Source organism: Schistocerca gregaria, chromosome 2 (assembly GCF_023897955.1).
Source record: "Schistocerca gregaria isolate iqSchGreg1 chromosome 2, iqSchGreg1.2, whole genome shotgun sequence".
Taxonomy (NCBI): domain Eukaryota; kingdom Metazoa; phylum Arthropoda; class Insecta; order Orthoptera; family Acrididae; genus Schistocerca; species Schistocerca gregaria.
The window spans coordinates 750,401,124-750,689,481 of record NC_064921.1 but is presented as its reverse complement, the minus strand read 5'-3'; the positions used below and the strand labels follow the sequence as shown (position 1 = coordinate 750,689,481).

The window sequence follows — 288,358 nt, the reverse complement described above, 5'->3', positions numbered from 1 at the left end:
TCTCTATCCATTTCCTCTTGCCTCTCTTCTTGTCTATCTGCTCCTCCCCCAACTCTCTCTGTACAGCTGCTCCTCCCCCTCCCTCTGTCCATCACCCCCTTCCCCCTTCTAAGTCCATCTTCCTCTAAGTTCATCTTCTCGTCCTCTCTACGTCAACCTCCTCCCCCTCTCTCTGTCAATCTCCTCATCTCCTCTCTCTGTGTACATCTTCTCTCCACTCTCTCAATTAATCTCCTCCTCCCCTCTCTCTGTCTACCTCACCTCTTCCCTTATGGTGTCTATTCCCTTTCTAACATTGATGGTGGTGTCTGTTTGTTCTATATCGTGTCTCCCTACCACTTTCGCGCAACGACGCTCTGAGCGTGTTTTTTTAGGGAATTGACTAGTTTGAACCTAGGACCTGTTGCTGGTAAGGAGACGCCAGACCACACATGACATGTAGAATTCAGAAGAGTTCAGTGAGACTAGCGATGATATAACCAAATACTAAATGATCTTAGCGTCAGCTCCACTGCACTCCCTGTAAAAGAATCTTAATACCAACTAAATTTAGTGGAAGAGGTTCAAGGCTTTCCTATTTTTAGTTAGCTGGTAAAATAATTTCGAAAAAGCAGTTAAATTTACCATTGGAAATTTTGTTCTCCTCACAAAACATTGTTTCTAAATGATAAAAGGAAGTGTTTTAATACAGGATGGTAAAAACCAACTGCGTTCAACAAAAATGTGAACGAATATTCCCTGAATGGGTTTCCAAGTTCTACAATGGATCGAAGGATGACCTATGCCATATCACATCTATAATCTAGGTTTAAATTAAGTTTCACAAAAGAGGAAAACTCTCGAAATGATCTACAGTGACCCTCAGTTATCTTTAATAACTTATCTAACTTGTCGTAAATTACAGTGGCTGATGTGGCTTCTCAATTACTATATAACAGAAAAATCATCGCGTTTCAGATTTTTACTTCAAGTGGCAAATGTGAACACCATGAGCTTTAATTGACGTTCGACAGTAGTATTACGCAAAAAGGGGGTGTAACGGATGAGACTTCTGCAGTTCTGAGTGAAGCCTTATGCGCTCAAAAATGCGGCATCGCGTGCGTTCATTACCTTGTCGGTGTTCGTCAGGGGGGCGGCGGCCGGCGCAGCAGCCATCCAGCTCGCCGTCTCGGAACTAACTCTCTCCTAACTTCTCCTTACTACAATTTACCGAAGTTGGTTTAAAAAAAACTATCTGGCTGTGTTTTTATCTGACCAATCAGGGTCTCAATGTTAACCTTAAGCTACGCCTACAATAATTCTGTCTATCCAATGAGAAACGTTATACTTTTCGTGGTGGGGCAATGTTTTTAAAGTTTGCAACGTAACAGAGACGCAAAAAAGTCTCACGCTAAAACCTGCAGCTGGTGTGGTCCTTTTAGCGTTATCGTAAGATCTATACTGTTCTTCTGGAGGGCTCTAGCTTTTAACATGGGCTGGGGGGTGGTCCTTGACGTAACAGAGACGTGAAAAAGTCTCACGCTAAAACTGACGGGTGGTGTGGCCCTTTTTGTGTTATCGTAAGATCTATACTGTTTTTCTGGAGGGCTCTAGCTTTTAACATGGCCTGGGGGGTGGTCATTGACGTAACAGAGACAGCTTAACACGGTTCTGCTCTCGGCTTCTGTTCTTGTTTCTCCCCTCGGAGCTGCGTCGGTCTCACGGTGGGAAGGTACGACATGCATTTAGGCATTCTTGTGTTAGTGTGTGGTATTCCATTTGCTCACTCGTTACTCGTATTACTTTGGTTAATTTAATGTCACGACTTATTCGGAGCTATGTGACATACTACTGGATTTGCTTATCATGTCAGGGTTTTCACAGAAGGTGTTGGATTTGCCTGACACCTTACACCTCCTCCTCTCTCTCTCTCTCTCTCTCTCTCTCTCTCTCTCTCTCTCTCTCTCTCTCTGTCCACCTCCCACGGTCACCTGTTTATGTCCATCTCCCCCTACTTCCTCCCTGTCCATCTCCTCCTCCACACCCTCTCTCTCCATCACCAAGTTATCACCGCCACATATTTCTTTCCAGCTGTTAAGTAATATTTGTACCAGTTTGGCCGCTATCGATGCAGGGATTTAATAGGCCCGTTGCCATAGCACGCGCATGTCTCATGTATTTCACGTATATTTAATATACTTCATACATATCTGTACAGATCTTTCACCTGTTTCTGTAGCGAATTCCTCACCGCAGTTTCATTTCATACAGACACACGCTGTGCTTGCCACCTGGCCAACTTCTTGTGCCTCCCTGCAACTCGCCTGCCTCTGAAGCAGCTGTAACTTCAATGAAAAAAGTTTGGTCATTCATTCAATTTCAATACAACACGCTACGTTTTTTTTTTTTTTTCAAGAATGAGAAAGCGCAGCCATTCATAATTTAATGAAAGACTTTAACTCTGGTTATTTTGCCACATTTTAATGCAAATTAATTTGCGGTTACTGCACCAAAAGTTAACTTTGAATTTCTGACTGAAAAAATCTTCGGTACTCAAAAAACTTTACAAATCTTGTTCCCCCCCCCCCCCCCCCCCCCCAAAAAAAAAGCTTAATCTCAACAAATTATTCGACAAATGCTCAACTATACATCTGTCCAATTGGTGATCACAGCGGAATGTATGTTATACATCAAGTTCCAAGAGGGTGGTATAAATGCAAATCAACAATATCTTTTTGCTGCTCACACTGATGAACATACATAAAATAACATAAAGGAGTACACAATACCTAACAAAAAACATGGTCGAGATCGCTCAGCAAAAACTGGTACCCAACAAATCATAAAATTCAATTCAGCAAGTACCGCAAGGCATTCTTTGCAGCTGTCGGTAAACCAAAAAACTCACAATAACATCTGTAGTGCGTCCTACGACCATGAATAAAACAAAATCCATCTCATGCTAGGCACGTTCACCTCTTGCAAAACACTGTGGTTCGCTAAACTTTCAAAACTTTACTACGAATGGCTGAAACTAATGGCTTTCCCCAAAGAAAGTTCAATACTTCACTAAAAATTTGTGGCACACAGCACGTGTACTCGACATCCAGAAACAAAACAAAGAGGTGAGGCACCATAAGAAGAACAATTTTAGGGAATGACACCACGCTTTGCTACTTTATGTTCTTCGTATTTCTGAAACAAAACTACAATAACGTTGCCAGGATCCACCAATAATTCCTCTGTGATTGTGACTGCAGTTCAATCTGAAACGTTTATGAAACGAGCATTACGCTTGTGCAATCAACAATTATCGTGCTATGTGATTTTGTGACCAGCAGACGTAGGCTTGCACTCAAATTTAAAAACAAGAATGATCTTGCGAAGGGCGTCTAATTCAGATAAGCCTATCTCTCTACTCTTTCCACACTTCTAAATGTCACATGTATATGTATAAAATATAGTAACCACAAGTCAAATCATGATACAAATTAGTCAAAAACCGTACTGCTAATCACAAACATGAACTTATGGTTAAGGAGAACTTCTCTAAATAACTTACACAACAAACACAAATTAGATAACATAAATTAAAAGTAAGGCACTTTCCGTTCTTCACTTGTTGATTACGTTCAGGACCTGATTTCAATAATTTCCAGTCCTCAGTTTCCCTGAACCCATGGTGGCTCTTGTATGACGTTTCTCGAGTGTGTTCTCCCGTCGTAATGCGTTTTTGATTGCGCCAGTTGTTTCTCTCATTTTGAGGCCAGCTGCTGTTGCTAGTTTTCCTGGCTTCACCAGTCGTCACTAATTATCTTGTGAGTTTCTGTATGGATTTGGCTCCAATATTTAGCTCGTTCTCTTGTCTTGTCGACATCCGTTAAAACCAGCTTAAGTGACTCCATGTCATGCGCATCAGTACAGAGATGGCATCTTTTATGTTCTGTTGACGCTGTATTAATGAAGAGTTGAATCGCCATTACTGTCTGAATGGTCGAGATACTAACAAAGTTATAAAATCTCGTGATGATACTGCAGATACTATTGGAAGCATAACGCTGCCAGTGGAAAGACTTCTACGATACTTAATCGTATCCTGTTCTGTTTTCACCTGACCAGTACAATTTCATGGCGTTAGGCTTAAGTTATGTAATAATCGTACCGTGTCTGGTGACTGGCAAAACTTCCGCGATTATTTCTTCGCTCATAAGACTACTCATACATAAATTCTAACCTGGAGTTCAGCACAATGTTCTTAAACTGCCCATTCAGGTCCTAATATGTAGGTCGGCACCTGCAGTGTAGGTGAGAATTGTCATTAGTGAAAATAAGTGTTTACCATCAAAGTCTCGTCCGTTGATGGATATGGACCTCATTGACAAACATATTTCCTTTACAGTGACTATTCTGCGTCACTGACGATGTACCATTAGACACATATTTATCAGAAGCATGCCGCTCCTTATCGACTCTTATCCTACCATTTCCCAGGGGCAGTAATGGCCCCGCAACTCGTAACAGCTCAGTTCCCTTTCTCAGGTTCTCAAACCCTTATTTAAATGAGGCAGACTCTTCTGTCTCAGATAACCTCACGGATCCTTGGTTTCAGAGTCTTTGCGCTCCTACAGAGCCTGCACTTTTTGAGAAAGCGAATTGTTCGTTTCTTCCAGAGTGCGTATAATTTGCGAAAGCCTTCTCTTTCCTAAACTGTTTCCTGCCCATCACGTCTTCAATATCTCTTTTCTCTGCTTGTTTCCTATCTTCCTCGGCTTGCTTACTATCTTCCTCTGCTAGTTTCTACCTGATTCTGATTCGTCTAGCCTCTGCTTTTCCCAAAATGAAATATCTCCCATTTTTCCAGAATTTGAACTGCCCTGTGCTACTATCAGTTCAGTATCGCAAATCTCGCTAGTCCTGCTCTGTTGATTTGCAACTATGGCTGTCCAGGTTTCAGAAAACGCAACAGCTGCCGACGCCTCTCGCGCAGAAAATCCCGATACGACTTCCTCTGTTCCCATCAAATCCTCCTAGCTAACAACTTTCCTTTCTTCTCTAGACCGCTCTCGTCTAGCCCTATGCATGTATATAGGAGTTAACACTGAAAATTACCCCACGAAATTTAACATGACCAAATATACCTACACTCAAGAATCTCTTCACACAAAACTACAAAACGCTCACATGCAATACACAAATCTCAATAAAATCCCGCAAAATACAAGTTCATATGAAATATCGGTACGTAACAAAAAGTTTGCATACGCTACGCTATAATATGCTGCAGCTGCTGGTCCAAACATACCTGTATGGAAAATGATCGCTACAAGTTTTGTACCTCAAGATGTTTTTCACTATACCAGCCTAACGGTGGGAAACTCAAAGGAACCAAAAGTGTTATCCTGATCAGGGATAACGTGAAATTATCTCCTGCTTCTTAAAAAAACCATCCTATAGTGGCACAAGATGGGCGACTGCAAAGCTTCTTGTGTCACAAGATAACAACTAAAACTACGTTGTACTGACGCAAGACGAGCAAGTGAAATGCTCCTTGATTTTACAAAATATTCTTGTAGTGGGGCACTGCGCACAAGAACAACGCCGACACTGTGAGGTGAACCGAACAGGCCTACAACATGCTACATTTAATTTTTATGAGTTGACTAACCAGGACTACTTGTAAGATAAGTTAAAGTATCTTGAAATCTAAGTAAAAACCGTGATTAGCACTTATTTATTTGCTCTAATGATTGGTATAAATCACAATGAAATTAACAGAGAGAGAAGTTCAATACAACTCACACCGAATTATTAAATGGTGCTAAAACAATGGGGATGTACCAAAAAGTGTGGAAGACTTTCTGGGGTAAGCGCAACGAGATATTATTTGGGTAGCATGTGAAATCAAAGATAACGTTACAGCAAGAAGAGCAGAACATTTCCCAACTGCCTGTATCCTCAGAGAACTTTTGACCTGATGAAGTGCACAGATTGCCTTCTACCGAAAAAAGGAGTCATAGAGACGTCTCCAGCAGACACCACCGCAGTGTGGCCAGTGCAAGGCTGTCCTTCCAAGTGTACCACTTTAGTATACTCACTAAAATAACTGCGAGTTAGCTACAGAAAATGAATTAATATCACATAGCGATATGTGACAGGAATGTCACATCGTGAGAATAGTGTCAAACGTCCTGCCAAGAGGCAGTTTGTAGGTGCTACAGTCTGGAACCGCGCGACCGCTACGGTCGCAAGTTCGAATCCTGCCTCAGGCATGGATGTGTATGTTGTCCTTAGGTTATGTCCTTAGGTTAGTTAGGTTTAAATAGTTCTAAGTTCTAGGGGACTGATGACCTCAGAAGTTAAGTCCCTCAGTACTCAGAGCCATTTTGAACTAAGAGGCAGGAATCAACCAAATGTAATGGTCAACAGTATGTGCTGTCAAGAACAAGTCTAAGTATGGTTGGCAACAGCTGAACCTTCTGTGTATCGTCGCAGGTAAGCTCTTCACACACTGGTTGGCCTCAGAAGTGCGACTATCGAATGGGACAGGTTTGAGAATCAATGCCTCGTCCGACTTGTGGACAGCATGTCAAAGAGGGCGCAAGTATGGTACAGTGTATGAGATGGAGCTACATGGGACTGAATGTAACGCAGCAGCAGATATCGGTTTCACACATCAGAAAAGTGTGCCCTTTCGAACAGGCTGTCTTTTTTTAAAACGATTTTGTGATAACTTCAGTTGACATTTTATTTATTTGATTTATGACTGTACAATATCGGCCTTTGGCTATTTTCAAAGCACCTAAATCGGAAGAATTACACATTGCGTGCATTAGTATCACCAGTCATATCTCAAGATATACAAGGAGGATTTTAACTTACTTTATAGAAGATTTGTTAATGGTACAGCATATGTCTTTGCTCCTATGTTTTAAATATGACTGCGTGCAACTGTCGTAAAATAAATTGGAACTATTTTGTTTCCATTTCACAGTAAAATTGTCTTTTAGTTTATAGTTTAGGATTGGAGAAAACGTCCACTCTATTGAAATGCATTGAGAATGGAGATTTCCCCTATTCTTACCTCCAGTGCGCAGGCGGCTGTACGTAGTAAATTTCTGTGCTCACAAAACGATGAGAAACAGTTTACCAGTCAAAAAAAGAAAATCATATATGCAACTCATGAGCGCAATGTAAAATTTTTGTTCTTATAACTTAGCACTTATGAAGCATTATCCAGTACAATATCAACTGTATGTATGATGATATAGTTAAAACGAAACTAAACTCTGTCTGAACAAGCCTTGAAGCCCCAACTGCACCGACCGACCGCCGTGCCATCCTCGGCCCATAGGTGCCACTGGACGCGGATGTGGAGGGGCATGTGCCCAGCATACCTCTCACCCGGCTGTTGTCAGTTTTCGTGACCAGACCCGCTACTTCCCAATAGAAAAAGTAGCTCCTCAGTTGGCCTCACAAGGGCTCAGTGCTCCCCGATGGTGTAGTTAAAGCCGGTTCAAATGATGAGAGACAATTACCAGCCATCAATACTCCAAGTACGCAACTGAACAGAGTAACGCAAAACTAACGTTCTTATAACTTAGCATTTATCAACCATTACAAAGAACACTGTCAACTATCTGTATGCTGGTACAGATAAAGCGGGTCTAGTGAAGCAGAGGATACAACCCATCGGCTTTGACCAATGACGTTGAAACATCCCCTTAGAAAAATTGTACACGACTGTGCTTAAACTGACACACAATAGTTTTTAGCGCAACGCAATCTGACTTTCAATAATCCCTACAAAAGAATGGCCCTGACTAACATTAACCTATACCTTTCACAAATCACTTACCTCACAAAAAATCTTCGTTACTCGAACTACTGCAATACAGCGAGCACCACTACTGCCAGCTAAATAAAAGACTCAAACTACTGAAGGCACTAACTACTGATAGGCATAGTTAGCGAATGAAAGATTTTAATAGAGTACAAACAATGTATTTACCTTAATAGTCAAAATATATATGATAGTTCATGACATCCAGTCTTACAAATTACAAAACTCCGCCATCTCTCTCCCCACGTCCACCACTGCTGGCGGCTCACCTCCAACTGCGCAACGCTACGCGCTGTTAGCATCCAGCTGCCTCTGCTCAACACTACAATGGCAGACAACAATGCAAACCAGCCACAGACTGCAGACGGCACAGCCAATGGTTTTCATACAGAGCGCTACGTGGCGGCGGCGTTACCAATAAAAAAACCTAAACGTCCTACTTACATAGCCCCAATGCTCCCAACATAAAAATTTTACAAATTGTTTTGGGCGCTGGCCAATAATGATTTGATAAAATTTTTCATAATTACAATAACATAGATATCAAATACACACACTTCTTGATACAATGTTGGTCAGAAGCTAAAATTTTCTCAGAGTCCATAAAGACAGTCCTGATCGTTCATCACAGTAAAATTGAGTGTTTTTCTCAAAGACTGAGCAATAAAAAAAATTGCACTTGGAAGTAGTGGATTTCCATGCAGTCTTGAAGAAGTAGTGTTGTCCTTTCAACAGAAAGACAGTACTGACTCTTGACATGCAGACAGGTAATGGGCCACAACAGAGCAAACCCACAGCAGAGTCAGTCGAAGTTTTAAAGAATATTGGTAGGCAGGTCGTCACAGAGTAGACCCATTGTAGTCCTGGTAGAGATTACGGTATTGGTGGGCCACCAGAGGTGCAAACCCACTGCAGTCCTTGTAGAAATAATGGTATTGGTGGGTCATCAAAGGTGTAGACCCACTGTAGTCCTTGTAGAGATGGCCAGCAGCCATCTGTTTGACTGTGCAGGCGCACAATCACCATTGAAGAGTCTTGCGGATAATATAGCAAGTCCATAACCACCACTTGTGTACTCACAAAAATTGTTTTTGAAATGTCCTTAGAACCAGCAATGCTGTTATCCAGTCCCTTACTGAATTATTAACACACGTGCAAACACCATCAGTCCCTACTTCACACATATTGTCCATCTACTATGACCAACAGAAACGTGTGCAGTGAAATGTAATTTACAAGTTACTTAATTTGATGAACTGGTGTCAATTACAATTTTATAACATAAGAATACAATGACAAAGGTACAAAATACATCATTAAAGAACATAACAACACAGATAACATTAGCAGTAGTACAGGATTTACAAAAGAATCGAAATAGCAAATACATCAGTGTTACAAATTTACGACATAAGTACATACATAAAAGATCAGAATAACTTTTGAAATATCAACTTCACACATGAGCATTAAAACAGAACAGAATAAATAATTTCTAAACATATTTACAAAGAAAACGACATATTATTAATGCAAATTATATTTGAGGATAACAGTATTCCTCATCATAGTGATTGTAGCTGAATATTAGAAAATTCTACAACATAAGTCTTATCAGATGAGCATATAAAGACAGGAAGAACACAAATGCCCAATGGTACACACACACATAATGGGATATAACACAAGGAAAGGGCAGGGTTTGTTTTACTGCAGTATTTTGCAAACAAAACTTTCTTTACTTCTCGGAGATCTCCCTTCGTTCCTCATTATTTCCAAAAAGTCCTCTCTATACCTGCTTTTGTACTTTTCTCATATAACCTCTCAGCGCATTTTTTTCAAATTCATCGCAACTCATTCTCTTATATAGGTTACCCCCTCTTAAGCTAACTTAAACCTACTGAGCTCATATGCTAAACTAAGGGACGAGGCAATGCAGCAGCACAAAACAATAAATACAAACAGCAATGACAAAAAAATGCAAGTAGGCAAAGCAAGCAGCAATAAATGTAATAACTTATACCTAAACGTGACAAAGCTGAAGCAGAAAAAATGTTACAGTAAAAATGTGTAATACCTATGTCACACCATAACACTAGAGTGATGCATCACTAGAACATACGCTAGCAGATAAGTTACCAAATCGTAAAAAAAAATTATTTTTGTAAGTCCTGTGAAGGGAAATGTCTATTTGTGCTCTCTTTTCTAAGGAAGTACATCATAAAATGATTCTTTACTGGGTCTGTAGACAGAAAGTAGTTATATTAGTACATGTATTAAATTTTAATTTAAACAATGCTGCGTTGCAACAAGAAACTAGATATTAAACAAAAAAGGCAAAGCAAATCGTGAAACGTCATTCGCTAGCCATAAGGCATTTCATAATGCAGTAAACAATCTTCCAGGTAGCAAGACAATAGACATGAAACATTTCTCATCATTTCAGTTCAGTAAATATCACAAATTAAGAAATCTACAGTGTAATCATGTTTTCAAGTTTGAGGGTGTCGTATTTACAATGCTTTCTACAAAGGAATGTCAATAGCGAGGATAATGGCCTCTTTTTTTTTTCTCCACCTGTGCCTCTGACAGGCATACACTAATGGCTTTTTTTCCAGGCGCCTGTCGCGCAGCTGGGTGCCCACGACGCATTACGTGCAGGTGGTCACTTACCTTTCTTACTGAAAAATTTACGACATCAGTTTCCGCTACAGTGACAGTCACATATAAAAATATTTTCACAGGTTGAGAATTTGCGTTACAAATCTGTAGAAACAAAATCCTTTAAATATAATAGTGTCCAAAAAATTTTCATCGGCATTGTAATACATTCACGCATTTACATACATTTCATAACTCTTAAAGTACGATTCTTGGTTTCCAACAACCTTTTGCATAAACCAGAGTCCCTAACCACTACTCTTTATTCCTTGCTTTATTACACATATAAATATTTGTCGACACTTCTTCAATATTTAATCATAAGAAATACATAGCATAATCAAATTCCTCACATAGCATCAGCCTATTGATCATAAACATACCACAACAGCGTAATACACATCATCAGCATAACATCATAAAACCTCAGCTAAATCTCAAAATCGTCGTGGCTTCCTATTTCAAAACCTAAAAAAAAAATCTGTGCTCATGTCAAAAGTGTCATCTACCTCAAACGTACTTTAAAAATCATGATCCCATACCAAATATGTCATTCAAAGCTCTAATAGTATCACAATGGTTTCGAAAAAATATGAACAGTTCACAAAGTACAGACAAAATACAATTTCGTAAGTGTGAAGTTGTCCAACTGTGTAATTGCGTAAACATCTGTCACTGACGTACCAAAAAAAAATGTTTGTTTCCCTGTTAAATAACCAGGTAGCTGTGTAATTCTGTGTTGGAGAAATATGGTACCGATGTGTAAAGTTGTATAAGCAAATACCATACTAGCTAGGGCTCCTTGTGCTTGCCACACACATGGTACACAAAGTAAGCGTGTAACCCCCTGAGGATTAATGTAATTAAATCCACAGGTGTTACAGATTACAGCAATGGAATGAAATGTATCACGAAAACTTTCTTTGTAATTCAAATATGTTGAAAAATAAATAGTTAAATGTGTGTCCTGTAGCGCTAACTGTGCGTCTTGCTGTAAGACAATCTCTGTGGAAGTGTCGTAGTTATCGTCCTCCGAAAGCTAAGTTCTACAGAAGTCAATGTACTTACCTCATGATAAACAAAAGTGAAATGCTTTGCGTATAGATATATTAGTTATTACGCTTATTGCCGTGATGAAGTAAGTACTGTACCGTACGTATTGTTGTGCTACAGAAAAGGCTGTCTCATTGTAACTATACCACAAAAGTTAATACCAAAACATGTTTTCTTTTCCAGAACAATTCAGAAAAACTATGCAGATATAAAACAGATAAACCGCAAAAGCAACATTGTAAATTGTCACTCATTAGTAGCGTCGTGATAAAATCGTGTAGCTGTCACATAAACTAACCACTGTGTCATCTGGTATCTCACAGAAAGTACTTTAAATCCAGAATGTATTTTCAAGTAAACCAAAATGTTGCATTAAAATCTCATTAGCAATACTGGTAAATGTTCTAAGTATGTGAGCCTTATAGTCGTTACGTAATCGTGCAACTAACAAGCAAGAATGTACAAATAACAACACTGTGTCGTCTGTTCACTATAACAATGCATTCGTAATTTCTGTTTAAAAATGTTCCCTACGTTCTAGACTGGATAGTTAACTTCAAAACATTGTTGCATTCTAACAGTTTCTCAGTGTGACAAAGCATACTAGAAATGTGAAGTGAAATGTTTTATGGCAAAGACAAAGTTAAAAAGCTGATTATCTTTCAATAAACGGTTTTACATGTGAAATGTGGTGTAAACCTTTACTCTTCCTAGTACGCAGACTGTCAACTGAAAAAGCAATTATCATGTGATTACGTCGGTAAGGAACACTGGAATTTTGCTCAAGGTTAGCTTATGTTATTTTTCTCTGAGCCAGCCGGCGCACGCGGCTGCCTGCGGTGCGAGTCATTGTCTGTCTCTTTGTTGGCGCGCGCCGTTATTGGGATTTGGAGACCTAACTTCTACAAATTCACCTTGTCGAGAGGGCCCTGCTCCGTTTGAATCCCGCCAGTTCAGCTGAAATTCCGGTCGGTCGTTATGATTATATCGTCTGTCGTCATGTCGGTAGTTCCTGTAGTTTCTTTCTTGTCGGTTAAGTGGTGGAGAATTTCTCCCTGAATAGTAGCTGCGCGCTGGACCGTTGCGTCTTAAGTTATTCTGTCTCCCTTGATAATAATTATATTGGTTTCCATATTGTCTGTTTCTCTGATTGTCTCTGTGATAGTCACTACCGCGGAGAGGTGACCTTTCCCTGTAATTATTACTACTCTGCCAACGGTTGTCATACGGGTGGTGTCTGTTTTGGTCACGATTTGTATTGTGAGAATAGCCTTGTCGTGTCCAGTTATTATTTCTTTCATCGCGGAATTGCGACGGATGTGACCTGTAATTGTTGTGTTCCTGTTTTCGCGTTCCGCGATTGTCAATGTCAATTTCTAATTCTTGTAAGAGTCCCTGAAAAGCTTCAATGTCGTCTTTGCAACGGCCTGCCAAAATAATATGCCGTAAATGTTCAGGCAATTTGATTAAGCAAATGCAGATGAGTTCTAAGGGGGTTTATTGGTTTGACAGGTACTGATTCTTGTGCAACATGTCTTCAACATATTTCACAAGACTGGAAAATTCAGATTGTTCGAATTGTTTCGTCATCATGATGCCATGTTTTACTCGGTCTTGTGTGGCTTGGGACCAATATGCTGAGAGGAAGGCATGGTAAAATTCTCCTTCACTGTGGCAATCGTGAATGACCGATCGCATTCTTACAGCTGGTTCATTCTCTAAGTAGCCACACATAAATTCTAATCTGTGCTCTAGTGACCAGTTGGGAGGAAAACAATGAGAGAATTGATGGAGCCACGCTTGTGGATGAATGTCGTTGCCAGAATTCTTAAATGTTTTGAATTTACGTGTAGTAATGAACAGCTTATAGTCAAAATCATCGTGTCGGCGGGTCGCATATCGGTCATTGTTACGTCGTTTCGGCGGTTCCATCTCAAAATTCGGTGTACTTTGCCAATTTCTTTCATAATCTCCAAAGTGCCCTGTGTTGTTATTTTGTGGCAGTTCCGTATTTTTATGTCCCTCTTCCCGCATTGGAGTGCGAGTGTCCTCTGAAATACGTAATTCTTGTATTACCTGTGTCAGCTGATCTTGTACTTCCCGGATTTCTCTTTGGTGTTGCGTATTAATTTGATTCTGATTTTGTTTGAATTTCCTAATTTGTTCGAACTCTTCTGTGTCATTAAAGACTACCGGTTTTGTGTCATTCAGATTATCATCTACCTTCGTAGATAAATTATTTAGCTGATCCGAAAGTTAAACTACTTTCTCTGATAATGAACTAATGTCCTCCATGTGTCTTTCTGAACCAATTTTCAGAGTATCTACTGTGTCCTTTAAGTTTTCTTGAGTTTTTGCAAGTTGCGTAACCGAATCGGTAGATGCAACTGAGTCAGTTTTAGCTTGCAAGGTGTCATGATTTTCATGAACAATTGTTTGCAGTTCTTTTATGGCCGCTTCGTGATTCTGTAATGCATTTTCATGCCGTGAAAAAATAGGTTGGAAATGCTCACAAATTTGTGTTTTTACGTCATTACAGACTTTTTGACATTTCGATTCGATTTTATGTAATTCAGTAGTTAAATCTTCACGTGTTTGTTCAAGCGTATGTTCCACTCAGTCTAACTTTTGAAGCTCTTGCTCCATTGCGTCTAACTTTTGCAGTGTTTGTCTCTGATTTTGTTCCATTGTGTCTAACTTTTGAAGCTTTTGCTGTGTTTGTCTCTGATTTTGTTCCATTGTGTTTAACTTTTGAAGCTTTTGTCCCATTTGTTGCATTAATTGTAATAACAATGCACTGGTGACTGAAACATGTTCCTTAGTGCCATTCGGCAATGCATTTGAACCGGCAATATTCGCAGGTTGAAAAACAGAATATGTGTCTTGACTTATTTGAGAAAGCGGTGAGGACGCAAAACCTGAATCTACAGTATTTGCAAGAATGTGTCCTGTCATTTCGGAATCCTGAGGCGAGCTGTTGCCGACTGATCGATCGATAATTGTTCTCTGTTCACTACTTATTTCACTGCCTACACCATTGTTTGCAGCCCGCTCCATTTCCCTATGTACAATTACCAAATTACTACTTTGAACATTAGTTAATTCATTACTCGGTGGCGCTAACACACTGCTTTCGTCTTCACTGTCATTTCTCAGTTTACTTTGGAGCCTAGTATTACGTTTTTCACACGCCATTATTATCACAATATTTCACACGACAACACAAAAAAAAAAAAACAATTTGAAGAGCAAAAATAAGAAAATACATTAACATAGAAAATAATATCTAGTTAATTGCAAGCGCAGCTGCGAAATACTTGGTGCAATTCTACATGCATGCTACAACTGTTGTACTGTACAACAATGAAAGACTACAACTACAAAGGAGATTCTCTCTACAATTACATGCTAGCAATAAACAAAATCTATATTAATTACACAAACTACAAGAAAAAATCAGAAGATTCCAGTGAGGTATGCTGGCAGGGTCGCCATATGAAACGTCCCCTTAGAAAAATTATACACGACTGTGCTTAAACTGACACACAATAGTTTTTAGCGCAACGCAATCTGACTTTCAATAATCCCTGCAAATGAATGGCCCTGACTAACATTAACCTATACCTTTCACAAATCACTTACCTCACAAAAAATCTTCGTTACTCGAACTACTGCAATACAGCGAGCACCACTACTGCCAGCTAAATAAAAGACTCAAACTACTGAAGGCACTAACTACTGATAGGCATAGTTAGCGAATGAAAGATTTTAATAGAGTACAAACAATGTATTTACCTTAATAGTCAAAATATATATGATAGTTCATGACATCCAGTCTTACAAATTACAAAACTCCGCCATCTCTCTCCCCACGTCCACCACTGCTAGCGGCTCACCTCCAACTGCGCAACGCTACGCGCTGTTAGCATCCAGCTGCCTCTGCTCAACACTACAATGGCAGACAACAATGCAAACTAAACACACACTGCGCACAGCACAGCCAGTGATTTTTCATACCGAGCGCTAAGCGGCGTTACCAATAAGAAAACCTAAACAGCCTACTTACAACGTCATACATCACTCATAGATAATAATGTCTTCACTTTCAACCATAAATAATAAAACAGTTCTGTGTTCCGGATAAGCGCTATCATTATATATTAAAATAATTGAATGTGATTTTAAAACAGATCGCTATATATTGCTCAGAATATTCTTCGTGTGCGTTTATTTAAATAATTGGTTGTTTGCAATTCATTCAGTACTTAATTTCATTCTTAGTGATATTGAGGTAATTTAGACTGTTACTTTCTTATTTTAGGGCAATTTTTAGTATTTCATTTTCGTTTGTAGGTATGGATTTACCTGTTCCGATGAACCTGGATTATTTGAGAGAGGCTATGGGCGTAGACATGTACGCCACGATTTGTTTTTTACAAATGTGTGGTCTCGTTGCCGAGTATGTTCGATGTCGAGAGTCCGGCGAACATATGCGCCTCACAAGTGTATCTCGTCGCCGTACTCACGATTTACTCCACCTCCGGTGGGATTTTGGGTTTGGGAGGGCTGTAGTTACAGATCAAGAGTGTGACGAAGTAGTGTTTAGAGTAGTACCCAATCGAAAGAAGGAAGTTTTGGTTAGCTTATTTGAAGATCACATTGCAGAGGATTCCATTGCAATTTCAGACGGTTTTTCTTCATATAGGGATTTAGGGGAAAGAGGTCATCAGCATCTCGTAGTTAATCACAATATCGAGCTCAGATCATTATCGACAGGGGCTTGCACAAATAGCATAGAGGGTTATTGGTCAACTGTGAAACGTCTTGTAGGGAAGGGGAAACGACGGATTTCCACACTTCAGAGTCCCTTAGATGAATATTCATGGAGACGTAGTATTCCCCAAACATATTGCCCGTTTAAATGTTTTGTTAAACGTGTTGGGCAAATGTACCGTCCGAAATATGTTAGCTAATTTCACATTAGGATTGGGGGGGGGGGGGGGGGTTGGTGTGTGTGTGTGTGTGTGTGTGTGTGTGTGTTTTCGCAATGTTTTGTTTGTTGTGTATGTGGGTATGTGATTTTTGTTGACGTCTTTCGAGGCGAGCCGAGCTTCGGTTCTTTTAAGATGTTCCCTTGTGGTAAGTTCAGTTTTTCATTTTTTTTCTTTTACTGCATTTGACTATTTTGACATATTTCATTGTTGTATTACACCGTGACGTATGTTTTCGTGTACTCCACTACATAATAGGAAGTTCGCAGCTGTCGTTCTCCTTTCGATTCCCAGCACTGGTATCAGTACGATATTTTCGAATCTGTACTAGCAATATTAAAGGCGAAACACGCGACACAACTAAAATTTGTCTCCCGTCCTTCACTAATTGACCTTTACACTGACACTACCTATTCGAAAAGAACGACATGTGTAACACTGATGAGATTTACCCATACATGTCAACTGTAGGGCAGGACAAAAATGTCGTGTATAGCTATATAGCTCAACTAAAGAATGCGGTACCATTGTCACTGCTGTGATCAAAACTATAACTTTCAGTCGATACTATTAGCATCGAAGACGAAAAAAAGAACTGTATCCCATAGTGAAGTACGGGATACAAATTGTATATGTGTCGTCTTATTGCCTCTTCGCGTAGTTCAACTGAGTTACAGGTTGCAAATGTAACGTACGTCCATTTCGACGTATCCGTTAGCAATGTACATGTATATAGGTCAACGAAAGTGTGGGATACAAATATTATGTACGTAGCTCCTTCTGCCATCGGTAGTATTACTATCTACGTAAGAACAGACTATTAGTGGTAGCGGAGGCGAAAGAAACAACACATGTAAAATTTGTATCCCGTGCTTCAGTTGACCTATTTAGTTCAGCTGAACAACAGGATATTAATGCTAACGAAAACGAAGAAATCGACGTACGCTAAACTTGTATCCCGTACTGCAGTTACGCAATACATTTCGAATGAGGTTCGAGATACAGCCCATATATATGTAACGTGAGGTATTTTATGCTACCAATATTTTCTACCCATTTTTCCCCTTCATTTTCCACATAAATAATACGACACAAACATGCGACATCTTTAACGTGAAAATACTACTTGCCTTGATATATGTCAACTATATTTTTCGTCTCTCGTATTCCTTTGTTTTTGAACAGTCTTGTCAGCTCTTTCATCTGTAGAATAAATGCTCTCTGGCCAATTCTGACGTCATTGGTCAAAGCCGAAGGGTTGTATCCCCTGCTTCACTAGACCCGATAAAGCCAGGGCAAATGAAGAATAACACAGAACGCTGTCAACTGTCTATGTGTTGGTAATATCAATATCTTACAAAAAGTGTCATTTTAAGTAAGTCTGTGCGACTTAAAAGCCAGACTTGTGACTGCACGTGACTACAACATTTCGTTCTGTGCGTGACGAATATTTAAAAACTAACTTAGGTGCAACTACAAAAACGTAAATAGATTTATAATTAGACAAGATAAATTCAGTTTGCTAGCACTCGACTTAGTTGTACAAATTTTACCATAAACTTACAGCAGTTCTTATTTTCGGCGCCGACAAGACGTCATTCTTCGGAATAAACTACTGGACACTGTAGTCTTACATCACAGTTGACATTACCGTTGTCGGCCAGCACGCGGCGACTTCAGAAGACGCCGCCTTCCGCGCCCGCTTAAGGCCGGCAGAAACGATTTCCACCATCGGGCTGTTGGTTGCCTGGCAACGGAGCAACAAAGACCAAACCAGAGCGACGAAGCTAACCAAAACACAGAGCGCTTCCCCCTTTTCTATTTAGTCATTACAATGCCACGATTTTCCCTCTCCACCACCTCGTAAGAAGACTCGTACATCCATCCATCCAATCATCGCACTCGTTCGTAAGTATAAGTCACGATATGTTAATAGTCGTCATCAACAAAGGACGCCGCATATTCATCGGATTTCGTCATATGAAGTTTCTAGAACGGGTACTTTCAAACATTGTCGCTTATGTACTATCTTTCCCGGAGTTGGCAATTCACGTCAATTAAGGTGCATTTTCCAAACATAGGCAGCTTGTACCTGTATGCTGATACAGTCCGTGATAGCAAGATGATTTACCTGAAAATGTTAGGAACGTCAAGGACATTTGGTCTTGATATTTCAAATAATGAAATGAACTTTCCAAATTTTTGAGTCTTCAAAGCTAGACTCATCCTGAAAATTATTAGTGGGTGGGCCAGGAGATGCAGCAGTAATACATACGGCCCTGAACGGAAGGTACATTTTTAACAACCCGTCCACATGGGGGTGACTGGACAAGTACCTCTATGCTTACGTCTATACTCCGCAAGCCACATTAAGGTGCGTGGCAGAGAGTACTTCTGGCATGGCTGTAATATACCCCTTTTACTGTTCCGGTCACGAATGGCGCAGCGGATGAAGGACAAACGGTAGAATTCATGTGAGCTCGAGTTTAATTGATTTTTTTCCGTCATTGTCATTTAGCGAGATGTACGTGGAAGAAAGATACGGGCTGCCTCAGTCTTCTCGAAACATCCTCTATCAGAATTTTAACAGTAAACCTCTCCTTGGTGCACAGCGTCCCTCGCAGCGTCTGCTTTTCGAGTTCGATGAGCATCTCTGTGACGCTCCCACACCTGCCGAATGAACCCGCAACGAAACATACAGATCTTCTTTGTATTTCATCTTTCTACTCTGCAAGTTCGTTGGAGTAATGCTTCTACGCTCCACTTTAGACAGCTCCAGACGTATGCTATAGATGTGTTGAGATTTTTGCTCTCAACAGTGACTGATAGCCAATCGTGCAATTGACGAATAATAGATTTCTTCGCCTATTTCTGCACAATGCGCTTCATTTATATACGCTGAATGTTCACTGCCACTCCCTATGTTATGTCTCGATCCTGTAAAGACCTTCTGCATTTGGCTACAATTCTTTTTAGCGTTGTGGGTTCCCTATAAAGAACAGCATCATCCGCAAACAGCATCATGATTTTCCGGCATTTTGCACCAGATCATTTATGTGTATCATCAACTGTAACGGTCCTGCAACACTTCTCTGAGAGGCAACCGAAAGTACTTTTACGTCTGTCTATACCTCTCACTTAAGAACGAGCTGTTGAATTCTTTCTGGTTGGAAGTCTTGAATCGCAACACAAAGCTGCTGCGGTATTCGGTAAGCTCATATTTTGCCCAGTTGGTGACAAATGTTCGTCTGTAAAGTATGTCTTGCAGAAGTTAAAAAAGACGACACCAGTCTGGACGCCGTGTGGGAATAAACATCGGTCAGGGTGTGGCATAACATTCAGACTTAACCAGTTTTTCCCCATATCAACAGAAATAATTTTTAAATGATAGCGTCTAGTGCTTTTAAGTGAAACAATATTTAATAATACGCATTAAAACATCCATGCAATGCAGCAATGCATGAATCTTGTTAACTACCACTGAGGTAAAAACTACGCAAAGATAACACCGTTAGAATATTGCAAAATGGCATATGAAATGGGAAAAGCTCTTTTGTTATTTAGCTCGTTTGCGCTCTTATTCTCTTACGATTATGACTTGTTGGAAATTAGGTCTTTCTTGATCGTTGTCTCTGAGCTGTATTACAAAATGGTAGTTGTGTGCACAGACTGCATATTAAAGCATAAAAAATAAACTGCATATTACAACTATGTTATTTGAAGATCCTCTTTCATTTTGGACGATAGGAAAAAATAGATTTCATTCATAAAAAGCGAGGAAATTAAATACGGAAGCTTTTCGTTTGGTTCAGAGTTTTCTCAAAAGACATTTTGTGTGTAATTACTGTTTGCGTACATTTTGTGTGTAATTATTATTTGCGTATCACATTGGCTGGTTCTGAGCACTATGGGACTTAACATCTGTGGTCATCAGTCCCCTAGAACCTAGAACTACTTAAACCTAACTAACCTAAGGACATCACACACATCCATGCCCGAGGCAGGTTCGAACCTGCGACCGTAGTAGTCACGCGGTTCCGGACTGAGCGCCTGAACCGCTAGACCACCGCGGCCGGCGCGTACCACATTCATTAGAACGTGCAGTCATTTATTTTCCTCTAAGTCTGACAATTTTTTGAGTGAAATTATTACGGAAGTAAACTTTCTTTTCACGGTTAGTGAAACACCAAATGAATTGTTTCCAATTTGCAGTTTTGAATTAAATGGAAGTTAACAGTGTTACTGTCATTCCTGATTTTCGCGAAAGAAGTGAGATTAAATCAAAGATAAAAATGAGTCCCTGTTTTTCTTATAACGTTAGCGCCCAAGACAGAGTTCCAATAAATAACCTTTACTGAAAAAAAGCTTAATTCTCTTGATTGTCATATTCAAAATATAACGAAAATTTCAAGTAATTATATGCGGTAACGTTATAAGGAGCACTGAATTTTCTCGGTTTCTCAATGTGTGTGCTTCTCAGTACCTCGCTCCTTACTTTAAGCATCTACCACTTTAAACGTAACACAGAAACATCCTCAGAATCTGTAAGGAACAATTTCCTTATATGAGCTTAATAAGTAAAAGTGTCGCTTCAAAAAAAAAAAAAAAAAAAAAATCTAGTTTACAGTAATGCCTTGAAAGGGTGTGTTATGAACAGATATTCTTTTATTTAATTCCCCCTGCTAGGGGCGAGATAGCAGTGACTCAATTGTCGTTCTACAGCCATTGCCTTAGTTAACGTCCAATATTAAAGACAGACAGCAATGTGTTGTCTGCGCAAATGAAAAATCTTCCTGGAAACATGTTTCTTCGGGAGTGCCACAAGGATCAGTCTTAGGACCACTTTTGTTTTCTTTATATGTCAACGATATTTCGTCGGTTTTGTCCTCCTGTAAACATCATTTCTATACCGACGACCTCCAGCTCTACCTAAGCGTCAGACTTGAAGACGTAAACACTGCAATCGCTCTGATGAATGATGATCTGTCTTCAGTAGTGACATGGGCGAAAAACCTGGGGCTTAAATTAAATGCGAAAAAGACGCAAGTAATCTTAATAGCCCATCAGAAATTAATAAGTTCAGATTACCGCGAACGGCTACCTCCTATTCTGCTCGAAGGTACTCCAATACCATATCAGAAAACAGTGAAGAACTTGGGTGTAACTTTGGACGAGCATCTCAACTGGGCGGAGAATACAGTCGCAGTGTGCCGAAAGACGTCTGCTTGTCTCTATGCTCTCAAAAAGTTTCGGAACATATTCCCACAGGACTTGAAACGCCAGCTCGTGCAAGCACTCGATCTACCGAACGTAGACTATTGTGATGTGATTCAACAAGGCATGAGTAGTGAAAACAAAAGACGGCTAGAGCTAACCATGAATGCCTGTGTGCATTACACCTGCAACATTCGCCGAATGATCATGTTAGTGCTTCATACTCCGAGCTAGGGTGGCTGCGGCCGGACAAACTGCGTGACTACCACACTCTATGTCTACTTCACCGACTCCTCGTCGCGCAAGCACCCCAGTACCTAGCTTCAGAGATTAAAAACCTGTCATGCCATCATAATCGAAACACGAGGTCACTCTTATCTGGTATCCTAACTGTGCCCACTCACAAAACAAAAACTTTTGCAAACTCCTTCTCAGTTGCCGCTGTCCGCCTCTGGAACAAACTGCCCCTTACCTTGAGGAAAATTCAATCTCCTGTTGCTTATAAGAAGAAGTTGAAGCATTTCCTACTATCATCCGCATAAAATTCTCCACAAAATTAATGTGCAAGGCCAATCCTCTCATCTGCCAAATAACAAAGCTAGCGTCTCCTATCTTGCTCCTGAGATGCCTTCCACTTCATCTATCTCTATTAGCTATGCAGTCTTCTTTTCCTTTATATTTTCCTTAATTATGTTTCTTCATGTCTCTCTATTCTTCTCCTCTCTTCACCATGAGTCTCCCTCATACTCCCTGCTGCCAGCACTCCTATCTAAAATCTTTCTCTTCAATAATGTATTTCTCGAGGTGTACCTTTCTAATTGTGTATCTCACTTTTTGTATTAGATGTAGTTTAACATGCCTACTAAAACATATGACTGTAAAATAAGTAGAATGCCTGGTTAGATGTAAGAGAGGGCCTGATGGCCCTAATCTTGTCAGGTTAAATAAACAAATAAATAAAAAATATTAATAGAAAAAAATTGAAGAGTTAAAATTGGTGGTGAGGTTTTTGATAAGATTATTTTCTGTATTGTAGAACCTCTTTGTTAATAGCACGGTCTCCTGGCAAATGTGAGTAAGAATTGGTATGTAGGAAGTAATGGGAACTGAAACTGCAACACCATGAAGGCGGCGTGTTGTAAACGTCAGCTGACATGAATTGTGCTAAATGCTTGGATATGCGAATGATTAGTCTTTCAGAAGAACCACACAAAATAGGTAGGAGTAAAACCACCTACAATTTGTGTGCAATGGAAGCTTATGTAGCGGGTTTCTCGTACACAAATCTCATTTGGTGTTTAACAGACTGTGTTATGCCTCGCGTGAGAATGGTAAACGCCTGCCAGCACATGTCGGTACGATCGTAGTCTATCAAGAATGCTGTCTCAGTTCTGTGATATTACTGTTCGCTTTGGTCGGGGTCCCAGAAAGTGTCATGCTAATAAGGAATCTAACGGTTCAAGATGGCCATTAGGAACGTCGTATAGGATGTCAAATGTCCCACAACGCTTGACAGGGCCGACATATTCGTGCAGCCGTACGGGACCATAGAGCCTCGCCACGCACCTTGAGTAATACACTCCTGGAAATTGAAATAAGAACACCGTGAATTCATTGTCCCAGGAAGGGGAAACTTTATTGACACATTCCTGGGGTCAGATACATCACATGATCACACTGACAGAACCACAGGCACATACACACAGGCAACAGAGCATGCACAATGTCGGCACTAATACAGTGTATATCCACCTTTCGCAGCAATGCAGGCTGCTATTCTCCCATGGAGACGATCGTAGAGATGCTGGATGTAGTCCTGTGGAACGGCTTGCCATGCCATTTCCACCTGGCGCCTCAGTTGGACCAGCGTTCGTGCTGGACGTGCAGACCGCGTGAGACGACGCTTCATCCAGTCCCAAACATGCTCAATGGGGGACAGATCCGGAGATCTTGCTGGCCAGGGTAGTTGACTTACACCTTCTGGAGCACGTTGGGTGGCTCGGGATACATGCGGACGTGTATTGTCCTGTTGGAACAGCAAGTTCCCTTGCCGGTCTAGGAATGGTAGAACGATGGGTTCGATGACGGTTTGGATATACCGTGCACTATTCAGGAAAGTGTAGGAGATCGCTCCCCACACCATGACGCCGGGTGTTGGCCCTGTGTGCCTCGGTCGTATGCAGTCCTGATTGTGGCGCTCACCTGCACGGCGCCAAACACGCATACGACCATCATTGGCACCAAGGCAGAAGCGACTCTCGTCGCTGAAGACGACACGTCTCCATTCGTCCCTCCATTCACGCCTGTCGCGACACCACTGGAGGCGGGCTGCACGATGTTGGGGCGTGAGCGGAAGACGGCCTAACGGTGTGCGGGACCGTCGCCCAGCTTCATGGAGACGGTTGCGAATGGTCCTCGCCGATACCCCAGGAGCAACAGTGTCCCTGATTTGCTGGGAAGTGGCGGTGCGGTCCCCTACGGCACTGCGTAGGATCCTACGGTCTTGGCGTGCATCCGTGCGTCGCTGCGGTCCGGTCCCAGGTCGACGGGCACGTGCACCTTCCGCCGACCACTGGCGACAACATCGATGTACTGTGGAGACCTCACGCCCCACGTGTTGAGCAATTCGGCGGTACGTCCACCCGGCCTCCCGCATGCCCACTATACGCCCTGGCTCAAAGTCCGTCAACTGCACATACGGTTCACGTCCACGATGTCGCGGCATGCTACCAGTGTTAAAGACTGCGATGGAGCTCCGTATGCCACGGCAAACTGGCTGACACTGACGGCGGCGGTGCACAAATGTTGCGCAGCTAGCGCCATTCGACGGCCAACACCGCGGTTCCTGGTGTGTCCGCTGTGCCGTGCGTGTGATCATTGCTTGTACAGCCCTCTCGCAGTGTCCGGAGCAAGTATGGTGGGTCTGACACACCGGTGTCAATGTGTTCTTTTTTCCATTTTCAGGAGTGTATGTTTTTAAGCGTTCTAGAGAGGAAAAACTCCTTTCAACTGAAACACTTGTTGCAATAATGGTAGAAATTAGACAAAATAGTTTCAAAGCCTCTGGAAGAATTCTCTCAAGATAGGTGCCCACACAGACGATGTGACGACGTCTGAAGTATATCGGACAGTCATGACGGTGACCATTGTTGCCGCTTCTCTTCGTGTGGCAATAGAGGTGCGCCGACAGCGGTCCGCCCAATGGCAACACTGGACACAGGCGAGTCTTCGTTCAGCCTATAGCATCACGATACGCGTATCCGTTTGTGGAGGTTCCACGCATAAAGAACGCTACCAGATCGCATTCATCATTTCATATGCAGCATGTTTGTTTTAACTTGAGGTAATAGCATATCTCGAAAACGATGCATGTACGAAAAAAATGTTTATGGTATAGATCGATACAACACTCACCGGCGTCTCACACTTGACAACGAGTACGCACATTTCCGACAGACACTAATAGAGAGCGTGCGGGGACCCAGCGACGTGCGCCCTCTGACCCAGACCTTCAGCAACCCCGACTTCGAGAGCTCTCTGTCCCGCAATATTCACTGAAGCGCCAAAGACATTGGTATAGAGATGCGTATTCAAATACAGAGATACGAAAGTAGGCAGAATATGGCGCTGCGGTCGGCAACACCTATATAACACAACAAGTGTCTGGCGCTGTTGTTAGATCAGTTACTGCTGCTACAATGGCAGGTTATCAAGAATTAAGTGAGTTTGAACGCGGTGTTATAGTCGGCGCTCGATCGATGGGACACAACATCTCCGGGGTAGCGATGAAGTGGGGATTTCCCCGTACGATCGTTTCGCGAGTGTACTGTGAATATCAGGAATCCGGTAAAACATCATATCTCCGACATAGCGGCGGCCGGGAAGAGATCCTGCAAGAACGGGTCCAACGCCGATTAGAGAGAATCGTTCACCGTGCTAGAAGTGCAGCCCTTCCGCAAATTGCTGCAGAGTTCAGTGCTGGGCCATCAACAAGCGTCACTGTGCGAACCATTCAACGAAACATCATCGATATGGGTTTTCGGAGCGGAAGGCTCACTTATATCCTTGATGATGCATGACACAAAGCTTTACTTCTCGTCTGGCCCCGTCAACACCGGCATTGGACTTTTGGTAACTGGAAACATGCTGCCTGCTCGGACGAGTCTCGTTTCAGATTGTACAAAGAGGATGGACGTGTGCAGATATGGAGACAAAATCGTTAATCCATGGAACCTGCATGCCAGCAGGGGACTGTTCTAGCTGGTAATGGCTCTGTAATGGCGTGGAGCGTTTGCAGTTGGTGTGATATGAGATTCCTGACACATCTAGATACGACTCTGAGAGTTGACACGCACATAAGAATCCTGTCTTATCACCTGCATCCTTCACATCCATTGTGCATTCCGAAAGTCTTGGGCATTTCCAAGAGGACAATGCGACACCTCACATGTCCTGAATCGCCACAGAACGGCTCCAGGAACGCTCTTCTGACTTGAAATACTTTCACTGGCCACCAAACTTTTCAGACATGAACATTATTGAGCATATCTGGGATGTTCAAATGGTTAAAATGGGTGTGAGCACTATGGTACTTAACATCTGTGGTCATCAGTCCCCTAGAACTTAGAACTACTTAAACCTAACTAACCTAAGGACATCACACACATCCATGCCCGAGGCAGGATTCGAACCTGCGACCGTAGCGGCAACGCGGTTCCAGACTGAAGCGCTTAGAACCGCACGGCCACACCGGCCGGCTTATCTGGGATGTCTTGTAACGCGCTTTCAGAAGAGATATCCACCCCATCGAACTCCCACGGATTTATGGACAGGTCCGCAGGATTCATGGTGTCAGTTCTCTCCAGCACTACTTCAGGCATTAGTCGAGTCCATGCCACGTCGTGTTCGTCACTTCTGCGTGCCTGTGGATAATTGGGGGGGGGGGGGGGCTACGTCATATTAGACAGGTGTACCAATTTCTTTGGCTCTTCGGTGTAGGATGGTAGGCGGCAGCCAAACGGCCCAATCTCAAGTGCCGTCTTCAGCAGTCTTCAGACTCAGTCAGCCTTCGGCAATTCGCTCTTGCAGTAGTAGTGGAAGCCTGACAATGCACGATACTCTCTACTTTGCTGCTTGTAATAGCTGAACTTCACTGCTGTTTGTTCTTCTGTAAAGTTTCTTCGCATTGCTTGGAGAAAGATACAAGGTACGCAAAACTTCTGTTTAATGTATATACTGCTCGCTAATCATTTCTGCTGCTGTCCAGCTTCCCTTCGACGATAATTGCTACAGCACTCTGTAGCCCACTTCTGATTACCGTGGTGTATGTAGTAGTACACAACAATGTTCCATGTGAAAAGTTAATGTTAGTGAAGGGGAGATCTGTCCGTGGTTCAAATGGTTCAAATGGCTCTGAGCACTATGGGACTTAACATCTGAGGTCATCAGTCCCCTAGACTTAGAACTACCTAAACCTAACTAACCTAAGGACATCACACACATCCATACCCGAGACAGGATTCGAACCTGCGACGGTAGCGGTGGCGCTGTTCCAGACTGAATCACCTAGAACCGCTCGGCCACAGCGGCCGGCCATCTTTCCATGCTACAACTTGCCACCTTCTATTTACCCCTCCCACGTGGGGAGAGTCAGCTTTGCATTCTGAAATAGAAACCCCTCATGTTTAATGCATGTTCGGATTCTAAGCCAAAAAAATCTTAGGATTTACTCACACTATTCAAATGGCTCTAAACACTATGGGACTTTACAGCTGATGTCATCCATCCCCTAGAACTTAGAACTACTTAAACGTAACTAACCTAAGGATATCACACACATCCATACCCGCGTCAGTATTCGAACTTGCGACCGTAGCAGCAGCCCGGTTCCGGACTGAAGCACCTAGAACCGCTCGGCCACAGCGGCCGGTCCGTCGCCTATCAGCAGCACGTTCGACAAGAAGAGCAACAGCAGTGTCCAGCTTTCTTGCATCCTCGCAATAAATTAAAATTATTATGATCTTCTGTGTAACAGACGCAACATACATTTCGCCATCTGTGCCAGTACAGACTCCAGACAGTAATGTTGCAGAGACGTTTGGTGTTCGGGTTTATAAATCTTCGGCGCTGTAGTGAAGCGTGCCGTGTGGTGGAGCCCTCAGCAACGGGGCGAGCGCGTGAGTGTTTACAGGATACTGTATGTATGTACCCATGGCAGGTGCGGCTGTCAGTATCATTTTATGGACATTTTGTATGTAGGCTGTTTAGGTTTTTTTTATTTTTAACGCCGCCGCCACGTAGCGCTCTGTATAAAAATCACTGGCTGTGCCGTGTGCAGTCTGTGGCTGGTTTGCATTGTTGTCTGCCATTGTAGTGTTGGGCAGCGGCAGCTGGATGTGAACAGCGCGTAGCGTTGCGCAGTGGGAGGTGAGCCGCCAGCAGTGGTGGATGTGGGGAGAGAAATGGCGGAGTTTGAAATTTGTAAGACTGGATGTCATGAAGTGCTATATATATTATGACTTTTGAACACTATTGAGGTAAATACATTGTTTGTTCTTTATCAAAACCTTTCATTTGCTAACTATGCCTATCAATAGTTAGTGCCTTCAGTAGTTTGAATCTTTTATTTACCTGGCAGTAGTGGCGCTCTCTGTATTGCAGTAGTTCGAGTAACGAAGATTTTTGAGAGGTAAGTGATTTGTGAAAGGTATAGGTTAATGTTAGTCAGGGCCATTCTTTTGTAGGGATTTTTGAAAGTCAGACTGCGTTGCGCTAAAAATATTGTGTGTCAGTTCAAGCACAGTCTTGTATAATTTTTCACAGGGGACGTTTCAATTTTACCTCATCACAATTGTTGAGGTTTGTATTCCGCAAGTGACCGCGTGGAAACACACACCGAAATCTGTCACCCTTGTAGCGGATTTCGAGGACGGTCGTCGAAATCAAGCATCCAATAGCTGGGGCTCAGCACAATCCACCCTGTAGGAAACAGAAAACTACGTTACCATATAAGTACCTTATCTGCCAGAAATGTCAATGTCTAGCCATATTATTTGTACTGTACAATCGCATTTGCACCATCCATTAATGATTGAACATCACTGTAAAGCGTTAGAGCAGAAAGGTTTACATTTACATCGTAAATGAAATGTATAATCAAAAGCTTCGGTTCTTAATAGCAAAATCGGGCACACACGATATTTGTCGATTACAGTGCCATCTGCCACGAGAGGAATACAATGGTTTGAGTAAACCGTACGTATTTTTTGGCGGAGAATCCGAATATGCAATAAAAATGGGAGTTCCCATTTCAAAATACAGTGTTGACACCACCTACGCAGGAGAGATGGTTAGGACGTGGTCAGTTGTAGCACTGACAGATATCCCCTTTGCTAATATTAACTTCTCAATGACCACCTTTTTTTTCCCCCTTACGATGCCTGGTTTTCAAGTTATTTAAGTGTCTCAAGTTAAAACAAATACACTGTAGGCCTTGCACCAAGCCATTGGTAACCATGCTTTGCATATGTGATATTTGAACTGAAGCTGTTTAATTTTTTATGACATGTTAAAACCCTGGGCTGTGTCCTGTTTTCAAGGTCTCCATGACGTTATCTTTCAACAAGGTAACATAAGAACGCATGTTGATCATGCTGTCCTAACCTATGTCTATACAGAGGGTGTCCAACTGCCGCCCTGGCTAGAGCTCTAACCCATTGAAAACATCACGTCATGGTTTGCTGAGAAGTTGGTTTATTTCTTCTCTATGAACTTTGATTACCTTTCCAAGTTTCTCTTTGGTTTCCTTTACCGCTTGCTCGATGTACAGATTGAATAACATCGGGGATAGGTCACAGCCCTGCCTTGCCCTCTTCTCGTTCATTCCGTCTCTTTCATGTTTTTCCACCTTTACAACTGCCATCTGTTTTCTGTACAAGTTGTAAATAACCTTTTGCTCCCTGTATTTAATCCGTACTACCTTTATAATTTCAAAGAGAGTATTCCATTTAACATTTCCGACAGCGTTCCCTAAATCTATAAATACTATAAACGTTAGTTTGCCTTTCTTTAAGCTGTCTTCTAAGATAAGTGGTAGAGTCATTATTGCCTCGCGTGTATATTCGGAACTCAAACTGACCTTTTCCGAGGTCGGCTTCTACCACTTTTCCATCCTTCAGCAAATGATTTGTGCTAGTATTTTGCAACTATGACTTATTAGACTGGTAATTCGATAAGATTCACATCTGTCAGAAAATGCATTCTTTTGAATTTGAATTACTAGGTGCTTCTTGAAGTCAGAGAGTATTTCGCCTGTCTTATACATCTTGCGCACCAGGTGGACTAATTTATTCATGGCTGGCACTCAGAAATTCTGGGGGAATGACGTCTTCTCCAGGAGCTTTATTTCCACTTAAGTTTTTCAGTGCTCTGTCAGTTTGTTCTTGTAGTATCATATTTCTCATCTCATCTTCATTTAATTCTCCTTTCCTTTCTATAATATTGCCTTCAAGTGATATCGCTTGTGTAGTTGCCCTTGTCTGTACTCCTTCCATCTTTCAGCTTTCCCTTCTTTGCTTGTCTGAGTTCTAGATATTCATAGACTTGCCTCTCTTTTCTCCAAATGTCTCTTTAATTTTCCTACAGGCATCATCTATCTTTCCCCTAGTCATGCACGTTTCTACAGCCTTACATTTGTCATCTAGCCGTTTCTGCTTAGCCACTTGCGTTGTCTGTCAATCACACTTTTTAGATGTCTCTATTCCCTTTTGTCTGTTTCATTTCCTGCATATTGTATTACCTTCTTTCGTCAGTTAAATCACATCCAAGATTTCTAGTAGGTATTGTCTTTTTACCTATGTATTCCCTGCTACTTTCACTATTTCATTTTTCAAAACCGTCTATCCGTTTTCTGCTGCCGGCCGGTGCGACCGAGCGGTTCTAGGCGCTTCAGTCTGGAGCCGCGCGACCGCTACGGTCGCAGATTCGAATCGTGCCTCGGGCATGAATTTATGTGACGTCCTTAGGGTAGTTCGTTAGTTCTAAATTCTAGGGGACTGATGACCTCAGATGTTAAGTCCCATAGTGCTCAGAGCCATTTGAACCATTTCGTTTTTCTTTTTTTCCTCATTTCATTCAGTCGTGGTTGCTCAGAAGCTCTCATCCCTTCTGTCAATTTCCTAGGTCTGATTTTTTAATTTCGCGTCTTCTTGCAATCTGCAGTTCATAACCAATTAATTGTGGTCGGAGACCACATCTGCGCCTGTAAATATCATTCAGATTAAAATCTGGTTCCTAGCTCTCTGTCTTACCATTATATAAGCTATCTCAGATCTTCCATTTCCTCCTCGCCTCTTACATAAATATTAAACCAGGCATTACAGATGATGAAAATTAAGCTCTACGCAAAGTTTCCCCTTTCTTTTCCTGTTATAGAATTCCAATATCCCATCACAACTAGATTAAGTATGTTGATAATTTCTTTTATCTCATCATACATTCTTTCAATCTCTTCATCATTTGAGAAACTAGTTAGCACACAAACTTGTACTGTGTGGTGGGTGTTAGCTTCGTGTCTCTCTAGGCTGTGATAACGCATTCAATAAACTGTTCGTAGTAGCTTATCCGAATTCGTGTTTTCTTTTTCATTATTAGACCTACTCCTGCATTACCCATATTTGATATTGTATTTATAATCCTGTACTCGGAAGTCATGTTCTTCCTGCCACCGCACTTCACTAATTCGAAGTGTAACTTTAACCTCCCAAACCACTTTTCATGTTCTCCAATATATGTACCCGATGAAGGGACGTAACATTTAACCCGTAGAACACCAGTTCTGATTTTCCTGAAGACGTCGTCACCAAGAGTGGAACTATTTTCCTCGGAATATTTTCCACGAAGGGTGCCGTCGTTATTAAGCCGTACGGTAGAGCTGCATACCCTCGGGAAAAATAACGACTTTAGTTTTCTGCTGCTTTCACTCGTTCGCAATACCAGCACAGAAGGCCATGTTAGCTATAGTTACAGGACGAAATCAGTCATCTAGACTGTTCACCATGTACCTACTGCAAAGGCTGGTGCCCCTTTTCTGGAACCATAGGTTGGTTGGGTTCTCCACAGATACACCTCCATCGTCGTTGCGCCTTCGTTACAGCTATCCATATCTTTGACGCACTCAAGCTAATTCACTTCGGCTAGGTCCGTGGTTCATGAGGGGGTCGGGTAGGGGGGAGAAGTTATAGAGGATTATAAAAGGTTTTGCATGTAATAATTACGTATGTATGAAAATATCAGCACAAGACAAGTCGAAAGACTGGTGACTTAAACAAAACGTTTTGTTCCACTAGGTACGTTACATTGCTTACTGAAGGAACAGAAATCACCTTCTCTTATATTTGCGAAGACGGAAGACTGTCACAGCGTGTTGTCCTTAGTAGCGAAGGGCAGCTACAGTTCGGGGCAGCGTCAGACGCCTTATTAAGAGCCTGACAAGTCCTTGTTCCTAGAAAAATTAGCAGCGCCTTTTAGGCACGTCTTCCTTGCATCGTCCGTAGCGTAGCCTGGTGTTAGAACAAGCTCGGACGAAATTACGCAATCGGAATTTTACACATGGAACAATTCGATTCTGATTTTACACGACTCTCTCTTGTAAATCTATTTTCACACCTGAGAAAGTGAGAAGGGACTTCTGAGAAGTACTGGCTTTGAATTTTTAATGTGAAAACTCTTAAGGCAGACATTATTAATATTCTACATCTTTATTCTTCATTTCTACACATTTGCCTCCCTCTGCTGCTAGAACGCTCCGCGTGTAACCAGACTATATCGATGCGTGAGAAAAAACGTGCTGTAATCGAGTTTCGAATTCGAAAAGTTCGTCCACGCATGGGGAACCCCCTCCTTCAGCATGATTACGCCGTACTACACACAAGCGCTGTGACATCTGCAGCAATCCGACGCCTTAGGTTCACTGTTATCGATTATTCTCCATACACTCCTGGCATGGCCCCATCCGACTTTCGTCTGTTTCCAAACTTAAACAGAACTTTGAAGACTTCATTTTGACAGCAATGAAACGGTGCTAGCAGAGATGAGATTGTGACTCTGTCAACAAAGTCAAACATTCACAACGACGGCATCACCAAATTGATCTCTCGTTGGGAAAAACATGTTCGTCGCCAGGGAGACTACGTTGCGAAATAAATATGTAGACATGAAGAATACAGATGCAGAATGTTAATAACTTTTTTTATTTTAAAGCTTTAAGAATTTTTACATAAAAATACTGAGGCATTACTTTTCAGCACGGTCTATTAAACTGCTGTAACAAGAGATTCTCGATGAAGAGGTAACCAGTCCAAAGGCGAAAGAATAGTGAAGAGAATTACGACGACACGGTGATGTGACGCTTTTCCACCAGACGATACGCCAATGTCTCGAATGTCACATATCTGCTACTACCAGATTCTGCATGTTTTAGGTGCAGAAGTACTGGCTGCACCTAGGCTAGAAGCCGCTGTGACCGTTCCCTGGCGAACGTCTGTCGACTGCAAGGAATCTATCTGGTCCTTACTAATTGTCCAGGCAGCGCTTGCCCTGTGTCGGCACACTATGCTGCTGTTGGCTTCCCTTCTGCAGGCACACTGTACCACTACTCCTGCTCCCTACCCTGGGGTCCACGGTTCGTCACTGCACTAAGGCACGCGTCTGTGTCAGCACCACCGTCGACAACAGCATATCTACATCTACATCTACATCCATACTCCGCAAGCCACCTGACGGTGTGTGGCGGAGGGTATCTGAGGACCTCTATCGGTTCTCCCAGTCTCGTATTGTTAGTGGAAACAAGGATTGTCGGTATGCTTCTGTGTGGGCTCTAATCTCACTGATTTTATCCTCATGGTCTCTTCGCGAGATATACGTCGGAGGGAGCAATATACTGCTTGACTCTTCGGTGAAGGTATGTTCTCGAAACTTTAACAAAAGCCCGTACCGAGCTACTGAGCGTCTCTCCTGCAGAGTCTTCCACTGGAGTTTATCTATCATCTCCGTAACGCTTTCGCGATTACTAAATGATCCTGTAACGAAGCGCGCTGCTCTCCGTTGGATCTTCTCTCTCTTTCCTATCAACCCTATCTGGTACGGATCCCACACTGCTGAGCAGTATTCAAGCAGTGGGCGAACAAGCGTACTGTAACCTACGTCCTTTGTTGTCGGATTGCATTTCCTTAGGATTCCTCCAATGAATCTCAGTCTGGCATCTGCTTTACCGACGATCAACTTTATATGATCATTCCGTTTTAAATCACTCCTAATGCGTACTCCCAGATAATTTATGGAATTAACTGCTTCCAGTTGCTGACCTGCTATTTTGTAGCTAAATGATAAGGGATCTATCTTTCTATGTATTCGCAGCACATTACACTTGTCTACAATGAGATTCAATTGCCATTCCCTGCACCATGTGTCAATCCGTTGCAGATCCTTCTGAATTTCAGTACAATTTTCCATTTTTACAACCTCTCGATACAACACAGCATCATCTGCAAAGAGCCTCAGTGAACTTCCTATGTCATCCACCAAGTCATTTATGTATATTGTGAATAGCAACGGTCCTATGACACTCCCCTGCGGCACACCTGAAATCACTCTTACTTCGGAAGACTTCTCTCCATTGAGAATGACATGCTGCGTTTTGTTATCTAGGAACTCCTCAATCCTATCACACAATTGGTCTGATAGTCCATATGCTCTTACTTTGTTCATTAAACGACTGTGGGGAACTGTATCGAACGCCTTGCGGAAGTCAAGAAACACGGCATCTACCTGTGAACCCGTGTCTATGGCCCTCTGAGTCTCGTGGCCGAAAAGCGCGAGCTGGGTTTCACACGACAGTCTTTTTCGAAAAATTTCAGCATATCAAACTTCATTCATAACTAAACTGGTGCCTTATTTAGGGTTGTGTAAATGTGAGTTGGTAATCTTACGGAACACATCAAATAGGAAACCAAGATTGGGAGACTACATACAACACGGCATTCATAAAATAACACACGAAGAACGTTGAAACATATGCAAGAGGAAATTAACCACAACCAAACGATTCAATTTTCACCCAAAGAAGTTACGTTCGTAGCGCAATACTGTCCGTCATGAAAATTACCACACACCGGTATACTAAATCCATACTAACTCTCTGTGAAATCTTCCCGAAAAGAATAGCTGAGGGCTATTTTGATACTTACACCACATGCTTAAAGTGGTCAGCTTGGTTTACACAAAGAGTGTAACTCCACAATAATTTTGATAATTAAAATAAATTACATCTAAATGCAATTTACAAAAAAAAAACCTCGAACTTGTTACTATCATCTTACTATTAACCTGATGGGTGAAACAATTGTATAAGCACATGGTACTGGTCTCACAAAGTACACCCCACGTGGGTTGAACATAAAGAAAAGTTCCTATATTGAAAAATATTGTCAAGACGAGACGTTATAATCTCACGCACATTCGCATTTAAGATTGATGATCTTTGTCAGAGTTACTGATCAACACGTGGTTCCACTTTACTCACAAAGTAGTGACAAAGCAACTACCGGAAGATATTCTGAACTTCACACTCGAATTACACTGCATTGCAATTTAAGAAAACATTAGATATTTTAGAGCTAAACCTGAAATAAAGTTAATTAAATTTTCAGTTAGGCTGAACTTAAGAAATCCATTGTCCTACGGACTTATCAGAGACGCACTTAGCCAGAGATCTTACCACTTCAGACGCTCGCTGCGGACAGACTGACCTGCGCTCCTACCGAGAGTGCTTAACAGATACAAACGGAAGTGACCAGAGAGGCAGCTTCCTATACCAACATGACAAGGGACGGACAGGACCATACTAAGAATAGAAACCTCTCTGCTTTTAGAAAGCATAGCTACCTGTTCCAACGTTGGTCCTACAGTTCTCTAGCAGAGAGGCTTGTCTGCTACCATCAAGCATGCAACTAGAAATACATTTGCTCATTCATCCTCTCACACAGAAGGGAAGGGGGATGACAGTATCTTATCATATACAGTATATAAAAGAAAGCGGATGTAGGTTCCGTTTGAGACTGTGTGACATGAATTACATATAAACTGTGTTTTAAAGTGTAGTAGTGTGACAGATCGTTCTTGTTTATGTGTAAAAGTAACACGTTTCACTGTTCAGTCTCCGCCCAGATGGTCAGAAACACCACAGTAAATTTAGAAGAGGAATTTATGCCATAAATGACAACAGATTTAAGAAATTAACATGAAAGGAATCCAACAGAGACCTTTCAAGCAGTCTGGCCAACGGTAGGGTAACTTTTCGATTCCGCGTCTGTGGGAATCACGTAGTTTTGAGGTGAAGAACTCGTCGAGGCATGTTTCATCCCATAAGGAAGTTCCTTGAAAGCTGTTCAACAGAGAGTGAAAAAAGTGAAAATCTGAGAGCACAAGATAAAGTGAATAAGGTGGGTGCAGAATGACTTATCAACCGAACTCTTTGTGGATGCACACAGGTCTTTGTGCTGCGAGTTGCTGCCTTGTTTGGCTTCTTTCATTCCTTTCTTTCCCTCATGTTAGCAAAAAAGACACCATTTCTCTTCACCAGTAACGATACAGGATAGGAATGATCTGTGTGGTTCAGGAGCCAATTGATGACGAACAAGCAGAGCTGCATGTACAGTCAACCGCTGATTTTCGTGATTTTGGCTTCGAGCATGAGAAACCCGTACAACCGATTTTTGAACCTTCCCCACCGCACGCAAATAAACACTATGGTGGGACGAACACAGACGCATGAAATCTGCCAGTTTTCGAGTTACTGACATGGATCATTGTGGATTAATACACTTAAACGATCTTCATCGGAGACTAAAGGTCTTCCTGAACATGGAGTGTCACATTTTGTCGAAACAATCCTCCTTAAAACGAGAAACCCATTTTCCTGTCGGGCGGGCTCTGTTCAGGGCGCAAGTCTTTCTGGATACCTCCGCTGGTATCTTTCCCTCTATTCAACTCAAACAGGCAAATATGTCGGAAATGTTTCGATTTCTCCATTTGGCACTCCATTTTCTAGCCTCCACAGCTGCACTCAGTATCTCCAAATGACGAAACAACAATATGTAAATTCAAATAGATATAGTGAACTGCAAATAAAAAAACGACAATCCATAAATAAATCCATAGCAACCGGAATACCAATATGGAAATGAAAAACACTGCCAACTTACACACGAAACTAATATGGGCCACTCAGAGCCACAGTGGTATAACTCACTTTTTTCCTACTTCTGAGAAACGAATGGTTTTCGTTTCGTTTAAAGTAAATTCATGTTTTTCAATAATTCGTGATTCATTTGATGAAATGTAAAAATAAAATATTATAACTACGTTTACTACAGACATATAACTTACTTCCACGTTAAATTCCTTTTCATAGTCCCTAGAAGTTGGAATACCACGTTTCCTCTCAGATAAAGTGGTGTGAATCAAGAGTTGTGCCACTCTTCTTATAAACGTTTTGGTAAAGCTGAATACCTGAGAAGCAATACGATGTCTTTTACTCTACATAATTACAATTTATTTATAAAACATAAACATAATGTGCTACAGCATATTTGAGTGTGCTATTATTGCTCCCATTATGCACTTTTCTCTCACAGATTGAGGAATTGCATTGCTTTGTTGTTGTGGTCTTCAGTCCAGAGACACGTTTCATGCAGGTATTCATCCTACTCTAACTTATGCAAGCCTCTTCATCTCCGAGTAACTACTGCAGCCCACACCCTTCTGAATCTCCTTAGTGTATTCTTCTCACGGTCTACCTCTACTATTTTTATTCTCCACACTTCCCTCCAGTACTAAATCGGTGATCCATTGATGGCTCATAATGTGTCCTACCAAATGATCCCTTCTTCTAGTCAAGTTACGCCACAAATTCCTCTTCTCCCCAATTCTCTTCAGTACCTCCTCATTAGTTACGTGATCTACCCATCTAATCTTCGCATTCCTCTGTAGCACCGCATTTCGAAAGCTTCTATTCTCTTCTTATTTAAACTACTTATTGTCCATCCTTCACTTCCATTGATGACTCATCTACTAATTTAAGTGTCTCATTCCCTAATCTAATTCCTCCAGCACTACCTGATTTAATTCGACAACATTCCATTATCCCCGTTTTGTTTTGTTGATGTTCATCTTATATCCTCCTTTGAAAATACTGTCCACTCCGTTCAACTGTTCTTCCACATCCTTTGCTGTCTCTAACAGAATTATAATGTCATCGGCAAACCTCAAGACTTTTATTACTTCACCATGGATTTTAATTCCTACTCCAAGTTTTTCTTTTGTTTCCTTTACTGCTTGATCAAAATACAGACTGAATAACACCGGGGTTAGGCTACAACCCTGTCTCACTCCCTTCCCGACCACTGTTTCCCTTTCATGTCCCTCGACTCTTATAACTGCCTTCTGGATTCCGTACAAATTGTAAATAGCCTTTCGCTGCCTATATTTGACCCCTGCCACCTTCAGAATTCGAAAGAGAGTATTCCAGTCAACATTGTCAAAAGCTTTCTCTAAGTCTACAAATGCTAGAAATGTGACCAGAATGAGACTTTTTTACTCTGCAGCGGAGTGTGCGCTGATATGAAACTTCCTGGCAGATTAAAACTGGGTGGCAGACCGAGACTCGAACTTGGGACCTTTGTCGAGCGCGGGCAAGTGCTCTACCAACTGGTCTATCCAAGCACGACTCACGCCCCGTCCTCACATCTTTACTTCCACCAGTACCTCGTCTCCTACCTTCCAAACTTCACAGAAGCTCTCCTGCGAAAATTGCACAACTAGCACTCCTCCAGTTTTAATCTGCCAGTTAGTTTCATATCAGCGCACACTCCGATGCAGAGTGAAAAAATCTCATTCGGGCAACATACCCCCAGGCTGTTGCAAAACCATGTCTCCGCAATATCCTCTCTTCCAGGAGTGCTAGTTCTGCAAATTTCGCAGGAGAGATTCTGTTAAGCTTGGAAGGTAAGAGACGAGATACTGGCAGAAGTAAACCTGCGAGAACGGGGCGTGAGTCGTGCTTCGGTAGCTCAGATGGTAGAGCACTTGCCCGCGAAAGGCAGAAAAACCGAGTACGAGTCTCTGTGCTGAAAAGAGTTTTAATTTGCCAAGTAGTTTCATGCTTGAAATGTAGGTTTGCCTTTCGTTAATCAATCTTCTAAGATAAGTTGTAGGGTCAACATTTCTACGGAATCCGAACTGATCTACACCGAAGTCGGCTTCCACCAGTTTTTCCATTCGTCTGTAAATAATTCGCGTTAGTATTTTGCAGCTGTGACTTATTAAACTGATAATTCGGTAGTTTTCACACCTCTCAACACCGGCTTTCTTTGGGATCGGAAGTACTATATTCTTCTTGAAGTCTGAGGGTATTTCGTCTGTCTCACATATCTTGCTCACTAGATGGTAGAGTTTTGTCGTGGCTGGCTCTCCCAAGGCTATCAGTAGTTCTAATAAAATGTTGTCTAATCTCAGGTCCTTGTTTCGACCCAGGTCTTTCAGTGCTCTGTCAAATTCTTAACGCAGTATCATATCTCCCATTTCATCTTCATCTCCCTTCCATTTCCATAACATTGTCCTCAAGTACATCGCCCTTGTCTAGACCATCTATACTCCTACCTTTCTGCTTTCCCTTCTTTGTTTTGAACTGGTTTTGCATCTGAGCTCTTGATATTCATACTGGTGGTTCTCTTTTCTCCAAAAGTCTTTTTAATTTTCCGGTAGACAGTATCTGTCTTACCCTTAATGCTATATGCCTCTACCTCCTTACATTTGTCCTCTAGCCATCCGTGCTTAGCCATTTTGCGCTTCCTGTCGGTCTCATTTTTGAAATATTTGTATTCCTTTTCGGCTGCTTCATTTACAGCGTTTTTATGTTTTCTCCTTTCATCAACTAAATTCAATATCTCTTCTGTTACCAAGGATTTTCAGTAGCCCTTGTCTTTTTACCCACTTTATCCTCTGCTACCCATTCTTCATCTACTGTATTTCTCTCCTCTGGTTTAGTCAGTTTATCCAGGTCCCAGCTCCTTAAATCCCCACATTTTTGCTGTTTCTTCAGTTTTACTCTGCAGTTCATTACCAATAAATTATGGTCAGCGTCCACATCTGCCCCTGGAAATGTTTTACAATTTAAAACCTGTGTTTCTTCAGTTTCTCCCGACTATTTGTTGCTTGAACAGTCCACGGGTATGCTGTCGGCTCATAGTGTCCAACGGGCACAATACTTCGGCGATCAGATATGTCGCCATCGTCAGGTGCGCTGACGGAGTGAGCTCCTGAGGGCGGGCGGCCGATTTAAATCCCCTCCCCCCGCGGGCCTCTCTCTCCACCATCCGCGCCCGCCCGCCGGCGGTAGCCAAGACGTGGACGTCGCTCTCTGTCGTAGCGTCGATGTGCTTGCAACGTCCGCCCTGGTCGCGAAGTATCCATGTAGATTTAGATGTAGAGCTGTGGACTACGTGAACTTTATTGCGAACCCACTCATTCCTTCATGCTTGATGTCTTACACGACAGCCATGACACCTTCAAGCAGGATCACTGTGCGTGTCACAAGACCAGACTCGTACAGCAGTCGTTTGAGGAAAACAATAATCAACTGACGTTGATGTCTTTGCCTCCTGATCTGAACGCTATGGATTACATCTGGGACGCCATCGGGCGTCAGTTACGAGTCTCAAACCACCTTCCCGTAAATCGCGGGAACTGAGTGACCTTTGTGTAAAACTCTGGTGTCATACACGTTGGGTAGGCTACGAAGGACTTGTCGTACCCGTGGCGCGCAAAACCGCTGCCATATTGCGTTCCAAATGTGGGCCAACATGGTACTAAGCAAACGGCAATGACGCTTTGGATCCCCCTCAGTCTTTACGATAGGCGCAAATTGAGGCGCGTATAGCGCATGTGGCGCGGTGCAGCGCACCGCGCATTTGGGTAACTTCACAGGTTCAAACAGGACCGCACAGATTTGGACGCTACGCAAAGCGGACGCGACATGCGCCTGCGCCAGGTCTCGCGGCATTGTGGTTGCGGCACAGTTTCTCACGCCACGCGCCACCCTAGCACTGCGGGAGGAGCGAGGCTTTTCTGCCATATACTCACTTCGGCATGGCGCATATGGGAAGTGGAAGTATTGCCCATCTGAGAAATACGGCCTTACACTACACTGAATTTCATTGTCACTGCGTAGTGTTTCGTTTTTCGCCGTTTAAGAGCTCCATCTCTTTTCGTTAGTACGTAATAATTTTCAGTTACATATATCTGTATACTTTTTTGTTTATTATTTTGTGAAGAACAATGAACATTTCAATGCCTGATGAACCGTTAGCCGCTGGGATTCTGTCCTCTGTCTCCACAATGTTTTCAAATCATAAGAAGGGACTGACGGATTCATCGAGAGGGTAGTGAGTAAGGAAATAAGGAATATTCGCAAGTCATGCTTTCCTGTCAAAGATCTGTTACAAAAAGTCGAAAAGGCGTAATTTCCACAGTTTGATCCATATGCGCTCCTGGTAAAAAATGTCCAAGATGTGAAGTACGTAAGCTTCACTATATCATTACTTAGATATGTATGTCATAAGAGACATTATACTACGTACATGTGGACATCATATATCCACTGCAAGCTAGAAACAATAGAGAAGCCGTCACGAATAACAGTGTTCTAATTGGCTCGTCGTGACAAGAGAAAGCTTTTCAGTGATTGCGTACACACTGTCAGCATTGATTAATTAACAGCAGGCTACACAAATTAAGAAGTGGTCGGTATTATTCTGAAGGTATGAGTATCCTGAAAGAGTATGGCGATTGATATATTTAATTGGTTGACATGTATTGTTGACAAAGGCAGATCTACTTTCATGACATCGTTTTTCGAGAGACGTGAACTCTTCCCTTCACAAAAAACGCTTGGCTAGCTTCCGCATTCCTATCCCGCGAATTATTCTCAGCTGCTGATAATACACTGACCATTGTGTTGTACGACGGATCAGTTGTTTACTTTTCTCAATAACTACTATTTTACTGTGGCCTCCGGTTCTAGCCGCTTCAGTCTGGAACCGCGCTACCGCTACGGTCGCAGGTTCGAATCCTGCCTCGGGCATGGATGTGTGTGACGTCCTTAGGTTACTTAGGTTTAAGTAGTTCTAAGTTCTAGGGGACTGATGACCTCTGATGTTAAGTCCCATATTGCTCAGAGCCATTTGAACCATTTTACTATCTTATTCGCGAATCATTATTGTCAGTTTGGCAAAGCCGTGCGTGAGTAACCAGCATCTGGCATGTGCATATCATTCCGCCTGAAGGGACGCTTGTCATTATTTTAATACTGCTCAGATGAAGAAAAGGACTAAAATTCTGTGCTAAGTTTCCATTCCAGTCATCCAGTGTTAAAAATACAATGGGCTATGAGGATTCAACCAGAATTCCAACAGAACAGGAGATTTATTTTTGTGTGAATTGTTAACCTTTTCTCATTCGAAGGAGCATCACCATTTATGAGTAACGGTCACATTTCTCTTGTTGACAGGTTTAGCTCTACTTCTTTTGCAAGCGGTTCTAGGCGCAAAGTTCGGAACCGCGTGACTGCTACAGTCGTATGTTCGAATCCTGCCTCTAAGCATGGATGTGTGTGATGTCCTTAGGTTAGTTAGGTTTAAGTAGTTCTGAGTTCTAGGGGAGTGATGACCTCAGATGTTAAGTCACATAGTGCTCAGAGCCATTTGAACCATTTGTTTTGCAAAACACAGTGTACTTTGCACAAACTCAAATTTCAACAGCTATTGCGACAGAATTCTGAAACAGAGTGTCTCATTAAAGAAGTAATTGGCGAAGAGAGAGCTCAATAGCTTACGAAAAACCTCATTGTGTCGGTTTGCAATAACAAAAGACAACAAATGCCATGTTTATTTTCATGCAACTAAACTATACTACGTATACTTTTACTAGCTGTCGAAACTCTTAAAAAATTATAGTCAGTGCAGTGCAGGAAAAAAAGTAAGAAGTATGGCTTCTGGTATATCGCCATAGATAAGAAAGTTCTGTGTGTTTACGAATTGGCGAAATACTCCCCTTCTTGAGTGCTGTCATGGGCCGAATCTCGTCTCGATGCCTCGAGCGGTTTAGGATATACGAGAGATGTGAACATTTCATTCTCGCGGCCTAGAGATCAGGAGTGAACGCGCAACATAGGATCCATTTTCCCGAGATCGGAGACAGATAGACATCTGCTCCCTAATCTAATGAAAAATTGATTATGAAAGCTAAATTTCATACATGGTGTAACACGCGCCAAACACAAAATCGTAGCGCCCTCTAATCTTCATTGCAAACTTTTCGAATTTTGCTCAGTTTCTTACTAAAATACACTTCTGGAAATTGGTATAAGAATACCGTGAATTCATTGTCCTAGGAAGGGGAAACTTTATTGACACATTCCTGGGGTCAGATACATCACATGATCACACTGACAGAACCACAGGCACATACACACAGGCAACAGAGCATGCACAATGTCGGCACTAGTACAATGTATATCCACCTTTCGCAGCAATGCAGGCTGCTATTCTCCCATGGAGACGATCGTAGAGATGCTAGATGTAGTCCTGTGGAACGGCTTGCCATGCCATTTCCACCTGGCGCCTCAGTTGGACCAGCGTTCGTGCTGGACGTGCAGACAGCGTGAGACGACGCTTCATCCAGTCCCAAACATGCTCAATGGGGGACAGATCCGGAGATCTTGCAGGCCAGGGTAGTTGACTTACACCTTCTAGAGCACGTTGGGTGGCACGGGACACATGCGGACGTGTATTGTCCTGTTGGAACAGCAAGTTCCCTTGCCGGTCTAGGAATGGTAGAACGATGGGTTCGATGACGGTTTGGATGTACCGTGCACTATTCAGTGTCCCCTCGACGATCACCAGAGGTGTACGGCCAGTGAAGGAGATCGCTCCCCACACCATGATGCCGGGTGTTGGCCCTGTGTGCCTCGGTCGTATGCAGTCCTGATTGTGGCGCTCACCTGCACGGCGCCAACACGCATACGACCATCATTGGCACCAAGGCAGAAGCGACTCTCATCGCTGAAGACGACACGTCTCCATTCGTCCCTCCATTCACGCCTGTCGCGACACCACTGGAGGCGGGCTGCATGATGTTGGGGCGTGAGCGGGAGACGGCCTAACGGTGTGCGGGACCGTAGCCCAGCTTCATGGAGACGGTTGCGAATGGTCCTCGCCGATACCCCAGGAGCAACAGTGTCCCTAATTTGCTGGGAAGTGGCGGTGCGGTCCCCTACGGCACTGCATAGGATCCTACGGTCTTGGCGTGCATCCGTGCGTCGCTGCGGTCCGGTCCCAGGTCGACGGGCACGTGCACCTTCCGCCGACCACTGGCGACAACATCGATGTACTGTGGAGACCTCACGCCCCACGTGTTGAGCAATTCGGCGGTACGTCCACCCGGCCTCCCGCATGCCCACTATACGCCCTCGCTCAGAGTCCGTCAACTGCACATACGGTTCACGTCCACGCTGTCGCGGCATGCTACCAGTGTTAAAGACTGCGATGGAGCTCCGTATGCCACGGCAAACTGGCTGACACTGACGGCGGCGGTGCACAAATGCTGCGCAGCTAGCGCCATTCGACGGCCAACACCGCGGTTCCTGGTGTGTACGCTGTGCCGTGCGTGTGATCATTGCTTGTACAGCCCTCTCGCAGTGTCCGGAGCAAGTATGGTGGGTCTGACACACCGGTGTCAATGTGATCTTTTTTCCATTTCCAGGAGTGTATGTACATCACAATAAGTATGATCATTAGCGGGGGGTGAGCACTTCACGAAGAAGCTGTCATACAACGCTACAAGTAAGGCAAAAATCAAATATTTTTACAGAGTAGTTTCTGTAAAATCGTTTGCGAAAGATTACAGGATGCACGCGCTTAGATTCGGTCAGCTCAGAGCGTCTCCAACCGACATGTGCAAACTATGTGTTGGCATCTCAATACGCGCAGGTCGAGCGCGGCACATGCGGAACGAGCACATCGTGCTGTAGTGTTGTGTATCGTCACATGTGCTATACGCGTCTCAATTTGCACTTAGCCTTAGAATGTGTGACTGTTTTTCTGACAAAGATGAAGAACGTCATGAAAAGGCAAGAGAATCGGCATGATTTGGAGTTCGTGTGTGTGTGTGTGTGTGTGTGTGTGTGTGTGTGTGTGTGTGTGTGCAGTGACCAGTAACGACAAGTGAACCAATAACTTCGACATAATCAGCCAGTTTCTTTGCAAGAATGTGTGTATGAAACGGCGTAGTAATAATTATATGCATATGTGTAGTCTGTTAATTCGAACATGTGTGAAAGAACAGATACCACGCATTTATATAACTGATGCGCCTCAATAGAGAATGTATCCACGTCCTTCAGTGCGGATACACTCCTACGTCTGACTTGCTATGAGAATCTCTGAGTACCGAGCATGGACGACATGGGCAGCGACTGCAGATAGGTGGAGCTAGGTGTGAGTGTAGGTCAGCCAAGAGACGTGCCGAGGTTGTCAGTGCAGTTGCGATAAACACTCGTTCGAGTGGCGGAGTGGTTAAGGCAATATCCTAGTAAGTGGGACATCCTGGATTCGAGACCTGATCTGGCACATATTTTCATTCGTCGCCGCTGTTTCCGTGTCAAGTCCCGATGCAGCTGACATCGACAGTCCCTTCCCTTTCCTTTCCTTTCTCCCCCTACACCTTCACTTTACCTGTAATATAGCAATAATTGTAGAAGTGGACCTATAAGTAATCATAACGCCAGAAAACAAATCCAACACAAAAAAAATAATGTAGGGAAACGAAATTTCAGAAATACGTTTGTCTTGGTGACATATTTAAGTAGTTAACATTGCAAGATCACAGGCTAATATAAGCGATAGGTACGGCATGCAAATGTGAAATGCTGGGACAATAATAACCAGTGTAACTGTCGAATATTGAATCCGGGCATACAGACATGAATGCATTGTGCCGGGTGTGAATTATTTGAGGGATGGAGTTCCATGCCTGTTGCAAAAAAATGATTCAAATGACTCTGAGCAGTATGGGACTTAATATCTGAGGCTAGCAGTTCCCTAGACTTAGAACTAATTAAACCTAAGTAACCTAAGGACAGGACACACATCCATCCCGAGGCAGGATTCGAACCTGTTACCGTAGCAGCAGCGCGGTTCCGGACTGAAGCGCCTAGAACCGCTCGGTCACAAAAGGCCGGATTGCCTGTTGCACTTGGGCTCTCGAAACAAGGGTAGTTTAATTGTGGACCACAATGGAGTTGTCGTCCGATGATGTCCCATACGTTTTCGATTGGAGACGGATCTGGTGATCGAGCACACCAAGGCAACATGTCGACACTTTGTAGAGCGTGTTGGGTTACAACAGCGGTATGTGGGCGAGAGTAATCCTGTTGGAACCACTTAAGTCACAAATGGCGGTGGTTTGGGATCAATGAAATGCACGCTACAGAGTGTCTGGCTTGGAGCTGTTTTTGAAGTAACCGATTTGCAGCAGTCCGTATTGTCACTGTGCTGCCAATTGCTGCTCAAATTGCTGCTGCATGCAGTACGATGCGCCACAGCCATACGCTGAACACGACAGTCTTCCCTCTCGCTAGTGCCACGTGGTAGTACAGAGCCCAGTCTCCTTGCGACCGAACCTCCAGTCACCACCGCCGCCATTAAAGATATGCAGTGGCAACATTCCTGCCAAGTCTTTCTGCAGTGTCGCTTCAGGAACATCCAGCCTATCGTATCGGTATTACAAGATCTTATTCAAATTCAGTGAGCTGTTGGTAATGGTGTCTTCGTCGACTTAAAGGCAGTCTTGACTAACATTGACTCACTAAGCCTAAGCTCAAAGGTGACCGAGCGGTTCTAGGCGCTTCAGTCCGGAACCGCGCTGCTGCTACGGTAACAGGTTCGAATCCTGCCTCGGGATGGATGTGTGTGCTGTCCTTAGGTTACTTAGGTTTCATTAGTTCCAAGTCTAGGGAACTGCTGGCCTCAGATGTTAAGTCCCACACTGCTCAGAGTCATTTGAATCATTTTTTAGCAACAGGCATGGAACTCCATCCCTCAAATAATTCACACCCGACTGTTACAGCGTGTATTTAAGGCAAACGTGATTTTCATTCTCATAGAAATACACCTAGCAACTTTCGTTTACGTCGCACATTTCCTTCTTGGTGATGCGATTCTTTTCCGTATATAACGTAGTTAACCTTTAATTACACTACTGGCCATTAAAATTGCTACACCACGAAGATCACGTGCTACAGACGCCAAATTTAACCGACAGGAAGAAGATGCTATGATATGCAAATGATTAACTTTTCAGAGCATTAACACAAGGTTGGCGCCGGTGGCGGCACCTACAACGTCCTGACATGAAGAAAGTTTCCAACGGATTTCTCATATACAAACAGCAGTTGACTGGCGTTGCCTGGTAAAACGTTGTTGTGATTCCTCGTGTAAGGAGACGAAATGGGTACCATCACGTTTCCGACTTTGATAAAGATCGGGTCGTAGCCTATCTCGATTCCTGTTTATCGTATCGCGACATTGCTGCTCGCGTTGGTCGAGAACCAATGACTGTTAGCAGAATATGGAATCGGTGGGTTGAGGAGGGTAATACGGAACGCCGTGCTGGATCCCAACGGCCTCGTATCACTACCAGTCGGGATGACAGGCATCTTATCCGCATGGTTGTAACGGATCGTACAGCCACGTCTCGATCCCTGAGTCAACAGACGGGGACGTTTGCAAGACAACAACCATCTGCAGGACAACCATCTGCAGGAACAGTTCAACGACATTTGCAGCAGCATGGATTATCAGCTTGGAGACCATGCCCGCAATTATCCTTGACGCTGCATCCCAGACAGGAGCGCCTGCGATGGTGCACTCAACGACGAAACTGGGTGCCAAATGGCAAAACGTCATTTTTCGGATGAATCTAGCTTCTGTTTACAGCATCCGTGTTTGGGGACATCGCGGTGAATGCACATTGGAAGCTTGTATTCGTCATCGCCATTCTGGCGTATCACCCGGCGTGATGGTATGGGGTGCCATTGGTTACACGTCTCGGTCACCTCTTGTTCGCATTGACGGCACTTTGAACATTGGACGTTACGTTTCAGATGTGCTACGGCTCGTAGTTCTACCCTTCTTTCGATCCCTGCGAAACCCTACATTTCAGCAGGATAATGCACTACCGCATGTTGCAGGCCCTGTACGGGCCTTTCTGGATACAGAAAATGTTCGACTGCTGCCCTGGCCAGCACGTTCTCCAGATCTCTCACCAATTGAAAACGTCTGGTCAATGGTGGCAGAGCAACTGGCTCGTCACAATACGCCAGTCACAACTCTTGATGATCTGTGGTATCGTGTTGAAGCTGCATGGGCAGCTGTACCTGTACACGACATGCAAGCTATGTTTGACTCAATGCCCAGGCGTATCAAGGCCGTTATTACGGCCAGAGGTGGTTGTTCTGGGTACTGATTTCTCAGGACCTATGCACCCAAATTGCGTGAAAATGTAATCACATATGTGTTCTAGAATAATATATTTGTCCAATGAATACCCGTTTATCATGTGCATGTCTTCTTCGTGTAGCAATTTTAATGGCCAGTAGTGTACATTTCATTGTCCTAGTAAGCTCACATGTCTCATCGTTAAATAATCTCTGGGTAAATTAACAACAAACAGACTCAGAGAGCAAATGAACGACGTAATTCAGGAAGTGAAACAAAGTCCTACCAGTTTAACATCAGAACGGAGCACGTTCCACATCGTGTTTTACGGCGCCCATTCCGAAAGCTGGAGAACGCGGCAATTTCTGATGAGCACACAGAATCGGTAGCTAGCGGCGGATAGAGCCATTGTTCCAGCACAAGACTGCAATCTGCGGTATCGCAAACCACCGTCTTCTCCTCAGGGCCGGTGCTTATCTCCTCCGGAACCCGCGTTCCCAGTCAGACTCGCGCTTTGACGCTACGTAATGCTGCTTGCTTCTGGTACGCGCCTCTTGTTACTTTTTATAATCCTTTGTTCGAGCACAACGTTATATTCCCCGAGGGCACCACATCTCCTGCGGAATGTAACTGGCATCGAGAGAGGAATGCGGTTGCGTGGTATATGGCAGTCAGAAGCTAACCATCTCCTGTTGCCCGAAGTTACGGATTTTTTGATGAATTGACGTCTAACGGCTTTTCAACAAACAGTCGGGGCAAGGAACAATGTAGTTCAAAGCTGTACTAGCTGTTAATCGACTCTAACTGTTAAAGTTTATAAACAGGTTTTTCTGAGACTGCTACGTTTCCCAATTCATTGTTAACTTATATCAATTATTTAACATCACCTGACAAACCCGACACTGGTCGTGTATTCATTTTTTCAATTTTCTCTTAGAAACGAAAACAAAAAATGAACGGTGTTTGAAGTGTAACATCGAAAAATTTTCATTTCCCACGTACTTGTGAAGACACCTTTGAAATCATGAAACAGTCGTACAAAGAAATACGTACAACGCGATTTTGTAAACGCCTCCATGGCAATGCCTCTTCATAGCGCTTGAGTCGCTTATTGTTTTCGCCTACAGATGTTTGTGCTTGGCAGTTAAAAGCCGTCAAAAGCGCTGCCAGGTGACAATGATTTCCTTAAGGTGGCTCTACTGTAGGAGTAACTTAGTGGTAAACGGAAAATGTATTAAAACTTCATACATGATGCGGCATTTCTTTCACGCATCTCATTGTTTTTGACGTCATATCTCTTGCACAATGTGTCGTACAACAACTGATTTCTGTAGGTACATCCAACGGCATTTGTGGATACTGTCTGGGAAATATGTTGTGAATAGAGTCAGTAACAAAGAAGACGCGCCAGGTTAGCCGAGAGCGCTAACGCGCTGCTTCCTGGACTCGGGTAGGCGCGTCGGCCCCAGATCAAATCCGTCCGGCGGATTAACGACGACGGCCGGTGTGCCAGCCAGCCTGGATGTGGTTTTTAGGCGGTTTTCCACATCCTCCTAGGTGAATACTGGGCTGGTCCCCACGTCCCCCCTCAGTTACACGATTCGCAGACATTAAAAACACGTTTACACTATTTCACGATTTACACTATATGCAGACAGCTGGGGTACACTACTTCCGTTCCCGGGGGTATGGGGTGGAGGCAGGAACGGCACCCGGCCACCTCTTCAAATTAACCATGCCAATTTCGTACTTAACCCTGCCGACCCTTCGCTCACTATGGGATAAAGGCAGAAGAAGAAGGAGAAGAGTCAGTAACAAAGAAGTAATAAATTTAAATGTCATGCATGATGCAGCAGTTTCCCACGAATCTCATTGTTTATGGTGTCATATCTCCTAAAGCAGGTGGTTCTTACACACACAGAGTTTGTTGCCTGACAGTAAGGGATATGTGCACTATGTTTAATGGAAATCGCTCTAGTGGGTTAGGAGGAGATGTGGAAGACACACACACACACTCACACTAATCCATTTTTATAATATTTACGGACTGCAATATGTTTCGACATCTAACCTTATCTTCAGGCAAAAAATATCGTTTAACGTGAATTCACTTAAATTTTTCTCTCTTGGCGCTTGTTGTCAGCTGTTCTGCCCATCTGAAATGGCTGTTTTTTCGAAATGTATTCAACTTCATCTGTTGCTATAAAACAGTGGACAGCAGAATCCAGACAGCCACAGCACTGGATAAAAGTGAGTACCCGACAATAAGACAGCCGTTTCAGATGAACTGAGCAGGCTGCAGCACATAGCAAAAGAGGAAAATTCTATGCATATTCGTATAAAACGTTTTTGTTTGGTCGTTTTTTGGCTGATACTGATATTGCATCCTAAAACATGTTGTAAATACTGAGTAATTTAAGCAAGTTAACAGAAAATGTAAGTGGCCTCTTGTTATATGTTGGTGTTTCAGAATCACAGACACTCATCTTGGTATGCTGGAGTTCCTGTAGCTACACATATGGCAAGAGTATATTTTCTCGCTCCCACAAGCGGCGGCGCCACATTCTCATAGCAGACAGCGACACACCCCAGCGGATGGAAGACACCTCCTCTCCCCCTCCTCTCCCCCCCCCCCCCCCTACGGTTCCAGCCCCATCAGGTCACGTGGCGTGATTTCCAGAGATGCACAATGCTGCCCACACTTACACATTAAGCCAGTGTCGCTTTCAGTCCACACGCTGACAACATACGTGCCGGTTGCCCTCTGCGAGCTTGGAGGACTACGTTCGGTATTTGTCTCTGGCTGGATTTCTCGTAGCACTACGGCAAACTTGGAATTCCTTCAAGGACCTGCAGTAATCCACAGTGTTCTTTCTTTACGTAACAGCAGAACGCTTGAAGTCTGTGTTATGCACCAAACCCCAGCGTTTACCGAACTTGTAACTAGTGTTATTGTTCAAGTAAAGGGAACAGAAACACTGTGCCAACAGGAGTGCTTCGTACATCTGAAGCTTGTCTACCAGTACCTCTTCTTACCATATGTTGCAGGAACACACTCTTGCACCATGCTCGATGCTGGACGCTACTATCATGCATCGCAAAGTAGGAAAAAAGCTGGTTAACGTACACAGCAGTACTCGAACCAAATTTAGTATAAACGTTAACTTTTTTAGAAGCCGCAATGGGCACTATAAACAATGCAGATTTAAGTAAAAAATTTGGATAATTTTTTTGCCTTTTTTTTAGTGGTACCATTCCACAAAGAACTAAAGCGGCCCCTAGATGGTCAATGGGACTGGTCTGAGACGTTGTGCAATAATATTGAAAATGTCAAGAACTATGGAAACTTGTTGTGGTGCCTGGAATTGGGTCGTCCGTGACCAGTACCGACAATACCCTTGAAAAACTTTCGCATGCTACAACAGACCAACGAAGTTAGGTCATGTTAGGTTTGTTGTTGTTGTGATCAAAATGAGTTCTAAATGAGACGGAAAAGCATTGATATTAGAGTACATCAAAATGTACGAGGGGTATTCAATAAGTGATACAAAACATTTTTCTTCTATGCCAATTTGGATTGCAAGAAATGCAAAATTTGCAGTGGGATGTCATGGAATATTGCCGTTTCAGCCCCTATAGTTTCATGAAGTTCCGATAAAATTACTTGGGAATAATCAACACTTAATTTCAGTCTGTCTGAAAACTAAAGACAATCGTGATCATCTGGACGATGGCAACACAGATGTGTTCAGGTTTGGCACGTAAGTATTGCCGTATGTAAGTATGATTAAGGGGAATGGGACACGGTACCTGTCCTTCAGTGTTAGCCGAGTTCACATGCGTGCAATGACTGTTAAGTGAGTCGTTATTTGATGCCATCTTGTGGCCAGAAAAGCAAATTTGATTTGAAACTGCAAAATCACGCTGTTAGTCGACACCAGTAACAAACTCGCCAATGTTGTTATAGGCAGCCGGGAATATTGCCAGCTTCATCGCAGTGCGGCACGCAACATCTAGGCAAACAGGTGACCACCAAATACGGCTCCTGTATTATGTGTCTCCCTCTGTTGATATGGCAAACCAGAATGGTGCTCGGTTCAACAACTGTTCAAATAACCCACGTTAAGCAGGTTTTTGATGTCATAAAAATATTTACTTATCAGCCTTGTGCGTCTTTCTGAGCTCTACAATAATTGCAGAAGTATTCAAGTCGCAGAACAACACCTATGTTCTCCCCAGATTCTAATTACGATTTTTCTTAACTTTTATTTGTAAAACTGTTGGTCCCTACAGGAACTAATTTGCTGAGTTGTAATTGGATTATGTGAATTGAATCATCACGCTCGCAATTAGGAGTCCTAATTAATTTCTCCACTCCAGGTAGAGTTTACTGGGGGCAGGCGAGTCGGAAACACACATACATGCCGCCTACCAGACAAGCGATGCTATACCCTATTAAGCTTTGTAAATTGAATCCTTATGTTGCATATTTATTATTACTGTCGCTTTTTCTAATATTTCTTTTTGCTGAGATTTCGTAATTCAGTGTTTCACTACCCACTTTTGATTTATTTAAAAGTTGAGGACCTTTTAATCGTGTGTGCTAAGGCCTAGACACGTAAGTTTTTTTTTCCTATTTTAAATAATTTGCTTCAGAGCTTGCACTGCATGTCACAGTTTAAACGAGAGCACTATTTATAACGTACCTTAGAACATCGCAGCCCTCAGTAACATCAGATTGTCGAAATTGAGATTATTTTAGTGTACCGTCTTTCGTAAAAAGGATATAGTTTTCGATGAGTATATCCACAATCTATTTCATTGTCAGTTTACTTTCATCATTAATTTAGTTACGTTTCACAACTCCCCCCTGACATAAGAACACTTGTTAAGAGCACTAGCTTGTAAATGTTTACCGCAAGTATTTTCTTAGTCTCAGGAACATTAAACGACTTTTTTCCTCCATTAGTCTCAATTTTTCAGTGCCCTGTAAATCCAACGTATTTCACCAGAAAGGTAGGAAACATATTTAACGTCCTTTGTTGGAGAGAATGCATTCAAGTCGACACTACATTGGGTTTGCGTTAACTCACAGCAGTATGGCGCTACGTCATTACATATTCTTATCGAGATCATTTTATTTTAATTCCTTGTATAGTTGATTGATATTATCTTTTCAGTTTCTAAATATTCAATATCACTATTGAAAATACTAACGTAAACACATGTTAAGGACCATTACAAATCTATTTGTGAATAAGTAATGCAAATTAGTCTTCTCGACACGAAAGTTAATTTGAACACTGTAATGTAGTCTTTAACTAGGCGTGTTTCTACTGAAGTTAGGACGCCTTTTTCTTCCTCTGACCTAGGAGCTAATGTAACAATCGAGTCATAGGGGGACCTATTTCAACGTGCACTAAGAATCACGAAGCAACTTCACATTTTTCACATTAATAAATCATTTTGACATTTGATAGAAGTGTAAAAAATCCTTGGAATGACTGGAGATTAAACCACGAACCTTTGTAGTGTGACACCCACTTTTCCGTGAAACTACACAAACTCATTTTACATATAGTATAGTGTGTGTGTGTGTGTGTGTGTGTGTGTGTTTGTTTGTTTCTTTTGTAGTTGGTACAGACTTCACGACACTACCTATTTTCTTCTAATATTATACTTTCGTCTTTTTTTTCTTAAATATTTCTCCTTTGGGCTTGACACTTCTATATAAAGACTTCAGATGTTTAGTATCAGTTCATGAAGACGTCAAAAGTGTAGGTACAAAACTTTTCAACAGCTTCAAGCGATGTCAAGTATCTTGTTTTTTATTTTCAGCACTCACCTTTTGCTGTGATGCTTCTTCCCCAATTCACCACATAGCATTCATGTTACCTAAAGAATTCCTGCTGTCTCTGTGTAACATATGGTGTTAATGTGCTTGATGGGTTCTACAGTGATTTTTAGTAGTGTTTTGGTGAAATTATTGAACAGGATTGTGACTCACTTTTCATTTAAGGCGCGGCTTCGAATTCAATCTAGTCGGTACTCTAATATCTTTAGCTATCCATATGGGTTGCTTATTAGTACTGATTTGTGCTTTCTGTTTGTCAGTGGGAAACGAGTATCAAAGAAAGTGACGAAACTTTATAGAAACTGTCATTCATGTTTTTGTATTGTAGTCCTCCTTCCAAGTGCACCTTTTGAGAATGTCTGTAAACGTCTATATTGTAAATTGGCTTATACCTCTAACTCCTTTGTCTTTTACCTTGTAATTTGGTTCTGTCTCGTTTTCTTTCGGGAAATATAGCAGATATTTTAAGAACGAATTACAGAACTGTTCTACAATCCTCTTAGACTAATTGAGAATATGCTCTAATTTGATATGTGTTAAGTTTTTGTGTTTATGATTTTGATTATTGTACAATTCAAACTACCACTTTTATATTGTTTCACAAATTAAAAGCATCCTGTTGTACTGTGTTTCAATGAAATGTACACCTCAGTTCTTTTTACATCCCAAAACTCTTCTCTGAGGGTCAAAGAGACATGGTACCTATAACGTAATCATCTGCAAATGGTAAATGATGTTTATATTAATTTAATGTTACTTCACTGTGATCATCCCACAATTTTTCTCTCAGCGGTGTAATGTGTAAATTACAATTAGTGTCTGGAAGCTGTGAGTATGTTGCTGGGACTCCTGTTCACCTTTCCAACAAGGTTTGTTGAACATTCCAAGCAGTAGAGTGGCCCTTGCCTCCAACAGATTGAAGGAGCAGTATGTAGGAAATACAGGGAAGTGAGTGTAGGTTTTACTTCTAAAATTAATGCAGCGTTTGTCATTTCAAGAAGGCAGCTTTATTATTGTCTGTAGTTGGCCCGGCCAAAGACCAGGACGGCAGTACACAAAAACAGTACATAGCACCCATGCCTCCCTAACAGCATAACACGTTAACATACCGATACCAAGTGAGCCATCAGTCAGCGCAACAGAACAGTGCAGCAATGACAAGTCCAGCACCATAGTGTACAGTTCTATGGAACTAACACACACTACAACTCATATCACACAGCCCTACAGTGTAGATCAATGTAATAAAATTCAGGATACACAGTAACCAAATTTAGAAAGGTTTTACAATACTACATTGCACAGTATACTCTACTGTGTACAGTAAAAGGGAGGCAACTTAAAAAGTAGCAACATAGTTTAATCTGCGCCCTGCTCTACTGCAATAGTCATTCTACAGCGTTGTGCAGCAGTACTAATCCCTAATACAGCATTGCACAACGATCTGGCACAGCACCAACAAGTGATGTACAACAGATACTGGAGCGTGAAATACAATATGACACAGGACCATGGTTTCTACATTATACAGGTGAAAAGGGCACAGTACTCCAGGAAAACCAACTGTAGGGGCAGCAGCAAATGTAAAAAGGACATCATTATTTCTCGTGAGAATTTTTCAAGAATGCCTCAAAGGAAATAGTGTTTCCGGAGTAAATTACCTCGAAAGAAAACTCCGAGTTGGAATGATAGGGTTGGCACGGAAATTGACTTCTGAACATGTTTCCGCTTATTATCATGTTTCTCGAATCAAAAACAAATTATACAATGTCTCGGACTGTCAGCCGAACCGCAACTTCAAAATAACACAAACTCATTCCTTTTCCATCGAAATCAAGGGTGGCTTATTTTTTTCCACGGTGTTGCGATCTCCTGAACTATTCCGCTGACTGTTCGAGACGACTTCAACTTTCTGATAAAGCCTTTACGTATCGAAAATAGCTGTCTTTTCTTTCTCTAAAAAAAAGTTGGAAATATTCTTATAATCTTAAAATTTGGCACAAATATTAGTTATCTTATAAAAAGTAATAATTTTGGCACATTTTGTAAGCGGTTGAATACTGGTATCCTTGGACTACTTAGTACACAGACTCAAATAACTTCTGTCTGATGGCGCTTTCCTGTCCGACGAATCTCATTCATCTGTGAGGAAGCACACCTTTCGCTACAGTCCTACGGAGCCGCACTGAAGCCCATCCACAAGGCACTATCACAATAAAACAACATTTAGTGAGCAATACATTGCTTACAGCGATTAGTTTAGTACACATATTTTCTCGTTTTTCCTTAAATTACGTACTATTAGTGTTTTGTTATAGTTTTAGTAGATTCTAGAAACTATTAAAATTATATACAGACTCACACAACTTATCTACAAATTGCATCTTCTCAGGTACTTTTAACAATATAGCTTTCCGACTGACGTCGTTTCGACTCCATTTCATTAACGTACGTACGTCCAGCGTGGAGCTACACCAAGGAATAGTGAACACACAGCGGAGAACATTCTGTGCGTAACAGAAAATATTAGCAGTGACACTGAACTAAGATTCTATGACACCAAACTTACGGAACAACACCGACGCTACAACTTATTGATTTACAGGATAGATCTGAAGTCTATTAACACAATACACAGCTAGGAATGGATGGTAGGATATTGTCCTTGTTTGTCACAGCAGTTGCACAAACACATAAAACACTTACATTCAGAGAGACACTCTTACACAGTAATTTCAGTCGATGAGAGGGACGACTTCACATCAGACTTCCTTCACTGATCAGGAAAGTTCTAAGCCAGGATCGTTAGGTACGACCTCACTGCAACTAAGTGCGGCGTATTCTTGTAGACAGACAGAAAAAAGTTCATGACGTCCTCTACACGAATTAAGAAAAAAAAAACCTGAATAGTTAGGATATTAGAAGCCTGCAGGCAATAACGGTAGTTTTCTTCAGTTGCTGTAGGACCAACAGTCTTCGCCAATATTCAGCTATTTACAGACTGCAGTAAGAGACATCGCTCAAGAAATATTCTACTGAAACCATTAAAACTTGCGATTCCTCTCCACGTTATCGAAATATATTGTAGCTACTCCCGTAGCAATTAACGTTGGTGAAAATTCGCTTAGCCCTTTAAATAAGTCTAATCTTATTTTTCAGCTTACAAGAAGCAGTCTTGCACCAAATTTATAAAACAGTTGTCATCGCTTTTTCTGTCTTTCATTTGATTTCACATAAGACGAATGTTCACCAACCGTATTACATTCAGTTATTCCAAATGGGACAACATTCTGCTACAAGCGTTTACCAGATCCAACTCTTCCAACTCTGTATAATGGCCCTCAGATCTATTGTTACGCAAGGGTTCTGCGTCGTAAGTCTTTCGACAATTAATGGTAAAGTCTTTTAATTTTCTTGTAATATGACGGTATTCTTAGATCTACATGTTTCACACATTTCTACTGTTGCAGACCACTTCGTGTGATTCACTATCTGGCATCTTTTCTCTTAAGATATGTTACGCTTCATATGTTGTATCTATGGAGACGTCTGTTATTATTTGGAATAAAATCTGTAACGTGGGAATATTGCTCTCTCTTCAACGCACATATCCCTTTTTTTTATTTCGAAATAACTTTATAAAGTATTAGTCTTCACCGGAAAGTTGGTTGTAAGATAGGACGACGCCGTCTGAGGCAGTCAGGACTCCAGAAGAACAAGTGCACGAGTTGATCAGTGCTGATCTTGTGGACTGACCCAAGTCTTCATATGCGTAATTCAGTATTCACGTCGTTTGCGATCAGACAATCAGAAAATGTATCCATATTCTTAACTGCCTCCAATTGTCTTCATTTGAGGACACCTGTCCGTTACGAAGTTAAATGTATAGTATTTTCTTGCGAGGCGTGAACTTGTCACTAAGGTCTTCAACAGTAAGGCTGACGTCACCAGTGGACTACTGTTGCACAGCCTGTCGTAATGAGAATATGCAGATTAACTGAGTTGTAGAGAGCAGAGACTGCGCTGTTTGGGTCCCAACAGGCTGTAATCAATTCTGTAAACAAGCTGCGTCGTCATAAACGTCCATATCTGGTATCACTGTCTGGGGAAAAATTGAGGTGTTCTATCGTAGAATTATGACTAGAAGAAGATCTGAAGTTTTCATCAGAAAATTACGAATACACCTGGTGCATCCCATTACTAGATGATGAACGATGAAGACAGTTTCTTACAAGCTGTACATACATGAAATTCAGTTATAAACTTTGATGTGGCCTAATCAGATGTTGTCTGCGAGGCTGCAGAAAAGTTTCTTGTGCGATGGCGTCTGTTGTGGCAACTGACATTGCCTCTCAAGCATTTCATGACCATCTTGATAGACCCTGGTCCTCTCCTTTCTGTACTGTTGTCGCTATTTTTCATATGTCGACTGCTGCCGAGCTTGTCACATATTTCTATGTGGAGCTAAAGTACTGCACGCTGAGCACTGTCAGGCCAGTAATTAGACGTCTCCTCTTGAGGCACGTACTGGTACCGCAGTATTATTGCCAAATGGTCCTACAGCATTTGTGAAAGCACTTCTCGTGATGCGACCGTTACCTCAAGGTGTTCCCTTAAGTAGTAGGTTGACGACGATTGCTTTCTGGCGAGCCAGCTTCTCTGGCGAATTCACAACCCAGAAGAGACGGTTCGACTCGTTTTTTTTGTTAAGGAACGGTTGTGCAGCAGGTGTGAAGGAAGGTATTGCAGGGTGGGAGTTGCCGCCTAGGAACTGGTACTCCCCAGCTTTGAGAGGTCCGGCGGCTAGGGCGTACGCTCGCCGGAGGGGTGCGCCGCAGCAGCGTCGTGACTAGAGGTGGGGGGCGGGGGCGGCCGGCGTCAGTCGTCCTTCTTGCGGCGCAGGCGACCCTCGGTCTGGATGGTGCGAGACACCTGGTCCACGCACTCGGCCAGGCCGGGCCGGCTGCCGTCGCGGCTGTAGTCGTAGCCGGCGAGGCGCGCCAGCGTCGCGATGTAGGCGGACGCGATGCGCAGCACCGACAGCTTGCTCAGCTTCTGCGCATGCGCGTACGACGGCACGGCGCGCCGCAGCGTGTCGAACGCCGCGCTGATCGTGTGCACGCGCGTGCGCTCGCGGGCGTTCGCCTCGATGCGCCGCTCGCGCGTCATGTTCTTGTAGTTGCGCGGTGCCTGCTGCTGCTGCTGCTGCTGCTGCGAGGGCTGGGGCGCCGGGTCTAGCGTGGGTGGGGGCGGCGCCGAGTCGCGCGGGGGCGGCGGCTCCGCCTGGTGGCGCAGCACCAGCGACAGCGGCTCGCTCTGCAGCGGGTCGGGCGCCCGGCCGGCGGCGGCAGACGGGCCGGGACTGGGCGGCGCGAACCGCGGCTGCGGGGGCGGCGGGGCGGCGCCCAGCGGCGGCAGCGGCAGTGGCGGCGCCGGCCGCAGCTCCAGCGCCGTGTACGGGTGCGTGGGCGGCACTCTCAGCAGCAGCTGCGGGGGCGGCGCCAGCGTGGGCGGAGGCGGCAAAGGCGGCGGTGAATGCCTCAGCGACGGGCCGTCCGCGCCGTCGGGAGGTGTCAGCGTGTGAGGTAGCCTGTGGCACATCAACTCGGTTCTTACTCTCCTGGAAAGGCAGCACTAACTATTGTATACGAAACTGCTACAATATTGAAGCACTTGTTACATACACCTCTAATAAAACAAATTTGTATATTTTTTATACAGAATCAGACGAGCATTTCGCAGTGCCCCAGTTTCGAGCTGACACTGATCATTTCCCAAATAAAGCACATACTGCGAGTCTTTCAGGTTGTATTACACTACTGGCCATTAAAATTGCTATACCAAGAAGAAATGCAGATGATAAACTGGTATTCATAGGACAAACATATTATACTAGAACTTACGTGTGATTACATTTTCAGGCAATTTGGGTGCATAGATCCTGAGAAATCAGTACCTAGAACAACCACCTCTCGCCGTCATAACGGCCTTGATATGCCTGGGCACTGTGTCAAACAGAGCTTGGATGGTATGTACAGGTACAGCTGCCCATGCAACTTCAACACGATACCACAGTTCACCAGGAGTAGTGGCTGGCGTATTGTCACGAGCCACTCGCTCAGCCACCATTGACCAGACGTTTTCAATTGGTGAGACATCTGGAGAATCAGCATCTGCAACATGCGGTCGTGCATTATCCTCCTGAAATGTAGGATTTCGCAGGGATCGAATGAAGGGTAGAGCGACGGGTCGTAACACATCTGAAATGTAACGTCCACTGCCCAAAGTGCCGTCAATGCGAACAAGAGGTGACCGAGACGTGTAACCAATGACACCCCATACCATCACGCCGGCTGATACGCCAGAATGGTGATGACGAATACACGCTTCCAATGTGCGTTCGCCGCGATGTCACCAAACACGGATGCGACCATCATCATTCTGTAAACAGAACCTGGATTCATCCGAAGAAATGTCGTTTTGCCATTCGTGCACCCAGGTTCGTCGTTGAGTACTCCATCGCAGGCGCTCCTCTCTGTGATGCAGCGTCAAGGGTAACCGCAGCCATGGTCTCCGAGCTGATAGTCCATGCTGCTGCAAACGTCGTCGAACTGTTCGTGTAAATGGTTGTTGTCTTGGAAACGTCTTCCTCTGTTGACTCAGGGATCGTGAAGTGGCTGCACGATCCGTTACAGCCATGCGGATAAGATGCCTGTCATCTCGACTGCTAGCGATACGAGGCCATTGGGATGCAGCACGGCGTTCCGTATTACCCTCCCTAGCCCACCGATTCCACATTCTGCTAACAGTCATTGGATCTCGACCAACGCGAGCAGCAACGTCGCGATACGATAAACCGCAATCGCGATAGGCTACAATCCGACCTTTATCAAAGTCGGAATCGTGATGGTACGCATTTCTCCTCCTTACACGAGGCATCACGACAACGTTTCACCAGGCGACGCCGGTCACCTGCTGTTTGTGTATGAGAAATCGGTTGGAAACTTTCCTCATGTCAGCACGTTGTAGGTGACGCCACGGGCGCCAACCTTGTGTGAATGCTCTGAAAAGCTAATAATTTGCATATCACAGCATCTTCTTCCTGTTGGTTAAATTTCGCGTCTGTAGCACGTCATATTCGTGGTGTAGCAATTTTAATGGCCAGTAGTGTACAATTAATAAAATGTTCCGTGCTATTATGCAGTGGTCGAATGGATTTCACATTTATAACCAACGTTACCTCACCATCTACGGATGACATTTTCTAGGGGTATCGTAGCTTCTTTGAGAGTCCGACTGACACCCTGGCTCGCTGCTGACTACAGCTAAATTCCGTTCACGCGCGCTTTCGCTCTGTGGCGTGACGTCACATGTTTATAGTATCAGGCCACAGTTTGCTGTTGTCGAGTTCCTTCGTCCGCTGTTGCTATCACCCTATAGTGGAAGACTCGTACACATCCTCTGCAGCACTAGAATCCAAATATTCAGTTTTACGTCCTCCTCTCTCCTGTTGAAACTTCTAGGGTGTTTTAGAGTCTCTGTTGCCTCTCTGTATAGAATTTCATAGTATCCACATTTGGCTGCCAGTACTTGAGACCTGCGGAACATGTTTTGCATCCAGGAGACCGCCGCATTCATTTTGATAGGATCCAAGCACTGGTACCATGAAAGGCCAAGCGTTCTCTAATCCATGGGTTTCAGCTCTTTTATTTGTTTCGGGCCTCTCTTTGGTTGCTCTTGTGAAGAATTACTCATGCTTGCAGATTTGCTAAATTTCCCTTTCCTGCTTCAAAGGCTGAATAGATTTATTATGTTGCACGTTACGTTACCTTGAAAGTTTTTTGTAATGATTTAAGATCGTGCACATTGTGGTCTTCGTAGTAGCTTGAAACTATTTGAAAACCAGTAAGGGCTCTGTGGCAATTCTCTAACACAAAGCTCAAAGAGATTGTTTCTTTTTAAAATTCTCCATACTATTAGAGAAACGGTAATTTTAAATTTCGCCTCAGTGGTAAGTACACTCCTGGAAATGGAAAAAAGAACACATTGACACCGGTGTGTCAGACCCACCATACTTGCTCCGGACACTGCGAGACGGCAGTACAAGCAATGATCACACGCACGGCACAGCGGACACACCAGGAACCGCGGTGTTGGCCGTCGAATTGCGCTAGCTGCGCAGCATTTGTGCACCGCCGCCGTCAGTGTCAGCCAGTTTGCCGTGGCATACGGAGCTCCATCGCAGTCTTTAACACTGGTAGCATGACGCGACAGCGTGGACGTGAACCGTATGTGCAGTTGACGGACTTTGAGCGAGGGCGTATAGTGGGCATGCGGGAGGCCGGGTGGACGTACCGCCGAATTGCTCAACACGTGGGGCGTGAGGTCTCCACAGTACATCGATGTTGTCGCCAGTGGTCGGCGGAAGGTGCACGTGCCCGTCGACCTGGGACCGGACCGCAGCGATGCAAGGATGCACGCCAAGACCGTAGGATCCTACGCAGTGCCGTAGGGGACCGCACCGCCACTTCCCAGCAAATTAGGGACACTGTTGCTCCTGGGGTATCGGCGAGGACCATTTGCAACCGTCTCCATGAAGCTGGGCTACGGTCCCGCACACCGTTAGGCCGTCTTCCGTTCACGCCCCAACATCGTGCAGCCCGCCTCCAGTGGTGTCGCGACAGGCGTGAATGGAGGGACGAATGGAGACGTGTCGTCTTCAGCGATGAGAATCGCTTCTGCCTTGACGCCAATGATGGTCGTATGCGTGTTTGGCACCGTGCAGGTGAGCGCCACAATCAGGACTGCATACGACCGAGGCACACAGGGCCAACACCCGGCATCATGGTGTGGGGAGGGATCTCCTACACTGGCTGTACACCTCTGGTGATCATCGAGGGGACACTGAATAGTGCACGGTACATCCAAACCGTCATCGAACCAATCGTTCTACCATTCCTAGACCGGCAAGGGAACTTGCTGTTCCAACAGGACAATGCACGTCCACATGTATCCCGTGCCACCCAACGTGCTCTAGAAGGTGTAAGTCAACTACCCTGGCCAGCAAGATCTCCGGATCTGTCCCCCATTAAGCATGTTTTGGACTGGATGAAGCGTCGTCTCACGCGGTCTGCACGTCCAGCACGAACGCTGGTCCAACTGAGGCGCCAGGTGGAAATGGCATGGCAAGCCGTTCCACAGGACTACATCCAGCATCTCTACGATCGTCTCCATGGGAGAATAGCAGCCTGCATTGCTGCGAAAGGTAGATATACACTATACTAGTGCCGACATTGTGCATGCTCTGTTGCCTGTGTCTATGTGCCTGTGGTTCTGTCAGTGTGATCATGTGATGTATCTGACCTCAGGAATGTGTCAATAAAGTTTGCCCTTCCTGGGACAATGAATTCACGGTGTTCTTATTTCAATTTCCAGGAGTGTATATAAATATATTTAAGATTACCTGAGCAGGATGGGCGGCGCCGTGGGCGGCGTGATCTGATGGCGGGAGTCGGCGTCCTGCAAGGAAGCGAGGGCGGCCGGCGGAGGCGTCTGTGCGGCCCCCAGCCTGCGGTCACAAAAGGAGGCACGCACTCAGCAGGGTGTTCAGGGAGGAGTCTGGAGAGGGGCTCCAGGCTAGTGGAGTGACAGTGAAGCGGAAGCAGTTCACTTAGCACGTCGTAGATTTCCACTAACTTAGCATTAAAAAGCTGTCCCTATCATTAGACTGAGCAGGTCATGGTACTCTTTTAGAGAAGCTTGCCTTTTGTGGAATTGATGGTGTTACGAACATCTGGTATCAATCACAGTTGGAAAAAGGGATGCAAAAAATGGTGCCGAATAATTCTAACGATGATTCAGGATTATAAAATATTTGTGAATCTGGATAAATAACGAATGAAGTTACACAAGATTAAATTTTGCATCTGCTCCTATTCACTACATCTATCCATTTAACATGCTAAAAGCTTTTCTGTTCTACATTGTAGCATCTGAACATGGCCATTGTGTGCTGAAACTGCTTATGACTGTGTCGCAACTAAAGGTGACTGTGTCCTAAATTTTAAAAAAATAATGCCTTATAATAATAAGTCAGTCACCTTCCCCGAAAACGGAATGTCATTTTTGCCAAGAGTTGACACTTTTTGCAAGAGCCACAGGTGTTGTAAGTTATCAGATTACAGAGACAGAAAGAGAAGAAGTGCTGTTTTGTCGGAAACTGACATTCTGAGCCAGTGGCTGTGTACAAAATATAGGTTGACTCTTACAGAGAACACAGTTTCAAACAGCCACTTTTTACAATGCTGTTTATGTATTTAAACAGTGCCGTTGCCGGTTTCGAACCGAAAGGTTCAGACGGCTAGTTCACATTAGGATACATTTTACATTAGCTTTCACTCCTTGTTTTCCCAAATGATGAAATTTCCTTGGAGTGATGGTGTGCTACAACCAAATCAAACGTAAGTGATCGGAATAAACATCCTGAATTTACTGCCCTCCAGGAAGCGTGTGGCCCGCAAATTATTCTCGGTACTGAGCTAAACCCTGAGATAGGAAGTTCTGAAATATTTAGTGGGGGTTGGAACGTGTATCGGAAAGACAGATTAGACACCGTAGGAAGTGGTGTCTTCATTGCAGTAGACAAAAATATTGTGTCTACTGAGGTCGAAGTAGAGTGTGATTGTGAAGTTATCTGGACACCTGTAACAGGGCTAGGAGAAATAAAGTTAATTGTTGAGTGCTATTACCGGCCACCATGTTCCACCGTGACAGTTCTAGAATCATTCAAAGGGAGTCTACACTGTGTATCGCAGAAGTACCCGGATCATGCTATATTAGTCGGAGGCGACTTCAACCTACCTAGCACAGATTGGTATATGTATGGATTCATTACAGTTAGTACAGACAAGCCGTCGTGTAAATTACTTTTGAACACATTACCCGAAAACCGTCTTGAGCAGCTAAATCGACAGCCACCGCGTAATGGAAACATTTTGGATTAGTGATCTTCGCATGAATGGAGTTGTGTAAGAAACAGAAGCCGATTCCCGGCGGGGTCAGGGATTTTCTCTGCCTCGTGATGACTGGGTGTTGTGTGATGTCCTTAGGTTAGTTAGGTTTAAGTAGTTCTAAGTTCTAGGGGACTGATGAGCATAGCTGTTAAGTTCCATAGTGCTCAGAGCCATTTGAACCATTAATAATGATGCCTAAATGTTGGACTAGGCAGAGATAGATCCAGGCCTATATCGAGTGCAAACTATTGAAACAAACAGCCAGTACGAGGTAGTATCCCAAAGGCCCGAAATTAGAATTTTGCACGCAAATGGTCACAAATTCACTGCATTACCGCTATGTGTCTCCCCTCACATACGTCTTGAGTCACTGTAACAATTGGCTGTGACCTGAATGGTTTGTTAGTTGTTAATTAGCATATTTAAATTATTCGTTATGTTTCTCTGAATTTACGGGTTTGCGATGGTTGACCTGAAACAGCTGCGTGTGTGTGTAAAGTTTTGGAATACCATAGCAGAAACAAACTAAAGAATGAAGCAAGCTTTCGGGGCTAATGCTATAGTTCAGATGCAGTTACGCGACTAGTGTGAGCGTTCCAAAAAAGGACGAACAGCGACTGATGATGACTGTCTTTCCGATCGATCATCAACTGGCACCTCACCAGAAAAGTTCTGAAAGTCAGGGATCTGATTGTTTGGTTGATTTGGGGGAGGGAACCAAAGAAGGAGGTAATCGGTCCCATCGGATTAGGGAAGGATGGGAAGGGAAGTCTACCGTCCCCTTTCAAAGGAAACTGCCCGGTATTTGCCTGAAGCGATTTGGGGAAATCACGGAGAACTTAATCGGGATGGCCGGACGCGGGGCTGAACCGTCCTACTCCCGACTGCGAGTCCAGTGTACTAACCACTGCGCCACCTCGCTCGGTAGAGATCTCATTCTGTGTGTACAAAGGTGGACCACGCAAGGTTTCTGCTACACCTAGGGAATACGTTCTGGTGCTTGTGGATGTATTCTACCTGAGATGCTCAATATGATATGTAATGCTGGATAGTTTGTTCAATGACTGCTTCAAGATAGTCATAAACAGTACAGCGTTGACGTCTGCAGGGAACTTTTCTGTGTAGTATGACGCAAAAATCCGTTAACATTCGAAAATTCAATACTTCACCGAATAATGTAGGTAGAAAGGTAAGAAGAGACACACTTGAAATGACATGGGGTTTTATTGAAAGAAAAAAAGTGCACAAAATGACTACCAGAAGATGCTTCATATGATACAAAAGCAATAATTAGCATAACAAATGATTTTTAGCGAAGACGGTGTTCTTTATAACAAATGCTCAACATGTCGGGCGCCATTAATCAACAATGCCTGTAGTCGAAAGTATCAGAAAGTATGGTGGAAAATTGCCGTTGCACATCGTCTATTAGCATCCGTAAAGCAACCGTATTATCGCGGTGGAGTTATGACCCCACAACCAATAACCACACCGACTGAGGTCTGGGGACCTGAGAGGCCAAGCGTGACGAACGTGGCAGCTCAGCATGCGATCCTCACCAAACAATGGGAGAGAGTAGAGATCTTTCACTTTGAGCAATATGGGGTAGAGCGCCATCCTGCACAAAAGACGGACCTTCCAGCGGGTATTTATCAGTCAGGCTAGAGATGATCTGACTCCCTCTTTCAGTAAAGCTCATTTTAAACACGTGTTGCTATCGAGCACCATCTGTTGGGCAGTTTTTGCATTCGTTTTTGGTTTCAATAAACCTTCACGTTATTTCAGGCATGTGTGTCAATTTTTACCTCTCTACCTACATTATGCCGTGTATTCGTGCATTTTTAAATGTTAACGGAGATTTGGGTCACACAGTATATTGGTGGGATTGTTTATGGAGTTTGTGCCTCCTGGTCAGACTGTCAGCAAAATGTTCCGTTGCAATGTTCTACGACTTTTGAGGGAGAACGTCCCCATAAGTAGCGAAAAAATGACTGGGTACTCCACCGTGACAATGCACACCGCTTATGGCCTACTTTATTCAGTAATTTTTGACTGAAGACGAGACAACAGCCGTTCGCTAACAGCTGTACTGGCCAGACTTAGTTTCTCTTTTTCAAGATGAAAATCATGTTGATGGGGACACAGATTTGATACATCTGAGGAGTAAGTGGAAGCGCATAAGGTACTAAACACTGTAACAAATACAGACTCCAAGACGCATTTCAAAAATGGCACAAGGGCAGGGATCGGGTTTTCATTCCCGACGGGAAGGGTTTGAAGATGATGGTGCAAAATAACGTCTACACAAGACATGAAAATGTTAATATATTTCTGGATCATCTGGATATCACCTAGTATATAGGTATAGAACAACTATAATTGGCAAAGCGTTTTAGCTTAACAGTGCCTGTTTAGGCGGTTCTCCTACTTGGCATGTGATTCGGTGTGTTCCGTCGGAGACTTGTACCATTAAGGAAACGCATTTACCTGGAGCAGTGGGCGGGCGAGTCAGGCTTGGCGGGGGGCGGCGGCGGCGTGGGCGACGCGCTGGACGTGGGCGGCGTGAGGTCGCAGCGCGGCGGCGGCGACGACAGGCGGCTTTCGCCGGAGGTGGGGGGTGGCGACGGCGGCAGCCGGTCGTGCTCGTGGGCGGCGGGGGCGGCGGAGGCTGCGGCAGCGGGCTCGGAGGCGTGGTGCGGCGTGGCGCGCCACGGCCGGAAGTGGCGGGCGCGCTTGCCGGCGGGCGACGCGTCGCCCTCGCGGGCTGCGCAGCTCTTGCGACGCCGCCCCGCTCCGGGGGCCAGCGCCGGGGGCGACGCCGACGCCGCAGACATCTGCCAACACAGCACCACAGCGTCACACGTCACTGCGTACCGACCAACTGCTTATTACTATCACTCACGCATCGTTCCTATCGATGTTTCACACAAAGCTGTAATGGCAGCTAAACTTACATACAAGTCAGCACGGCGAGGTTTACTACATTGGATGTGTGCTTACCACTTATCTGATGTCTCTGTTTCGATTTAAATACAGTTTGATCTTTATTCATTTTTAATCCAGGTGTTCAATAGTATGAGAATGGTTTACACTGCATAATTCATAACGTCCAAAATTTTTAAATAAGCCACTCTTTATTCGACAAGCATTTCTCAGCCCTGTCATTTCAAATTGGCACTCGCATTCCTCACCCCAACTCCATCGGACTCAAGGGATTAAACGGGGTGATTCAGCTGCCCCTACTGATAGGTTTTATGCAAGAGGCAACGCCTTCGAAAACCACACGCGAGAATTTCATATTCTCTCACTTACTACGTCCGAACTATTAATTTTGCAGAAATAAACGAACAGGTCCTTTTTGTAGCAAATTTGTGTAACTGAAATCTGGCACTGAGTTACGCTTTCGCTGGAAGCCATGGATTTCGAGTTATTCAAACAGGTTTGAAGGTGACATCTGTACGTTTTTCTCGAATAATGCGAAACCTATGGCCCCTAGCGAAAATGTGTCCCAATACAAAATTTTACCACAATAAATTCTGGCAAAAAAAATCTGTTCATTTTCTTCTACAGGACTAAGAGGTTTCACGTACCAGGCGAAAGAACATGAAAATCTCGTGCGTGCTATTTGAAGGTGTTGCGGGTTGCATAAAACGCATGGGTAGGGACATCGGATCACGTAAGCGTGGCTGAATTGGAGACCACGCAGTGTCAACCCACACTTCAAATGGTTCAAATGGCTCTGAGCACTACGGGACTTAACATCTGTGGTCATCAGTCCCCTAGAACTTAGAACTACCTAAACCTAACTAACCTAAGGACATCACACACGTCCATGCCCGAGGCAGGATACGAACTTGCGACCGTAGCGGTCACGCGGTTCCAGACTGAAGCGCCTTTTAACCGCACGACCACGCCGGCCGGCAAACCCGCAGTTAATTAATTTGTCAGCTTACCAGAGAACTTGGCATGCCAGATATCGTGCAATTACAACGTATGTAACATGGTGTTGACTTCTAGAATGAAGAGGGACGCGCGCAGATGTCACTGCAAAAAGAGAAATTTATATGGATAATTTACGAGAATCTGCACTTCACTGCTAATGTGTTAACCTGAGACACAACACGCCACGTTGCATATCATAAGTGGGGTACACGGGTAGCCCAATCGGCAGATATAATTTGTAGTCGTGGGACTTCGATGTGTCCATCTCGCCTGCCAGTAAGAACATACCAAGCTAATACGGTTTATGATACTCAAGTGTGGAGGAGTTTACTAAAGAACCTGTCAGAATGGCGATGCACGTAGAGCGCTGGTCAGAGTAAGAAAATCGATGCAGCATGTGTTGAAATGAGTGGAGTGCATCTCGAACAAGAACAGAGTGTAAATGAAAAAAAGGGTGAAAGTAGCATGCTTCCGCAATCCACGATATATCAGGCACACGTAGAGGAGTGTTACCAGAACTGAAGTTAGCGTCATTTATCCGACACCTAGTACAGTGACCGCTACTCTCACAGTCACTGTAGTTTCCCCCTCACAAGCAAAGAGCTTGGCGAACAACGATAAGCCCATTTATCAGCTTATTTACTACACTGAATTTTCGGACAGGGTAGGATATCATTGCAACCACTAAATGTGATTCTTTGTAAATTCGTAATCGGTGTCGCATATTGCCTTGGAATTTGATCCAATAATGCCCTAAACTGACGGCCCGACTAGTTTGTACAGATTTCTTAATACTGATCTTGCCCATGCGGTCACCAGAAGTGGAAGGGTTCTTTTTGCGATCTAGAAAAAATAAAGATTTATCAGCTGATCTTTGGGTTGCGTTATTTCTGCTTTCTACCGACATGTCAGTCATTACTGGGGATATATGGGAGCGAAAGAAAAGACGATATTACGTTTATTCTGAGTCGCATCAGCATTTCAGAGCAAGGAAATTTCAGAAATTTGGACGAGGGTGTAGTTTTATTAACAAGAAAAGTAATGTCGCTGAGCGATTATACAGAGAAGTTGTTTCTCTCTTCGTAATAACGTGTGTGAAGGAGGTAGTAAAGCAATAAACGCCTGGGTATTGGTCACGTTAGCCAATTGTTGTAATCTGTTTCGATGGGATGTCTGGCTTCTGAGCACACACGATCAGAAACGCCACGGGCGTGTTATTAATTGGGCAGCAGTCTTATATAAGAAGGGAGACAAATCGCCGCTCTCGGACAGGGCCATGTAAGGCAACTTGGCCCTCGCTTCTGGAGGCATCGTTAATCGCGCGCCATGAATCAATGCTTACTCTGTAGCATCAGATATTTGTTTTTGTTTGTATGTGGAGGTACCTCCCCCATTTCCCTTCGGGTGCAATGCGAGAATAATGACTACCTGCCTGTCTCAGAGTGTGTGCATATTTCTCTGCACTCTCGCTAGGGACGGGGCAGAAAAGCGCAGCAATGTGTTTCAAAATTTCTGAGGTTTATTGAACGTCATGTAGCACTTTTCTCAACAAGTTTTCTGCCTTCTACTTGAAATTGCTATTACCGAACATAATAGGATTAAACCAAAACTGAAGTGATAATTAAATCAAGACCCTAAGCTGCCGACAGGCGACATACATCAGGGACAGTTGAAAATGTGTGCCCCGACCGGGACTCGAATCCGGGACCTCCTGCTTACCTGACAGACGCTCTAGCCATCTGAACCACCGAGGCCGCGAGTAGTGATTGTAATGGGTAGGAGCACTACGAATGTAGTGTGTGGACATTAGGTTGGGAATGTGGGTCTCACGGGGAGCGTGCAAGGAGTAAGTCCCTGCAGTCGCACTATCATCTGTGCCCTCGGTGACTCAGATGTTAAAACCATCCCTTGAACGGTAGTAGCTGTGAAGAACACAGCAATATTTGATTATGCAAATCGTAAAGTCCAGTTTAACACTGATAGGTCTGCGAAATATTCTCCATTTAATAGTTAACATTCCAAATGCGCGCTCCACATATCTCCGGGCACGACTTATACGGTAGTTAAAGATCTGTTTCTTGGAGGAGGGGAAAATTACGGTGCATGGTCTCAAGAAAAATTAGATTAGGTGGTATAGAAAGACTCATCGCGTAGTCTCTTCTTTGATGGTGATTGCAGCTTTACTGTTAACTCATCAAAGTGAAGCGAAGACTCGTTTCTGTATCCGTGAGCTATGCAGTGGGTGAGTCCACAGCCAGCCGCTGCGTTCCTTAATATCCACATAAACTTAATAAGCAAACACTGCCTGCTTTCTTCTATCTACGTCCGTATCCGTTGACCTCTAGTCTAGCACTGCTGCACGACTATGGCTGCGATGCCGCGATGTGGTCACTGACGCGCGGATGATATTCGCCCATGAGCATCGAGCCTGCAGGTTCTGTAACCCCACTGTAAGCTGCTGCTTTGTATCGATGACTACGAGCAACAGTACGCGACCCTCTCATACTGCACATTCAGACGTACAGACAGCGCTTTCTACCGTCAACGATATCAGGCATATTTATACACTGCTATGATTTGAGACATCAAACGTTTTGGTTCAAACGAACGATTATATTCAGATATGGAACCAATGGTCGGAAATGCATATTTTTGTTATGTTATGGACACACACAGCGTACGCCACATAACAACAAAGTAGCTCGTAGTAACTGTTCGAAGTGACGATCGCCAGTCTCAATGAACGCATGGCAACGCCGCATGAAGTTCCGCCGCACGCTCCCTCAAAGATCCCTGATGTCCGTTGTACCAGGAGATAGGCAGCTTGGTCCCTAGCAAGCATGTCTTCATCCATTTCTACGGCAATTTCATATACCAACGTCTAGAGGGATCCCCAGACGAAAAAATCCAGAGTCGGCCGCGGTGGCCGAGCGGTTCTAGGTGCTACAGTCCGGAACCCCGCGACCGCTACGGTCGCAGTTTCGAATCCTGTCTCGGGCATGGATGTGTGTGATGTCCTTAGGATAGTTAGGTTTGAGTAGTTCTAAGTTCTAGGGGACTGATGATCTCAGAAGTTAAGTCTCATAGTGCTCAGAGCCAATTGAACCATCTTTTGAAGAAAATCAAGAGGTGTGAGTTACGGCGATCGCGGTGCCCGTGGGGCACGACGTTCCTTTCCAAACCAACGACACCGTACGTATTGTTCAGGTGCTCGCGGACATTAAAACGAAGTGGGTTGCTGCTCTGTACTTTTGAAACCACAACCTTTCACGTACGATAAGGGGTACTGTCTCCAAGAACTGTGGCCCACATCTCGAACACCTAGTAACGGGGACCAGTCAAACGGGCAGGTAGTGAATAAGGTCCTATTAGAAGATCTTGGACAATGCCCGCTCATACATTGACAGAGAATCGTTGCTGGTGGCCACCGATGAGGGTGGCGTGGAGACTGTTGTTACTAATGGCTCTGAGCACTATGGGACTCAAGTGCTGTGGTCATTAGTCCCCTAGAACTACTTAAACCTTACTAACCTAAGGACATCACACACATCCATGCCCGAGGCAGGATTCGAACCTGCGACCGTAGCAGTCGCACGGTTCCGGACTGCGCGCCTAGAACCGCGAGACCACCGCGGCCGGCCTGTTCTTACTCCATACATGGCTGTTGCGGTTGTTGAAAGCAGCATTACGGGTGAAGGCGGCCTCATCTGCGAGCTACAGTGTTATGCGACGTACACTGTGTATGTCCATAATACAACAAATATGCATTTCCGACCGTTAACTCCCTATCTCAGTGTAATCTGTTGCGAACCCACTATCATCTGTTTCAATTTGATCTAAAAGATTTTAGACGCTTTATTTAAGAGCGACTCTCGGTGGTACAGTGTTAAACTGCCACATGTACTGGTCTGAAGGTCTTGAGTTTGATCCCCCGTCAGTCATAGGATTTTTATCCGTCATTTGTCACCTCTTTCGTCTCTACTAATCTTAATGCCGAACTGCATCGTGGTTCGGTGTCCTCGTTAAACAGCAGGTCATCTATAAATGGCTAAGTCAGTTGTAAGGTCGAAGGAGGACAGCAGGGCATTATCCCAAGTGGGATCGTGCCTAGTTAAGCACTGTGGCGTTCAAACCGACTTGGGGTTTATGAACGTTTTTGGTTTCACTTCTAAACAGAATTCTGGATACAAGTATACATCTATTTATTTAAGAATGTATATGATATGACCACAAAGCACAAAATTTACAACTGAAATGCGGTAAAAATTCGAGCAGTATTCAGTTATATCTTACTACAATATAATACTGGTTCAACAATTCGCAACTAGTTCTGCAAAGAAATGTAAAACTATACATTTGAGAAGACTTAAAAATTTTGTACCCTTTGACACAGACACAAGTAGACCGTCGTATTAAGTAAATATTTTGGTGTACCAAAAGGCGGAGACAGAATATTAAACGAATTCGTGGACCTAGATTTAAACAAGGAAAATGGCAAACTTTGATTTAGTCTGTACTCTAGTCTTCGAAAGAGACTGCTTACAAAAGACTTACGCGGTCTACACTGAAATATTGTTCAAATCTGTGTGAGCCACATGTGTTTCGCGACATCGATCGTTTACAAAGGGTAACACAAAAGGCAGACAGTTAGAGAGAACACCTCCAAAATTTAACTATGACGTATTTAGAAGATTCTAAAAGCTGGTTTCGTGGAGACAATATGTAAATTGTCCACCCGAAGAGTTCCGGGAATGATTTTACTCCTGCGTAAACGCGACATGAATGCAGCCTGTGGAAGCTCGACCTATGAACTATAAACAACAGATGGGCATTCGACCAGTCAGTCATGTGCAGGCAGTGTTCAGGAGCAGACATGCGTCCGTAGTGTGTCAGCGTTGTCGTGTTTCAAACGGCAACGGATCAGCGAAATGAACATCTGTAAATTAAATGTTAAAGATATTCTCCAGAATATTGTGAAGAAGAGAATAGTGTGTGCAAAGTTTGTTCCAGACACCTTCACCGACGAACAAAAACAGCGACGCGTTGGCGTCTGCCACGACTTCAATGAATCGCATGACGCAGATAATTCTTTTCGGAAAAGTAATGAAGGTGACGAGACATGTGTAATCATAATACTACGAAACGAAAGACAAAGAGCAAAATGGATCTCTAATGGTTCGCTACGACCGAAGAAGGTGTGGAATGCGACGTACGAGATGAACAACTTCCAAGAGAGGGGCGTTTTCGACAGTTTCACTTGGCTGCATGAACATTCTTTGCGAGGAGACTATGTGGAATACAAGAAGCATTAAAACCAGGGTCTTAACTTTTATCTATTCTTTATTAATCCAGTCTCGAAACTGGCGGGCTATGTTCCCCAACCCACGTACATATGTGTCGCATAGATACCGTGAAGAATGAATTCGACCAGTAACAGCCTACGCAAACATGTATTAGCAGTGATTCTTCACACGCTCTGTCTCTGAAAGGAATTGGAAGAAACTTCAAAGTTATATGTAAGTAATTAATTAAATGAACATAAGTAAAACACTCTTTCATCTTTACACAGGGTGCTGTACGAGAGATACATTCATCGGGTCCTTGACAGCAAACAGGAGTTGCCCAACTAGTTACGGCGGAAGGTGTGCGACAGAGAAAGAGGGAGGACGAAAGGCGAGATGGAGGTAATGTACAGTGTAAGGTACCATCCGAGCTACATGCGACATCCAATATTTCAAAGGCACAAATATTGGCAGTCTTGCTTAAAGTTCAGGGCCAGGGACAAAATTTTGCGATCTGACATCACTTTTAACGAAGTTACACGCACAGCGCGGTTTGACGTTCACCTCAGAGACGTGGGTCGGGAAGCGGTGATCGTGTGATCATACCGTCATCTTCCAGAAAGCCCGACTGCAGCAGTTAACCGCGTACGCTTCCGTAAAAGGCATCCCTCATATGCCGGGAGCGCCGCCGGCCTCATCAGCAAACAGCGCATAAATACTGGGTAATCAGCCACCTGCGCTGCCGCCGCTCCGCTGTGACGAGGTAGGTACACGTTCACAGCTAAGACCTCCATCATCGCGATCGTCGTTATGCTTCCTAGCTAGAAATCACTAGTGTCGAGCAACTAAGAGAACGCCACAACCTGTGAGCAGCCCCTCCCAATGTTTATTCGACCCACTCTTGTCCTGTGAAAGTAAGAAAAATACTGTTTAGATACTGGTAATTTCAAGATTACGGGTTCCCATATAAGGGAAACATCTAGTTTCAAGTCATAGTCAAGTAGACAGTTTCATCTGTCGCGAAATTTCATTACGTCATAAACTTGGCACCAGAGAGAAAGACGCGTTCTTTTATATTCGCCTGTTTATGTGTAGTGTACGTCGCAAAGTGTGCTTCAGTTTCCGTCCCGTCATCATTTTTCTGTGCTTTTATTACACCAGCCTTTATTTTTCTTCTATCTGTCTTGCGTTTTCTATTTTACGTCCAAGCACAGAGGTTACTGCCCAGCCTAGTTAATTCATACATTGCGAAGAATCCAAATTTCTAAACAACGAACATAGTGATACTGTTACAGTAGCCTATCATACTGTTCTAGATATAATCCTAAGGTTATGTTGTTCTGTGAAAGCTTTTAGTTTGCTTATTTTATGTTAAAATTTGTTGATCTTTCACATAACCACAAGCTGTAAGACGTGTTACTCATCTGAACTGAAGCGAGTGAAAACACAACGTATCAGATTGTGTGTGACAATTTAAGGCTGTGTATTGGGCTGTGATTACGAACAGAACTTGGATCGCTTTCATTCGCGAGCAACGCGTTACCAATCAAGCAATACACGCAAGTCTCACAGACAGCTTCAGAGTTTCTACTCGTCACGGGCTCCTCCACTTTCCATCCAGAAATGGTAGTGCACTATCCTACTTCTCCAAACCTGTACTCTGCGAATCACTGAAGTGGGTGGCTTGAAGTTTAAAGTTTGCTTCGCGGATTGCGCTAATTTTCCGCTATCTTTCCTCACATACCTGCCAGTTAACACTTCTGAAGAGTTCTGTTACGATTACTTGTCACTAAAACAAGCCTGCGATCGTTCGAACCGCCCTTATCTGTAAACGCTCAATGTCGCCTGCTGGTCCGATCTGGCATTGGTCCAGTACAGTTGAGCGATATTCAAGCACGATCCATACGAGTGTTTTGTACGTAAACTCTTTTGTAGGCAAACTCCACTTTTCCAATATCCTGGTAAGGAATCTTGATATGCCATTTACATTACCTACAACGTATCGGTCTACCAATACTACGATTCGGTAGTAAATGGTAGGATTATCGGTAGTATTGATAGCATTGGTAGGGAAAGGAATAAATGAATGTGTAAGAGAGGAACTCTGAACCAACGACTTCCCCTTCTTTTTTTGTTCGGTCGTTCAGAACTTAATATCACTTAGTGTGATCTAATTACAGAATACAAATTGCATTTTATAAGTAATGAAAATTGGTTGAACGCGTAACTTCTGCGCTTTTATGTAACCTTTGACGCAAGTACAGTTTATATGCGAAACTTGTTTTTGTACTCAATAGGGGGAGTTGCACCATGACTAAAGTAAAAAAAAAGCGAAAGCAATTTATGAGTAACAAAACGTGTCTTATATACATCGACGAAGTAATGAAGTGGCGTTTGATATATTTTTGTTCTGCGTTTCTATATTTCGTCTGTCTTTAAGTAAATTACGTTTCCTGGCGCTACATGACAAATCTGTATTGTTTTCTTTATTTTTACTGCAGCATCCCTCCTTTTCATGTTACAAATCAACAATTTTCGAATAAAACTAAACTAAACACTGATATTTTCACTTTTGTTTTTAAGTAACAGAGACAGGAGGATAACTACGTAGAACAAAAATGTTCCGTATGTTACTTGGCCATTTATATAGCCCCACTCATTTGCTAGACGGTTCACGGCTTCCGATTTCTAGGGGAATCTCGTAAGGCAATAATCACGTACACAAAGCATTCGTTATGAGGTAACGCCCGATAGGTATGCTGCACATCTAGCATACAGATACTGCGAATACGACCTCAAATGACCGAAGCTACTAAGAAAACTACCATAATCTGTGCTTACTTATAATAGTCTACGGAATCCGCCCCGATAGCTGAGTGGTCAGCGCGACGAACTGCCTTCTTAAGGGCCCGGGTTCGATTCCCGGCTGGGTCGGGGCTTTTCTCCGCTCAGGGACTGCGTGTTCTGTTGTCTTCATCATCATTTCATCCACATCCCGCGCGCAGGTCGCCCGATGTGGCGTCGGATGTAGTAAGACCTGCACCAAGGCGGCCGGACCTGCCCCGTTAGGGGCCTCCCGCCCAACGACGCCAAACGCTCATTTCCGCTTCCATGGTCTACGGTGCCCAATGGTAGTTTTAAAACTCTACCCATAACATAGTCTATCTGGTCTTTCCACTTAGTAACACTGCTACTCCCAAATATTTTTACTTGTCGTTTCCCAACCTGGGACACAATTTTACTTATGAGCAAATGTTGTACTTAGAGCACAATATTTCTCAAAGTGTAACGGGGTCAGTAATGTGCTTGTCGCACGTCACCAAGTTCGGACACATTCGCACTTCCTTTCGGAAGCATTACAGAGTACGCAACACTCGTAAAAACTGTAGATGACTGCATCTGTAATAAAATGCAGGAACGTACGCCAAGTGTGACCTGAAAAATTTTGTGAAAGTTTCCGAACGTCACCCACTGCGAACTCGAAAAATAACGGCTGCGCTAGGACATTTCTTCTGGATATTACGGGCACACAGGGAAATTCTTGCCACGTAACATCCTATACCTCTTACTGTGGTAAGTTTAAAGTTACAGATTAAGAAACGGTGTATTCCATCAATACAGTGATTAACACACTCCAAAATTCCTCCTTCGCATTTTTGATAAGTCTGAGTTTTCCAGCTCCTTGTGTACGACATTAAATAAATCTTGTCTCGTTAGCAAATAACTCGTTTCCAGCTCAGAGTTAGGTAACGAGTTTCGCATTACTTCGAGTACACCACAAGCAAGAAATTTATCGGCAACACGAACAGAGCTGGCAGCGGCAGACGTGGTCCAGGCAAGTCTGCCGCGTCGTTTCGTAAATCGTAGCTGTTCGGTTGCCCTCGGAATCGTTCGGCCCGTGCGTCGCTACCATCGGGTGTGATAGAGACGCGACCGCTGGTGGCCCGCGGCAGTCCCGTTCTGCTTACTGTCGCTGAGTCACGACGAGCCACGGACAAGAAGCAGGAGCATGGCGGCCGGGGTGGGGAGGGTGCGATAGTGGATTGGGGGAGAGGGGAGAGTAGTGGGAGGGGGGTCGGGCAGCCAGAGGCGCCGGCGCCGGCGCCGCGCTTGCGTAACGCCCTGTTGGCCGCGCAGCGCAGCAGCTGGCGCGCTCGGCGGGGCTAATCGCTGCCGCCTACGTACGTCCCCTTCAGCTTTCCCGCTGCGTCCTAACATGTCCGGGCTGAGAGTCACAGTGCCTCTACAGGCTCCTTACCAAACCAAAACCCAGCAATAGTTCCGGAATGAATTTTCACTCTGTAGTGGAGTGCGCGCTGATAACATCTAGCAGAGTTCCGGGCCGGGTTTCGAAACCGGAACCTGTGCCTTTCGTGGCCCAAAGCTCTGCAGAATGAGCTACGGAGGCGCTCACCAGTCGCCCTCACAGCTGGACTTCCTCCTACAATACGAAGCATGGAAAGTGACGAAGCACATCTTCCTTCGACGCGGTGCACTGCGCTGATGTGCTGTTCTCTTGGATCGCCCTACTAAGCCCCCCCCCCCCCCCCCCCCCACACACACACACACACACACAGGCGCGAGCGCAGCTGTTCAGCGAGGTCATACGACACTCACTCTCCGCATTAAAGGGATTGATACACGAGCGTCCACAGTCTAGCTCACAACAGAAGACGCAACCGAAACACAGGCTACCGCCAGACGCAGAACATTCGCCACGTAGTAAGCACCGCCACAGTAACAGCGCCCAGAGCGGTGGCGTCCAACAGGGAACATGCCGTCACTCCGCAATGCCAGCTGACCCATCGGTATCCAGCCACAACGGAAACTCGCTCCGTGTGCGGTTTCGATAAAGAAGACATCACAGAATTATGTTAGAACAAATAAGCCCTCGGTCGCAAATTTGTGACCGAGGGCTTATTTGTTCTAATATAATTCTGACACGGTCACTGAACCTTAGCAGCTATGTTAAACGTTTTAGACATAACCACAGAGTTCAACTTAGAGTATTTTAAGGGCATTTTTTTTTCTTTTCCCTGTGGAGGTTTGGTATTGCTACTTAAGCTCGCAGGTCCCTCCACACTTATCCGTTGACGACGACGATGTCGCAAAAGAATAACGCCACACAGGCCGCTCTCCCCCAGTAGGCTGCAACCCGCCACAGCTGTGGCATTCCTGTTTGTGTTTGTGTGTGTGTGTGTGTGTCATGTTTTCAGACAGGTGATACCTGTAACACCCAGTGGCAGGCTCATTATTCATGCAAAAGTAGAATCTTACGTGATAAAGAAATTGCGTGCACTATTCAGTCACATTAATGTGACCACCTTTTGAAAGCCTGTATAAAGAAACACCTACGCAATGCGGACCAGTGCAAGACGTGCAGGAAGAGCATCAGTACGGTTATGGAAGGTACCGACAGAGATGTGGATCCATGCTGAGACCGTGGCGCTACAGTCTGGAACCGCACGACCGCTACGGTCGCAGGTTCGAATCTTGCCTCGGGCGTGTATGTGTGTGATGTCCTTAGGTTAGTTAGGTTCAAGTAGTTCTAAGTTCTGGGGGCTGATGACCTCAGAAGTTAAGTCCCATAATGCTCAGAGCTATTGCCGTGGCCAGCTGTTGTAGGTTCCTCGTTAGATGTCCTATGGCGCGAAGAGTTCGATCGAGGTGGTCCCGCAGATTCTCCATTCAGCTTAAATCCGGGGCTGGTGCCAGGTAGTCGGTAAACTCATATTGGTGCTCTTCGAACGACGCACGTGCACTGCGAGCTGTGCGTCACGTTACATTGTCCTGTTGGTAAATGCCATCGCGCTGACGGAAAACAACCTTTATGTAGGGATGGTGCACGTGGTCCCCAAGGATAAATGCAAACTTCTCTTGACCCATTGTGCCTTAGAGAACGACGAGATCACTCCAGAAAATATTCCGCACACTATAATGCTCCCTCTTCGGCAGGGTGTTTGCGTGTCATCTATGGTCCGTTGTGCCTCGGCGCCGGTTTTGGATAGCGACATTTTCCATGCACAGTATATTTTAACCACGGCGACATGCCAACAGTTTACAAACTTAGACATTTTGACCCCAAAACCAATGATCATGCCCTTTTGGGTGTCAGATACATTGGTATGTTTCCGCATTACGATAACGACTGCATTTGTATCCGCCCCCCTCCCCTCCACCCTGACATGCTTTACATAAGCTCCATTGCTAGCACTGTCACCTGTCTCAGTTTTAAGTGCATACATAAAAGCAATATTCTCTGAGCTCAGACGAACGCGACGATAGAAGAAAGATTTTAACGTAGCGCCAACATCGAGCTAAATCAAAATGATGAGGTAGCTCAGTTGGGCGCAGATAGGGAACAAAATGGGCTTTTGGCGTGAACCACTTTACTGCATCCATCGGAAGTGATACAGGCAACCCTAAACCAGGATTGGTGAACCAGGATTCGAATCTCACTGCACCTGCATACTGGCGCGGTACGTTCAAGGCAGACACGCCACGCTATGGACGATATGTCGCTGCGCTTGAACGCGCAATGTAGAGTGTCCCAGCGTTGTCGCTGTACCCCTTGTGGATATATTAAGTTTGGGCGAGCAGTCATACAACTCTACTTCCAAAAACGGTCACAAACAGTCTCGACCGCAAAAACATTAATTTCGATGGTAAGCCGTTTGGGTCAGATTTTGACCATCCTCAGTTGACATTCGTGGAGTTGAACAACCGCCACCACCTACCATCATGGCACCAGGGTAAAAAAACTGACCGAAAGCAGTTACCATTGAAATAAATATCTTTGCGGTTGACTCCGAATAGGTCAACTGACAGACCACATTTCCAACCGGCATGCCGAGTCACTGGACATACAGCCACATATTTAGTATTTCAGTCTCGTTAGCTGGGCGGTAAGGAAGTTCAGTACACAAAGCCTCTAACTTGACGTATAACGGATCCTGCCGTTAGAAACTCGAACCACACTGAGATTTAAAATCTTCTATTGAGGCGTCGCCATCGCAATCTCTTTCAGAGTCATTCGAGGGAAGTGTCTCATCAAAACATTTGTTCTGGCGAATACCACCATTTCAGCAGAATAAATTATTCCAGGGCCTATTAAACAACATGGTCCAGAAAGAAAGAGGTCGTCAATATTGTTTCATTCTCGTTGTGTATGGAGTGCCCAATATAGATATGATGATCCAACACAGCTGTAAATGATGGGTGTACCGTGGATATTGGGCACATATCAGACAAATAGTTCGCGTTGTCTGGCCAACATACTACTGGTCACATCTGCACGGAGTACTGCAGCAACCTGCGTTATCTAGCATGAGATAATCCTTGACAGAACCACGAAAAGCTTCCGTGGTAAGTGGGAGTCGAAAGATAGAGAGATATGTACCCACGAAATATCAATGGGAGTGCTGGAGTGCGTGAGACTGCACCATCTAAACCTAAAGGGCCATTTATGTGATAAGTACGTGTAGAGTGTACTGTTGTATTTGAGTTGTTAATGGCAATGATAAAGAGAAGAGATAGGACGAACTCTTGAGCCGGCATGTCGCCTTCACAGTACGACCAGGAAGTCCCGAAACTGACTTTATTCCTCTCTCACAAGCGACGTCAGCGCAGTGACTACGGTAGTAGCTTGAACTATCAACGGTAAATAACAGGTGTGCAACCGATCAGCCAGTTGAGAGGAGGCACTGTCAAGCAGTGGACGCGCGGCCGTAGGTTGTCAACGTTGTATTCTTCAGAATGTTATGAAGAAGAGAAAAGAGTGAGCAAAGTTTGATCCGCACACCTTGACTCTCGAACTAAAACGACGCGTGGACGTCTGCCACGACTTAACTGGATGCAAAAAGCAGGTAATTATTTTCTGAGAAATTTGTTATCAACACGAAACTACCACTAAACGATAAAGTGCAAAGTGGCTCTCTGATGGTTCGCCAAGACCGAAGAATGTGAGAATGTGTCATGAATGTTGCACAACATCAGAACGAAGGACGTTTCTGACAATTTCTCACGATTGTATGAACTTCCTGTGCTTTGTGCTCGAGCACGGGACACTAGTAGAACACCTGAAGCATTAAAACCACCGTCTTAAGTTTTCTCTATTTTTTATTAAACAGCCTCGAAAATTTTTGGCATGCATCGAAAAAGTTCACAGAAGGGCAGCTCGTTTTGTATTATCGCTAAATAGGGGAAAGAGAGCCAATGAATTGGGGTGAGAGTCATTAAAAGGGGTTTTTTGCTGTGGCATTATCTTATGTTTCAATCACCAACTTCTCCTCAGCGTGTGAAAATATGTTGTTGGCACCCACCTACATAGGCAGACATGACCATCATAATAAAATAAGAGAAATCAGAGATCGCAAGGAAAATTTAAGTGTAACTTTTTTTGCCGCGCTGCTCGAGATTGGAACGGTAGAGAAGTAGCTCAAAAGAAAGCTATTCGACGAAACCTCTGCCAGTCACTTAATTGTGAATGTCAGAGTAATCATGTAGACGTAGATGTAGACGGGAGTACTCCCGATACTAATCATAGTTGCCCACTTCGTTGAACCTTTCCATCCGCATGGCATCATGCTGGATAAATTTTTAGTGTAACCCACGACTTCCCGATACAGTTAGATGATCAAGACCGAGTGAGGCCCAGTGATAAAACATCGGAATTGTATAACATGTGTTCACAAGAACGGCTGTCCTAATTCTCGTTTGGTCATTCAGATCTAGGTTCTCCGTGATTTCCCTAAATCGGGTAAGGCGCAAGCCGGGATGGTTCCTTTAAAAAAGTACGGCAGGTTTCTTTCCCCATTGTAGCGAACAGAGAGACTGCGCTGCGTCTATAGTGATCTCGTTGTAGACGGAACTTCAAAAACTAGTCTTTATTCGTGATGATCAGGAACTGCACCTCGAGTCGAGCATGCTAGTGTGGGTTAGTACATCTGTTGTTATTGTGGGCAGGGGGTGGGGTTACGAGGGTAATTCCCAGTCGACTTCGAGGTAATAACATATGGACAGTAGCTCGGATAGTATCGCAAGTGTAGGCAAGCGCGCGTGAAAATGGTAAAGGAGCTGTCCTACCATTTAGGTGAAGTGATCAGTTTTTCCACAGTAAATTTGTGGCCATCTTGTTTCTGCTCAGCATGAATAGAAAGGAAGAAAGGTAGAGGCAAGAAAGAAAGAGAAGGATTCGACATTCGGTCAAGAACGAGCTGATCAGAAACTGTAGCGAACGAATCTCCGAACTGAATAAGTGGTCAATTTCTACTCGTCACAGCGCCTATTGGGTGTAGAGTCCCAAAATAAAAGCGTGGAAAAGGAATTCACAGAGGAGAGATGCTTACCATTCTTCGAGAGCGAAGAGCTCGGAACCGCTACAAGCCCCGCTGAACGCCGTCGGAAAATTTCGCAACAGCCCGGGTTTGGATTCTCGGGTATTCCGATCGTAGCCGCTCGAGCAACTCGACGCCTCGGTGCCATCTATTATTGTCGCACGGTGCGGCTGGCTCAGTACCGATTGGCACGAAGTCTGGAGCGATCGGCAGCGCGACAAGGTGATGGCACGGCGGTGTGCGCCAGAAATAAAAGGCAGCGAGGCGAGCTGGGCGAGGCGATGCGGCAGGGCAAATATAAACAGCGGCGGCGTGTCGGGGCCACCTGCCGCCAGACACGCACATCTGGACGCCGGCTGCGCGCCCGCTTATCGCCGATAACGCTGATCGACTCACCGCGCCACACGGCCGCAGCGCCGGGAGCACCGCTCGGCCTTTAAAAATCAGCGACAAGTTTCAATTTGACGTATCATCAACTTCAGAATGGCAATGAAACTGTGTGCCTCTCGCGGGCATGTGCTCTACCATCTAAGCTATCCAAGTACGAGTCACGAAATGTCCTCACAGCTATGCTTCTGTCAGGCCTCATCTTTTACCTTCCAAACCTCACAAAAGCTCATAGGAAACTTCCGGCACTTGCACTCCTGGGTGAAGTTTGGAAGCATATCAGCACACATACCACTGCAGAGTGAAAATTTCAGTCTGAATCACAAAAAAGTTACAGCTCACTGAAACCTTACTGAATTTGGGCGGGGTGTGTGAGGAAATTTAATTGTGGAAGAATGATGCGAAAAAGTCAGTAAGTCCTCGCAAAATCGTTGTCAGCCTAGCAACAAACAATCCGTACAGGAATCTATAGCTCAGTCCAGTAACATGCAGCCAGGTTCTAATGTCGTGTAACCTGATGACGTTTATAGTCTTCATTCAGGCCCGCGGGAAATGCGAGCCACACAACAAACTTGTGTCGTCACATTAGTCGCCTTGCCCGATATACCGATTGATCAAAAAGTCAGTATAAATTTCAAAACTTAATAAACCACGGAGTAATGTAGGTGGAGAGGTAAAAATTGACACACCTGCTTGGAATGACATGGGGTTTTATTAGAACCACAATGCAGGATGGCGCTCGACCCCATATTGCTAGACGCGTGAAAGATCTCTTGCGCGCGTCGTTTGGTGATGATCGTGTGCTCAGCCGCAACTTTCGTCATTCTTGGCCTCCCAGGTCCCCAGACCTCAGTCCGTGCGATTATTGACTTTGGGGTTAGCTGAAGTCGCAAGTGTATCGTGGTCGACCGACATCTCTAGGGATGCTGAAAGACAACATCCGACGCCAATGCCTCACCATAACTCCGGACATGCTTTACAATGCTGTTCACAACATTATTCCTCGACTACAGCTATTGTTGAGGAATGATGGTAGACATATTGAGCATTTTCTGTAAAGAACATCATCTTTGCTTTGTCTTACTTTGTTATACTAATTATTGCTATTCTGATCAGATGAAGCGCCATCTGTCGGACATTTTTGGAACTTTTGTATTTTTTTTTTGTTCTAATAAAACCCCATGTCATTCCAAGCATGTGTGTCAATTTGTACCTCTCTATCTACATTATTTCGTGATTTGTTCAGTTTTCAAATTTATACTGACTTTTTGATCACCTTGTACAGTATATCCCTACCTCTGGAGCCAGATGAAAAATTAGAATGACAAAGAACATGTACCCAAGATCATCCTTAACTTTCCTACATGTTGTGGAAAGCGTGGGTCTATTTAAACGCGCAGCTATGAAGTATTAGAGTGGTCACGAACAGTAAGTCGCTCCCCGGTGGACACAGCCGCTGCAACTTAGAGACCTGTATTGTCACGTGCTGTGGCGTACGCCGCACGTCCCATACATCTCGTTGGTCCAATTTTCACTCGACCATCGCTATCTCCGTCGAGCTTCTGGCCGCTGCTTACAGGGGCATCGAGGCCTGTAGGTGGCAGGACCAGGTGATCCACCGGCAGCGCCGTCTATTGTGAGCTGCCGTACCCCACAGCTTCTGACTTGACAACTTCGGTATCTTCCATGGCGGAATCGATGTCGTTATCTGGGCGAGACACAAGATTCTGCTATGAAATTCCTGTTGTAAGGCATCGTTGGATGGCAGTATGAAACAATATCGGCTTAGAACACTGGTCTCCAGGTTGTTAATGTCGCTTTCCGAACCGGAAGGGCTATTTCTTATTCAGTAACTCACCATCTGCCTTCAGGAGTTCGATTGGACCCCTCTTCAGTCTTCTCCCCAACGACAAATTCTTCACACAAGTGTCTGAATTATTGTGATGTCTTGCTTCCATTATCAGGCACATTAGAATTGCCACTCTCTGACTATTGCACACGATTAGCAACTCTACCTGAGGAATCTGGACGAGTGTAGGTAAGCGTGCAGGGAAAATGTGCAGGTAGCTACGAGCCTGACGGTTCGCGTGCCGGCGAGGCATGCTCTGAGACGGCGGTATCGCTGGTGCCATTGAGAATTTGCGCAGGGCGCGTTATCTGGCATGGCATGACGCAAGCGGCGGCCGTGAGCAGATAGGCAGCCGACTCGCCGCCAGATGTGCGGCGGGCCACACACAAACAGCGCCGCACGCGCTTACTTCAGCTGCTGGCCGCTCTCTGCAGGGAAGCACCTTGCGGGTCTCGCATCTCTAGGCCCGAGCCGGTGTTGAGGCTGGCGAGCAATACATCATACCGTCCCTTACTGTTCGTAAACAGGGCGAGCGAAGAGCAACACTGGCGTTAACTTCGTGCGGATTTCTTTGTAAGCGAAGTAAGGGCTACTGCGGCAATACAGTTTGGTTTTCCCGAAGATAGGTTCAGCAGCCTAATCGGAAACGGTCCCTTTCTCTACGGTGTCTGACAGTTATGTTGTAAGTACCGGGTGATCGTAATTAATGTGCAGCTACTCACAGAGATCGAATGTGGGCTATAATTATTGTATGGCAGCGAAACTCGTTGGATATTCTGATATGTTTGTCCAGAACCGATTTACTCTGGAAAAAAAAAAAAATATTAGTTCCAATTTTCACCACCAGGTGCAAGTGTGGCTCTGTGAATGCAAGGAAGACGTATGCAAATGTTTGCATATGTAATGAATTAGGAACGAAAGATATAACGTTGATTTTAGTATTAACCGCCACTTACACAATTTGTTCAATATGAGCACCGGAGACTTCGACGAGATGTTATAGTGCTAGATTTGCACCTGGTGGCCAAAACTGGAGCAATATGTTTCCCGGAGTAAATCGGTTCTGCACTAACGCATTAGCATATCCATCAAGCTTCACTGCCATACAATAATTATACCCCACACAGGGCCTCCATGGGTAGCAGCACTTTAATTATAACCACCCGGCGTATCTGATGAATGTGGGTGACTAATGGCTATGTATATAGCGCAGAGTCTTGTTTGCGCTGTACGATGATGAGAGAAGGAAGAGGACGAATACCACGGCCGGCACATGGCCAATATTCTGAATGTGTGTTTGAGCGTAGACCAACGGGATGGAAGAACGCTACTTACGTCACATGACGCCGCCTCTTTGCAGATCAAAGCTGCGCGAAACCATATTGGCTTTCAGCTGAAGCCAAAACGTATATATGCCGTTACTAAGCACCAGCAAGTCGAAGATCTCTCGAAAAACCGTCGTTAATTGTACAATTTGTTTTAACTAAATAACGGGAAACGTCATTTTGGTGGTTAAAGAATTATTGTAATTTTCTTATTATGAAACAATACCCTTTCATGTCAACAGCACATCGAAGATCCATCAAAAACCCACTGTAGCCGGCCGGAGTGGCCGAGCGGTTCTAGGCGCTACAGTCTGGAACCGCGCGACCGCTACGGTCGCAGGCTCGAATCGTGCCTCGGGCATGGATGTGTGTGATGTCCTTAGGTTAGTTAGGTTGGTTCAAATGGCTCTGAGTACTATGGGACTTAACTTCTGAGGTCATCAGTCCCCTAGAACTTAGAACTACTTAAACCTAACTAACCTAAGGACATCACACACATGCATGCCCTAGGCAGGATTCCAGCCTGCTACCGTAGGTTTAAGTAGTTCTAAGTTCTAGGGGACTGATGACCACAGCAGTTAAGTCCCATACTGTTCAGAGCCATTTGAACCATTTTGAACCCATTGTTCTTGGTACAATTTGTTATAATTAAATGTCTGTTAATAACATAACTGGATTAATGTTTTGAGTAGATGGCATTATGCAAAGTACGGTCGGTGTAGCGTAAACAGTAGAAACGCAGAATTGTGAGGTAAGAGGTAATTTGTTGCTGGTTTGCGAGTCTCACTGAGTTCAGATATTTATTTACTAACCTTCGTGTTTTCTAATAGGTTCTGATAGCTTCTTACTATTTTAATAGAAGTATACTCAATAATATTCGATGCTACGTAAATATAAGCGCTCTTTGTCTCTCTCTCTCTCCGTCTCTGAGGAGTGAGCCTGTTGGCCACGCGGGATTAGCCGAGCGGGCTGGGACGCTGCAGTCATGGGCTGTGCGGCTGGTGCCGGCGGAGGTTCGAGTCCTCCCTTGGGCATGGGTGTGTGTGTGTGTCCTTAGGATAATTTAGGTTAAGTAGTGTGTAAGCTTAGGGACTTACGACCTAATCAGTTAAGTCCCATAAGATTTCACACACATTTGAACATTTGAGCCTGTTCGATTGGCTTTACCTACAAGACAGCTTGCACCACTTGTAGTAAGATATTTACCACCGTCTTGTTTTAACATGACTAGCATATGGACAAGGGCGGAATTGTGCGTTTTGATAGAGACAAGGTAGGAAGTTTAAGCTCGTTCATTTTGTAAACATTGTGATTTGCTAGCTGACAACTGCCGCTGGAGCGCGCTGCGATCGCACATACGATGTACATCCAGAAAGTAAGTTTCCCGATGTTGTTTCCTTTAAAGCAGACGTATTTAGCCGGGAAAATGGCGCATGCGAAACATATCTATGACGTGACAACAAATGCAGGCCGGAGTGGTCCAGCGTGGTGCCTATATCGCGGCAGTAGTGCCCCGAAATGGCGTCATTTAATAGTTCTCCCTGCGAGGTTCGCTCAGCGACAAGGTTTCTCAATGCGACCATCAAAATTCATCGTCAGCTCTGTCATATCTACGGGCAGAACATTATGAGCAAACAGATGGTGCGTCGCTGGAGTACGCTTTTTTCCACACAGTCGCCAAAGAGTCCATGATGAAGAGCGCAATGTGCGACCGTCCCTCATCGGTGATCACCTGGTTGAGCTGGTGCCGCAGCGCACTCTGGAGAACCGTCCCTTCCCTTGGCAGTCATTTTCCGCAGACATCGCGATCCTTGTTACATGAAATTGTCACTAAGCACCTCCTGTTCAAGAAATTGTGTGCCGGGTGGGTGCCAAAAAACCTGACACCCGAGCACAAAACGAAACGCTTTGGAGCGGCACTGATATTTCCGCAGTGGAATCATGATGACGGCAACGAATTCCTCGGCAGGATCGTCACAGGCGATGAGACGTGGAAACCGAGCAGCAGTCAATGCATTGGCGTCACAGTCGATCTCCGGTCGACACGAAATTCAGTCAGACTGTGTCGATGCAGACAGTGATGCGCACGGTGTTCTGGGACAGGAAGAGCATTCTGCTCATTGACTTCCTGCCCAGAAGGCGAAAGGGTGAACGCCGATTGTTACTGTCAATCAGTGTGGCAACTGCGATGTACCATTCAGAACAAGAGGTGTGGAATACTTACTGCAGTTGTTTTGCTGCTCCATGACAGTGCTACGGGCCGGCGCCCAGAGACTGTTTTGTGCAGTACGGCTGGGAGCTGTTTGGTCATCTAGCATACTGTCCTGATTTTGCTCCCAGCTATTGCTATCCTTGCACCTCAAGAAACTCCTGTTCTCCCGCCAGCGCTTTTAACAATGACCAAGAGCTGAAGACGACTATCGAAAAATTGTTCAAATGGATCTGAGCACTATGGGACTTAACGGCTGAGGTCATCAGTCCCCTAGACTTACAACTAATTAAACCTAACTAACCTAAAGACATCACACACATCCATGCCCGAGGCAGGATTCGAACCTGCGACCGTAGCAGAGGCGCGGTTCCAGACTGAAGCGCCTACAATCGCTCGGTATGAACATTCCACAAATTGCAATTTTTACAGCAGAATCTTCAAAATGCAGCGCACTGAAAAATTTGAGACTATCAATTTATGCCCTCTTAATATAAGTGGCAACTACACCTTGAACGTCACTTATGAAAGTGTTTCGTGGTCCATGAATAACGATAAATTCTAACGTAAAATCCTTGCTTCCCGTAGGCAAAGGGAAACGAAATAAACCAACACAACCACGTGCAGCTATATTGGCACACATCACATGTGATGCGTCAGATTGCTTGCTTATTCTGAATAGTCAGTGCGGTCTCATATTAGCCCACACACGCGCGATCTACCGACATACAGCGCGGTATGGCAACGGAATGCTACAATAGGCCGCTCATGTGTGCGGTCTTTTATGTCATTAGGCATGGAGCATCCGAATTGGTAAGGATACGAAGAAAATCGGCTCTACCAATGCATTTAAAGACTAAATAAAGAACGTTAAACTAGGACAAAAATGAGCCTCCTGACAAGTGAAATCTTTGTGCGGGGCCGATGTTCGTTCTCGACCAAAGGCATCAGACGTTGGCCGGCCACATTCTTGTCGACTTAGCCATCTGTGCACGCTACACGGGCAGATTCAAAGGTACAACCTGACAGACGTTGCTCCAGATATCTTTCGAACTGCACAAGATGCCCTCCGACCACTTGCGTCTGCTAGCACAAGGAATGAAACATTTCATCTCACATACATTCCTGAGGATGTAATTCGTCGAAATTAGTGATAGCTACTTTCTTCCGCGGACGCTAGTAGCACTGACAGAAGAGATCGAAAAACTTCAGTGTAGGTGTTTCTTGTGTTATCACGAAATAGGTGAGAAAATCAAATGGTTCAAATGGCTCTGAGCACTGTGGGACTTAACAGCTGAGGTCATCAGTCCCCTAGAACTTAGAACTACTTAAATTTAACTAACCTAAGGACATCACACACATCCATGGCCGAGGGAGGATTCGAACCTGCGACCGTAGCGGTCGCGCGGTTCCGGACTGAAGTGTCTAGAGTGTCTAGGCCGACAAAATAGTTGAGACAATTTCACGATTATTGATAGCGACATGTGATGATAAACATTAAACCAAAGACGTGATTCTTGAGTTTCTCCCGGCGTATTTGATAATCAAAATATCCACGGGTGTACTGCCGGTCTATAGTGTCCAACGGGCACAATATTTCGGCGATCTCCGTGCGGGCACGTTCACAGGAGCTCAGTCCGTCAGTTCACCTGATGATGGCAACATGTTTGATCGCCGAAATATTGTGCCCGTTGGACACTATAGACCGGCAGTACACCCGTGGATATTTTGATTATTAAACCAAAGACGTTTTTCACTGTGACGAATTCTTTTTCACGAAACTTCAATCAGTTTCTCCAGTTCGCCTAAAGTGATGTGGGGAATCAGCAGGGATGCCCGGAAGGGGATTGCAGCGGCGATGCTCCCGAGTACGTGTCTATTGTGGGAGTAAGGACGGAGCCTTGAGGGACGCCAGGTGCGCCGCAGCCAGTGCAGTAGGTGGACGAGGACGAGCTGGCGGCAACGCGCGCGCGCGCACCCCCGCGCTGGCGCCAGTAAAGGCGGCGGCGCCGTGAGTCAGCTCCAGGCGGGCTCTGGTTACGTGGGCAGATTTAGCCGCGCGCTGCGGCGCCTGGCCGACCGCCAGCGCTGCCAGGTGTTCCGCGCCGCACCTGCACACACTCCCGCCGCTGCTACTGGCGCCAAGCCGCGCACAGCGGGACTGCGCCGCGCCAGCCGCACTCAACCCGAGGGCGCACGGCACGCGCCGTACCGTAGCTCTTATTCGAGCTTTTCCTCCGTCCAGAAAGGCACGTGCTGTACACGTAAAAGAACTCAGTGCAGGGAGGGTAGCAAATCTGTACAGTCTCTGCCTCCTGTCGTCAGGAGTGTCCCCTGTGACGCGGCTTTCACATGCGCAGCTTAGTAAACATACGTGGAAGGAAGGCTTGCATTTACTGCCGCTTAACAGAAGAGTGGAAAATCTGGTCGAAGGTGACCTTGGGGGAAGATATCAGTTTGGATTCCGGAGAAGTGTAGGAAGACGCTAGCCAATACTGACCCCACGACTTACCTTAGAAGATAGGTTAAGGAAAGACAAACCAATCTTTACACAGAGGTGAAGAAACTATCATTTGCGTAGGATTGTCACTGCTAACAGACAAACAACACTGAGTGAAATAACCGCATAAATCAATGTCGGTCGTTCGACGAAAGTATCCGTTACGACAGTGCGGTGAAATGTGGCGTTAATGGGCTATGGCAGCACACGACCGTCTCAAACGTCTTTGCAACAGTACTACATCGCCTAAAGCGCTTATCCTGGGCTCGTGACCATATCGTTTGGAGCCTACAGGACTGGAAAACAGCGGCCTGGTCACATGAGTCCCGATTTCAGAGCTGATGGCAGGCTTCGAGTGTGGCGTAGACTCCACGAAGCTATGGACCCAGACCGTCAACAAGGCATTGTGCAAGCTGCTGGTGGCCCCCTAATGGTGCACGCTGTGTTTACATGCAATGCACTGGTTCCCTGGCTGTTCGGCTGCTTCGAGAGCTTTTGCAGTCATTCATGAACTTCAAGATACAAACAACAATGGATGTTTTAAAAATGGTAATGTGCCATGTCACCAGGCCACAATTGTTGACGATTTATTTGAAGAACGATCTCGACAATTCGAGCAAATGTTTCGGCAATTTCAGTTCGAGCACAATATCCTGCACGGGCAACACTTTCGCAATTGTGGGGACTTCCAAAGACTTGTTGAGTCCATGCTACGTGGAGTTACTGCACTACGCCGGGCAAAAGGTGGTCCGACATGATATTGGCAGGTACCCCATGACATCTGTCACCTCAGTGTGTTTATACCCTAAAAGAATTCAACACATGGAATGCCACAGACATGTACGAGATTGTACAGTGTCTTGCTTCTTCTGAGAGGTGCTCACTGTGAGACTGGTTGCGCATGTGCGAATGAGTAAACGGGCAAGGTAAAATTAGTGTATCTATTGGCGCGGAACTTCTCTGCATCATAAAATTCTGAGTCAAGATGAAGTGAAACTGGAAGAAATTTCTACTGCACAGTACGGTAACGATACGCTGGTAAGCGCAAGAGAGTATTAACTGCGTTAACTGTTTCGTGAATGACTATGAAAACTGCGTGATCACGATTGTGCAACTACTGTATCGAACGTGCTGAATTGTTAGTCTATGCGAATCGCCGAGGGACAGTGCGTTGCACTACAAAGGGGATGAATATGAGTGTTAGTAGCAATGCAACAATCATTCACGACGATCCACTCTTCCGCAAATTATCTCTGTGTCTCTATTACGGATGCGCAGCCAGGGTATTTGTATGAGAAGGGGACAAGCGCCACCGGTGAACAATTTCTGTGTTCACTTCGAGTTGAAGATGATGTTTTGAAGCAAACTGCTGTCACATCTCATGAAATTGCTTCGAAATAGTGTTCACTGGTGCCATATAGCGTCCTCCTCACACAGCAACAAAGTTAAATTAAAAGAAGGACCATATATTTGCAATGCATTGCGAGCAGTCTTCTTAAAAGTGTTGTATATGGATCTCTTAAACAAAAGTGCACGATCGGTACGAAATATGTTATAGTTTATTCATTTCATGTAAGATACTTGTCTCAAGCAATAGTGAGAAATCGTATTACCGGGAAGAACGAGCGGGATATCTACAAAACATTTCTGGAACTCGATTTCTTTTGGAAGATGTGCCATCCATAATTCGAAAATTTGCATTGTTTCAACATTTCAAAGAACATTTTAGAGAAGTCTGAGTTATATTTCTGGCTACAACTGGCTGGACCCTTTTCAGCTTGTTTACCACGTACAGAACACTTCTAGCTTCGTTTAAAGACACTAGTTAACGAATTCCAGTCGACAGTGATAGGAACTCAGTTGCTAGCACTGCCGCGACCATTAAGGTTCTTTACTTCGTTCCGATGCGAGAACGTGAGTAACAGTCGATAGATCGTCTGGCACGCAGTAGTAGTTCTAGTTAAGGTGGTCGATGGTATTTAGATCAGAACTTTGAGCAGACCATTACAGCAAACCCGTCAGATTTTCTTCCTGTCATTGTGCAATGGTTCTGTTGCGTTAGTAGGAGGACAATCCTTTTTTTACGAAAAGGTAACAGTTGGCGCCGTATGAGAAGCATGATGTTGAATGTTTTCATAAACACCATTATTTTGCCCCAACCAGTCACGAGACCTAGGACTACCCATCCGCTCACCAATCCACCTCCACTAAGTCCCGGCTCGTATTCAAACATATCCCGCCATGAATGCTACTTATGTAAGGTGACTTACTATAAAAAAATGACAATATGAAAAACTTTATTCTAGCACACAGAGCAATGAAACGCTATCTGAACACTATCAAGCGAAGTTGTCCTTTCATTTTAGTGATTAGCTGCTCATGAGTCGAAACACGGCCGTGGGTCCAAAGTTTAATTACCTTTCTATAAGTCGTTGTCTTGTCGACATAGACATCTAATACGGAACGTAAGTCCTGTTTGACAGCGTTCAAGATATAGGAAGTTGGCTATATGCGAATAAAATGTTCTTGGCCTTCCTGTCGCATCAAGTGGTTAAAATCACGTGTGCTTTCCCTTGTTGCTCCTGGGCCATTATCAAGCCTAATGAGAATGGTCCAGAAATACTTGATCGAAAGCTAGTGGCATGTTAACCATTTGACGCAGGTGGAAGCCCGAAAATATTTTACTCGGTGTTACCGCGGCGATACTCCGCATACTTACATTACTATACAGGGTGTTTGAAAGTCTTTGCAGCAAGGGGTGAAATATCGAGTGTTGGGGCATGTCTTATCGGAGACGAACATTTCACCGAGGCTTCCCGGCAACAGTAAGCGTCCTTTACTGTTCGGTGGCAGTGGGACGACGAGGTTTCACCGAACCAGCAGGGTTTACTAATGATGTATGCTGTGTACTACCCGCAGCAGTAAATTTATAAAGTGGTTTTCAACAAGAAAACCTTAAGAATGAATGTCTCTTCGATAAGGAAGAGATTTTGGAAGCGAATCAAGTTCTTTAATTTTACTGGACCTATCCCCTTTCATGCGGAGCAGATGACAGGAGTATAGGCAACACACAAGGCATACTTACACCGCAGAATGCCTACGACCCGCCGCAGCTGAAAGACATAAGCAATACAGAAGGACACCTAGAGTCATTGGGAATCGTCAGCGAGCATTTTGTCTCTAATAAGGGTTTGTCCCCATGGCGTGACCTATCACCCCTAGACGTTTGATGGAAAGGCTTTGGAACACCCTATACGCGAAGACTGCTTTCGTGTGCGGCAGTCGCTACAAGGTGACATCTCAGAGTTGCCATGCAGTTTATTGAGCTTAGTGCTTCATCGATAATAATGTACGATAAATAATGCGTCAGACTTCTTTCGGCTAATTTCGGTTGAAAAATAAGGAATTTGTTGTGGAACATCGTGGAATATTCCCGTTTCAGCGCCTATAGTTTCATGAAGTTACGATAGGTGGCGGCGCTATACCCAGCGTTCAGAATGGCGCCTGTAACAGAGTTGCGTTGCAAGCAGAAAGCTGTCACTGAGTTTCTTTTGGCGGAGAACCAGAGCATCGCAGACATTCGTAGGCGCTTGCAGAATGTCTACGGAGACCTGGCAGTGAACAAAAGCACGGCTAGTCGTTGGACGAGGCGACTGTCATCATCGCAACAAGGTCTCGCAAACCTGTCCGATCTCACGCCTGCCGGCCGGCTGCAAGCAGCTGAAACTCTTGCAACGTTGGAACGTCCGGACACACTCATTCGAGGTGATCGACGGGTCACAATCAGACAATCGCTGCTCAGCTGGACATCTCTGCTGGTAGTGCTGACGTACTCAAAGACGTGTGCACGCTGGGTTCCTCGCCACCTAACAGAAAACCATAAACAACAACCAAGGGGCATCTGTACAGAACTGCTCAGGTGTTACGAGGCTGATTGTGATAATTTTTTGTCGAACATCGTCACAGGCGAGGAAATATGGATTCATCACTTCGAAACGGAAACAAAACGGCAATCCATGGAATGACACCACATCACCCTTCCTCCGAAGAAAAAGTTCAAAGCCACATCCTCATCCGGAAGGTCTTCTGGGACTCTTCAAAATGTTCAAATGTGTGTGAAATCTTATGGGGCTTTACTGCTAAGGTCATCAGTCCCTAAGCTTACACACTACTTAACCTAAATTATCCTAAGGACAAACACACACACCCATGCCCGAGGGAGGACTCGAACCTCCTCCGGGATCAGCCGCACAGTCCATGACTGCAGCGCCCCAGACCGATCGGCTAACCCCGCGCGGCTCTGGGACTCTGAAGGGGTTATTCTGTTTGATGTCCTCCCTCATGGTGCAACGATCAACTGCTTCTCCGTGGCAACACAAAGCCCCACACAAGTCTCCGCACTCGAGAGGAGCTCACAAACTTTCACTGGAGTGTTCTTCCTCATCCACCCTACAGGCCGAATCTCGCACATTCCTGCTTCCATCTGTTAGTCACGGTGAAGGACCTCCGCGGCAAGCAGTACGTAGACGATGAGGAGGCGATTGATGCAACAAGAAGTTGGTTCCGATATCGATCTATAGAATGGTATCATACGGGCTTACAGGCCCTCCCAGAAAAGCGACGTAAGGCAGTCGCATAGCACGGAGTTTATATTAAAAAATAAGGTTTTGTAGCCGAAAGATTGGGGAATAATGTGGGGTACTTGAATCCCGAATAAAATCAACATGCTTTCAGAAAAATTGTGCTACATTATTTAGTGAACGCCCCTCATATTTGATACCTATCACCATTGTCAAATCCACAGCCATGACCACCACTACTGTCATCCACTGCTGCGCGAAGAACTTTTTCCTCTCATTACGACTCCACTTACATATCCACGTTCTTCCTGCGTGTCTTCTTATGTCATCTATGTACGTTCCATTACGCCAACATGACTTTTCCTAACTCGTGGAATCCAGCACTCGGACAATTCGCCTGGCTAGACGCCCTTCCCCCACAAACCACCAACCAGCAGACGCAACGGAGAGCGCAGCGGTCGATTTGGAGGCCACAGCCGAAGATGTTGATCCCTGCCACGCCTGCCTCTGACCAGCTATCGGCGAGCCGCCGCAGTGGTTCGCTGATAATGGCGGACCGCCTCTCTCCTCTCCTCTTTTTGTCATTACTCTTACAAATATGCGCCGGCGCCGCCTCAAACATAAACAGCGGCTATTTTTAGGGTCGCTACGGGATGTCCGCGGCAGGCGGCCGATGGCTCTTATCGTTCGCGGCCAGAGGTCGACCCCGGGCCAGCTACGAGACCTCACCGCGCCGGAACCAGCTGCTCTGAAACAGAGCTGCACTGCCGTTGTTTACGTGTTTTTCTTCGGCAAATGTGACATAAATGCTTGCATTTTCGATCAGCTTAGCAAGTGTGTGACCTCCTGTTCGTTTGCGATCACATCTGATAACGGTACTGAGTACTAGACTTCCAAACAGTGGCAAGAAGAATGATGTGTCAGGGAGACGAACCTTTACAGAATCTCACTGTTCTGCCCTGATGTGTCGGACTAGGTATAGGACCTAGGATAGCCTGCATTTCCAGTACAAATAGCAACAGGTGCATATGATCTGTAGTAAGAAAGAGATAGGAATGAATGGGTGAGTGTGGAGGACCCGTATTGCACTGTACTGCATTCGCCACATTCATTCAGTTGTTAATTCCGTTTTTGTCACTCTGGTTGCAGCCCATTTTCATTCATTGGGTATCATCGCATCTGGAGACTATGTTCTCGGAGTGGAAGTAAGAATGAGGTAAATGAACATTCGCTTCAAGAGGGGATGTGGGCTATGTCGATGAATACGAAGTAAAGTAGTAAAACTATTATGTGGGAGGAAAGAATGAAACTGACACTTTAAGACAAGTTAGTGCGAGTGAGTTATTATTGAAATATCACGAAGAGCATGAGAGGTAAGATGATTTCTTTGGGGGGCGGTCGGCTAAGAAATATCCTTAACTCATTCAAGGCTGTAATGTACAAAAGGCTGAAATCAACAAAAAACGACGAGAAAACGAATACGGCTTGATAATTGCAATTTATTTACAAATTCAAACTTCTCTAGTAAACAACAAATTTATTCAGATGACATACAAAATGAACAACTGCAAATCTGATAGCAACAACTGAAAAATGGATTCGCATTTTGCAAATATGCATTGACGACGGTTGTTTGCGACACGTGAAATTTGTGCCAGACCGAGACTCGAAAGCGGATTTCCCGTTTATTGCAAGCGGTCGTGTTAACCACTTCGGCTATCTGAGCACCGCTCCAAAATAGCTCCAAACTTCCACGGACACCATAACGATTACGCTCGCATATTTCGTGATTACCGCACAGGGAGATAGAAATATTTAACCATTATTTTAGCCCGTCGAGGCATGGATACATCATTGATCGTTACAATGTGTTTATACATTATCTATACCTACATATCGCAAAGTTTTTCGATGTTGTCCGTCAGTGATATCCGTTAAGTATGCCATACGGCGCAGCATTACTCCAGAAGAGGACGGACGGAGAGGATAGATTTGTGGCACCTTCTAAGTGTCCTGCTAATAAAACGCAGTCTTGTGACTGAGTACATACTGTAGATACCATGCCGTGTTTCCACGGTTAAACTCTCGCTGGCATCGTGGTCATTAGAGCCGGAGCACCAGCACAGCTGGGAGAGGATAAGGGAAAGAACCTGGGCTGTTTTCTTTCTATTTGCGAGTTCAGTGTCTTAAACATTGCGCCACTGCGCTCAGCCTGTCAAAGGTCGCGACATTAAAAATTAGTAGCGGCACACTTTTCCTGCATTTGCTGCACAACGGTGTTAGCGGGAGTGAGAGCCGACAGTGACTCTCCGATGTACGAAGCCCGAGTCGCGTACACGCTGGCGCCAGTCACCTGGCGCCACGAGAGGCCCCGCTCGCCCGCGCACTGCATGCTGGTCGGCTGCGCTGTGTCTGGTGTGATGTGATGAATGGCGCGGCCCGCTGACGTCACCCAGTTCCGGCTGCTCTGTCACCAGAGGGAGGGGGGGGGGGGGGGGGGGGATCCGCAGCCCACGAGTCTGCATCTGCGTCCCCACGTCACGACGCAGAGATTTAGTGTCCTTTACGATCATGCTACATATTCTGTGCACCGAGCGAGGTGGCGCAGTGGTTAGTACACTGGACTGGCATTCGGGAGGACGACGTTCATATCCGCGTCCGGCCATCCTACTTTAGGTTTTCCGTGACTTACCTAAATCGGTTCAGGCAGATGCCGGGATGGTCCCATGTACTTTTGGGGACTTGCAGATTGCATGTGCAGAAATGAACTTGAATTTCTCTAAGACACTAATCTTGGTAAACCTAGCTTTCAATTTTCTTTCTTAAAGCTAGAGGGCAGTGGTTGGTGGAGCCAAAGTTATGCCGCAATGCTTGACTGTAACAGAAATATTCGACGAATTCACTGTTTTTCAACATACACCAAGCACGTTTCGCCGAATTTTATGTTAATCAACTGTAAGGCAATTTCCCATATGGTTCCTCAAATTATCAATCTTTTCTGTGCGTCTACTTAATTTTCACAAAGAGTTGTTTAGCTTAGTAGTAAAGCAGTCACCAATCCGAATACTGTTTTGAACAGCACAGTGCTTTATTAGGCATTGTCCTGTTGGACGTGGTAAACTATTGCCTTCCTCTAACCTTTGAACAGACTTTCCTAGCCGGGGTGGCCGAGCGGCTCTAGGCGCTACAGTCTGGAACCGCGCGATCGCTACCGTCGCACGTTCGAATCCTGCATGGGGCATGGATCTGTGTGATGTCCTTAGGTTAGTTAGGTTTCAGTAGTTCTAAGTTCTAGGGGACTGATGACCTCAGAAGTTAAGTCCCATAGTGCTCAGAGCCATTTGAACCATTTATAGCGCAGCTGGCCACGTCACTCGAGTAGGCATGGTTCTACGTCCCTGTCGGTACAGTCCAGAACCTCGCTGACTCTCTTCTTGCACGTCTCGCAGCGGTCCGCCCTGCGAAAGGCGGGCATTCAGGGTTTTGAGAGGTGGTCGCAGTAACGTGACTAGATACCTACGTATCGCTCTCGTAGGGACAGCAAGGATAAAGTTAGGCACACTACAACATGCGCAGGGATATATAAGCAATAGCTCTTGCGAAAGGAGCGGGAAGAAGACTTAACGCCTGGCACCCACTTGACGGTGGTTTGCACAGTGTGTGTGTGTGTGTGTGTGTGTGTGTGTGTGTGTGTGAAGACGCAGGACAGGGGACGGGTGTGTGCTGGAGGCGGCCCGGAGGAGAAAGCCGTGCTGTGCCTTGCTGCAGTGTAAGGCGACTCTGGCCATGTGGCGGCGCGGCGGTAGTTTTTGCGGGCGCGCCTTCTGGCGACAGGTGCGGCGATAGCGCGACACGGCCACAGCCGCAGCCTCAGCGCAGCGCAGCAGCCGGTCCCGCCCACGCCCGCGACCTCGGCCGGCCCGGCGCATCTGGCCGCCACAGCCTGCCTCGCCAGCGCTGACAAAGCCGGCTGACTCCAACTCTCTCTCTCTCTCTCTCTCTCTCTCTCTCTCTCCCTATCTCATTCTCCATTTTTTTATCAACTGAGCGGCACTCACAAGTTTTAACTTCTGTGTCGGCCTCCGAAATCTACCTGATGGTTCACATTGGCAAGTGTACACGGTTGTGCAGGACTCTGTAAAATGCAAGACTGATCTAAGACGCTGCAGTCATGGACTGTGCGGCTGTTTCCGGCGGAGGTTCGAGTCCTCCCTCGAGCATGGGTGTGTGTGTCTGTCCTTAGGATAATTTAGCTTAAGTAGTGTGTAAGCGTAGGGACTGATGACCATAGCAGTTAAGTCCCATAAGATTTCACACACATTTGAAAATTTTTGCAAGAACTGAGGGTATTTGGTATTGCTCTTTACATTAAATTTTCCTCACTAAAAGGCGGCCATCCTGATTTAGGTTTTCCGTGATTTCCCTAAATCACTCCAGGCAAATGCCGGGATGGTTCCTCTGAAAGGGCATGGCCGACTTCCTTCCCCATCCTTCCCTAATCCGATGAGACCGATGACCACGCTGTCTGGTCTCCTTCCCCAAGCAACCAACCAACCACTAAAAGGGACGAATACGTCATAATAGAATTAAAAATTTATAACCTTATAGACTGTTACACGAATTTCGCAAAAATTGCGGTATATCGCTAACTTGCTGCCACGATAGGTCGACAGAGAATTTTCGGATCACCTCGAGGTGTATATCATCGAATATACACTAAGCTTTTCTGTAGAGCAAGTTATCGACACCGTGCACTTCTCCTTAAATTTCAAAGAAAAAGAATTAAACGTAGGGGACGATATCAAAGAGGATTTCCACTTATGCGTCTACCTTACGACCAAACCTCCAATTAACAATGGTTGAGACTGACTGGCAAGAACAAATTTTAATTTGTTTGTGAAAAAGTATGCCCCAGCTAAAAATAAGAAGTCCTACTTGTTATCTGTAGCTGCTCGTCTATGTAAGAGAATAAAGACTAAGGATACTGCCGGCCGCTGTGGCCGTGCGGTTCTCGGCCCTTCAGTCCGGACCCGTGCTGCAGCTGCGGTCTCAGGTTCGAATCCTACCTCGGGCATGGATGTGTGTTGTGTCCTTAGGTTTAACTAGTTCTACGTCTAGGAGACTGATGACCTCAGATGTTAAGTCCCATAGTGCTCAGAGCCATTTTGAACTAAGGATACTCCAATATCAACAGAACACTGAAAATCAAATCTGTATGACTGCGAAATATTTTTACTCTTTAGCTCTGTAACGGGGTAAAATTTCATACGGGCACTGAACTCAATCTGCAACACGGGCCTTTAGAGGGCTGCAATGCTGTCTGTTGTAGGAGAGAAGACGCGTGTTTAACGGGCATCCACTCCTAGGTCATCAGACAGCTCTGATTGAACGACGGTGCAACAGAAATTCAGCCATGTTATCCTAATCAAAGGATACATAAGAATTCGGCTTAATCCATTCAGGGAAAGCATGGAAAACATAATCTTCGTGGCCGAACGGAAGTTTAAACCCACCTTCTCCCGAAAATGTGCCAACTGTCTTAACCACTGTGGCATCACGATTGATGTTGTTGTCCGTTGAGTCCTCTGAGCACCCCACATGAGTCAGCTGAAACATTCAATCTGTTACTAATTCCTCACAAGACGGGGTAACAGTCGAATGCAGAGACCTAGAGAAGAACTGTGCCGCAGCATGAGGACAGTATCAGAAGGAATCAAACTGAAAAGAGTGATTTGCCGGACGTGTGACGAGGACGAATACCGATAGACTGACGAAAAGAGTGTAGGGTACAATAGACAGGACAAGTCGAAAGACATCAATCAGGTGGAACGTTGAAGTTGCGAAGGATTGGTTGGAATTGGGAATCAAGTTCGAAGGGAAAGGAAATTGGATAAGCTAGTACATTTCGACCTATATGCCAGAGATTGTTGGCAGAAGGATAGAGCGTCGCCAGTGCAGCAGACGAGAGAAGAGTATACTGATGGTCTCTGCAGAAGAGAGGGAGAAATGAAGAAAAAGAATGAAGAGATTTCGAGAGAAGAAAAAGAAAATGCAACCCATGAATAGGCTGCCCGCCGTCCTACAGACGCCGTAACGGAAGCAGCGTCAGCAGAAGAAGAAGATTCTCGCTAGGTATTTGCTCAACTCCAAATCGAAATGAAAAAACGAAATTATCCTGTCGTATTACTGGCCGCAAAAAGACTGGACAACTTGACGTTTGCGGATGATATGGTCCTATTTCCAAATGACATAGAAGAACTTCAAGTATTAGTTAACGAACTTGCATTAGTGTACTCTGAAGTTGGACTAAAAATAAACATTGAGAAAACAAAAATAATGATGAATGAGTGGACACCTCAGGGAAGTACATCAGTTGGAAGTACACAACTCCAAAGAGTCACAGAATATACCTATCTGGGTCAACTGATAAACATGAAAGGAGATTTAAAATCAGAAATATTACGACGAATTAAATTGGGCTGGCAAGCTTATAGGAGGCACTCTTCAGTTTTGAAATCTAAGATGTCGGTTGAGTTGAAGAAATCTATTTTTGACCAATGTATATGGCCAGTAATAATTTATGGACATTAAACGAGTTCATTGTTAGGAAGCTAACAGTTGCCCAAAGAGGAATGGAAAGATCAATGTCGGGTTATACAAAAAAAGACAGTAAGAGAGCAGTTGAAATAAGACGAACAACGAAGGTTACCGACATAATAGAAAGAGTGAATACATTGAAATGGCAGTGGGCTGGTCATGTTGCTCGAACAAAATATGGTAGATGGTCTAAACAAGTCCTAGACTGAAGCCCAGTTTATCAAAAAACACCTAGAGGAAGACCACCAGACAATGGGACAGAGATATAAGGAAGACAGTGGGATTCAATTGGCAACGGGAAGCTCAGGATGGGAAGAAATGGAAGATGTTACTGGAATGCTTTGTTACACGCCGACTCAAAAGAGGTCACATCATTAAGTGATAGAACTGGCTGATGATGATGATGATTACTGGCAGGGAGTTGGGATGGTTCGTCCACCTGGTGCAACGTCTTCTATCTGACGCCACTTCAGCAACTTGCTCGTCGATGAAGATGAAATGAAACGATGAAGACAGCACAAATATACAGTCTTCTAGCCGGTCGAGAATCTAGCCTAGGACTCCGCGATCTAGAGGCAAAGACGCTAGCCACTAGGCCACCGACTACGGACACTTCACATCTCCAAACTTATATGAATTACTCTGCAATGAACACGTTGTTGACAGAGAATGCAAGACTCCACTTTTAAACTCTAAGCTGTACTGTTCGGTTCGAGGGAAAAATTAACACCTAAATATCCCGGTAAGAGCTATGATTTCTCCAACTTAATCGCTATGTATGTATGTAAAGTATTTTGGGATTCGGAGGAGAAAGCATTTCATCGAAATTACGTCAAAGAAGATCTCGTCACAATAAAAAATGCCTTTTTCTCAATATGTGCCATTCCGAGAAACTGTGTCACCTGCTTCATGATGACACAAAACAAGCCAGCTTTCTATGATTTTTTTCGATGTCTTCCTTCAGTGAGACTAGATCCGTGGGAGAAAAGGTGAAGTAGAGAGCATTATCTCAGCAGACGCCGCATTGAGTACAGTTGGGAAGATATCTGGAGGACCTTGTGACAGGTTGCCCGTTTGCATCCGTCAGTAATACATGCACACATGGCTAAGTGGGTAAGAGAGTGGCCGGCGAAAGTCTGATCGAGAACGAGCATCGGCCCCATAATGCTCAGATTTCACTAGTCGGGAGTGCTGATTTTTTGTCACAGTTTGACGTGTTCTATTTCGTCATTAAATGTGTTGGCAGGGCACAGTTGCTGGCAGGTATCGTGTGAATGAAGGTGGGTGGCTGTAGCAGGCTGCAGCAGGTGCAGTGGGTCGCCGCCGGGAATGGAAGGAGGTCCACGGCGCCGCGCCGGGTCGGCTGGCGCCGTTCACACGCGCCACTTGCTCTGGCGCGGGGAGGGGGCCAGCCGGTTCCCACAGCCCGCAAACATCTCTGCCGGTGCACGCTGCACGGCAGCACCACCACCTGGCCGCGCCTCGCGCGCCCACAGCGGCGGAGCGACTAGGTTCGTGGGGAGTACTGCACGTCTGTCCATCCTTCATCTCTCCCGCTATTACCGGAGATACCGCACCAATGATCCTTTGCTCGCCGCGGAAGAAGAATTTGTTCATGCGACAGAAAGCTTTTACCAGCCAAGTATTCTACAAGGAGACATGTACACTGATGAGCAAAAGAAAGTGGTACACCTACCCTAATATCGTGTAGGGCCGCCGCGAGCACGCAGAAGCGCCGCAACACGATGTGGCATGGACTCGACTAATGTCTGAAGGGGTGCTGAAGGGAACTGACACCATGAATCCTGCAGGGCTGCCTGTAAATCCGTGAGAGTACGAGGGGGTGGAGATCTCTTCTGAACATGTTCATGTCGGAATTTGATAGCCATTGGAAGTGTTTAAACTCAGAAGATTGTTCCTGGAGCCACTCTTTGGCAATTCTGGACGTGTGGGGTGTCGCATTTTCCTACTGGTATTGCCCAAGTCCGTCGAAATGCACCTGGACAAGAATAGATGAAGGTGATCAGCCACGATGCTTACGTACGTGTCACCAGTCAGAATCGTATCTAGCCGTACCATGGGCCCCATATCACTCCAACTGCACACAGCCCACACCATTACAGAGCCTCCACTAGCTTGAACACTCCCCTGGTGACATGTAGGGTCCATGGATTCATGAGGTTGTCTCCATACCCGTACACGTCCATCCGCTCGACACAATTTGAAACGAGACAATCAGGCAACACCAGAATAAAAGTATCCAGCCACGCTTTTACCCCCGAAACAGGGTTAAACTATTCGCAATACCAAAGTGAATAATTAACGCCCTGTATCTATCTAATTAATTTTCGGAAAAATTTCGAAATCCGACCATTGAACTGGATTGTGTTGACCGCTAACCCCGCCTCCCGAGCTGCAACTCCGACCGGTATTCCCACAACAAAAAACAAAAAAATGTTCGGGTTCAACAGGGAAAGAGTGACATAAAAAGCTCGCAAATTTCAGCGGACGCAGCTTAGTCCGTCTCCTTCGCTGAAACGCCAGTGATCCTGGCTCTGCGATCTGTTGTAGCCTACAGCTTCTGCCTATTGGCCACATGCAGCCTCATTTAAAAGCAACATTCTCTTAGAAAACTGGTAAGTGTCTCATCAGGATTTCTGGCTTGTTTTCCGACACACGTATTATATGCACAGTTTTCGCACCGCCGTAATAGTTTGGTTGATCACCCAGTACGACAAACGGCTGACTTCAGATAAACATTTCTAGAAAACCTCCTCTGCCCCGTATACCCGCAAGAGACCCGAGGACTTCACGGGCTCGAAGCGGCCCACGAAATTATTTAATATTTAGGCTTTCAGGCTAATCAGAATCAGGAGGAGAACGTAGGGATTTAATTGACCATTTCTGCCTCCTGCTTATAGTGTGCTGCTTCCTGCCAAGTCTCTTAATAAGGGGTGGTTATAATTAAAGTGCAGCTATGTGCGAAGGTCCAGTGTGGGCTGTATTACCGCATGTCATCGATACTTGGTAGATATTCTGATTCGCTAAGCGGAACCGATTTACAAAATTAGTTCCAATTCAGCGCACCAGGTTTAATGTGGGGCTGTACAGCATGTCATCAGCGTCTCCAGTGCTCATGTCGAACAAAATGTGTAACAGGTGGTAATAACAAAATCAGCATTTTGCCTTTGTCACTTGTTTCACCTTTTCTGCCCACGTCCTGATCCTAATCCATTACATATGAAAATACGTCCAAGTGTTTTCTTTGCCTTCACAGAGCGATTTGTGTCTGTTGACCAAAATTGGAACTACACTCCTGGAAATGGAAAAAAGAACACATTGACACCGGTGTGTCAGACCCACCATACTTGCTCCGGACACTGCGAGAGGGCTGTACAAGCAATGATCACACGCACGGCACAGCGGACACACCAGGAACCGCGGTGTTGGCCGTCGAATGGCGCTAGCTGCGCAGCATTTGTGCACCGCCGCTGTCAGTGTCAGCCAGTTTGCCGTGGCATACAGAGCTCCATCGCAGTGTTTAACACTGGTAGCATGCCGCGACAGCGTGGACGTGAACCGTATGTGCAGTTTACGGACTTTGAGCGAGGGCGTATAGTGGGCATGCGGGAGGCCGGATGGACGTACCGCCGAATTGCTCAACACGTGGGGCGTGAGGTCTCCACAGTACATCGATGTTGTGCCAGTGGTCGGCGGAAGGTGCACGTGCCCGTCGACCTGGGACCGGACCGCAGCGACGCACGGATGCACGCCAAGACCGTAGGATCCTACGCAGTGCCGTAGGGGACCGCACCGCCACTTCCCAGCAAATTAGGGACACTGTTGCTCCTGGGGTATCGGCGAGGACCATTCAAAACCGTCTCCATGAAGCTGGGCTACGGTCCCGCACACCGTTAGGCCGTCTTCCGCTCACGCCTCAACATCGTGCAGCCCGCCTCCAGTGGTGTCGCGACAGGCGTGAATGGAGGGACGAATGGAGACGTGTCGTCTTCAGCGATGAGAGTCGCTTCTGCCTTGGTGCCAATGATGGTCGTATGCGTGTTTGGCGCCGTGCAGGTGAGCGCCACAATCAGGACTGCATACGACCGAGGCACACAGGGCCAACACCCGGCATCATGGTGTGGGGAGCGATCTCCTACACTGGCCGTACACCTCTGGTGATCGTCGAGGGGACACTGAATAGTGCACGGTACATCCAAACCGTCATCGAACCCATCGTTCTACCATTCCCAGACCGGCAAGGGAACTTGCTGTTCCAACAGGACAATGCACGTCCGCATGTATCCCGTGCCACCCAACGTGCTCTAGAAGGTGTAAGTCAACTACCCTGGCCAGCAAGATCTCCGGATCTGTCCCCCATTGAGCATGTTTGGGACTGGATGAAGCGTCGTCTCGCGCAGTCTGCACGTCCAGCACGAACGCTGGTCCAACTGAGGCGCCAGGTGGAAATGGCATGGCAAGCCGTTCCACAGGACTACATCCAGCATCTCTTCGACAGTCTCCATGGGAGAATAGCAGCCTGCATTGCTGCGAAAGGTGGATATACACTGTACTAGTGCCGACATTGTGCATGCTCTGTTGCCTGTGTCTATGTGCCTGTGGTTCTGTCAGTGTGATCATGTGATGTATCTGACCCCAGGAATGTGTCAATAAAGTTTCCCCTTCCTGGGACAATGAATTCACGGTGTTCTTATTTCAATTTCCAGGAGTGTATTTTTTTCCAGTGTAAATCAGTTTCAAGATAGCGCATCTACCAAGTATCGATGCCATACGATAACGCAGACTACATTCAACCTCTGTGAGCAACTGGTGGCCAAAATTGGAACTAATTTTGTTCCTGCGTTAATCAGTTCTGCATGACTGCATCAGAATATGTACGAAGTATCCTTGCTGTACAATAATTACAGCCCATACTGGACTTGTGGAACCAACTGTACTTTAATTATAAACACCCAGTATTTCTCTGCATCGCGTGTTGAAAAACACCTGCTCTAATGGGAAAATCACTCGAGCTTGAGCCGGCCTCTTACACCCAGACTGCTATCAATTTAGAAGAATTAAGGAAAGACCGTTCCTATGAAAACCATTTATGACGTAAACAAAAGACACTGGAAGAGCACCCAGAGGAGGCAAGGTTCAAATCGTTAAAATGGCTCTGAGCACTATGGGACTTAACATCTGAAATCATCAGTCCCCTAGAACTTAGAACTACTTAAACCTAACTAACCTAAGGACATCACACACATACACGCCCGAGGCAGGATTCGAACCTGCGACCGTAGCAGTCGCGCGTTTCCAGACTGTAGCGCCTAGAACCGCTAGGCCAACCCGGCCGGCCGGAAGCAAGGTAATGGTACGTTCCACACAGTGACGTTGTACTTCTGTTGTTGGTTACCAGTGTTGAGACTAGAATGAGATTTTCATTCTGTAGCGGAGTGTGCGTTGTTTTGAAACTTCCGGGCAGATTAAAACTGTGTGCCGGTCCGGGGTTCGAACTCGGGACCTTTGCCGTTCGCGAGCAAGTGCCCTACCGACTGAGCTACCTAAGCACGGCTCACGACCGTCCTCACAACTTCAGTTCTCTCAGTACCTAGTCTCCTACTTTCCAAAGTTCACAGAAGCTCTTCTGCGAACCTAGCAGAACTAGCACACCGCTGCAGAGTGAAAATATCATTCTGGAAGCATCCCCCAGGCTGTGGCTGAGCCATGTCTCCGCAATGTCCTTTCTACCAGAAGTGCTAGACATGCTAGTTTCGCAGAAGAACTTCTGTGAAGTTAAGAAGGTGGGAGACAAGGTACTGGCAGAAATGAAGCTGTGAGGAATGGTCGTGAGTCGTGCTTGGATAGTTCAGGCGGTAGAGCACTTGCCCGCGAAAGGCAAAGGTACCGAGTTCGAGTCACGGTCCGGCACACGGCTTTAATCTGGCAGGAAGTTTTAGTCTTGAGACTGGCGTTATGCAGCTCTCCACGCCAGTCTATAGTTGTCAAGTCTTTCTCTAAGATTAAAAGTGTGCGAGTCGCTGAAGTGTGTACAGTAATTCGAGGCGGTAGAGGGCGAGCGAGTGGCAGTGAGCCGTGGCCGGCGGCGTCATTAGCGACCGTGGGCGTGCGGAGGTCAGAGCGGCGCGGCGTTCACACACAGACGGCGGAGCCACGTGTGTGGGGCCAGATGCCCGGCCGGCGCCGGCTGGCTCCTTCCGCGTGGGCCCGCCCTGTCCCGCCAGATGTGCCCTGGCGCCAAGGGCCGCGTTGCCAAGTCGCGGCGGCCGCCGCCGCCGCCGTCGCCGCTCCACTCGTGGGCGGCCGCCGGACCTGCCAGCTCCCCGTCCTCGTCACCTGTCCCGTCTGCCAGCGGCGCACCTGTTCGTCCCGCGGCATCTCTACCAGAAACCCATCCTACCTCGCTATTCATTCTGATCGTTAATCGTCGCCTCGTTACTACTGTGCCCTACTGACCCAAATCATAATTACTACCTCACAAAACCATCATAACCACCCACTTTTCGGCCGTCACTAAACCAGCGGAAAAATACATCTATCGGAGCACAAAAAGGCGAATATTCTCCTGTTTACTAAAACTCTCTGACTAAAGAGTGGGGTACCAGTTCAAAATGGTTCAAATGGCTCTGAGCACTATGGGACTTAACATCTTAGGTCATCAGCCCCTAGAACTTAAAACTACTTAAACCTAACTAACCTAAGGACATCACTCACATCCATGCCCGAGGCAGGATTCGAACCTGCGACCGTAGCAGTCCCGCGGCTCCGGACTGCAGCGCCCAGAACCACACGGCCACCGCGGCCGGCTGGGTACCAGTTGCCTCATTCTGCCTTTCCAGCACCTTTACAAACTTTGCCAAAAATTTTGCCGTGCGCTCTTTTTAACATGCAACTCACATCTCGCTCTCACAAGCTCCCCTAACTATAACTCACTCGCACCCATTAGTTCATCTCCGTAAACCGCTCACACTTTACTCCCACTTCCCCGTCCTCACTCACTGATTCAGCCCACCTCATTCTCATTATCTTTTTGTGTCTCTCTATCACTGTTCCCTGCCACACACACACAGTCTTCTTCGTTCTGTCCTACTAATACTGTCTCTTCTCTCTGTCATTGTCTTCCCTCTTTTTCTCTCATACTGCTACTGTCTCTGTCATTCCTTCCCACAGGTACTGATGGGTGTTCTCGCGTCAAGGCCTTCACTGTTTTTTCACACCCGCACCCACGCTTTTGATAGATAGGTGGTTCTTACCCCACAGTGATCCTTTCCAGACAGTAAGTGACATGTACATCAAGTATGGCTGAAATCGCTCTAGTGGTGTATGAGGAGAAGTGGGGCATACATACATACATACGTAAATTCATTTTTCTAATTTCTATGGATATCGTGGAACCCATTAGGTTCAAATGCTTCAAATGGCTCTGAGCACTATGGGACTTAACATCTATGGTCATCAGTCCCCTAGAACTTAGAACTACTTAAACTTAACTAACCTAAGGACATAACACAACACCCAGTCATCACGAGGCAGAGAAAATCCCTGACCCCGCCGGGAATCGAACCCGGAATACGGGCGTGGGAAGCGAGAACGCTACCGCACGACCACGAGCTGCGGACACCCATTAGGTATTGCTAGTTGTATGAAGCGAAAATATGAACATACCAAACAAATTTAATTACGCGGTAAACCTCACGTGAGGGGACGGGGGTGTACCAACTCTCACCAAGGAGGAGGGAGGTCCAAATTTTAAAAAAAGCACCCTCACTCAATTAATGGACGTATTGTAATGCTCCTTTTTCATGAGTGACTTTCTTAATCTGATTATTCGAGGTGAGTACACGTCACGTAACAGCGTGTAAATGAGAGACAGGCCCCTTCGCAAGTGGGTCACTGACGTCAAAGATAGACTGGCAGCGCCGCGTGTAGAGTTCTATAATTCTCGGCATGCTGAAGACCGCTGCAAAAACAGGGGCTGTTGCGTCGTGTGCTACCATCGCAAGTCAATCTGTTCTCGCCGCGCCTACAAACAGTAATTGATTCTACGTCTTCTTATCCGTTATTTTTATTGCTTCCTTTGTATTCATGTCACATGGCAAAACTAGCATGACGAGGTGATATTTTTCCTACGAATGTTACCACGTAAGAGTGACCGAATACCTGAAAGCAAAAGGTAGACGAAAAACCTTTTGTAATGAAAACTGTTTCAATAGCGACAAAGTAAGTTCTATTGAAGAAGAAAAATATAGTTTTTGGATGTTATTTGTCACAGAGGAAAAGTAAAACGACTCTGCGTGCTGCTTTCTTAACATTGTTTGATGTGTTTGTATGCATGTATTTTGTACAACAAATAATTGTCCATGTTCTGAAATGCTTAGAGGTAACTTTTCTTAATCTCTCAGTTCAGAGGGGCGTGGAAAATTTACCACACTTTTGTCAAGAACAACAACATGAATTTTGCTTTACTGATTAATAATCCTTAATTGTATTAATAACCAATAGGAAACACTTTCCTAATGTTCTGCAAAACTATATTTGATTGGTCACGAACCGGATTTCGGCCTCTTAGGCCATCGTTAGATGGGCAGCTAAAGGTCACAAATACAGATAAATTGGCGTCTGACTTAACTGAGGTATTACTTGTGCACAAGATAGAAAAGAAACGAAAAGGAAAACATGTAAGGGTTTTTATAAGCGAAAGTATTAGATTTTTATGTCACTCCCAAATAGTTACATTTAACTAAAAATGAAAAATGACGTTTTACTTGGATGCCGTTACAGATAGCGAGAGGCGAAAAATAAAGTTGAATTTAGAATTGTAGTCTACTATTTGTGCAACTAATACTTCATTTAACGAAAGAGAAACATTAAACTGAATTTCGTCACTTAGTACATTCTGTGTGATAAATTTATTGATGTTCAATGTTTCCAGTAGGGTCACCTTCCTGACTTTCTTAGCAATTCGTAACGCTTTGCAATCTGCTTAGTACGGGTGATTTTCTGATGTTCGGAAATGGTTGAAAGTTGAATGTAATTATTTATGCGTGAGATAAATATGTGATATTTCACTTTGTAAACTCTCTACATGTCTTCATTTTATTTCTTTTGTATCTTCCGTGTACGTAATATTTGTGTAAGTCGCACCTCTCATTATTTGCGTTTCCGACGTTTGGTTGTCAACTTGAAGATGATCTAGGAAGCCGAAAGCTAGTTCGGGTTCAAGTAAATATAATTTTTCGTAACTTTAGCGAAGTATTTCTTGTTTAATGTTGCTGTATTCTGTCAGGGACCGGTGGGAAATTGAGTCATTGTTCTAATATAATTGCTAATTTCTTGATTCTGTCACTACAGTATACTTTTTGTAAGATTGATGTTCCCTCATAACCTCACTTTCAACTACTGAGGCGTCAACAGCACAGCAGACGATTCTCACAACACACGCCGCGTTGAACAGTGGCACGGAAACGATAACGAGTATCCGTGGCAGAAGAGACTCGGTACGGGAATAACGCTTCGAGGGCTAACTCGCCACGAGCAATCCACGGAGACAAGAGAGTCGCTTATGAAAGGGACTGAAAACAACCGACGCCCGGAAGACAGGTAAAGGATCGGGCTAGGAGTATTGATTGTTGCCTTACGTGCAGATACTACGATTTCCGAAATCACTGACTGGTCGCGCTACACTCCATGTATTACCTTGACCTCATTTTCGTTATCTGCCTCCATTCTTGTTTGTCCATCGCTTTCCTTCTCCTTCTTCCATTGCTTTGTGATCCTCCTCCATTTCTTCAAGCCACATTTTTCTGGGTCTTCTTCACTTTCTCCCTTCGGGCTCTCCTACACCACGTGAGATGTAGTGGTTAGCACACTGGACTCGCATTCGGGAGGACGACGGTTCAAACCCGTGCCCGGACATCCTGATTTAGGTTTACCGTGCTTTTCCTAAATCGCTTAAGGCAAATCCCGGGATGTTCCCCGCCGACTTCCTTCTCAATCTTTCCCTAATCCGATGAGGCCGACGACCTCGCTGTCTGGTCTCCTCACCCAAATCAACCAACCAACCAGCTTTCCTACAAACACTTCCTTCACACTTTGAGTTTCTGTCATTCTCTGTACATCTCCAGCCCATCTTATTCTTTCTTGCTTGATTTTCGCTACCCTGCTGATCTGTTGAAAATGCGCCAGTAGTTCTGCATTTGTCCTTATTCTCCAGCTTCCTTCCTCTCTCGCCGCCCAACATATCTTTCACAGAATTTTCCTTTCCCATCTCAATAACTAACCTTCGTCCTTCGTTCTCATCTCCCAGTCTTCCGACCCATACATTACTATAGGTCTTACTATAGTCGAACATATTTAGATTTTTATATTCCTGCTAACATTTCTGGACTTCGGTATATTTTTCAAGGACTAACAACATCGGTTTCCACTTGCTATTCTTCCTTGAATTTCTGCTGCTGTCCTGTTATTATTATCGAGACTAGGTATTTAAACTTTTCTACTCTTTGTAACTCTTTCCCATTTATTTTTATTGAAGTGTCCCTATCAGGATCTCACATCAACATACACTTTGTTTTACCTATATTAAGCTACAGTCCTAACTTCCGCGCTGATCCTCCCAATGCAGCATAATAGTCCTTCAAGGCTCTGATATTCTTTGCAGTTAATGCTACGCCATCAGCGTATGCCACCAATCTGGACACGGAGGTTAACTATTGTTCCTCCTGCGTTTGCTGGCATTTGCCGATTTACGTTCTCTAGTGCAAAAAAAAAAAAAAAAAAAAAAAAAAAAAAAAAAAAAAAAAAAAAAGTTCAAATGGCTCTGAGCAGTGAGCACTATGGGACTTAACAACTGAGAACTTAGAACTATTTAAACCGAACTAACCTAAGGACAACATGCACATCCATGCCCGAGGCAGGAATCGAACCTGCGACCGTAGCAGTCGCCCGGTTCCCGACTGAGGCGCATAGAACCACTCGGCCACAGCGGACGGCTTCTCTAGTGCTAAGTTAATACAACCGACGTACAGAAAACCCATAAGTGATCGAGGTGGGATTGGTGACTGTGGTGTAACGTGTGGATTCTACGATTTCCAAATTGCGTGTCGGCCCTTGCGGAGAGCCGCGCCTGCGTAGGAGCTGTTGCAGCTGGAATGCACGGCACGCAGTGCGCCGGCCAGGGCAGGGCAGGGCTGGGCAGGTATTTGAGGAGCCGTGGCGTGGCGCGGCTCAGCGGTTGTCGTGACCGCCAGCCGCAGCCACAGCCTCGCCTTTTGAGGCTCGCCGCCTCCCCCCCCCCCCCTCCCCCTCCTGGCGACCGGCTGGCGCCACGGACAGGTGTCTGCCGAGCAGCCGACACAAAAAGGCGGCCCGCAGCCAAGACCTCAGACCTCCCTCCCTCTCTCCCACCCACTCTCTCTCTCTCTCTCTCACTGCGTCCCCCACCTCATCCTTCCCCCCCCCCCCCCCTCCTCTTCTAGCTGCGGTTGCGCTCAGCCTCTGGGTGACCGGCAGGTGCCTGCCACTGGTTTTTGGCGCAACCAACAGGTCATTAGACGCCGATCGCAACCTGGAATGTCAACCAGTGGCATACGTCTACAGTCTCAGTCGCAGGCACCCGCGCTCCTCAATCAGTCACCCCTCGAGTTGGAACCAAAACCTGTACCAACTACCCTGAAAGAGTTCCTGTGCTGTCGCATGCACCGAGCATGGACTCGTCAGCTGCACTAAGTTTTCGAATTCGTTGCGCTGTACCGCTGTGAATAAGAGGGGCTACTAGATGTTTGACATTCGTTGTAATATTTACGAGAGGATAATTTGTATGTGAAGAAAGTTTTCTGTGGAATCCACGTTTCTGAAATAAACAGCGTTCAGGCGCAGATGAACTTTTAGAAGAATACGACCGGTGTCGTGATTTCAAATCACATCTTCAGCTGTGCATACGCCAGTAAAACATTTAAGCCCCGATACGGGAAGAAGGGGGACTCAACATTCTCAAAATAAAACACTGTTTGAAACTATGACGCCCAGCTTATTTCGCGGAACAGCATTTTATTTTGAGAATGTTGGGTCCCTCTCCTTCCCGTATCGGGGCTTAAAAGTTTTACTGGCATATGCACACCTGAAGATGTGATTTGAAATCACGAAACCGGTCGTATTCCTGTAAAAGTTCACATACAGCTGGAAGCGGTTTATTTCACAAACATGCAAAGAAAATAAGTTCTTTGCCATTAGATGACATGTTGTCACTATCTTGTTTGTACAGTAAACATTTTTTGTCTTTCTGTGCATCTTCATGTTTTTGCTGTGCAGTGACTACTCCATTAAATTTCGGGCGTGCATCCGCAAGAGTTCCACTTCTTCTTCTAACACTTCGGCCGTATACCGCTTATTTCACAGTGAACCGAAAGAGCTAGTCTTTCGGCTCACTCCGAAGATGGCTGAACAGTATACGGCCAAAATATTAGAAGAAGAAATGTAATTTATGCAGCTGCACGACTAAACGGAGCATTGTTTGTCTTTGCTTTGTGGCGCCCATGTGTACCTTCACTTGAAGCTGAACATGTCCTGACATTGTGCAATTATGTTGGGACAGTTGCGCTGTGTGAATGGTGCCTCCACCCATACTTTAGGTTTTTTAACATTATGAATGCGCTGACACAAAATTTCCGTCACAACAACCAAAATAATATGGACGTGGAGTAAATATTGTTAGTGTTCCTTCCAACCTTGGTTTGTGCGCCACAGTGCCGTTTAGTCAGATATAATACCGTATGTCCTGCGTCGCTATGTTCAATCTACTTCTTTTTTTTTATAAATGACAAGCATTTTAGTACAAATCAAAAGCATTTAGCGAGTCTCTAAAGAGTACACAGGTATACTGGTCAATTTGCTAGCACATATACCATCCTAACGAGATGTGTACTATCGTTCAGTCGGTTGTTTGTCATCTTGTATGCTGTAATTGTATAACACATGACATTATATCGATGTTCAACCTGGGGAGTTACAAGTAAATGGAATATCAAGATTTTCCAAAGGCTCCAGAACACGTGACTAATACTGAAAATACCTTGGTGGATCATAACTGCACAGACAGACGTATAACCTAGCGTGAATCACGTTGGACAACAGAAAAAGGAACACAGTAGAAAATTAATAGAAAAAATAAAGAACAGAAACGCTCAGATCTACTGCACTGCATTCAGAGCAAACTGGAATAAAGTAAGCGGCGCGGGATTAGCCGAGCGGTCAGAGGCGCTGCAGGCATGCACAGTACGGCTGATCACGGCGGAGGTTCGAGCCCTCCCTCAGGCATGGGTGTGTGTCTTTGTCCTTAGGATAATTTAGGTTAAGTAGTGTGTAAGCTTAGGGACTGATGACCTTAGCAGTTAAGTCCCATAACATTTCACACACATTTGAACTCTTTTCTTTCTTTTTTTAAAAGAAATAAAGTAAGGATTTCACTATCGATGATCAGAGATTAGGAATATCTAGAAGTAATTATAAAGGCCTAAGGGAACAAGTTTTTGTGCCCAACGTCTCCCAAAAGCCTAATAAATAAAAGCCAATATTAGCAGAAACGAAGTATAAACACAGAAACGTTCAAATGTGTCTGAGCACTATGGGACTTAACTTCTGAGGTCATCAGTCCCCTAGAACTTAGAACTAATTAAACCTAACTAACGTAAGGACATCACACACATCCATTCCCGAGGCAGGATTCGAACCTGCGACCGTAGCGGCCACGCGGTTCCAGACTGAAGAGACTAGAACCGCACGGCCATTCCGGCCGGCAAACACAGAAAGTTCAGCCTCGAAAAGTGGTACACACACACACACACACACACACACACACAGGCGCGCGCGCGCTCGCAATTAAATCAAAAATCGATTGTAATGCAACTCTCACGTCATTCCCTTCAACTGTGATCGATAGTGTCATAGGTGTGTGGAAATGCCGTGAACTTTGCTGCATGTATTTATAAAACACATTGCACATTGACACAGAGCTATAATTAACATTGACTGCCATCCCTCGATTCTGGTCAAGGCTTTCGGCAAAGTTCCCTTGGCTGTAAGGTGCATTCCCTCATGTGACTCCCTCTGCGTTATTACCGATTCGCCTGGTACATGGCTTTGAAGTCCATTCCTGTACAATGAGCCGTTACTCGAACCGCACTTGTCTCATAGAGGAAGCGAGCTAAGACGATGCGACAATCGCGACTGCCACCTGCGGATGGCACCAAACGGACGCCTCGAGACCGGCTAGTTATTAGCGATGGAAACGCACTCACCGCGGTCTGCGTGCTGGACGACGGAGCGGCAGAGGCTGGCAACAGGCTGGAGGCGTCGATGCGTCCGGCGGAGAGGCGCAGACTGTGGGAGCCGCGGCCGAGTATATGGGTTTGTTTTTGTGGCGCGGCGCGGCGCAGCTCGCGTTCCTGGGCGGCAGCCGGCGCCAGCCCAGGCGGGCGGTGGCAGAGGCGGGCGCGCCGGCGCCAGCGCAGCCGCAGCCGCAGCCGCCGCAGACACCAGCCAGCGGCCGACAGGTGCCGCCGGCCGGGCCACAAAAACACCTTACGGCCACCTGGCAGGGCACACACCCCGCGGCCGAGCGACCCTCCCCAAACCGCACCGTAGACCCACCCCACAGAGACCGGGGTCGCTAAATTCCGGCGCACACCAATAAACACCGAGCTGACTCTAGACCAGTAGCGGCTGGTCAGAGGAGGCACGGGAACCCGGAGCTACGCTTTTATGTTGTAGTATTATAGTAACAGTAGTAGCAATAACGACAACGAAGAGCCAAAAAAACTACGTAATATCGTGTAGGACCCCCCCCCCCCCCCCCCCCCCCGAGCACGCACAGGTTCCGCACACGACGTGGCATGGACTCGACTAATGTCTGAAGTAGTGCTGGAGGGAACTGACACCTTGAATCATGCAGGGCTGACCATAAATATCTAAGAGTACGAGGGAGTGGGATCTCTTCTGAACACAACGTTGCAAAGCAGACTCAGAAGTAGTGCTGGAGGGTGTAGACACCATGAACCCTGCAGGGCTCTCCAAAATCCGTGAGAGTATGAGGGGGTGGAGATCTCTTCAGAGCAGCACTTCGCAAGGTTCCCCAGATATGCTCAATAATGTTCGTCTCTGGGGAGTTTGGTGGCCAGTGAAAGTATTTAAGCTCAGAGGAGTGTTCCTGGAGACACTCTGCAGCAGTTATGGACGTGTGGGGTGTCGCATTGTCCTATTGCAATTGCCCAAGTCCACCAGAATGCACAATGGATTCAGGTGATCAGGCAGGATGCTTACGTACGTGTCACCAGTCGCAGTCGTATCTGCATGTATTAGGGTTCCACATCACTCCAACTGCACACGCCCCACACCATTACAGAGCCTCCACCAGCTTGAACAGTGTCCTGCTGACGTGCAGGGTCCATGGATTCCTGAGATTGTCTCCACACCCGTACATGATACAATTTCAAACGAGACTCGTCACTCGCCCGAGCAGGCAACATGTTTCCAGTCATCAACAGCCCAATGTCGTTGTTAACGAGCCCAGGCGAGACGTAAAGATTTGTGTCGTGCAGTCACCAATGGTACCCGAGTGGACCTTCGGCTCCGAAAGCCCATATCGATGATGTTTCTTTGAATGGTTCGCTCGATGACCCTCTTTGATGGCCCAAAACAGAAATCTGCTGCAATTTGCGGAGGAGTTGCAATTCTGTCACGTTGAACATGTAAGTAGGCTGTTTAGGTTTTTTTTATTGGTAACGCCGCCACCACGTAGCGCTCTGTATGAAAATCTCTGGCTGTGCTGTGTGCAGTCAGTGGCTGGTTGGCATTGTTGTAATACTCGCCATTGTAGCGTTGGGCAGTTGGCTGTTAGCGGTGCGTAGCGTTGCGCAGTTGGAGGTGAGCCGTCAGCAGTTGTGGACGTGGGGAGAGAAATGGCGGAGTTTTGATATTTGTAAGACTGGATGTCATGAACTGCTATATATATTATGACTATTAAGGTAAATACATTGTTTGTTCTCTATTAAAATCTTTCATTTGCTAACTGTGTCTATCAGTAGTTAGTGACTTCCGCAGTTTGAATCTTTTATTTAGCTGGCGCTCGTTGTATTGCAGTAGTTCGAGTAACGAAGATTTTTGGTGAGGTAAGTGATTTGTGAAAGGTATAGGTTAATGTTAGTCAGGGCCATTCTTTTGTAGGGATTATTGAAAGTCGGACTGCGTGGCGCTAAAAATATTGTGTGTCAGTTTAAGCACAGTCGTGTATAATTTTTCTAAGGGGACGTTTCAAACAAGTCTCTACAGTCGTCGTTGGTTCCGTTCTTGCAGCATCTTTTTCTGATCGCAGCGATGTCAGATTCGTGAAATTCACTGTACACTCTTGAAATGGTCATACAGAAAAATCCTCACTTCATCGCTACCTCGGAGATGCTACATCCTATTGCTCATGCGCCGACTGTAACACCACGTTGAAACTCACTTAAATCTTGATAACCTTCCATTGTAGCAGCTATAACCGATCTGACATCTGCGCAAGAAACTTGTCTTATATAGGCGTTGCCGGCAGCGTTTGTTGTGTTCTATAGGCGTTGCCGGTAGCAGTGCCATATTCTGCCTGTTTACATACCTCTGAATTTTAATAATAATAGTTTCTTTATTCACTTTTGTCGCCGAGCACGAAAGACGTTAGCTTCTGTTATTCCAGCTTAATTGCCAGCACTAGAGAGCAAAAAAGTCAAGGCGCGAAAGCTTAAACCTAGACCAAGTCTTACAGATGCGTGAAGCCGTGTTGCCTTGAGCTTCAGCGGCACCGGAGGTCAATGGGTGCGGTGCCGCCTCCCTAGGTTTCTCTTACGTTTGTTGTCCTGCGTGCAGTGAATAAAGATCAATCCCGACCGTGTACAAATACTGATGTAAAGCTTTCGAGTGAAGACGTCATTACTTCCTTGCAGGAGCTGTCGTATTCAACGTGGTGCGAAACTGAACGACGTGAATGATGCACAGGTTTGCAACAATGCTGTCTCAGCTTACATGAAAAACTTAAGAAACGAATTCATTGCTGTCAAATTACAAACAACTGTTCTTCGAGGCATTCGACAATATTGTAACACAACTGGAAAAAGATTTTCGCGTTGTCAGAAACTGCTCTTTCTTAAATGAGGCAATATTACTCAGTACGCCAATTATGGTCACCATTTCCCTGTAGACGGTGTGGATTAATTATTACAAAAGTAATTTGCGTCCTTCAGTCGCTCGTAGTTGCGCGTGCAACTGGAGACTTCATTTTCTTCCCAGGATACAGAAACATATCAGTCCGTCAGTTTGGGAGGCGTTATCAAAAGAATGATTGAGAATGAAACGGACCGAATTCTTCCAGAGGCTTTGAAACTATTTTGTCTAATTTCTACCATTATTGCAACAAGTGTTTCAGTTGAAAGGAGTTTTTCCTGTCTAGAACGCTTAAAAACACACTCCTGAAAATGGAAAAAAGAACACATTGACACCGGTGTGTCAGACCCACCATACTTGCTCCGGACACTGCGAGAGGGCTGTACAAGCAATGATCACACGCACGGCACAGCGGACACACCAGGAACCGCGGTGTTGGCCGTCGAATGGCGCTAGCTGCGCAGCATTTGTGCACCGCCGCTGTCAGTGTCAGCCAGTTTGCCGTGGCATACAGAGCTCCATCGCAGTGTTTAACACTGGTAGCATGCCGCGACAGCGTGGACGTGAACCGTATGTGCAGTTGACGGACTTTGAGTGAGGGCGTATAGTGGGCATGCGGGAGGCCGGGTGGACGTACCGCCGAATTGCTCAACACGTGGGGCGTGAGGTCCCCACAGTACATCGATGTTGTCGCCAGCGGTCGGCGGAAGGTGCACGTGCCCGTCGACCTGGGACCGGACCGCAGTTACGCACGGATGCACGCCAAGTCCGTAGGATCCTACGTAGTGCCGTAGGGGACCGCACCGCCACTTCCCAGCAAATTAGGGACACTGTTGCTCCTGGGGTATCGGCGAGGACCATTCGCAACCGTCCCCATGAAGCTGGGCTACGGTCCCGCACACCGTTAGGCCGTCTTCCGCTCACGCCCCAACATCGTCGAGGGGACACTGAATAGTGCACGGTACATCCAAACCGTCATCGAACCCATCGTTCTACCATTCCTAGACCGGCAAGGGAACTTGCTGTTCCAACAGGACAATGCACGTCCGCATGTATCCCGTGCCACCCAACGCGCTCTAGAAGGTGTAAGTCAACTACCCTGGCCAGCAAGATCTCCGGATCTGTCCCCCATTGAGCATGTTTGGGACTGGATGAAGCGTCGTCTCACGCGGTCTGCACATCCAGCACGAACGCTGGTCCAACTGAGGCGCCAGGTGGAAATTGCACGGCAAGCCGCTCCACAGGACTACATCCAGCATCTCCACGATCGTCTCCATGGGAGAATAGCAGCCTGCATTGCTGCGAAAGGTGGATATACACTGTACTAGTGCCGACATTGTGCATGCTCTGTTGCCTGTGTCTATGTGCCTGTGGTTCTGTCAGTGTGATCATGTGATGTATCTGACCCCAGGAATGTGTCAATAAAGTTTCCCCTTCCTGGGACAATGAATTCACGGTGTTCTTATTTCAATTTCCAGGAGTGTAGAAGTATCGCCATTCTTGTTATTACTATTACTACCACCGTCGTCGTCTTAGTAGTACTAATACTAGTTGCAGTGGTAGAAATAGTCGTTAGGAACGCCAGGTGTGCACACATTAAAAGGAAATGAAAAGGGGCTTTCTAATATGTTTCCTGGCCTCCCCGAAATTTAGGCCCATAATCCGCCGTTGCGCTAGACGCACAGCCATTCCCACGTTTCTGTCCCTAGTTCTCGTTGACCTGTACACAGTAGGTAGACAACAATATGGAAACACCGCGGGAAAGCCATGGTTGAACACAAACACAGATGCTAGACGAGTCTGCAGGTGGTGGTGGAGGTGTAGATTACGGGAAAATAATAACAGGTTTGTTAAGCTAATTGAAAGGCGTATATTGATACACACTAGAAGAAGAACCGTAATATTTCGTGAAAACGTGCTAACAATATGCGAGGAAATAGTTTTAGTTGCAAGAATCTCGCAGGTGTTGTTGAATTTGTTTGAGAAAATATCATCCGACAGATAACAGATCCCACGGACGCATAGTAATGTAAGCAGTCATTCTCTTCACATTCTGTACATGACTTAAACGAGAAAAATTGTTTCGGACCAGCGAGAAATATATCTTGGTGTTCACAGAACCTATAAAATTTAAGCGAGTCTATGAAGAGTAGGCGCAGTACAAAATTGTATCACAGTATCACAGGAAATATTATTCCATTCGTGGAAGACGGAAAATGGATAACAGACGTAATGGTACAGTTAAAAATGCATGTTAACATGTGTTTACACGATGGCGACATCCCTCAGATGTAACTGGCCGCACGCCTATGTAACATTTTGTTCCGTAATTTGTCACGTACAAAAATTCTCGTACTGTCTTCATCAGGGATATATGGGCGGGCCGTTTACAATAATTTACTGTCGTATTTGCATAGTACCCTCTTCTGTCATTGGGACTCCTACGTGAGATTATTCATAGCTTGAAATAAATTCCAATTTCCGCGACTGCGCCGTAGATATTCGTAACGACGCTTTCGCACCACTGACAGCACTGTAACAAATCGGCGAAGATGATTTACTGGCGACTCGACCCCCAATAAACGACACAGCCGCGGAACAACACACTGGCGGATCAGGCGAGGTGATGCAACAACGAAATCCCTATATTGGCGACGAGTTGCCTAACTGCCAGATCATGTCTTCTCGCGGGGTGAGGCTGCTGATACACTGACTGGAGTCAGCGATACTCGTCGACTAGCGATTTGGTTGCCAGCGAGGACATACACGTAGATGCTTCAGTAAGGCTGAGTTATAAACACACGCGACAACACAGTGACGGAAATCTCCTGCTCTACAGTAAGAGGAAGCAACACTTTACCAACGCTAAGAAATACATGAGAGTTATGCTTATAAAAATGGAGACCTGTCACAAGAGGATATCAACGATACACATTGAGCTGCACAAAACTTGGATGTTAATATAATGAGACGCTAATTGAACAATTTTATTTTTTTAAAAAGTTAGTATATTTGTACGGTTCTTTACCTTTTTCCCTCAGTAATCTGAATGAACTGTATTTGTTGCGTTATCGGTATGTAATACTATGCGTTATCAGCTGATGTGTGTTCTTTATTTTATTTTATTTATCTGTCAGGTACCATGCGAGCCACAGTTACTTGGCCATGGAACGAGTCAGTACACAGCCTACAGAATGATGATGAGAATATTTATAAACGACAGAATTAACAAAAGTACGAAAAAATGAAAGAGAGTTTACGAACAAAAGACACATTTACAAAGAGAAGTCCTCAACTACTGCGAGGAACTCCTGTACAGAATAGAAGGGGTGTACCAGAAGAAAACTTTTCAACTTAGATTTGAATACTTGGGGTTTATCAATCAATCTTTAGATTTCTGCTGGAAGGCTATTGAAAATGAAAGATGCTGAACAGTACACGCATTTCTGTACACTGCTTAAGGATGCCTTACCCACATGCACTTCGTTTCCACATCTAATGTTCACTGTCTGAATGAATGTTTCAGTTTCTTCTAAGCAGCCGACACGGTAGCTCAGCGTGTTCGGTCAGAGGGTTCGCTGCCCTCTGTAATAATAATAATAATAATAAAAGAACTGAGTTAATGGATCAACGATGAACTTGTTGTGTGTTGTCCTTAGGTTAGTTTAGTTTAGGTAGTTCTAAGTTCTAGGGGACTGATGACCATAGATGTTAAGTCCCATAGTGCTCAGAGCCATTTTTTTTTTAACTTGAGCTAGTGTCACTGGACGTCCGCCCCGAACAATTACAACTAACTAAAATGAACAAAATGAGATAAAAGAAAGAGCGAGTCAGTACTGTTAACACAAGTCCTGTCACGGAATGTAGTGCAGAGATGACCGAGGTAGAACTCAGAGACACCTGAACTGTAGCCTACACGGAGTTCGCAAGCTTATACCTGAGATCACTCCTTAGGTCGCTCTGATCATCTTCTCCTGAGCTAGGAATATTATTGGTGAGTGGGCAAAAATTGCCTGAAATGTAGCACCGTACTAAATACTACACACAAAGTAAACAAGGGAAACAAGCCTCCGTGCTTCAGTCTCGGCGACAGTGGATATTATTGTAACAGTAAAGATAACAGCATTCAATTCTGCGCAAGCTTGTGAACGTGACATGTACTTCGCAAAAAGCTTCCCACCTGCCGTCAGTCCTACAAATTGAAAACGGTCGACTTCACTGATTGTTTAACCCACTTGGGACAATAGAATTTCGCTCTTACAAGAGCTGTATGTCAAAGTGTATGTTTTGCGTTCTGCTGCAGTTCAACATAAATCCGTTCTCTGAGATTCCCAAGCTGATGTTACTGACAATCTTATTAGCTACATAATTTATGTTGCGCTTCATCTACTTCGCAATAACTCTTGTGTCAACTGCTAAGAGAAAGATTTTTTTAGTCGTCATATTTAATGGCAGATTTATATTGTGTGTAACGGGAATAAGTGCAGATAGTTTTACATGTAATATTTGAACATACCTGTATATACACATCTGTGTGTCGGTTGTCTGCGTCACACAGTCTTCCCACAAACTTTAGACCTGATGTTTTCTGCACGGCCATAACTGCACCATCAAGTAGACTACGACTGTCAGTCCGGACCAACCGTTCAGCGTTCACGTGTCCCGTGTCCACACTTTAATACCTGGCCTGCTTCCTAGAGCAAAATAAGCATTAACGGCTTGCTCTTTCCACATGGACTTGGAGGTACTAACCAGCTTAAAAGCATACTACTGATAATAGCTGTAATTATTAGTCTGCAAATGACGTAAACACTTACGCAATGTCGTTCAATACATCGTCCTCCATCATCAATAGAAATATCTGCACTTATACCCGTTACACGCTACATCCTGTATATATGTCAAGAAGACTGATCCAGAACAGAACTGTGTGTCATCCTACACTTACCCTACAATGTTCCAACGTACGCAAAAGTATTGCGTAGTCTACACAGTCAGATACTTTTATTATATCTGTATGTCCTTGCACAGTTACACAATTATTTTAGACCACCAAGTGTACCACTTCTATTATAAAGTGCTGGCTCAACAAAACATAAATTAAGGATTAATTTAGGAAAAAAGACTGTTGTTTTCTGCTATTGAGCAACACAATTTATTTTAATGCCGAAGCATTTTGTGTGAAGCTTATATATTACTCTATCATGCATTAAAGATTTAGTTTGCAGCGCTCGTACATAACTTTTACGTCTCTGTATGCTCATCTTTTCAGAAATGGTTGCGGGACTCGGCTCTTCGACACAGGATGTCAAATCAAACACCTGTCAGCCGTCCAGTTTCGAAACATATTATTTGGCTACCAGTTTCGGCTATTTACTACGCCTCTTAAGGCCCCTGACAGATGTGTAGGAAGATTCCACCTCGGTTCTGGTCAAAACAGGAGCCAGCAATAGTAGTATTAGTAGATTTCTGCTTGATTTATAGAGATCACTTCACCATTATCTGCCGACGGATCAGAACCGAGGTGGAATCTTCTTAGACGTCGGTCAGGGCGTGAAGATGGTGTATTAAGACGCTGAAACTTGTGGCCAAATAAAATAAGTTTGGAAACTAGACGGGTGAAAGGTGTTTGGTTTGACATCCAGAACTTTTATGGTCTCGAGATCGTGAACAAATGAGTTCCCCGCTACAGATTCATAGGACATTGCGAGTAGTTTGCCTGTCCCGGCCTGAATGTCCTCCCTGCGCTCTGTGTTCGCACAACACGCTCTGACGGAAATTCTTGTGCAGCGCTCACAGTCGTCAGCCCGCAAGTGAAACCGCGACCTCTCGCCGGCGAAGACAATTACTCACGTTACCGCGCGGCGTCCAGACAACAGCGTGCCACTTTGCCAAGGTTGGCCGCCCTGGGCCAGCTGCCGCCAGATGCCGCGTAGCTGCTGATCCGATTAACAAATAACGGCAGCCGGTCACATGCGGTGTGGTGGAGAGAAGGGGGGAGGGGCACATCCGGTCGATACCGGAGCTGCAGATCGTCTGCCGATAATATCTCACTGCCCGCACACAAGAATTCTTACCGTGTGAACAGATTGCTCTGACGCACGCAAGCTTCACGGAATGTGGCGCTCCATATTTGCATATTTCGACCTCTGTTTAACGCGTTTGTAAACCCCACATTTTACTTCTTTCGATTTCTTCCAGGCCGAATATCGTAATACGATGTGGCTCTGGAAAATGGTTCAAATGGCTCTGAGCACAATGCGACTTAACTTCGGAGATCATCAGTCGCCTAGAACTTAGAACTAATTAAACCTAACTAACCTAGAACCGCACGGCCACTCCTGCCGGCTGTGGCTCTGCAGCTCAGTCGTTTCAACGTCTCATCGGTAGTTCAAAGATCGCTGACTGGTGGCTGAATTTTGCTTCATGGCAGGTAAAGTGAGACATCCGCACCGGTAAATTGTTACTGTGTTACAGGAAAAGAGTGGACCATCCATAAATGGAAGACACGCGCAAATCATAGCCATTAGAACAAGGCTTCCAGAAGCTGAACTAACCACAATAACACAGTACACATAATATAGCTGAACGCTTAAAAATATTGGTGGGTGAAAACGATTCAAGAATATATAAAAAGCTACGAATACAATCCTGTAGGAGCCCATTAGAGCCACAGGGCCAAACGCAATAGGTGCTCTTTTGTCAACGACTTGCGTAGTGTCTTTTGACCACTGAATTAATGAGCCACAATTAGAGTCACTCGTGTCATACAAACATTCGGAAGCAAGAATGGCATGAAACGCAATAAATAACCATATAGGCTTGGTTGTAGATAAAGCAAATGGCAGACTACGATTTATTGATAAGGTACTGGGAAAGTCTATATATGTAAACAAGTGATCTGACGGACAGTGTGAGGAACACTGCGACTACATGCTGACGAAGCCGTGGCGTACGGGAAAGTACCGTCAGTGAGTGACTGCAAGACGATACAGGCTGGTTTAGACAAAACTTTTAGTTGGTGTTGGTACGACGTAAAGTCAAGCGCCGGAACGCCAGTCGGAAGTGACAGGGAAGAGAAGGCTGTGACAAGAAGTCAGCCAGTCGCACGCTGACCGGCCCCCTTTCAGGACGACAACGCGACAACAGCGGTCGCTATGTGAAGAGGACATAAGCGCTGCTCCCGACTGGTGACGGCCCACTTGGATAGCAGCTTCAAGATTTGCCGCTTCGACAGCAGTTCAGGACAGACTTTTGTCAGTTAAAGATCAACAGTCACTGTAAAGACTGATTATTTCGTATGTCGCCCTTCGCTTGCGACACATGTGTGTAATTGCCATAGTTAAATATTTTATTTGATTAGTTGTAATAAAAGTCATTAATACGAGTTGTTTGATTGTTTGTCTAGCGAACCGAGTAGGCAGGATTCCGAGACACAACAGGTGTGATCGATAGCAACTTGCTCTAAATGTAGAAAAATTTAGGTTACTGCAGATGAATAGCAGAAACAATCCCATAATGTTCGAATACAGCATTAGTAATGTGCTGCATGACACTGTAACGTCGATCCAAGCCTAACGCAGCAAGCGGTACGAAATTGGAAGAGCGCGTACGAATGGTAGCAGGGAAGATGAACGGTCGACTTCGGTTTCTTGGGAGAATTTTAGGAAAGTGTGGATCATGTGTAAAGGAGACAGCGTATAGAGCACTAGTGCGGCCCACTCTTGAGTAATGTTCGAGTGCTTGGGATCCGGACCAGGTAGGATTAAAAGACGAGATCGAAGCAATTGAGAAGCGAGTTGCTCGATTTGTTAACTGTAGGTTAGAGCAACAAGCAATTATTAGAGAGATGTTTCAGGAAGTGAAACTCTGGAGGGAAGACGACACTCTTTTCGCGAGGAACTATTGCGGAAATTTAGAGAACCAGCATTTGAGACAAACTGCAGAACGACTGTACTGCCGCCAATGTACATTTCGAGTAAGGACGACGAAGATAAGATGCGAGAAATTGGGGTTCATACAGAGGCTTTCAGACTGTCGTTTTCCCCTCGTTCTCTTTGCGACGGGAACAGAAAAGCAAAAAAACTACTACTGTTTCGTGGTGCCCTCCGCCAAGCACCAAACAGTGGTTTGTATGTTGATGTAGATGTAGAAGCATAGTCTATCTCCAAAATAGATAGCTCACAAAAAACGAGTACGACTCATTTTTTAATACTGCTGAAGATTTGCAGAAAAAATTATAAAAGTCCATACTGGAAGAAGCCCTACAGTTCGGACCAGGAAGTGGTCAATGAGAGTGACTAAATTCTGCTCCTGATTCTGATGATAGAAAGACCTAAATGTTAAACAAATCGGTGGAGCGTCTTGGCAGCTCGTGAAATCGAAGCGGTCGACGATAACCCACGAGGTGGTGAGGCGGCAAATCGTGGACCCTCTAGGGCGGCGTTTGGCATGTAAAGTGATCCTTCGTAATCAACGAGTTCACTTTTTTCGATACGGAAAGTCTACAAAGCATTCGGAAGTGCGTTCCCATGTGCGGGCTCCGAACGCTTTTAGCCACTGTTTGTCTTGCGGATTGGTCAGTGTGAACTTGTTCGGTAAAAAGAGGCCTCAGAGCAAAGCGTGAAGCCATTACCAAACCGGAGACGTATTGGATAAAAGCGACAGGCTTCGCTATGGTTCATTCATACAAGTAAATTTCATTCGTTGTAGCGCAAATCTGAGTGTGTTGGTGTTGTGAGACTTTTTGCTTTATTGATATTGAACAAAAAAGTGCGCTGCTGTTTTGTTGTTGCCGTGATGATCGGTGGGAGTATCCAGCCACCAGCTGGGGGCGGTACATTGACTTGTCTGCGCTTAATACACGGTGCAGTCACATTAATGTGACCATCTGTCGAAAGCCTTAATAACCAGCTTTTGTAGCGCGATAAGCGCAGGAAGATGGTCAGTACGGCTCTGGTAGGCACTGCAAGCATATGGAGCCATGCCGAGTCCAGTGAGTGGCTAGCTGCGCTCGGTTTCTCGGTTGAGAATCCATGACGCGAATAGCCCGATCGAGGTGGTCCCACAGATTCTCGACTGGGTTTAAATCCGGGGAGCACGGCGAACCCATCCTGGTGCTCTTCGATCCACGCATGTGTACTGCGAGCTATCTGTCACGTTGCCCTCCTGTTGGTTGACAGCGTGCCGCGGAGAAACAAACCTGCATGGTCCCCAGAGGTAAATGCAAACTTGTGTCGTTTCATTGTGTCTTCCAGAAGGACGACAACATCTAGGAAATGAAACGAAAAAATTCCTCAGACCGTAACGCTCCATCTGCTCTGCCAAGCGCTGTTGGCAATCGGGGTGCACTCAGCTCTTGTGAGGCTATTTGATTGAAAAATGGTTCAAACGGCTCTGAGCACTATGTGACTTAACATCTGAGGTCATCAGTCCGCTAGAACGTAGAACTACTTAAACCTAACTAACTTAAGGACATCACACACTTCCATGCCCGAGGCAGGATTCGAATCTGCGGCCGTAGCGCTCGCGCGGTTCCAGACTGAAGCGCGTAGAACCGTATGTCCACCGCGGCCGTCATTTAATTGAGAAGTAGCGGCTTCGGTCTCGTAAACCGACATACGGTCGGGAGACCACATGTCCCTCCATATCCGCATCCAGTGACGCCTGTAGGCTGAGGATGACACGGCGGCATAAAATGTCATTCATCCGAGAAAGCCGTCCAGTTGCGGTACTGGCGCGCAAATTCCAACCTTCGTTGAAAGTCTCTTCGGGTTTGCTGCCGGATCCTAAAATCAACTTGACTCGATATTTCGGCGATCCAACTGTTCGCCATCTTCAGGAAATGCTACTTCTGCTGATAAGTCCCGCTGAGAACTGACGCAAGATTGCAATTCGACGTCCTATTATAGGCCACCGTTCAGTACACGGCTGTTGTAGCCTCGTGTGACGGCGATGTTCCACACACCTGACATACACTGTGCGAATAGAACGGCCAACGTAAGCTTTCCCACATTGACGCCGGAAAAATCGGCCGTAACAGAACACTACCTAAATGAGGGACACAAAATGAAATTTGAGGAAACTGTTGCGATTGCCAACATTTCCGGTTTTTGGAATAGTGTCTATAAAGAGGCGATTGAAATTAGGTTGGCTGATAATTTAACCAACAGAAACAATGGGTTTCCTCTTAGCAAAACGTGGACTCCTGTATTATCTCGCATCAAAACTGAACGTTCTTCGGTGCGGCCCTGATTGCGATATATCGTTGCCAGCAGTGTTTCACTAAGGGCGGCGCCACCTCCCTGTTTTGGAAGGCAGAAACCGTGATGGACGGCGCATGCGCCGTGTACTGAACGGTGGCCTATATAGGACGTTGAACTGCAACCTGGCGTCAGTTCTCAGCGGACTCATCAGCAGAAGTAGCATTTCCTGAAGATGGCGAACAGTTGGATCGCCGAAATATCGAGTCAAGTTGATTTTAGGATCCGGCAGCAAACTCGAAGAGACTTTCAAGACTTATTACGCCGGGAAAGCCTACGTAATCTCTCCAACCTTCGTTGCCTAAGGGCAGACGTAGGCGTGGGTGCACGAACCAGTCGCCTGCTGCGGATGCCCAGACGCAGCAATGTTCATTGGAAGACGCTTTCGGTAGCCCCTTGGTTCACCTGGGCGGTCAGTTGCCCAACATTCGCCGGTGCACACTTCCGCAGCCGTCGTTCACCAGTGTCGTGTATGGCCCCTGCTGCACCACGGTCGTCTCGGCACCTGTTTTGGATAGAGCCATTTTGCTACGCATGGCGAATGGATCGTGAATATTCCAATCCAATCTTCGGATCTCGCAATCTTTTCTGAAATGACTTAAATAGCTACAAGGATTTTTATATTTGATTTCCGATGTGTGAGACGTTTGAACCCTGTCTTGTCGCTCAGTGGAAGGCTGGCATGTTTATCAGAGCACAGAACTCATCCGGGTTGCCAATAAAGGTTTCCCATTAAGTCTATACAACAGTATGCTGCGTAATTTGTCTCGTGCTCCTAGAACGCCAAGAGTACGTAGAACCAACTACAGAGGTGGTGGTAATTCAGGCCGCGATCGCAAGTGAGATCTCGCGTGACGCTACGGGCACCGCAAGACAGGGACAAAGGGAGCGTTCACCACAGTCATTCAATTCACAGTGAATCGCACAACACAGATGAGGATTAGATATGTTCATGGGTTTGCTAAAAGTTTACTATGTACGTGTGAAAATCTTTCCGAATGACAGGAAGATGATCGTCGGGCGTCCCTACAACGGGACCCGCAGGTTGATGAGGCTGAGCGTGATTCGCACAATCGACTTCAGGTTTGTGGGTCGTAAAGCCAGGAGGTGTGAATTGGCGGTGACCCTATTCTTTTTATTAGTTTGTTAGCCCCTGGATACACGAATGCAGCCAGTCGGAAGGCGGTGAAATTGGACGCTGGTAGGTGTGGAGCCGGGCGGCAGGTGTCCGTGTTCCGGAGCTGCCAGGTGCGGGCAGGTGCTGCGCGCAGCGCCGCGGCAACACAAAAAACACAGACAGGTAAGCGGCGCGACACGCGGGCGCCAGCCCCACACCTCGTGCAGGCCAGCGCGCGCTTCGCCAGCCCTCGAACCAGCGCCCACACCGGCCACACATCGCAATACACTCCATTTACTTCTGACGTCACAATCACTGCACCACAACCCTTCATCAAATTCAGGATGCCCCGATAGAAGCTTAGAACACCATTCAAATCAGAAACACCTGTTAGGAAAGATGCTGCTACATTTATTCCCATCTAACTAATTGCCTCAGTAGGAATTACTATCGTCGCCTCACACTGAAATGGACATAATTTGAAGAGCTTTCCACCTGTCTACGGTGCTGTACTACGCCAACAGAAATGATTTCACCTGGACAAAGTTCACGACGCTGTGAGTAATGGGAATCGATATTTAAGCCCCTGCGTTAGATATCTGCAACAACGTGGCGACTCTGAAAGCCACTTTACAGCCTGTAGCGGTGGAAACTGTGCGGAACGTGTATCATTCTCCCCACCCCCACCCTTTTGCAATCGCAAATGGTATGTGGGAAGCCTGGCAGTCGGTTAAACAACGTTCGCCTTCTTCAGTTGGCTAAGTCATTATTATCTAGCACATCTGTCCTCGTCTGCAGTATCTGCAACACATAAGATGAAATGAGTTTCCCGATGTCTGATCAGAGAACTACTCACGCGAAACACAAGGAACTGCTGCGTACAAAACTGCCAAATAACAGATATACAGCACTATAGACCAACATCCCTAACGCCTGTCTTTTTCAGGTTCATAGAGCGTATTCTAAGCTCGATCATTTTGACATTCCTGTAGGAAGAGAAGGAATCAAAGAAGACTAGGCATTAACTCCCTGTCGACAACGAGGTCAGTACGGAGTGCAATTTTGTGCAAATTGACTGATGGGAAGGGAAATTTTCCGTGCCCTTTCAGAGGAACTAGCCCAGTATTCATCTTAAGCGATTTAGAGACATCACAGAAATCCTACATCGCGTCGGCCGCGTGAGGATTTGGACCGCCGAGGTTGCTGGAAGGAGTATAGAATTCTGTCAAAAAAATGGTTCAAATGGCTTTGAGCACTATGGCACTTAATTTCTGTGGTCATCAGTCCCCTAGAACTTAGAACTACTTAAACCTAACTAACCTAAGGACATCACACACATCCATGCTTAGAGGCAGGATTCGAACCTGCGACCGTAGCGGTCGCGCGGTTCCAGACTGTAGCTCCTAGAACCGCTCCGCAAAGAATTCTGTCGAAGACTGAGCATAGGTTCAGGGGAAGAAAACATTAGTTTTATTTGCACAGCATGTCTGGCATTCAGAACATACAAGTGCTAGGGTAGATAACAATTACTTGTATTTCCGAAATACTTCCTACACTGCACACCATAGACGACTTAAAACAAGTAACGATAATTAGGCATTGTCTTCATTAGCAAAATTTGACTTATAATGACTATCTGGAGAGCGATCATTTGCTTTACAGAGTTTTTATTTAATTGTCTTGATCGTAGAGTCTCTTGAACAAGATTGCACAGCCATCTTCAAATTCTCTCATTCTGATGCACTGCAACAAGTCATAGATATGTACAAATAACACAACTCGTGCTGTTTTTAAATATTCTCAAGGAGGATATTGCACAGCCGAAACCGGGAATATTGCTCAAAAAACTTGGTGATCAAGACATATAAAAAATATGTATATCTTTATTAGCTCCCAAAGATTATTTAACTAATAGAAGATAGTGCCTTGTACTGGACGGAGGCTGTTTAAGAGAAACGAAATTAAACTCTGGTATCTGTATAGGAAGCAAGATAGCACCAGTAGCGTTCTCAATAAAAACAGACTACGTTTTTCAGATAAAGTCAGCAGCTCCATCATTTGTTCGCTAAGGTTGTTCTTGTCTACAGGAACGTATCGATGATGCACGGTCGTAAAGGAATCCAGAAAGACTTGGATCAAATTTACATTTCCTATAAGTGAGTGGTAGCTCTTTTTAAACGTGCGTAAACGCAAGATAACACTCACAACAAAGAGAATTTTTTTATGGTTTTAGGGCGCAAAACTGCTACGGTCATTAGCGCCCGTACAACAAAGAGAATGCCAACAGCATCCGATTATAAGACTAGCGAATTTCTAGAGGACATCACGTAGCTTCAGTATTTACAGATTCTGGGTAAATCCAAGGAAATCCAATAAGACATGCCAGTGCGGCCAATTTATCAAATGCGATTTATACCAAACATCGAACGAAACCAGAAAGCATGATCAGAATCGTATAGGTCTGTGAGGCCCGCATGAAAATATAGTTGCGTTATTCTTATTTTGACGTCTTCTATAACTAGAACTACTTTCCACGAGAACATCCAGTGGGTGAGTGAAAAGTACTCCATAGGTAGGCGAAGGATTCTAGGATCACCCGTGGCTCATTGTTAAGTAAGCATTGGGCATTGGTGTTTTGTCTACTCACCACAAAGATTTTTGTTTTGCCTTTATTAATTTTCACATTTGTAGGAAGAGCTGAGGGTAGTTTTCATCTAGGCCAGCACCACTTCTAATTGTTCTGCATCTTCAGTTAACACGGCGATATCATGATAAAATTCAGCATGTCTATTTTATTGCCCCTAGCTTCATCTGTTGCCCTCTGAATGTTTCCATTTAACAACAGAGGAGAGAATGAACAGCCCTATCGCCCAGCCTGCTTAATGCTGGCTTCTTCTTGATGTTCTCCGCATCTTATCACAGACACCTCATCTGTATAGTCCCTGCGCTGCTCATCCGCCCTTATAATTTATGCCAATCCCTCTCAGATTATTAAACAACTGTCGCCAGTCTACCCTGTCAAATGTCGATGAAGGCAATATAAGTGTCTTTAGCCGGCCCGTGTGGTCGAGTGGTTCTAGGCGATTCTGTCTGGAACCGCGCGACCGCTACGCTACGGTCGCAGGTACGAATCCTGCCTCGAGCATGGATGTGTGTGATGTCCTTAGGTTAGTTAGGTTTAAGTAGATCTAAGTTCTAGGGGACTATTGACCTCAGATGTTGAGTCCCATATTGCTCAGAGCCATTTGAACCATTTTGTTTCTTTAGCCTTCTTTAACCTTTTCTCAAGAAATAATCGTAAGCCGAATATCGCTTCTCGAATGCCTACGCCTTTTCCGAACCCAAAATTCTAAAAGTTATAAAATATTTGTGAGAGTGCTTCTTGAGTTTTGGCCATCGTCTAGGGCGATTGCCAGATTGGATTAATACGAGAGATTGAGAACGAAAAACGGCGCGTTTCGTCACGGGGTCGTATAGTATCCACGAAAGCGATTGTGAGGAGCTCAGCAAGCTCCATTGGCAAACACTACAAGAGAGGCGTCGTTTATCATGATGAGGCTTGCTGTCGAAATTTCGAGAGTATGTAATCAAGCCAAGTAGGATGTTACTCCATGCCACATTCGTCTCGCGGAGTGATCTCTACGAGAAAGTCATGATAAGTAGAGTTGATACGAAGGTTTAGGGACAGACGTTCTTTCCACGCACCATTCCGAAAGGAACAGGGAAAGGAGGAGGGGGGAAAGAAATTCGAACCAAAAGTACTGCGTGCCACACATCGTAGGGTAGATTATGAGCAGTAGATATAAGTGAGCGGAGATTTGCCTGTGTGGGGACGTCAGTGTATGCGTGTAAGTCAGGCAGCCGCGACGTCGGGCGATGTTTTAAATTGGCAGTGGCACGTAAACAGCGGTTGCCCGCCGTGGCCAGGTGAGCGCGTCCCCGTGTGAGCGCGCCCCAGCTACGGCCGAGTGCGGCGGCGGCGCCTGCGGCCGCCGCGGCCGGTCGGGGCTCCAGGCGAGACGGCAGAAGCGGAATCGCGTGCGAAACCGCCTTAGCATTTTTCCCACGACCGCCTAACAGGTTCGGGCGACGTGGAGGTGGCGTGTCCTGTCCTGGCCTGGCCTGTCGTGTCGTGTAGTAGCGGACACGCAGCTCGCCCGACCCGAGTTATGAATGTGCGGGCGACGCCTTTACCCCAGCCAGTGGCCGCCTGTGCGCCTGGCGACGTCTCTGTCCTCTACCCGCAGCACGCCGCCACCTTCAGCCAGTATCCCCACCAAGTCAGGCTCAACAGCGGTGTGTGCGTGTGTGTGTGTAAAGATCACGTTAACAGGAGTCTAGCTGAATTTGTTTTAGGAGAGAATGTCGTTAAGGCGTATCAAGTTTTAAAATGTGTTTAATGGAAATTAATTTAGTATCATACTAAGTTTTCTCTTTTCTTGCCTACGTTCACCCCCTAAATCAGTCTATCACTCAGTTTGGTTAAAAAATAGAAAACGTTATCTGTGTCCTAAAAGATGCTGCACGTCTGGCTGTAGCACAACAGAGAGGCCAAAACACGTTACTATGTTGAGACCAACTGATCAGTTACAAAAGAACTGGGTCAGCCACAATTACAACACAAAGAAGTCTATTCCCAATTTATACAAGGACAGGAGACATATTCAGGGGCTATAAATGCTTCGTTATTTGATATTCGAACTCAAACAAGCTCAAAAAACAGAACAGTTGATACCTAACCGCAGAAAGGTTACGTTGTGACGTCATAAGACCGTTCCTAAAGATCGTGGAATCGTGTCGGACTGAGATATGTACCTTGCACTTAGAAGAGTTGGCTTTATTCCCTTTATATTGCACTGCAGTCCACAACCTATCTAATTTCAACGCTTCTCCTCTTCTTTTGCAGTTGTTTTTTTTTCGGTTATGTATCAACAGTCGGCGTCCTGAGTTATTCTTAGTTCGATGATCAAATAACGAAGTACAAAAGCGTTATCAGCATCAGAAACAAGCTTTAGGCACAGAAACATACGTTTGACACGACCTAATGTCAATGCTGCTGCTCCGGCCGGGGTGGCCGAGCGGTTCTAGGCGCTTCAGTCTGGAACCGCGCGACCGTTACGGTCGCAGGTTCGAATCCTGCCTCGGGCATGGATGTGTGTGATGTCCTTAGGTTAGTTAGGCTTAAGTAGTTCTAAGTTCTCGAGGACTGATGATCTTAGAAGTTAAGTCCCATAGCGCTCAGAGCCATTTCGATACTGCTACAGTCATGAAGGCCATCCATACCAGCCGTGAAAACCATATTGTATACTTCCCAGCAACTTCGTCTCAGTAGTATCTCATACTGTAGGTACTCTCACTGTAGGTACTCTCACTGGTGTAGGAAGTAAGGTGTCTTTGAAATGTACGGGGTCAGGGATTTTCTCTGCCTCGTGATGGCTGGGTGTTGTGTGATGTCCTTAGGTTAGTTAGGTTTAAATAGTTCTAACTTTTATGGGACTGATGACCATAGATGTTAAGTCCCATAGTGCTCAGAGCCATTTTTTTTTTTTTTGAAATGTATCCTCTCAGTAGATGAGTGAGACCGACTGAGGTACGTAATGCCAGAGGAGTCATCTTATCAATCGCACCTTCCTATTTGCGTCTTGTAGTCAGTCTCCAACTGATGCATGACTCGATACCTGAACAGGGAGGTGATATGTAGGGGGACGAAATGGTCAGTGCGTGCTTCCTCTACTGTCACATCTGTTAGTTCATATCCCTGAATTCCAGTGTGCACCAGAGCCCACTACAATGACGCCTTCCTTTGTGTCTTTTGCAGTTGTATAAGTGTCCTTGAGGTTTCTGATTATTTCACCCGCTGGATGTACGCTTTGTACAGGTTATCGAGCTCACAGGGTCTCAAGCATATGAAAAATTTCTCACAACAAGTCATCGAGTGACTTTAAAATCATGTAATACACTGCGTTTTAATCTCAGTAAATTGATTCTGCAATCACGTAAAATGAGAAAAAGTGTAATTTTCCACTACATATGTACGCACACTGGAGCGATGAATGAAAATCTGTACGAAGGCTGGGATACGAAGCCAGGTCTCCCTCTCACTAGGTGGATGCGCTAACAGCTCCACCCGGGCGCAATGGCTTTGCGCAACTGCACAGGCTATCCTAGCACGCCTCTCTCCCATTCACGCCTCAGTCCATTGGGTATCCTCCTAAACTCGAACAACAAAAAATAAATGGTTCAAATGGCTCTGAGCACTATGGCACTTAACATCTGAGGTCATCAGTCCCCTAGAACTTAGAACTACTTAAACCTAACTAACCTAAGGACATCACACACATCCATTCCCGAGGAAGGATTCGAACTTGCGACCGTAGGGGTCGCGCGGTTCCAGACTGAAGCGCCTAGAACCGCTCGGCCACACAACTCGAACACCATTGCAATGGCTTTCCATCTGTATTTGCATGACAACACAGCATCGAATGAAACGTGGGATCCTAGTTTCGACATCGCAATAACAGTATGTTATGTCTAGACACAGTGAAGATGACTGGAATTGCGAAACACTGATACCAAATATATTGTCGTCAGCTATACACTAACATTCGAGACAAAACACTGGCGGTGGAACGTTCTGCCAGCTACAAGATTAGAATGTTGCTATCGTAGCTGGAAACCATCATATTACAGCGACGTAAAGCTGTTAGCCACAGAGATGAACATATGAACAGAACAAATATTCATAGAGCATTACACTGAAAAATGGTAACAAGACGCTAGCATATTTAAAGCAGTATAGTTGGATTCACGAACAATGGCGGTCGAGTTTAGGCTTGTTCTGCCCACGTGCGTCACGTATTCTTCGACAGCCAATGAGCATTCAGTAGAGTTGTGAGTGCTCTGCCGTAGCTAATGCGAGCATTAAACGTGATCGTTTGACCAGTGAATTTCGATTCCATTCGTTGCGACCTGTCATCGCTGACTGCGACGGTAAGTCATAAATTCTGTGTAAGCAAGTGAGAGACGTGATTTGCAGGATACACGTTTTCTTCAAACGGGAAGCACGCGCATGCGCATATCACAGCTGCCGCTTGGGATCGTCAACAATGTAGGATTACACGTCTGTACCTCGACATGCGCGAACCGCCGTCGTTCATGGATCGGACTATAGCTGACGTTTATATTCGCACAGTGTTGCCACATCATGCACTGGAACAAAAGCATCAATGGGCTGTGTTTTTCAGTGCTACCGACCAAGGAGCACTTTTAAGGGTGAACTGACTTGTCCAGATAAAAAGTTACGAGACATCAAAGTAGCTAGGATTTCAGATCCAGTCTATGTTTGTTAGTTAACTATGTGGGCCTATTTCATGAGTGACGATATTCTGATAAAAATGACTATATGAACACAAGAAAGAAAGCAAGATTAGAGTTCAAGGTTCCGCCGACAACGAGCCCTGGGGAGACGGAATAGAATCTCGAAATGAGAAAGGATATTTCATGTGTTTTTTTTCTTCTTTTTTTAGCAGTCAGGGCGAACAGGCTTAGATGGTGGGTTCATGTTACACGCATGGGAGAAGTAAGGTTATCTAAGAGACTCATGAGTTCAGCAGTAGAGGGTAGGAGGAGTCGGGGCACACCAAGGAGAAGGTACCTGGATTCGGTTAAGAATGATTTTGAAGTACATCAGAAGAGGCACCAATGTTAGCACTGAATAGGGGATCATGGAGGAATTTTATAAGGGGGGCTATGCTCCAGACTGAACGCTGAAAGGCATAATCAGTCTTAAATGATGATGATGATTCTTTTTTTAAAGGAACACTTTCGTCATTGCTTTAAGCGTTCTGCTGGATCCAAGAAAAATTTAAATGTGGATGGCCAAAGGGCTCTGAACCGCCACCCTCCCGAGAGGGAACCCATTGCCTTATCACTGCGCCAATGATAGTAGGCTGTCTATAAATAATGGAAATACCGTTAGACATTACAAGTACAACAGCTGACAACATACTCGTGCTTAATGGAGAGAAGGGAAGGATGGATGTAGAGAACGTCAGGATCAGATTAACTGCAGCACCAAATAAGCGGCGACTGCCCACTGCTTATAGCTTGCAATCAGCATCGTCACCTCGCCCGCCTGCCTGCTAGCGTCAAGTACGCACTTGTAACGCGACGTTCACTTGTTAACCGCTGTCAGCGAGACTACGTTGCGAATAGGATACGGTCAATCTAACGTCAGTGCCGAGGCGCCTCCACCTAAGGTGTGCTATTCCTCGCGTATTACAAATGACACTTCACGAGTTGTGCCATCATTCACTAGGCGCCATTTCGCGTCAGAGCGTATCAAATTACAGCCTCAAGAACTGCCGTGACGCATTTTACGACAGCCGTCGTAGGTAAGTGCATGGTCGGAGGCGGACATAATTCATAAGTCCTTTCCAGGTATCATTACCAGAATGTCAGGCATAAAATACTGAAAAATTCATTTACATTTGGATTCTATATGTATTTGGAATATCCGGTTATTTCCACCGATTGTGGAGAACCATCGTTTACCGTAATACCCTTTATATAATTAACAGACACGCCCACATATACTCTGAAGGAACCATCTTAAGAAACAGTCCGTACTCTAGATATCTAGGAGTAACCCTCGATCGAACTTCCTACAACAACTTCTGAAAAATGTTACGGCAAAAATCATGTCAGCTCTCACTCAGACGTTACCCATTTAAGCAATGTAGCACCGCTCCAGACCAGACGTCTTGCTGCTCTAAAGCCTCAGCTTGAAAAATGGTCTAATAAATCAACACTGCGTATTCACGTCGATCCTGTCCAACTCATCAACGAACATGTGGAATTAAGACTCAGATCAAGAAATCCCCCAGTGAGAATAGCAACACGACTTCAGCACTTTACTACAAACGAACACTAGCTATCACACTGGAGATAAAGAGGTTAGAAACCGCAACCTGATAAAAACTTCGACAATCAAATTCCCCAGTTTCGATTAGAGTAGAAGGGTACGGTGCAACCTCAACATAACCCGCGCTGTACAGGGAATATGCAGTAAATCACTGTTTCAACGGGGAATGGCCGAAAACCTTTCATGAGCAAAGCGTGAAATTAAAGAACAAACAACTTCCCACATACCTTCGAATGCCCAAATACTCGTTTTGAAGGGTCGCTGCTAGAAATCCATGACCTTACGCCGCAATACTGGACTGGCTGAAAAACAGTAGCCTGTGTTTGTGACACATTTGTATTCATTTTTCTTAATTTTAAATTTCGCTTTTCATTCGTATTTTACTATGGTTGTATAATTCCTGTTCGTCTATATGTTATGTACATGTTATTCATGAAGCGTTCTGTAATGTTCTTATGAAAATAAATATATTTAGATTCTAGAAGTCGTACACCGAGGGAGGTGGTGCTGTGCTTAACACACTGATCTTGCATTCGGGAGTATGAGGGTTCAAATCAGCGTTCTGTCATCCAGATTTAGGCTTTCCGTGATTGTCCTAGATCGTTTGAGGCAATTGCTACAATAATTCCTTTGAAAAGAGCTCGGCCGATTTCCTTTCCACTACGAGCTTGTGCTTCGCCACTAATGACCTCGTTCTCGACAGTATCTTAAACTATAAGCTTTCTTCCTTTCTTTCCAGAAGTCACAGAGCGACGTGTTGAGAAGGGAGCACTGTGTGCAGGATTTATTTGCCTGTCTCCTGTAAGACACAGACGTTAGGGATATCGGTCTTCAGCCTTAACGTGAACAGTCGAGTTATATGCATTTTCCCAGTCGCGCGTGACTACTTGTCAGTGAGTGTGAAAGTACTACAGCTAATTTTGTGCCCTGTCTCTGTTCAAATGATACATCGGAGACACTTTAACGTGGCAGCCAGTCGCAAGTGTAAACAAACGAGAACTACAGCCACCATGGGGAAAGAAGTGTAACAAGTCCCAAAATCCCTCTCGCGGGGCTGAGAGCCTACATGCCGAGTGCAGTGTTTGTTGTGTGTTCAGTGGTACACCAGTGCCCTCGCTGGGAATAGTTAAAGTGAAATCTAAAGCAAAAGCAAAATCACCCTTCTTACACCAAAGCAATAATAAGCAAATAATCTATTGCCAATTCTATGTCTCTGTGTTTTTCTAATACATTATTGTCCACATTTATTGTTGCCAGAAAACTCATAATTGTCATGACACAGAAACACACAAATTCGACAAAATTTCAATGCAAACGGAAAAGGTTTTAGAAATGAAATAAACGAACTCAACACAGTAATGCAATAAAACAATAACTACGAAATTGGAAATTAAATGAATTCTAAAACTTAACTTATATCTACTATATATCTCTGAATTGAATAAAGTTTTACGCACCGTAAAAAAAAAAAAAAAAAAAAAAAAAAAAAGTGCTCCAGCGAAAGCGGAACTGACACGTGGTCATAGCGATCGTTGATCCTTTCTGGTGTAGTGCAATCGTTATGAGTCACGATTAGTCTCTTCTCTCATTTCAAATTACGTAAAGAAATCAACGAGCACCGCATAAAGCGAAGAAAAGTGGAGTGTACAAGCCATTCGGTAATGACAACGGCGCAGTTGCTTGCTAAGGTTGGTAGTTTCCTAAAGAGATGGTAAACACCTGGTCTCTGCTGGTGTGCTGCGTAACCATAATTCAAAACACCCTCACCTAAAACTGTCGTCTTATTATGTCCGCAGTATATAGTGCTCTGTCTCTTACGCCACTTTTACAACAGAACGCTAAATTCTCATCACGCTCTCCTTCCAGTTCTGGATTTTACCTGTCTTCGACTTACCACTCGGTTAAAATAACTCATTTGGTGTCGTCAGTAGCCATTACGCTGCTCTAACTCCTTATTTCTCCTGTCTGACCTTTTATCTCATCCCTCTCATAACTATAGCCATGTTCTCTGTCCCAAGTTACAAGAGCAGTTAAAGCCGTGGCGACGTTTCCTTCCGCTAGAGAGGATTTGTTTCTGCTCGCACTGGGGGGCGAAAAACACGTGGGCGCGCAAGGTTGCAGTGCTCGGGGAGCTGTCGTGGAAAGTTCCACAACAGTCTGGCGCCAGCAGCGTCCCCCTTGGCTTTCGGCATCCTGTACACTGGCCGTCCATTAAGAGAGACAAGCCAACGTGTCGACCACTGGGCTTCCCCATGTCTCTATTTTTCACTAGACGAAACTTACGACCCTGATCTGCAGAGGGGCTGTGACGTTACATGTCATTTGACTGTGGAACATCTTTTAGAAATTGTTATTGTAACTGATAGTATCATTGCTGTAGCGAGGAATGACTCGTACGATCTAGAATTAAGATTGACACACAATTGTGAGGTACCAAACAAGGCCTGGAGTGCCGTTTACGCTGTGGATGCCCCGGGGCGGAAACTGGGGCTTAATTATCAGCTGCTAATCGTAGGCCCACGCCTGTATGCGACACATGTCACACTATACTGGGTAACAAATGATAATTTCGACCCTTGTGGTTCTGTACTGTTCTAACAGTATTTATAATAAATAACATTTTCTTAATAGTAGAGAAAAAAGTATCAAATACAGTACCAAATTAAATAGAGATTACGAGCAATATTAACTTAAATATAGGACGTAAAAGAGCGGGTAACATAAAAGACGCAGAATTAATACAATAAAGAATATGTAACTTTGCATGCGCCTTGACGAAATAAAGCAATTGCAACCATATTCATAATGCCCAAGACTCATCATGAACAAAACAATGACTCGAAGCTGCTTCCTCAAACCGCGCCTAAAATTATAACCAAAGTGTCAAATCAGGCTTACAGAAAATTAATTAAAATACTTTACTTAAACAGCTTACATGACGGTGACAGAAAAGATATTTTGTTTTTAGTATGAGAGCACAGGCTGAATAATAGTGTACGTGAAATATCAAGTTTATCTGCAGAACAGTTTTGTTTCCACGGGTCTTTAAAATTAGTTGTGTTTGCATAGCTACGATGGAATGCAGTGCCTTCACAGAATTCTATGTTTATATGGTCGACTCCCACCGAAAAACCTTATCCACTGTTAGAGAAGACTCTGTTATTTACGGCTGATGAGGAATGAACTACTGAATACAAAAGTGTAGTTCTAAAGATGATAAAAGTGTAACTACAGATGAGAAAAAGACAAACGTGTACTTCTAAATATGATAAAATGCAACTATAGATGAAAAAAGACTTGAGTAACTACGTAACACAGTATTGGAGGGTTAGTGATTTAAGTTCTATGAAATAGCTGACGCCACAGGGATATTTGAAAAACAAACAGCGGAGTAGTAAGCACTGCTCTTAGCTATGATTGCATCGTTTTAAAACAGAAATCACGAACTGTGAATGAGGTGTTGAGTCCACCGTTTCACGCTAGACACGAAAAATCAGTGGTTGGAAGCCGGTAACTGTTCTTAAAAACTCGAAATCGATGTCTACGAAAGTTGCTGTAAGTGTTTCGAGGATCAGTGAGATTCGCTTTATGGTTTACATTTTAAAGGAATGGAATACAACTGTTGAACACTATGTAAGTCTTCCGAATGAAAAAATACTGCACAAAAAGGAAAAAAAGACAATTAGAACAATTCAATAGTCCCCAAAGGTTCTTTGTCAGCGAGGGAAGTAAGATATCCGACGAATGAATTGTAGTGTTATCCACCCTATTCATCTTTTGACTGCCTGCTGCCCCCACATGTAAAGAAGTTCTTGTCTGGAACACGTCTTCAGTCTCACTAAGTGGCTATGGCAGTCGTAGTTGTGTACTACGCAATGCTTCGATAATCTCACTTGATGGATGAAAGTCGCCGAACGACGTACGTTGACCTAAAAGGAAACTAAGCTTAAAGTAAATTTACATTTGACCTGAAAAACAGTGTTCGGCCGGTAGGCCAAAAAAATTTCCTTCTTGCCCTCGTAGATCGCGCCGTAAAAGTATCTCCTGATCAACTAAGTTAATTGGAAAAAATAAGAGAGGACATTGTTTGATTCGGAGCTCTTGTAAATGGCATAGAACTGCTACCAGATGGTCATCATGACCATTCTCCACTGACCTAAATCATGGCAGTCAAGTGATGCCATTGTCGATGTCCGTCTGTCGTATGGAATCAGTGCAGTAAAATAGACAGATGTGGAGCCGTGACAGACTAGTAGAAAGGAGATATAATGTTTGTGCGTATCTACACGAACTCTCAAATGTTTCTACACAGAATGGTGTAGCATTCACAGTCATGTAACACAGCCAAAGAACAGTAGTCATAAAGAGGTCCTAACCGACAGGAACCGCAGACGAACGTCCCGCATTGTCAATAACGATCGGTTTCTGGTCCTACGGGAATGGTGTACTTAGTGAATTCAGAACTACCAGATGTAGAAGTATAAAACCGGAATTTCTCTACAGATGGTGCTAGCCCTGTGTATAGGGCCCGTGAGACCGCATCTGAAGAGCCATCTGCTTCCTGTAACGGCTGATGACGAATGTCAACACGCAATAACCCAAGTTCTATACATCGATATCTGTTTCAACCCCGTAAACATGTCGAGTTTTCTGCCTAAGAACTACGATTTGCCGACGGCATTTGTTTTCTATTAGCATTTGAGGGAAACTGCTCCAGAATCGCATCGAATGCTTGTCGAAACTTTTGGTGAACATGCTCTTGGAAGACACAGTGTTTCGAATGGCCCAAAACATTCAAAAGAGGTGATTTTGACGTGAGGAACGAAGAGTCGGGGGAACCACCGGAAAAGTTTGAAGACAACAAATTGCAGGCCTTATTTTATGAAGATGATACTCAAACTCAACAGGAACTCGCGGAAAAATTGAATGTGATGCAGAAAACTGTTTCTCTTATGTTGAAAGCTATGGGAAAGGTGCAGAAAGTCGGAAAATGGGCTCCGCATGAACTGAATGATAGACAGCAAGCAAGTCGGAAGATCAGTTGTGAAATGTGCTCATTAGATACAAAAGAAAGTCGTTTCTCGATCGAATAGTGAAAGGTGGTGAAAAATGGGTATATTTTGGGAATCCTAAGCGTCGTAAATCATGGGTGAATCCAGGCCAACAATCGGCATCCACTGCAAGGCCAAATCGCTTTGGAAAGAAGACAATGCTCTCTGTTTGGGGGTGCATAAGGGTGTCATGTATTATGAGCTGCTAAAATTTGGTGAAACCGTTAACACTGATCGCTACCAACAGCAAAGGATCGATTTAAATCGAGCATTACGTGAAAAACGACCGGAATATGTAAAGAAGCAACACAAAGTCGTATTGCTCCATGATAACGCCCCATCACACACAGCAAAACGGGTCAGGGAAACGATCGAGGCGTCCAGTTGGGAAATACTTGACTCCGTCCGTCTATTTGCATTGTTGGGACACGCTCTCATTGAACAACGCTTGAGTTCGTATGAAAAAGTACGAAAATGGTTCGCCGACTGGTTAGGTTCAAAAGGAGGTTTTTTTTTGCGTGGCATTCATAGCCTGCCGAAGAGGTGGGAGAAATGTATAAATAGCAATGGAGATTATTGTGAATAAAATATTGTTTATCAGTTTCAAACAATAGACACTCAATTATTGCAACCAGATTCCGGTTTCATACTTGTACATTTAGTGTGAGGTACTACGTAACAGGGCATTGCTCACGGCGTCACACCGCGGTCGTCTTCAACGGGCCAAAGAACACATAAGCCGGGCATTAACTGACTTGAGGCGTGTAGTGTGGTATAAAGAGTCGAGATATTACCACTTTTCAAATGATGCAAGGCACTGAGTGCGTTAGCTCGCAGTGCGTGTGTGGAATGTGTGTAGTTCAAGCCGGAGATGGTTCTGTGATGTTTTGGGGGTGTTTTCAGTACAACAAATTGAGTCCATTCGTTGAGAACATTTATTTCAATATTCTCTATGAAAAAGTGTTGCTGTTTCGTCTGTGTATTCGTGAAGAGTCTGCTGTGGATACACCGAGCAGGGTAGCGCAGTGGTTAGGTAGCACAGTGGGCTTGCATTCGGGAAGACGAAGGTTCAACCCCGATCCAGCCACCTAAATAGCTTAAGACAAATGCCGGGATGGTTCCTTCGAAAGGGTACGGCCGCTTTCCTTCTCCTTCTTTTCCTAATACGAGCTTGTGCCCCGTCTCTAATGACTTCGTTGTCGACGTGACGTTAGACACTAATCTCCTCCTCCATCCGTGGACTGTCAGGTTTTACAAAATGTCAACAGCCGTGGCGAAACGATCAGACACCATATACCATCTCGAATGATGCCTAAATCACTTGATCTTAATTCCACAGACAACATCCAGAACTATTTGGAACAGCAGGTGAACGTAGCAATCAGTATCTCAGCAATTTGGTAATCCTGCGGGTTCTAATGCTAAGTGATTTCAGAGTGATGTGGCATGTTGTTATTATTGTTGTTGTGATATGGCACGTTGTTATTGTTGTGGTTGTGGTCTTCAATATGAAGACTGAGCTGATGCTGATCTCCACGTTACTCTACCTTGTGCAAACCTACTCCTTCTGAATCTGCTTACTGTATTCATTCGCCTCGCCCTACGATTTTTGCCCCCCCCCCCCCTCCCCGCACACACACGCACTTCTCTCCAGTACCAAATTGTAGATACCCATAGTTACCCATCATTCTTCTGCAGCAAGACTGTTCAAAAGTCTCTGTTCTCTTCTTGTGGAAATTCTATCACTTCCATATATGGCGAGACTCTAGATAAATACAGAAATACTTTCAGAAAAGACTTTCTAGAACTTAATTCCATATCCGACGTTAACACATTTGCCTCCTTCAGAAACGCTTTTCTTGCCGCTGCCAGTCTACATTTCATACCCTCTCTACAACGTTAGTTACTTTGCTGCCCAAACAGCAAACCTCATCAACTACTTTTACTGCCTCGTTTCGTAATCTAGTTCCGTCATCGTCGCTTTATTTAATTCGACTACATGCCATTGTCCTTATTTTGGTTTTGTTTTTGTTCATCTCATATCCTCGTTTCAGGACGATGTGTCCGCGCGGCACCCGCCATCGGAGGTTCGAGTCCTCCCTCGGGCTTGGGTGTGTGTGTTGTCCTTAGCGTAAAAAGTTAGATCAAGTAGTGTGTAAGCTTAGGGACCGATGACCTCAGCAGTGTGGTCCCATAAGATCTTACCACAAATTTCTAATTTCCAGAACGGTGTCCATTCCGTTCAACTATCTTCCAAGTTCTTTGTTCTCTCTGAGAGAATTACAGTGTCATCGGCAAACCTCAAAGTTTTCATTTCACCTCGCTGAACTTTAATCACTCTTCCAAATTTTTCTTTGGTTTCCTTGACTGCTTGCACAATATACTAATTGAACAACATCGGGAATAGGCTACAATCTTGCCTCACTACCTTACCAACCAATGTGCCCCTCTGCTGTGGCTTATACAACCTGAAACTTCCTGGCAGATTAAAACTGAATGTCGGACCGAGACTCAAACTCGGGAACTTTGCCTTTCACGGGAAAGTGCTCTACCGACTGAACCACCCAAGCACGACTCACGGCACGTCCTGAGAGCTTTAATTCCGTCTGTATCGTGTCTCCTACTTTCCAAACTTCACAGTAGATCTCGTGCGAAACTTGCATAACTAGCACTCCTGGAAGAAAGGATATTGCGGAGACATGACTTTGCCTTTCATTCTGTATACAACCTTCCGCTCCCTGTATTTTTCCCCTGCTACCTTCAGAATTTCAAAGATAGTATTCCAGTCAACATTGTCAAAAGCTTCCTCTAACTCTAGAAATGCTATAAATGTGGGTTAGCCTTTCCTTAACATATCTTCCAAGACAAGTCATAGAGTCAGTATTGCGCGCGTGTACCTACGTTTCTCTAGAATTCAAAGTGATCTTCCTCTCTTCCTCGAGGTCTGCTTCTACAATTTTTTCCATTCTTCTGTAAAGAATTAGTCGTATTATTTTGCATAAATGGCATTTATGAAGAAATTTGTGAAGTCTCGTCCTTGCCGAACTGAGATCATTATCGGTCGATTTCATTCGGTAGAAGTTTTATATCTTCTGGGATGGCCTTTTTTTCTGACCGGTGACCGGCGTACTTATTTTCTCAACGATTTTGACCCAGCGCAGACGTCGGACATTTTCATTTTGTAACGTAGAGGGAAGTACGGGCGACGTGAGACATTCGGGTATTGTGGGAGGTGGGAGATAACAGGAGCAGGCAGCGAGCGACAAGTGAACAACGTGTTCGCCTGGCTGTGGTGGGCGGCTGGCGGGCAGGCCATGCACCTGTTTCCGGCGCGAGGCGAGGAGCGCTGTTTGGACAAGTGGCAGCATCTGGCCGGAAGCCCGAGGTAAACAGCCGCGGCGTGGCGCGGCCGGCGCTGCGTGCACGCCTCTGCGCGCGCGTGTGTGTGCGTGAGCGTGTGCGTGTGTGTGCCAGACAGCCAGCACGCGCCGGGGAATTCCCCCTCCCCCCCCCCCCCCCCCCCCCTCGTGGCGCTGTCACCGCCAGACGCCGCACGTTAAGCCACTGCAAGCCTCTATCGGCGCAGCGGATAGCCTCGTAAACAGCGGCGTGCATCTGGAGCGCCGCAGCTCCGGGGGTCCACATGGCTGTTCTGCACGTGAGATCATCCCCCAGTGCATGGGGAACGGACGGCCGTGTTACTGGGTGCTTCAATTGCAAATAACAATAGCGGCTGATGCGCTAATGGCAGTAAGGATATCATGCAGTCTTTTCCTTGTTCGATATAGCAGTAGCAGCAAGCAAGTGCATCCTACCACAGACTGTACCTGCCTTATCCCAATCAACCAAAAATGTAAAAGATACACTGTAGACTAGTGAACGTGGGTGTCGTGCCCGAAACAAATTTCGAGCAATACTTAATGGCAGACCGCAAACAAACTCCTAGCCATTAGGAAAGTAACAGTTCACATTAACTTTCATTTGTATCTACAAATGGTCTGCTGTTTGGGCGTACTATTGGAAGAAAATGGAACTCAATACCCAACACGAAACCAGAGACGGCTAATATTCATCCCGAACCCAGCCGGATCAAACGTTGGTGGTCGCTCAAACCTTACAATTTCCATATCTCACACCGACGTCCTGTGTAAATCACACACCTCTCCGCAGTATGTCATAAAAAATGGCATACGAAACAGTGGATGGTGATCTGCTCGTCGCATAAGCGCGTTCGGGTCCACCGCCCTCATCAAATTACGACATTGTTCATAAATTCACTGTGCAGTCATTCACGTGATTAACATACACAGGTGACACATCACGAAAAGTTCGACGAAGATTAGGGTGAATGCCGATTTTCCTCCATCGGTTCCAACAAACGCTCACTGCGAGCCTTCTTATCCAGAATTCGAGAACTCGGTCTTGACATGGCACACACACACACACACACACACACACACACACACACACACACACACACACACACACACACACATAACTCTGAGAATTCGCCCCATTCTCCAAGGAAACTGCAAGATAATAATAATTACTTTCAGGAAATGATGCCGCACGACTGTTAAATATTTGAAAAATTCCATATTAGCGCTTTCGCTGCTGGTAAAATGCTTTGTTTATATAACCCGTGTCAGTTGTCTAACCATAATCAGGTCCCTATGTACCATATAAAACAATACGTAAGTAACATTACAGGCTTAAATTGGCACGAATCTATTAAGTGACGTGCTTGTTAACTTGAAGACCTCTATGACCATCTTTGGTTCTATCAGTAAACAGTGATCAGCTGTTCAGTCGTCTCTGTGTGGTATGAATCTGTTCACAGCCTTCACAGTTTTAGCACGAGTGAGTACACTCCTTAGCACAGTTTCTATAGACTGACGACGTAATTTATATTTCGGTATAGTAACATTTACCTCTGTACAAATATGAACCAGTTAGATCTTTATGATATGTAGCTCTCGTAATGAGTCACGTCACTGCATTATGGCAAACTGTTATTTTCCGTGTGTTATTTATGGTTTTATCACCTGACAATAACGATTATATATTTCGCCTTTTATGTGAGTACGTGACATTTCATTACGTCTGTGTTGATGTTAACATTTACATCAGTTAACAGATTCGTGATAGTTGAAGCCTGTAATTTTACTTACGTGTTGTTTTATTTAGTATAGAGGAATCTGATGATGGTCAGACGACTGAAACCGGTTTTATAAATAAAGTATTTTACCAGCATTTCACACTTTTCAAATAATTATTATCTCAAAAACAAATTAAAACCATATCATCATCAGACATTTGACAGCTGCTGCTCTAGACTTTTCTACGCATTACGATCTTCAGGTAACGAATCCCTCTTATTCCTGTCCTGAGTATGAATCCAGAGTCTTGATATCGATGCCACCCATTCGCGAATTAACTGAAGTTCTTCCACTAGCTTGGATGATGAGCAAGAAACTTTTATTTGGTAGGTTTCCACTGTATTCAGTGACGCTGTTGTCTTCGTATTAAAGAAACCGGAGTGACAAGACAAATAGAAATGTACACGGAAGACACAATTTGCGTGATTTGCTAACAATTTATTTTTGTAATTGACTTTATTTATCATACATCAATTTGCTGATACACTTTATTTCAACAATTTCTTTCTGGCTTCTTTCTTTCGTGACAGCTCATTTTCCATTACTTTTGTGATTTAAAAAATCTCAAAAATTCGTTAATTGTAAATCCTAATATGTAGCAATGAATTACGCAGTTAGGCAAATAAGATTGAAGTTTCTTAGCGGAAAAAATATTTATTTTCAGCTTTGTGAAGACGTGATGCTGAGGTAAGGAATGTAACTGTTTTAACAGGCAACTTCTAAATTTCAGACTCGGTGTCGAAATGAGAAATTGTCTAATGGCTTGTTTCTGAACTTCCTGAAAATGCAGAATGACCAGTTGAACAGGAAGCTGTTACGAAATGCGTCCTTGGCTGCTCAAGGGTGCGCCATTTGCATTCCTGAGTAGTGTTGACGGCGTTGTACCGAGACTTCAAGGACGACGATCAGCCGATTCAAAAATTGTACTTCTTGCACTTCATTCACAGTCTGGCGCGAGAGAGTGCTGCGTTCAAAACACTAGTCTCTTGCCCGGGTACCTCGTTTTGTATTTCACGTGGTTCTTCTATGTCACTTACGGCGTAAATTAGTTTCTTCAACAAGATAGGTACTGTGTCTCGACACCACATGTGTCAAACAGATATACAGCTTCGTCTCTATCTTGATGTTGACAATAAAACCCTTACCTTTCTTCCTGACATCTCAGGAAGTTATTGCAGTACATTTCTTCCTTTAGGAAAGTACTAAAGACGCAAGAAAAGGTCGATAAAACAGAAAAGAGTAGCTCTTGGTAACTTCTTTAAGAATTTAAAACACTGGAGCTAACAATTACGAGACTATATTCCACTCAGAACACAAAGAAACGCGTTATAGGTTATTAGACCTACATCGTCTTAATATGTAGGACCCATATTGTAGGTACCTTGAAAACTGCAGAACTTAAAAAAATGACTCATCTGAACGGAACAAAGACACATTTGTATCAAGTTAAAACTTAGTGTTAATATGAGAGACACTCGACTGCCTCTTCTGCAAGAGCATTGCCCGGGAAAAGCATAGCAGCTAAGATCTACAGATTCGAGAAAAAGAAGACGAAAAACTGTGTAACAAGTGAGTAACGGTTTCCAACCGTCTAGCACTTGGCCTTTAATGACATGGACGGAACGCCAAACTTTTCTTTGCTATTAGTTCATGGTCTTAAGTGAACATGATGAGGTGCTGGAGTATAGAATATTGTAATTATTAAGGAGATTTTTGTCATTGTGGAAAGGTTGACACAGTTAGTTACTCTTAGATTCGAAGTATTTCAATAATTGTGCATCGTCTTGAGAAGACTATTGTATTTTCCAATGGAAATGGAGGGAGGTTCAGAAGTAAAACTAGATTTTTTTCAAGTTACTCTCAGTTATGCTTCAACTTAGCAACTAGAAGCAAGAGAAAACGATAGACTTCATAGTTTTTTTTTTTAAGAATAGCATTGCACATTAAATTTAATACACAAATATTTGAAAGTATAATTTTACGATGGCTACATTCGCACTACCAGTGAATACTTGCCGAATGTGCAGGCACGTCTTTTCTGTTAGTAAATGCAAAATTAATGCGAATATACATTTCAAAACGGAAATTTAACATGTTGGGTAGGTGTGTTCCAATAGAAAATTAAAATATAGCACCTATTATTGCTACGTAACTATTTTAATATTTTCAGTCGATTATCGACTTCTTTGGGGCAATAAGTCCAGGTTGGTTTGATTCAGTTTACGCTTCCAGTCGACTGTTAGCTATTGCCTTCATTTCAATATTCCGTAATTGCTGCATTCTACATCATCAACTGTCTTCCTCACAAGCTCACATCTAGGTGCGAGCGCCTGTCATATCGAGTATGGGTAGCGAAGTTTCTCGTGATGATGTTCATGAAAATGAGCTGTACATTTGCTAGAAGTCTTATTTAGATTGTCACATTCTGCATGTAGTTTGTCGAGGAAAAAGTTGCACTCATCGTATCTGTCATAACTCTGTTCTTGTGGCAGATACCTTACAAACGCCACAAGCGTAGCTGTCTTCAAATTGAAGATTACTTTGAACGCTACAGAGCTTTACTAGGCACAGTCCTATTGGACTCGGTACGCCCTTTGTTTCCCTCTTGTTTGGTCTGGCTTACTAAGAAAGCTTTAAGGTGATTCACTGTCCGAAGGTTCGATTCCCCGGAGATCACATTGGCTTTTCATGTTGTGGTAAGCTCTGGAACGGGATGCAGTCAGCCACATGAGAAAGTCCTTGAGTAAATAAGCAGCGCCATTAATGCACACGTCGCTTACGTGGTCTCAGTAGGAGGATCTTGTAACAAGCTATGAACCCTGCGGCACTTATTTTATTGATTCATCGATTATGAAAGAGAGCACACTGGAATGGTAAGTACCGCAATACGTACCAGCTGCCAGTGCTAGTTTTCAGCTATAACAGTCCAAAGGACTACTTTTCTGCACACTATCACCCATTTGTCATATGCTTGTCCCGAAAGACGATAGGGATGGGAAAAGGTGATCGGTTAAAACCGATACTGCTATTGTTCGATATTTGTTTGCTCTTGTTTATGACAAGTATTTTCATTTTTTCTAATAACCGGGTTAAAAAATCAATTAGCCATAACAGCAGCGCTAAAATTTTTCGTTTTTAAATAAACCGTTTTTAAAGAACTGGTAATCTTATCCGTAACATTTGCATTGCTTTGAAATATTGTGTTGTTATAGAAAATGGGAGAAGCGGTCGGCATATCAGTGCCAACAGAAACGAGCAACAAACAGATGGCGTAAGAACTGGTACAGCATTACTGAGCCTATGATGTCCCTGTTACCATGTGCTGTGACCTGTTAGATGGTACGTGTGTACAAACAGTGTGCAAGACTTGCCCTACCTGGTATACATGGTAGTTTCTCACGATCGTCGTCGTACTTCAGTTGTTATACAGAATGACCCCATCCCTGGTCTGGAAGTTTTTACCAAGTGCGGCATCCATGAAATACCGTGCTCCATTTGCTTTAAAAGATTAAGAACTGGAGGAGTCAGAACAAACTTGGGACATAATATAAGAAGAAAACTCAAATCTTAACTGTTCATTCATAGTTTACATTAAAAGAAGAAAGAAACTGATCTGCAGCCTGTGTCAAAATAACATGTTTTTATCCGCTTGTAGCCCTTGAAAACGGACAAATTTACACGAAAAATAGAGCTCTTAAACGTCAGTTTTCATTCTTTAGTACTGGCTGTTCGTAATTTCAAATAGTGGTTCAAAATGGCTCTGAGCACTATGGGACTTAACATTTGAGGTCATCAGTCCCCTAGACTTAGAACTACTTAAACGTAACTAACCTAAGGACATCTCAAACATCCGTGCCCGAGGCAGGATTCCAACCTGCGACCGCAGTAGCAGCGCGGTTCTGGCCTGCGGCGCGTAGAAACCGCTCGGCCACAGCGGCCGGCTGTCCAAATAGTGGTATGACCCTTATTACTACATGATTTTAGAGCAGAGTTTCAAAAAATTTGAATCAGTAGGAGAATACTGGTGTTTTTTTTTTATCAACCACTTACCAATTTTCGAGAAAAGCAGCGAACGGTAGACGAACTAAGTTTCTTTTTACCAGCTTATTTAGTCTAATATTTCGACACTAAGTATCTTAAAACTGAGGGACTGAAAATTTTTCAATTTTTTTTCTATTTCCACGTTTAATACAGGAAATAACTTTTTTGTTTTGAGCTGTTTGAGTAGTCGGGTTAAAGAGGCATTGAAAAAGAAAACGATATAACCGAAAACCGCTACTTTCAACGACAGCCGCCGTCCCTAAGGGACGGGCTCTTGTGTGGGCCGGCCGCCCGGCCGGGGCATTCCAGCGCAGCTGCGACCGGCGCCCATCTGGCGCGCCCGCCGCGTGTGTGTACGTGAGGCGCCGGCGAGTCGCCAGTCGACTCTGCCCAGCCTCGAGAGATCGATAGGCGCCAGCGGCAGCGGCAGTGGCGGAGCCGGCGTCTCTCCGGGACCCGCCGCGGCTGCTTGCACCGGAGGTCGCGGGGTCGATACTTTCCCCCCTTCGATCTCACATAAGTTTGTTCATTTAGCACCCTTGGAGAAATAACGCGAAGGACATGTCGCACCGCAAAGTAGTAAAATATCTGAAGCCAGTATGCTGTCAGCACTACGTAATATTCATTTACTATTTTTCGTTTTGATTAAGAACCTGTTTTGAGACAGTCTGCTCAATCGACTATTGGAGACTCCAAACGGGAGTGCTTTGTTTCCTCCGTAACATATGTCATCTGCAGCGCAAATCTTCTATTTCGCATTGCAAAAGAAGATTTACAGCGGGAACTTGAATCTTCGGATACACCATTATAGAGATAATGCATATTATAGTAGTATTTACATTTTTCAGACTGAATTTATAGGGCACCGGATGATTCACATACGAACGAACGACATTGTGGGTACGACTGACTGGTACAGTCAAAACAACTGTTTCGTGTGACTTGAGACGCGAACTACGCGGCTTCCACGTTTATCACAGTGACGAGCAAAGAAATGTAAGACTTCCATTGCTTTTGCGTCTGTCAGAGCTTCATTCGAGAAAGAATAACAACAAAACACTTACTGCATAAGGAAGGCATACTCCGAGTAGCCTTACGACACCAGATGGTCGAGTGATACAGCCGATGACCAGTACCAGAGAATACTTTTCCTTACACGACGATTCAACCTTCATCTTATTGTGAGATGAAGAGAGTGGGCTATAGTTGTTCACAGGCACGGCGAAAAACTCCCGTAATGTTATTAATTAGGCACAGAATGCTTACTACCGAGCGAGGTGCCGCAGTGGTTAGCACACTGGACTTGCATTCGGGAGGACGACGGTTCAATCCCGCGTCCGGCCATCCTGATTTAGGTTTTCCGTGATTTCTCTAAATCGCTCCAGGCAAATGCCGGGATGGTTCCTTTCAAAGAGCACGGCGGACTTCCTTCCCCGTCCTTTCCTAATCCGATGAGACCGATGACCTCGCTGTCTGGTCTGCTTCCCCAAACAACCCAACCCAGAACGCTTATTCTTTATTTTTCTTTTTTTGTAAGTACACAATTAGCATATTGTATTAGTACCAGCAAAAGCACTGGCTGAAGGGGCAAGTAAATTTTTTGGCTTCCTTCCTTCGCCGTCACGTCTCGCTCCAGTCCACAGTCCATGGAAATCGACAAAACCTCTAAGCCTTCGATCGAAGCAGAAAAGTTGGTTCATCGTCCCCGCACCCACCTATGAAACCCTACAATACTGTGGCGAAACAGTAGCAATAACTCCATTATTGGACATGACCGAGCTGTGTATATGGCAGTTGTGTAAATCATGTTAGCAACAGACGTCTGTTCAGTGTTAGCCGTTTTCTTGTGAAACCACTGGGACGAAATGACACTTCAGAAATGACATTGTGGCTACATCATGCGTTTATAGTTGCTGGTGGAGCGGAAGGTTTCTTCTCGTATGCAGAAAATAGGAACCCGAGGTGTAAGAGTACTCACGTAGCTCCCCCGTTAATTCTCAGGTCATCTTGAGGAAGCTGTTCCTCAAACACGACATGTCGTACCGTTCTTCTCACATCAATAGGTGTCGAAGAAGTCTCATGTCCGCGACGCGAACACTAAGTAATAGATCTGATTACATGTGACCGTAGGAACGTGAATGTGAAATCTGACGCCGAATATTCCATGTCTAATGTGAGTGACGAGAACAAGAAACTGAAGGACATAGTTTTATGCATTTGTGGTTTGCTTTATAGTAAAGACTTGTTCCTACAAAGGTGGGCCCGCTAGTCTACTAGTGAATCAGCGTGACTGCAAACTAAGAGATCGCGGGATCGAATCCCCGTCGAACCGCGGAACTTTTCAGTCTGCCTGTAATCTGACCTTCACATCTCAATTAGGTGAGGAGACACCAGGAACGACACGTAGTTTGGATTCGATTTAAACTGTAGATCTCTTTTCTTAGTTGCCTAGATTAGGAATACGCAAGACGCCCTGATGGTTTCCAATCGAAAGTCTTACACCTGGTCAGTGAGCCGTACGCAGTTACGCTACTGGCCATTAAAATTGCTACAGATGATAAACGGGTATTCATTGGACAAATATATTATACTAGAACTGACATGTGATTACATTTTCACGCAATTTGGGTGTATAGATCCTGAGGAATCAGTACCCAGAACAACCACCTCTGGCCGTAATAACGGCCTTGATACGCCTGGGCATTGAATCAAACAGAGCTTGGATAGCGTGTACAGGTACAGCTGCCCATTGAACTTCAACACGATACCACAGTTCATCAAGAGTAGTGACTGGCATATTGTGACGAGCCAGTTGCTCGGCCACTATTGACCAGACGTTTTCAATTGGTGAGATATGTGGAGAGTGTGCTGGTCAGGGCAGCAGTCGAACATTTTCTGTATCCAGAAAGGCCCGTACAGGACCTGCAACATGCGGTCGTGGATTATCCTGCTGAAATGTAGGGTTTCGCAAGGATCGAATGAAGGGTAGAGCCACAGGTCGTAACACATCTTAAATGTAACGTCCACTGTTCAAAGCGCCGTCAATGCGAACAAGAGGTGACCGAGACGTGTAACTAATGGCACCCAATACCATCACGCCGGGTGATACGCCAGTATGGCGATGACGAATACACGCTTTCAATGTGCGTTCACCGCGATGCCACCAAACACGAATACGATCATCATGATGCTGTAAACAGAACCTGGATTCATCCGAAAAAATGACGTTTTGCCATTCGTGCACCCAGGTTCGTCGTTGAGTACTCCATCGCAGGCGCTCCTGTCTGTGATGCGTCAAGGATAACCGTAGTCACGGTCTCCGAGCTGATAGTTCATGCTGCTGCAAACGTCGTCGAACTGTTTGTGCAGATGGCTGTTGTCTTGCAAACGTCCCCATCTGTTGACTCGGGGATCGGGACGTGGCTGCACGATCCGTTACAGCCATGCGGGTAAGATGCCTGTCATCCCGACTGCTAGTGATACGAGGCCGTTGGGATCCAGCACGGCGTTCAGTATTACCCTCCTGAACCCACCGATTCTATATTCTGCTAACAGTCATTGGATCTCGACCAACGCGAGCAGCAATGTCGCGATACGATAAACCTCAATCGAGATAGGCTACAATCCGACCTTTATCAAAGTCGGAAGCGTGATGGTACGCATTTCTCCTCCTTACACGAGGCATCACAACAACGTTTCACCAGGCAACGCCGGTCAACTGCTGTTTGTGTATGAGAAATCGGTTGGAATCTTTCCTCATGTCAACACGTTGTAGGTGTCGCCACCGGCGGTAATCTTGTGTGAATGCTCTGGAAAGCTAATCATTTGCATATAACAGCGTCGTCTTCGTGTCGGTTAAATTTCGGGTCTGTAGCATGTCATCTTCGTAGTGTAGCAATTTTAATGGCAAGTAGTGTATTATTTCTTCTAGAAACATATTACGAAACAATTTTAATCTAAAACATGTAACAGGACGGTATGTATATAGTTTAGCAAATAGTTATGGAACCAGTAGTTATATCTGTTTAGTAACCATTACAGCAGCTCATGTAGAGCATTTGCGAGACTCGTTCATATACCGATAAGGGAGTTCGGTGCCAAGCTCTTCTTCCGAAGTTGGTCGCTGTGATTACTCGCCCCTGCAGCTGACGTGTGTATGCCCAAGAATAACGAAGGGCGGGACGCGGGGTGAGTAACGGAGCAAGTGAACGGCAGCAGATGTTGGAGCGGTAGGGGAATGGTGAGGAGGGGGTGATGGAGAGGCGGAAGGGGGGGGGGGGGGCATGTAACATGCTGGCGTGCCAAGGCAGGGCCCCAGCCGCACATCCGCCTGCTGTATTAACAGCAGCACTCGCTCATGTCCTGTCTGTGACTTGGCACAGCGGACAATCACATTGCAAGCAAACGTCAAGAGGACTATGGTAGTCTCCCGTAGCTTTCTGGTGAACTGATAAAGAGCAGTACTTTAACCGTCTTGTGAATGCTACAGTTCTCCTAATTTCCGTGCTTGCTAAGAGAATGTGAAAGGAATTCTGCCTGATGCAAGACACGCCTCTAGTTTCACATTCACACAGACGTGTTACTTACTGTTTTTCGTGTTGTGGTGTAGTTGCTTTGTGTCAAGGTAACACGCTTATTTCTTTCGCTTTTGTTGTGCACAACTCTGTGCTTTGTGAACAAATCGTAGAAAATGCTTGTGCAACCCACAAAAGTGAAAGAAATAAGCGTATTACCTTGACCTAAACAACTTAAAAGCATCAGATCAAAACTCTAAGAACCATTCTAAATAATTTAATGCGTAATAAACGGAAAAGTAAAATAACGTTTTACTGTTTGCAGATGACAAGCTATAGACTGTGTAATAGACCTAAAGCAACTAGTATAAACATTCCATAGTTTCGTGTGTGTCATGTAAACAAATGCATACATCCACATTAGTTCTAAGCGTACTACAAAACTAGAACCTTTAGACATATCCTAAATAAACAATATAGAATGCCTCAACTCATTGATACAATTCTTAATTCTGTACTGTACGCAAAACAATGTAATATGTTAGACAATAATCGCACATTTACAAACGTGAATGTTTTGTACCAAAAATGGTTCTAATGGTTCTGAGCACTATGTGACTTAACTTCTGAGGTCATCAGTCCCCTAGAACTTAGAACTACTTAAACCTAACTGACCTAAGGACATCACACACATCCATGCCCGAGGCAGGATTCAAACCTGCGACTGTAGCGGTCGCGCCGTTCCAGACTGTAGCGCCTAGAACCGCTCGGCCACCCTGGCCGGCTATTTTGTACCAAAAGTTTCTTTAAAGATTAACATGTAACAACAATTCTGCAGAAGGAAAATAAATAAAGCCACTGAACATAGCACAAAAAGTACTGATACATGTCTGGTTGAAAACGAAATTACAAAGATGTCTTGCATCAGGCAGAATTCCTCTCCAAGCAGTATTATGTGATAGTATATAAGACATGTAGAATTCAGTTCGTAAAATCGCAGGAAGAATTAGAATCCCTCTTTTCCATTAGACGTACAGTTTCTTCGTCCAAAGAAACGCTGTTTCTTCCAATAAATCGCATAAAATACATTCCTACTATTTAGTTTAAGTTGTGGCCGGTTAGGCCTCATTTCTTTTCCTTTTCTTAATTTCATTCTACTTGTTACACGTTTGTCAACGGTGGTTACTTCGCATGAGTCTGGTCAAAAGTTAGCCAACTAAAACCTTGAAAGAGATACTTCATAACAGATATCAACTTTTCCGTGTAGACCGTACCACAGTCTCACAGCGAAGCCGCGACTTGGGCCAAGTTCTTCTCTTTGACAGAAAAACGTGTCACACGTGCTGGTATTAGATATGATACAACTGAACATCGAAACTCATCTACACAACGTTCACATACACGCAGAGCTAAACTGCCTGTAGGCTAACTTCGCTCGTCTGTCTAGAAACACACAAAAGTAATAAGTGACACCGAGTAGCCGCATTCTTTTATCGGAAGGTAACGAACTGAAACAAATATGTGACACCAAGTTTTCAAGAAATGTGATTAAAGCTGAACTGTAACAGAATATGTCGTAGCACTTGGACATAGCGACCTACTGGTGGGTCATGCTCTACCAGTCTACAAGGTTTCTTACACAATGGCACTCCAGACGAATAGCAATGGGCATTGCTGTAATAGCCTAATGGTTAGCGTCGCTAGGGAAGTTCGCTTCTCGGTAAACCTTAAGACTTCTTTCTGAGGGAGGCAGCTCTGGAACGAGGTCCACTCCGCCACTGTGAGGCCAAATGAGGAGCTGCTTGAATAAGGAAGCAGCAGCATTATCAGGATTCATCAGCTGGCAGTAATGGCTGGAGATCACAGACCGCTTCTCTTACTGCCTTGTAGGTAGCAGTTGGCCAATCAGAACAGAGCTAAGGCCTAAACCGTGAATGGTGTTTACTTTTCATTTTTTTCCTCCATATTGTTAGATTGTGTCTTAACATGTTTCCTCCATGGGATCATTAAATGTGCGCTTTTACCTATTTCTTCACTGTATAGCGTATCATCTGACATAAAGACGCTTCTAATGTTATTCTGAAGATTGTCGAGCTAAACAATAAAAAACAAGTACTGAAAAACAAGCATGATTGAAAAAGAGCTAAAACCCTGTCAATGGCTACATCGCATTAGGTAAGTTGACATTTCGTAAAAGTTCGGTTTCAAATGGTATCTGCCTTGGAATGGCGGTGCAGTTCAGACTTCCTCCGAAACATTCAGGGAGCAAAACGGCTCAGCACAAGAAGCTGTTATAGTTGTTCTATGGCTAGATTTTCTTCCACTGTCTGCGCCTATTTGGTGCCTTTACTTCAGTGTCCGGCATACGTAAGTAGCCACAAACTCCCATTCTTTAAAGGTCATCTCCGCAGACAAGATAAAGTCGCTGACGACCCATTTCCCGATGTCAGAGGCTGATGGTTGTAACAAAAATGTTCAAATGCGTGTGAAATCTTGTGGGACTTAACTGCTAAGGTCATCAGTCCCTAAGCTTACACGCTACTTAACCTAGATTATCCTAAGAACAAACACACATACCCATGCCCGAGGGAGGACTCGAACCTCCGCCCGTACCAGCCGCACAGTCCATGACAGCAGCGCCATAGACCGATGATTGTTACAGATTCAAAGTTCAGCAATGTGCCCTCCTTTAGGAAACACTAAGCACTCTAGGGACTAATGACTTTGTACACGGGTTGGGAACGGCAAGCGCCAAATTCTCACCTCACTGACAAATGCCATCGGCGTGACGGCTACATATTATGAAGAGCGGCCAGGCCAGTCGGTCTTCGACAGCGATCACTTCCAACCGAATCAACAACCCACGCTGTTCTGGAAGTGGTTTACGCGGTTTCTTCTTACCTGTAAGACAATGAAAAATTATCATTTCTGCTGTTCATCTGGAGAAAAGCGCTGGCTGCACAACAAAATGACTCAAATGACTCTGAGCACTATGGGACTTAACTTCTGTGGTCATCAGTCCCCTAGAACTTAGAACTACTTAAACCTAACTAACCTAAGGACATCACACACGTCCATTCCCGAGGCAAGATTCGAACCTGCGATCGCGCGGTTTCAGACTTAAGCGCCTAGAACCGCTCAGCCACACCGGCTTTAAATTCCTCTGTGTTGAATATCAACTACCAGTCACGGCGTCGAGTGTCGATCCTCTGGAGACCTTCCTGCACTTCGGCACTATTTTCTGGCGATGCAGTTTCTATTTACAACGGCATCATCCACGAACAGCCCCAAGAAGCTTCCGACGTAATCGAACAAATCACTTACACAGAGTCAACCCGAACTCCATCGCCAAAACTGCGGAAGAGTGCTCAAGAATATTTTCTGACATTTTTGATTTAAGGGATTAGAGATTTTTGGTTATTAGTTACAAATTAAATGTAGTTCGTTTGATTTCTTACCCATGTTTATCGTTGTACCTGCACTGCGTTGAAAACGTCTGCACAACAGTGTACATTTTCCGACAGTATTCCACGTGCATACTGTTTGGAAACAAACTTTTGCACCCGCTCACGGTTCTTGCTTCTGACAACAGTAACCCGCACTTTACTCTTCGCTCTCGTACTGCACTGCCCGGTTCTGTCGTCTATTTGTTTTTCCGACAGTATTAGCCGTACTTTGGCAGTGATGCACGGCAGCACTGAAAGGTTTAGTGACGAAGCGTTGCCTAATACGCACTCCGTGTACATGTTCACTGAATGCACGGGACAATAGCAAGACGAAGCGGTGTAGAGCTGTTACCTCAGCGACGGCAGCGACATCGCACTACATCAGTGTGTCTATGGTGCGTGGGCGTGCACTCTACAGTCAACAAAGCGGTAGGAATTTTGAGGAATACCTGTTACGCGACTGGATTTGTAATTTACTGTCGGCAAGGTCGCAGTTTGTAATACCTGATGGGAAGTAAAAAAAAAAAATAAAAAAAAAATAAAAAAAAAAAATTCAAATGACTCTGAGCACTATGGGACTCAACATCTGTGGTCATCAGTCCCCTAGAACTTAGAACTACTTAAACCTAACTAACCTAAGGACATCACACACATCCATGCCCGAGGCAGGATTCGAACCTGCGGCCGTAGCGGTCGCGCGGCTCCTGACTGTTAAAACAGCGTACGTGTTTGGTCTGAAGATTACTGCGTGTTTTGTATCGTAGATTTTGGTTTCTGAATATGCAGTATTTTGGTTATTTTGACATAAACGGAGGAAATTAACGTAATAAACCGACTAAAGTAAAATAGCACTCTTTCTATGAGCCACCCAGAGACCATGGATCCCTTACACCAGAATACTCAGCATATAATAGTTTTCAGAGATTCAGCAACTATTTACATAATGTAGATAATTCTCATTTATTGTTCTGTCTCAGTCGCTCATTTTTAATTTTATCACATGTTTCGATCACTGTCGACCACCTTCAGATCTCAGTTGTTGCGTCAGCAACTCGTCTTGTCTACTCAGTACCACATGTCAGAGTACGGTACTGTCGCAGTACAGTACCCAGATACGTGGTACTGAGTAGTCAAGACGGGTTCAACTACCTACATCTGAAGATGATCCAGAGTGTTCGAAAAATTTAATCTGATTAAAAATGTGCATCTGAAACGAAACAGTAAATGAGAATTATTTTACATCCGACGATTTCACCTTGCTGAGAGCGTCTGGTGGTCTTGTATGCGACAGGAAGAGCTAAGTGCAATGATAATTCTGGTCTGGTATTCCGTAAGCCTGTATTTTGCTCGCTAGGTGGGAGTGCGACACGCTATCGAATGCTTTTTCAGGAGGAAATGTCGCTCACGGCGTTAGGATAAGAGCCCGCTGCTGTGTGAGGAGGGTGCCCGAGACGTCCGCCGGCCACATGGCGACTAATTTCCGCGGCCCGCTCTCGTTTGACGGCGCGTGCGGCTTATCTGTGGCTCGCCGTGGCGCGCCTGTCGGTGCGTGTGGGCTTGTGTGCGTGAGTGTGCGTGTGTGTTGCGTAGGCGCCAGCTGCGTGGCAGGTCCCTGGGCGCGTGCCAGGGCTGGCCACGGCGGTCCGCCACCGCCACAGCCGGCGAGAGGGGCCCCCTCCGGCCTCGGAATTCACGCCGCCCCGCGCCCTCGGGTTAGCCGCAGCTACGCACTACGCACGGCAGAGTGCGACTGCCCTACCGGGAGGTACCGCCTGCATACCGAAATTCACGCCGCAGACTTCTTCACTCACTTTCTCTACTTCTGTTCCTACAGTAGGGCCAACCTGAACACCGCAGAGAAAATATCGGAACGTGTTTAGAGATATATTCTCAGTATTTTGCTATTAGGGACCCATGATCTCCAGTGATAAGTTATGCAGTAAGAATGTAATTACGACTGTCAATGGCGATGCCGCGGTGGATACACCATTTTTCGTCACACCAGCGAAGTCAAGCACCGTCGGGTGTGGTTGGCACTTGGATGGGTGACCGTCCGGGCCGCCATGCGCCGTTGAACTACCGGGATGCATTTAGCCTCATGATGCCCACTGAGGAGCTACGTGACAGAGCGGTAGCGACTCCAGCTCATGAATACTGTCAACGGCCGGGAGAAATGTGAGCTGAACCTACGCCCCTCCGTATTCGATTATGCCAGTCTTCTAAGGAAGACACGGCAGTCGGTCGGTACCGTTGGGCATTCCGCGGCGTGTTCTGACGGAGCTTGGTTTGTGATTATGATATATTTGGGTAATTACGAGAATGACCGTCCTTGCTACGAAAATACTTTCACAACAGTAGAAAAATCTATAATAGGCAACAGTCAAAACGTAAAATACAAAATAATTCAAAAGCACTATCAGACGATGTAAATGTGTGTGTTGTTCTTACCGTCGATGCGGGAACAGCCGTGTATCGTATGATTCTGAATCCGCTGGTTTCATACGATACAAGGAGTAAGAACTACAAAACTATGAAATAGACAAAATCAAGGAAAATGAAATCATTCGACAACTTCCGGCAGCGTTAGCTACACGTAACAGTGAAACACAGAAGTGTGGATTAGCCGATATGCACCTTGTGTATGGCTTCACAGAGTGCAACGGAAGAGCAAAACACGGAAGCCACGCTAAGCTGTTCCCGCACCGGCGGTAACAAAACACACATTTACATCGTCTGAGAGTGCTGTTGAATTACTTTGTTGCAAAAGTTGCGAATTACTTTGTTGCAAAAGTTGCAAGACCTTTTAATCTCGAGTCCGAGCAGCGAGAGAATATAACAGTAAGCCTTTCACGCAAGACACATGATGAGGATGGCTATGTTAGAAGAACTGCACAGGACGAAGGTGGCTAGGTCAGAAATATTGCACATAAAAATACAGTCGGCTGCAGCGCCTGTTTTTCGCATACAACAACACTACAGAAATTAATAAGCAATTTACATTTCCGAGGTAAAGATTCGTCTTTTTCACTCTGTCGGGTATCGAGGTCCCTTGTTCTACACGATTTCTGCGTTTCAAAACGAGTACGGTTTTTCCCTTAACTTACGTAATTTGATCTATTGATTCGCTGATATCTTTTATTTTTCATGATAGTGAAATAGGTTCATCAGAGGACGGTGAGATGCTGATTAATACAGTTTCGTAATGTGTTAGCACAAGTACAGGGTGTGCAACGCAACTCTGACGCAGTATAATCATCAAGCGTCAATAAGTTACTAGAGGCACTTCATAATTTGAAGTATTTCCCGAAAATTATCGTGCAGGTACAAATAAAGAAAAACCGTGACAGGTAAAGGCAAATTTTGTATTATAATAAAAAAGTCATTGTTGTCACTCTCGCATGGTTTCAAAAATGCTTCAAATGGCACTAAGCACTATGGGACTTGATATCTGAGGTCGTCAGTCCCCTAGATTTAGAACTACTTAAACCTAACTAACCTAAGGGCATCACACACATCCATGCCCGAGGCAGGATTCGAACCTGCGACAGTAGCGGTCGCGCGGTTCCAGACTGTAGCGCCTAGAACCGCTCGGCCACTCCGGCCGGCATGAAACGACACTCGTCCGACCAGGCAATATGTTTGCAGTCATCAACAATCCAATGTCGGTGTTGACGAGCCCAGGCAGTCACCAAGGGCACACGAATGGGCCTTCGTTGAATGGTTCGCACGCTGATACTTGTTGATAGCCCAGCATTGAGATCTGCGGAAGGGTTGCACTTCTGTCAAGTTGAACGATTCTCTTCAGTCGTCGTTGGTCCCGTTGCCTCAGGATCTTTTTCCGGCCGCAGCGATGTCGGAGATTTGATGTTTTACCGGATTTCTGATATTCATGGAACAAGCATGAAATGATCATACGGGAAAATCGTGAGATAAGATGAGGTACAAATTTTCGTCGATATTATATAGTTTTACCGTACGCCCGTCCTACAAGACGATCCCCAAACTGTCACCGGGCTGCAAATTTACTTTAGAACAGTGGTCATGTGGATAATAATACGCGCTCTGATTCGGGTAATGAACTTGAGTAATTACAAAAGCGTCGTATTGGCTAGTCAGTTTTGCGAACATACCCGCTCTGTACTACTAAACAATTGATACGGTTGCACACGTCATGAAGCAAATCCCTCCTTCAGCATTTTGCGGTTTTGACTGTGTAGCACGTGCCGAATAATGAGCTCATATGTACAGCTAACAAATATTGTTGTAGGTTGTTTTGTGTGGTCAAACAGTTATGGCGTAAACTTTATAAAGTATGTGCCTAATGATGGAGCTAACAAAAAGAACGAAATAAAGCAATATTCAAGTTAAAGGGCATAAAACAGGCTAAAGAATTTAACAATTCCGCTGCAGCAAGGGTTTTCGGTATAACACAGAAGATCGTAAGACATTAGCAAAAGAATTAAGATGCCATTACAAAAATGCCATTCAAAAAGTGTTCAATGAGGAATGGAATAGCTTTCTGGCCAGGTTTGGAAAATAGCGTTGCAGAATGGGTAGAAGAACACAGATAGAATTTTTATGTTGTTACAAGAAATAATATTATTTCTTATGCATTGAAGTGAGCACAAACCAATACAGAGCACGACAAAGAATTTAAAGCAACAGTAGGTTGGTGCAATCATTTCATGAACAGAAAAAAATTTGGTAATACAGCAGTAAATACAAATTGCGCAGAAATTAGCGAAAGATCTTCACCATAACGTTATGAATTCTCACAATTTGTTATTAGTAACAGGTAAAAATACAATTTTGCGGTATCTCATATTGGAAATATGGATGAAACACCGATAAACTTCGATACGATAAAAATGAAATTTTGGAAACAAAAGGCGTAAAAGCTGCTCAAGTCAGAAGTACAGGCCATGAAAACACCAGGCTTACAGTAGTATTAACAAGCATGGCAGATGCAACAGAGTTAATATGGTCTTTTTCAAGCGGAAAAACCATTCCTAAAATAAAATTTCCACCAGGCATTTTTGCACATTTTCACGAAAAGAGGATGGACGACAATGGTGTAAAATTGTGGATAGAAAATGTGTGGCAGAGTCGATCATGAGCTCTACAAAATCAACCAAGTTTGTTGGTGCGAGAAGTGTTTCGCAGTCACATGACTGAGAATACCAAAAATCACACTGTACGAAGCAATACTAAGATTGCTGTTGTACCACTTGCTTTGACCTCTATGCTATTTCCTTTAGTCGTCTCTCACAATAAACCATTCAGAGTCCACATACGTGAACAATGGAACAATTGGTTGATGTGTGGCGAACAGACGTATACGAAAAGTGGAGCTATAAGGGCTTCATCACATGATTTCGTGATCAATTGGTGGGAAAAAGTGGAAGTGGAAACAGCGATCGAATCCTTCAGGAAGTGTCGGATTTCCAATGCTGTGGATGACATTGAGGACGTTTTGCTATGGAGTACTGATGACGAAGCGGAAATCGTTTCACAAGGTGCAGAATGAGACGGGTATGACGAAATCCTCAAGAACGAAAGTGAGGGTGTACTTGAGAACTGCTTCCCTTAGATGATGACTGCGAGCATTCTGCGGCGTTCTAAAAACATTAGTAAGATTTTTTTATTTTATAATAATTTTAATGTATATAAATTTCAGCCTATGTTTTACATCTGTCATATAAAATTACCCCGATTATGGGTGCCTTTTTTCATGCTTCAACTGTTGTCCTAGTTGCCGAATGATACGGCACGTGTCGTGCGAATGTATCGTGGTGGCATTTTCAACACGACAATGCTCGTCCACACATGTCAGCTGCCTCTTTGAATGGTGAGCGTGATGTTGAAGTACTCCTGTCGCCAATAAGATCCCTAGATTTGTCCACGATCGTAAATGTTCGGGACCAGCTCAGATGTCAATTCTGTCCCAGCGCCAGCACCCAGGAGAATTTTTATATCATATTTAGGATATGGAATCGATATCATTATGCTCCAGTATAAATATCTTACACCGGCAACTGTTTTAACATGGAATTTGCGTACCGTGAAAAAAATTAAAAAGCTACGTTGTACATGCCTGTGCTTACAGTACTTGCCAGTGCGAAGAGAATAGACTGTGGTGCGTTGGGCCGTGCCTCCAGCCAGTGCGGCAGAAGCGCCGGCGGACCTCCCGTGAAGGGGGTGAGGAGGGTGTGCCGGGCCCAGCTGCGCGCCGGCCACGTGGCTGTCACGTGCAGCTCGCGCACGCGCACTCGCACGCGCTTTGCACGGCCCGCTGCCCACCGCTCCCTGCCGCAAGCCGCCCATCCACGCTCGCCCTTCAGCACTTGCCGCGAACGCCCACTGGTCTGCGACCCACAATAGCTCACAATTGTTCTGCCTCTCGTATAAGAAAAATCAGAATAGTACCGGTTCGTTATAGTTAAACTGGCGATGTTTCGAGTGGTGCAGTGCGGCCTGTATACATCACAGAACGCTGAAACATCGTAGGGATGCTCTTTAATATGCTGAAAAAGAAACATAAGTTCCACTTTCTACGACCAGATGAAAATAGGGCGCTGCAGCCAGTGAGAATGTGAAATGTTTCCTGTTTTTGATTGGTTCAAATGGCTCTGAGCACTATGGGACTTAACAGCTGTGGTCATCAGTCCCCTAGAACTTAGAACTACTTAAACCTAACTAACCTAAGGACATCACACACATCCATGCCCGAGGCAGGATTCGAACCTGCGACCGTAGCAGTCGCACGGTTCCGGACTGCGCGCCTAGAACCGCGAGACCACCGCGGCCGGCTCCTGTTTTTCACATCAGTATGCTGTTTGTCGCCTGGCGGCAAGCATTGATTTCTTTTGACTGTCTTTGTTGGTGTAAGGGTTAAGAAGAGTGAACTCTTCCGTATGAAACGCAATGTCAGTTGAGAAGAGAGACCGAGCGCTGTTTTATCATAACGGCAGCAATAGCAGCGCTGGACTGCGGGAATATCGCCGACAGAAAAAGCTGAGAAGAGGCCCCATGTCAACAAGTCGGCTAAAGAATACGATCAAGAAATTTGAAGAAACAAGAGAATTTGGTGGCACATCAGGGATAGGGAGGCAGCCCTTTCCCATGGCAGTTAATGAAGTTGCTGTAGTTATAGCCGACCGCGGAGTACATGCTTCAAATTCTGCAGCCGGTGCTGGAGATGTCTCATAGGAGTAGACTCTCACCTGGGCGAAAAATAAAAAGACTTCGTGGCGCATTTTACACTGGTATCCCAGCAAGATTCAGAATGCGCCCTGAACGAAGCCCTAAGATAGGCTACAAAGTCGTGACTTTGTCCTTCGGTCTTGGTTCGTATGGAAATGGATCACATGTGGCTGGGAAATATTCTTTGTGTGGACGAGGTACATTTCACTCTGCGCAGTGCCGTGAATGCACAGAACTGTCACACACGGTGTTCCACTCTGCCACATTTTGAGCAGGAACATCCACTTTATGTGACTGTCTGGTGTGGTTTAACTAACTCCTTCATTCTCTGCTCGTTTCTCTTCATGGAGATGACACTTCGCGCACCTGTTAGGTGTACAGTGACATCTGCAAGTTATAAAGATCTCCTTGTGTAACATGTGATTGCAGCTTCGCCAAAACGCAACTGTATTGACACCACTATTTTCATGCAAGATGGGGCGTCACAACATGCCGCTTGCCTGGTGCAAGATTTGATGCGAGAAACATTCGGTAACGACTGCATCAGCTCTAGGCAATTTCAACATGTGTGGTCTTCCAGATCCCACGACCTAAATGGCTTTGAGCACTATGGGACTTAGCTTCTGAGGTCATCAGTCCCCTAGAACTTAGCACTGCTTAAACCTAACTAACCTAAGAACATCACATACATCCATGCCCGGGGCAGGATTCGAACCTGCGACCGCAGCGGTCGCAAGGTTCCAGACTGTAGTGCCTAGAACCGCACGGTCACCACGGCCGTCTCCCTGACCTAAATCCACGTGACTTCTCGTCCTGGGAATACCTGGCAGATCATGTCTACCACGGATGTAACGGGACTCTCCCTGATCTGAAGGGTAGCATATGACGACATATCGTTCTGATTACAACGGATATGCTGCGAGCAACTTTCGGCCATGCAGTGTCAGAACTGCAGCAGTTACTGAGCCGAGAAACCACACTGAACACATATTGTAACTTGTAACCATATCCTAATAAACGTACCAAAACCACCGTTTTCATGTGTTTGATCATTCCTCCCCTTTGCTTGCACCCATACCACATTCTGGCTGCATACAGCGTTATATTTTCACCTAGTGGCAGAAAGTGGAAATATTATTTTTTCAGCGTATTCCCCGAGCACGCCAATTAATGAACATATCTACGATGTTTCAGCGTCCTGCGATATACAGAGCCCTCACCGTAGTCTCGGAGCACCGTCAGTTTAATTATAACCACCTGGTATAAAGGTCCACCGTCTTTGTCGGTGAAAGTATCAGCGACTCGTCTGAAGTATCAGCGACTCGTCTGAACTACGCATCTTTTATTTCCTGTTTGTCGCAAATACAAAGAGTTTCTGATGCCATACATCCTTTTCTAGTGCCAATTGTTGCGCCGAAATCAAAACATGTCGTTACCAGAAGCGGAAGTATGCCATGATACGTTAACCACGGCCATTTCCAGTCGAAAAGCAGCGGATCAGTGATAAACTGGGGAATGATTTGTTGCACTATGGTCTATCTATCCGCTGTTACAATCCAACTCAGCTGCTGGCGACTTTTTTCATCGACGCATTGTTGATGAACATAGCTGGTGACAGCGTGCCACATTAGATACAGACATAAGATCCCCCCCCCCCCCCCCCAACTTCCTTCTTTAGATATATTGCCTGATTACAGAAAGATATTAAATTATCAAATTGTAACATTACGCGTAGTTCATCATAAACAACAGCCAATCAGCAAGTGATCGCCTCCCTCCATACGGATGCAACTGACATATTTCTAAGAAGAATTACATACCTGCAAAATAATACATGAGAAAATAGCCATAATCCCACTTTCTAAACTCATTTTACCTCACTGTAGAATACCGGAACCGTTATTTTAATTGTCGCATAAAAATCCAAGAGAAACATTTCACAGGAGATGACGGTGTTTATAGCACCAATGAAGTAGGCCTACTAAAGCGAAGACGTAGATTAGGCAAGGAAAGTGGAAGAATTCCGCCGTAGTTTGGAAAGCTCCGTTTTCTCCACACCAAAAAGAGCGAGGACAAGCGAACGAGAGTGAGCGAACAATTCGCAAGTGTTTGCCGCCATTCACTTTAGATCGTTGGCAAATGTGCAACAGGCGTTTAGACTCAAAATGGTTCATATGGCTCTAAGCACTATGGGACTTAACAAAAATTAAAATGGCTCCGAGCACTATGGGACTTTACATCTGAGGTCATCACTCCCCTAGACTTACAACTACTTAAACCTAACTAACCTAAGGACATCACACACTCCATGCCCGAGGCAGGATTCGAACCTGAGACTGTAGCGATCACGCGGTTCCGGGCTGAAGCGCCTAGAACCGCTCGACCACAGCGGCCGGCGGCGTTTAGACTAAATGGAATAAGAGAATGGCCGTCAAATAATGCGAACATTCCATTCTAGCTATTTTCATGCTAAAATCATACAGTCTTAGGTTCTTACCGCAGAAAAGCAGGTTGTTCACGAACAAAAAAAGTGAAAAACTATACAGTATCGCGAGCACGTTGTTAGAAATGAAGAAAGTAATAGATTAGATTTGGTAATATATTCGCGAGCGTGTGGCCGCGGGCAGAAGTATGCAAGACTACAGCCTGGGGGCAAGCGTGACGGGGAAGGAGGACGCGGCGCTTGTAGCTGGTTAGCGGCTAGCGGCCACAATGGTGCACTGTGGATCCAGCTGCCGCCACTGAGTCACTCGGCCCACGGCTCGCGGTCGGGCTCGCCGCGTGGGAGGGGGGATGCGTCACGGCGGGGTGTCTGCCTGCGCCCTGCCCTGGACGGGGGCAATTAGCCGTCCCACGAAATAATGCGTCTCTGCCTTGCCCTTGACAGCGTCTATCGGCAGTGCATGCACCGTCGCGGACATTCGTGACGGTTCAATTAGTGTTCGAGGCAGAGGATTTGGCAGTTTACAAGGCTGACTGAGACCAATAATTCCACAGTGGCAGCACATGTCACAGAGACTGCCAACATTTATATAAGATCGTAGACTGCCACAGCCAGTACCATTTTGAATAAAACTACCGCCCTGATGAGGATCGCAGCAAATTGATCGAAACGTCGGCAGTGTAGTTGCTTTAGTATTTTACAATACCGCGGTCTAACACCCCAAATTTTGTTCAGAACTGCCCACACTATTTCAGAAGCCGCCGAAGGCCTGTAAATACTACACACAAGCAAGAAATGGAGGGTTACGGATGCACTGGAAGAAACAGAAATTTACATGTGTGCTAAAAGATAATGGGACAATATCTTGAACGAACAGAATTACGTAGCATAAGTTCTTTTATAGAAATTTAGCCAATTGTTTGATAACAGGAAAAGTTATAAATGTTGGAAATAAGTGCTCAAACGTTCTACAATTACATCTGTGCCATTGTACGACAACTTACAACCTCGTTAAGCTAGTAAAAGTTTCAAATTTCCAGGCTGATAATGTTTGTTTTTCAGTTCTGACTTCATTTTATATTTTGACCTACTGTGCGACACGACGTAAATGTTTTCATATTTGTGTCTACGGGGTGGAATAGATGTATGATAATAATTTTAAACACGTCGACAAAAGACATATAACAGTGAGGTACCATGTCTCCGTCCCATAACGACAGGTGCAATTTTCGACAAAAATTTGAACAGTTTTCTACGCTGGATAAGTATGGAATTAGATTTTTCCATGTGAGAGAATCCGCCAAAGAAACGTCAAGAACACAGAACATCCCACTCACTACCGACATAAATCGTCTGGCTTCCCTACCTGCAATTTACATGTATGCTAAAAGATAATGGGACAATATCCTGAACTAACAGAATTACGTAGCATAAGTTCTTTTATAGAAATTTTGCCAATTGTTTGATAACAGGAAAAGTTATAAATGTTGGAAGTAAGTGCTCAGACGTTCTACAATTACATCTGTGCCATTATACGACAACTTACAACCTCGTTAAGCTAGTAAAAGTTTCAAATTTCCTAGCTGATAGTGTTTGTTTTTCAGTTCTGACTTCATTTTATATTTTGACCTACTGTGCGACACGACGTAAATGTTTTCATATTTGTGTCTACGAGGTGGAATAGATGTATGATAATAATTTTAAACACGTCGACAAAAGACATATAACAGTGAGGTACCATGTCTCCGTCCCATAACGACAGGTGCAATTTTCGACAAAAATTTGAACAGTTTTCTACGCTGGATAAGTATGGAATTAGATTTTTCCATGTGAGAGAATCCGCCAAAGAAACGTCAAGAACACCAAACATCCCACTCACTACCGACATAAATCGTCTGGCTTTCACTACCAACTCACAAATAATTCGTGGAGGTATGTAATTTAGAGAAAGTAAGGGAACGACGGACAACAGATAAAAATATCGATCACAAATAATTGATAAAACGCCCGCCACCAGAGTCGCATGATCGATTTACGATCGCACGTTCGATATGAATCGTTTGGACCCCGCGACTTCGATAGGCAATCACTCTTGAAAATTACCCCAGCAGTCTACTTGGGCATCTTTAGAGCGGCTGAAATGTCTCTGACGGGATTTATTACTCAGGTGTCCTCCAGTGACTAGTTCACGTCGCAATCGCCGAGCTCTCCTGATCGATTCATGCAGCTGTTACTGCTCTGACAATACTCCCCGCCTCCTTTTATAATGGTGAAACGTAGTGGTCTATTCCGCATTATGTTCTTTAACCATAATGTTAACCAGGAGGAAAGCTGCGAAGGGTTGTATTTCCTCCTCGTACCTGCAATATTCCAGTACTGTGGCTGTGCGTACACTTGAAGTGGGGCGCCTGTGCAGCCCTGGTGTAGGCAGCTGGTGCGGACACCTGTACGGGGACCCTTTCCCTTATGCAGGCGGGCAGGTGCTGGGACGGACCACCTGTCGCTACCACGTGCCCCGGGCGAGGGAGGGGTGTGGAAGGGGCGACAGGTAGAGGCACCCGGTCGTCAGCCAAAATGGTGCGGTCGCGTCTGCCCCCATTATCATAACAAGGCGAGTAATTGTCCCCGACGGGCGCGCTCTGCGGCCGCCGGACGGGACGTGCGGCCGCATCTGGCCTCTCCAGGAATTTCACCTCCTGTTCCCATTTCCGCGGCACTCTTCCGGCCATCCGCTGCTCTCACCTGGTTCCTGCTCAGTTCTCATTCGGTATGCCGCAGTCCTGCAAAGTTCATTCCAAGGAAATGCATTAGGTCGGTGCGTCAGTCAGTAGAGTTTTTGTTTTGGAAGTTGGTATTCCGGTTGTTACGGGTTTGTTTATCGATTGTCATTTTTTAATTGTTGTTCACTGTTGCTGCCTGAATTACATATTATCATTTTGTCATCTGGATATAGTGAGCGGAGCTGTGGACGCAAGTAAACGGAGTGCTTAGTAGTGAATTCGGAATATTTCCAACATATTCTTCCGTTTGAGTTCAGTAGAGGGGTGACAGCAGCGGAGGCAGCCAGAAACATAAGCGGCGCGTATGGAAGTAATGTAACTGGAAAGAGCAGGGCAAGAAAATGGTTTTCTCGTTTTAAGGAGGATCGTTTTGACACTAGGGTCAAACTCTTCCCATAGGATGAAAGTGTCGCGTGATGGTGGAATGATCACAGTTCATCATATTTGCCAGTTCTAGAGTTCAGTGACGTGGAACATTGTGGATTAATGAGTTCAAATGAACTTCAACAAACCCGGACAGTTTTCCTGCACGTGGATTAACGCGGGATGGAAAAGGAAAGCGGCCGTGCCCTTGCAAAGGAACCATCCTGGCATTTGCCTTAAGTGATTTAGGGAAATCACGGAAAACCTAAATCAGGATGGCCGGACGTAGGTTTGAGGCCACTGCTTAAAACACATTTACTTGCCAAACATTTGACACTGATTTTGGGGTTAATTCGATGCAGTGATCATAAATACGCAGTCCGTCTTTCTAGAATGGTTGTAATTTTTTAGATACAGGATCTTGAAGTTATTGTTTTTAGTGAAATACATAATTTTTCATATTCTATTCAAAATTTTTAACAGTGACAAGAATATACAAATGGATTTACACAATTTAAGGAGTGCTGAATCCGTATGTCCCATTACTTTTGTCAGATGGGCTCAAGTTTCTTCAGATATTTCATAATCTAGGCCACAGAAACATAAGCTTTGCAATGTCGCTAAGTCTAATCTGTTCACAAATCACGCGGGCAAGAAAATGAAAGCTACACTCAGTTTGGTGCAATTTAAGATACTCTATTAATCATTACCTTGGTTACAACATGCGTTTTCTCTTCGCCTGCCACTTATGTGGAAGATGGGACAAAGTCCAGCGGCCGGCCACTGTGGCCGAGCGGTTCTAGGCGCTACAGTCCGGAACCGCGCTTTTGCTACGGTCGTAGGTTCGAATCTTGCCTCGGACATGGATGTGTCTGATGTCCTTAGGTTAGTTAGTTTTAAGTAGTTCTGAATTCTAAGGGACTGATGACCTCAGATGTTAAGTTCCATAGTGCTCAGACCCATTTGAACCAAAGTCCAGCGAAAATCTACCAACAATAAATCACTGCAACTTTCTTGGTATCGATGCACTGTTACAGAGATTTGATGGTGAAACCATGCGCTATTACAGAGATTTGCTTGCGAAACATTTCTCCGTCTTCATCACTAAACGCCCCAACTATCTTCAGGAAAAACATCGATATGTGGGTGAATGAAGTACATTTTGAATGACACTTTGCTCATAAGCACATAAAGTCATTCACAAGTTCAATATAATTTGCAGCTGTCTTATTGCTCAAGAACAACGACGTAACTTTCAGAAAGTATTGCCACGCATTTAGCTCACTGAGAATACACTTGAACTTCTGGTCTACAAGGACCTTACATATTTGTGGACCAATGAATACTGTCTGCTTGACATACGATGTAACAAACCTCATACAGCACGAAAATTGATCTAAAAAAACGAAAATTCGTGTCATTTTCGAATTAGGTGTACCAAAAATCGGTAAAGATGGGGTATTTTTCTTTATGTAAAAATTTTGATGTTGAACGCTGTAATTTACTTAGACCGAGGTAGCACAAGAGTTAAGACATTTTAGGCTCGATTCTGTAATGGGTTTCATGACCATATACAGCCATCAACATTTGTTTTGGCGGAGTGGTTACTTAGAGAAAATATTGAATTCGTTACCTATCTTTGCCCAGTGGGAGCCTGTGTTCTGTCTCTAATGACTTCTACGTCGACAGAAATTTAAAAACTCTTCTCTCCCAGGTTGCATTCTGAATATACTGGCGGCCAAAAGAGTTAGTCCAGTGCTTAAGTCTGTGCTCTCATTGGGTAGGAGGGGGTTTAAAGTCTGCCAGGAACATCAAGAGTTAAGTTTTGTTTCCATAAATCGCTTGAGATGCGTTCTTGAGGAGAGGCACACCCCAACCCTTGTCCAGCTGAGCTGGTTCTCCGTCCTCAGTCGAAAGGTTTCCAACCCTAACCCTCTGTTGTCAAACACGCAGACGAGTGCGCGACTGGGAGGCCCGCCGCCGCGGTCAGCTTGTCCAGAAGACGTGGGCGCCGGACCAGCTGCTATCGAGTCGGCGAAGACGCGCTCTTATCTGGCCCGGCTGCTGCTGCTGACGCATGGCGGCGCCACACACGTTCCGCTCCGGCGCTTCACGCGCAGCGCCAGCTCTAGGCCGCCCGCGGGCGCCTTTTCCCACCAGCCGCTCCGCTCTTCGTTAAACGTCGCTACCCAAGCACGGATGTACACACGTACAGACATTGCGGAAACACGCCAGATTTCAGATGCGTGTTATGTGATAGTTGGGCTTGACTGAAAGAAATTATACAGGTTTGACCCCAACTACAACCATCAGCTGTATAATGGGATGATGACAATTAAAATTTATGCCGGACCAGAACTCGAAGTCGGATTTTCCGCTTTTCGCGAGCGGTCGCCTTACCATTGGGCTATCCGAGCGTGACTCACGGCCAGACCTGTATTTCCATATGTCGTCAACCATTGAAACGTCCCCTTAGAAAAATTATACATGACTGTGCTTAAACTGACACACAGTATTTTTAGCGCAACGCAATCTGACTTTCAATAATCCCTACATAAGAATGGCCCTGACTAACATTAGCCTATACCTTTCACAAATCACTTACCTCGCAGAAATCTACTGCAATACAGCGAGCGCCACTACTGCCAGCTAAATAAAAGATTCAAACTACTGAAGGCACTAACTACTAATAGGCATAGTTAGCAAATGAAAGATTTTGATAGAGAACAAACAAGGTATTTACCTTAATAGTGTTCAAAAGTCATAATATATATAGCAGTTCATGACATCTAGTCTTACAAATTTACTGTCTCTGTCCAGATCATCCGCTCTCAAAACTCCGCCATCACACTCCCCACATCCACCACTGCCGGCGGCTCACCTCCAACTGCGCAACGCTACGCGCAGTTAACAGAGAACTGTCCAACACTACAATGGCGAATATTACTCCAACAATGCAAACCAACCACAGCCTTCACACGCACATTCAGTGATTTTCATACAGAGCGCTACGTGTTACATCATGTGTCTACAACTTGTACTCGTACTCCCATTATGTATAGTCCCGTACAGGGGAGACATTGTACTTGAAAGTCGCTTGTCCGGTGTCAGCGTATAAATCCGCTATTGCAGAGCCGGTGTTGTTCCGAATTACGACGCAATGTTTCCTTGGACATGCAGGCATCGTGATTCGGAATAAGACAGGCACTGCTATATCTGCACGACAGTGCATCTTTCGTCGGTATGTGCTGTTTGTCTTGCCTGGAAACAAACTTGGTTCATTTTCGCACGGTAGTTGTTATTCATAACAGTGATTCCCACTTTACTGTTTTCCCTCTACATCCTACATCTGCACACACATTCCGCAAGACGACGAACGGTACCCTGTACCTCTACGAGTCATTCCTTTTCCTACTGCACTCGCAAACAGAGCGATGAAAAATACGACTGTCTGTGTGCTTCCGTACGAGCCCTAATTTCTCGTATCTTATCTTCTGGTCCTTACCCGTAACGTGTGTTGTCGGCAGTTGAATCGTTCTGCAGTGTGCTTCAAACACCGGTTCTCTAAATTTTCTCAATCTTATTCCCCGAAAAGACGGTCGCCTTCCCTCCAGGGAATCCCGAAGCTTCTACGCAATACTTCCGTGTTGCTCGAACCTACCGGTAACAAATGTAGCAGGCGGCATCTGAATTGCTTCAACGTCTATCTTCAATGCGACCTGGTGCGGCTGCTAAACACTCTAGCGGGACGGAAGAATGGGTAGTACTAATGTCCTATTTGCTGTTTCCTTTATAGATGAACAACACTTTCCAAAAATTCTCGCAATAAACCGAAGTCTACCGTTCGCTTTCAACACACAGTCTTTGCATGCTCGTTCCATTTCATACCTCTTTGCAACGTTATTCGCAGATATTTAAACTACATCAGGAGACTACTGATACTGTATTCAAACATTAAAGGTTTGCGTTTCCTACTCATCCGCATTAACTTACATTTTTGTACATCTGGAACTAAATGACATTCATTACACCATGCTGCGCGAGGTAGCCGCGTGGTCTGAGGCGTCTTGTCACGGTTCGCACGGCTGCCCCCGTCGGTGCTTCGAGTCCTCCCCCGGACATGGGTGTGTGTGTTGTCCTTAGCGTAAGTTAGGTTAAGTTAGATTAATTACTGTGTAGGCCTAGGGACCGATGACCTCAGCAGTTTGGTTCCATAACACAAATTTCCAGTTTCCATTACACCAACCAGAAATTTTGTCTGTCATCTTGTATCCTCCTACAGTCACCCAACATCTACCCGTACAGCATTATCAGGAAACAACCACAGGTTGCTGTTCGCCCTATTAGTCAGATCATTTATGTATATAGAGAATAACAGTGGTCCTATCACACTTCCCTGAGGCACTCCTGACGATACCCTTGTCCCTCACGAGCATTCATCGTCGGATAACGTTGTGGGTTTCGTTACTTAATAAGTCATGCAGCCATTCACGTATCTGGGAACCTATTCCGCATGCTCATATCTCCCTTAACAGTCTGCACTGAGGCACCGTGTTAAATGTCGTTCGGAAATCTAGAAGTAAAGAGTCTGCCTGTTACACTTCATCCATAGTTCACAGAACATCATGTGAGGAAACGCAAGCTGAGTTTCGCACGAGCGATGGTCTCTAAAACCGCGCTGACTCGTTGTCTCTAGGAAATGTATCATTTCGAACTCAGAATATGTTCTATAATTGTCCAGCAATCCAATGGATACAACGATATTGGTTAGTAATTTTGCGGGTCCTTTCTTTTGCCCTTCTTAGATGCAAGAGTCACCTGCGCTTTTTCTTTTCAGATGCGCTGGGAACTCAATACTGTTCGATCCTGTCTCTCAGGTTTGATTTTCGCTGTGTAAATTGTACACAGAGCAATGTGCGTAGGTTTGTTTATGAAGAGCTGGTCGATATGAGATTCACTGAAGCAGCGGAAGGTGCAAGGTGACAATTATGGAACTATATGAAAAAGAAAAAAAATGTAAGTTAGTTACAAACCACGGCGTGCACACACTTTATTCTACATGTAAACGTCACTACAAATACTCGGATTTAGGTTATGACATCTTCGACATGCCTGCCATCATTGGCGATGATGTGGCGCAGGCGAATAGAAAAATTCTGCATGACACGCTGAAGTGTCGGGGCATCGATGCAGTCGATGACCTTTTGAATGTCTGTTTTCAGCTCTGCAATGATCTTGGGATTATTTCTGTGCACATTGTCTTTAATATGGCCCCACAAAAAGGACTAGCGTGTGCTCAAATACGGAGAATATGGCGACGAATCGAGGCTCTTGCCCGTGGCCTCTGGGTACCCCAGCGCCAGATTGCGCTCTCCCAAGTACTCCTCCAGGACATAAAACACACTCCTGCTTCGATGGGATCGAGTTCCGTCTTTAATGAACCACATTTTGTCGAAATCATGGTCACTTTGGATAACAGGGGTGAAATCATCTTTCAAAATCTTCACGTACGTTTCGGTAGTCACCGTGCATTAAGGAATATCGCACCGATTATTCCGTAACTTGACATTGCACACCACACAGTCACCCGTTGAGGGTGAAGAGACTTCTCGGTCGCGAAATGCGGATTCTCAGTCCCCCAAATGCGCCAATTTTACTTTTTGACGAACCATTCCAAATGGCAGTGGGCTTTGTCGCTAAGCCAAACCAAAGACGCGCGCGCATGTTTATTCCCAACATGCCCCCCGGCCAAACGTGCAATTTGGACGTCCTAACGCGAATCGTTCAGAAATTACGACTATATTATTTCATATAGTTCAGTAACTGTCAAACTGTACGTCCAACGACGCGATACAGCACTGTTAGCGCAGCGACAGCAACCACATCAGAATGCTTCTGCTTCTCTCTGAAGGTTATTACTTTGGTCTGTGTTTTTGTGTTGCACATTTTCATGTTTGCATATTGTAATATTTTCCACTGTTGTAAAGAAAACCAGTGAAATGTGAAAGCTTTGACAACTGTCTGATTCTCGTTTCAGGTAGTTGCTTCAAGCCTTAAATACAGTGCAGCTCTCGGAATTTTTTTCAGAAACTTCCGTTTTAAATGTTACCAACCTTTAATCACAGTACTATTATTTTCCCAAGAACTAAGGAGATTGGTGTAACAAACCGTTTAACTCGTAATTACATTACATTATTACTTTCTAACGAGGCACCAGAGAAAACGTGTTCCTTTATACCAAAATACTCCGAAAATATCTCTGAACAAAATTGGAAATTTTGTTGATGGAGTTTCGGTTCAGCCTGTGTAAGCAGTGAATAAACGAATGTGACGCTACCTTAACACTGTACAACAGAAGTATCCTCTGACAAGAACCAAACAGCAATACCATAGAGCGTAGGTCTAGTTTGAAATTAGCTCCTCCTGATCTAAAAATACATTCACAACTCGCTGTTCCACGAGGTGTAGCGTAGATCTAGTTTTAAATTAGCTTCTCCTGATCTAAAGATACACTGAAAAACAAAAAGAACAGTAGGAGCTGTGAGTTTAAGGGGTACAGGTAACCCAGCTAACTTGTGTGTTCCCTTCTCCAACTGCTGCTCCAGAGAGATGTACAGGGTATCGGGTACCGAACGAAGAAATTTAACCGTTGCATCTAGAGAGAGCAGAGAATACATGCAAGGAGTGTAAGGTTGAAATGTTAACGCAGAGTCGACCGACGCTGAAAGAGAGACGAGGGAGACCGACCAGAAATTAATTTGCGGAGCAGTGAGCACAAGTGTGGCGCAGCTGTCTTTGCCAGACTGCTTGTTGTTGCTCGTGATGTCAGAGGCAGGTGCTCCACCACCAGGGCGACATTAGGCCGCGTCCGTTCCACACGGGTGTTCCTTGCCACGATGCGCGTAAACAACTGCCTGTCTGCGGCAATTACACTCTAGTGATGTTGATCCATCGGTGGAATGGGGACTTTAAGTTTGGCGGCCTTCTTGGTGCCATTCGGGAGGAGCACGCTGTGTGCCGGCACCTTGGTTTCACCCTAATGGCTGGTATCCATGTCCTTCATGACTGTAGCAGTATCAAAATGGCTCTGAGCACTATGGGACTCAACTGCTGTGTTCATTAGTCCCCTAGAACTTAGAACTACTTAAATCTAACTAACCTAAGGACATCACACACATCCATGCCCGAGGCAGGATTCGAACCTGCGACCGTAGCAGTCGCACGGTTCCGGACTGCGCGCCTAGAACCGCGAGACCACCGCGGCCGGCGGTTTCACCTTCTCCCTTCTCTCATAATCATCCAACACAAACATGACACCACACTACTTACCCGTTTTATAGTCACCTACACATATCAGACCCACTTAACAGTATAATTGTTACACTTCGCGAAGGAAATGTGCCATTTGACCGTACGGAAAAAGAGATAATTACTCAGCTGAACCTGACCTTCGGTGTCTCCCAGCCAACAATACCATACGGCTTTACTTCTAACTTATCGAAACAAAGATTTCGATAAGTGGCATTAAGCCAGAGGCGAAAATTTTGCTGCGCCCTTAATGTAACTTTTTTACAGACAGAGATACTGAAACTATTGTGATTGTTGATGGATTAAATTGATTTCTTTCCTATGGAATTCTAAAGCTCATTATGTCACTTGTTAAATTTTTCATTTCAACCTTTCAGCAGAACAGCGAAATGTGAAAGCGTTGACAACTAATTCCCGTTTCAGGTAGTTGCTTCAAGCCTTAAATACAGTGCAGTTCTCCTATTTTTTTTCCAGAAACTTCCGTTTTCAATGTTACCAGCCTTTAATCACAGTACTATTATTTTCCCAAGCGTTGTTAAGACATTACATACTTATTACATAAAAAAGAATGTTTCATTATGTTGTTGAGAGCGATAAGAAGCATAAGTCAAAGAAGCAAAGAAATACTCTATGAGCATTCGAAAGCAATGTGACAACGAATGGAAGAATCTGTTTTATCATAACATATTTAAAAAATAATTATCTTTACTTTATTAGTTTCATGACCAAAAGTGTAGATCACTGCCGGCCGGGGTGGCCGAGTGGTTCTAGGCGCTGCAATCTGGAACAGCGCGACCGCTACGGTCGCAGGTTCGAATCCTGTCTCGGGCATGGATGTGTGTGATGTCCTTAGGTTAGTTAGATTTAAGTAGTTCTAAGTTCGGGGGGCCTGATAACCACAGCAGTTAAGTACCATAGTGCTCAGAGCCGTTTGAACCATTTGTAGATCACTGGCTAAATTACAAAGAAAAATTCAATTCCTGAAGTGCGTATTACCTGATATTGAACAACTAAATCCAAGCCAAATGCAAAGTTTCACTAACTAATAAGGCTACTCACAAAGGAAAATGTAATTATTAAAAATGTTGATTCTGTAGACTTTAAAGGACGAGAGCTATTGTAGAGAAATCCCGAAAAAAAGATATGGTAACTAAAAACAAAATACGAACTCCACCACTGTTTACATACGCCAAGCGAAGGCTCATCAGATACTCAACGAAGAAGAAACCGAGGTTCAGTTGCGAGAAACTTCTCCGTCTATCGATAGTGCAGGAAAGCACTGGGCGACGAGTTGCAACGTATATCAAGTTTTATGTCAAACTTTACTTCCTGCAAATGTTTCGAAATAATATATCAAATGGCATAACTACAATTCAGAAACCGATAGTATACTGTAGTCAATCTGCAAGCCTACTAATAACTAACGTTGCGCCGGCCACGGTGGCCGTGCGGTTCTGGCGCTGCAGTCCGGAACCGCGGGGCTGCTACGGTCGCAGGTTCGAATCCTGCCTCGGGCTTGGATGTGTGTGATGTCCTTAGGTTAGTTAGGTTTAAGTAGTTCTAAGTTATAGGGGATTTATGACCTAAGATGTTGAGTCCCATAGTGCTCAGAGCCATTTTTTGAACTAACGTTGCGATTATTTCTTCATATTCCAGCCATTTTTAGAAATTCTACGTACTTTAAAAAAAAGTCTTGTTGTGAATTCAGTGCTGGACGCCCCACCTCGTACGTCAAATGAAGCAGTTGCCTCTGGTAATCAACCAGATGTTCTGTTAACCAATGAACGACTGTTAGGTCCACCCTTTCCTGTAGCTTCTTTGCAGACATTCTGCACCGTTTGCTCTAAATGTAGTTGTGACATGACTAATGACAACTGTAAATGCGATGTTAGTTCTTAAATATAATTTCATTCACTCCCGGATCTCTCCAACCCCAAACACAATGTAACCTTCTTCGAGAGCGCAGTCCAAAAATAGAGATTGGCATATGTTGTTTATATCCACCGAAATTTTTTGTCGCTGGCAGTGAGCTTTAAACTGACTGACTGATTGCAGTAAAAAAAAATCGATTACTCACTGTTTCAAATGGCGCTCACATCTGAGACGTTCCCGCTAGCGATTATTCAACCACAATGACAGCTGCAAAATGGTTTTTGCTCGACAGTAATTTGCAAAGTACTGAATCAATTCCTAGGAAATTCAACAATAAATGCGATGGTACTTCATAATAAAGTTACGCCTGCGGCATCTCATAAAGAAGCTCTTGTAACAGCCGCTGCTTGAATAACAGGATACTTACGTCAGCCTTAGCAACGTTACTCGGGGAGCAATGAGCAGTGTTGACAGTAACTGCTGCTGTGCTTTGAGAATCTGGATGTAGGACTGCACTTCATGACAACTCAGTACAAACTGTAGAAGCAGAGCTAACTTGCACGTCCGGTCAGAAATAGGGAACTGGCGCCTTCGTTAAGACACTGGACGGGCTGCTCTAATCCCTGTTCCGCAACTCATCTTTAGATTTTCTGTGAATATCCTAAATCTGTTACGACGCATTTAGCAACATTTTCTTTTCCCTTTCTCGTCAAAAGCCAGTTTGCTCTCGGCCACTTCATGACGCCGAACTCAACGGGACGTTACGCCCTAATCTTCCTATTTTTCCTGATTCTCTCTGAAATTGTAAAGAGCGGCAAAAGTAGAACATTCACGTTTATGGCAGTGGGAAAAAGTATAAAACTGATGATATTAAATTGAAACCGATTTAAAATGTGAAAACTAGTTATCTTCCACAGTTTATGAGAATGACTAACGAAGCTTACAGGCACTAAAGATCACGGCCAACTGCAGGTTAGGTGACGTATGCCAGAGTCCACTGCATTTGGTTTCTTCACGTGTACCTTGTTTTCTATGATGCAGTCATACTGTGGGGTCCCCCACACGTAAAAGTTCAGCTGTGTTAAATCCGCAAAATTCTGAAGTAACTAAACCACAGTTTCTCGACATTTCTGAAATACTAGAAGATTGTCACCAAGGTAATCTGGCGTGATATCTTGTTAAATTGCCGCGAAGAGGTAGAGCAGCCCTTAATTCGAAGACTGGTTCTACCATCGCAGTGCTTTCCCAGCAGTTGACCAATTGGACTTATCCAGCCAGCTAAAGGGGAACCCACTGTTAATTTGGGCTCCGAACCACAATGCAGCTTGCCGTTTTTCATCAGTTGATTTTTCACATCATTGCCAGGGGCGGAAGAAACTATAAACGCCGGCCGGTGTGGCCGAGCGGTTCTAGGCGCTACAGTCTGGAACCGCGCGACCGCTACCGTCGCAGGTTCGAATCCTGACTCAGGCATGGGTGTGTGTGATGTCCTTAGGTTAGTTAGGTTTAAGTAGTTCTAAGTTCTACGGGACTGATGACCTCAGCAGTTAAGTCCCATAGTGCTTAGAGCCATTTGAACCATGTTTTGAAACTACAAACGACAGAAAAAATATTAAGTCAGACTGAGGACGTAACTCATGCAATTCGAAATTCGTAGTCTTATACTTACTCATTTAGCCAACGAGATTGCCATACACTGAAAAAATCGTATAAGATGCTGTATCTTCATAAAGGAATGGACGGGCTAAGCCTCGTCATAATATACCCCCCCCCCCCCCCTAATGTCTTCAACCTCTTGTACTATTTTCCAAAACAACCCACAGTACTGCATTTACCGAGCGCGTCCATCTTCATTTAACGCATGCTGAAACCTTGAAATGTACTCTGTAAGTGCTGTATTTTTGAAGAATGTAATGTAATTATACTGGTATTCCAATGGCCAATCTCGAGCTCAGGCCCTTCCGATTGGCTGTAAACTATCCAGCAATGCAGTCTAACGAGCACTATGGCTAAACACGAAATCCCGCATACTGTACATAACAAAACAGAACGAGTTACAAATGCCTCTACAAGGGCGTGCTGAAAAGTAATGCCTCCGAATTTTTAATGTGAAAACTCATAAAGTTTTTATAAACAAAACAAGCATTATTAACATTCTACATCTTTATTCTTCATCTCTACATATTTGCACCCCCCTGGCACTAGAGGGCTCCGAATTGTGTAATATGACGGTGTGTACGTAACTATATCTAAGACTTCATCCACACATGAAGCAACCTCTCCTTGAGCATGACAATGCCAGACTACACACGAGAGTTGCGATATCTGCAACAATCCAACGCCTTGGGTTCGCTCTCATCGATCATCCTCCATACGGTCCCGACATGGCTGCATCCCATTTTCATCTGTTTCCAGAACTTAAAGATCATCGTCGATGACTTCACTTTCATAGTGATGAAGCGCAAGCAGAGGTCAGGTCGTGGCCCTGTCAACAAAGTCAAACATTCTACAGTGACGGTATCAATAACCTGGTATCTCTTTGGGAAAAATGTGTTTGTTGTCAGGATGACTACGTTGAGAAATAAATGCGTAGACATGAAGAATAAAGATGTAAAATCTTAATACCGTTTGTTTTCTTTAAAAAGCCTTAAGAGTTTTCACATGAAGAATTCGGAGGTGTCATTTTCCAGCACGCCCTCGCAGTCGTTAGTGGATTGGCAAATATCTTCGACATTCATGTCTGCACTTCACTTAGTCGTCAACAGTCTTAGTTTTCCATCACTGTCTTGAAGTTGTTTTCGGCTGGCCCAGCGGAAATAGTGACTTAATTTTGTTTATTAAATTTATTAGTCGCACGAAATTCCTAATTGGTTCAAATGGCTCTGAGCACCATGGGACTTAACATCTGTGGTCATCAGTCCCCTAGAACGTAGAACTACTTAAACCTTACTAACCTAAGGACATCACACACATCCATGCCCGAGGCAGGATTCGAACCTACGACCGTAGCAGTCGCGCGGTTCCGGACTGAACGCCTAGAACCGCTAGACCACCGCGGCCGGCAAAATTCCTAATTCACCCTATTTAAGTGATATCTGTTACGGGAATAAAGGGTAAAGCTATCATCAATCTGAAGGTTGATTTGAACACCACAGTGCTTCACTAGGCATGATACTCAAGTGGTGGTATTTGCTTCTCTCCGACCTTTGAAATTACTTGCCCAGTCGTTGTAGGGGTACCAAAAATTTTGCATAGGTTCCAAACCACATTGCAACACGGAATTTTAACGTTACCTAGCATTACCAAAACGAAAGAAATGATGAGAGGCAAATAAAAATTATAGGTCCGATAGGGGATCGAATCCAGACCTATGTATCCGCAATCTGGCACTTACCTACTCTTTCTTTTTTGTCACTTGTCACTCACTAACGAAAACTTAAGTAACAGAAACTGTTCTCGTATTTCAGCCCAGCTAGCAAAGATGTCAGCTATCAGCGTATAATTTGTCTTATAGTCACCCTTCCGAGGATAGATGGAGATGAGTAAACAAAGCAGTGTACCCGCTCTAGCGGCGGCCAAAAGCGAGAGGTATTCGGTTTCTGTGCTGCCGTAACCCTGGACAGCTCTGTAACAGAGCACGTCTGGAGCAGGTGGTCGCAGCCACACCTGCCGCTGAAGCCAACACCTGCCGCTGCAGGTGCCGCGGAACACAACGAAACGCCACACACTGTCGCAGCAGGCTCTGTTATTGCGTGATCCGTCATTGTCTTCCACGCACGAGGCGTATTTTGATGTAATACGACTTCGGACGGAGTAATAGCTAGTCCAGACTAGACTGATGGTAGGAACAGACGTTGGCCTAGATGAAGCATCCCGACCAGTTATCGTAGTATGTCACCTGTGATTTAAGCACCAGAAGATCAAAACCAGGAGAATCGGAGGGAGCATGGTAAACTGAAAGCCGGAATATTAAATTCCTCATTCAGCAGTGTATTCACTCAAAAGTGAGAACGGAAATGTTGATATAAGCAATAATATTAAAGCAATAAAATCAATTCCTTCTTGGCGAGTAACGAACACCACTGTTGTTAAACTGACATTGCTACATTATACAGTGTCATTGAAGATTCGTAATGATCTTCGCAAAGTACAGAACGTAGGTGAAAGGTGACTTACAATAGATTTTGAAAATTTTCGGTAATTATTTTGAACTGCTTTCGAGTCCTCAACCAGTCTTTTTTCTGACACACATTACAAATTTCGAGCGATACACAACTGTTGTTACAAACAGTTCAAAAGATGATTTTGTCAGTACCGTGGGAGTCCGTTTCATTAACTGGTCCTTTTCGCGGAACCCTCGTCAATCAATCACGGACTTCGAAGACTAAACAGGACTTCACAGTCGAAACTTTGGGAGTAAAATAGTATCCTTGAGTGATGTCATCACCAGCTTGTACTTTAATTGTAGTTCTGCCGATATTTTTCCTCTGTAAGGATGTCTTATATAGTGGAAGGTAACTATAACCTTCCAAGGACTGCACAACATATATTTCTTTCTCTCATGATTCGTGAAGTAAATGCCATGTTGATTAATGCCGTGTTATTAATCTTATCTTTACTGCGAAATTGGTGAGCAGGTAACCCCTAATGCCTCACAACTGAAGCTATGGGTTAAACGTTAGCAAGAATAATATTGAGCATCTTCCAATTTAGGATGTTCAGGATGTTGGCGGATTGCCATGTGATCTGAACAAATTTCCGTTATCCCACAGGTGTTCAGTACTTAACGTAAAAGAAATTTGCAGATAGTTCGTATACAGTAAGGGAAGTGTTGAACTGTTTTACAAAGAGAATCGCGTGTCAAATCAAAACATCTTCACCATCGAAGTTTATTCGTCCTTCGGCAAAATAATGCAAGCTACGCAACAAAAACGGTGAACCCAGAGGAATCTACTTCTGGTAGTGAGTAGTCCACTAAATACGAATATTTTTTCCATACATATATAAATCGTGAATATATTCTGTATAGATGCAACTACTAGGTCTATTCTACAATGTTATAGATGACCACGTGAATTATTTCACGTATCCACTTCGTTATTCTACGAATTCGCGTATATTTATTAAACTCTTCGTGGAAATTAGATAATTACAAACACTTGATGCTGCTAATTGTAGAAAAAATGGGAAGATATTTATGAAACTATATTTAGCGAAAAGAAGCTTTCAGCAAGCACATTCATTTAATTTCATCCAGCAAACAAAAAAGAGAAACAAAGATACCAGAATTTTTTGTCAAGAGAAACAGGGCTCAAATTTCGGTTTGACTATCCTAGTGTTTCATAAAAGCACTTAAGACAGATTTTACATCCTGCTCTAACCAGTAATCTTTTTACTGTTACAACTGCTTTTAACCACAATTTCAAGTATGACAAATGTATTTTTACTGAAATTGTAAGTGTGTGATCAGAAAATTAAAAAAATATAATTTCAGTTTTTTCTTTTTTAGGTACGGCACAGGTATTAACACTAGCAACACCAACGTGTTTTCCATAACTTGTACTACCAAGGATTTGGGTGGGTGGGGGTGGGGGGTGGGGGGGGTGGGGGAGGGGACTTTTTGCCCACGATAAAAAAAATTTAAAAAAATTAAATTTCGTTAATTTCATGGTCACTGATGTTTAAGTAGGATTCAGAACCTCAAAATATCTTTTTAGAAAAATCTTAGAAATACCAACGTATTTTACGGAACCAAAGGGCGATACTTTATGATCAGCGCAAAAAAATAATTAAAAATACAAATTTTGTTAATTGTCATAGGCTTTTATTCATAATATACTTTTTAAAGATATGCTGATGTGTAACAAGGGTCCTGAACTTGATAATATGATTATTGCTCTTGTTGTATAAACCGACATCCACTGCTGAAACTTACATTTTTTGTTGAGTTTTACTGAAGAATTTAAAACAGTTCTGGGCTGTGGTAGACGAAATCATTGAAAAACAATAAAAAAAATTTCTAAATTTTAAAATATAAGGTACATGGCTAGATAGAAATATTTTCAAAAGATGGGCACGAAGTACCCCCCCCCCCCCTTCCCCCTGGTAATGCAAGGCTTAATGGAATAAATATCCATTGTATGATCCACTACATTGCTTCTTTATTTCACTACACCTTCATGTGCGTCAGCTTATTTTAATTGTTGTATCATAATACTAATGCCAAAATGAAGTTAACTCACGCTATAGGTAACTGAGTTTAATTTATTCTTGTAAGGAGAAAAATACCGTTTTTTACAACTCATAAATTTCTATTGATTGTTAAACGGGAAGTGTCGGACAGTAACTGAATTCATGGTTATATTACTGAAGAAGGAGAACTTGGTATTTGCAGTATTACTTGTAGCTAATATCAGCATAAAAATGGCTCTGAGCACTATGGGACTTAATTTCTGAAGTCATCAGTCCCCCTTTTTTTTCTAATTTTGTTCGCTTTTGTTCGTTGCATCTGCTCGGGTCGGACGTCATAAAACAACCGTTTTGGTTTGTTGTTGATCGGTGAACTCAGTTTCTTTATTACAGAGCAGCTATCCCTCTGACCGACTACTTAAACCTAACTAACCTAAGGACAACAACACATCCATGCCGAAGGCAGGATTCGAACCTGCGACCGTAGCGGTCGCGCGGTTCCAGACTGTAGCGCCTAGAACCGCTCGGCCACCCCGGCCGGCGTAATATCAGCAATGACAGTCACTAAGATAATAACGCACATCACAGTTTCTCGAAACAATACGTTACATTGCCTTCAGCGAAATGCATACGTATACTTTTCCATCTATTGTTCCCGATATAGTAAAGATAAGCAGCAGATTTCTCTTATGAACCAAGGAAAATATTACGTTGATGTTCTGTACCGGAGGCAACTGACTGCTTCTGAATGCAGCATTCGTCAACCAGAAAACAAAAACACGTCATATGTAGTGAGCCTATAGTCATGTGTACGCACTGTTCGTTTGTTTAAATGCCGACTGCAGAGAATGTGAACGTTCTGTAAAAACGTCAGTTTCAGAACGGTTATCTCAGAAAGACATTGAACGTTGATAGGTAATCTTTGCTACTACAGGGAACTGATACTCAGCCAAAACAATAATACATCTACAGTACAATGGTCATTATCACCGTCGAATGTAACGCGTGTCCATTCGAAGTGATTACGACAAAAACGTAAGGCTGCTTGTGGCTTTGCACTTATTATGTAAAGTCATGCAACAACCAAGATATGACTATCAGTGTTGTCTCCCGGGAAGAGAGAGAGAGAGGGAAAAAAACGCGTCATGTTGCCAGTGCAACCGTACTTACTTTCGCGGCGTAGTAATGAATGAACAGCTATGGTTCACATGTTGCCTTTCCTATCTAATGTACAGCTAAACTCAACAAACTCGCTAAATATGGATTGATGTTTTTTGAGTAATAATGTTATCAACAGTCTTTCCAAGAATCTAAATAATGTCTATTTTAGTACAGCTAAATTACGCCCTGATGCTCATAAAAATGTGTAATACCATTTTTTGCCAGTAGCTTCCTTCCATCGCAATACTGCCTTACACGCTCTTCTAGTGTAGGTCCACCTATGATGGTACTTGCATTCGTTCGATGATGGGACATTGTCACACAATACCCTACTAACGGAAGTTTGTCTTCCTCCTTGAAGTTATCGTAACTGATGTTCTACTGAACATAAATATATCAAAATACTGACGTCTGTCTGTTAGCACGGCAGTTTCTTTGAATACAACAGTTGCAATGATTTATAACTTTACGAATAACTGCAATTGTAGTACAACTGCAGCATTGGTGCATTAAATATAGAGCGAGTGTTCGTTACGACGACTTCATACAGAAATCACGAGTGAGTGAACCACTTAAAAGCAGGAATCACACATTAAAACGGCTTGCATTAAATATTTCATCAACGAAATACGTAGACATCAGGCTACCCTACAGATCGCCGGCCGGAGTGGCCGAGCGGTTCTAGGCGCTACAGTCTGGAACCGCGCGACCGATTCGGTCGCAGGTTCGAATCCTGCCTCGGGCATGGATGTGTGTGATGTCCTTAGGTTAGTTAAGTTTAAGTAGTTCTAAGTTCTAGGGGACTGATGACCTCAGCAGTTAAGTCCCATAGTGCTCAGAGCCATTTGAACCATTTGAACCCTACAGATCAATATGTTGACATAAATTAATATTCACGTTAACTGATTTCGCCTAACCTAAATATGAAATATGCGTCAGATTAGTCGGTCACGACAACCAACACTTTGGAGGTAGGGAGGCAATATCACACTTGAAACCTTTCTCGTGTATAATTTTCGGTATTTTACAAGTTTCACACAAACAAAACTTCCAAAATAAAATATGTCTATACTCATGTGAAAAATTGGGACTTTACATACGCTTCGCACGACGCCGTCCTAAAATATTCCGCTTCACATCGTGGATTTATCGTTTCCACAAGTTACAAAACGAGAACCGTATTTTTTATCAAAGTAGATTGCACTTGTTTTTTATTCAGAGTTCAAATGGCTCTGAGCACTATGGGACTTAACATTTTAGGTCATCAGTCCCCTAGAACTTAGAACTAGTTAAACCTAACTAACCTAAGGACATCACACACATCCATGCCCGAGGCAGGATTCGAAACTGCGACCGTAGCAGTCGCGCAGTTCCGGACTGTGCGCCTAGAACCGCGAGACCACCGCGGCCGGCTTTATTCAGCGGTGTTACATTCTTATCAAAGACTACATTCACCTTCATTTTCAACGTTTCTGAGGCATATGGTAAGATTTCGTTACTGTAATTAACCTACATATTTTTAATGACATTTGAGAAATTTCTAAAGATTGAAACAGATTTAGCTTCGACTTTTGTTTTCATTTTGTAGCTTGTTATTTTTCTGGTGTCAATAGGGACGATACTATACACAAGATTAGCTACGACGAACGTAATACATTTTCAGCATGATGCACGGGAAACAGAACACTAATTTAATCAAAATACCAGATATTATACAATATCGAAAAGGACGAAAAGAAAATTTGTATGCAGTATCATAAATTTAACTTAATTCTCAGAAAAAAAGCATCCACCTAAAATAATCGAGTTCACATGTTCGTAACGTGACGCAAATTAACGTGAATGCATGTCATCTTTGACAAAAATGTAATACCTTTGGAAAAAAAGGAGTAAAGGCTGTGCTGAGCGTGTGTCTTTCTTTTTTGGTATTTCGTCCAAGCATAATTCATATACACAATCGAAACATTATGCGGGTGCAGTGCGCACTATTTCGGGACTATGTATGTGAAATTCGTTAATAAATACGCTAAACTTAAAATGCATCCATATTTCTAACCTCAGGTAATCGGGTCTGAAGCTAAACCACTTTAATAAATCGATAATTATCAAAGCGCCTAGCACATATTTATTCTGGCGCGTATCTATATCTGTAGTCACAAGTTTTATAATCTTTGCTCCAAATATAGAAGTAAGAATTCCACTTTATTATATTCTTGTTGAGGCGGTGGTGAATACCTGCCACAAACTCAAATGTCGCCTCTCAAACATGTTCAGGAAGTTTGCTTCCAATAAAACTTTTTCAGCGCGAAGTGCTTGCATTATCAAGGAAAGGTCATCGCCTGGAAGTTCGGTTTGTACATATTTCTGCAGTACTAAGCACGGCTCAGGGCTCTGGCATTGTTACATGCTTATCACCTAAGAAACAACACACAGCAATTCATCGACTATCGAGCCATCAGTGCAAGAACTGAAAGACCAAGCCACACAAAAAGTCCAAGGCGGCAAAAGAATGGGGAAATTTTAAACAATGAGATGCAGTTTGTGGTGGAATTAGAAACTTCTATCGGATTTAAAATGAAATAAGCGCCTAAGCAAAAATCGACGTACTTTTCCGTTACCGCATCCCTAACGGGTAGCATACGGAAGTGGGGTCGTAACATAATTTTCTCATGCATAGGCCAAATCGATTTCATTTTTTGTAATTATGTGTCCAGATTAATTTTGCTACGTCCCGCCTACAAAAGTAAATAGACTACTGCTCACCTCATTCACATACTACCTAGAACATGATCTATTATAGACATCGGTGCGGTACTGATAAAATCCTTCCTGAAAACCAAGAAAGAAAGAATCCGTTTGGTTACCTTGCTCGACGGCTTCTAGGATATCTTGTGAGAGAGATGCGGATTCTGATTCATGAGATCCACGTTTTCGGATTTCGCGACGTATTTTGCGTCTCAGTCTGTCCCCGAAACATTTTACTCACCGCGACTGGCGGAGTTGTCTGTCATTTACTGCTTGCTTTCAGTTGTGTGTAAGACAGAATTTGATTAATGGTTGCATGTACTCTCTAAGAGGTTCCGCGAATTTCTGTGTATCCGGTAGCTGCCGACTCGTAAACACGCGGGGAAAACCGCTTGTTGTGGCGGTGGAGTCGGTATCGCGGCGTCCTTATCTGCGTAAATACTGCACACGCACTGAGGGTGGGCCAAAGTCTGTCTTACCCCCTCTACAGGACTTGGCTACTGGGAGCCAAGGCAGGGTCATCTCCGGTAGAAGGGGAATGGCGCGTGTCAGCCCCTGTTTACCGTCAACCACAGCGGCAACATAGGCGACGAGGCCCTTGGGTGTACAAATGGGCCACGCGGCGCATCAGGTTGCAATATATCAACGGCTCTTTCGTTTCCTATACACTATACAGGGTGTCCCAGGAAGAATGGTCAGCATTCAGGGATACGACAAGAACGCTCATTTGAAGCAAAAAACTTCATGTGGACATACGAGGGCTGATCAAAATATCCCGGAACATTCAGGATTTCGCGCCAATGGTGAGTAGGAACAAAATGCTGTTGGTATCCATGCACACGCCTGTGTTTAATGTGCAACTACTGGAAGTTTCAGTGTAGTATATCTGTTAGTTAATGTTCAGTGCTGTATTGGATAAAACTCTGTGTCGCACAGTTTGCCGCGAGATGGCAGAATTAGAGGAGCAAAGCGTCTGCATTAAATTTTGTATGAAATTAATGAAAACCTTTACAGAGGGGCAGCAAATTATGCAGGAATCCTATAGTAACAAGTACTTAAGCCGTACTCGGTGTTACGATGATTCGCACGGTTTAAACAAGGTCAGACGGTAGTTAAAGATGACACTCGTTCAGGACATCCTAGGACGGCTACCGCCGACGCTAATGTCGGGAACGCCAACAAAGTTGTGTGGGCCTATCGAAGACTGACTGATAGAGAGATTGCAGAAGAATGTAACATTTCAGTTGGAGCCTGTCATGAAATCCTGGGACAGCATCTTGGAATGAACCGTCTTGCGGCCAAGTTCGTCCCATGCACCCGCACGTTTATCCCTGTTGGTGCGTGGCTGCTGCACAATAATCAGAATCACTTTGTTGCCTCGTTCTCCGTGCTCTCCGGACCTGGCCCTGTGAATGTTTATTACTATTATTATTATTATTATTATTTTCAAAGTCTAGGCGCGCAGTCAGGAACCGTGCGACTGCTACGGTCGCAGGTTCGAATCCATAGGTTAGTTAGGTTTAAGTAGTTCTAAGTTCTAGGGGACTAATGACCACAGCAGTTGAGTCCCATAGTGCTCAGAGCCATTTTTTTTATTTTCATAGTTAAAAACCCCGTTGAAAGGACGGAATTTGCAACGATAGACTAGATAAAAGAAAATTCGCAGACGGCACTTAGCGTATTCTACCAAGAATCGAAACGGCGTTGGGAGCGGTGTATCAACTGTAGAGGAGAGTATTTCGAAGGAGAGTGTGCGCAGTAAGTAAAAGATAAGCGCAGAAACATTTTGTTGACAAAGTTCGGGAATTTTTGAACAGATCTCGTATGTCCTGTTCCGATTCGTTTCCGAAATAGAACTCATTAATGCAAATCTGTTTTTGGGCTATTGGCGCGCACGTATGTGTCTTACCCACCCACCCTCTTTGACGCTTTATTGTAGCCCAATCAACCTTGTTGCTTTCAACCTGTTTGTTCGGGATGTAATTGCCGCAGGAGTAGGAGTAGATTCAAAATTGAGCTCTTTGGGACTCTCTTTGTTCTACACACCAAACTTCGTTTGTGTTAATCATCACAACTTTTTATATCCTTTTCGTGTGATTCAAACCATTTGTGTTGTAAAGCCGTCAGTTGCATTAATAACACTTTACATTAAATGTGTTCTATCTCGGTAACCAATTGTAGCACAAGTACCTATTAAATATTTTGCTTCAAATGAGCGTTTTTGTCATATCCCTGAATACTGACCATCCTTCCAGGGACACCTTGTATAGTTATATTGTTTCTCCGAAAGGTAAAATAATATCCGCTGTAGAAATCTGTAATCAAATAAATCGTGATATAGCTATGGGAAGCAGTCTATTGACGTATTTAAACTGTGTGACAAGGTACCCGCTAAAATAAAATACAATAGAAATATTTTTAAAAAACGCCAAGATATAAGCTAATAATGAATTACTTAAGTACGCACCACTGAAATATCGTATAATCTCTGGAAACAGAATGAAGTACTTACTCCGTTGCCATAAATTAAGCAGCTGTCTGTTTTTTCAGGCGTTTATTATTACTGTGACATGACGATAATGTCACCTTTCACTTAGCAGACGACAACTGTGGACTTTTATGAGTTGGAACTCGTAATTAGGTTCTCGAGGCAATACTGTTGCCACGCTGCTAAAATTATTATTATTATTCTCAGAAGAGGAACAGAGTCAGAAATGCAGTTCAGCACATATTTATGGCTGGCAGCTAATGGCATAATAGCAGACTGAAGAATGTATTTATTTAATTGCGCAGGCTTCCACGACCAAGAGTCAGTTAACGTGAAAGTTTTTTTGGATATTGTACAGCACCATATTGAAAAGAAAAATTACTAGTGAAATCAGACCCATAAGAAGGCCACTGTAACCGTGGCCGAAACGTTGCTTTCAACAGCAATAGTGTTTTACAATATGACGCGGTACCATACCCATAAAACATTCGTGTTAATTAATTTGTTTTTATTTATTTTATTTATTTTAAAAATGAAAGTATAGTTCTATAGGAATAATTTACTGCATAGTTTAACTGTGCAATCTATACACTAAATCATTCTTGACTAAACATTAAAAAAGCGCCGCGCGAGATAGCCGCGTGGTCTCTGGCGCCTTGCCACGGTTCGTGTGGCTCTCCCCGTCGGAGGTTCGAATCCTCCCTGGGGCATGCGTGTGTGTGTTGTCCTTGGTGTAAGTTAGTTTAAGTAAGATTAAGTATAGTGTAAGCCTAGGGACTGGTGAACTCAGCAGTTTTTTTTACCATCACCCACTATCCCATAAAAAAGGCTTTTAAACTACCAAACTAGTTCATACGTTGTGTAATTTATATTGAGAGACAGACAGAGATCGTGATCAGGCATATGTTATGTACCTAGAGATGAACTAAGCACGCCCAATGTTAAGAACACAAAAAGGATGAAATTGGGGTTAGCATGTTGTCAACTTCGATGTTACTTGGACGAGATGGCCTAACGGTAAGAACTCGAACTCGAAAAGAAGGTATTTCAAAACCTTGTTTGCAGATCTAAATTTTGGTTTGCCTAGATCGCTTAAAACAAATGCTGCATTGTTCTCTAGAAAAACACGAGGATGATTTCCTTACCCGCTCTTTCCTAATTCGAATTCGTGGTTATCCTGTAATGACCGGTCATCGATGGGACGATAAACTCTAATATTCTCTCTTTCTTTTCGTCTCGTATCACCTCGAAACAGAGCGTATGCGGATAGAATAAGTCATTGATAAGAGAACATGCCTTAATAGCCTGAAATGAAAACTTAGCACTAAATTGCTTTCCTAGTGATTATTTACATCAGGCATGGATAGCCTTTTGTGCCCCCCACGCCTGACCCGAGAGCAGCGCTCCTAGCACATAAATTCAAAACTATATCGTCCCTGACGTTAATGTTTATGGAGTATCGTAGTGATATGAGTGGTACCCCCTTCCCGATAAGACACGCCAAAAAATTACGCGTCAAAACACGAGGCTCTTGTACATTCATTTTTTGTTCACCAGGAATTTCTTCCACGGGCCGGATTGGAACCAATAGCGGGCCGGAAGCCCGTTACCGCCCGTGGTTTACATGGAGAGAGCTAGACTCAGTATGCAAGATGTCGAAGGATTTCAGCAAGTGACTGTTGAAATTGGTCACGCAGAAAAAAGCTGCAGTGCACATAGACGTAGTAAGCAACCTACAGACATGGGAGCGAAAGAATTATTAGACACGCTTTCACCAACCAGTTAAATATTTGCAGTAGCCGAAATATCAGTATATTGGTGGTTAGGAAGTGCATACCGAAGACAGCAGTACGAATTGTAACAACTTTATTACTATATATTATGCATGCTATCATATTGGTGGCACAAGCAGTGCTACTGAAGCTGAAAAGGAGTTTAAGAAGAAATAATATAAGATATAATCATTAAAAACCAGAAAACTGCTGAATAACTCCCTGCTTGTTAAAATCTACATCAAAAGGAATGTACGTTGTCGGTATGGATACTTTACGTTTTCCTTTTTTCTTCTTCTCTCTTTCGAAAATTATATCACTACAAAACATTACATACAAACGGGTTCCGCACACGGAAAGACTTGTAGATATTTATTGTTGGTACTAAGACGGAATGTATTTCTATAACTAAAAGAAACGATATTTTTAATGAAACAATTTGTAGATGTTTTTTAGGTACAAGACTTTTATGTGGACTAGAAAATTTTATATTACAAAATATTGTTGTAAAGTCGTACTGACGGAGCAGGTAGCAAACTGAATAAGAGCCTATTCTCGTATTGGAAAGAACAGGGTTCAAACCCATACTTGCCCACCGCAAATCAGGTTTGTCATAATTTTACTAAATGACTTCAGTGTAGTGACGGTATATTTTTTCCCGTGAGCCAGTAACCAACTGGGCACTTCTCTAATAATCTTGACAAAGACAGGTTGCTAAATTTTTGACTTTTCTGCGTTCAGTATCTCCAACAGCTGCTTCAACTTTATTCCAATATAACAACCCTCGTGACTGAATGAACATCTCGGGAGAGTTGTCCAAGGCGGAGGTAAGACAACAAACGAAGATTTCATATTGCGACTAAGAAACCGTGACATCCTTCTGTGGATTCTAACTTTGGCTGAGCTGTAAGGACACACGCATGTAGAGACTGGGCTGATGATACGTATCTAACGGGTGAAACGGATGGGAAATAAGAGGCGCTGGGAGCGGAGAAAAATTCCCGTTATATGTCTTCTGATGGCTAGAAGGAACCTTAATCGAAAGGATAAATTTTAGCCGCGCAGGAAATTCTTGCTTGAGGAAAGAAAGTTTCAATAGACATATCACCCCACAGACTGCGTTGTCGATCGAAATTCGCTGCGAGTGGGTATACCAAGGACGAATACGATGCTGCAACAAATGAAAGAATAAAAATAAAGCGTTCATAAACCAGAAGGTTTGGTTGAACACAGCGATTCATTGTGTGAGCTCGCATTGGAGATGGGTTCTCCAATCCGACCGAGCGAGGTGGCGCAGTGGTTAGACACTGGACTCGCGTTCGGGAGGACGACGGTTCAATCCCGCGTCCGGCCATCCTAAGTTAGGTTTTCCGTGATTTCCCTAAATCGTTCCAGGCAAATGCCGGGATGGTTCCTTTGAAAGGGCACGGCTGACTTCCTTCCCCGTCCTTCCCTAATCAAATGAGACCGATGGCCTCGCTGTCTGGTCTCCTTCCCCAAAACAACCCAACCCTCTCCAATCCGAAGGACCAGAGGTCTTCGTCAGTTATGGTTCAACATGAGGTCAACAAGGGGTTCCGGTCTCCGTATGCCTTCAGTTTGTTATTTTGCTTTTGTAAAAAAACGATGTGTCTCCGAAGATCAGAAACGTCGTAACTGCTAGGCGACAAGTCAGTAGTCAGTCGTTCCCTGAGGTTTCAAAAGTTTCTCGTTGGTCAACATCTACAAAGTAAATGAAACTTTTAAAACGGCTAGTAACAACAGTTCACTGACTGTTTTCTTTTCACAAAAGCTTTCTTTCTGTTCCCCCGGTTGTGTATTTATGCCTTTCTATTCTGTGAACCTCGGAAGAAAAGTGGGGATCCGTTTCTTTTCTTCAGTAACTATCCTTGCATTTGTCTATACTATTCTGTCGCAATTAGCGAAATGCTAAATGACGAACTTCAGATTTTCAATCTCTCGCTTCACTGCCGCGACCCCTCTGTTGGAAGCACTCTCATATTTCCATTCCGAATCTCATTTGTTTCGTAAAGACGAGAAAAGGTGTTCTCCCGAGCCGCTTCTACCTATCTGAGAAACTGAGAACTTTCGTAGTCGAATGACGTATGATCTTCTCCCTTCCTATATGCAACACGTAATAATTTAATATAGGCCAAGAGGATATTAATTCTCGAGATATATAATAAAATTTTTATGACTCTAATCGATACACATGTGAGACATTTGTAGATGTTACATTGAGATGTTACCTCTTTCTGGAGAAGTGTAGTCGTATGATTCTTAGGTAAAGAATAATCTTACTGTGTGGTTTAGCCTGCCACGATGGCCGTGCGGTTCTGGCGCTGCAGTCCAAAACCGCGGGGCTGCTACGGCCGCAGGTTCGAGTCCTGCCTCCGGTATGGGTGTGTGTGTGATGTCCTTAGGTTAGTTAGGTTTAAGTAGTTCTAAGTTCTAGGGGACTTATGACCTAAGATGTTGAGTCCCTTAGTGCTCAGAGCCATTTGAACCATTTTTTTGTGTGCTTTAAACCAACGTATTCCTTGTCTCTCTTTGGTCAATTTTTGAGGAATTTGATTCCATTTATCAGCATAAAATTTTAATATATTTGATTTACGTCTCACTTTTTGACGACTAGAGGATTTCTCGTCTTAATTTAGGAGTTCAGTTCAGTAAAAAATAAAATAATAATAATAATGAACAGGTTAAGACCTGAAAACCTCTGTTGTTGACGTTAAGCAATACACCACCTTTCTCCGTATCACTCTTCAACTTCTATCAGGTATGTAGTAGTAGTTTATTAGTTACAAATAAGTTAAAAACCTAAGTGAGTTCTATAATCTTCTTCGGAAAGACGCCTGCGGGGTTTCGTCAACAACACGGCTCGGTTATCTGTCACCAATACAGGAAACAATAGCTGGCCAACTTTGGAGTAGTTAATGTGGAGTTCGCAAACGACAGAAATTCTGGAAAGCTAAATGTGTTTGAATATTATTGCGTTTATGTGTGCTTCGTTATTTGTACCTGTTATTGAAAAACCGTCATATAATAAAACGAGTTTACGCAAGTATGTGAGTGCAGAGCATTTCCAGTTTTTCGTACATCACAAAAATGATGACACACCGCTCCCATATAGATTAATATTTCTGTTAAAAAGGCAATTTTAGTATAACCTCGCCATGCGGCCTCGGCGAGTATTTTCGCAAGATCCATAGACAAGAGCGAAGTTGCGTTCGACAGTCTTGAGAGGTCAGTGCGTACTGTCAAACTGCCTCTATTTCTAGTCGATTAAAGATTAAAAAAAGACCTAGACCGTCCAGACATCGCAAATGGCTCATGTAAATTTAATCGGCTGACATGTACACTGCAAAGCTAAGATAGTGATAGAACCTCCTACGGACAGTTGTGAAGAATCTTTTTGCCCGTTGTGCGTCTTTGGACAGACAGAACCAACAAAGAGGGGACAGTTCAAAAAGGTGCGATATCAATGTAACGAAACATTGATCAAACGGGAAGACACGTCAAAACGGGGACCCTCATGTTAATTTTCCAGTGTTGGTACCGCGTTCAGACGAAAGTGTGGCCGTACTAAATAAATTAGAATTTAGCCCCTCGGCTATATAGGAGGAGAACGCACATGAGAGAGTGTATGGAATAAACTCAACCGTTTTAGAACTGATCTAACTTCGTCACAGATGACTAGAAAGGAACGCCAATGCGCTGTACAGGAAGGAAGCTAGTTGATGGAATTCCGCCATCTTTCGAGCCCTGATAAGACGAATAAACAGAAATTATACCCAGTTTGATCTGCAAGTACGGCATTTGTGTACAAGCTATTTTGATGGCTCCCAAAGTATAAATGTTATATTAAAGCATGTTAATGGAGTAGCCGCTGTCTTCCAGAAGCGTGTGTCGAATGGGCAACTGTACCGTAGGTAGCTTTTCGAACTGTTTCTTCTTCGGCAGCATCTTGAATGTGAAACTTCGGATTCCACAGTGTGCTCCACCACTTAGGAATTTACCTATCCCGCACATTTTGCCCGTATTTATTACAACGTGTTTCGTCATTTTAAACATCTGCTCCACCGTTTTCTAATGTTACAGGTGTTCTACCTGTAAATTCAGCATAGTGTTAATGAAATAGAAAGTTGTTGGGGAATATTCTGAGACTGCTTGCCAGCGCTGTATCCTCCCGCGACGAAATAAGCTAACCTAATTATTCAAATAAGTTAGTACTCAGAGAATTTAGCAAGAAACAGGTCTCAGTTTTCCATAAAATATTTACCAAACGTAAAAATTTATTCTTGGCTGAACCGAGTTAGATAGTACCGGAATGCAACTGTAAAACAGAATGGAATATATAGGTTGACCCTTGCATAGAGAGTAACAGCATTTTTCATGAATCCGACAGCACCACCCCAAGGAAATTTCATTGGTTGGGAAAATAAAAAGAGAAAGGTAATTAAAATATGTCTTAACGTGAACTATCCGTCTGAAGATGAACCTGTCGGTTCGAAACCTGTAACGGCGCTATTTAAGTAAATAAATAGCGTTGTAAAAAGTGACTGGTTGATTTTATCCTCTACGTAGGAGTCGACCTATATTTTGTACACAGCCGCGGGCTCAGAATATTAGTTTTCGACAAAATAGCAGGATGCAAAATTTTGTAAGAGAAATAGTGACAAGCAGAGTCGGTGCTTACCGCTAAAGAAGCCTCAGGGACAATTTAGCAGCGACAAAGAATATTTGCACCGATATAAGGGTTAGACAATAGAAAATAAACCAGTATCTTGTTTTACATGAGAAACAATGAAAATATTACAGCAGAACATGAGTAAGATAGGGATATATTTCTGTCAGAGGCTCCTGGGCTCACATATATGAAGCAAATCTATTTCTTAAATACAAAAGGAACAAGAAATTCTCACGGTAAAATGTAACGCGTTTTCCATGGATATTGTAGAGGTTTCCACCTTAACTTTTGCGGCTAAGTGTCTCGACATGTTAAACAACTGTATGAATGTCACATTTAAAACTTCTCTGATGTATAAATGTTTTCATTAATCCGCTGGATAGGCGTTTCTCCAGAAGTTTCATTGAAGTATAAAACTTTTGTACGTTGTACACGATCTCAATATTAACAAGACGTGTTACTTATAATCCTCCTTGATTGCAAATTTTTTATTCATTAGACAGGTTTCGGTTGATTCAGAACCATCTTCAGATCTGATATTTCAGTTACAGGAGTAACCCGTCCAAATCCAGCAAATTTCACATGCTGCCTCACATATAAACAAGAAGTTCACACGAAAGACTTCGTCCAGTGTTGGTCCATCATACCATTTTAATTTTAATTGATGTTATTGCCCTGTTTTAGAAAAATGGCTACAATTCTCTTTAAATTAGTTTACGATTAACGAAAATAATATTCTGCTTCACTTTTCGCATATTATTGTACTATTTGAAGTGTGTACCTTTGACCGGCAATGTGTCACCTTCTATTCGTTTTCGATGAACGTCAACACAGGATCGAACTAAAAATTACTCCCGTTCAAGAAACAGAAGTTAGAGACGAAATAACGTTGACACCTGATGATGGAGACGTAGAGGCAGAAACGCAGTGTCGAATAAAATACAGACTTTTTTTGTATAACGCCGGCTGCAATTAACAACGTGTGTAGTGCATGTGTTCTTGTTTTGTAACTATGCTGTACAAGAACAAACGTAATAGTTTTTCGTGCAGGACTTCCGCGCGGCAAGCTTTTGACGTGATACCGCATAGAATTAGAAACAAAGCAGCGCGGTTAGCGATGCCGGTGAGCACTCGAGAACACTGTCACACGCGTCGGTTGACAAGGAGGCACATCCCGGCGGCCGCGGCTGCTGGCGCCACGGAGGCGGCGGCGCGCAGGTGCGTGGGCGGTGTCGCCGAGCTCTAGGGTACGCACCTGGCGTGGCGGGCGGCGTCGTGTTGGCGGTCAGCGGCGGAGGTGGCAGTGGTGTGCGGCGGTGGGCGCTGCGGCGTGAGCCGTGGTCGTCGGCAGACTGGCGTGGCGGCGGCGGCGGCAGCGGCAGCGGCGGCGGCTACTGTGCGGTGCGCGCGCGCGTGTGTGTGTGTGTGCGTGCCGGCTGGCGCCAGCTGCGGCTCCGCCGTGTCGGCAGACGCCGCCTGGGAGGGGCGGCGAGGGGGCGGCGGGGGAGGGCGGCGGCGGCGGCGGCGGCGACCTTCCGACAGGCGCCAGCCGGCGCTGCGAGGCGCCCACGCCGCTGCGCACAGCCGGCCGCTGCAACAGCATGCAGTTCACTAATTGCTTCTCGTCGCTCCTGTACATCTTCCGGCCAACTTATGCTCTCAGGCGAGATGACTGGCGACGCAGGTCACATCTGACGTTCAAACGAACTTTACTGTGCCACAGCTGGGCACATACATTTCACTTTCTATCCACATGTTCCGTACCAAATGCAGGAAGATCTGCAGCGGATAGGCACTTGGTGCAGGGAGTGGCAACTGACCCTTAACATAGACAAATGTAATGTATTGCGAATACATAGAAAGAAGGATCCTTCATTGTATGCTTATATGATAGCGGAACAAACACTGGTAGCAGTTACTTCCGTAAAATATCTGGGAGTATGCGTACGCAGACATTGTAATTATATCAGAGACAGCAAAGGACTTGGAAGAGCAGTTGAACAGAATGGACAGTGTCTTGAAAGGAGGATATAAGATGAACATCAACAAAAGCAAAACGAGGTTAATGGAATGTAGTCGAATTAAGTAGGGTGATGCTGAAAGAATTAGATTAGCAAATGAGACACTTAAAGTAATAAAGGAGTTTTGCTATTTGGGGAGCAAAATAGCTGATGATGGTCGAAGTAGAGAGGATATAAAATGTAGACTGGCAATGGCAAGGAAAGCGTTTCTGAAGAAGAGAAATTTGTTAACTTCGAGTATAGATTTAAGTGTCAGGGAGTCGTTTCTGAAAGTATTTGTATCGAGTGTAGCCATCTATGGAAGTGAAACATGGACGACAAATAGTTTTGACAAGAAGAGAATAGAAGCTTTCGAAATGTGGTGCTACAGAAGAATGCTGAAGATTATAGGGGTAGATCACATAACTAATGATGAAGTATTGAATAGGATTGGGGAGAAGAGGAGTTTGTGGCACAACTTGACAAAAAGAAGGGACCGGTTAGTAGGACATGTTCTGAGGCATCGAGAGATCACAAATTTAGCATTGGAGGGCAGTGTGGAGGGTAATAATCGTAGAGGGAGACCAAGAGATGAATACACTAAGCAGATTCAAAAGGATGTAGGTTGTAGTAAGTACTGGGAGATGAAGAAGCTTGCACAGGATAGGGTAGCATGGAGAGCTGCGTCAAACCAGTCTCAGGACTGAAGACCACAACAACAACATGCGTACGGAACGATTTGAAGTGGAATGATCACTAAAATTAACTGCTGGTAAGGCGGGTGCCAGGTTGAGATTCATTGGGAGAGTCCTTAGAAAATGTAGTCCATCAACAAAGGAGGTGGCTTACAAAACACTCGTTCGACCTATACTTGAGTATTGCTCATCAGTGTGGGATCCGTCCCAGGTCGGGCTGACAGAGGAAATAGAGAAGATCCCAAGAAGAGCGGCGCGTTTCGTCACAGGGTTATTTGGTAAGCGTGATAGCGTTACGGCTAAGTTTAGCAAAGTCAAGTGGCCGACTCTGCAAGAGAGGCGTTCTGCATCGCGGTGCTCTCCAGGTTTCGAGAGGGTGCGTTTCTGGACGAGGTATCGAATATATTGCTTCCCCCTACTTATACCTCCCGTGGAGATCACGAATGTAAAATTAGAAAGCCCACATCTCGTGGTCGTGCGGTAGCGTTCTCGCTTCCCACGCCCGGGTTCCCGGGTTCGATTCTCGGCGGGGTCAGGGATTTTCTCTGCCTCGTGATGGCTGGGTGTTGTGTGCTGTCCTTAGGTTAGTTAGGTTTAAGTAGTTCTACGTTCTAGGGGACTGATGACCATAGATGTTAAGTCCCATAGTGCTCAGAGCCATTTTTTTAAAATTAGAGAGATTCGAGCGCGCACGGAGGCTTTCCGACAGTCGTTCTTCCCGCGAACCATACACGACTGAAACAGGAAAGCGAGGTAATGACAGTGGCACGTAAATTGCCCTCCGCCACGTACCGTTGGGTGGCTAGCGGAGTATAAATGTAGATGTAGGTGTAGACCAAGTATCGTCTTTAGGAACACGAATCCAACCAACATTAAATATACATCTGTGCATTTGTACTGTATTTTCTGCATCCAAATGCGTGCTTTATCGTACTACACGCTGTCTGATCATAAATAGCCGGACTTCTATAACATCTGCACCTACACAGGGTGAACAGAAATAAAACCTACAAAGTGCAGAGACGGATACCCAACTGGAAATGGAGGATAAAGGTTCTATGAACATGTGTCCAGAAATGGACGGTGTTGGTGTAAGGACAACAAATCGTCCTGGAACACAGTACAGAGATGCATAGCATCCACGTCACGACAGATGTTCAAAGTGGCCTCCATGGGATGCAATGCACGCGGTTGTCATGCAGGTTACACATAATCGTACTCTGGCTTACATCATGTTGACTGGCCAGTTTGCAGGAGCTTGTATTAGGACTCGTCTCAGTATCCTCTAGAACCAGATCCTTCAAGTCTGGTGTACGCACAGTCCACCGCTTTCCCACACGTTCGTCTGTCTGAAGGGACCCATCATCACACAAACGCATAAAAAGGCTTGAAAATGTTGTGTAATGTGGTTGGTGTCTGCCAAGGTACTTGTTTTGGTATAGCCGTAATGTCTCTCGACCATTTCAGTCTGATTGACTGTGCACAAGTCGGCCGCGGTGGCCGAGCGGCTCTAGGCACTTCAGTCCGGAACCACGCGACTGCTACGGTCGCAGGTTCGAATCCTGCCTTGGGCATGGATGTGTGTGATGTCCTTAGGTTAGTTAGGTGTAAGTAGTTCTAAGTTCTAGGGGACTGATGACCTCAGATGTTAAGTCCCATAGTGCTCAGAGCCCTTTGAACCTTTTTTTTTTTTTTTTTTTTTTTTTTTTTTTTTTTTTTTTTTTTTTTTTGACTGTCCACAAACACCGTCTAAGCTTCATTCCGATGTGATTACCGGACCATTCTGCTGCTTACAGTACGCTGCGTCAATCACGCAGCTTACAGTACAAAAGGCAAAAGGAACACACGGCACGTGCTCAGACGAACTTTCATTCGTCATCGCCAGCTACCGTGCCGACGATGCATTTGCGGACACATGAACATAGGTCCTCCCCCCCCCCCCCCCCCCCCCCCCGCACGCAGGAATCTGTCCCTGCACGTTGTTGGCATTATAATTTTCAGCCTGTACTCCGCAAGCCACCTTACGGTGTGTGGTGAACGTGTTTCGCGTAGCAGTGTCACTTCCCCCTGTTACTTTTCCAGTTGTGAATAGCTCACGGGAAGAATGACGGCTGGTAAACCTCTGTGTTGGCTCGAATCTGTCTAATTTTATATTCATGATCTTCTCGCGAGATGTATGTGGGAGGAAGCAATATATACTCTAAGAAAAAAAAGGAAAGAGACGAATCACGAAACATTATCCGAATGTGATGCAAATCGATACATCTACATCTACATCTACATCTACATGACTACTCTGCAATTCACATTTAAGTGCTTGGCAGAGGGTTCATCGAACCACAATCATACTATCTCTCTACTATTCCACTCCCGAACAGCGAGCGGGAAAAACGAACACCTAAACCTTTCTGTTCGAGCTCTGATTTCTCTTATTTTATTTTGATGATCATTCCTACCTATGTAGGTTGGGCTCAACAAAATATTTTCGCATTCGGAAGAGAAAGTTGGTGACTGAAATTTCGTAAAAAGGTCTCGCCGCGACGAAAAACGTCTATGCTGTAATGACTTCCATCCCAACTCGTGTATCATATCTGCCACACTCTCTCCCCTATAACGCGATAATACAAAACGAGCTGCCCTTCTTTGCACCCTCTCGATGTCCTCCGTCAATCCCACCTGGTAAGGATCCCACACCGCGCAGCAATATTCTAACAGAGGACGAACGAGTGTAGTGTAAGCTGTCTCTTTAGTGGACTTGTTGCATCTTCTAAGTGTCCTGCCAATGAAACGCAACCTTTGGCTCGCCTTCCCGACAATATTATCTATGTGGTCCTTCCAACTGAAGTTGTTTGTAATTTTAACACCCAGGTACTTAGTTGAATTGACAGCCTTGAGAATTGTACTATTTATCGAGTAATCGAATTCCAACGGATTTCTTTTGGAACTCATGTGGATCATCTCACACTTTTCGTTATTTAGCGTCAACTGCCACCTGACACACCATACAGCAATCTTTTCTAAATCGCTTTGCAGCTGATACTGGTCTTCGGATGACCTTACTAGACGGTAAATTACAGCATCATCTGCGAACAACCTAAGAGAACTGCTCAGATTGTCACCCAGGTCATTTATATAGATCAGGAACAGTAGAGGTCCCAGGACGCTTCCCTGGGGAACACCTGATATCACTTCAGTTTTACTCGATGATTTGCCGTCTATTACTACGAACTGCGACCTTCCTGACAGGAAATCACGAATCCAGTCGCACAACTGAGACGATACCCCATAGCTCCGCAGCTTGATTAGAAGTCGCTTGTGAGGAACGGTGTCAAAAGCTTTCCGGAAATCTAGAAATACGGAATCAACTTGAGATCCCCTGTCGATAGCGGCCATTACTTCGTGCGAATAAAGAGCTAGCTGCGTTGCACAAGAGCGATGTTTTCTGAAGCCATGTTGATTACGTGTCAATAGATCGTTCCCTTCGAGGTGATTCATAATGTTTGAATACAGTATATGCTCCAAAACCCTACTGCAAACCGACGTCAATGATATAGGTCTGTAGTTAAATGGATTACTCCTACTACCCTTCTTGAACACTGGTGCGACCTGCGCAATTTTCCAATCTGTAGGTACAGATCTATCGGTGAGCGAGCGGTTGTATATGAGTGCTAAGTAGGGAGCTATAGTATCAGCGTAATCTGAAAGGAACCTAATCGGTATACAATCTGGACCTGAAGACTTGCCCGTATCAAGCGATTTGAGTTGCTTCGCAACCCCTAAGGTATCTACTTCTAAGAAACTCATGCTAGCAGATGTTCGTGTTTCAAATTCTGGAATATTCCATTCGTCTTCCCTGGTGAAGGAATTTCGGAAAACTGCGTTCAATAACTCCGCTTTAGCGGCGCAGTCGTCGATAACAGTACCATCGGCACTGCGCAGCGAAGGTATTGACTGCGTCTTGCCGCTTGTGTACTTTACATACGACCAGAATTTCTTCGGATTTTCTACCAAATTTCGAGACAATGTTTCGTTGTGGAACCTATTAAAGGCATCTCGCATCGAAGTACGTGCCAAATTTCGCGCGTCTGTAAATTTTAGCCCATCTTCAGGATTTCGCGTTCTTCTGAACTTCGCATGCTTTTTCCGTTGCCTCTGCAACAGCGTTCGGACCTTTTTTGTGTACCACGGGGGATCCGTTCCATCTCTTACCAATTTATGAGGTATGAATATCTCAATTGCTGTTGCTACTATATCTTTGAATTTGAGCCACATCTCGTCTACATTCGCATAGTCAGTTCGGAAGGAATGGAAATTGTCTTTTAGGAAGGCTTCTAGTGGTACTTTATCCGCTTTTTTAAATAAAATTATTTTGCGTTTGTTTCTGATGGATTTGGAAGAAATGGTATTGAGCCTAGCTACAATGACCTTGTGATCACTAATCCCTGTATCAGTCATGATGCTCTCTATCAGCTCTGGATTGTTTGTGGCCAAGAGGTCAAGTATGTTTTCGCAACCATTTACAATTCGCGTGGGTTCCTGGACTAACTGCTCTAAATAATTTTCGAAGAATGCATTTAGGACAATCTCGGAAGACGTTTTGTGCCTACCACCGGTTTTGAACAAGTATTTTTGCCAACATACCGAGGGTAGGTTGAAGTCCCCACCAACTATAACCGTATGAGTGGGGTATTTATTTGTTACGAGACTCAAACTTTCTCTGAACTGTTCCGAAACTGTATCATCGGAGTCTGGGGGTCGGTAGAAGGAGCCAATTATTAACTTAATTCGGCTGTTAAGTATAACCTCCACCCACACCAATTCGCACAGAGTATCTACTTCGACTTCACTACAAGATAAACCACTACTGACAGACACCAACACTCCACCACCAATTCTGCCTAATCTATCTTTCCTGAACACCGTCTGAGACTTCGTAAAAATTTCTGCAGAACTTATTTCTGGCTTTAGCCAGCTTTCTGTACCTATAACGATATCCGCTTCTGTGCTTTCTATTAGCGCTTGAAGCTCAGGGACTTTTCCAGCGCAACTACAACAGTTTACAACTATAATTCCGACTGTTCCTTGATCCAAGCACGTCCTGTAATTGCCAAGCACCCTTTGACATTGCAGCCCATCCCGCACTTTCCCGAGGCCTTCTAACCTAAAAAACCGCCCAGTCCACGCCACACAGCCTCCGCTACCCGTGTAGCCGCCAGCTGAGTGTAGTGAACTCCTGACCTATTCAGCGGAACCCGAAACCCCACCACCCTATGGCGCAAGTCAAGGAATCTGCAGCCAATACGGTCGCAAAACCGTCTGAGCCTCTGATTCAGACCCTCCACCCGGCTCTGCACCAAAGGTCCGCAGTCGGTTCTGTCAACGATGCTGCAGATGGTGAGCTCTGCCTTCATCTCATAAGCAAGACCGGCAGCCTTCACCAAATCAGATAGCCGCTGGAATCCAGAGAGAATTTCCTCAGATCCAAAGCGACACACGTCATTAGTGCCGACATGTGCCACCACCTGCAGCTGGCTGCACCCTGTGCTCTTCATGGCATCCGGAAGGACCCTTTCCACATCAGGAATGACTCCTCCCGGAATGCACACGGAGTGCATCATAGATGTGATGTACGTGTACAGACAAACATATGATTACGTTTTCAGAAAGACTGTATGATTTATTCAAGAGAACGAGCTTCGCAAACAGAGCAACTCAATAACGGGGTCGTTCCACCTCTGGACATTATGCAACCAGTTATTCATTGATTGATAGAGTTGTTGGATGTCCTCCTGGTGTATTTCGTGCCAGATTCTGTCCAATTGGCGCGTTAGATCGCCAAAATATCGACCTGGGTGGAGGACCGTGACCATAATGCTCAACTGGGGAGACATTCGGTGGCCTTGTTGGCCAATATAGGGTCTGACAAGCATGAAGACGAGCAATAGAAACTCTACCCTTGTGCAGACTGGCATTATCTTGCTGAAATGTAAGCACAGGATGGGTTGGCATGGAGGGCAACAAAACTTACTAACTTGGCACTACAGCCCATGTAGGTCCTTGGTCTCCTGGACATTCTCCATCCACTCTTCTCTGTTGGCTGCCTTGGCTCTCCAACTTCTAACTCCCATCGTTCCCAAATCCTCCTACACGTTGTCTAGCCATGTGGTCCTTGGTCTGCCTCTTATACGGCGCCCACTGGTTTGCCTTTGAAAACTTTCTTGACTGTGCTGCTTTCCATCATTCTTTCTACATGTTCCAACCAACGTAGTCTATTACTCTTTATTCCTGTCACAATGTCGGGTTTGCTGTACAGTTCTCTGATCTCCTTATTATTTCTGATTCGCCAAAACCCCTATCATTCACTGACCCAAAGATTTTCCTAAGTATCTTTCTATCCCATCTCTTTAACAACTCCTCATCATTTTCCGTTATTGTCTAAGTCTTCGAACCATACGTCACCAAAGGTCTCACAACTGTGCGAAAGACTGTCAGCTTGAGATTCCTACTAAGTCTTCTTGCTTTAAATACTTTAATCAGTATGAAGTAGATCCTGTTACCAGCTGAATCCTTGCATGTACTTCTTCTCTCATATCATTATCCTCAGTTACCGGGATACAAAGAAATTCTTTATGAGGGTGGAAGAGAAAAAGAAAGGATTCCAACCCACAGCACTTTTCTGTAAAGTATTTTAGGGGAAAAAAGTCCATCACGGCTGGCTGTCGGGCCGTAAGGACGCCCCAGACAGCGCAGGGACAGCAACGTGACTGTCGCCCGCAGTTCGTCCCTGCAGCCCAGAGTGATGCTTTGAGGTGCCACTTGGGTTTTCATCCCCGGCACCCTAACAGTACAGCGGTACATCGATGGTATTCTACGCCCATTTTGTTGTCCTTCCTTGCAAGCCATCATGGGCTTACATTTCAGCAAGATAATGGCCACCTGCAGACGGGTAGGGTTTCTATAGCTTGTCTTCGTGTTTGCTAAATCCCATCTTGAAGAGCAAGATTTCCAGATCCCTCCCCAACTGAGAACATTTGGAGCGTTATGGGCAGGGCTCTCCAACAAGCTGGAGATTTTGACAAGCTAACGTGCCAATTGGACAGAATCTGGCACAATATCCCTCACGAGGACATCCAACAACTCTGTCAATCAATGCCAAGTCGAATAACTGCTTGCATAGGAGCCAGCCGTAGACCAGCGCGTTACAGACTTGCTCAATTTGTAAAGCACGTTCTCTTCAATATATCATACAGTTTCGTGAGATTGTAATAACTTGTTTGTATGCACAGATGCATCCCATCTACCGCCTTCAGTCCCATTCGAATAATTTCTTCTTGGTTTGTCTTTTTTTTCTTAGAGTATATTTTTTGACCCTTCTAGGAATGTACGCTCTTGAAATATTTTTTATTCCAGTCTCTGATCACAATATCTATTCTTTAGACGATGACCGCTTTCAGTCCTCAGATCTTTGTTACACCATGTCCTAAAGTGATTATGTCGCAGTTGGTGAAACGTACGCTCTTTGTATTTTAATAGTATACCGAATCGTGGCCGAGGACGCTTCTCTTGCAGCGTCTGCGACAGGAATTGGTTGATCATCACCATGACGCTTCCGCTCTTACTAAATGGGCCTAAACGAAACGTGTTGTTCTTCTGTGGGTCTTCTCTGTTTCCCCCAGCGATTATATCTGATACGACTCGCAGACTGCCAAGTACTGCTCAAGTACTGGACGAACGTGGGTTTTATAAGCTACCCCCTTTGTTGATGGACTACGTTTCCTCAGGATTCTTCCAACGAATCTGTCTGGCATTTGGCCGCTGTCGCCCAGCGGATCTAGGCGCTTCAGTCCGGAACCGCGCTGCTGCTACGGTCGCAGGTTCGAATCCTCCCTCGGGCATGGATGTGTGTGATGTCCTTAGGTTAGTTAGGTTTAAGTAGTTCTACGTTCTAGGGGACTGATGACCTCGAATGTTAAGTCCCATAGTGCTTAGAGGCATTTGAACCACATTTTTTTTTTTTTTTTTTTTTGCTGGCATTTACCTTACCCGCGATTAATAGCTTTAAATAGCTCCGAAAGTATATTCCTAGCTATTTTATGAAAGTAACTGTTTCCAGTAATCTGTTGTAAAGTTGTTTCTTTAATTTGTTCTGAAAGCGGTGCTGATGTTCAAGACCATAAAAGTGGGTTAAAAGCTGTGAGCTATCTGAGGAAATTAACCTTGCATTACTGCGCAACTGTTTCACCAGGTATCCTGTCTAGCTTACCAAATTCCCAACCAGACTAACATTAATTATAATCTTATAAATCAGTTTATATTTGGACATTTATTTTAACAGTGATCATTGTTCCGTTAAAATTTCATCATATCAAACTTGATTCATAACTAAACTGGTGCCTTATTTAGGATTGTGTAAATATGAGTTTGTAATCTTACGGAACACATAAAATAGGGAGCCAAGATTGGGAGACTACATACAACACTGCATTCATAAAATAACACACGAAGAACTTTGTAACATATCCAAGAGGAAATTAACCACAACCAACCGATTCAATTTTCACCCAAAGAAGTTCCGTTCGTAGCCCAATCCTGTCTGTCATGAAATTACCACACACTGGTATACTAAATACATACTAACTCTCTGTGAAATCTTCCCGAAAAGAATAGCTGAGGGCTACTTTGATGCTTACACCACATGCTTCACGTGGTCAACTTGGTTTACACAAAGAGTGTAACTCCACAATAATTTTGATAATTAAAATAAATTACATCGAAACGCAATTTACAAAAGAAAAACCTCGAACTGGTTACCATCGTCTTAGTATTAACCTGATGGGTCAAACAACTGTATAAGCACATGGTACTGGTCTCACAACGTACACCCCACGTGGGTTGAACATAAAGAAAAGTTGCTATATTGAAAAATATTGTCAAGACGAGACGTTATAATCTCACGCACATTCGCATTTAAGATTGATGATCTTAGTTAGAGTTACTGATCAACACGTGGTTCCACTTTACTCACAAAGTAGTGACAAAGCAACTACCGGAAGATATTCTGAACTTCACACTCGAATTACACTGCGTTGCAATTTAAGATAACATTAGATATTTTAGATCTAAACCTGAAATAAAGGTGATTAAATTTTCAGTTAGGCTTTATGTTCAACTTAAGCGGACACGCGCTTAGCTGGAGATCTTACCACTTCAGACGCTCGCCGCGGACAGACTGCCCTGGGCCCCTACCGAACGTGCTTAACAGATACAAACGGAAGTGACCAGAGAGGCAGCTTCCTATACCAACATGACAAGGGACAGACAGGACCATACTAAGAATAGAAACCTCTCTTGTTTTTAGAAAGCGTAGCTATCTGTTCCGACGTTGGTCCTACTGTTCTCTAGCAGACAGGCTTGTCTGCTACGCTGAAGCATGCAACTAGAAATACATTTGCTCATTCATCCTCTCACGCAGAAGGGAACGGGGATGACAGTATCTTATCATATACAATATATAAAACAAAGCAGATGTAGGTTTCGTATGAGACTGTGTGACATGAATTACATATAAACTGTGTTTTAAAGTGTAGTAGTATGTCAGATCGTTCTTTTTTATGTGTGAAAGCAACACGTCCACTGCTCAGTCTCCTCCCAGATAGTCAGAAACACCACAGTAAATTTAAAAGAGGAATTTATTCCGCAAATGACAACATATTTAAGAAATTAACATGAAAGGAATCTAACAGAGACCTTTCACTGTAATTGTGTTATCGTACAATAATGCAGCTTTCTGTCTAAGTATACGCAATACCTTACATTTGTTTATGTTGAGGGTCACCTGTCACTCCCTGCACCAGCGTCGATTCTCTGCTGGCCTCCCTGCATTTTGCAACTATTTTCTAGCATTGTGACTTCCCTGTATACACCACCGTCCTCCCTTGCGGTACGCACAAAATTACTTGCACGCCTGAAAACTTTTCTCAGTTGAAGATGACATACTGTGTTCTGTTTGCTAGAAACTCTTTAGTCCAATCACGCTGTTGATGTGGTAATCTGTCCGTTCGTATTTATTTGGTTAGGCAGCAGTGCGTAACTGTATCAAATGACTTCCAGAATTCAAGGAACACGACATGTACTTGGGCGCTGGGTCAACTGAACATTAGCATTTGATGTGTCCACCGTTAGCCTTTATAACGGCTAAAACTCTAGCTGGATATACTTACATTGAGGTGTCTGCATGTCTGTGGGGGAATGGTAGTCCATTATTCCTCAACACTCGAAACCAGTGAAGGTAGTGACGTTGGATGCAGAGGTCTGGACCGGAGTCTACGTCCTCATTCATGTCACTGGGTTCAGGTCGGTACTCTGGGCCGGTCAAACTATTTCAGGAATATTATTTTCGATAAAGCCCTTCTTCACAGATTCTATTTAATGAAACGGTGCAGTCTCATGTCAAAACGAACAATGACGACAAGTAAAACTTAGTAGCGATTCGTGCATCTGTAAAAAGATCGTTGCGCGAAGCGTACAGCTACTATCGTCACACCCTAGAAACGGATCTAGCCGAGAACCCGAGAAAATTCTTGTCTTTCGGGAAACGGCTAAGAGGGTTGAAGGCCTCTGTCCACAAACACACCGTCTTGTGACCATAGCACATATTCCCGTACGGAGGGCATAGTAAAAAGCGTCCCAGGTGTGGAGAATCAACTGAAAGAGTGGAAAACATACAAGGCGCCACCTCCGCATGGAATCCTATTTCGATTTTACAAAGAGTACTCTACGCCATTGGTCCTTTACTACTTAGCTCGCATTTATCGCGAACTTCTGCTCAGAGCGGAGTAACAAGCGACGGGTATATACAGTATATATAGAGGCAAAGAAACTGGGTTGCGTTGTTGTGAGGGAGGAGACCAGACAGCGAGGTCATCGGTCTCATCGGATTGGGGAAGGACGGGGAAGGAAGTCGGCCGTGCCCTTTCAAGGGAACCACCCGGCATTTGCCTTGAGCGATTTAGGGAAATCACAGAAAATCTAAATCAGGATGTCCGGACGCACGATTGAACAGTCGTCCTCCCGAATACGAGTCCAGTGTGCTAACTGCCGCGCCACCTCCCTCGGTCAAAGAAACTGGGACACCTGCCCAATACCGCGAAGGGCCCCTGCAAGCTCGCACAAGTGCCGCAACACGACGTGGCATGGACTCGACTAATGTCTGAAGTAGTGCTGCAGAGAACTGTCACCATGAATCTCGCAGTTCTGTCCATAAATTCGTAAGTGAACAAGGGGTTGGAGATCTCTTCTGAATACCACGTTGTAAGGCATCCCAGATATGCTCAATGATGTTCATGTTTGGTGGCCATCGGAAGTCTTTAAACTCAGTAGAGTGTTCCAGGAGCGACTTTGTAGCAATTCTGGACGTATGGGGTGTCGATTGTGCTACTGGGATTGCCCAAGTCCGTCGGAATGCACAATGGACGTGGATGTATGCAGGTGATCACACAGGATACTTACGTGCGTGTCACATGTCAGAGTCGTATCTAGACGCATCAGGCGTCCCGTACCACTCCAACTGCACACACCCCACACCATTACAGAGCCTCCACCAGCTTTAACAGTCCATTGCTGACATGCAGGGTCCATGGATTCATAAAGTTGTATCCATACCCTTATACGTCCGTCCGCTCGATACGGTTTGAAACGAGCCTCGCCAGACCAGGCAACATGTTTCCTCTCATCAACAGTGCAATATTGGTGTTGACGGGCCCAGGCGAGGCGTAAAGCTTTGTTTCGTGCAGTCATCAATGGTACATGAGTGAGCCTTCGGCTCCGAAAGCCCATGTCGATGATGTTTCGTTGAATGGTTCGAACGCTGACACTTGTTGCTGGTCCATCATTGAAATCTGCAGCAATTTGGTGAAGGGTTGGAGAAACCCTCATTAATCCATTAACCCTGCATGTCAGCAGTGGACTGGTCAAGCTGGTGGAGGAGCTGTAATGGTGAGGGGCATGTACAGCTGGAGTGATACGGGACCCCTGGTACGTCTAGATACGCCTGTGACAGGAGACACGAACGTAAGCGTCCTGTCTGACCTGCATCAATTCATGTGCATCGTGCGTTCCGACGGACTTCGGAAATTCCAGCACGAGAATGCGACGCCCCACACGTCCAGAATTGGTATAGAGTGGCTCCTCTGAGTTTAAACTCTTCCGCTGGCCACCAAACTCAGCGGATATGAATATTATTAAGCATATTTGACATGCCTTGCAACGTGCTGTTCAGAAGAGAGCCCCACCCCCTCGTACTCTTATGGATTTATGGACAGCCCTGTAGCATTCAGGGTGTCAGTTCCCTCCAGCACTACTTCAGACATTAGTCCTGCCCACGCCACGTAGTGCTGCGGCACTCCTGCGTGCTCGCGGGAGTCCTACACGATATTAGAAAGGTGTACCAGTTGTTTTGGCTCTCCAGTGTAGTTGGCGATAGAAGAGATTATAAAAAATGCAGTAAAAGTGAAAGAGAATAGAAAACTCTAAAGAGTGAGATTGACAGAAAGTGCAAAATGGCTAAGCAGGTATAGCTGATGGACAATTGTAAGGCTGTGGAAGCACGTATAACTAGGGGAAAAGGTAGATACTGTTTAAGGGAAAATTCAAGGAATCTTTGGAGGAAAGAGAAGCAGCTTTATGTATATAGAGTGCTGAGATGGAAAGCCAGTGGTAAGCGAAGGTGACAGAACTGAAATGTGGAAGTAAAGTATGTAGGCGCTGCACAAGGGAAATAAACTTCAAGAAAATATTACAGAAAAGGAAGAAATTATATTTCTCGTGAATCAAAACTAGTGTTTTCCTAGGTGACATTCGAGCAGTCTTTCCAATCTTCTGTAGACAATTCATATTTCAGTTTGCTGCCATTACTTATTAAACTGATGATTCAGTACACTCGCACCTGCATTCTTTGGTGGTGGGAGTTTTACACTCTTCTTGAGGTCTGCGGGTATATCACCTGTCTCATGTATCTCACATACTAGGTGGAACAGTGTAATATAGTGGTCGGTTCTCCAAAGACTGTAATAATTCAGAGGAAATGTCGTATAGTCCAGGTGCAATGTTTGTCTTTGAGTGGTCTTCTTTCACGATTGCCCTTATATCTTTTGTCAACAATGATTAGATCTTACTCCGTGCTAAATGTTACCAGGAAATTTTCCTTTTAGTTTACTACTACCTTTCTTCATCAGAGTTACATTTTCGTCTTGCTAGCGTACTAAATAATTTCTTTCATCTCCTTTGATCTGGAACACATTTTCCGGCGGTCGTGAAGTCCCATCTGTTGCAAACTGCTCGTCCATTGTCTCTGTGGTGCTCGATTTTGATGAAAGTTGACACAGTGAAAGGACAGCGTTCAGTTAATAGGAGCGGAATTGCTCCTTTTTTATCAGATTTTGTAGGCTAACAAAGTGTCTTTATTTTAGGCGCAATTCGGTTATCGCGAGCACTTCCTCCGTTGTCCCTTACTCTTTGCGAAGAACAACCGTCTTTCAGTTTTGTCCTTGCCGCCAACGCATGACTTGATTGTTTTAGGCAGTTACTTCTTCGTTTTCTATTTCTTGCTGCATTTTCGGATCGAGGGTTGGGCTGATCTTCTCCACCTCCTGCGTGGCACCATCAGGACTGAGGAAAGTGTACCGGTTTGAGACAACGTGGGCTGCAGTGTTTCGTTGCGCCACACAGTCTACTGGCGCTTCACGATTCGGTTCCCGGCTCGTGTGTTTCTTACCTGCTTTCACCTCTGTCGTCTCCGAGTGCGTAACTTGCTTCGGGCGCCAGTATCATCGGCACGCCATGGCCGAGATTTTGTTGAAACCACTCATTACGTTACCCAGTGCTTAAGGTGCCAAAGATCCGGCCATTAAGCGATTAGATCTCTTCCAAAACAGATCGTTATTCCCGCGTCTCCCTTCGAAACGACCCCTGTGGTGATTACCGCCCTAGGTGGCGCAGTGGTTAAGCCACCATTCGGCAGAAAGGTCAAACCTCCAACCCTCCTCCCCCGCCTCCCCACCTCACCGTTTTCCAACTGAGTTAGCGCAGCGCTAGTGTTTCCCCTCTCGCGATCTGGCTGCCCAACAGACAAACTCTCACCTTCATTCCTCCTTTCTTAGGGTGGCTCACTCTAATCATTTACCAAATTTCACACAGGATTTTTAATAACTTTATTAAATTCTAGAGTCTTTTCTAATTAAACTGACATAGGGGAACCGCGGGTAGTATGGGCCAGCGCGTAGTATGGGCCAGTTAGTATTTCAACTATTCATTACTAGATAGCAGCACGGTACCCAATGTAATCTTTGACCTTCAGCTCCATTTCGCCATGTGCAGAGAGTTTGTTTGACTCCCAGTGTCGCATCGTCTGTGAGTAATTATTGTTTGTTTGTGCTCCTACAACTTGTTGCCGCGGATACCTTTTAACGTCACTCTGCGTCATTACAGGTAAGAATATACATATGAAACAAGTGCTGTTATTTAATTTACTCTATTAATATAAGACAGTGACAATACCATTTCGTTTGTTCTAACAATGTTTCGCTTTAAACCTTATTTTGATATCAGTGTGAGTCGGGTAGTGTGGACGATGCGACATTCGGGTGGTATGGGCCACACAACTCATTTTCTTTTTTTTTTTTTAGGATACCATGCCAACATTTAAGAAAAAATCCCCTCAGTTTGCTTCCCAGGCAGAATCTACAATCACTTCTGGAGAAAAATTGAACACTCTGATTTTGCAAGTGTTTTAAAAGAGGCATCGCCCTTGCCCTCCTGCAGCGAAAAGTGGTTGATATGTCGGAAAAGAAAGGCAGAGAGAAGCGGAATATTGACATCAACTCCAATAAAAAAAATATGCTGACAGACAAGAAAGATTCATAAGAGCAAAAGGAAAAAGCACCACAGGAAAAGAGACAAACGAAATTTGCAAAATAAGAACAAACGATGATAATAATAAGAAGAAAAATGAACAAATGAAAATTTTTCGTAATGACAGTTCTACACCAAGCACATCTAAAGACGTTGTAGATGTAAAGTGTATTGTGTGTGGAAAAAGCTATGAGGAAAACTTGATTCAGTGCAACAAGAGTGAAGGCTGGGCACATTAGCTCTGTGTGGACATTGGCGACTTACTTTTTCTCTTTTGTGATATCTGTAAGTAAAATAAATCATAGAGTAAATGAGCTATAATATGTTATACATATTATTCAAAATAATGTTTGTAATTTGTAAACATAATCATATTGGTGTGGCTCATTCCAACAGACAATTTTTAAAATTCCCAAAATGCAAGGTTAATTCTAATTACATTTTGTGTTATGATCCTTCATATATTGCTAAATATATTTTTATTACTTAGAGGAAAGAAGTAGAAAATATGATTTTTTCGCTCATAACTGAGTTAAGCTACAACTATGTTTTGTAATTTACATTTTTCCTTAAATGGCCCATAATACCCGCCGTTACCCTGTACATTACTGGATGTCGAATGAAAAATAACTGTTGTAATTAAGTGCCAGACTTAGGGTCGCGTACGCTGCCACCCCTCTTTATTTCAATCACAGAAAAACAATAGTATTTCCCAAAAAACTGGAAAACTTTTGTTTACAGTGATTCTTTTTGGGATATATTGTGTAAGTTGGCAACACTGATGGTTTCCGGCATCTGCAAATAATCATCTCTGCTCCTGTTTTGTTTCGTTTTCGTAGTGTGTTTTGTTTAGATCCTAATGAAAGTTTGTCGCCTATGTGCTACATATACTTGTGGGTATGGATATTTTTTCATGCGTATTGATAGCTAGATCGAAAGCATTAAGAAATTTGGGCATAAAATGTGGCTGTAATATCAAAGACGAATTAATAGCCTGTGACAGACTACGGGTGTAGCAAGCCAAAAGATCTGCTCTTCAAGTGAGTAAAGAAGCAAGAAGTGCTGAAACGAATGCCAAGAGGAAACCTGAGCATAAAGAAATTCGGCGACATGAAGATTATGTCTCTAGGATGTTCTGAGGCACAATTTAATTGGACTTATATCTTCATTCGCAATTTCACTCAAGTTCCATTTTTCAGAATATACACATATATCCTTAATTTTATAAAACATTACACTAATTTTTTTCTGTGTCCACACCTATCTGGTAGACCTAAACTTTATTGCAGTTTTAACTAATCGTAAATTAAAAAGACATAAAATTCTTAATTAGAAAATATATTCTAAAAATTAAAATATAAGATATAATAATAGTTTTCTGGTTAATATATGTAACGTGTGGAATAGAATAGGTCTGCTATCTCAGTCTTCGTGTCACACATACACCAATGAATCAAAACGTTATGAGCATCTGTTGTAAGTAGGCTGTTTAGGTTTTTAAATTGGTAACGCCACATAGCGCTCTGTATGAAAAATCACCGGCTGTGCTGTGTACAGTCAGTGGCTGGTTGGCATTGTTGTAATACTCACCATTGTAGTGTTGGGCAGCTGGATGTTTTTTCGTAGGGATTTTCAAAAGTCAGATTGCGTTGCGCTAAAAATATTGTGTGTCAGTTTAAGCACAGTCATGTATAATTTTTTTGAAGGGGACGTTTCATATGTCGACCCTTAGCAGAGGATACCTCACTGGAATCTTCTGATTTTTTTCTTGTAGTTTGTGTAATTAGTGCAGATTTTGTTTATTGCTAGCGCGTAATTGTAGAGAGAATCTCCTTCGTAGTTGTAGTCTTTCATTGTTGTACAGTAAAACAGTAGTGGCATGCATGTAGATTTGCACCAAGTATTTCGCAGATGCGCTTGCAATTATCTAGATCTCATTTGCTATGTCAATGTGTTCTCTTATTTTTGCTCTTCAAATTGTGTTTTTCTGTGTTGTCGTGTGAAATATTGTGACAATAATGCCGTGTGAAAAACTTGATACTAGGCTCCAAAGTAAACTGCGAAATGACAGTGAAGAGGAAAACAGTGTGTTAGCGCCACCATGTAATGAATTAACTAATGTTCAGAGTAGTAATTTGGTAATAGTGTATAGGGAAATGGAGCGGGCTGCAAATAATGGTGTAGGCAGTGAAACAATTAGTCAACAGGGAAGCATTATCGATCGATCGGTCGGCAACAGCTCGCATCAGGAATCCGAAATGACAGGACACAATCTTGCAAATACTGTAGAGTCAGGTTTTGTGTCCTCACCGTTTTCTCAAATAAGTCAAGACACATTTTCTGCTTGTCAAAATGTGAATGTTGCCGGTGCAAATGCACTGCCGAAAAGCATAGAGGAACAGATTCCAGACACTAATACATTATTATTGCAGTTAATGCAACAAATGAAACAAAATCAGAGACAAACACAGTAAAAGTTTCAAAAGTTAGACACAATGTAACAACACCAGAGACAAACACAGCAACAGTTAGACACAATGGAACAAAATCTTCAAAAGTTAGACACAATGGAACAAAATCTTCGGAAGTTAGACACCACACTTGATCAAACACGTGAAGATTTAACTACTGAGTTACATAACATTGAATCGAAATGTCAAAAAATCTGTAAAAACACAAATTTGTGAGCATTTTCAACCTATTTTTTCGCGGCATGAAAATGCATTACAGAATCACGAAGCAGCCATAAACGAACTGCAAACTATTGTTCGTGAAAAACACGACACCTTGCAAGCTAAAATGGACTCAGTTGCATCCACCGATTCAGTTACGCAACTTGCAAGAACTCAGAAAAACTTAAAGGACACAGTAGATTAGATTCCAACACAAATGGACACTCTTAAACTTGGTTCAGAAAAACACACTGAGGAAATGTGTTCACTATCGGAGAAAGTAGTCGAACTTTCGGATCAGTTCACTAATTTATCTGCAAAGGTAGATGATGATCTGAATGACACAAGACCTGTAGCCATCACTGACACAGAAGAGTATGAACAAATTAAGAAATTCAAACAAAATCAGAATCAAATTAATACGCAATACAAAAGAGAAATCCCGGAAGTACAAGATCAGTTAACGCAGGTAATACAAAAATTACATACAGGGTTATTACAAATGAATGAAGCGATTTCACAGCTCTACAATAACTTTATTATTTGAGATATTTTCACAATGCTTTGCACACACATACAAAAACTCAAAAAGTTTTTTTAGCCATTCACGAATATTCCATATGTGCCCCTTTAGTGATTCGGCAGACATCAAGCCGATAATCAAGTTCCTCCCACACTCGGCGTACCATGTCCCCATCAATTTGTTCGAAAGCATCGTTGATGCGATCTCGCAGTTCTGACACGTTTCTTGGTAGAGGAGGTTTAAACACTGAATCTTTCACATAACCCCACAGAAAGCAATCGCATGGGGTTACGTCGGGAGAGCGTGGAGGCCATGACATGAATTGCTGATCATGATCTCCACCACGACCGATCCATCGGTTTCCCAATCTCCTGTTTAAGAAATGCCGAACATCATGATGGAAGTGCGGTGGAGCACCATCCTGTTGAAAGATGAAGTCGGCGCTGTCGGTCTCCAGTTGTGGCATGAGCCAATTTTCCAGCATGTCCAGATACACGTGTCCTGTAACGTTTTTTTCGCAGAAGAAAAAGGGGCAGTAAACTTTAAAGCGTGCGATTGCACAAAACACGTTAACTTTTGGTGAATTGCGAATTTGCTGCACGAATTCGTGAGGATTGTCTACCGGCCAGATTCGCACATTGTGTCTGTTCACTTCACCATTAAGAAAAAATGTTGCTTCATCACTGAAAACAAGTGTCGCACTGAACGCATCCTCTTCCATGAGCTGTTTCAACCGCGCCGAAAATTCAAAGCGTTTAATTTTGTCATCGGGTGTCAGGGCTTGTAGCAATTGTAAACGGTAAGGCTTCAGCTTTAGCCTTTTCCGTAAGATTTTCCAAACCGTCGGCTGTGGGACGTTTAGCTCCCTGCTTGCTTTATTCGTCGACTTCCGCGGGCTAAGCGTGAAAGTTGCCCCCGCACGCGTTCAACCGTTTCTTCGCTCACTGCAGGCCGACCCGTTGATTTCCCCTTACAGAGGCATCCAGAAGCTTTAAACTGCGCATACCATCGCCGAATGGAGTTAGCAGTTGGTGGATCTTTGTTGAATTTTGTCTCACAGCGCTCTCGAACGCTCTGGCGGCAGAAACCTGAAGTGCGGCTTCAGCCGAACAAAACTTTATGAGTTTTTCTACGTATCTGTAGTGTGTCGTGACCATATGTCAATGAATGGAGCTACAGTGAATTTATGAAATCGCTTCAATCATTTGTAATAACCCTGTATTTCAGAGGACACTCGCGCTCCAACACGGGAAGAGGAACTTATTTACGGAAAAGCCACAAAACAATAACACAGGGCATTTCGGAAATCATGGAAGAAATTGGCAAGGTGCACCGAATTTTGAGATGGAACCGCCGACACGACGTAACAATGACCGATATGCTACTCGCCGACACATGATTTTGACTATAAGCTGTTCATTACTGCACGTAAATTCAAAACATTTAAGAATTCTGGCAACGACATTTATCCACAAGCGTGGCTCCATCAATTCTCTCATTTTTTCCCCCCAACTGGTCATTAGAGCACAGATTAGAATTTATGTGTGGCTACTTGGAGAATGAACCAGCTGTAAGAATGCGATCGGTCATTCACGATTGTCATAGTGAAGGAGAATTTTATCATGCCTTCCTCTCAGCACATTGGTCTCAAGCTACACAAGACCGAGTAAAACATAGCATCATAATGATGAAACATTTCGAACAATCTGAATTTTCCAGTCTTGTCAATTATTTCGAAGACATGTTACTTAAGAATCAGTATCTTTCAAACCCATACAGCCCCTCAGAACTCATCCGCATTTGGTTAATCAAATTACCTGAACATTTACGACAGATGATTTTAGCAGGACGATGCAAAGACGACATTGAAGCTTTTCAGGGACTGTTACAAGAACTGGAAATTGACACTGACAGTCGCGGAACGCGGAAACAGGAGCACAACAATTACAGGTCACACCTGTCACAATTCCGCGATGACAGAAATAATACACGACAAGGCTATTCGTACAACGTACATCGTGACCAAAACAGACACCAACCGTATGACAACCGTTGGCAGAGTAGTAATAATTATAGGGAAAGATCACCTCTCCGCGGTAATGACTATCACATAGACAATCAGAGAAACAGACAATATGGAAACCAAAATAATTATTATCAAGGGAGACAGAATAACTTAATACGCAACGGTCCAGCGCGCAGTTACGATTCAGGGAGAAATTCTCCACCACGTGACGGACAAGAAAGAAACTATGGAATCTACCGACATGACGACAGACGATATGATCGTAACGACAGACCTGAATTGCAGCAGAACTGGCGGGATTCAAACAGAGCAGGGCCCTCTCGACAAGGTGAATTTGTAGAAGTTAGGTCTCCAAATCCCAATAACGACGAGCGCCAACAAAGACACAATAGGCAATGACTCATACCGCTGGCAGTCACAAAACGTACTTATGAAACTGACGACGCAGCTGCCGAAGGTAGTAATTACGTAAAAATGGAACACATTGGGGACATCTTACTCCAGGAACACGACGTAAAACAACAACATTGCATATCCTGTGATTCACATTACTGTAAATGACGTAAAATTCACGGCAGTACTTGACTCAGGCAGTCCCATTTCAGTAATTAGTGAAACAGCTTTTAGCAAATGCAACAAATCGAACGATTGCCGCACACTTCCGTTACGCAAGATTAAATTACAAGGTGCAGTCGTTGGAAAAAGTGTAGATGTACGGCAACAAACCAACTTAGAATTCTTTTGTCAAAGCCACAGCTTCTCTATGAACTTTCTTATTGTTCCATTAATGTCGACGGAAATTATACTGGGAGTAGACTTTTTGAATGAATACAAAGCAATCTTAAACTTTCACGATGCTGAAATAAGTTTAGAGAAAGAAGGTAAGTCAATAGCTTTGAAATTTGAAGATTGGCTCTCAAACCATGACGAGGAAATTAATCGGCTTTACCTTCTGTTAGACAACAGTTGGGAATTTTCTACGGAAGTAGACACTAACAATCGCTCTACAAGTACTGACAAGGATGATACCGACGGCATATTTGAAACTAATGATTTAATTCAGAATAAAACTCAAACAATTGGGAATTGTAATGACACTGATAGGCAGGACCTTTTTGAGATTTTACAAGCACATTCCACAGTTTTTACTCACAAAACAGGAACAATCAAGGGATTTCAATACCAATTTCGTGTTCGTGGGCATACTAAATTTTGTGTTAGACCATACATAACTCCAGCACATTATAGGGACCGTGTTAGAACAGAAATACAATCTATGCTTGACGAGGGCATTATTGAGCCTGCAGTAAGCTCATACAACAATCCATTACATGTTGTTGAGAAGAAAAATGGATCGATCAGGCTTGTCTTAGATTCGAGACAAATCAATCCTATCATTATTCCTGAAACAGACAGGCCGCAAACGTTGGAAGAACTTCTTCAAAATTTTAATGATGTAAAAGTGTTGTCTTCCATTGATCTCAGATCCAGCTTTTATCAGATCGAACTTCATCCAGAATGTAGAAAATACACAGCTTTCCTTTGTTTCGGCGTTTGTTATCAGTTTCGGAAACTTCCTTTTGGTTTGAACATTTCTTCGGCAGCATTCATTCGCGGGCTAAATTCCATATTACCTGAGCTCATAAAACGTCACATCACCTTATATGTGGACGATATTCTGATAGCAGGAGCCTCATGGGAACAACATAATCGCATCCTCAACAGCATGTTACATATTTTTGCAAAATCTGGAATTACAGTTAACTTGGAAAAGTCTGAACTCGGTAGGAAAAAGGTGAAGTTTTTGGGACATATTATTTCTTCTGAAGGCATTCAGCCGGATCCTGAACAGTTAGAAGCAATCAGAGCCATTCCAGTTCCATCCACAAAAAAACAAGTCCGCAGTTTTCTAGGACTCGTAAATTTTTACCGTAGTTTTCTGAATATGCCAATTCTAGTTACACCAAAACTTTGTTCTCTCACTGGAAAAAATACTATTTTGAACTGGGACGAACAAGCACAGTTGGAATTCAATTCTTTGAAAGAATCGCTACTTAACGCGCCAATACTACCTCATCCAAATCTGTCACAAGATTTCTGCCTTAGCACGGATTCTTCTAAAGTCGGTCTTGGTGCCCATTTATTTCAAGAAGCTATAGAAAATGACACTACCGTTCAGGAAACCATTGCTTTTGCTAGCCGAGTGCTAACAAAATCTGAAAAAAATTATTCCGTTACTGAATTAGAAGCTTTAGCTATCGTTTGGACATTTAACAAATTCCGTTTCTTTCTTAATGGTAAGCACGTAAAAGTATACAGTGATCATCGTGCATTACAATTTCTTATGTCTTCAAAATTAAATCATGACAGGTTAAAACGTTGGGCATTGTTTCTGCAAGAATTCCACTTCACAGTAGTCTACATTCCCGGCAAGGAGAACATTGTTGCGGACGCACTGTCACGCGCACCGGCTGGGCTTGAGAAAAGTAACACAGAAAGTAACCTCGAGAAAAATTTCAGTATTCTGTACATTCAGAAAGTCGCCTTTGAAAACTTCATCATCACATCTTTAAAGGACATTGCGCATGAACAAGATACAGATCCGATTTGGAAAGACATCAAAAGTAAATGGCATGAAAAGACACACACACAGATTCGGCATTATTATCTGGTTAGAAACAACATACTGTTCAAACGCTGCACTGTTGATGACAAGCTATGGGTACTTTGCATTCCAGACGATTTCGCTAATAAGCTCATTTGGTACATTCATTTCAGCTATGTTATCATATTCTTCGAACGACTTGTTATTTTAACAATATGGAAAAGAGAATTCGAAGAGTCTTGTCTATTTGTAAACTTTCTCAAAAGGCGAAACCATCTACTGTCTCTCATCGTGCTCCATTGTTTCCTATCATTCCTTCTAAATTAAAAGAATTTGCTGCTGTTGATCTCTTGGGACCGCTTGTCAGAACATCTAATGGATTTTCGTACGTTCTAGTCGCTGTTGAACTTACTTCAAAATTGGTTTCTTTCACTCCGTTATGTGAGGCCACTGGACGGTCTGTATCCAACGCCTTTGTTAAAAATTTGCTACGTGAAGTTGGATACGTTAGTAAAGTCATTTCAGATAACGGACCGCAATTCAGATCTGCTGTTTGGTCACGCATGCTTCGTAACCATAAAATGAAATCTGTTTTTATTTCATTGTACTCACCACATTGTAACCCGTCTGAACGGATTATGAAAGAAATCAACAAGCTTTGCAGACTTTATTGTCACAGAAAGCATCAGCATTGGGACAGATATTTACACTTATTTCAAAACGTGCTGAATGAAATGCCTCATGGCTCCACTGCTTTACCACCTGTTCTTGTACTGAAGAATAAAGAACCACCGAACAGAATCAGAGAGCTTGTACCTTTTCCGAATCCACGTAAACTTCGACACAAAGACATAATTGATTTGGCTATTAAAAATATAAATTCTGCTGCAGACAAAAGGAGAAAATTACACGGTGAAGCAAATGCAAAGAAATTATATATTGGTTAGAAAGTTCTCATTAAAGCTCATTCATTGTCACATAAGAAGAAACACTTGAGTCACAAATTCTTTCTAGTTTACAATGGTCCTTACAGAATCCGACGTATACCACATGATAGTTGCGTTGAAGTTGAAACTCTGCGTATTAGGAAGAGTAAAGGTTTACACCACATTTCACATGTAAAACCGTTTATTGAAAGATAATCTGCTTTTTAACTTTGTCTTTGCCATAAAACATTTCACTTCACATTTCTAGTATGCTTTGTCACACTGAGAAACTGTTAACATGCAACAATGTTTTGAAGTTAACTATCCAGTCTAGAACCTAGGGAACATTTTTAAACATAAATTACGAATGCATTGTTGTAGTGAACAGACGACACAGTGTTGTTATTTGTACATTCTTGCTTGTTAGTTCCACGATTACGTAACGACTATAAGGCTTACATACTTAGAACATATACTGTTAATGAGATTTTAATGCAACATTTTGGTTTAGTTGAAAAGACATTCTTTATTTGAAGTACTTTCTATGAGATTAAAGATGACTTAGCATTTGGTTTCTTTGATAGCTACACGATTATATCACGACGCTTCTAATGTGTGACACAATTTACATTGTGCTTTTGCGGTGTATCTGTTTTATATCTGCACAGTTTTTCTGAATTCTTCTGGAAAGGAAAACATGTTTTAGTAGTAACTTTGTGGTATAGCTTCAATGAGACAGCCTTTTCTGTAGCACAACAATACGTTACAGTACAGTACTTACTTCATCACGGCAATAAGCGTAGTAACTACGATATCTATACGCAAAACATTTCACTTTTGTTTATCATGAGGTAAGTACATTGACTTCTGCAGAACTTAGCTTTCGGAGGACGATAACTACGACACTTCCACAGAGATTATCTTACAACAAGACGCACAGTTTAGCGCTACAGTACACGTATTTGAGTCATTAATTTTGTACTTAAAACATTTATTTTTAAAGATATTTGAAGTACAATGATACAAAGGTTTTCTGTGATACATTTCATTCCATTACTGTAATCTGTAACACCTGAGGATATAATTACATTAACCCTCAGAGGGGTACACGCTTACTTTGTGTACTATGTGTTTGGCTAGCACAAGGAGCCCTAGCTAATATGGTATTTGCTTATACAACTTTACACATCGGTACCATATTTCTCTAACACAGAATTACACAGCTATCTGATCATTTAACTGAGAGAGACAAATATTTCTTTTACTACATCAGTGACAGATGTTTACGTAATTACACCGTTGGATAACTTCACACTTATGAAATTGTATTTTGTCTGTACTTTGTGAACAGTTCATATTTTTTTGGAACCATTGTTATAATTTGAGAGCTTCAGATGATGTATTTGGTATGGGATCAAGATTTTTAAAGTACGTTTGAGGTAGATGGCACTATTGAAATGAGCAGAGAATATTTTTTAGGTTTTGAAGTTATTGCAGAAAGCTACGATGATTTTGAGATTTGGCTGAGGTTTTATGATGTATTATGCTGTTGAGGTATGTTTATGATCAATAAGCTGATGCTATATGAGTTATTTGATTATGCTACGTATCTATTATGATGAAATATTGAAGAAGTGTCGACGAATATGTATATGTGTAATAAGGTAAGGAATAATGAGTAGTGGTTAGGGACTCTCACTTGTGAACAAGGATGTTGGAAACCGAGAATCGTTCTTTAAGAGTTATGAAATGTGTGTAAATGCGTGAATGTATCACAATGCCGGCGAAAATTTTTTGGACACTTGATTATTTATAGGATTTTGTTTCTACAGATGTGTAACGCAAATTCTTGACCTGTGAAATTTTTTATATGAGACTGCCACTGTAGCGGAAACTGTTTCATGTGTGAAGTTGATGTTTCAAAGGTTATTCTGATCTTTTATGTATGTACTTGTGTCACAATTTTTGTAACACTGATGTGTTTGTTATTTCGATTCTTTTGTAAAGCCTCTATTACTGCAAATGTTATCTGTACTATTATATTCTTTAATGATATATTTTGTACCTTTGTTATTGTATTCTCATATTATAAAATTGTAATTGACACCAGTTCATCAAATTAAGTAACTTATAAATTACATTTCACTGCACACCTTTCTGTTGGTCATAGTATATGGACAATATGTGAGAAGTAGGGACTGATAGTGTTTCCACGTGTGTTAATAATTCAGCAAGGGACTGGATTACAGCATTGCTGGTTCTAAGGACATTTCAAACAAATTCTTTGTGAGTGAACAAGTGGTGGTTTATGGACTTGCTGTATTGTCCACAAGACTCTTCGATGGTGATTGTGCACCTGTACAGTCGCAACAGTTGGCTGCTAGCCATCTCTACAAGGACTACAGTGGGTCTACACCAATACCATTATTTCTACAAGGACTGCAGTGGGTCTGCACCTCTGGTGGCCCACCAATACCATAATCTCTACTAGGACTACAGTGGGTCTGCTCTGTGATGACCAACCTACCAATATTCTTCAAAACTTCGACTGACTCTGCTGTGAGTTTGCTCTGTTGTGGCCCATTACCTGTCTGCATGCCAAGAGTCAGCACTGTCTCTCCGCTGGAAGGACAACACTACTTCAAGACTACATGGAAATCCACTACTTCTGTGTGCATTACCTTTTACTGCTCAGACTTTGAGAAAAACACTGCTATTTTAATGTGATGAATGATCAGGACTGTCTTAGCTTTTGACCAACATTGTATGGATAAGTGTGTGCATTTCATTTCTTTGTTATTGTAATTATGAAAAAAAATTTTCAAATCTGTATTGGCCAGTGCCCAAAACAATTTGTAAATTTTCTTGTGGGGAACATGGCGGCTATGTAAGTAGGCTGTTTAGGTTTTTTTTTATTGGTAACGCCACATAGCGCTCTGTATGAAAAATCACTGGCTGTGCTGTGTGCAGTCAGTGGCTGGTTGGCATTGTTGTAATACCCGCCATTGTAGTGTTGGGCATCTGGATGTTAACAGCGCGTAGCGTTGCGCAGTTGGAAGTGAGCCGCCAGCAGTGGTGGATGTGGGGGGAGAGATGGCGGAGTTTTGAAATTTGTAAGACTGGATGTCATGAACTGATATATATATATATATATATATATATATATATATATATATATATATATATATATATATATATATATATATATTATGACTATTAAGGTAAATACATTGTTTGTCCTCTATTAAAATCTTTCATTCGCTAACTATACCTATCAGTAGTTAGTGCCTTCCGTAGTTTGAATCTTTTATTTAGCTGGCAGTAGTGGTGCTCGCTGTATTGCAGTAGTTCGAGTAACGAAGATTTTTGGTGAGGTAAGTGATTTGTGAAAGGTATAGGTTAATGTTAGTCAAGGCCATTCTTTCGTAGATATTTTCAAAAGTCAGATTACGTTGCGCTAAGAATATTGTGTGTCAGTTTAAGCACAGTCATGTATATTTTTTTTTTAAAGGGGACGTTTCACTGTTTAATAGCGTGTATTTCGAATTTTCAAACACAGTAAAACAGAGAGTCTGCTTGGCATGGATTCTACAGGTCCTTCGCAGGATTCCAAAAATATATCGCACGAGATGTCCACATACAGGTTAAGCAATTCCCGCAAATTACGGGGTGTTGGTTTACCAGTGAGTACAGATGAGGTACATTTTTGGCCAAGACATCAATGTGAGTTCACTATAATGCTCCTCAAATCACTGTAGCACGATTCAGACCTTGGAAGACGGACAGTTATGCTGCTGGAAGATATCATTGCCGTCGGGGGAGACTTCAGGCATGGAGCGGGGCAGGCGGTCCACAACAATGCTCACGTAGTTCATTGCTGTCATGATACCTTCAGTTATCACCACAGGTCCCATGCATGCCCAACTCAATAAGTTGTTGTTGTGGTCTTCAGTCCTGAGACTGGTTTGATGCAGCTCTCCATGCTACACTCTATCCTGTGCAAGCTTCTTCATCTCCCAGTACTTACTGCAACCTACATCCATTTGATTCTGCTTAGTGTATTCGTCTCTTGCTCTCCCTCTACGATTTTTACCCTCCACGTTGCCCTCCAATGCTAAATTTGTGATCCCTTGATGCCTGAGAACGTGTCCTACCAACCGGTCCCTTCTTCTTGTCAAGTTGTGTCACAAACTCCTCTTCTCCCCACTTCCATTCAATACCTCCTCATTACACTCTGAATTTTTCTTTTGTTTCCTTTACTGATTGCTCAGTATACATGTTGAATAACATCAGGGAGAGGCTACAACCCTGTTACACCCCTTCCCAACCACTGCTTCCCTTTCATGCCAGTCGACTCTTATAACTGCTATCTGGTTTCTGTACAAATTGTAAATAGCCTTTCGCTCCCTGTATTTTACCCCTGTCACCTTTAGAATTTGAAAGAGAGTATTCCAGTCAACATTGTCAAAAGCCTTCTCTAAGTCTACAAATGCTAGAAACGTAGGTTTGCCGTTCCTTAAACTAGCTTCTAAGATACGTCGTAGGGTCAGTATTGCCTCACGTGTTCCAACATTTCTACGGAATCCAAACTGATCTTCCCCGAGGTCGGCTTCTACGTTTTGCCATTCGTCTGTAAAGAATTCGCGTTAGTACTTTTCATTCTGTGACTTATTAAACTGATAGCTCGGTAATTTTCATATCTGTCAACACCCGCTTTCTTTGGGATTGGAATTATTTTATTCTTCTTGAAGTCTGATTTACATATGGCACTGTTAATAATGAGGTATCTGTGTCTGCAGAAGACTCAGTATAACTATAGTGGCTTGTAACGAAAGAGGATTGAGGGTTGCAAAGGAAGTCGTCTTACCGAATCAAGAGCCACAGCCAGAGTCCCCTACCAGTCAGAACAAGCGCGAGTCATCCGGAGGCCAGCTAACTGGAACGTTCCTTTCATCCGTGTGTCGAACTCTCGTCTCTGCGTGCGAAGTCACACTTCTGCCTGCAGGCAGAACACTCGCACTCTTCACATCGTGCGTCGCGTGGATTCGGGGTGGTTTCAATTAAACGTTCCGTATTTGAGTGTGTGCTCATGAAAACTGAGTGACCATAGGACAACGAAAGTTAAAAGTAACACTTTTAAGGACCAGCGGGAGAAAAATCATGAATAAACCGTTGAAATAAAAACATTTTAATTTTCACATGGAAATGTAACATTTGTTAACTGCATGCCGTGTTTACGTTCCAGCTGATAAACGTTATTCGTTGCGATGGTAAGTGAAAACACCGCTGAAAGCTGGTAATCCATGGTTTTAATTGACAAACTGTTGGTTTCACGGTTTAGAGCAGCATCTTCAGCTGCAACAAAAAATATTATATTCACCCATAATGAGTGAACCCAACATTCTTACAAGTGAACCTTCTCTGCTTTGAAATCGATTTGCCGGAAATCCATATATTTTCTGGAAGCTCATGTCACAAGAAGAAAAACTGTGAAACTTAGTGGCAGAGGGACAAGCGTTTAGGAACTATAGAACCAGAAAGTATCAGTGAAGTGTTGGAAATACAACACCAAAAGTCGCTAACATGCTCGTTTCACGTATCTGTATGAACTAATAATATGGTAAAAAAAAGGTTCAAATGGCTCTTAGCACTATGGGACTTAACATCTGAGGTCATCAGTCCCCTAGACTTACAATCACTTAAACCTAACTAACCTAAGGACATCACACACATCCATGCCCCAGCCAAGACTCGAACCTGCGACCGTAGCAGTCGCGCGGTTCCAGACTGAAGCACTTACAACCGTTCGGCCACACAGGCCGGCAATATGGTAGAAAGTTGGAGATCTCAATATAAAGGAAGTAACACCTTGTCGACAATAAAGAATTGACATTCGGATGTTGAAAATGTGACTTGTTGTTGACTTCAAACATATTATGTTATAAAAGGCAATAAATGTGCAGCTAATGAACAGTGAGACTGTCAGAAAGACAGTTCACAATGGACGCATTTTACAGGAGGGATAGCCTCACTCTTTGCACAGCTATGATTAGTCACTGAATAGAAGCAATAATCCATTGACGCGATTCACATTCCCAATTCGTCGTCCAAGTACCTGACCTCATAAGAAGCATGTCTAATCAAGTTCTTGAAACGAGGAACACTGAACTGATACTGGGAAAAGGAATGCAAGGGTAAAAAACTATCATGATGCCAATGTGCTCCTGTGTCTCGATAATGTTTGTGTCCGTTATGTAACGAACAGAAGTTTTGTAACTTCTGAAAAAGCAAATATGCGCCCGGTACTTCAAGGACGATGTACTTGAGGACAATATTATGGAAATGGAAGAGGATGTAGATGAAGATGAAATGGGAGATACGAAACTGCGTGAAGAGTTTGACAGAGCACTGAAAGACCTGAGTCGAAACAAGACCCCGGGAGTAGACAACATTCCATTAGAACTATTGACAGCCTTGGGAGAGCCAGTGCTGACAAAACTATACCATCTGGTGAGCAAGATGTATGAGACAGGCGAAGTACCTTTATACTTCAAGAAGAATACAATAATTCCAATCCCAAAGAAAGCGGGAGTTGACAGAAGTAAAAATTACTATCAGTTTAATAAGTCACAGCTGCAAAATACTAACGCGAGTTCTTTACATACGAATGGAAAAACTGGTAGAAGCCGACCTCGGGGAAGATCAGTTTGGATTCCGTAGAAATACCGGAACACGTGAGGCAATACTGGCCCTACAACTTATCTTAGAAGAAAGATTAAGGAAAGGCAAATCTACTTTTCTAGCATTTGTAGACTTAGAGAAAGGTTTTGACAATGTTGACTGGAATACTCTCTTTCAAATTCTAAAGGTGTCAGGGGTAAAATACAGGGAGCGAAAGGCTATTTACAATTTGTACAGAAACCAGATGGCAGTTATAAGAGTCGAGGGGCATGAAAGGGAAGCAGTGTTTGGGAAGGGAGTTAGACAGGTTGTAGCCTCTCCCCGATGTTATTCAATCTGTATACTGAACAAGCAGTGAAGGAAACAAAAGAAAAATTCGGAGTAGGTATTAAAATCCATGGAGAAGAAATAAAAACTTTGAGGTTCGCCGATGACATTGTAATTCTGTCAGAGACAGCAAAGAACTTGGAAGAGCAGTTGAATGCAATGGATAGAGTCTTGAAAGGAGGATATAAGATGACCATCAAAAAAAGCAAAACGAGGATAATGGAATGTAGTCGAATTAAGTCGGATGATGCTGAGGGAATTACATTAGGAAATGAGACACTTAAAGTATTAAAGTAGTTTTCTATTTGGGGAGCAAAATAACTGATGATGGTCGAAGTAGAGAAGATACAAAATGTAGACTGCCAAAGGCAAGGAAAGCGTTTCTGAACAAGAGTATAGATTTAAGTGTCAGGAAGTCGTTTCTGAAAGTATCTGTATGGAGTGTAGCCATGTATGGAAGTGAAACATGGACAACAAATAGTTAAGACAAGAAAGAATAGAAGCTTTCGAAATGTTGTACTACAGAAGGATGCTGAAGATTAGATGGGTAGATCACATAACTAATGAAGAGGTATTGAATAGGATTGGGGAGAAGAGAAGTTTATGGCACAACTCGACTAGAAGAAGGGATCGGTTGGTAGGACTTGATCAGAGGCATCAGGCGATCACCAATTTAGTATTGGAGGGCAGCGTGGAGGGTAAAAATCGTAGAGGGAGACCATGAGATGAATACACCAAGCAGATAGAGAAGGATGTAGGTTGCAGTAGGTACTGGGAGATGAAGAAACTTGCACAGGGTAGAGTAGCATGGAGAGCTGCATCAAACCAGTCTCAGGACTAAAGACCACAACAACAACAACTTCGGAAGCTGACAATGCATGAATCCACTAAAATCAGATTTTCCTTCCTCTCATCAGGCACACTTGGCCGGAGACGGATGCTGGCACTCGTAACAGCTGCCGAGCTACGTTCTGTGACGTTCGCGCCGCGGCCTGTCTTCTCGGGTGCCTCAGTTGGTTAGTTGGTTGATTTGGGGGAGCGACCAAACAGTGAGGTCATCAGTCCCGTCGTATTATGGAAAAGTAAGGCCGTGCCCTTTCAAAGGAACCATCCCGGCTTTTGCCTGAAGCGATTTAGGGAAATCATGGAAAACCTAAATCAGGATGACAGGACGGGGATTTGAACCGTCGACCTCCCGAACGTGGGCCTCGCTTTACGATCTGTGACCTCAGCGTGGATTTTTCGCCCACAAGTATTTCAGATGTGGCTTTTAGTACCATCAAAGGAAGCAGTAACAGTGCGGTTGATAAGAAGTACCATGGTACAAACTAGTTGTTCGGATCAGAAGTGGTATCTGCGGCATCTACAAAACGGTTGGAATCGGAAAATTTCATGTAGCCCAAGAAACCAATTCTGTCGTAGTTAATAGCCACAGGAGAAGCGATGCGTTAAACAACCCTCTTCTCCAGCGACGGATGAAATTACTCCTAATCAGGATAATGAGATGGTTCAAATGGCTCCAAGCGCTATGGGACATAACATCTGAGGTCATCAGTCCCTAGACTTACAACTACAATACTGGCCATTAAAATTTGCTACAACAAGAAGAAATGCAGATGATAAACGGGTATTCATTGGACAAATATATTATACTAGAACTGACATGTGATTATATTTTCACTCAATTTGGGTGCATATATCCTGAGACCTCGCCCCATGAACCATGGACCTTGCTGTTTGTGAGGACGCTTGCGTGCCTCAGCGATACAGATAGCCGTACCGTAGGTGCAACCCCAACGGAGGGGTATCTGTTGAGAGGCCAGACAAATGAGTGGTTCTTGAAGAGGGGCAGCAGCCTTTCCAGTAGCTGCAGGGGCAACAGTCTGGATGATTGACTGATCTGGCCTTGTAACAATAACCAAAACGGCCTTGCTGTGCTGGTACTGCGAAAGGCTGAAAGCAAGGAAAACTACGGCCGTAATTTTTCCCGAGTGTAGCCATGTATGAAAGTGAAACATGGACGATAAATAGTTTGGACAAGAATAGAATAGAAGCTTTCGAAATGTGGTGCTACGGAAGAATGCTGAAGATTAGATGGGTAGATCACATAACTAATGAGGAAGTATTGAATAGGATTGGGGAGAAGAGAAGTTTGTGGCACAACGTGACCAGAAGAAGGGATCGGTTGGTAGGACATCTTCTGAGGCATCACAGGATCACCAATTTAGTATTGGAGGGCAGCGTGGAGGGTAAAAACCGTAGATGGAGACCAAGAGATGAATACACTAAGCAGATTCAGAAGGATATAGGTTGCAGTAGGTACCGGGAGATGATGAAGCTTGCACAGGATAGAGTAGCATGGAGAGCTGCATCAAACCAGTCTCAGGACTGAAGACCACAACAACAACAACATATCCTGAGAAATCAGTGCCCATAACAACCACCTCTGGCCGTAGTAACGGCCTTGATATGACTGGGCATAGAGTCAAACACAGCTTGGATGCCATATACAGGTACAGTTGCCCATGCAACTTCAACACGATACCACGGTTCATCAAGAGTAGTGACTGGCGTATTGTGACGAGCCAGTTGCTAGATCACCATTGACCAGACGTTTTCAATTGGTGAGAGATCTGGAGACTGTGCTGGCCAGGGCAGCAGTCGAACATTTTCTGTATAAAGAAAGGCCAGTACAGGACCTGCAACATACGTTCGTGCATTATCCTGCTGAAATGTAGGGTTTCGCAGGGATCGAATGAAGGGTAGAGCCACGGGTCGTAACACATCTGAAATGTAACGTCCGCTGTTCAAAGTGTCGTCAATGCGAACAAGAGGTGACGGAGACATGTAAGCAATGGCACCCCACACCATCACACCTGGTGATACGCCAGTATGGCAATCACGAATACACGCTTCCAATGTGCGTTCACCGCGATGTCGCCAAACACGGATGCGACCATCATGATGCTGTAAACAGAGCCTGGATTCATCCGAAAAAATGACGTTTTGCCATTCGTGCACCCAGGTTCGTCGTTGAGTACACCATCGCAGGCGCTCCTGTCTGTGATGAAGCGTCATGGGTAACCGCAGCCATGGTCTCCGGGCTGATAGTCCATGTTGCTGCAAACGTCGTCGAACTATTCGTTCAGATGGTTGTTGTCTTCCAAACGTCCCCATCTGTTCAATCAGGGATGGAGACGTGGCTGCACGATCCGTTACAGCGATGGGAATAAGATGCCTGTCATCTGAACTGCTAGTGATACGAGGCCGTTGGGATCCAGCAAGACGTTCCGTATTACCCTCCTGAAACCACCGATTCCATATTCTGCTGATAGTCATTGGATGTTGACCAACGCGAGCAGCAATGTCGCGATACGATAAACCGCAATCGCGATAGGGTACAATCCGACCTTTATCATAGTCGGAAACGTGATGGTACGCATTTCTCCTCCTTACACGAAGCATCACAACAACGTTTCAGCAGGCAACGCCGGTCAACCGCTGTTTGTGTATGAGAAATCGGTTGGAAACTTTCCTGAATGTCAGCACGTTGTAGGCGTCGCCACCGGCGCCAACCTTGTGTGAATTCTCTGAAAAGCTAATAATTTGCATATCACGGTATCTTCTTCCTGTCGGTTAAATTTTGCGTCTGTAGCACATCATTTTCTTGGTGTAGCAATTTTAATGGCCAGTAGTGTATTTAGAAGGTCATCAGGCGAATGTTGGAACTGGAAATACCCTCTCGGATATTCCTTCTTAGGGTTCCCTCTACCCCACTCAATGCATGCTGGAGTATCTAGGTGAAAAGAATGTAGTTCTACAACAGCCTGCATGATCTCAGGAGCTGGCAATGAAATATTAAATTAATAAACAAACACACATCAACACAAAGTGACACAAAGCAAATGCCGAGCAAGGTCATCGACTTTAATCCATACACACACACACACACACACACACACACACACACACACACACACACGCACACACAAAATAGATTTTCGTTCACAACTGACTTATTATTTGTCTGTGACCCGTTGTTCCACATTTAAATTAAAAATACTTCCTATCCCCCAGTTACGACCAAGCTTTTCCCAAATGAGACTACTACTGGTGAATTGTCAGCACGCCTGGTAATTGGCTGAGTTGTCTCTGTCTCTACACTGGGCCACTGTTCGAAGAGCTCGCTCTACCTAGTGAAGTAAAAATGATAGTATAAAGGGCAAAGAATGATCAGACTTGGTACTGGCACATCCCTAGCTATCGGCGCTCCATGACCAGAACATCAAGAGTAAAGAGAGAGTTGTAATGAATTATGGCTTGGAGATGTCGAAGGATAGGTTCAACCTCCTATTTGTTAAGGTATTGTCTCTTCGTGCACAATGGATCCTTGTTTTTTACTCCAAGTGTATTTTTTTCTTAAACGTGCCATATATTATGTATGTAATGGAGCTATGGACAGTGCCTTATCGCGTTTGTACTTGTGTTGTTGATGGTTATGAGAGAGAGAACAGACAGAATGAAACCATAGTGCCGGCACATAGACTGATCCCGTTAAACGGCAACAAAGTGTCCGCTGATCTTGCTTCGATCCTATGTACGGATGATCAACAGTAATAAGAGTTCCAGTTTACTTTTGTGTTCAAGGAATGTAATTGAGCCATGGTAAAAATTGCTGTTTTGAAGAGCGCGCCGTAGCGCGTAATGTGAAGCAAGCAGTCGCCCTCCGTTTCTGGCGGTGGCGCAGCTGTGGCAGTCGCAGCTTTGGTGTCTCCCTCTGGCGAGAAAGGGTAAAGGTTGCACGTTCACGTGCATTTAAGGGGCTCTATGAGGTCGCTAGGCGGTCAGTCTGGGTGAGTCTCCCGTCCCCAGCTTGCTGGTCTGTCTCTCGTCGGCAGTTGTTAGAGAGGAAGGGAACTCAGCGAGTGTTTGCCCGGTCGGGGGCTTAGTTCCTGCATTTGAGTCTGCGCGTTAGGCCGCCAGTCTGCTCGAGTTTGCTCAGGCAATGATCATTGGCGGTTGGATCGATCGGTTGGTCGGTCGCGTACTGAGACTTGATATGAATTGTCTGTCTTGAGCGTCGGCGCATATAAGGTCGCCACATGAGTCCAGTGGGCCACGCCGTATAGCGAGGGGTAGTGATTCAAACGGCTCTGAGCACTGTGGGACTTAACATTTGTGGTCAGCAGTCCCCTAGAACTTAGAACTACTTAAACCTAACTAAACTGAGGACATCACACACATCCATGCCCGAGGCAGGACTCGAACCTGCGACCGTAGCAGTCGCGCGGTTCCAGACTGCAGCGGCTAGAACCGCTCGGCCACACCGGCCGGCGCGAGGGGTAGTGCTTCGCGGCCGACACGAGAGCAACAGGAGTCAACCCACGACATCAGCTTTGCCGGTGCGAGCTGCGACGCCGTGAGACGGGAGATCGGCGCGCCTTCCTGCGTTGAAGCGGCTGGCAGTGGAGGGTTCGGGAGACCGATTTCGGGGTGCTGCGCCAGGTCTTCTCGAGAAATCGCAGTTTATTAGAAGTTAAGTGATTGGTGATATCTTGTTTGATTTACTCTTGTTAAATTCTACTTGTTTTCTTGGTGAGGTCACCAGCCGTTTTGCTTTGGGGTCATGCCACCATTTTTCTCCGTTTGCCCACCCGCGGGAAGGTGGTTGTTTATAAATTGGGTAGTCCGTTTTTCCCTTGTGGATTAGGGGCAGGTTAGAGCAACCTGCGGTTCGGGTTGTTCGGTAATCTCCCTATCAATGTACCGTACGTTAGTAGCTGCCTCTGTCATGTTTGTCGGATATTGTGTGTTAACGAATTTATTGCTCGGAGTGTAACGGCCTAGTACCTGAAATACGTTTTGATCTTTGGCAACATTGATATTATTGCCTATGATCTTGAGAGGAGGTATCTGTGTACTGTAGAGCATCTTAACTATTGTTTGGCCAACCTTGTAGAATTTTATATAAGATTGCATTTCATGGGCTTTTATTTAAATGATATTTTTGGTATTTAAAGTTGCCACCCTTTCACCATAAGACTTTTTTTAGAAATTAACATAAAGTTCCACCTTCGGTGGCAAGGTTAATATTTTAATTGTTAATGTTTTGTACCATTTCCATTCCTCCTACGGGGGTTGCATAGTTTGTGTGCTTGTGTAAATTGTTAAAACTCATAATTTAAAGTAATATAGTGTGTTGCAGATTTGCACCAGTGTAGGCTTTCAGAGGCTGTTGTGAGCGGTTCTCTGCCCGAAAGCTCATACAGTCAAAACTTGTTTCTTTCTGCCTCTGAATAAATTGTAACTTTGACATTTAGAGGGTGCTTTCTGATTATAATTTTAAATCTGTTTCTTAAAAGAATGCTTTTAGGCACTATTAAAGTGAATAAAATTCCCATTTGTTAAAAGGAATTTGGTTATGATTTCATCAGTTACTCCCTAGCAGCTACTTCCATGCTTACGTAGTGTGATTAAATGTGTTAATGTGCTTCATGAATCGCTAGTAAACAAAATAAATTCTTAAGAATATTCTTTGAAAATAAATCACGGTTCTGTAATGTAACCTCTATTTTCGTTCGACATCATACTTTATATTTGTACTCTAGCTATTTTTCAAACAGTAGTTTTAAATAGTCGATATGTTATGCCACAGAGGTTCTGAGTACAAGCAATGTAATCTTTGGTGGCTAGCATCATTGTCGTTGGTCAGCATTGTAAGAGAAGCTAGTGGGTAAGACAGGTGTTGGTCATGCCACTAAGCGGTCCGGAAATAGCTTGCAGAAAACAGAGGTAAAGATACAGAGGATGATGAATTTTGGAACGTAATTTGATGAAGATTAATTTGACAAGTGAAGATTTGAGGGAATGGTGTTGTCGCACAGCTTTTACTGCGCATAGTTATTATGCGTTTAAATAATGCGTTTAGCTGCATTTTTCTTTATTGGTTTGGGTTGCTTAATTTCATTGTTCAGAGGTAATTAAATAAAGTTATCAGTCCACATGATATGCACCCAAAGGTTACCGATTTACCTCTCCTTTACCAGTTCAGTAATTAACTACATGTCTGAGTAATATTTACTACAAAAGCAGTTTTTGTAAGGCTCATTGTAACTATTAAAAATGAGTTTTAACTTTTGCAATACAGGATTTGAAAATTTGGTTCTTTTCAGTCATTTTGTATGTTCAAATTCCACTACTGTCTCCTCACGAAAGAATTTCATTTATCTGATTATATGTGTAGCCGCATTGCACTTTGCAGAATACAGTGGCTAAAGTAAAAGAATGATCTATTTAAAATAGGTATATGCCCTCCCATAGCAATGCACAAGGTTTTCTTTCCTTTTAGTTAGCTTGCTACTGCGCTTTACTTTTCTATGTTCATCATTCGAGCATTACCGAATTACCGTTGCCACAGGTACGCAATATCAATTCATTAGGGCCTGTTTTACATCAGTTAGGAAACAGTAGTCTCAGTGATAGTTACGTGTTGTCTTTCAAAATTGTCAGGTTCATTTTTGCTAAAGTTCAGTTTAAAATTTCATTTCTTATATGAACAGTCTTATTCTCACAGTGTAGCGTTAGATTTGCGCGTGTATCGCTCAGTGTCTGGAATTTTATGTAGTCGGTTTGCGCACGTAATTTTCCAGGGGATTTTAGCAGACACGTTTTCTTTATTTATTCTTTCAAAATTTGATTGGCTGTTTTATGTAGCATTTGCATTCTGTTCGTTTTGTGTGTTGAAATTGCAAGTTACGTTTTGTGACGTCACGCCATGTAGCACTGCAGTGCACTGCACAATAGAAAGTTCCACAGGACAGATTATTTAGTTTACAGCTTTAGGTTTTCTAATTAATTTGGTTGAAGTTAATTGCAACAGAAGCATACAGTTATACAGCTTAGGACATTTGGCGACTCATTTTATCAGCTATCGTTTTCGCAGTTACACTACTTGTATTGTTCAGGACGACAACACACACTCGAAGTTTAAGATAGGACACCAGTCCAGTCCACGTTTAGCCCACAGCACACAAACACTTTTTTGTTCAGAAAAGTTACACAGTGCCGCCTTCCCTTTTTTTCTCAGTGAGACAATGCGGAAAGGTTTGCATGTCCAACCAAGACACTGACGAAACTCCTAGTGAAGAGGATGTTACACCATCGTCTCTCTTCCCCTCGTGAACGAAATACTGGGCTAATAATTTCATAATCAACGAAGGTTTAATCGGCTACCTACGCTAGCGACGTTGGCTACGAAGTTGGTTAACGTGAACAGTCAACACAGGGAACAAATTTATTTCTTCGCTAAGGTTGACTGTTTTTACTGTGACTTCTTCTTCTGAAGCTTCGTTATTACCATGCCGACGCTAAATTTATGTGCGTCAGTGTTAAAAGTTTAAATACGTCCAGTTAAACTTATCACGCTGGTCTAGGAGCCCCAAATTTCATCTTCTTCCAATACTTTCTTCCTGTTGTATCTCCTTGAATGATTACATGAATCTGATATTGGCTCTCCAGATCAATTGACCACTGTTTTTAGATTTTCAAAATCTTTCTCACCCATCACTCACCACCTCTGTACTCTTATATCGACATGTCGTTCCTACAGCTTTCAGAAAGTGAGTAATCCAAGGTAAAATAGTTAGTACTACTTCGACTTAGTCTCATTACTGATGAGTTTCTGAAAGACGGATCGATATTTACGTTACTTGGAAATGAAGAGAGTATCATTCAGTTTTACTATTGGTTCTGAAAGCTTTCCAGTTCAGACTGGCACAAGTATGCACATCAAAATGCAATCCATATTTAAGCGCGGTTGATCAGTAGATAACCCCTACCCATTGGAACTGTTTTACACTTGGGAATTGTAATGACTGAATGAAACGTCTAGGGTATTTCTTATGATTGAGGAAACGTTCTCGTCTTCATTGAAGCAGAGAAATGGGAACAAATAATTAATCACGAATTTGTCCATGTCTTACAATAAAATAGAGATTTACTTTAACCTTAAATATATTATTTTTACCAACGAACCGTTTACACAATATCGTATTGTACGTGTCTTATCTGTTACTCCCGTACTCCACATACGTACTTGACACCTATTTCTTTGCGTCTCGTCTTACAGCATACACAGAATAAATGGAAACGATTCGATCTATGAACATACGAGAGACTAGCATGAAAAGCACATACTGTGCCACATCTTCGCCACAAAGGTCAAAACAACTGACAAAGTTTCATAAGTTTCCGAAAAAAGGTCGGATGATAAGTGATATAATACTGTACTGTAATTCCTCTTACAAATGCGTAGCTCGAGAAAATTCTGTGCTTAATTCTTTTGTGGACGTGTAGGCGGCGGAATTTATTTTGGACTAAGAAATAGTGAGGAGCTGCAAAATATTGAGGGTCTGGTGGATGATCTATGCTATGGAAAGCAGTTTTGTCTGAACATAAATGCTCATTACAATCTTTGAAGTGATATTTGTCCTCTACGGGATTCGTGATTTCCTATCAGAGAGGTCACAGTTCGTAGTAATTGAAAGAAACTCACAGAGTAAAAGAAAAGTGATTTCTGGCGTTCCCCAAGGTTGTACTATATGCCCCCTGCGTTTCCTCATCTATATAAATGATGTAGGAGACAGTATTAGCAGCCGTCTTAGGTTGTTTGTAGATGATGCTGGCGATCATCGTCTAATAAAGTCATCAGAATATCAAAACTAATTGCAAAACGATTTGATAAGATATCTGCTTGGTGCAAAAATTGGCAGTTAACCACAATGAAAGGGCAAGGTCATCCACGTGAGTGCCAAAAGGAATTCGTTAAACTTCGATTGCACAATAAATCAGTCAAATCTACAGACCGTAAATTCAAGTAAATACTTAGGAATTAAAATTACGAACAATTAAAATTGGAAATCATAATAAAATAAAGGAACTGCCTGTTGGCTTCTGCCTCGGGTTCTTCGGCCGACGTTCATCTGGTGATTTTACTGACGTTTCGCCAGCACGAGTGGCTGGCATTGTCAAAGCTTCACCCTCCATTGCCGGCAATTCAGGTCCCGAATTTCTTGGTTGTAGGCAGAAATATTTCGGAAAGTAAGTGGCCACGAAAGCCTTAACATTTTTTTAAAATAAAGGAAACCAGAGATAGCATGGAAAGATAGAGGTGTTCGTTTTTCCGCTTGCGTTTCGAGTGGGACAATAGAAAATAACTGTGAAGGTGGTGCGGTGAACACTCTGACAGGCGCCAAGTGTGATTTGCAGAGTAGCTGTGTAGATGTATTAGGCAGGCAACTATGTGAAGATCTGTTGAGCTTGTTTCCTCCAAATGGCATTAACAATTTACGTACCCCACCTGCCTTTACCGTAACTTCACTACCATCGAACGAAGTGGCGCAGTGGTTAGCACACTGGACTCGGATTCGGGAGGACGACGGTTCAAACCAGCATCCGGCCGTCCTGATTTAGGTTTTCCGTGATTTCCCTAAATCACTCCAGGCAAATCCTGGGATGGTTCCTTTGAAAGGGCACAGCCGATTTCGTTCCCCATCCTTTCCTGGTGCGATGGGACGGATGACCTCACTGTTTGGTGCCCTTCCCCAAACCAACCAAACAACTTCATTACCAAAAATTCGTAGTATCATAGTGTCTCTTACTTCCAGGTCCCGAATTTCTTGGTTCTAGAAAGAAATATTTCGGAAAGTAAGTGAAACAATTAAGTACTAACAGTTAGCGTTCAATAGAAAATCGTGACAGAATGATGAGCACCCATTTAAGACAAAAGACGCAGGAAGCCACAAAAAGCCGAAAGGCAGAATGAGAAACTACCATATTAGAAAACAATGTGAGCTGCTAGAAAACAGCAGTTACGAATACAGACTATACTATGGTTACTGTTCCCTTATAATTTATTGAATTCAATTAAAAAAATACAATTTTACCTAGGACCATCAAGAAGAAGTGTGTTCACTGTATAAAAAATAATATAGAGAGAAAGCATGTGTTACTCTGAAACTAAGTTCAGTTGCAGAAGTAAGGCACACTAATGGAAGAAGAAAAAACTTTTTCGGGAAATGACATAAACAGAATATGGATTGTGGAGGATAGTTATTTTAAAGTAACGGCACTGTAGTTTTCAGTGTACTGAAAATAGACGGAAACATCATACGACAGAATTATTCAGTACAAAAGTAAACAGAAGTAGATAAGTATGAGACTATCTCACAGTCAGTTCAACTTATCAACAGATTTAAATTGGTTAACAGAATGGAATCATAAAAATGTTCAAATGTGTGTGAAATCTTATGGGACTTAACTGCTAAGGTCATCAGTCCCTAAGCTTACACACTACTTAACCTAAATTATCCTAAGAACAAACACATACACCCATGCCCGAGGGAGGACTCGAACCTCCGCTGGGACCAGCCGCATAGTCCATGACTGCAGCGCCCTAGACCGCTCGGCTAATCACGCGCGGCGGAATGGAGTCCTCCTGAATATAAAAAAAATGACGTAGGTTTCTGATAAGCAAATGTAGGTTAAGCAACACGCAATTTTCATTTAAGTGATAAATATGTGGAAACTGACAAGGTGCTCAAGAAAGAAAAGGCCACTTTAATTTTAGAAACCAATGTACGCGATGACTGTCACATCTGTGTTGTATGAGAACGTGACATATACTGTTCCCTTATAGTTTATTGAAGTCATTTAAAAAATACAATTTTACCTAGGGTAAACATAAATAGGGTAATAATAAATAAACATAAATTTCATCTTAAATATGAAATTAATATATGCTGTAAACGAACGTGCAATGAAGTACAACTACGTCTCAAAATTAGCGATACACTGTTCATCCTCAGCAGCAAATATATTGTTCATCTTAAAAGCTGGAACAGGCGAGGTGGTCTGCTCTATGACCATGAAGATTTAGAATGTGAAAGATTAAATTTGAAGAAATAAAAGTTACACTACTTTATTCCAGATTTTTATCACAATTTTTTAAAGCAGTGATAGTTAATTTCGTGCACTGCAGTCTGTTATGACGACTTTGAACGTCCACAACATGAATTTTAATGAACTGTAGTTTCAAACAAGTTTCATGTTTGAACGAATTGTGTTAGTATTGTGTCAATACTGAGAATGCGAATTTGTTGTGCTACTTATCTGCTTATTTGTGACTTACACGTGGAATTAAAAAGATCTGAAGATTTTTATTTTTGAAGGAAATTAATTATCTAGACTTTTAAAAAAATAGCATTGTAGTCAAAGACTCTGAAGAAAATAATTTGAACGTTCTTCGGATCACCGTTAACTACTGGCGACAACATTGCAATCAGTAAAATTTCAGACTGTTACTCAAGTTGTGACGTTTCTCAACTAAGTTATTTCGTTGTACATCAAACCGCTGACAGTATTTGTACGTTAACGTACGCGAGCATGGCCAGCAACGGCAATTTCCACTGCCTCTGGTGACAGCGAGTTAGGGTATAGTTTATGGCATTTGTCATCCATTTACAGTGTTTGTCCATTAAGCATCACGGGAGTCGGATAGGTGTTTTTGTCGCATCTCTATCGTATTTTTTGTTAGAAAGATTTAATTCCTGAATTGACAACAGATAAGTCGCAGTTTTTGAGAGGGTTGCACAATAACAAACAAAAGCACGTGCTTTTAAATACTGTAATTTCCGCCAATCTTGTGATGTTAATGGCTGCGAGGAAGATGTATTGAGATGGCTTGAACGATTACTCAGTAGTGCCAGCAGAGCTCAGTTACGAACTCGACTTGTTCATTCACGTTAATTGTAATATTCATGGCCCACAAAGACACCTCAGTTCCAACATGTGTTGGCAACACTGCGCCTGGCGAGACGCGTGAAGTTTTGTGCTCTCGTAGAGGAACGTTATTTAGAATGTAATAACAATTATTTTTGTACAAATTACTCAGTAAATACACTTATTAGTCTGTGTTTTAAGCTTACTGCTAAAGATTTTACTTTTCTTTATGTATGATTCCCGAAAACTCGAATAGATAATAAAGTTCGATTGTAGAAGACTTTTTGGTTGCGTTTTGCCGCAATAAACTTAGAGAATCTCGTTTCATTTTTATTTTTCTTACCAACAACTTAAATAGACCGTATCCCTTCATTATTTAGTTCATATTTACGGCACTTAGAGTAAATTTTAAGTTGTTTCGTTGAGACGTTTTGCCCAAATATTTTGTTTATAAAGAGTTGTGTGTACTCCAAATTTTTGAAAGCATGTTTTCTTGTTTATCGTTAATTTAACTGATTTATTCTGACTAAAGTATTAATTTACCATGAGTGAAGAGTGTTTGACTTGCCATAGAACTGTTAGTTCAACGACATGGTGTGATGTGTGCTGCAGTTTTTTTTTCCATTGTAGTGGCTTGGAACTGCGGAAGTAAAGAAGGATCTTTAGTGGTTGTGTAGGATATGTAGTGGAGATAGGAAAATAGTGGAACAGGTGGGGAAATGCGCTGCTCTTCAGGCTGAATTAGATATGCCTAGGGAAGACTTGGACAGCTTAAGAAGGAAGAAGGGTAGAAAGAGGTGGGAAGTGGCAACTGGTAACATAAGTATAACTTCATCTAACCGCTTTGCGGTAAATGTGAAAAATAATTTTGACATGTTGCTTCAACTAGAAACTGAAGAACCTCAGGCAAATGTAGCTATAGACATGACGCAATAAACTTTCATCATTATATTGAAAAGCGAGAGGGTAGGGAAGTCAGTAAAGAGAAAATTATGTTGATAGATAGTTCTCATGCTAGAGGTGCAGGTCAACTTTTGAGGGAAGAACAAGACACCAATATTTTTAAGCCTAGTGCTGCTCTAGCTCAGGTGACAGAGGCTTTAGGATCACATTAGATTAGATTAGTACTTGTTCCATAGATCATGAATACGACACTTCATAATGATGTGGAACGTGTCAGGTTAATAAAAGATGTCTGTACAAGAAATAACATAAAACACAATATTACATGACACTTAATATTTTAAATTTTTTGTGGGGGTTGGGGAAATTACCCACTTACTACATCCAAAAATTCATCTAATGAGTAGAAAGAGTTGCCATTAAGAAATTTTAATTTCCTTTTAAATGCTATATGGCTATCTCTGACTTTTGATGCTATTAGGCAAGTAACGAAAGACTTTTGTGGTAGCATAATTTAACTCCTAGTGTTGTAGCCATGTACACTGCTATTACTTTTGAGTTCGTTCGGATTGTTAATAACAAATTTCATAAGTGAATATATATATTGTAAGGTTACAGTGAAGATCCCTAGCCCTTTAAATAAGTGTCTGCAGGATGATGTTGGATGAGCTCCAGCAATTATTCTGATTACACGCTTTTGTGCAATGAACACTCTTTTACTCAATGATGAGTTGCCCCAGAATATAATGCCATACGAAAGCAGAGAATGAAAATAGGCGTGGTAAGCTAATTTACTCAGATGGATGTCGCCAAAATTTGCAATGACCCTAATAGCATAAGTAGCTGAATACAAACGTTTCAGCAGATCCTCAGTGTGTTTTTTGCAGTTCAACCCTTCATCAATGCATGCACCTAGAAAATTTGAAAATTCTACCTTAGCTACCGATTGCTGATGGAAGTCTATATTTATTAATGATGTCATTCCATTTACTGTGTGGAACTGAATATACTGTGTTTTGTCAAAGTTTAATGAGAGTCCATTTGCAGAGAACCACTTAATGATTTTCTGAAAAACATCGTTTACAATTTCACCATTTAATTCTTGTCTGTTGGGTGTGATAGCTATACTTGTATCATCGGCAAAAAGTACCAGCTTTGCATATTCGTGAATATAGAATGGCAAGTCATTAATATATATTAAGAACAGCAGAGGACCCAAGACCGAACCTTGCGTCAGCCCATTCTTGATTGTTCCCCAGTTTGAGAAATCACCAGTTTTTTGCATATTATGTGAACTTCTTACTTCAACTTTCTGCACTCTTCCAGTTAGGTATTATTTAAATCATTGGAGCACTGTTCCATTCATACCACAGTACTTGAGCTTATCTATAAGTATTCCATGATTTACACAATCACCAAGGAAGACGCCAGGTTTACTTTGGGTGGGCCAGGCAACAGTACTGACAGACACTCTGGGTCTAGCATAGAGTGTAACCTGGTAAAGATCGCATCAGAGTCGAGATTAAGTTTGTAACTATACTGAGACGCCATAACCGATCTCATTCGAGCTCTTCTAGTCTTAAGTTGGAATGGCTCCTTATGTGAGATGCTATGTCACATGCTGAAGTATTTCCTGTTGACTCTGTTAGTTGATGGATTTGTACTATGAATGTCTTAACATCAGGAGGAACGGAAAGAGTAAACTGGCTAGGATAACAGCAGAAAACCGAAGGGTTGGAATGGTAAAAGGTAGTGATTATACCAGTGGTTATAGATACCAGATCTACACCATTTTTAAGATAGGGAGGATAGGAGAAATAATTATTTAAAGAGCATAAAGAGAAGTAGGGGTTGAAATAAACTTTAAGTTTAAAGAAGAAACTAAACACCACTTCTGGGATACTGCATCACAACAAATTTTCCACAATCAATAGAAATTTTATCTCCACCCAACAAACCTGGGATAATTGTGGGAGATAAGGTTTCAAAGAAGGTTTCAAATAAGGTAAGGTCTTAATTAATAAAACAGTTGTACTTTTCATTCATGGCATGAACATAGATAGTATACATCACTCTACTTCATGTCTTTGAGGAATTTTCCAAAATTATCAATTTAGTAGGTTTTATAGCCTGATTAGTATTAACGTTTAGCAAAAGAAATGGCATATGATGCCATTGACTATTGGTTCCGTAACATAATTTTGTATATTAGACCTTTCTATAAGGGTATTTTCAATGGCTTTTTCTGATCAATGAGCTTCCCTAGTTGGGAAGTCTCCAGCAGGAATTAAGTTGTGTGGTAATGTTACTGACTGCAGTAAATTCAACCGGCCGCGATGGGCGAGCGGTTCTAGGCGCTTCAGTCTGGAACCGCGCGACTGCTACGGTCGCAGTTCGAATTCTGCCTCGGGCATGGATGTGTGTGATATCCTTAGGTTAGGTAGGTTTAAGTAGTTCTAAGTTCTAGCGGACTGATGACCTCAGATGTTGAGTCCCATAGTGCTCAGAGCCATTTTTTGCAGTAAATTCTTATTGGAAGAGTTTTTAAGAAAATCTACATTAAAATCGCTAGCAAGTAGCAGCTGTAGTGGTTGTAAGCTAAGTACTGACAAACTTATTCGTGCTCTGTAATACAGTTATTAAATTTAATAGATTTCAGCGGTGTTGCGTGCCGTTTGTGGCGAAATAACGACTTAATAAACTTTTGTAATCGTTCGCTCGCTGTGTTTTAGAGAGTTTTCAGTGTGTTGAAGTCGTTAGTAATTTTCGTACTTTAGTTTTACAACTGACGTTTATTATTCTTTATAGTGAAATATTTCAGTAAAATTTTCATATAGTGTTTTAACTTCGCTTAGTGTTACAGTGGTAGTTTTAATTCTTTGGTTGTAGCTAATAATTTTGTGAACTTTTGCTGGTATTGGTATCGGCCGTTTTGTAGTAGTATTAATACAAGTAGCTGCTTTCTTAGTAGGGAGAGAATTTCGAGACCATTATTGTTGGTTCTTAAATAGTTCTACTGGTGTAACTGAGCTTTGGTAACGTAGACGTATAGTTTTTTTCAGTAACTGTAAAATTTACCATGAGTGAAAAATGTGGGCTCTGTCGTAGGTTTGTGAGTAGTGGATTACGGTGTGGGATTTGTTCAAAGAATTTTCATTGGGGGGAATGCAGTGGGGAAGCCAGTGGTCATTTTAGGGAGATCCTCTCCTGGGAATGTAGAATCTGTAATAGAAACAAGTTAACAGAGGAGCAGGAGCGTAAGAACTGTGCCCTTCATGTCCAGTTACAATGCGCAAGGAGGAACTAGATAGGTTGAGGAGGGTGAAGGGTGGTGGGGAATGGGAACTGGCGGTGGGAAAGAAGGTAGCTAGAAAGAGGAGGTATTCAGGCAGTTTTACTTTGCATACATGCAATAGATACGACCAGCTGTCAGAGTTGAGTGGAGAGGAGCCTCGTGTAGCCGTAGATGTAGGTAACTTGCAGCAGTCCTCAGGAATTAGGAGGCCTAGGTTAGCAGAAAGAAGTTTCTACTGCTAGGTAGTTTCCAAGGTAGAGGTGTGGGCCAGCAGTTGCAGGAAGTGTTGGGGAGTGAGTACCAGGTCACCAGCATTGTGAAGCATAGTGCAGGGTTGGCTCAGGTGACTGAAAGCATAGGTGAGTTATGTAAGAATTTTACGAAAGAGGATCAGGTAGTGATAGTGGGTGGAGCAGGGAACAGTCTCGATAGGGGCGGGGAATATGATGTCAGTGGTGACTTGGTTAAGATAGCTACTCAAACTGGTGGCACTAATGTGCATTTCGTGCAACTGTTTCAGCGTCATGATCGGCCTCACCTTAATGCGGCTGTTAGGCGGGTTAATGTGGGGCTGGGGAGGGCACTGATGGCGGAGGGCATGGATCACATCTCAGTGGTGCCAGTTGGGTCTATCAGTAGATGGGGTTTCACTAGGCATGGCCTGCACCTCCATAGGTATGGGAAGGGGAGGTTGCCTAAGCTTATAGGTGACAGTGTAGTGGGTGGTGGTGGTGGTAGTGGTATCACTCATGGAAAAATTCCTGTAGTAGTTGGTGTTAGAGCTGCGCCATTTTTAGGCTGAAATCAGCTGATAGGTATACCTGATTAAAGGAAGTGCCTCTAACTAAGGGCTCACCTCCAGGGGATGTAATGTTTCTAAGTAGAGAAGGAATTAACATATTTCATCAAAATATAAGAGGTATTACAGATAAAGTTAGTGAACTGCTAATAGATGTTAACTCTGAAATTATTAGTATATCAGAGCACCACTTAAATAATTTGATAATTCAGAGGATTCCTTTACCAGGCTACAGATTAGCTGGCTGTTTCTCAAGGAGTTCCTTGCGGGGTGGGGTAGTGGCTCTGAATGTTAAAAACAGTATTTCATTTGAGTCCACAGACGTATCACGACACTGCACTGAACGGATATTTGAAAGTTGTGCAGCATTAGTTGAATTTAGTGAAACTAAACTTCTGATTGTTGTTGTTTATAGGTCCCCTAACTCCGACTTCAGAGCATTTTTGCTTAAGTTAGAGAGGGTTCTTGATTCACTTCGCAGGAAGTACCAGAAAGTAGTTCTATGTGGTGACTTCAATATTAATTTTGTACGTGATTGTGCAAGAAAAAGGATGTTGGTAGATCTCCTAAATTAATATTATCTGATGCAAACTGTGTTTTTTCCAACTAGGATGCAGGGGAATAGTAGCACAGTCATAGACAATATTTTTATTCATTCTTCATTACTAGATTGGCATTCTGTTAGTAAAAGGGTGACTGGCCTTTCAGACCATGATGCACAAATTTTAACACGAAAAGGTTTTTGTTCTCCAACCAACGTCGTATTTAATTACAAACTACGTAGGAAAGTTAATCCAACAGCAATAGAGAGTTTTTCAAAACTTGTCAAGGAACAAGACTGGCAAGATGTTTATAGTGCCGATAATATAGATGATAAATACAATGCTTTCCATAAAACATTTCTCATGCTCTTTGAGAGTTGCTTTCCATTAGAACATTCTAAACGGAGTACTAGCAGTAATGGACAGCCCCGTTGGCTGACTAGTGGGATAAGGATATCATGTAGAACAAAGCGGGAATTATATCAAAATGTTAGAAGTAGTCACAATCAAGCTACAGTAGCCCATTACAAACAGTATTGTAATGGACTTAAAAACGTATTTAGCAGGCAAAAAGTATGTGGTATGCAAGTAGAATAGCTATTTCACAGGATAAAATTAAGCCATATGGTCAGTTGTGAAGGAAGTGTCTGGTCATCAGCACAAGGTTGAAGATATAAAGTCAGTTTGCAGTAATAATATTTCTGTTACTGATAAATCAGATATATGTACAATATTTAACAACCATTTTCTGGGCATTGCTGGTGAATTAAATAAAAATTTAGTATCTACAGGGAATCATATAAATTTCTTAGCAAGTGCCTTTCCGAGATTGACGTCTGAAATACTCCTCTGTGATACAGACAAGAGGGAGATTGAGAGAATAATCAAATCATTGAAGACTAAGGACTCTCATGGTTATGATGGAGTGTCTAGTAGAGTATTAAAGTAATGTATTACGCATGTTAGCCCTGTAGTTAGCCATATTTGTAATTTTTCCTTTAGGAATGGTCAGTTTCCTGAGCGATTAAAGTACTCAGTAGTAAACCTGCTTTATTAAAAGGAAGAAAGGGACAATGTAGATAATTTTAGACTTATTTCTATGCCATCAGTGTTTGCAAAAGTTATCGAAAAGGCTGTGTATGTAAGGTTAATTGATCATTTTATATCACACGATTTGCTATCAAATGTACAGTTCGGCTTTAGAAGTCGTTTGACAACTGAAAATGTTATATTCTCTTTTCTCTGTGAGGTTCTGGATGGACTACACAAAGTTTCATACGCTTGGCGTATTTTTTGATTTAACAAAGACATTTGACTGTGTTGATCACACAATATTGCTCCAGAAGTTGGACCATTACGGAATAAGGGGAGTAGCACACAATTGGTTCACCTTTTACTTTAGCAACAGGCAGAAAAAGGTCATTATTCACAATGTTGATAACGGCTGTGATGTGGAACCTCAGCGGGGGACTGTCAAGTGGGGTGTGCCCCAGGGATCAGTGTTGGGGCCGCTCCTGTTCCTTATTTATATAAATTATATGCCCACTAGTATTATGGGTAACTCTAAAATATTTCTGTTTGCTGATTACACTAGCTTGGTAGTAAAGGATGTTGTGTGCAACATTGACTCGGTTTCAAATAGTGCAGCACATGATCTCAGTTCACGGCTTGTAGAAAATAAACTAACGTTAAATCACAGTAAGACTCAGTTTTTACAGTTTTTAACACACAATTCAACAAAACCCGACGTTTTAATCTCACAGAACGGACATATGATTAGTGAAACTGAACAGTTCAAATTCCTAGGTGTTCAGATAGATAGTAAGCTATTGTGGAAAGCCCACGTTCAGGATCTTGTTCATAGACTTAATACTACCATTTTCACTATTCGAACGGTATCGAAAGTGAGTGATATTTCGACACGTAAATTAGTCTACTTTGCTTATTTTCATTCACTTATGTCGTATGGTGTTATGTTCTGGGGTACCTTTTCCCATTCTAGAAAGGATATTTTTGGCTCACAAACGGGCGATTCGGGCAATAAGTGGTGTGAGTTCACGAACCTCTTGTCGACCTCTTTTCACGAGTCTGGGTATTTAGACATTGGCCTCTCAATATGTATATTCCTTATTGTTGTTTCTTGTTACCAATATTAGTTTATTTCCAACAATAAGCAGCTTTCACTCGGTTAATACTCGGCAGAAATCAAACCTCCATTTGGATCGGACTTCCTTAACTCTTGCGCAAAAAGGTGTACAGTATACTGCTGCATCCATTTTCAATAAGCTGCCACTCGAATTAAAAAATCTTAGCAGTAATCCACGCGCTTTCAAATCGAAACTGAATAGTTTCCTAATGGGTCACTCCTTCTATTCTGTCGAGGAGTTCCTTGAAAAATTAATATGATTCTCATTGTATGCTGATAGCGTTTGCTTGAACTTATGGACTGTATTTTGTTTCAGCTTCATGAACATTTATTTTTATCCGTTATTACTTTTTATGTAGTGAGTTCATGTACTGACACGTTCCATGACTTTGGAGATTTGCTCCTCAATTTGGCCCTAAGGAACTTGACATTTAAATAAATAAAAAACCTCCGTTTCTTGGTGTTAAAAAGGTCAACGCGATTTATGAAGAGATTAAAATTACCTCTTTGTGCTCTGTGTACACTTACTACGATGAAGGATTTATTATGAAATTATTCTTCTGTCGCACATGCCTCTAAACACTGCACTGGTCAAAATTTCTACTTAAATTTATGACGATTCCTGATGAGTGTGGCAACTTCTACTTTCACCCTTTCTGTTCTACAAAAGTCAATACAAACCTACGTACTGTATCACTTGACCACTTGACCCACCCAGTGCTTACATGATTTTTACAGAGCCAGATTATGTCAACTGGGTTTTATGACTAACTCATCAATTCAGCTAAGTAGTTCATTCATTTTGATTCTAACTCCTTGAATATTCTGATGCAATAATGTTATGTAGATGGCTTTAAAAACCAAGAGCTGAGTTTATGAAATCAAAACTAAAAATAAGAATAATTTTCATAGAGATTAAAAGTTACGTACTTTTTTCCTCCGTTATAATAATAATAATAATAATAATAATAATAATAATAATAATAATAATAATAATAATAATAATAATAATAATAATAATAATAATAATAATAATAATAATAATAATAATAATAATAATAATAATAAGTAGTATCATACTTAGGGAATGCGTATAGCGGAGAAGATGCAGATACCGTGAATCGCCACTCATGGTAAGGTCTTAGTGGAGGTGGTCTGCTTTTGTCTTCCTCCGACCTGTTAAGGAGTGTCAAGAGAGGATCTGTGTCATACGGAGGACTTTGAGGTTGCATGTGCAATACGGTGTTGAGTTTGTATTGTCATGAATGAGGTGAAGAGAGAGGCTGAAACCCATTGCCGACACATAGCCTATTCCTCTCGAAAAGCACCAAGAGGGCAGCTGTGGCTAATGTCGCCACCCGACGGACGTGTCACCATCAACAGTGCCACATGCCCTGACTCCATGAGACATTGTGCAGTGGTTTGGAAATTCATACAGGACATTGACACAAAGTCTGGCGATCAGTAGCTTTATGGCACCACCTCTCGTTCCCTTGCTATCCAAATAATGGTAGTGAATATTTCATCCACCACCAGTATTCTACCTCCACGTCCAGCACCACCGCACTGGCGTTCATTGGCGACCTCAGCCAAGGAGACGGGTTTGGTCCAGATAAGTGTCCAGTCTTCAGGAACACACATTTTCAGTATCCTGCCAGCAGCCATAAAAACTCCAGCTTCTAATGCAATTCAGTTTAAGGTAAGTCCACAGCATTTATTGGTGACCAACTCCTTCTGCTAAAGTGATGAATTTCTTAGTAGACCAGCTGATGTGTGTATGTTACCAATAACATCAAATAATCGAGTATTAGTACAATCTGAAGTCAGCACAAATTCAGTGCAGCAGTGTGATCATCTCCATGTATAGAAGGCAATGTCCCGACTGACGGACTCACTCGCTGACTCATCATCGCTAAGCCCAGCTTGAAATTTGCAGACGGAGCTGATACTGTAGGTGTTGTTTAAGTAGACATTTTTCGAAAGTCCACCGCTAAGGGCTGAAATAGGAGATGATTTTTTTTAAAAAAAGTGTAGCTATTAACACAATTTTGAAGCCAGACCTACGAAAACTGGCATTTGGTTTCTTGGTCAGAAATAGCGAAATACACTACTGACCATTAAAATTGCTGCACCAAGAAGAAATGCAGAAGATGAAAGGGTATTAACAGGAACAAATATATTATACTACAACTGACATGTGATTACATTTTCACGCAGTTTGGGTGCATAGATCCAGAGAAATCAGTACCCAGAACAACCACCTCTGGCCGTAATAACGGCCTTGATATGCCTGGGCATTGAATCAGAGCTTGGATGGCGTGTTCAGGTACAGCTGCCTATTCAGCTTCAACACGATACCACAGTTCATCAAGAATAGTGACTAGCATATTGTGACGAGCCAGTTGCTCGGCCACCATTGACCAGACGTTTTCAATTGGTGAGAAATCTGCAAAATGTGCTGGCCAGGGCAGCAGTCGAACGCTTTCTGTACCCAGAAAGGCCCGTACAGGACCTGCAATATACGGTCGTGCATTATCCTGCTGAAATTTAGGGTTGCGCTGGCATCAAATGAAAGGCAGAGCCACGGGTCTTAACACATCTGAAATGTAACGTCCACTGTTAAAAGTGCCGTCAATGCGAACAAGAGGTGACCAAGACGTGTAACCAATGGCACCCCATACCATCACGCCGGGTGATACACCAGTATGGCGATGACGAATACACGCTTCCAATGTGCGTTCACCGCGATGTCGCCAAACGCGGACGCGACCATCATGAAGCTGTAAACAGAGCCTGGATTCATTCGAAAAAATTACGTTTTGCCATTCGTGCACCTAGGTTCGTCGTTGAGTACACCATTGCAGGCGCTCCTGTGTGTGATGCAGCGTCAAGGTTAACCGCAGCCATGGTATCCGAGCTGATAGTCCATGCTACTGCAAACGTCGTGCAGGTGGTTGTTGTCTTGCAAACGTCCCCATCTGTTGACTCAGGAATCGAGACGTGGCTGCACGATCCGTTACAGCCATGCGGATAAGGCGTTCCGTATTACCCTCCTGAGCCCACAGATTCCATATTCTGCTAACATTCATTGGATCTCGACCAACGCGATCAGCAATGTCGCGATACGATAAACAGCAACCGCGATAGGCTACAATCCGACCCTTATCAAAGTCGGAAACGTGATGGTACGCATTTCTCCTCCTTACACGGAGCATCACAACAACGTTCCACTAGACAACGCCGGACAATTGGTGTCTGTGTATAAGAAATCGGTTGGAAACTTTCCTCATGTCAGCACATTGTAGGTGTCGCCACCGGCGCCAACCTTGTGTGAATGCTCTGAAAAGCCAATCATTTGCATATCGCAGCATCTTCTTCCTGTTGGTTAAATTTACAGTCAGTAGCACGTCATCTTCGTGGTGTAGCAATTTTAATGGCCAGTAGTTTATGTATGGGAGTTTGATTGTTTAAAGAAATGAGAAGTTTACTGGTAGTAAGATGAATGTGTTAACATCTTGTCAACCGAATCTGACGCTGCATCTGACACGACGACACTGTAAATACACTGACGGAAAAAATCTCAACACCAAAAAAAGTTAATGCAGAATAATGAAATTTTGGGATTACATTTGTCTAGGTAACATACACTCATGCTCATAAATTACGTATAATTGCAGAATATGGTGCCACACAACGTGGCACTGCAAAACTGGCGCTAATTGCATAGGCACATAGGGTACACACACGACACAGATCTGTAAGTCCATGGTATTGGTGATAAGTTGAGAAAACCGTCCCGAAACACATGTGCAACAAAACGCCACTGTTTCCTGCGCATGTACCCAGACATCAGTATAGGATATGATCACCATGCACACGTACACAGGTCGCACAACGGGTTGGCATACTCTGGGTCAGGTGGTCGAGCAGCTGCTGGGGTGTAGCGTCCCATTCTTGCACCAGTGCCTGTCTGAGCTCCTGAAGTGTCCTAGGGGTTTGAAGACGTGCAGCGTCGAGCATTCCAGACGTGCTCGATGGGGTTTAGGTCTGGAGAACAAGCAGGCCACTCCATTCGCCTGATATCTTCTGTTTCGAGGTACTCCTCCGCGATGGCACCTCGGTGGGGCCGTGCGTTATCATCCATCAGGAGGAAGGTGGGACCCACTGCACCCCTGAAAAGTCGGACATACTGGTGCAAAATGTCGTCCCGATACACCTGACCTGTTACAGTTCCTCTGTCAAAGACATGCAGGGATGTACGTGCACCGATCATAATCCCACCCCACACCATCAAAGCACGACCTCCATTGAGATCCCTTTCAAGGACATTAAGGGGTTGGTATCTGGTTCCTGGTTCACGCCAGATGAAAACCCGGCAAGAATCACTATTCAGACTATACCTGGACTCGACCGTGAACATAACCTGGGACCTCTGTTCCAATGAGCATATACTGTGTTCTTGACACCCGGAATTAGGGGCTTTCCTGTGACCAGGGGGCCGGCCGCTGTGGCCAAGCCGTTCTAGGCGCTTTAGTCCGGAACCGCACTGCTGCTACGGTCGCAGATTCGAATCCTGCCTCGGTCATGGATGTGTATGATGTCCTTAGGGTAGTTAGGTTTAAGAAGTTCTAAGTCTAGGGAATGATGACCTCATAGTGCTTGGAGCCATTTGAACCATTTGTGACCAAGAGTTAGTGGAATGCAGCTTTCAGGTCTCCGGGCGAATAAACTACGTCTGTTCAGTCGTCTGTAAACTGTGTGTCTGGAGACAACTATTCCAGTCCCGAGCAACGCTATCTGCAGTACTCCGTGGCTGTCTGCGGCCAATGACGGTGAGATATCGGTCTTCTTGTCGTGTTGTACGATGTGGACATCCCGTATTCTAGCGCCTGGACACTTTCCTGTCCGCTGGAATCGTTACCATAATCTTGAGATCACACTTCGTGGCGCAAGGAGGGCCCGTGTTGCGACCTGCTGTGTTTGACCAGCTTCCAGTCGCCCTAGTATTCCACCCCTCATAACGTCATCAATATGTGTTCTTTGAGCCATTTTCAACACACGGCTACCACCAGCACGTCTGAGAACGCCTGCACACTTACTCGCTGCACCATGCTCTGACGCCTCTGCGTGGATGGGTGTGATGTCCTTAGGTTAGTTAGGTTTAAGTAGTTCTAAGTCTAGGGGACGTCTGCGTATGGGGACTGCTGCCAGCGCCACCGTGCGACGACCGCAGGTCCAATGCACTGCACGGCCGTACCGCGAGGCGATTTAAGCCCCCAAATCGCCCACCAGAGCGTTGTTTCACCATGTATTAGCATTACCCTTAATTTATGAGCATGAGTTAATGTAAGTGATCACAGCGCTAGGTAAGCCATTGCAAATGTGAACTGCTGGTACTTTAATAACAGGAGCTACCGCAAAAATGTTGAGGGCAAGCATGCGGACTTGTGTGCACTGTGTTGTGCAAATGCCGGATGTCAGTTTGTGGGATACAGGTCCACGCCTGTGGCACTTGGCCGGCCAATACAGGGACGATTAATGCTGTTTACTGATGACGCTGGAGTTGTCGTCCGATGATGTCTCGTATGTGCCCGATTGGAGACGGATCTGGTGATCGAGCGGTCCAAGGGCGGCTGAGTGGAGCCCAAAGGCAGAAATATAGAGCAACAGCTAAATCGCACGCGATGTACACTGCACAGTGCCCGGGCATGGACTGAGGCAAATTTGACCCGCGCAGTAGGCGAGGCACTGACTACACGGCGTCGATAGTCAGACCACGCGTTAGACCACGCTTCAGACACCTGCCGTTTCCCGAGCTTCCACTCCTGGCGGTGCGGGGGCACCGAACGTGTTAAAGGTATTCTTGGGTAACATTAGTTCACCACGTCCAACCCCAAATTTACGCTCACGACCGCTACGGCCCGTATTTAAGGCAAACCTCGTTTTCATTCTCACAGTGGCGCTACTAGCGCCCCTCTTATTAATCTAGCGCCAAATTTAGACACCCTGCTTAGAGCTGATAAGGGACGGTTTCGTAACATTTTCGAAGAGATTGAAATAAACACCCACAAAAAGAAAGATCCGGATTTAATACTCAACGAGCAAAGCGAGTTCAATCATAGCGCCTATTTTAGTATTTATGACGATTTAGTGAGACGACAACTGTTGCGTGTGGAGGTCCAGGCCGAAGGATGAGAGATAGTGCGCGGTGGAGAAGCCGGAAGACGCGTGCAGCGCCTGGCGTCGTTGACGGGGCCCTCCTGTGCGGCCCTCTTACCCGCGGCGATGGACATCAGACGACTGAGCGGATCGCCGCAGAGCACCGAAATGGCGGTAGCCACGGAGCAGACCATGGAGGAAACCAAGTCTACACCAGCGCCATAGATATAGAAATCGCCCTATGTTTTTAGATCGTATAAAAATGATAATTTTACTGTGTTTTTTAATTTGGACAAGTACAGATTTCAACCTTGACATCTACAGATTTTAATTAAGTAGTTTTGGAGATAAAAGTTAATCACAAAAATCTACTGAATACAGTATGTGCATAGGTAATGTTAGAAATGTACCAGACGCCACCTGTCGGTAACAGCGTTATAACAAATATAAATTATGTGCATTCTGCCAACCAGTTTTGTGTGACGCAGCATGTGAAAGTTGCTGTATTTGGACGGGTTACTCCTGTAACCGAAATATCAGGTACGTTCTGGTACATTTGATGTTGATTACATAGGATGAAAAAGATTTGCATTCGTGAAATAGTAAATTATCTTTACAGATCTGAAGCTGGTTCTAGATGAACCGAAACCGGTCATATGAATAAACATTTTGCAATCAAGACGGATTGTAGGTAACACTGTAACTACCACCCTCGCACGGGGCACATCTGACGTTCTACCCTTTTCTTTTGTACCATGTACGTCTTGTGTAACTTACTGGGTGCTACCACCAAAAAAAGTCTATTTCTAGGAAGACTAATTGTGAGAATGTGAGAAAGGTTGCTCGCGGAGCGCATTTGTCTGTTGAGAAAAATAGCTACCAATCTCGGATAACAACTCATGTATTACCTGTAGTTTAGTGGCGGTAGCAGAAGTCGCTAGAGTAGCACAGATACAAATGAAGTGACACAACTTCAGAGACTTTACTGGTCTCCTACAGATATGAGTTTATGTATGCAGACTGAAGTGGCGAGTGAAATTTGTACCACGGCCGGGAATCGAACCGGGGTCTCTTGCTTGTTAAGCAGGTGCGTTGGCCACTAAGACACCTTGGCAAAGCGGTTCAGGCAACTGCACGGATTACCGTGGCACGCCTGCCTCCTCGATCCAAATCCTCACTACCGCACCACTCTCCCGTAAATTCCCCCCTACACACGTCTAGGATTGCGAAGGCTGTCAATGTTCTGGAGTAGCACCTCAGCATCGAACGCAAATGATGCTAGTGTATGACAGACGTCGAACGCATCAGCCATAGTTTCACAAGGAGTGATATCCGTGCGCCGTGCAGCTTGACAGAGCAACATGTCCCCGCTGCGCCGTCAGTTGTAGCCCACCGGTTCTACGCGCTTCAGTCCGGAACCGTGCTGCTTCTACGGTCGCAGGTTCGGGCATGGATGTGTGCGATGCCCTTAGGTTAGTTAGGTTTAAGTATTTCTAAGTCTAGGGGACTGATGACCTCAGATGTTAAGTCCCATAGTGCTCAGAGTCATTTGAACCATTTTGAACCCCCGCTGTCCGTTTGGCGTGGGTTGCGTCGACGTTTACTCATGAAACCATAAAAAAATTCAGCTACTGCAAGCTCTTCGTTAAGGTGACAAACAACAACGTGTGGAATTCTGTGATTTCGTTCTTGGCAAGATGGAGGATGCCAGTTTTCTTCCAAGCTTAGTGATCAGTGACGGGGCATCATTCCATTTAAATGGAAAGATGAACCGTCATAATGTATGTGGGGTACGGAACAACCACATGAAGTTGTACGACACGAGAAGGACTCTCCAGAATTTAATGTGTTTTGTGCAGTTTCATGGGAAAAGGTGTAAGGTCCATTTTTCTCTGCCGAGAACACTGTTGCAGGCACCACATATCTCGATATACTTGAGAACTTTCTTTCCCACAGCTGGAGACGGATTCGAACGACTTCATTTACCAACAGGATGGGGCACCGCCACACTGGAAATGAAAGGATTACAGAATGATGGTCGGTCGCACTGGACCAAATGATTCAGTCTTGCATTACTCGCCTCTAAGGTCACCGAACCCGACTGTATGTGATTATTTCTTGTGGGGGTTTATAAAAGACGCTGTTTTATGTGCCTGCTTTACCAACAACAATGAATGAACTGAGCTATCGCGTAACAGCAGCTGTGGAAGCTGTAACTCAAGACATGCTCTTTGCAGTGTGAGAACAATCTGAATATCGCATTGACATATGCCGTGCATGTCAAGGGGGGCATACAGAAGACCCATGAAAAGATACGACAAAAAAACTTTTCCAGTTTCCCGTTTATAAAAAAACAAAATTCATTGTATACGTTTATTAGTTTCAGTAATATAGACGTGCCAAATCGGATGATTCTTTTTGATACACTCTGTATTCAGTAGCAATGGAATTTGTGTAATTTTTCTTCTGTTTCTAGACGGCCTATTGATAATGAAATAAAATAACATTATAGTCACAATACATCCGCCTACATGGGACTGAACACTCATTTTAAACAGAAAGAGAGAGCGAAAATCCTAGAAAGAGAGAACTTAAACTAATCACGAATATTTTATTTCCAAATTATACTACAGAAGGATGTTACAGACTAAGCATAAATAAGGAAATTGAAAGAATACGAACGTGTATTCCGATGTGAAAAAAAAAAAAAATGTATGGGTGTATTGAAAGAAAGGAACCAACCAGGTTAATTAGACGTGTTCTGGGAAAAATGAAATGGATCAGTGCACAAGTAAAGACCTCAAGCAAGAAGGAATAACATAACATGATATTACACACAGAAGAAAATGAGAAGCAAAATATTTGCGACTGGAAAGCGGGCCTAACAGAAAAATTCAAGATCACGGAAATAATTAACCTACATTTATTGTGCACAGCCACGGTCTCACCATGTCAGTTTTAGACAAAATAGCATCACGGAAAATACTTGGTATGAACAGCGAAAACGAGCCCATTCTGAGAGAACGAAAGTGATATGGGCACAAAGCAAAGATAGAATGTCCCTTGTTGTGCATAGCGTCCTCAAACAGCGCCCAACGTGAATAACTGCACAATGCAACGTGCAATAGTATAACGATATATAACGCAAAAAATAGTGACTCATCAGCCGTTAAGTAATAGGAAAAGGAGTTTTCTGTTGTTCATCAAGGAAAGGAGATGTGACATGCTCAAAATTAATTCCACGTATATGTGAAAGCAATAACACGCAATAATTTACAAGTTAAGGCACAAAAAACGACACAAATGCGCACTTCTAACTTGCAGGTCCAAAGTCCGGACTCAATATAAGGATGGGAAAGTGTATTTTATTGTATCGCCTCTAGTTTCGTGGTATCTGGTGCGTCCATTCGCTGACACATTATTTCCCTGTACAGCAGAGCTAGCTCGCGCGGACGACTCAGTACTATGTGATGCCACAAAGCGTCCTTATCGCCGGCGTTAGTGGGTTGAGTCAATAGGCAAACTGTGACTCTACTACGAACTGGAAGGATCCCTTCATTAAATCTTGGAGGGCAATAAGAGCATCAACCACGGTAGATACCATTGTCTAATACCGAAGTTCGCACAGTGCAGCTATTAGTAGAACAATGCTCGCCAACCTCCACTGCAGACAGCATCTCGACTCAAAATTATCTGCCCTCTCGGCCACATTGCAGTGGCCATGGCCGTGTGTGTGTGTGTGTGGGGGGGGGGGGGGGGAGGGGGTTATTTCCCAACAAGGCCTTTTTGGCCGAAAGTTTAAATGTACAGTAGTCTTCTGATTGAACGTATCTGTAATTCAGCGCCTTCTCTGTGTGGTAAGCAGCAATCTATCCTTTCTATAATGCTGTTGTTATTCCATCCTGGACTTTCCATTGTTTGAAGACACCTCCATTGGATTTTTAGATCTAGGAAAAGCGCTCGACAACGTAAAATGTTGCAAAGTGTTTGAAATTCTCAGAAAAAGTAGCTATAACCTACTGGGAAAGATGAGAAATGTATAATAGTTGCAGGAAGCAAGAGGAGAAAATAAGAAAATGACCATAAGAGAACTTTCCAGATTAAAAAGGGTGAAAGGCAAGGATGCAGATTTTCTCCTCTATTGTTCAGCATGTACGTCAAAAATCCAGTGAAGGGAATTAAAAAAAGAGTGAAAGTATATCAATGATAAGATTTGCATATGGCATTGCTATCCATAGCAAAAGTGAGAAATATTTACAGCACCTGTTGTACGAAACGAAACGTTTGATAAGTACAGAATAATGAGTAACAGTAAATCAAAAAAAGACTTAAGTAACAAGGAAAAGCAGAAATTATACTAGCGATTAACTCCATATCAAAATTGGGGGCTTATGTAGTAGACAAAGTAAAGGAAATCTGCAACATTGGTAGCAAAACATAAGGGACGGAGCAAGAAGGATATAAGATGCTCTCCAGCACAGGCAAAGAGGACATTTCTTGCTAAAAAATCACATAGTATCAAATACAGGCCTTAATTTGATATACATGATTCAAAGACTGACTTACTATTGAATGAGTGGAGACTTGTCAAGTCGGTCGCGGTGGCCGAGCGGTTCTATGCGCTGCCGTACGGAACCGCGCGGCTGCTACGGTCGCTGGTTCGTGATATCCTTAGGTTAGCTAGGTTTAAGTAGTCCTAAGTTCTAGGGGACTGATGACCTCAGATGTTAAGTCCAGTAGTTCTCAGAGCCATTTGAACCATTTTTTTTAGACTTGTCGGCTCTACTAGCACGTGATCTTTACGCAAACTGGTTATATTGATCTCTGGATCGGACATTCACAATACCATTCCATAACCTATGGACTAACAGTTATTGTGAACTCTTTGTAATTGTTGTGGAGATTGATACCATGTGCTTAAAACAAGTCCACCTCCCTCATTTTACAGCTGTATGGACAATATGGCTGACCGCATCCTCTTCTGTTGACCGAAAGGGGCAACCTTGAAACCCGCCAGCAACATCCTTTTACAGGTTCGAACTAACGAGCACCTCCGTACTCAGTGCTGCTTCTTGAGAGACTCACTGTTGTCTGGCGAATGATCTTTGGATGCTTGTTCAGAGAAGAGAGTAATAAGGTTTTCAAAACACTGGGAATGTAACTATAATGTAGTTATTTAATTGTGGTGCTATGCACCACAAAAGAATACTTGTTGACACAGAAAAAAAGGAAGAAAGGGCACCCTGAGCACACCATGAGGAAGGTATATAGTGAATTTAATTATAATCTGGGAGTGGATAACGACTTAATTAATACCTCATAACAACCTGGGTTAGTCCTACAACCGCATTTTCTGTAACTGCGATCATGACCAACCAATATTCACCAATCCAAGGTCTAATTCAGAAACAAATAATGGCATGAATCAACAAATTTGAGTGGGGATTTGGTTGGGGTTCGTAGAAGTAGTAGCCATAATTGGCTAATGATTCCCACATGGGACTTATTGAACAATGAATGAGCAGACCTAGTTAAACATAAAGAACGGACAAAGTAATAAATGAAATTGGTCCTTACTCTTGAGAAGACAAGAAATTTATCTTTAATAAAGAGAATAGCACTTTTGTATAATTGAGCGATCGTAAGAGTATCACTTGCATCAAGGGATTAAAGATGGAGACGTGGTAGCACATGGTGGTGGTACACCGAAAGGACACCTTTCATACGCGCATGCATCCAATATACCACACATAAGGACTTCTCCCCAACAGTTTGAAGTAAACACTGCAACATGCGTGACAGAAAAAAAAGTGGTTCAAATGGCTCTGAGCACTATGGGACTTAATTTCTAAGGTCATCAGTTCCCTAGAACTTAGAACTACTTAAACCTAACTAACCTAAGGACATCACAAACATCCATGCCCGAGGTAGGATTCGAACCTGCGACTGCGTTACAGAGAAACAGGACTGTATTTCCAGGAGAGAGGCCAAAATCGGCAGAAATGTGGTTGAATATAAGCGAACGTAACGACAAGAAGAGGCTAAATATTTCTCTCTAAATTACGAAAGAACGGAATTTTACACACACAATGACACTTTTTAATTACTTAAGCTGATTCGACATGATCCCTGCACTGTCCATCTGAGTATGAGGCTGACAGAAAGTCACAGCTTTCTAAGTTTCCTAGTTCACGAAAATATTGCGAATATCTCGCATTAAGTTCATTCACTTTCCTTGAGATTATTCTAGATGATGGCACATAATTTACTTTGAAAAACAACAAAGAAAGCGCGATTATTTCGTGTGATCAAATTAGAAAGAAAAAATGTTAATAAGAATATTAAATCCCTTTAACAACATTATAAGATCTTCACCGTACCATTACAGAGTGAGATGCAAACGTGTGTGCATTGCCCAACGTCTTTGCGGAGAGCGTTATTGAAAACCGCCTGCCATTAGCTTGCCCAGTGGAAGCTGCGACGGGGAAGGCTGAGTACTCCAACGAGGCTCGCCGCGTCCTCGCCAACCTAGCGGCGCCACCCTGCCGAAGGCACCTGTCACGGCACTACAGTTCAGCTATCTGTATCCGTGTCAACAATTTGGCGTTCGCACGTCTTGTACAAATTTATCCGCTTGGCGCCGGCAGCGCTAAGTCAGATTACTTGGCTTGCCGCCGGCCACTTGTCACTTTTCCACTGATGACAAGCTTCAAACACAATCACTTTTGCTCGCTTTAATTTTCAGGAAATCCTCTATTTTGCCGTATCGTTCCACAAACTGTAATTTTCTTTTCAAGTAACTTCTCGGCAAGTTCTACACTGTTATAATAATTATCCATGCAGAAGTGATGCCACTTTCCATTAGGAGGTGTCAATAGTTCCATCACTGTTTTTGCTAAAGGCTGTCTAGCGCCGGAATATATCTTGAATGAGGAAATGTATCCGGAACTCGAATCACGCAGCATCCGAATGAGTACGCCGTATTTCGTAATTTTCGACGGATTGTAAGATTTAAAATTTAACCGTCCACGCCACGGTATCATTTCTTCATCAGTTGAGATGTTATGTCTCAGATTAAACGTTTCATTATATTTCTTGGAAAAATAATCAATTACGAATTGTACTATGACAAGCCGGTCGGTATTATCCTCTTTGTTGTTGCTGTCGGAAAAATGTATAAATGATAATATTGGTCTGAATCAGTTGCGGGACATCGTTTAGCGAAATATAGTTGTGTCTATCAACGGATTCGTTGACCAATAATCATCGAGTCTTGCTTTTTTTGTAAGTTTTCTAAGTTCGGGTCCCGTAGCGTCGACAAATTTGGCATTTTTTAAAATCTATTTTCCTTCTATTGCAATTTCGACTGTAGTTCAAAATGGTTCAAATGGCTCTGAGCACTACGGGACTTAACATCTGACGTCACCAATCCCCTAGAACTTAGAACTACTTGAGCCTAACTAACCTAAGGACATCGCAGACATCCATGCCCGAGGTAGGATTCGAACCTGCGGCCGTAGCGGTCTCGCAGTTCCAGACTGCAGCGCCTAGAACCGCTCGGCCACTCTGGCCGGCCTCGACTGTAATACTTGTTGGTTTCGTTGTCAATATATTCAAACAGATCGTTCCAAGTATATAATTTTACGATACCCTCGACGCCCTGTGTATCTTTGGGAAATATGTCTGGACCCGGGTATCCTTCATATTTATTATTGGTTCTCGGTAAATCAGAGTCTGACCACTGTGCACTGTCTTCTTCGTCTGAGTCAGCCGAATCTTTTGGCAATCGTAGCGTTCGCCGAATTCTTTTTGGACGTATTTCAGCATATGATTCTGCTTGACTTTCATTTTTTTTTTTTTTAACCAGTGTCTTCTTCTCAATCGGGCAAGTCGTCCGGAAGGTCAGACAAGACGTTCGCGCATTCATCGTAAATAATCCTATTCTCTGTTTCGTCCGCCATGATGAAAGGGCACAAGTACTTATAAAAACAAAACACTTGTTGACGTGTGTAACTTTTTGTTACCTAAACAAAACACCAACAGAATGCAACAGATACTAACTGAGCGATACTGTGCACACACCACTTGCCGCCGGCCGTTGACCGCTATTTCGCGCACCACACCACTGTGGTGTTGCCTGACGGCATTGTGTTAACACCCCGACGATTGGCTAACCTGAGTTAACAGACTACGAATTCAACAGGAAATTAGGTTCTACTCACTTTTTCTTGCATTAATATTCACAAACAGGATTACGATAAAGGAAATAATGTTGATACTGTTTATACAGAGGTAAAAATAACGAAAAAAAACTCTTGTCCTTTCTCGAGATTAGCTAGTACGACAAACAGGTAGCGAGAGGTAGAGACAACACAACAAGTTTAACTATCATGAAAGAAATCTAACAAATCCCTTTCATTTTAATTTTAATAATACTTGAAACAAAGATAGTTCGCCCTTTTTACTTCCAAAATACACTCCTGGAAATTGAAATAAGAACACCGTGAATTCATTGTCCCAGGAAGGGGAAACTTTATTGACACATTTCTGGAGTCAGATACATCACATAATCACACTGACAGAACCACAGGCACATAGACACAGGCAACAGAGCAGGCACAATGTCGGCACTAGTACAGTGTATATCCACCTTTCGCAGCAATGCAGGCTGTTATTCTCCCATGGAGACGATCGTAGAGATGCTGGATGTAGTCCTGTGAAACGGCTTGCCATGCCATTTCCACCTGGCGCCTCAGTTGGACCAGCGTTCGTGCTGGACGTGCAGACCGCGTGAGACGACGCTTCATCCAGTCCCAAACATGCTCAATGGGGGACAGATCCGGAGATCTTGCTGGCCAGGGTAGTTGACTTACACCTTCTAGAGCACGTTGGGTGGCACGGGATACATGCGGACGTGCATTGTCCTGTTGGAATAGCAAGTTCCCTTGCCGGTCTAGGAATGGTAGAACGATGGGTTCGATGACGGTTTGGATGTACCGTGCACTATTCAGTGTCCCCTCGACGATCACCAGAGGTGTACGGCCAGTGTAGGAGATCGCTCCCCACACCATGATGCCGGGTGTTGGCCCTGTGTGCCTCAGTCGTATGCAGTCCTGATTGTGGCGCTCACCTGCACGGCGCCAAACACGCATACGACCATCATTGGCACCACGGCAGAAGCGACTCTCATCGCTGAAGACGACACGTCTCCATTCGTCCCTCCATTCACCGTAGCCCAGCCTCATGGAGACGGTTGCGAATGGTCCTCGCCGATACCCCAGGAGCAACAGTGTCCCTAATTTGCTGGGAAGTGGCGGTGCGGTCCCCTACGGCACTGCGTAGGATCCTACGGTCTCTGCGTGCATCCGTGCGTCGCTGCGGTCCGGTCCCAGGTCGACGGGCACGTGCACCTTCCGCCGACCACTGGGGACAACATCGATAACATCGATGTACTGCGGAGACCTCACGCCGCACGTGTTGAGCAATTGGGCGGTACGTCCACCCGGCCTCCCGCATGCCCACTATACGCCCTCGCTCAAAGTCCGTCAACTGCACAGACTATTCACGTCCACGCTGTCGCGGCATGCTACCAGTGTTAAAGACTGCGACGGAGCTCCGTATGGCACGGCAAACTGGCTGACACTGACGGCGGCGGTGCACAAATGCTGCGCAGCTAGCGCCATTCGACGGCCAACACCGCGGTTCCTGGTGTGTCCGCTGTGCCGTGAGTGTGATCGTTGCTTGTACAGCCCTCTCGCAGTGTCCGGAGCAAGTATGGTGGGTCTGACACACCGGTGTCAATGTGTTCTTTTTTCCATTTCCAGGAGTGTATGAGTAGTGATACAAAAAACCAAACACCCGCCACAGCGGAACCATGGAATGGTTCCATTGAAAAGTAACCAGCACACGCGTGAAAACATTTATCCCACTGGGAGACGAGACGATCGATTCCTGTTTCGTAGAATTCGGTCAGCCACTGACGGACCCACAACCGCACCCACTCTTGCACTTCCCTATTCAACTGAAACTGACGGCCACTTATGTCTTTCTTCACGTCGCCAAAGACGTAAAAAATACGTGGTGTAGGATCCGGGCTGTACGAAGGATGTTGGAGTGTTTCCCAAGCAAATCGCCGAGACGTAGCTTTCATCCGATTGTCACTGCGTGGCGTTGTCCAACGGGATGATTCGGTCCCACAGAATTCCTTGGCGTTTTGATTTTACGCTGCATCGCAGTTTCTGCAAAGTGTCTTCCTAGCGCTGCGCATTGATTTTGGTTCCACGATCGAGGAACTCCACGAGCAGAGGACCCCTGCAGTCGAAGAAGGAGGTCACTATAACGCCCGTCCCCTTACTGCCAATCACACGAAGGCTACGCTTAAGCGATTCGGTTGGGAAACACTGCAACATCCTCCGCATAGCCTGGATTCTACACCTTGTGGTTTTCATGTCTTTGGCGACCTGAAGAAAGACGCGTGGACACCGGTTGGAATGCGGGGAGTGGGTGCGAGTCTGCATCCATCAGCCGCCGACCGCCTTCTGCGGTACAGTCTCCCAGCGGTATGAATATTTTAACGCGTGGGTTGATTACTTTTGAATGGTACCATTCCATCGTCCCGTTGTGGCGAGTGTTCATTTTTCTTTTGACTCCCCCTCATTCATCACAACATGGGTCGTTATTATGGTCTCCAGACTGCAGAGTGGTTCGATACAGCTCCCCACGTTAGTCTGTTTTGTGCAAGTCTTTTCATCTGTGAAAACTACTACATCCTGCTCCCATTTGAACCTGCTTACCGTATTCTAGCCTTGGTGTTCCCCTACAATTTTTAGCCCCCACTTTCCTTCCATTACCAGAGGGACAATTCCTTCCCCTCTTTTAGTCACTAAATTCTTTATCCTCATTTCGATTCAGTTCCTTCTCATTAGTTATTCGACCTACCCATCCAATTTTCAACATTCTTCTGTAGCACCCCAATTCGGAAGCTTCTATTGTCTTCTTGTCTGAATCGCAGCGCTACTATTACAACTGCAGACACATTTCTATTGTCAGAGCTGTACAGTATACATGTGATAGCGGTGTAACTATACTGTTGAGGTACAATCTCGACCTTCACGCGTAGCACATACCAGATATATCTTTTTTTAAGAACCATTTTAACATAGAATAATTCCATTTTATATTTCAGCCTCAGGTCCCACGAAATAGAAAAATTTGCCTCGAGGAAATCACCCTACACTTAAAATGTTTCCTTTTAGTGTTGTAATTTGAACATATCATTCGTCTCAACTGTGATAAATTATTTTCGACGATTTTCGGAGGCGTACAAATGTATTGTGAAAGTTTCGTTACAGTTCAAGAATACCAAAATCATGATGTATAAAGTATAAAATGCCATGTGCATAAGTGAATTTAACTGTATCAGAATTAATGTGCTGTTTCGGTACTTCACCAGAAGATGATGATTTTTCCTCGTGTTCAGAATACGTAGTGAAGAGGAGAAACGTCTGAAGCAAATAATTATCAAAGTCCTTGACGCGTCTGCAGATAAGCAGCACGAAATATCTTATGACGATTCAGATTATTTATTTATTGTGTTATTTTCGCAGGTTGTGTTCTTGTAAGACCGCAAAATTTTGCTTTGCACTTGCGTTTCGAGCGCTTATTTAGATTTAAATATAATTTGAAGACAAATATCACTTGTTTGCTTACCGAAATATGAATTTGAATACCAGAACCCTTATCAATTTTTTCTGTGATAATTATTATTAAAGTGATTTCCCAACTGTTACCATCTGTTGAATCAGATTTGCCGGCCGCGGTGGCCGAGCGGTTCTGGCGCTCCAGTCCAGAACCGCGGGGCTGCTACGGTCGCAGGTTCGAATGTGCCTCGGGCATGGGTGTGTGTGATGTCCTTAGGTTAGTTAGGTTTAAGTAGTTCTAAGTTCTAGGTGACTTATGACCTAAGATGTTGAGTCCCATAGTGCTCAGAGCCATTTGAACCATTTGTTTTAATAAGATTTAAAGCTAGCAATGCCAAAATATGCACATTACAATAGAAAGTCAATAAACCTGAAAGTGTTCTGTAAGCCCAACTACATATTTGTACAGACGTGTTGAAAAAAAGACGTAATTTTAGCTGGTCCTCATATAATGGCAGCACCGTACAAGACCAGCACCGTAACTGTTAACATTACTTCTGTGTTACAAGTGCTTAGACCTGAATATTTACCGAGTAGGGTCCTAGACTGTTATTATTTAATAAAACTGAGTGTCACTTTGGATGATAATAACACTAAAACTTCAGAGTTAATTTAATTTTGATGATTTGTTTTAAAGAAGTAAAGGTTACCAATACAAAAAATAACTGAGACTGATAGTTAAAGATAATGGATTTTGTGACTCAGCGAAATCTTCACTGAAAAAGCCGCTATTAATACACAGTGATCATAAAAAAAATTTCAGTGAATTTTTAAAGATTATTGTAGATCAGAATGTTTAATTTCATTATGTGATCAATAATTTCTGCTCTTATTTCCAAAATACGTAACCGTGTTATGCAAACGTTAATCAGCAGTTAACTAACGAAATTGACGAGCTAATAAGAAATATTTTGCGTAACTGAAACTATTTATTTAAGAACAGTCTTAGTAGCAGAAACATTAACAGCGGGCATTATGGTAGGCTGTTGCAGACTATTAGCAGTCCAGTGCATATGCTGTGCACAATTTGCTTTACGGTCTTCAGGATTAGATTTATTTCATGTTGCTAAATGTGATTCTGAATCTGAGCTCGAGTCAATGTTATTATGCCTATTTCTGCCTGACTGCCTCGCATTAATTATTGCGTAAATACTTTTCCAAATTGATTACCAACTATACGATATTGGTCGCTCACACTATACGCCGGCGACCGTTTTCTATAACTATTGCAATCTAAACAAAAAAAATATTTTCCACATTCTTTTTCTTTTGTTTAATTTGTCCTTGGGAACCGATGTTATTTTCAGAGACGACAGGGACACTGGAAACACGTGACATCAATTATTTCAATTATTCGAAAGCGTATGTCCGTCACAATACTTCTATGAAATTCATAATGAAATCGCAAAATCTTTCAGAAATACGAAGACAAACAAAAAGGCGAATACGGCTGTATGCTGTCCCACTTTTTCACACTTTCTGCTTTGATAAAAACACGCTCATGACCATTACACCACGATATACTGACGGAGCAGTGAACCTTATATGCTCCAACTTAAACTTCGGGAAAGTTTTAATTGCCTGAATGTCATTATGAGGCGTTTAATAACACAAATCGTACCAGGAAAGTCGCGTTTTTGTAAATCTTTTCTGCCAGTGTCTAGAAACGGCATACTTTCAAAGTACGCAATTTGACACTAAACGGCAACCCCCGAGCACCCCACAGCTAAGGATAACAAAAGTCGATAGCAGTTCCTTCTGATTCGATTATGGATGTAACATCAAAATGGCGTTACGTGTGCACGAAGTCTTGTGAAACGACGTTCTCTGCCACGTCGACTGGCGGGCCTCTTTTCGTGAACAAATATGCAGCTCGTATGCTCTCTGATGAACCAGCAGTTACCCGTCGAGCTGCCAGTAACAATTAATAGTCTGCATACTGCTAGTTTTGCAGGTGTTGGTAAAGGTAGGTCGACATATGATGCTTTGCTTGATTGCTGTTCGTAACACATTTTACTACCTAATTCTGTGTCCACCCCCGGTAGCTGCTGAGTGGTCAGCGTCACAGAATGTCATTCCTCAGGGTCCGCGTTCGATTCCCGGCTGCGTCGAAGATTTCCTCCGCTCAGGGACTGGGTGTCGTGTTGTCCTACACATCACCATTTCATCCCCATCGACTCACAAGTTGCAGAAGTGGCGTCAAATCGAAAGACTTGCACCCGGCGAACGGTCTACCAGACGGGAGGCCCTAGTCACACGACATTACTTTACATAATCCTGTCCACTATAACGTTGTTTGGTAAGAACGATGCACAGGATTTAGATACTTACTTAGATCACATGGATGTTTTAGCATACAGAATCTAATACTGAGTCAGCCTCGTGGCAGAACTGAATGTTTTAAGCAAAAAGCTAACACTGTTCAATTTGCGTCAGCACTTTTGCAAGTCAGTATTCACTACCTAATATTCAAACTAGTAGCTGTGTAGGCCCATGTTCGTTAGCAATGCATTATTATACACTGAAGCGCCAAAGAAACTGGTATAGGCATTCGTATTTAAATACAGAGATATGTAAACAGGCAGAATACGGCGCTGCGGTCGGCAACGCCTTATTAAGACAACAAGCGTCTGTCGCAGTTGCTAGATCGGTTACTGCTGCTACAATGGCAGGTTATCAAGATTTAAGCGAGTCTGAACGTGCTGTTACAGTCGGCGCACGATCGATGAAACACGACATCTCCGAGGTAGCGATGAAGTGGGGATTTTTCCGTACTACCATTACACGAGTGTACCGTGAATCAGGAATCCGTTGAAACACCAAATTTACGACACCGCTGCGGCCGGTAAGAGATCCTGAAAGAACGAGACCAACGACAACTGAAAACAATCGTTCAACTTGACAGAAGTGCAACCCTTCCGCAAATTGCTGCAGATTTCATTGCTGCGTCATCAACAAGTGTCAGCGTGGGAAGCTTTCAACGAAACGTCATCTAATTACAGAAACGTATGTACACCCACTTCGGTTGCACAAATTTTTGTCAATTGACCACGGTTTCGACTGCAATAGGGTAATCTTCATCAGAATAAAAAGCTACGTGGACTACATGCAATCACACCATGGTTTAATATGTCTGAGCGAAAGTGCTCTCGTCAAACAGAAAAGTCATAGGAATAAAACGTAAAATGTAAAAGTATAGCATAATTGTCAACCAGATAAAATTCTTCACGGAATATAATGACAACCACAAGTCGCTTAGGGCTAAGAACGGCAAAATACAGCCGCTACCGACAGACTAAACAGCTAACACGCCCAGGCAGCCACGATGTGGGCACGAAAACAGATTAGCGCCATCTAGCCTAGTTGACATTTTAGTTTTTATTCCTATGGCGTTTCTGTTTGACGATAGCACTTTTATTCAGACTATGGCGTGATTACATGTATTCCATGTAACTTTCTGTTCTGATGAAGATTGCCCTAGTGCAGTCGAAACCGTTGTCAACTGCCAAAATTTTATGGAACCGAAGTGGTTATACATATTTTTCTGTAATTAAATAGCGTGCGGTTGCTGGATCACAGCCAATAAAATGTTTAAGCTTTCACGAAACATCATCAATATGGACATTCGGAACCGAAGGCCTACTTATGTACCATTCATAACTGCACGATACAAACCTTTACGCCTCGCCTGGGCACGTGAACACCAGCACTGGACTGTTGATGACTGGTTTCATGAAGCTAGTTTAAAACTGTATCGAAAGGATGGACGAGTATGGAAGAACCTCATGCATCCGTGGACGCTGCATGTCAGCAGGGGACTGTTCAAGCTGGTGGAGACTCTGTAATAGTGTGGGAAGTGTGTAGTTGGAGTGATATGGGACGCCTGATACGCGTAGATACGACTCTGACAGGTGACACGTACGTAAGTCTGATCACCTGCATCCATTCATGTCCATTGTGCATTCCGATGGACTTTGGCAATTCCAGCAGGACAATGCGACACCCCACAAGTCCAGAATTGCTACAGAGTGGCTCCACGAACACTCTTCTGAGTTTTACCGCTTCCGCTGGCCACCAAACTCTCCAGAGATGAACATTATTGAACATATCTGGGATGCTTCGCAATGTGCTGTTTAGAAGAGATCTCCAGCTCTTCGTACACTTACGGGTTTATGGACAGCCCTACAGGATTTTATTAATTATTAATTAATTTTGCGCTCAAGTGTGACGTTTGCTTAATAAATAAATGGGTAGGAGAGCAAGCCGCAAAGTGTAATTAGTTGGCCACAAGCATTCATTTGACAAACAGAAGTGTTTCTCACCACGTCTATAAATACTTAACTAATTTTTCTTTCGAAATGCTTGAACACTTTCTATTATTGCCAATTAAATAAAATAATAATGCACCCAGTATCAGTAAGAAGGTCTTCAGGGTCGTTGCGAGAGTCATTCACCGGCGTTGGTCGGGCTGTTGGCGGCTTAGTTTAAGCGATCTGAAGCCAGCTGGCAGTGTCTCTGACGGCAGCGTGACCCGACTGTCGGCGCGTGTGTTTCGGTTGAGTCCAAAACTGTACGTCCGCGTAGCGGTAGTGACGCTCACGAGCCAAGTCCCTGCAAGGCCGCCATCGATGTCTCTGCTGCAAAAGGGGCTCAGTATGGCACCCACCAGTCTCCAGAGTAGTCTGAAAGCGCAGGATTGCATTCTACACAGCATAACGAAACGTTTCCGTAGGTATGCAGGCTACCTCTCTTGATATGCTGCGCTTCAGATCAGCACATGTACGAGTGTTCCCCTAGTAAACCCTGTCCTTCAGGTAGCCCCGCAACCAGAAATCACAGGGAGTGAGATCAGGTGATCGTGCAGGTCAAGCATCTGCAAACGATCAGCTGATAATTCGATCGTTCCAAATGTGTTTCGGAGAAGCAGGTGAAGGAGGCTTTCCGCCAGTCGTTCTTACCGCGAACCACACGCGACTGTACCAGGAAAGGGAGGTAATGACAGTGGCTCGTAAAGTGCCCTCCGCCACACACCGTTGGGTGGCTTGCGGAGTATAAATGTAGATGTAGAACTTCACGAGCGATGCACGGTGGGGCCCCGTCTTGCATGAAAATTAATGATTTCAATGCGTCTCTCTCCTGTAGGGTGGTTTTGACATGGCGAAGCATATCGGAGTAGTGCTAGCCAGTCACACTGCACGTCTTTGGTCCCTGAGCTCCAACCTTTTCAAAAAAGAATCGGCCACTGATGAACGTAACAGTGAAGCCACACCACACGGTGACACGTTCACCGCACAGAGGTATTTCACGCACATTGAATGGAGGTGAAGATCGGCTCACTCGGAAATTCTGTGTGTTCACCTCGCTTGTCAGAGGAAAATGAGCTCCGTCTGGCCATAGCATTATCCAGGGCCAGCCCTCGTCGACTTCAATCCTTGCGAGAAAGTGGAGAGCGTTGTTGTGCGTTCTGTGGTGCAAGCTGCTGTCTGATATGGATCTTGTACGGATACCTTCCGTACAATGGACCACGGGATGTTCAACTGTCGTGAGACAACACTAGCGCTGCCTGATGATCGGGAATTGCGCTTAGTGTTGTCTGCTGTAGAATCAGCGATTTCATCAACCAGCTGTTTTACAACCGGTCACCGGCCTCTTCCCGGGACGACGCCCAGTTCTCCAGTTGATTGCAACTCCTTCATCATGGTCCACAAAGCGAAAGTGGACCCTTCCGTAATCATTTCAGCCGGTGGTATTCTCTAAGTGCAGCTACAGAATTACTGTTGAGACTTCCTGGCAGAGTAAAACAGTGTGCCGGACCGAGACTCGAACTCGGTTTTTCTGCCTTTCGCGGGCAAGTGCTCAACCATCTGAGCTACCCAAGCACGACTCAAGCCCCGTCCTGACAACTTTACTTCCGCCAGTACCTCGTCTCCTACCTTCCAAACTTCACTGAAACTCTTCTGCGAACCTTGCAGAACTAGCACTCCCGGAAGGAAGGATATTGCGGAGACATGGCTTAGGTACAGACTGGGCGATGTATCCAGAATGAGATTTCCACTCTGCACCTGAGTGTGAGCTGAAATGAAACTTCCTGGCGGATTAAAACTGTGTGTCGGACAAACGTCTCGAGTTCGAATCTCGGTCCGGCACACAGTTGTAATCTGCCAGGAAGTTTCATATCAGGGCACACTCCGCTGCAGAGTGAAAATCTCATTCTGGAGCATTACTGTTGTTTTGATAATAGAGCTTCAACAATAATTCCCTGCTGCTTTTGTCCAAGCTCATGTTGACACGTCTACAAGTGCACTGCGACTGGTCAGATGTCTGAGATTATGAATCACGATGACTAACCACGGCATCTGATGGCCATAGTTGGAACTGGACGGTGGTGCTGTGTTACATGGAATCATGCACCCAATACTCTGGACATTAATGGTACCAAGTTTGGTACTCGTACGGTAATTAGTTTCCGTGTTACAACGTGTTAAATTGGGAAAGTTTAATTGTAATCACCTGGTCCTATTTATCTGTTCCCCAAAGGTCAGTGAACCTAATATTATTATGTTCAATCGAAGTAGAAGTATTAGTATTCTTGTTGGTATTACTAACACAACTTAAGAAGTTGTTTCTGAAGAAAAATCAGAGTGGTGATAGTAATAATAAAGATTTTTTACAAGTGTAACAGTTATATTATTTATTATTGTAGTAGTAAATGGTCCAGTAACATTAAAGTGACCACCGCCTATGTTCGACGAGAGCATTCAGCGACCACTCACAGACTGCAGGTGGCAGCACTAGCAGTGGATGGTGTAAACGAAGCGTGTCGGGGGGACGCGCAAAACAGTGCAGTCGTCGTAAGGCAGAAACGAAGAGATTTATCTGACGTCCAAAAGGCATGACCATTGGCTCACAAGCCAAAGCTGGAAACATTTCCTAAACGGCGAAGTCTGTAAATTGTTCCCGTGCAGTCGTGGTTGAAACGTACCGTGCATGGCGAAATGGAGCTCTGCAAAACAGGTATGGACGCAGCTGTGGAGCGCCATGGGCAATAGATGACAGGGGTGAACGGCTGTACAAAGACGTGTACGGGTGAATAGACGTGCAACTGTTGAGAATCTGGTCCTCAGATGAATCAAAGTGCTACCAACAGCCGGCCGTTGTGGCTGCTACGGTCGCAGGTTCGAATCCTGCCTCGGGCATGGATGTGTGTGATGTCCTTAGGTTGGTTAGGTTTACGTAGGTCTGAGTTCTAGGGGACTGATGACCTCAGATGTTAAGTCCCATAGTGCTTAGAGCCATTTGAACCACTTTTTTGCTACCAACAATGTATCCTCAACGGCCATTCAGCTGAAGTTGCTGCGTAGGGACCCCGTGGGGCACGTGTCTGATTCATGTACCCACGCTAACTGCTGGAATTCGTACCCCAATACCGCAACTGGACGGCCACTCAGTGGCGACATGTGGCCTTTTCAGATGAATCACGTTTTACGCTCCACTGGACAGAGTGACTTTGGCATGTATGAAAGTCTGAAAGCAAACACCCTGCAACTATCGTTGAGGAGTACAACCCGAAGGGCATTCCCAGGGTGATCTCGTGATTCTGAACGGCATAGTGGTTCAACACAAGTATGGATCTATCCTTGATGACCTCCTCGGCTCAATGGCATCGACCAGCCAGACAATGCGACGTGTCACACAGCTCGCAGTGTTCGTACCTGGTTCAAAGAATACCAGGTTGAGTTTACCTTATTACAATGCTCACCAAACACCCAGAATTTAAACCTAATCCAGAATATGTAGACCCCTCGATGGAGCTGATCGCGCCATTGGTCCTTAACCGAGAAACCTATCACAGTTGACCACGATACTGGAGTCCGCATGGCTCCACGTCCGTGCCGGTACCTTCCGTCTGTTGCCCACGGTGCTCCAGAGCTGCCTCGACGCCGGTTTTGGTTTGCGCCATTTCGCCATGCACGGTACGCTTTAGCCACAGCGGCCTGGGAACGGTTTACAGACTTAGCTGTTTCGGGATGCCTTTTAGACGCCAGATAAATCTCTCTCTTTCTGCATTACGATGACTGCACTGTTTTGAGCGACCCACTGATACACTTCATATACCATCCACTGCTAGTATTGCCACATGCCGTCTGAGTGGTTGCTGCAGACGTCGAACATAGGTGGTGGTCACAATAATATTACTGGACGATGTACTGCTACAATAATAAACCATATAACTATTACAGTTATAAAAAAGTCCTTATTACTACTACCACCACTTTCATTTTTCTTCAGCAACTACTACTACTATTACAACTTATTAAGTTATCTTAGTAGTATTAACACGAATACTGATATTTCTACTACGATTAAATACAGGGGGCGCACGAAACGTGTTACCAATAGTTTCTTTCACAATTTACGACGCACATTAGATATCTCGCTGGGATCTCTACAGCAGTACCAGCAGAGCTTGGAAAAACAAATGAGTTATGAAATGACGTGTAATTCACGATACTGCCGCTAGGAGACTAGTAAGCAGCAATGGCTAACAATGGAAGACTGACAACACAGCAACGATCGGCAATGTGTTACTTTTTCATGAAACGAAAAGCCTTGTTGTGACTCAGAGGCGTTTTCGACAACAGTTTAACACACGATGTGTCCCTTACAGGAAGACCATCCATAGGTTGTACGATATATTTGTACAGGAAGGAACAGTATTGGCAGCGAAGCGACCTCGACCTAAGCCTGTTTGTTCGCCAGAGAATATTGAAGCGGTACGAGCTGCTGTACAGCGCAGTCCCGGTAAATCGTGTAGAAAGGCAGCAGTGCAATTGGGAATATCCAGACGCTCCGTTCAACGCATTCTTAAAAGTAACCTCCATATGTATCCATACATGATGACCTGTGCACAGAAGCTCACTGAAGAATACAAGCAGCAGAGACTACTGTTTGCTCAGTGGCCGGTGGATAGGGAAGAAACTCTCAACAACGTTTGGTTTTCAGACGAGGCGCATTTTCATTTAGACGGTGTGGTTAACAAACAAAATGTACGCTTTTGGGCCACTGAAAACGCACAAGTGCTTCATGGACGACAACATTATGCTCCGAGGATCACAGCGTGGGCAGAAATTTCCAGTCTTATTGGACCCTTTTTCTTTGACGAAACTGTGGACAGCGAGCGTTATTTGAGCATGCTTCGCAGTAGCTTTACTTCACAGCTTCTTGCTACTGCCTTGCCCTTCAACACGCAGTGTTTCATGGAAGATGGAGCAATGCCACATACTGTAAAAACTATGTTCTAGTCTTTACACGAACATTTCGACATGCGGATCATTTCACTCAGGTTTCCAGGTCGCTTCAATGACGGACAAAATTGGCCCCCCAGTAGTCCAGACCTCAATCCATGTGACTTTTTTCTTTGGGGATACCAAAGGAAAAAAATTTCCCGAAACGTCCACGTGATTTAATGGAGCTCAGAAGACTTATTCTTCAAGCTTGCAGTGAAATTACGGAAGACATGTGCCGCAGGGTAATCACTAACTTCAGTGTTCGTTTGAAGAAAGTTAGGAAACGAAATGGTGGACATATTCAGCATTTGCTGAGTTAGAACAAATCTCCATGGACGGCTCTTCATTGTAGTATATGTTCCTTTCAGATTCTATTGACAATAAAGTTTATATTCAAAAACAAAATGGTAACATATTTCGTGCGCCACCCTTTATGATAATGTTAGGTTCACTGGCCTTCGGAGAACAGTTAAATAATATGTTGCCTTGAGTACCTTCACTGCTTATGTTTCTGTAGTCTGACACACACACACACACACACACACACACACACACACACACACACACACACACACACACACACACACAGGGTGTTACAAAAAGGTACGGCCAAACATTCAGGAAACATTCCTCACACACAAATAAAGAAAAGATGTTATGTGGACACGTGTGAAGGTACACAATGCAACATACTATTTATCTGTTCTCCGAAGGTCAGTGAACCTAACATTATCATACAGGGTGTCCGGAAACGCTTGATTTCCATGTTAGAACTCATTTTAGTTTCGTCAGTATGTACTGTACTTCCTCGATTCACCGTCATGATTTCATACGGGATACTCTACCTGTGCTGCTAGAACATGTGTCTTTACAAGTACGACACAACATGTGGTTCATGTACGATGGAGCTCCTGCACATTTCAGTCGAAGTGTTCGTACGCTTCTCAACAACAGATTCTGTGACCGATGGATTGGTAGAGGCGGACCAATTCCATGGCCTCCACGCTCTCCTGACCTCAACCCTCTTGACTTTCATTTATGGGGGCATTTAAAAGCTCCTTGTCTACGCAGCTCCGGTACCAAATGTAGAGACTCTTCGTGCTCGTATTGTGGACGGCTGTGATACAATACGCAATTCTCCAGGGCAGCATCAGCGCATCAGAGATTCCATGCGACGGGGGGTGGATGCATGTATCCTCGCTAACGGAGGACATTTTGGACATTTCTTGTAACAAAGTGTTTGAAGTCACGCTGGTACGTTCTGTTGCTGTGTGTTTCCATTCCATGATTAATGTGATTTGAAGAGAAGTAATAAAAATAAAATGAGCTCTAACATGGAAAGTAAGCGTCCGGACACATGTCCACATAACATATTTCCGTTCTTTGTGTGTGAGGAATGTTTCTTGAAAGTTTGGCCGTACCTTTTTGTAACACCCTATATATATATATATATATATATATATATATATCCCCCGTCGCATGGAATCTCTGATGCGCTGATGCTGCCCTGGAGAATTGCGTATTGTATATATATATATATAATCTACTACTAAGGGAATAATCTAGATTCTCTCTCGTTGAGTACCAGGTCGGTTATCCTATCGGCCCAGCAAACTTTCTGGTAACAGACAGCAGACTTCCCGCAGGTGCCTCACAGTGGCCCGCGGTGCAAAAAGCTTTTGTCAGGTGGCCACGTAAATGTTACTAGACAGTGTAGTATGCGCTGTGGTAATAGTTCTAATTGCAGTTGCCATGAAGTTAAGCTTAAAATTAGTCACGATAATTTGAAATAACGAGATAAGGGAAAGATATATAGATTATTACGAAGATTCACAAATGAATTCTACATGTAACGCTCCACAGTTACCATCAAGAAAGTGGACGAAGATAAATAAATAAAAAAAAGTGAATCACCCAGATCTCTCACTGCAGTGCGATCTCTGTCCTAGCATTCTGAAGAGGTTTCCCCCTGGGCGTGACCGCGTACCTCACTGCGCAGCTCTTGATCCCCTTCTGGTCACTCCTAAACTGTTGTCTGCCGCCCGCAATTCTCACTATGGTAAGACCATAACGCACACTCCACAAATCTGGTTCCTACGAGGCATTACTTCGCTTGGTAAGTTGCGTCTTCGTTGGCCTTTGTCGTCTTATGTACTCTGGATGTGTCCATTTTTCATCTCTGCCTTTATATTTGCAAACTTCTGCTTTCACTCAAGCCTGCAACTATGGATATGCGTCCGCCACAGGTTCGATGCACGTTCAGAGCTACAACAGAGCCTGGGCGAATAGCGTGTGGCGTCAATCGCCCGCGACCAAAAACTGCCAGATTGTCATCGAGCAACTATTTTATGTGGGAGGCAAGCTAGAAATCTCGTCTGACCAATGTATTACAGTGGCTTGCCCCTGTGCCACCTACATTGGCAGTCCATTTTTAGAGAATTAATTATTAACACTGATATTTTAAAAATGAAGCTAATTTGCAGAGAACTGTTGAGAAACAAGTCACGCAAAACAGCCACGGCCTAGAGAGGAAACATACAGGAGCACCAACTGCAATTTCGTTAACGGTCCGCAGTCCAGTAACCAGAGAGAATTGAAAAGCAGAAAGACCAACATACAGGAGCACCAACTGCAATTTCGTTAAAGGTCCGCAGTCTAGTAACCAGAGAGAATTGAAAAGCAGAATGACAAGTGTCATTCAAATTAAGTCAGAGATTCCGCCGAAATTAGCCTGCTACTGGTGACTACTGGCGCGAGAGAGGCCATTGCTTCAGAAGATAAAGGAATAGTGCACTGAAACGCCAAAGAAACTGGTACAGGCATCCGTATTCAAATACAAAGATATGTGAACAGACAGAATACGGCGCTGCGGTCGGCAACGCCTATATATGACAACAAGTGTCTGGCCCAGTTGTCAGTCCTATTACTGCTGCTACAGTGGCAGGTTACCAAGATTTAAGTGAGTTTGAACGTGTTGTTATAGCCGGCATCTCAAAGATACGATGGAGTGGGAACTTCCCCGAATGACCATTTCACGAGTGTACCGTCAATATCAGGAATCCGGTAAAACATCAAATCTCCGACGTCGCTGCGGCCGGAAATAGATCCTACAAGTATGGGACCAACGACAACTGAAGAGAATCGTTCAACATGACAGAAGTACAAACTTTCCGCAAATTGCTGCAGATTTCGATGCTGGGCTATCAACAAGCGCCAGCGTGGGAACCACTCAACGAAACATCATCGATATAGGTTTTCGAAGCAGACGTCCCTCTTGTGTACCCTCGATGACTGCACGACATTAAGCTTTACGCCTCGCCTGGGCCTGTCAACGCCGACATTGGACTATTGATGACTGGAAACATGTTGTCTGGTCGGACAAGTCTCGTTTCAAATTGTATCGAGTGGGTGGACGTGTACAGGTATGGAGACATC

At 43.9% G+C, this 288,358-nt stretch overlaps 1 protein-coding gene across 2 annotated transcripts; it reads right to left on the bottom strand.

The window, feature by feature from the left end:
- Window positions 1-57,631: 57,631 nt before the first annotated feature.
- Window positions 57,632-205,295, bottom strand: LOC126334931 (transcription factor ATOH8). Of its 2 annotated transcripts, XM_049997668.1 has the most exons (5): window positions 205,210-205,292; window positions 162,258-162,395; window positions 67,701-68,047; window positions 63,665-63,769; window positions 57,632-59,791 (listed from the first exon to the last, which is right to left on the bottom strand). In XM_049997668.1, the coding sequence occupies exons 2-5, from the start codon at window positions 162,273-162,275 to the stop codon at window positions 59,080-59,082; spliced, it is 1,182 nt and encodes a 393-aa protein (XP_049853625.1). In that variant the 5' UTR covers window positions 162,276-162,395; window positions 205,210-205,292; the 3' UTR covers window positions 57,632-59,079. The 2 variants fall into 2 exon arrangements, with proteins under 2 accessions (XP_049853625.1, XP_049853626.1); XM_049997669.1 differs by lacking the exon at window positions 162,258-162,395 and having other exon boundaries at window positions 205,210-205,295.
- Between the last annotated feature and the right edge of the window lie 83,063 nt (window positions 205,296-288,358).

Excerpts from the sequence above, each read along its gene's own strand:
- LOC126334931 (XM_049997668.1), bottom strand. Across the intron at positions 63,770-67,700 it reads TCGCCCGCCCACTGCTCCAG|GCTGGGGGCCGCACAGACGC; the intron begins GTAAATGCGTTT and ends TTGTGACCGCAG. Across the intron at positions 59,792-63,664 it reads GCGCCGCCCATCCTGCTCAG|GCTACCTCACACGCTGACAC; the intron begins GTAATCTTAAAT and ends GATGTGCCACAG.